Genomic DNA, 288,358 nt, shown 5'->3' with positions numbered 1-288,358 from the left:
TGCCTGAATCAAGGATGGGTGAAGAGACGGACCAATGCTGTGCAACCCTTAGTTCTGTATTTGGCACCCAACTACCATGGGGATGGGATGTTTTAGAAATGCCTCAGACAGGCTGGGTAGTACATAGTTCCAGAATCAGATATGTCTTTGTTATCAGAGTGGGTTCCTGGGTTTGCCATTCTTTATTCTCTCAAAGATGCTCAAATCAGTGTCTGCCCCATTTCACATTGATCACCAAGTCACTCCTTATGCTTTGTTTTCATGGCAAAGTTGGATCTGGGTTATGTGGAACACGAATGATGTATTGTTGGCTTTTCATTGTGGGCATTTCATCCCTGTTAATGCATGTGGGACCCAGGGTTAGAGGCTATGAACCCAGATCCTGACTATCAAATCTCCATTTCAAAAAGTCCCCTAATAGCCCTGTCAATGTTTGGGTTTGGCATGTGGAAGCAGAGCTGCCATATTGTTAGCTTTGTTCTCAGGGATGAAACTGTCACATCACAATGCTGTTTCTTGCTTTGCAATACCACAAATCCCTGCTGTAACTGAATCATCTCCATACCTTAATGCATTGTCACCCACAAGAGCCTGGACAGGCAAGGAACCTACATGGAAATACCCCTGTCTTATAGAGTGCTAAATTTTGGACATGCTGCTATGCAGGGGGCACTTCTGCTACCCTCTGCTAGGCTGTGCAGACTCAGAATGGTGGAGATGAGGGATCACTGTGGGAAAAGTTCTCCCTCTGTAGGGTGCTGGGGTGCAGCTCACTTCTCACCCAGACAATGTATCAGCCTGGGGTCTTTGTTTCCTCTCAGTGGTCTCCAGTGGCTGCAGGCTGGGGTACAGTGCAGACAGCAAGGGCCTCATGCTGCTGGTGCGACATTTGGCAGCAGCCTGTGAGTTAGCGCTGGCAAATCTAAGCACTTGAAAGCAGCAGTAAGGTTTAATGCTGAATGCTGATTTATTGCCCTGAATCTGTACTACAGGAGCACTAAGCACATTAAAGGCCTTGACTGTAATGCAGGGAAACTCTTAATTTATATTATTAAAATAGTCTGGATAAGAGATGGAGTCTGACTGGCCAGTTTGGCTCAGAACCATGTGGGTATCAAGTGAAACAGAGCAGGGCACAGCAGCTGCCCGAGTCACCTCACTTTTCTTCTATTCTGTGACTGTGTTTAGTGCTCCATTGGGATAATGAAGGATGGATACAGAGCTGGCTAGAGCCAGGTGTCGTGTGGGCAGGTACATTACAACTACACACACAGCAGGGGCCTGCCAACGCACTTCAGGGCTGACACACAGCGCCTTCTTATTCCACTGCCAAGGGTGCTCACCCTCCGCCTGCAGCACCCCCGCTGTTCAGCCCCGAGGCAGAGACCTGGCTGCTGTTCCGCACGGTCAGTCCAGGGGAGGCCGCTTAGTTCTCTTGACTTTATACCAACATTAAGTGAACATGCTCAGCCTTGATCTGGGCAATCTGAGCAAGGGGTGGGCTTCAAAAGGCCTCCTTAGAGAACAGTTCTGCTCCGAAAAGTGGCCTCTTCTTTCCCATCAGATTGCCAGAGTCACTGCTGCTGACGTCAGTAACAGAAGGCGTTTGGGGTATGTCTGTGTAGCACTTGGGAGCGTGCTTCCCAGCACAGATAGACACGCTAGCATGCTAAAAAGGGTAGTGGGGCCGCAGCAGCTCAGGCTGCCTGAGTATAAACCTGCCCAGTCCCCTGGGTATGTACTTGGGACAGCTAGCCTGAGCTGCTGCAGCCACACTGCTATTTTTAGCAAGCTGGCTTGGGCAGAGCTAGCCTGTGCCTTTCTACCCATATTGGGAAGTGTGCTTCCAGCTGCACAGTGGAGAGATCCTTACTGTTTTTACTCCTAGTAGCCCTGTAGGGCTATCCCAGCTAAAGGGGGGTTGGCAGGGAAGTGAGATTGCTTTATGATCTGCACAACATCAACAGAATTGTTAACTAGGTTCTAATTGCAGGTCCATGTGTGTAATCCATTGGGCCATATCCTGTGCTGGAAAAACACCAAGCTTTGTTGAAGTACATGGAGCGACACTGATTTACACCAGCTGAGGATCTGGCCCTCAGTTACATCCGTAGAGCCAGAGGGCTGTAGAATTGTACAGGTGCAGCCAAGGGCAGCCTTTGGCTGGCAGATTCAGTATTTCTGGTGATGATGCATGAGCCAGAAAGGCCAGTTTGACTTTCAGATCACAGGGGGAATTTGCAGGGCTGGCAGCAGGAAGCTTCCTCCCACATCTTTTGCTTGTAAAATGAACAATTTGATTAGGAATCCACTGTTAGACAATAAACAGGGCCATGATGCCATTTTACAAAGCCACTTTTCAGAGCAGAACTGTACTTTAAAGACAAAACCCAGCTAACTCTGGCCAAGGGAGAAAGCAGTTCAAAGGGTGAAAACATGCATGTAAAAGTCTAAAACATAATCTAACAAGATCCAGGCTTTGTTCAAGATGGTTTCTCTCACCAGCAACTCTTTCCAGTCATGTCTGATTTTCCCTCAGTCAGGACCTTCCACAGAAGTACAAGGAGCTGTCTTCCCTTGTCTTCATAGGTGAAAGATCTTTGCCTATGCAGATTTCTCACCTATATTCATTTCTAGAGAAGTCAAACTCCCCCTGGCCTCTTGTGTCTGTCTGTGATGGATGCCAAAGATGGCTTCTGTCCATGCTTGTATCTTCAAAATTCAATTAATTTGTTTGAAAAGGCAGGATGACCTGAGGCTGTTCTTCTCTTCCTGTGGGCTTCAAGTCCTTTGATCCCACCATACTTAATTTACATAGAAAACAGGTAAGTAGCTGCCTTCTCTCCTGCCCCTAGGGAACTGGTTTCTCCTTGTTTGGCTGCTACTCTGAAACCTAAAAAAATCATGTCATTAAATATCCATATTTCCTCATATAGTGTTAATACATAATCACTGTGAAATGTAATCACCAGTGTGCCATTTGCTTTCAAAAAAGACCTCGCTCTATAAACTTTTACAGTACAGTAATATCATATACAATCAGTTGATTCAATTGCTTATCACTTGAGGTTAAACCCATCCTCTCTTTATAGACCAGTAAACTTTTGAAAGGGATTCTTCTGAGGGTTACTCCTCAAGGTAAAGTTTATTCAAGCTGTCAGGAAGGTGACATGGAGTCTGGTAGTAAAGGAAGCTGCAGGCTCCTTCGTCCCACACTTGTGTTTGTTGAAATGCAAATTGCTCTGTTTCCTGCCATCTCCTACCTATGCTGTCTTGATGATCCTGTTTACTGCTCATATGTAAACTGAAGTAAACACACATTCCTTTGTTTAGGATAGACCTGTTTACCAGTTCGCCTCCCACCGTATGCCTGGTTTACATACACACACTTTAGTCATAATTCTGGCGTATATTTGTAACTCTTAACACACATTGTGCACACATATATCACACAGGAATATTAATGCTCACTGAAAAAAGAACAGGATGCATCCGAAGAAGTGGGCTGTAGTCCACGAAAGCTTATGCTCTAATAAATTTGTTAGTCTCTAAGGTGCCACAAGTACTCCTGTTCTTTTTGCGGATACAGACTAACACGGCTGCTACTCTAAATGCTCACTGAGTTATTATTTTTCAAATGATACCTCACATATCTTCTACAAAGATTATGACAATAGTGTGCAAATACAGGGGTGCTCAGCGTCACACCCACACTCAAACGAAAACTAAACAAGCTAACAACAGAAATAAAGGCCCAAGGGAGAAGACACGTGAGAGGCACTTACCAGGGGTTATTCAAATCTTCCAAAATGGCCCCTCTCAGCCAGTGACTATGGCTAGAATTTCCCTGACAAGCATCTCTGCAGTGGGCAGCAGTTTGGATCAACTACCTTCCCTCGGACCCTGCAACTCTGTCACTAAGATATAGGGGGCCCACTTTGAAAATCCACCAGCATCACAGCCTGAGTGTGTGCCTGTTCACTGACTATGTCCTTTTGTGCCGCTGCTCATGAGCCCCCTGTGATTACTTCTTATCTTGTTGCAGACACCCCTGTCAAATGGAAATCTCTTTTGTCATCAAGGCTGTTGATCAGCTGTCTGGATAGAGCAGCAGAGGGGATGAGCCCTCATCTGGCCCAGAGCAATAGAATGGAAAAAAAGCAGAAATGTAGATTGCAACAGAACGATAACACTGGTATATGAACCTAATGAGATTGGGGTGGGGGATTTGCATCTACAGGTAACAATGAATAAACACATATTCCCATTTCCGCCTACAGTCACCCACACAGAGGGTGCCCCAGTCCCTCTACAGTCTATCTACTTTTACATGCTGGGGGGCTGATTTTCAAATATTAGCACCATAATAAATCATCCAAATCCACCTTCTGGTCACTCACATCAGCATGTAGGTGTGTAAATGAAAGTGGCAAATGTGGATATTGGGCTGGTACCTTTCATCATCAGCACAAAACCTGCTCAGTTAAAACCCATAAAACTAAAGGATAGACCCTCCAATGCAGTGGTTCTCAACCTTTCCAGGCTACTGTACCCCTTTCAGGAGTCTGGTTTGTCCTGCGTACCCCAAGTTTCACCTCACTTAAAAACTACTTGCTAACAAAATCAGACATAAAAATACAAATGTGTCAACACACTTACTGAAAAATAGTTTACCCTCTCATTTTTATCCTATAATTATAAAATAAATAATCTGGAATATAAATATTGTACTTACATGTCAATGTATAATATATAGAGCAGTATCAACAAGTCATTGTCTGTATGACATTTTAGTTTGTATTGACTTCACTAGTGCTTTTTACGTGTCCTATTGTAAAATTAGGCAGATATCTAGAGGAGTTGACATATCCCCAGGAAGGCCACTGCATACCTTGGTTGAGAACCATTGCTCTAAAGGTCCTGGCTGTAATCCCACTGAAGTCAGTGAGCCAGTGAGGGACATATCACACTGGGCACCCTCTGAAATCTGGGATATTTATCCCCCCTGTGCTGGGCTGGCATTCTGCACAATTATTATCTGTTATACAAGTGCATCTGGGTTATGATTTGGTGACAAACTGGAATATAAAGCCTCATTACTTTCCAACTTCTGGCAAAGAAAGAACCAATTATTTCAGTGGGGCCTGGAAGAAACTACAGTAGATTCATGTTTGGGATTGGGTATGTGGGGACTCTTGAATAACCCTCTCCTTAAGAAGCAACAGAGAGTCCAGTGGCACCTTTAAGACTAACAGATGTATTGGAGCATAAGCTTTCGTGGGTGAATACCCACTTCATCAGACGCAGCCTTAAGGGGGCAAATCCAGTGTAAAAGCAGTATTAGGCAGGCCAAAAAAGAATTTGAAGAGCAACTAGCAAAAGACACAAAAACTAACATTAAGTACATCAGAAGCAGGAAACCTACCAAACAATCAGTGGGGCCACTGGACAATTGAGGTGCTAAAAGAATGCACAAGGAAGACAAGGCCATTGCAGAGAAACTAAATGAATTCTTTGCATTGGTCTTCACTGCAGAGGACGTGAGGGAGCTTCCACAATGGAGCCATTTTATTTAGATGACAAATCTGAGGAACTGTCCCAGAGTGAGGTGTCAATAGAGGAGATTTTGGAACAAACTGATAAATTAAACAGTAAAAGTCACCAGCACCAGATGGTATTCACCCAAGTGTTCTGAAACAACTCAAATATGAAAATGCAGAAATACTAACTGCTATATAACTTATCACTTAAATTAGCTTCTGTACCAGATGACTGGAAGATAGCTAATGTGATACCAATTTTTTTAAAAGGCTCTGGAGGCGATCATGACAACTAAGGTTGGTAAGCCTACTTTCAATATCAGGCAATTGGTTGAAATTATAGTAAAGAATAAAATTACCAGATTCATAGATTAACATGATACATTGGGGAAGAGTCAACACAGGTTTTGTAAAGGGAAATCATGCCTCACCAATCTATTAGAATTCTTTCGGGAGGGGGGTCAACAAACATGTGGACAAGGGTGATCCAATGGATATAGTGTATTTGAACTTTCAGAAAGCCTTTGATAAGGTCCCTCACTGAAGGCTCTTAAGCAAAGTAAGCAATCATGGGGTAAGAGGGAGGGTCCTCTCAAGGATCAGTAATGGGTTAAAAGACAAGAAACAAAGGGTAGGAATAAATGGTCAGTTTTCAGAATGGAGAGAGATAAATAGCAGGGTCTCCCAGGGATCTGTACTGAGACCAGTGCTGTTCAACATATTCATAAATGACCTGGAAAAACCTGTAAACAGTGAGGTAGGAAAGTTTTCAGACGATACAAAATTACTCAAGATAGTTAAGTCCAAAACAGACTGTGAAGACTTACAAAGGGTGGGGGTCTCACAAAACTGGGTGAAGGGGCAACAAAATGGCAGATGAAATTCAAAGTGCAAAGATAAGTGCAAAATAATGCATATTGGAAAACATATCTCCATCTATACCAGAGATTGGCAACCTTTCAGAAGTGGTGTGCCGAGTCTTCATTTATTCACTCTAATTTAAGATTTCGCATGCCAGTAATACATTTTAACGTTTTTAGAAGGTCTCTTTCTATAAGTCTATAATATATAACTAAACTATTGTTGTATGTAAAGTAAATAACATTTAAGAAGCTTAATTTAAAATTAAATTAAAATGCAGAGCCCCCTGGACCAGTGGCCAGGACCCGGGCAGTGTGAGTGCCACTGAAAATCAGCTCATGTGCCATCTTTGGCATGCGTGCCATAGGTTGCCTATCTCTGATCTATACATACAAAATTTTAGGGTCTAAATTAGCTGTGACCACTCAAGAAAGAGATCCTGGAGTTATTGTGGATAATTCTCTGAAAACATTCACTCAACAATGTGCAGCAGCAGTTAAAAAAGCTAACGGGATGTTAAGAACCATTAGGAAAGGGATAGATAATAAGATAGTAAATCTCATAATGCCTCTATCTAAATCCATGGTACCACCACACCTTGAATACTGCATGAAGTTCTGGTCGCCTCAAAGATGAGGGAGCATGTTTGATTGTTTAGTGAATAAAGTGCTTGAAGAGCTTCAGCTGGAAGGCTCTCTAGAACAGCAAAGCAGTAACACTAATTTGGAGGGGCTGGGAGCATACAGGCTGTACAGAGACCTCATAAACTCATCTCACCTAAGAGGGGAGCTGTGCTGGATTTGGGAGCAGGGTGTGGTTAAGTTTTGTGCTGTCTTGTTCATTCCTTGTTATCTGGCTAGTTCCCTGTTATCTCTCCCTCTCCTTTTATTGTATTATTGATGAGGAGACTTTCATTTCAATTTCTGTTTTATATTTGCATGAGAAAAGCTGGTTTGCCTACTCCCCCCCTTCTCTGCTGTGCAGATAACTTCATCTCTTTGATGGGAGTCAAATGTCTGATGCCTGGCAGTGTACTTCAAGGATTTCCTCCTAATCATTGTTGATTAAGGAGAAGATTTCCCCCTCCCCAGCCTGCAAGAGCTTTTCTGCTTTGATCCCAGGTTGAATGTGGGACATGATGGACACAACTTGCCTTGGCTCATTTCCAGTCTGTGGGAGTTGATACTGGGCTGTTCCAGGCTCTCAGTCCTGCTTTTGGGATGCTCTCTTGGGAGCCGGAAGGGAAGAAGACCCCAAACAAGGAAGTCATTGTCGGGGCAGGGGGGAGAGGGAGGATCCCAGTTACACCTACCCACCATACCTTCTGGGCACTGGAGCAATCCGTGTGTGTTGGGGGAGGAGCTGCTATTGGGAGGCCTTTGTCCTCTAAAACACATAAGTAGTGAAGCTGGATGGAGACTGGTTTCCAGTCCCTGACACTGGGGATTGAGGCCAGGGTCATCAATGGGGCTGCAGCCAAGCAAAATGGCAGCCCTAGCACAAGGCTCTGAAAGTCCCATTTTCATGACACATCTCAGGCTCCATAGAGAGTGAGAGGAGCTTTTTCCTGCAGGAACTCCCACTCGCCACTGTACCATGCTCTGCCTGATGGCATGAGGAGAGGGAATGGCAGCATCCTCACATCCACCCCTACCCCAGAATGCTGGCAGTGCCGGCGTGGCTATCCACATCCTTGCCACGTCCCAGCCTGCCGGGGGAGATTGTGCTCATCACTGACCAGCTGCCAGGACTGGTTCTACCTCTAGCTTTGAGAGGAAGCATTGCCCAGGAATTGGCATAAAGGCCTGGGAGACCTGGGTTCTAGTCCCAGCTCTATCACTGACTGGTTGAGTGACCTTGAGCTAGTCATTCCTCCCCATCCCCCCATGCCTCAGCCACCAACTGGGGATAGTAAAAATTGCCCATCTTGCTGGGGAGTGGGGATTGTGTGGCTTCATGGCTAGGTGTTTGTATTGGGATCAGGCTTGAGCTTTTCCATGGCTGTGTAATGACCAGTCAGGTTGGACCTGAGCTGTGTGTTCTCCCTGGCCCCCATATTGCTTTCAAAATTACCTTGGCTTCCTCTGGGGTTTCCACTCTTCCTTCTTTCAGGCCTTGCATCTGAGTCTGGCTGAAGAAGGCTGAATGCAGTTCCCTTCAGAGCCAGCAGTGACCCTCTTTGAATTAGCCTGATTGTGGAGCGGGTGCATGTCTCTGCAGAGGAACATGAGGGATCCCCTCCCTGAGTCCAGCCTTTCCCAGCCCAGTTATGGGGACAGGGCTCAGAACCCAATGCAAATCCTGGGGTGGCAGCACACTGAGATGCTCACTAGACCTCTGGATCAGCTCATATTATTATCACATGTTGCCCTGATCCCCTGCCCACTTCTCAGCATTTTAAATCATTCTTCATCTGGAGGGGCCTTAAGGGGTCTACAGCCCTGAGCTAGTTGGGCCTGGAGAATTCTTTCAAATGAAGTGCTACATGGCTGCATGGTAGCCTGCTCCTCCTGTAGGCAGCATCTCCTGGATACTCCCAGCTCTTTCCTACTGACCTGCAGCAGGGGGATTTTGCTGGGAGCTAAAGGAACTCCCTGGATATTGCTGGCTGCAGCTCCATGCTGCTTCCAGCTGTGAGTGCTCAGAGGGGAGGGAGAGGGTTTCATATCCCACAAAAGCAGATGTTGTTAATTGAGCCTTTGAGCTCCGTGCCAAGCGTGGCACAGAAACTGCCCGGGTTTCAGAACGGCTGCCAGGTCTTTGACTTTGAAGATGGGGGGAGGGGGGCTGCGGAGAGGGGGAGGCCATGAATGCATATCAAATTCAGCATGTGGGACAGCAGCCAAACTGATAGAATCAGTGTCATCTCTGCATGCACAGCAGAGGGATAAGAGGCTATGAAAGTTCATCCCCTGTAATAAGGGAGTGCTGGAAAGAGATGGCTTTTTATGTCCTGGCCTCAGTCACCAGACATAGATTATGGTTACAAAAGGTTAATACCCATTGTGGGACAGAGGTTAGTATCTATCTGCTCTAGCGGCTATTGATACATCTTCCTTTTTGTTTTCTTTGAAAATCAAATGCCAAGAAACCCTAATACCAACCACAAATCACCACCACAGACCAGTACAACTAGTTATTGGGGATGCATAGGCTGGAAGTCAGGGGAAACAACCTGAAACCTCTGACTGAGCAGAGGATTATTCTCTCTCTTATTGGACATCTGCCAACAGCTGCTCTTTCTGACCCTCACTGGCTTTCTGATCACACGGCCAAGTCTCATTCCCCAAAAAGTTCCTTCAGCAATGGTCTGTTTGGCCCTTGAGGGAGTCTATTACATGGAGCCTGTGTTTGCTGCTCCCTGTGTCTTTCATTGTCAGTGACTAGATGGGGTGTATTACTTCTGTCAGCAGCACTCTGAGTATCCCCAGGAAAAAAAAAGTTGTTGTCTTTCTTGGCTTTGGTTGGACGTGTTCTCTAGAGCTGGCCATAAGGGATGGTTATGCTGCATGACCTTGGAGCAGATGGAAGAGCTGTTACTGCAGGTTGACAGACACAGTCTGTCTGGAATCAAACATTCTCTTCCACTTGCGCTGGGGTAAGTGTTTGAAATTTTTGTCCTAGTGTTGCTTTCGTTTTGGCCAGGAGCTTCTTCAGGGTCAATTGTTTTTGTCTCAAGAAGCTTGTTAGAGATTGGCACTAAGACTTTTGTCCTATTGCCCATCAGTTTCTGAACTGGTGATCCCCAAAGTGAAGTATGTCATGATATTCTAGCAATGCTAAGTCTAGATCCCTTGAATCTGCCAGGACTATTTGAATGGATTTTTCTGTAAGCCCATTTGTCTTCATAGTTGGCCTGGTGTGTTTGAATTGCTATTGTAAAGAGAATTGCCAGAATGAGCTACTTGTGAATGGTGGGCAATTGTCTGTTATTAATTCATCTGGTATCCCATGGTGAGAAAACACTTCACTGGCTATTGTTGCATCCTCTAGGAGCCAGGGGATAGGCAAGATCCCAGGGAAGGTTAGCGAGGCCATGACACTGTACAGTAACTGGTGTCCCCGGAGAGTAATTGAAATATGAGCTATTCAATGAATGAGATGGAAATGCTTTGGTGAAGAGTTCACCCAGAAGGGAAAGTTATCAGGGAACTATCCTGCAGAAGGAGGGGCTGCTTGCATACAATCGCCACTATTAGAGATAAATGGAAGCGTCTTGGGTTGCTTATCTGATTGACCTTCCTGGTGGGACCAGTTAATCAAATGAGAGGGCAGGTGTGGCCTCCAGTCTTTCTCCATATGTTTCCCATAGCCAATCAAAATCACCTCCATCCTATTCAGACCAAGCATCAGCCTCTCACCCAGGCCCATGTCTTAGCCAAAGACTGAGAAAGCCTAGCGATCACACTATCTGGGTCTGCTGGAGTGCAGTGTCAGAAGTGTATTGAGGGCAGGACAGTCTATCCTGCCTCACTGCCCTCCTCATGTAGGACTGGATGGCAGAAAACAAGCGCTGGCTCACCCCTCCCGAGAGAGCCCTGAGGACAGGTAAGCAGCTGCTGGATACTCCCCTCTGGGGTTTTGGAAAGGAAGAAGGGAGCCTATCTGTCTCAGCTCTGCCTGCACTGGCTGGGTCCTCAGCCATGTCAGCAACAAAGCTCAGAGATCTTAAAGGCTCAGCCCAGACACCTGACCTTTATCCACTGCCAGAAGGAGACCAGCACTATTTCTGTAGCATATCTAGGGCTAAAGCCCAACTGACAGGGGTCGAGGAATTCTGAGGACTCTTTACAGTGATCTTCCCCCCAAGGGAGGGTTAGAGACAGAGCAATAGCTAGCAAGACTGTCAATGTGAAGAGACCATGTCTTGAGTAGTTGCTTGTTCCAAGTATGCAGGTGTCTTGCCCTCCCCCAAGGGAGCTGTTGTCAAGTTCCATGAATAGCAAAACCAGTATCCACCTCCCAGCTTTTCTCATCTATGAGGCGCATGGGTCCAAAGGGCAGGCTGCAGCCTGCAGCTCCCTCAGTGCCTCCAGACCCTCAGTGAACATGACAGGATGAAATACAAGCAGAGGAGATGCTGCGTTTGCCCATTTTCAGTGCTGATCTTCCACAGTATCACAGAAGCAGCCAATCTGGCCCAAACCCTGTATGTCTTGGCCGTGAATTAGAGATAAAATCCTGCCCAGTGAGGAACACTCAAGGCTCTTTCCAGGTGAAGACAGCCCAGCTTCACTGCAGCTTGGGGTTCTGGGGACACAATCAGCCAGGAGAACGTCCCAGGTTCCTGTGATGGGATGATTTTCCTGGGGCTACCTGGAATCCACCACCATGTGCCTCTTTGTGGGCTTGCCTCCCCCCACACAAAACAAAGACATTTCATTTAGGTTTTAAAGTTGAATTTGCATCGATGTTGCTAAATTAAAAGAGTAAAACTCAACAGAGAAGCAAATGCAAAATAGAGAGGAAAAGGTGGAACATGAGAGGGGAAACACTCTCATCAGTCATAGAGCAGAGCTAGTGACAGGTAGAAGAGCTATAACTGCCCCATAGCAATGCTGAAGTCTTTGCAGTGACAAAACCCTCTAGAGCCATTGCATAATTTTACTATTTATTCCACCCTCTGCAGGAAATGAAATGGACTATTTCTTACACTCTGCTTCCCTCTTGTGGGCTGCCCGGACCAGTGTAATCCCAGTACCCACAGTCATTGCTTCATACTTTATTGTATATCACTTTCCTCACACACTCTGGAGCCCCAAGTAAATGCTTGAAGGTGTGATCGTCCCTTCCCAGGATATGCTTGCCTGGAGGCATCAATATCAACGTACAGAGAGACATCTCCTTTTGATCCTTACAGTGGTCCAGTCCATCCCCATTGCACTGAGAATCTGAGGTCTCTGTTGGGGACACCATGTGCTCTGCATGTGTATGTTCCATAGCATATGCAGTATGGCACTTCTGTAAAAAAACAGGGGAATGACACTCCTAGGGCACGGCGGTTTCTGTCCTGATTGCTGATTCGTTATGCACCTAATTCCTTAATGATCCATTCTCCTGTTGCCTTGAGCAGCTTTCCCTTTTACCACCATCACATCTGCACAGGAGTGCACACACATAGTGCACGTGCACACACACCTGCAGCACCTGCAGTGCACACATACACAAAATGCACCCGTACACAAATACAGCGCACATGCCTGCGCCTAAAGGCGTACAATGCTCACACTGAGTGCTGGCATGTACACAGAGCACACATGCATCCACAAAGAGTTCACATATACACAGTGTGCATGCATCCACGTATGTGCACACATACGTATCAGCAAGTTCACCACACTTGTAGCTTCCCTCTGCATCTTCCTCTGCCTTGGATGCTGCTGCCTGCCTCCCACACACCTTCTCTTGACTCCCACTCAAAGCACGTTCTGTGCTCGCCTGTTCACCCAGTTTGGCCTTTTTCTTGTGCTCCTGTCCTCTCCCTGCTCCATGACGTGGATTCCTGGGACTGTGCAGAAATTTCTCATCAAGACTTCATCTCATGGGTCCCCTGGGACTTCCCATCAGAGCCGGGATGTGCTCTGTGAGGGTTCAGTGTCCTTGCAGTTCACACCTATAGCGTCTCATTTTAGTCCTAATTATTAAAACATTAGTGAAATTAGGATAAATGTTCATTGTAGGAAGAGACGCTTCTGTAACTGCAGAGCAAGGCTCAGCCAGGAGAGGAGCTTGGGGCTGGAGGAGAACAGGACTCTGTGTGGTAATGCTGCAGTGGAGGTCTAGGCCAGAGAGCAGAGCACAGGGCAGGGAGAACTGGGAAAGCAGTGGGGAACGGTAATGCTGCATGGCAGATACAGAGAAGTCTCACTAACATTGCAGAGTGGGTACAAACTGGGGAGAATGCGAAGGGAGCTCCTTGTGCAGTTCCTGCTTCCTTTGGAGCCCAGCCACTGCTGCCTCTCTGGGTGACAAGCCCCTGATCCCCTTGCTCTTGGATGGCCTCTTTCTCCTGCACTAAATCAGGGCTCAAAGGGTTAATTTCCATTGCAGTCTTGTGTAACAAATTGGCCTGTTTTATGTTTCTCAATCAGCCTTTTGTGGCCAGTAGAGCTGCTGGGTGCAGCCTCCAGCCAAAGCCCCATGTAAACAGCACCTGGCGCTTCCCCTGTTAGGGCTTCTGCTAAAATAAACAGTCACTTTGAAAAGCCAACATGAATCACCATCAGCAGCAGAAAGTTTGTGAGAGGCCAGCCCTGGACTCGCACCCACCCAGGCAGACTGGAATGGGGTTATGGGGAGAAACAGGTGCAGCTCATATCAGGAGAGCCAGATGCCTCTGGGGCAAGGAGACAGGCCAGGCTGGATGCTCCTTGGACCTAGCTACTGTGGCCTGGGGTCTGAATGTCAGGAGCAGACTCTGGGCTGGTCTTCACTACCCGCCCGGATCGGTGGTAGAAAATTGATCTCTCGGAGATCGATTTATCGCGTCTCATCGGGATGCGATAATCGATCCCCGAATCGACGCGCGTACTCCACCAGCCCAGCTAGGAGTAAGCGCCGTCAACGGGGGAGCCACGGTGGTCAATTTGCTGCCGTCCTCACAGCGGGGTAAGTCAGATCAGTTACGTCGAATTCAGCTATGCTATTCCCGTAGCTGAATTTGCGTATCTGAAATCAATCCCCCCACTTCCCCCGTAGTGTAGACGTAGCCTCTGAAACAGCTTTACTGCCCTTAACTCCAGCAATAAGCACACAGGACACACCCAGGAGCTGGGAAGTCAGATGCCAGGACCCCACCACTCTCCAGTTCCCCCTGCACTCCCTCTTCCCTCTCCGCATCTTGCTCTGGGTCACTCATCCCTAGCAGTGGGCAGGCAAGTGGGTGGATGCATTATGGCCTTTGGCTCAAACTGAGGCTTGACAGGATTTGACATCTGGGTGGGAATCCTGCAGGACACACCCACAGTCCTGCTGCAGCGTGGGGGTTAAATGACTTGGACTATTCTGAAATGGACCTGTAGGAGGGGGCGTTTGTTACCATTGCATCTGAGATCAGATGCCCCAATCCTGTTGGCAGGAGATGCTAGGTCTGCCCTTCCTTCCTCAGGCCCACACGGTGACGACAGAGCCCCATGTCACTCTGTCACCTCTCCCTGTTTGCAGGGCTAGGATCGCCTGATATTTACTCAATGATAGCAACATGAACAGAGATCCCATTGTTCCCAAAGCCACAGCAGAGCGGCCAGGGCCTGCTGGAACCGCCAGGCCCTTTATCACATCTTGATTTTCAGTCCAAGGAGATTAGCAGGCTGATAAAACCCGACCAGCAATATTTCATTGCTAAGCCTGGCCTGACAGCTCGCTCCAAACTCCCCTGGAGATCTTCCCGCCCCTTCTTTTAAAAACCACAAGGAAACAAACACCTGCTGGGCGGGGGTCTGGAGCAAAGCTGCCTGCTCAAGGGGGTTGGAAGTGGTGCAGATCTCACACAGGAGAAAAGGTCACTATGGGGGCAAGGAGGTTGCTGGCCTAGTAGTCACCACAGGTGGCTGACAACCGGTGAAACTGAGACATAGGGACTGTTGAGGAGAAAAGTAGACTCTGCTTTCTCACTCTCCTGAAACACACCTGACTGGGGGACAGAGCCTGGGGAAATGGCCAATGTCCTGCTAAAAACAGGGATGGGTCCCTCAACTAGGGACACTTGCTGTGTAATGTTCCTGGAAGCCCCAGTGCTGGAATACAAGCTGTGCTGATGCTGGGATGTTGTCCCCTGGGGAACAGGAGAGCTGGCTGGCCACCAATGGGAATAGGTGAAGATGTTCCAAGCCTAGGGGCAGGGCCAGTGCAAGGAAGTTTCACGCCCTAGGCGAAACTTCCACCTTGCGCCTCCCCCACCCCCGAGCCCTGCGGCAGCTCCCTGCCCCCCCTCCGCTCTGAGGCGTCCCCCCCGCGGCAGCTCCACCCCTCTGCCCTGAGGCGCCCCCCCCCCCGCGGCAGCTCCCCACCCCTCCGGCCCGGGGAGCCCTGCGGCAGCTCCCCACCCTGGCTCACCTCTGCTCCGCCTCCTCCCCGAGCATGCTGCCCCCACTTTAATTCTCCTCCCCTCCCAGGCTTGCGGCGCCAAACAGCTGATTGGTGCCGCAAGCCTGGGAGGCGGGAGAAGTGGAGCAGCGATGGCGTGCTTGGGGAGGGTGCATAGCAGAGGTGAGCTGGGGTGGGGAGCCCTGCGGCAGCTCCCTCCCCTCCGCCCTGAGGCACCCTCCGCCCCGCAGCAGCTCCCCACCCCACCCCTCTGGCCCGGGGAGCCCTGCGGCAGCTCCCCACCCCAGCTCACCTCTGCTCCGCCTCCTCCCCGAGCACGCCGCCCCCGCTCTAATTCTCCTCTCCTCCCAGGCTTGCGGCTCCAAACAGCTGATTGGCGCCGTAAGCCTGGGAGGTGGAAGAAGTGGAGCGGCTGCTGTGCTGGGAGAGGGAGTCTGAGCCGCACGTGTCAGCGCGCTGCCGGCAGCCCAGCCCAGGAACGCTGTAAAAAATAAATTTGGGGCACCGCTTTTTGGCGCCACCAAATCTTGGCTCCATAGGCAACCGCCTAGTTTGCCTTAATGGTAGCACCGGCCCTGCCTCGGGGTGGGCTCTCTCAGTGCATGGTGGGGAAGTGCTGCAGAACACACACACCCAACTCCCTGAGGCTTGTTTCCCATTCCTGCTGAGGCTCAGTTCTGCAGGGCAGTGGGACATTCTGAGTCTCAGCTAGGAAGCTAAGGTCAGAAAGGGGGACAGTTGAGAGGCCAAGCAGCAGGGCTGATGCAGTGAAAAGCCGCACCACAGCAGACCCCTCACACTGTGTGCCAGAGCACAAGCTCTTCCCTAAGAACAGCTGGAACTCAAATACCTTGGTGGCTTCCCAGCAGTATCTGACCCACCCCGGTAACCCAGGGGGAACCTGGGAGCAGTGCCAACCCTTTTAATCCATCTGATTTAACATGGTGCTACCTAGCAGTGCAGAGAGCAGTTCAAGTAGAGGAACTTGTCTGAGCGGATGCAGCCCATCTCTGAAGTGCCCCAGAAGTCCACTGCACAAGTAGGATTGCCAATTTTGGTTGGCCGGCTTCCTGGAGGTTTCATCATATGACATAATCTTTCATCACATGATTAATCTTTAATTCCTGGAGACTCCGGGACAATCCTGGAGAGTTGGCAACCCTATGCTCAAGGCCAAATCTCCAGCAGTCTGACACTGCCTCATTCACCCACAAAGGTCAAGTACAAACAGGCAGTGCACCCTGCATGAAGGGCCTGGCAAAGGGCAATAGGCTGACAGCAGCTTAGTGGCACTGACCTGAACTTTCTGCCCAGCAGTATATGTTTTTTAATTTGGGGTATACATTTACGTTAAGCCTCTATTATGGTGTTTTTTAAAAGTTTCCATGCAGCTTGCAGGGATTTCACTTTTGGCCCTGTACCTTTTAATGTCTGTTTAACTAACTTCCTTATTTTTGTGGATTCTAATATTTGTGACTCTATTTGTCCCCAAGAGTCTTATCCTCAAACATCTGAAACAAACCTTGAGCCTGATAATGTCCCTTAGATGGGACTGAAGAAGCACGACAATCCCCAGGGCAAGTAGGTGGGGTGAAAAGGTATAAAGGATGCGGTTGCTTGGCCAGGTGCATTAGCAGAGAGGAGGAGAGAATCTGGAGTGGGTAGGCAGGTCCTGGGGGCACACACACTGCTTTTTCTTCATTCTCCTTTCCAAATAAGCTGTCAGCTCCCAGGGATTAGTGACTATGAAAGCCGGTGCTAAGAGCCCCACCCTGAGCCAGGAACATGCCACCTTTCTCGCCTGCTGCACACTAGAGCTGGCCAGCCTGGGCCATTTTTAAACAGGGAGGAGACAGATTGTCAAACAAACCATCACTCAAACTCTGGTGCAGGTGATGGGAGCAAAGGGAACAAGAAACTGCTGGGTCAGATGGGATGGGGGGGAGGTGATGGTGGAAGGAGGAACAGGGAAGGGACACAAGGTGGGGGAGGCAAGCAGGGAAGAGAGGGAGATGGAAGGAGGGAGCTGTGGAAGCAGAAGGCTCAGGCCTCAGTTTATTTAGCCTTCAGTTCAAGTTTCCCATCCTGCCGTTGGTAGTTCTGCCTGCCCCTACAGCTCTGCCCTGATTCCCTCTGCATTCCATTCTGCTGTGCCCTGGCCTCTCGCCCTCTTTGCCCACTTCCAACTTGCTTCATCCCCCATGTTCAGAAATACCTCACTATGGATGCCACCAATGCACCATTCTTCACCAGCTCCAGCCCAGCACTTGTCAGCCAGGCTTGTGTGCAGATACTCACAGACAGCATGTCCTGGGAACCTCCTTGTGCCTCCAGACCATCAGCTCTTCAGGGCAGGGACCTCATCACTGGGTGTTGGTTTGTGCATGTTTATCCCTGTAAGCACCATGCACCCAGCTCCTGAAGGAGAGGCAGCACCATCTAGTAGCTGGAGCACAGGGCTGGAAGCCAGGAATTCCTGGATTCAAAAACTCCCTCAGTGACTAGGACAAGTCACTTCCCCTTTGTGCCCCTCAGATTCCTCATGTGTAGAGTGGAGACAGTGCTTTCCTTCCTCTCTGAGGCTTGGGGGCATGGCGACATGCCCCTCCTGTGGAGATGGAAATGCTGCTAGGCTAAGAAATTTGTTCAGAGCTGGGCAAATAGCATCAACCATTTTCCATTCATGTTGGCTAGTACTTCTCAATGAATTCACTTTAGCCAGGCTCACTTTCCACAAACACTTCTACTAAATGTCCATGGAAAGGGAATGTCTGAATTCGTGTGAATTATCTTCTGAAAATGCTTGCCTGTACCCCCAATCAGGGAAAAGAATCAACACCATGTGACTCTTCTGACCAATCACCACTAAACAGGACAGCACAAATAGTGAATACTCACAGAGAACTGTTCAAACTCAATGCACTGATTGAAAAAAAATCACAAAAAATCTGTAGAATCCTGAAAAACAAGTAACCTGAGGGAAGAGGGCTCTGCTCCCAGCAGCAGGGGAAGAGGAGCCACTCGTAGGATACACTCACTACTGGGAATTGTTTGCACAACTCTAATCATTAGTATTGTTATTAGACTAGAGAGATCCCACAAGTACCAGCCATTGGGAATAGCCCTGCCCTAGCCTCTAGGGTGATAGACACATGGGACCTAGCAGGGCTTCTTCAAATCTAACAGTTCTTAGGTGCTGCACCCAGAGTCCATTCCAGGGGGTACAGAAATGCTGTCCTCTCTGTCCGACAGCAAGTGCAGACTCCTCTAAAGAGCTTTCTTCCAAGGGTGCCAACCTAAAACAATAACTTGCTCTTTGCCCCCCGGTTCCTGATGCATCAGAATCATTCTCACTTGAGTCAGACGAGGAAGAGGATGAAACTTCTGGTCCTGAACCATCAATGTCACAGGACCTACATTTTCTCCCATCCTCCTCCTCTGAACCACACCTCATAAAACAAGGTGAACTGAATGACCTTGTCAGGAATTTGGAACTACCCAAGAGTAAGGCAGAGCTGTTGGGCTCCAGAGTACAGCAGTGGAATCTCCTGGCAGGTGATGTTAGGGTTTCCATGTTCCGTGACCGTCAAAAGGACCATGTCCCATTCTTCTTCATGGAAGGTGATCTTGTAGCCTGCAACAACATCGATGGTGTGATGGCAGCCCTCAACATCGTTCACAATCCAGATGAGTGGAGACTGTTCATTGATTCATCGAAGACGAGTCTTAAAGCTGTTTTACTGCATAATGGCAATGTTTTGCCATCAATTCCAGTTGGTCATGCAGTCCATATGAAGGAAACCTATGACAACATGAAACAACTTTTGAGGTGCATAAACTTTGACCAACATCAGTGGCAGCTTTGTGGCGATTTGAAGGTTGTTGCTCTCTTGCTTGGTCTGCAGACTGGATACACAAAGTACTATTGTTTTCTCTGCGAATGGGATAGTTGTGCAAGAGATTCCCACTACATCAAGAAAGATTGGCCACTCCGACAGTCATTGGAGCCTGGGAGGAAAAGTGTTCAGCATCCACCACTTGTTGAATCAAGGAAGATTTTGTTACCATCCTTACACATCAAGCTGGGTCTGAGGAAGAACTTTGTCAAGGCCATTGACAAAACACAAGCAGCTTTCAAGTACCTCCGTGGAAAATTTCCAAGGTTAAGTGAAGCTAAGATAAAGGAAGCTGTCTTTGTTGGTCTTCAGATTTGTGAACTTCTTCGAGATGATGCATTTGACCATGCACTGTGTGGCAAGGAAAAGACGGCATGGAAAGCCTTCCAGTTAGTGGCAATAAATTTTCTCGGAAACAACCAGGCAGACAACTACAGGTTGTTGGTGGAAAACCTCCTCAAGGCATACAAAAGCCTTGGTTGCAACGTGTCACTAAAGATACATTTTTTGCACTCTCATCTAGATTTTTTTCCACCAAACTGCGGAGCAGTGAGTGACAAGCACGGCGAGCGATTTCACCAGGACATTGCAACAATGGAGAAACGCTATCAGGGCAAATGGAGCCCATCAATGCTTGCAGACTATTGCTGGACAGTGACAAGAGATGCTCCATTTAATGAATACAAGAGACAAGCCAAGAAGCGCTGAGTAGACACTGAATAGGACTAAACTATGTACATAATAGTTTTTTGCCTTTTGTTTCATAATAAATTTTATTTATATAACTCTTGTGCTGATTTTTAAAGTGTTTCATAAACAGGACAGGTGAAATATTATCATGTAAAGCAACCATAAACACATGAAAAGACCTAGGTTTACAATTTATGATTAAAACTCTACTATCTACACAATATACATAGATATAAAATGTAAAGACTTAAATATCTTAGAAACAGTAGCCAATCAGTTGTTTTAATTGTCATATTTGAATTCAGCACATCAAAATACATAATAAATAGCACAATTTATCTCTGAAGCAGACGACTTCTCAAAAATTGTAGACCAGTGCTGTTGATGGGGGCGGGAAGTTGTATTTCTGGGTCATGTTTCTATAGGAGCCAAGCAGAGAGAGGAACTGGAGTGAGGTTGGGTGCACTATGTGACCGTGCATGTGGGAGCACATCTGTGTGGTGTGGATCGATTTGTGCCCTTTCGACAGGCTGGGTTGGAAGGTGTGAACAATGATTGACTGCCCCAAAAGCAGATGGTGTGTTCTTGCGTACACACTGTTTGGGAAACACTATTACACTGCAGCAAGATTGGGGGAGCAGGTTAGTGCTATCTGGCTGCCTTGCTCTCAGGGACTGAAGATACCTGTAAGACAACCCTGACGTGGAAAACAGCTCATTCCTTCAGCAGAGTGGGTCTGGGTTAATATTTCACCCCATGTACACTCACCTGGGGCAAGTATGGCTCTTTCATACAACTATGTACCCAATTAGTTACTCTTATCAAACCCAAATCTAGACTCCCGCCCTCCTACTCCCTTCTTGGCCTTACCTTGTTTGTTTCCATTAACTGATAACCAGTGGGATCAGGATCTCACCTGTACCCAAGAGTAGCGTGCGTGTGGGGCTGGAAGGCTGGGATGAAATTACACTGGACACTGTGCAAAAGGCAACTGCCTCTGTCCGTGACCTCCTGCGCAAGGCAGTGCAATACCCCAGTTACCGAACTGAGAAGGCACGGCTAGAGTTGTAGTGGGGAAGAGGGTGGTCGAGGCCTGGGAGATGCCCTACAATGCTGGGCTGTGCACACTGGGTTATTGTAGGATTGCTACTGTACACGCTGCTTTGTCACTGGAGGATTGCTCACACTGGGTTATTATTGCGGGGTTGGTTACAGGCACTGAGCTAAATCTGCTAGTTTGGAACTGGGGGGAGGTGGCTACAGAGTTGAAGGCCAGAGAGACCCCCCCAGATCATCTAGTCTGACCTCATGTATCGCACTGGCCATCAAGAGCACCCAGCAACCACACACAAAGCCCAACAGTCAGAATCAGCCCACAGGAGACTAGACTATTATGTGCCACAGGCAGAGAACAGGAGGGACTGAGGTGCACCCGTGCCAGAGGCCCCCACAAAGGCAGGGAGATGTTTAAGTGAGATATACCCAGCTAATCCTGACAAGTGAGCTGCACGGCCCTGCATGAGCGCTGGGGCTGTGCACCAGGTGATGATTGGAGAGCTCTTTGGGAGTGCTGCTTTGGATGTGTCGGGTTGCTGGCTGGGTAGCACACACTGCCAGCTGTGGAGTGCTGCTTTGTTACTGTAGGGTTGGTCACCAGTCCCGGCACTGTTGGGAGTTTCCTAACTCAAAGCCATGCACTTCCACTAGACAAATATCCCACTCTGCCCTTGCCTCACCCTGGGACTCGTACAGGCCCGCATCTCTCAGTCCAGCTCCCCCTTCCCCACCCGCCTGGCAGTCACACACCACTCTAGACCAATGAATTAAAAGCCTTCCATTTGCACACAATGTTTAATGAGTTTTCCCCATTATAAGCTCCTCAGAGCCTGGGGGAAAAATCTTTCCCCATCCTGGAGCTGCACAGAATTGAAGGATGCCTCCCTTAATCATGCCAGTGCTTTGGCATGTGCTGCACACTGGAGCACAGAAGGGGCCCATAGAAATCACCTGAAGGTTTCCTGCCCAAAAAAACCCATCTGAAACTTCCATTTCCAACCAACCGCTGTGGGTACAGTGGGGCCTCTGCAGTCTGGGGAATCGCTGCCATTTCTGATAAGAAGGGGCTGGGCTCAGGGCCAGTGCAAGGAAGTTTCGTGCCCTAGGCGAAACTTCCACCTTGCGCCCCCGCCCCCCCAGCCCTGTGGCAGCTCCGTGCCCCTCCCTCTGCCCTGAGGCACCCCCTCCCCCCATGGCAGCTCTCCACCCCTCTGGCCTGGGGAGCCCTGCGGCAGCTCCCCACCCCAGCTCACCTCTGCTCCGCCTCCTCCCCGAGCACGCCGCCCCCCGCTCTAATTCTCCTCCCCTCCCAGGCTTGCGGCTCCAAACAGCTGATTGGCGCCGTAAGCCTGGGAGGTGGGAGAAGTGGAGCGGCTGCTGCGCTGGGAGAGGGAGTCTGAGCCGCACGTGTCAGCGCGCTGCCGGCAGCCCAGCTCAGGAATGCTGTAAAAAATAAATTGGGGGCACCGCTTTTTGGCGCCCCCAAATCTTGGTGCCCTAGGCAACCGCCTAGTTTGCCTTAATGGTAGCACCGGCCCTGGCTGGGCTATGATACATGTGCCAGAAGGGGATGTAGGGTTTTGCCCAGACCTGACTCTGCCTAGCAATCTAAGCAGGAAGCTGCAGCTAGGACATGACACTTAGCCAGGGCGGGAAGGAAATTCTATTGCAAATTACTAGTTCCAAAATAACGAGGAGTCCTTGTGGCATCTTAGAGACTAACAAATTTATTTGGGCATAAGCTTTCGTGGGCTAAAACCCACTTCATCAGATGCATGGAGTGAAAAATACAGGAGCAGGTATAAATACATGAAAAGATGTGAATTGTATTTATACCTGCTCCTGTATTTTCCACTTCATGCATCTGATGAAATGGGTTCTAGCCCACGAAAGCTTATGCCCAAATAAATTTGTTAGTCTCTAAGGTATCACAAGGACTCCTCATTGTTTTTGCTGATACAGACTAACACGGCTACCACGGAAACCTAGTTCCAAAATTTAATCACTTACAGATCCTTGATCACCTTCTCACGGAGAGACACACAACAGACATGAGTGCATTTGCATTGTGCACCTGAGGGACATGATGGCACTTTGGTCAAACTGGGGGGAGGGGTACCATGTCAACTGTGACATCATATCTCCTGCACGAGGAATGGGAAGGACTCACCAAGAAAAGTGATAGAAAGGGCACTCCAGCATGCTCTCCTGCTCTATGCCCCCTTCTCAAAATTCACATAGAGGGAATCAGCGGTTCCCATCATCAGTTGCTTTAGTGACTTGGTCACCCATGGAACTCAGTCTCACCACAGCTTGTATCACTGGTGGAGAGTCCAGCCTGTGGGACCATGAACTATTGCAAAATCTTTCTCGGAGTTGGTGAGAGGAAATTGCTTGTGCTGTTACCTTCCTGCAGCATGTCCCTTCAGTTTGCATTACAGAGATGTCATGAAGCACACTGGCCATTAGAGGACACTAGAATTCCACTCAGCCAGACTTCATTGGCTCTACTGCTGTGCTATGTTTGATACTTGCAACAAAAACTTGACACCTTTAAATGGACAACTCGCCTCCTTTGGAGTTCCACAACAAACTCAGAGCTCAGCCCCAGTCTGTGGGAGGGACACTGAGGCTCCTGGACCAGGAGCCTGGGTGGTCTTGGATGGTTTCTGAAATCATACAAAAGTCATGATTTTTAGCATGAAATTGGGTGAAATTCAGCTGTTTGGTTTAGTGATTTATGGTTTATTTGAACCTAAAATCCCAAAGCATAACTTTGGGGTGTAACCTAAACTGCATGGAATATTCCATGAGCTGCTGTGCCATGAAACCGGTGAGATTATATGTTAAATGAGGGAAAGATTTAATTTCCTTTCAGCCCTGGGTCAGGCTGGATGTGGATCATGCAGGCAGCACATCCCAGGCTGGGGAGGTGCAGCAGGAAGTCACCAACCCCTGGTTCCAGGGGCTCATCAGGTTAAAATATGGCAAGGAGCAATGGGCACTGGGAAAATCCCAGAGGCTGCAGGATGTTTGGAGCTTCCTTCTCATTGTTGAAACCCCAGCTTCATTGCCTGTGTCCACCAAACACACGTGCACACCCAGCCCCAATGCTGTCTCCCACACTTCACTGGGAGAGGTATAGAACCCTCCAGGATTAGGACTTCATACCAATCACAGGCTAAGATTGTGCTAGGGGAACCCACTCCTGTTCTCTCCTCAGGCGCTCAGCGAACCAGTTCCATGCAGGAGAGAAAGAGAGAAGAAAAAGGGATGAACGGAAAAAGACAGTGAAAGATGCCCCAAAAATGCAATGCCACTTAAAAATACTATCACTAGATGTTCCAAGTACCTTTCTTATACAGGAAAAGCTATTCTCCCAAAACAAGGGCTGCAGGCCTGACAACCTGCTGACAAAATGACCTAACACTGGCAACACCAGCGTGCTAAATTTCTCTCAGAGAAACATTTGAACTGGACATACTCCTAGCAGGTCATTAGGTCTGTCCCTCCTTCTTCTGGGCAGGATTGATTTCATTATCTCCAAGCCACCCTGTGAACTGAGTGCCTTTCTCAGTATGAAATGTCTCTAGGAAAGGCGATTCCACAGCCTCTATGAGGAGCTTATTCTGTCATCCAAACTCTTGGTAGAGTTTGAAAGCTAACCTCAACTCTTCCTGCTGCAGGTGTGGCCCATTGCTCCTGCCACAGCCTTGGGGACTAGTGAGAAGCCCTTCTTCCTGTCCTCTTTGGAATATGATTCCTTCCCATGTTTGTAGACTTTAATCATGTCCTCTCTGTCACCTGTTCTCTGGGTTGTGCTGTGGTTGGCGTGATGTGGGCATGGGAGGTGCCTATCCCTGTCTTCCCATATTCTGCTGCTCCACACTGTTCTCTGAGCAGACCAGAGAATGAAATCTCCAAGAATCTCTCTCTCAGGAGCATTCACAGAGCACTTCTTGTAGGCAGAGAAACAATATCTAATGGTCTAGGCAACGCCGTATTAATGCCTAGGCTGACAAGGCTTAGGCCTAGGGCGGCAAATTTGCATGGGCGGAAGCTCCCCTCCGCGCCCCACCCCCCTGCTCCAGCTCCCCTCCGCCTCCTCTGCAAGTGTGCTGCCGCATCCTGTTTCTCTCCCCTCCCAGCGCTTGCTCCGCAAAACAGCTGTTTCGCGGGGCACGGAGGGAGGGGGGAGGAGAGGGAATGCCGCGTGCTGGGGGAAGAAGTGGGGCCGGGGGCGAGGATTTGGGGAAGCGATCCAATAGGGGAAGGGAGGGGGCGGAGTTGGGGCGGGAACTTTGGGGAAGGGGTTGGAATGGGGGAGGAGAAAGGGCAGAATCGGGGCAGGGCCAGGGTGGCAATTATTTCCCGGCCTAGGGGCGGCAAAATTATTAATCCACCACTGGGTCTAGGCCAGAAATATATGATCAACTGTCTCTGCCCCTATGTCTTGCCAAAGCTGCTGTGGTTGGCTGGGTTCTCCTTGCTCTCTTTTCCATGGTTGTGTCTGGATCAGACCTTCTCAGGCCCAGGACCCAGTCGATGGGTCTCCCTTCCTTAGCATACCCACTAGCACATCTCTGGGATAGGTTTCAAGGCTATGTACATGGCCTTTTCATTCAGGCTCAGCCACCATTACCATCTTGGCCTCCCCCGTTAGCTCTTCCTGAATTTCATTTTCCTTGTGTCCATATTCTCCAGTTTGGTTGAGTGGCTGCTTCTCCCTGAACCACTGAGCCCAGCCCTGTTTTGATCATTTGCTGTTTTACTCAACATGTAGTGATGTGTGCTAGATATATAAGAGGGTGCCAGGGGCTCAGATGAGTGGGCAGGTCTGGGCTGGAGAGCAAGGGTTTGGAGACCCTCACAGTAGCATTGGGTCTGAACATCTCCTTCAGAGCAGCTGCTGACCTTAGTGCTACGCACAGATGTCCAGAGATGCCACACTTTTCTGGAAGGCTCTTTCACACCTTGCCATTGAAGCTCAAGGGGACCCACCACTGGGCTACACAGGGGAGTGGGTGGCTGGTAAGAAGGGGGGCCAGGCTGTGCTAAAGGAGCAGCTGTGTTTACTTTCCATCTGCTAGACGGAACAACAGGAGTTTTTTTTTTTTCCTGTGGCTCTGTGTGTCCTTAACCAGCCAGAAACATTCTTATAAACATCCTGCTGCTCTGGCCAGGAGAGGAGAGCTCTGTGGTGGAGAAGGCGTCCTCCTGCTGCTTCCATCCTTACAAGGCTGCTTGCTGTTAGAACAACAAACACTTTCCCTCTTATGGCTCAGTGACATGAGAGTTTATGGGCTTCCCAACCAGAGAGCCCTGATCCCCTTGCCTCTGTGGACTCCTCCTATTCCCCAAGCCTGACTTCAGTGATGATGGGGCCGGGTGCAACTGAGCAGGAGACAGACGCTGGGAATTATGGGATCTTCTGGGGCTGGTGGAGTGAAGAGCCTACTTTAGCTGGTTAATGCAATCCCACCATAATGGGCTTGGTGGTGGAGTGCATCAATGTGCATTTCCCCCAGGGAACAAAGAGACTCAATCAAACAGGGAGCTCCCCTTTTAACTTTTTATCTACTGTGCATAGGGCAGGCTTGACTGAATGAAGACAGATGCTGTTAACCGCTGCTATTTATAGTGGGTGCCTCAGGTGAAAAGATGCCCACACCCAGCAATGTCAGGCACTAGAACTGGGAAGGAAAAGGCCCTGGCTAGGTAGACAGCAGTAAAACCTGTCATAGAAATTGCAAAGCAAAGCTTCCTAAACTCCCCCAATCATTGCACTACAGGCATGCGTGTGCTTCTCCATTCAAAGACTCCACGGCCCGGTGGATTCTACTGGTCCCAGCATAACTTGCTAATAGTGGGGCAGGCATAAAAGGGCACCCACTGCTGGGAACCCCCCTGTAAGAACAGTTCTGTAGCACTCTGCCAACACCTGCGTAGAGCAAAGAACACAGACTTATCACATGCGGGGAGCTGGCTGGCAACTCAGCAACTTCTGGCTGACCCTGCCAGTAATATCCAGTACCCGCTGGCTGTACCCCCAATTATACTCAGTACCCGCTGGCTGTACCCCTGGTTATACTCAGTACCCGCTGGCTGTACCCCCGGTTATACTCAGTACCTGCTCACTGACGCTGCCAGTGATACTCAGTACCCGCTGGCTGTACCTCTGGTTATACTCAGTGCCCGCTGGCTGTACCCCCAATTAAACTCAGTACCCACCGGCTGTACCCCCGGTTATACTCAGTACCTGCTCACTGACGCTGCCAGTGATATTCAGTACCCGCTGGCTGTACCCCCGGTTATACTCAGTACTTGGTGGCTGACCCTACTAGTGATACTCAGCCCTTACTGAGAGATGCTGGTAGCACTGGGGCATTGTGTCACCTGGAAGATTCTTGGCTGATGGGGGTAGGGAGCTAGGGATATCAATAGCAGTGCCTGCAGGGTTGGTTGGGGTGTACAGAGGAAAATATGCACTGAGGCCAAAAGCTACATAATTCTCAATCGCCTCCTTGGGGCAGGAAGGGAGAGCAAGACAGGGCTATTAATGGAGATGCACATCTCTGTAGAACCTGGGGTTCCTTTTTGTTTCTCCAGTGAAAAAAGGGGTGGGGAGGGATTTTATCATCCAGACACTATTTAACATTAATGGGAGAGGAGGGGAGGGGAAGGGAGGAGAAGCAGCGGGACAGGAGTCCCCATACAGCAGAGAGAAACAAGTCTGCTGCCAGAACTGTGTTGGAGGCTTTTTTAAATGACTTAATAAATCCTGTTCTCTCTTCCTCTACCTCAGTGTTCAGGGTGATTTATGGGGAGTTCTTGCCAGTCCCCCATGACTGTGACAGTGACTTTCTGCTGAGAAGACTAGACGGTCAGAGCAAGACTGCAGGGGACAGTCCTCTACACCAGTGCTGGGCTATTATGCCATTGACCCTGATTCTAATAGCCATCTAATCACACGTCCAGAACAGCCAAATGGACCACTCCCTTGCTGGTTTAGAAGGATTTCTATTACAATCTGTTGTTCCCTATTATTGATAGAATGGCTGCTATATGCCCCCTTTCATAGCTGTGTCCCCACAGTTTACCTTGGTGTGGGCATGACCTGCACCAGTTGAAATGAGAGAAGATGGCTGCAATGCTGGGGGTGTGGCTGGATGAATGCAGTCCCTCGCTCCACAAGGATTGTTGAGCTCTGATGCTGTGGCTGTGAGGGATGCAAAGGAGAGGTCCATAGCACACACCACAGACTCTGCCAAGTCTTAGTCAGCAGAGTGTTCTGAGTTATGGCCAGCCTGATTAATCCAGGCTGTCTCTGGTGGGATGCTGATTTCAGTGCCTTCTGCTGTGAGGAAATTTCTAGCTATTACGCAGAGGAAATTATTCAGGCTCAGGTTGAAATATCTGTGGTAATATCTGCAGGGTAATATCTCGATGGGATGAACATGAGAGCTTTTCTGCGTGAATGTCAGCCGGTGTCACTTCTGGAAGTGTTGCGTGAACTTTGGACCCAAAGCTAGGATTCAGAGCCATGTCCCTCCTGGCTGGTGTACGGCCAGTTAGGAAGCACTGGGCCTATTGTTAGTTGAGACTGTCATTGACTCTATTGAAGACAGGATGCCTCTGACTATGAAGGAAGCTTTCATTAGCTTTTTGAGCTTGAGACTCTGGCCAACTATTGAGTCACTTTAAATCTTCCTTTTTGGGTACGGTGACTTGGAAGGTCTCATAGCATTGAGATGCCTCATCTCCTTGAACTTTCTCAGCTTGGAAACAGATGTCAGTATCGCACAGAACCCACACTTTTTGCCTCAGTCAATGACCTCCTTCTGGAAATGGATGAAGAGCAGTTGCCAGGTTGATATTATTAAGCCTATCAGCTGCCTTTGATACCATTGATCAAAAGGTGCTGATGTATCCCTTGTAGTTCTGTGCAGGAGTGGAGTGGATTGCTTTAGGGGACTCAATGCCTGAATGGCACTTTGGTGTGGGGTGCTGCAGGTTTCTACGTTGTCATCCCCTTTGTTCAATGACTACGTGGGGGGCTAGCAAGGAAGCATTAGCTATGTGGCTTAAAATGTGCTGACGATACCCTGTGGTACTGCCACTGCTGCAATGAATGAAGGCGCTGGAGCTTTCTTGGTTTAAATGGGAGGTAACTGCAGACAAGCCATTCTCTGGGTGGGTGTCTAGCTATGACACTCATTCCTGTTTGTCTGAAATAGCCCAAATCTGCTATGACCTTCAGGGGAGGCTGCAAGGCCCATCTACTTTGCCATACAAATGGCCGGGGGGAGTGTATGTGGAGGGACTCAGCGGGGCTTGTGGTGGAATGAGGCATTGGTTTGTTTGTTCTGTTCTGATGACTATGACTGGCGCTTGACGAGGAGTCAGGCTGATGGGGTGGTTTTCCTCTGTTTTACAATTTCCTATGTGGTATTTTAATGGACACCAGGGTCCCTAGCACTACAGAAAGGCACTTTTTGGTTTTAGAAATGGTGGTAAGTAAATAAATAAATTAATAGTATAGTGACATAATCCACCCCTCCTCCCAGCTGCCTTACTAACTCTCTCTTTCAATAATCCCCAGTCCCAGCCTTCCCAGCTCAAGGGAACCTAGTTTAAGCCAAGCACAATATATTTTTAACAGGGGCTGTTAATTAGTGAGGCCGCAGCCTGCTGTGCTCTGCTTCCATGCAGACTGGGCCCAGACTTTAAGCAGCAGCATGTCACGGAGGTGGTAGCCCGTTTTCTTAGTCAGAACAGAGACTCCTAGGTCCCTAGGAGCCCCACTGCTTTAAAGTCTTCATTTAAAGATGGCTTCTTTTAGAGAGAGGCATTTCACTTGGTTCAACGGAAAAAGAGCTGAGGAGGGAATCTTCAGGAGACTAGAGGAATGAAAGAGAAGTAGAGAAAGCTGGTTGCTGGCAAAGAGAAAAGTAACCATGACCAGGTCTTTTCTTTTAAAGAAGGTGAATTCGCTAGTGGTTAGCGCAAAGGATTAGATGAAAGTCAAGACTCTTGGGTCCTATTCCAGTTCTGCCACTGACTCACTGTGTGACCTTGAGCAAGTCTCTTCACTTTTCTGTGCCTGTTTCCCCAGCTGTAAAATAAGGATAATAATAACAGCACCAATTTCTCAAACAGCACTTTTCCACAGTAGGGTTCAAAGCACTTTACAAAGAAATAGTTTCCCCCTCTATAAAATAAGGATAATACTGAGGCATAGAACACTGAAGTGAATTGTCCATTGTCACTCTGCAGAGCTAGGAATGCTCTTCACATGGAAGGCCTGTGGGCTTGCAGAGTGTTATTATTACAGCTGTCCTGGCTGTTCCAAACTGTTGCCTAAATTGCCAGTCTCTAGTTTGCTCAAACCTCAGGGACCTGAAAGGCACCCCATTGTCCAGGGTCTGCAGGGGGAGTTAGCTAGGGCTCAGCACCTGACTGGTGCTCATATTCCAACCCACAAACTGAGTGAATATGCCAGTGCCCTCCTGGCTATTGCTTATCAGCAGGTATCTGGGGGGAGCTTTTATCCCCTCAGCATCCTGAGCCTCTTCCCTGGCTCTGTGTAAAGGCCCAGAGTGCACCTGAATTGAGGCCTTGTGTAATGCAGTTGGCAGGGCCACCACCTGTTATATGCCAAAAGGTTCCCGGTCCAGCTGCAGTGCTAAGGTTCTTGCCTTCCTGGACATGACCTGGATCAGCTGGCTGGTTCAGGGTTATATTCTGACATTACACTATGGGCCAGATGGGCAACCACACCCAGCACCATGACCACCCAGTACCATGACCACACAAAGGTCAGGAGAGAGGCCGAGCTCTGAATACAGGGGTGGGTAATGTCTGGAATGGCAAACAGCCCCCCTGCCTGTCCGAGCAGAAAGATGTAGGGATTGCTGAGAGGCCAAGCCTCCTGTGGAGAGAACTTCCAGCCCAAAGCCAAGCAGGTTGGTTCTCAAGGCAATTAGGATGAACCTATTAAGTCCTGTGAGTTGCAACTGAGGGTGCTGACAGTGAGTTGTAACTGAGGGTGCTGGCACCACGCCAGACATTGTGACTCCTGTGGAGTTCAAAGCTCGTGCAGGTGTCAGTGACCTGCAGCTTTCCCCGGCTCTAGAAAGACTTTGGAGAGTGAGTTTGCTCAATGTTATCGCTCATGAAAGGACCCAGGAGTGGAACCGAAGGCTTGAGACTCGATAATATGTAGCAGGCTATGGGTGAACTCCCTCCCACAGAAACCAACTAGTGCATCTCAGACTGAACATGTGGCTATTTCCCCCTCCCCAAACTCTACCAATGTATCTTTAATCTGGATTTATAGAACACTGCATATTCCAGGCCTGTCTTTATTCTCCCCTAGCTCTGTTGATGCACCTCCTGCCCCGCTATTCTACTCCTGAGAGAGAGAATGGTGCAGTATTTTTTTGCCACTTTGTCTTGGAACGAAGACATTGTTAGGTTTATAATTCCAACAATGTGGCTCTGAGCTAGGGAGATCTGACAGGTCTCTGATTAATGGACTTGCCAAGCTTAACAAAAACTATCACCTTCCCTCCCTGCTCCATTCCTTCCCCTGTTAGTGCAGAAAAGCTCAGTTGCTCTAATCATGCTGGTATAAATTACAGTGATGAATGGGGGCTTGGCCCCAGGCACCTTTCGATGGAGGAGAGTGAAATGAATCACAGGGAATGGTTCATACACTCTGTTTACACAGGGTGCTGATGGGCCATGTGTTATACTGACTGGTGTCAGGGCTTATTTATGAGGCTTTTCATCTTCACAATCTGAGGTGGTGGCTCTGGCAGAAGGTTTCCAAAGGGTGCAAGAGCTAGGAAGATGGAATGGCTTGCAGGCCTGAAGAGAACATCTCTGTATCTCACCATCTCTCTTGCCAACCAGGGGTCACCTATCAAACTTTGATCTATGTGTAATATAGAGTCAATTTACTGATCTATATTTCCTGCTTATCTCTGTCCACATAGTCAAGCACTGCTCTTAAATAGCATGAAGGGTCAGAAAAGTGGTGGAGCAGACCAGGAAGGTCCCACTGATAGGTGGGACAAAATACCCTTCAATATGTAGGCATGAAGAGAGCAGTTAGGGCTCAGGTAGGACCTCCAGATGAAGCCTGACCATAGGAGAAGCACTCCCAAATGAGGCTGTTTGTGCCTATGGGTATTCGAGGGTGGGCAGATGGTTTGTTTGCCTCTTATTTAGTAAACCAATAAATTAAGAGCATTTGTTTAGCGCCTGGACCCTCATGTTTCTATTACTTAGCTGATATGTTAATTTCCTTGGGCTTTTCCTAATCACAAAAAGAAACATTTCATGAGGGGACTCATATTTGCATATTCATTGTGCTGCACTGTGGTCAGATTGTCTCATTTGGACCTGAATCAACCCCAATGGACATCTATGAAAAACCTGGGAACATGAGGCTCTTCCACTGAAATCAGGTTACCTGCTTACAAGACAATCCAGTGGAAAGGGAAACCTGGGGATACTTTGGTTTGCTACCATTCAAATGGGACCAATCCAGTGTCAATCCAAGTCTGTGGGAAACCTCAGATTTGACATGGTACCCTGCTGAAGCCTTCCTTGGGTTGAACGATTCCAGCTGCTGTTGGAAGAGTCCTATCTTAACTGGTTCAGAAGAAAACAATGTATCTCCAAAATATTGAAAGGGACAAGTTTATCCGCAGGACTCTGCAGCTGACCACTGAAGAAGGAGGTCCCTCGCTGCTGAGAAAGAGCAGGAAACCTCAGAAGGCTATGACAATGCCTTTATTTCCCAGATGTGAGCATCTGGCACAGGATACTGCCTAAGAGACAGGACACATTTGTTAAATTCCAAACCATTAACAGAGATGTATTGGGGAGACAGCAACAAAGGCAAAACTGTGGGGTGGGAGTTTATCATAGGTCTGCTTCCAGGTGATGCCCTTTGGCACTGCTATTGCCAGAGCTGCTCCTGGAAATGTGTGAGACATGCAGTCGCACATGGTATTCCTGGGCCTTGTCCTTCTGGAATGCAGACTGAGATCACCAAACTCATTTCACAGAAAGCATGTGGTAGGAACTTCTTGTCATTACGGAGCTGAGCTAGCTTTGAACCAGCAACCTTGACATAAAAGGCTGTATATCGCTTTCCCAGGGCTCTGAGACACCCATTCCCACTGCTGAAGAGTTCAGAAGCTGTCTACAAGCTTATTAAATGCACATCCCCAAGCACAGAAGTGTCAGTGCCTCACATTTTCCTATGTATGGTGATAGTCACCCCATGATGCCAAGCCATGACCTCCATCAGTTTGGAAACAAGACCCACTATTACCTTCTTTGGTTTCAGACCTCACATATAACATCTCATACATGGGCTAAAACATTTACAGCACCTGGTGGCAAGCAGCATATTCCAGGTTGCTGCCCCTCAGAGATGCTCCGCTTCTGCTGCTCATTGCTTGGATTTCAGGCCTGGCTTCTCTGCAGGTGCCTCCTACCTCTGCTGGAGGAAACTTGACTCATCTCTCATTGTGCTGAGACCTCCAAACACAGACTCCACCTGGATCGTAGTTAATGGCTGCACCTGCTCAGTGCTGTTGAGCAACTGGCAATGATGTTCGGTGACTTTCCAGCACTGAATGCCAGCACCTTTCAGTCCCTCTGTCCTCCCTCATCATCTTCTTCTCGCTAGGAACCCTCCCCCAGTGCAAGTTGCTGGAGTCCATCACTGCCCCACTGGGTTCTAGACACATGTTGCAGGGCCCCTGCATTCCTTTTGGAGCTGTGCATCTTGTAGCTGTCACTGGCATTTAGGCTGTGAGATGGGGAGGCCAATGCCTCTGACAGCTGCTGGCTGGTGAATGTGCTGACTCCAGCACAATGGAGACCTCAGGCACTTAGTGACATACTCTGCACACATTAATGTCCCACTCTGGGGGCCAGGGTGGATTGTAGTCCTGGGAGAAACACCAGATCATACATTTGTTTTTACACAAACAGTGGGACTGGCTATTTCGATAAGGAGTTGGTGGGTGCTTTTTTCTGGGCCTTTCCCCCTTTGTACCAAGCCTCCAGGGCAAACATTCCAGGCATATTTGTCATGGTCGGCTCACTACTGCATCCTTAAAAAAATGCCAATAAAAAGAAAATCCGGTTCTTCCACTGTTCCCTTTATCTTCCCTTTTACTGTTAAGCTTTTAATTCCGGCTCTGAGGCACATTAACTCTTCAGAGGGAGGCATGAAAATCAGCAACAGAAGCCAACCTGAGACCCTGGGGAAAGGTGTGTGAGTGCATGGAGCTGTCCCAGGGCATTGTGTGGCGGTGGGGAGGGACAGATTGCACTGTTGCATATACACAGTGTATATCCCTGGACACATCTCACTGGGGTGGCTTTGGCCTTAATGGGACAGGAAATGCCCCTGGCAATCACAAGCATGAGCTCTCTTAGGTTGGGAAGTCGATGTGCTTAAGCAGGTGTGCAATTTATTCTGGGACTTAGTGCCTCCAATGGTGTTGCAGGCTTCCTGGGAACCCAAACCAGGGGGAGGAGGAGGATTTGGAAATATCACAAGCAAGAGACAGCAGCAGAAGAGGGAGGAAGCCTGGCCCAGAGTTCTGCCTTGTTTACTAATATTCCTCTCCTTTCATTAAGGAAAATTACATGAGGAAAATCTGATTGCATGGAGGCTTTACCTTACCTGCAGATCCGAGGCACAGATTCAGAGACACAGCCTAGTTTAGTAGAGAGGGCTTTAAAATGTGAGTTGGTAGAGCTGGACTGTCCCAGTGCTGCCACTGAACTCCTGTGTGGCCTTGGGCAAGTCACTGACCATCATCTCTGTGCCTCAGTTTCCTCCCCAGTGCCAGGGGCAGACACATTTCTCTACTTCATGGGGCTATAAGGATGAATCAAAGAGTTGTATGTGAGGCTCAGATATTGCAGTGGGGATGGGGCACTGATAAGTCAATTATAGAAAAAGGTGTGAATTGAACATAGCTCCAGTCTTGCCCTTCCAAGAGGCAAATGCAGGCCCCAGAGTGACAATGAGGGCCCTGGCTCCAGACCTGGCAAAGGGGACTGGCTGGAGATGCTGTATGCTTTTTTCTCCAATATCCCAGGCAGCGTAATGTATTGTGTGATCTATAGTTAAAGGTTTTGCATTTCTGATGTCAATAATTTACAAGGATAAACAGTGAGCTAAGAGCAGGTGCGTAGGGCCAAGGGCAGTCGAGCTCCAAAATATGCAGCTTGCCTGGTAATGGTGGGATGGAGGAGGGAAAGAATCTGGTAAACTCGTGACAGTGCCTAGGGGTGAGAAGGAGCTCCAGGAGTGATGCTGCTTATGGAATAAACCAAAAAACTGTCTTGCCTTGCCAGTTCCTTTGAACAAGAAAAGAGTGCTGCAGAGATGGAAGGGCTGGTCTAGGTCCAGGAGGTGAGGACAGGGAAGGGAGGAAGGAGGAGAGACAACTCCATTGCCTTGTTTGGCAATGCCCCCCTCTGCTTTCCCGCCTCCTACCTGCTATGGTCCACAGCTGCTAACCAGTCTTGCAAGGAACAGCCCAGTTTTTCTCCCTACTTTGAGTACAGTGCAGTGCTCAGCATTTTTAAGAATGTTTGAGGAGGGAGGGGAATTTGGTGCTGATGAAAGTTGTGGGGCTGATTGTGCTCATCCAATGGAGGTATAGTGTGTGTACAAACTGTGACAGCTGTCACCTGCCCCACACAACTCTGCCACCCCAATCCTGACCTGTAGCTACTCTGCAAAAAGAACAGGAGTACTTGTGGCACCTTAGAGACTAACAAATTTATTAGAGCATAAGCTTTCGTGGACTACAGCCCACTTCTTCGGATGCATATAGATTGGAACATATATTGAGGAGATATATATACACACATACAGAGAGCATAAACAGGTGGGAGTTGTCTTACCAACTCTGAGAGGCCAATTAAGTAAGAGAAAAAAAACTTTTGAAGTGATAATCAAGATAGCCCAGTACAGACAGTTTGATAAGAAGTGTGAGAATACTTACAAGGGGAGATAGATTCAATGTTTGTAATGGCTCAGCCATTCCCAGTCCTTATTCAATCCTTTGTTGATTGTGTCTAGTTTGCATATCAATTCCAGCTCAGCAGTCTCTCGTTGGAGTCTGTTTTTGAAGTGTTTCTGTTGTAATATAGCCACCCGCAGGTCTGTAGCTACTCTGGCCATCCCACTTGTGCTTCACCCTGCCCCAGGTCTACCAGGGACCCTTCGTCCTGCCCTGCAGCACTTCTGTTATTCTAATCCTGTCCCTGGCCCTGTTTTGCCAATGTCCCTCAGCCTTGACCTGCTGTACCCCAGCTGCCTCACCCCAGCACAGCTAGTTAATTCTGCCAGGCTGTGCAGTGGCTTTGTTCTGTGAGTCACTGATTTCCAGGGACTAGACTGTGGTCACCAAACGCTTTCATCAGTAGCACGATCCTGATGTGAACCCAGGTGCCCTCAGGTGAAAAGCCACTAGGTTCAAAAAAGGGCTACAAGGATATCATGTCTGGGTTGGGAAGTGGAGCAGCAGCGGGGTGTGCTCTGGTCTGATCTGGGGAGCAGGACTTTGATAGTAATGGGGTTTTACATTTGCATTTTTATTTGGGGTGAAACAGGGGAACTTCTTGAGTCCCAATCACACACCTGAGGATCCCCCAATAGTTCCCCACTTTACACCTTCACCTGTGTGATCCCCACTTTATTGCTGTCATTGCTTTGGGCTGAGGTGCACTGGATGGGACTTACTGTGAAGGCTACCAGTGCTACCCATCAGTCATCCACAGGCGGCACTGCTGGGTTACACAAGATATTGCCTCCCTGTTGCTGCCTCCGCACTCGGGGTATTGACCTAGCTCCTCTTTCTTCCATCTTGAGTCCTTTCATTTCTCAGTTCCATTTTCCCCCCATTTGTTTTCTTTCTTCCAGCAAAGTAGTAAAAATCTCATTATAGCTATACTGTATATTCATATTTAAGGCCAGGACAGAGCAGAGAGTTTCCATTATTCAGGGCCGCTTGACAGTGGCATTTTGAAATTGTCTCATAAATAACCGTGTCTCCCTGCCAACCCATGTTATATCCATGTCAATGTGCCATTCAGAGCTCTTCTCTGGCAGGACATCTTAATTGTATGTTACTGACCTAAATTCTAGACCTGGGCTGGGGAATTGGAGAGAGCCCTTCCTGCCCTCGCTTCATTGCGCCCGGAACTGATGGTTCCTGCTCAGTTTAAAAGGGAACCTGGGCACCGGGCAATTAATATGGAGCTTCAGAGAGCTCTCTTAGCTTGGGAACAAGCCCCTGAGGCTCTTGAGTTGATCCTGCCATTCACACTTCTGAGGCTTATAGGAGCCCCTGTACCAGATTAGACCATTACTCTAGTATCCTGCCTCCACCAGTGCTAGCTCCCTCCCTTGAAACAGTCACAGTGGGCACTTCAGTAGATGGGTGGCGGGGAGATAAGAGAGGGAGTGCTGGGTTTGTACAGGTTCTGATGGATGCAGCACCTGGCACAATGTGCCTCATTCTCTTTACTCCAGTGGAATTGGATGTGATAGGGTAAGGAAGCAGGAGGAGAGATAAGTACCAGTACTGAAAGTCCCCCGGACACTCACAGGCCAGAACAGGGATCCTCAGAGCCAGAAGCGAGTTCCAGCTTCCCAGGTATGCACTGTGGCTGGATGCATATACCCTGAGGATATGTAGCTGGGGAAAGGGTTGGGGGTAAGGGGGCTTCCTTGTGCAGCTGGCTGTATTCTGTTGCAAGCTCTGGGATGCTCATTTCCCGCCCCCCCACTCCCTTGAAGGAAAGTGATGTTTTTGGAGGAGAACAAAAGGAAAGCCAGCTAATGCTTACTGTGCTAATTCTGTCAGCAAGCCAAAAAAATATGAAGCTTCCCTTTGTTTTTTGAAGCAATTATCCTCTGCGATTTGGCTTTCTGTGTGTTTGTGTGTGTGTCAAACTAGTCATTATTTCCTCCCTTATCTCCAGGGAGTGCGCCTGCCTCCCTGCCACTTTCTCCCCCCACCCTCTCCGTCATCCCCAGTCAACACAGGCTGCTCCACACTTGTCATCTCATTGTGTGGGGTTGCGAATTGGGCCAATTCAAACCCAGCTTCCCCTGATGCTGGTAAATAACAAGTCCTCAGAATCAGGGTGGGGCACACAGCAGATGTATACCACTCCCCTGGTTCTTCTGGCTCAGTCTGTCCATCAAGTTCACAGCAGGCCCCATCCCCATTGTTCCTTTGGATCAGGCCCACCGTGGATATCCTTCTCCATCTGGTCCTTGCTGCCTTCTATTCCTATCTCCACAGCTTGGTAAAGCTCCCACACCACCATTCAGATGACCCCATGAGGAACTGAGCTAGCTGCTGTCTGGTATGCAGTGGTCCTGTCACTTTCAACATGTAGCACAGGCCACTGGGAATGGAGTCCAGGGGGCTGCTGCAGGCAGGAGCCTCCCCCAGACAATTCAGTTGAGTTAAGAATTCCCAGTTTCTCACCTCCCTGGTAGGAAGCCCTGTGAAATTGCTAGCACTTTCTGGTTTCATCTAGGGTAGGAACTAGGGCTGTCAATTAATCGCAGTTAACTCATGCCATTAACTCAAAAAAAATTAGTCGCGATTAAAAACATTAATCACGATTAATCACACTGTTAAACAATAGAATACCAATTGAAATTTATTAAATATTTTGGATGTTTTTCTACATTTTTAAATATGTTGATTTCAATTGCAACAGTGCTCACTTAATATTATTTTTTATTACAAATATTTGCACTGTAAAAATGATAAACAAAAGAAATTGTATTTTTCAATTAATCTCATTCAAGTACTGTAGTGCAATTTCTTTATCCTGAAAGTGTAACTTACAAATGAAGATTTTTTGTTACATAACTGCATTGAAAAATAAAACAATCTAAAACTTTAGAGCCTACAAGTCCACTCAGTCCTACTTCTTGTTCAGCCAATCGATAAGAGAATAGGGTTACCATACGTCCGGATTTTCCCGGACATGTCCGGCTTTTGGGGGCTCAAATCCCCGTCCAGGGGGAAATCCCCAAAAGCTGGGCATGTCCGGGAAAATCGGGAGGCTCGGCCGGGGCCTCTTTGTGCGGGGCTGGGGGCATGGTGCCGGGCCGGGGGGCCGGGCCCGCGGGGCGGGGGGCCGGGCCGGGCCCGCGGGTCGGGGAGCTGGGCCGGGATCGGGGGGCCGGGCCCGCGGGTCGGGGAGCCGGGCCGGGATCGGGGGGCCGGGCCCGCGGGTCGGGGAGCCGGGCCGGGATCGGGGGGCCGGGCCCGCGGGGCGGGGAGCCGGGCCGGGATCGGGGGGCCGGGCCGGGCCCGTGGGGCGGGGAGCCGGGCCGGGCCCGCGGGGCGGGGAGCCGGGCCGGGATCGGGGGGCTGGGGGCCGGGCCCGTGGGGCTGGGAGCCGGGCCGGGATCGGGGGGCCGGGCCCGCGGGTCGGGGAGCCGGGCCGGGATCGGGGGGCCGGGCCCGCGGGTCGGGGAGCCGGGCCGGGGGGCCGGGCCCGCGGGGCGGGGGGCCGGGCCGGGCCCGCGGGGCGGGGGGCCGGGCCGGGCCCGCGGGGCGGGGAGCTGGGCCGGGATCGGGGGGCCAGGCCCGCGGGTCGGGGAGCTGGGCCGGGATTGGGGGGCCGGGCCCGCGGGGCGGGGAGCCGGGCCGGGATCGGGGGGCCGGGCCGGGCCCGTGGGGCGGGGAGCCGGGCCGGGCCCGCGGGTCGGGGAGCCGGGCCGGGATCGGGGGGCTGGGGGCCGGGCCCGTGGGGCTGGGAGCCGGGGGGTGCGCCGGGCCGCCGGGGGTGGTCGGCCGGGGCCGGCACCCCAGGGCCCGAGCCGACCCAGGCTGGAGCCGCCGGGGGGCCAGCCTGGGCCGCGCCTCCTCCCCCCCCACACTCCCCCTTACCTGCTTCAGGCTTCCCGCGAATTAAATGTTCGCGGGAAGCAGGGGAGGGGGCGGAGACTTTGGGAGGGGGCGGGGTTGGGGCGGGGGCGTGGGCGGGGCTGGGGGCGTGGGCGGGGCCCCCGGGAGTGTCCTCCATTAGGAGGGACAAAATATGGTAACCCTATAAGAGAAACAAGTTTGTTTACATTTACAGGAGATAATGGTGCCTGCTTCTTATTTACAATGTCACCTGAAAGTGAGAACAGGCATTCGCATGGTATGTTTGTAGCCGGCGTTGCAAGGTGTTTACGTGCCAGATATGCTAAACATTTGTATGCCCCTTCATGCTTTGGCCACCATGTGAGTTCTGCAGTCGGAGGCGGCTGGGCCGCATGCAGCGGGCGGTGTCTGGGATGGGACTAGAGGAGACGCGATGCATGCTCGGGTGAGTAGAGGACAGGAGTGGCTCGGGGGGTGGGGCTCCCCCTGCCTGGCTGCAGGGTGGGGGGGACACTGACGGAGGTTGAGGCCCGCAATATCCATCTTGTCTCTGGGCTATGGCGGCAGCAGCCTCCCCGCAACCCAGCCTCCCTGCCACCGCCACAGCCTAAGGAGCAGGCCCGGCCGGTAGGGTTACCATATTTTGTGCCTCCAAAAGGAGGACACTCCACGGGGCCCTGACCCCGCCCCCAGCCCCGCCCCCTCCCCGCCCCAACTCCGCCCCCTCCCCAAAGTCTCCGCCCCCTCCCCTGCTTCCCGCGAACATTTAATTCGCGGGAAGCCTGGGCAGGTAAGGGGGAGTGTGGGGGGAGGAGGTGCGGCCCAGGCTGGCCCCCCCGGCGGCTCCAGCCTGGGTCGGCTCGGGCCCTGGGGTGCCGGCCCTGGCCCCCGGCCGACCACCCCCGGCCCGCCCAGCACTGCCGGCCGGCCCCCGGCGGCCCAGCGCACCCCCCCGGCTCCCGGCCCCGGCGGCCCAGCGCACCCCCCCGGCGGCCCGGCTCCCGGCCCGACCCCCCGGCTCCCGGCCCCGCGGCCCAACGCACCCCCCCCGGCGGCCCGGCTCCCGGCCCGACCCCCCGGCTCCCGGCCCCGACGGCCCAGCGCACCCCCCCGGCGGCCCGACCCCGCGGCCCAGCGCACCCTCCCGGCGGCCCGGCTCCCGGCCCGGCGGCCCGGCTCCCGGCCCCACGGCCCAACGCACCTCCCCGGCTCCCGGCCCCGCGGCCCAGCGCACCCCCCCCAGCGGCCCGGCTCCCGGCCCGACCCCCCGGCTCCCGGCCCCGCGGCCCAACGCACCCCCCCGGCTCCCGGCCCCGCGGCCCAACGCAGCCCCCCAGCGGCCCGGCTCCCGGCCCGACCCCCCGGCTCCCGGCCCAGCGCACCCTCCCGGCCCCGCGGCCCAGCGCACCCCCGCAGTCCCGGCGGCCCAGCGCACCCCCCCCGGCGGCCCGGCTCCCGGCCCGACCCCCCGGCTCCCGGCCCCGCGGCCCAGTGCACCCCCCCGGCGGCCCGGCTCCCGGCCCGACCCCCCGGCTCCCGGCCCCGCGGCCCAACGCACCCCCCCGGCTCCCGGCCCCGCGGCCCAGCGCACCCCCCCAGCGGCCCGGCTCCCGGCCCGACCCCCCGGCTCCCGGCCCAGCGCACCCCCCCCCGGCTCGCGGCCCAGCGCACCCCCGCGGGCCCGGCGGCCCAGCGCACCCCCTCGGCGGCCCGACCCCGCGGCTCCAGCCCGGCTCCCGGCCCGGCTCCCGGCCCGGCACTGCGCCCCTGGACCCCGGCCCGGCACCGCGCGCCCGGCACCGCGACCCCGGCCCAGCCCTCCCTCCCGATTTTCCCGGACATGCCCGGCTTTTGGGGATTTCCCCCCGGACGGGGATTTGAGCCCCCAAAAGCCGGACATGTCCGGGAAAATCCGGACGTATGGTAACCCTACCGGCCGGGCCACAGAGCAGCTGGGGCTCTACCTGGTCCAGAGAAACTCAGCCTCTCTGTCCCCCGCTGTCCCGCCCACCCTGCCAGGCGTGGGGTGCGGCACAAACAACCAGCCCCCGCTGCCACCTGCTCTGACTCTTCAACACCCTCTGTCCCCAGCTCACCAGGTATAGATCAGCCCTGCCTGTGCCACCCTCCGAACCGCTTCGTCCTGGCGCCAGCCTCAGCCTGTGCCCCCAACACCAGACCAGCCCCTGGTCAGGCCTGCTGAGCAGCGCAGACTCCCTCCCTGTTCCCGGCATGACCCCTCCCCTTTCCCTTCACTGCGCTGTTCCCTCTCCTGACAGGGCTGGGGGAGTAGCCCCACCTTCCTGAGTGAGTCTGGGGAGGAAACTTGACCCCGATGGACTGAGTAGTCTGGGAGGGCTCAGAGTTAATCAATTGTATATCTATGCAGAAGTCCCAATTATCCCTTCTCCTACCCATTACGACCACTAAGACAGAAGACTTGGGGAGGGGGGAATGGCTATTGAAGGGGAATTGATCATTGCCTTGTTGTGGGTCCCACCATGCCAGAACTAGTCACTGGAGGGAACTTTAGGCAGGGTCATGTGGGGGGGAAGGATAGCTCAGTGGTTTGAGCATTGGCCTGCTAAACCCAGGGTTGTGAGTTCAATCCTTGATGGAGCTATTTAGGGACCTGGGGCAAAAATCTGTCTGGGGATTGGTCCTGCTTTGAGCAGGGGGTTAGACTAGATGACCTCCTGAGGTCCCTTCCAATCCTGATATTCTATGATTCCAGAGGTCATACTTCCATGCTGATGATGCTCATTAAAAAATAATGCATTAATTAAATTTGTGACTGAACTCCTTGGGGGAGAACTGTATGTCCCCTGCTCTGTTTTACCCACATTCTGCCATATATTTCATGTTATAGTAGTCTCGGATGATGACCCAGCACACGTTTATTTTAAGAACACTTTCACTGCAGATTTCACAAAACGCAAAGAAGGTACCAATGTAAGATTTCTAAAAATAGCTACAGCACTCGACCCAAGGTTTAAGAATCTGAAGTGCCTTCCAAAATCTGAGAGGGACGAGGTGTGGAGCATGCTTTCAGAAGTCTTAAAAGAGTAACATTCTGATGAGGAAACTACAGAACCTAAACCACCAAAAAAAGAAAATCAACCTTCTGCTGGTGGCATCTGACTCAGATGATGAAAATGAACATGTGTTGGTCCGCTCTGCTTTGGATCGCTATCAAGCAGAACCCATCATCAGCATGGATGCATGTCCTACAGAATGGTGGTTGAAGATGAAGGGACATATGAATCTTCAGCGCATCTGGCACATAAATATCTCCCAATGTCGGTTACAACAGTGCCATGCGAATACCTGTTCTCACTTTCAGGTGACACTGTAAACAAGAAGCAGGCAGCGTTATCTCCTCTAAATTGTAACCAAATTTGGTTGTCTGAGCGATTGGCTGAAGTGGACTTGTAGACTCTAAAGTTTTACATTCTTTTATTTTTCAATACAGTTATTTTTTGTATATAATTCTACATCTGTAAGTTCAACTTTCATGATAAAGAGATTGCATTACAGTACTTGTATGAGGTGAATTGAAAAATACTATTTCTTTTGTTTTTTACAGGGCAAATATTTGTAATCAAAAATAAATATAAAGTGAGCAGTGTACACTTTGTATTCTGTGTTATAATTGAAATCAATATATTTGAAAATGTAGAAAACATCCAAAAATATTTAAATAAACGGTATTCCATTATTGTTTAACAATGCGATTAATCATGGTTAATTTTTTAATCGCTTGACAGCCCTAGTTGGAACACCATGAGATTCACTTCCCTAGTGGTGTTTGGTTCTTTTGCTTCCTGTCTGAAGCAAGATGGGCCAATCAGTGAGAAAACAAAACAAAAACAGTTTAACCAAACGTATCTGAACTGTATATACCAGCCCTGGTGACATAGGGAGACCTTGTGCCTGGTGCTATAGTGCATGATAACTCTACCCCTCCTCCATGGGACAACCATGTAACATATGAAACAATTATTGTACAGGGAGTTACAGAGAAATAGAGCAACAGTAAATACAGTCCTAGCACTTGTGGACATTAAAGTCTTGGGAATTGTCTCAAGAGTAGGATTTCTATCTCCAGCATTGTGGCCAAATTCCATCTTGGGTCATTCTAGTCTGTCTCCCTGAACTTCCCCAGCAGTTTTGCATGTAGTTAGGATTCTTCTTCACTTCCTGCTCTAAACATTTGGGTTATGATGCGGTGCACAGCTGCTGCATCCCACCCCAGAGGTGGCTGGCCCCTGATGGTGAATCACAGCTGATAGAAATTGTTTGTTTATACCAGGGGTACAAAATTTCTCAGTTACTCTGACCCTTCTTTCTCCTCTGGGGAACTGTTGTGCCTGCATCAAGCTGTCTTGTTGCTGGAAAGGATTCTCAGATTAGCTTCCATTCCATCACACAGGAGAGGGTTCCCATCCCTTCTGTTCCCGAGGCTGGAACTTTGGGCTTGTCTACACAGGGACACTCAAAGAAAATTAATCTGAATTAACTAAAAGTGTGACGTTAAAGGGGATTAGTTAAAAAACATTTAAACCCCTGTGTGGACTCTTATTCAGAATCAAAGAAGCCTTAATTTGATTTCCTTTAATTCACCTCCTGAGTGAATTAAGGCTGCTTTAGTTCTGAATAATGTCCACACAGGGGTTTATTGCAGTTTAACTAATCCACTTTAAAAACAATTCAGATTAATTTTCCTGAGTATTATTGTGTAGATAAGCCGTTTCTTGATATCTACCTACCCAGAATTAGAGTGAAATGGGTCCTATCCAGTCTCCTGCTGACATAGGTATCAAGGTTTCATTGAGTGACTAGGCCTCACTTGGCTGCCTGGCCTACCCCAATCTTCTGGCAGCTGCTGACAGAGTGGGGCTCCTGGGCAGCCAAACTAAACAAGCCCCCAAACTGAAAGAAAACAAAATGACCGTATCTGCAGCATGACAGGTGCATTTACTGTGATCTGAAAGGAGAGCAGGGGTACTGTTACATGCACTAATGGCGGCCTAGCAGAACCCTATTAGGAGTAGCAAGATGCTTCTCTCTCACCATGTCTTCCAAATGATGGATCAACCTGTCTCTTCAAATTATAAACAGAATCCACTCACTGAGCACTTCTGCTCACAAAAACCCCACGAAAAAACATAAAACATCAGTCCTGATCCTTGGCTGCAACCAAGGAGCACACAGTACAACTCAGGACAGGGATGCAACAATGGCTTGAATCCTGGCTGGTTACATGCCAGCATGATGCCCATGGTGTAAATTAGAGCAGCCTAAGGGCTGCTGTATCTTGAGCTGGCTGCCAGTGACCCCATGGGGCTGTTACAGAATGTCCTCTTTTCCCAGTCATGACTCTTCCACCAGCAGTCTGCAGGGGAGGTAGCAAAGGTGCCACTATACCAGCTCTACACTATGGGACAATCTGCCTATGCTGGGCTGATCTTCCTGAAGCCTGCTACTTCATCTTTAAGGCCCCTTTGTGTCAGTAGTGTAGTGCAAAGGAGAATCTGGCCAATTATTCCTTCCTCACACACTTTATTATAATCTTGATCAAACACATTACACAGAGATTAAAACTGCATGTAACCAGCACACTGGGCTGGATCCTGCTATCACTTACCCTGCTGTAACACAGTAACTCAATCAACTTAGAATTACTCTGGATTTATGCCGCCGCCCTCCCAAGGAGCTTACATATTTTAAACATATTAAGCTACCATGTGTTTCTTCTGTATGGGAATAACGTACACACAGAGGAAACATGGTTCACTGCCCTGTCCATGAGCACTTTCTATGCCTGTTTCTGCAGCTCCCCTACCCTCTCACTCTCATGGCAGAGTATAAATCATTCCCAGAGGAAAGAAACCAGATCTGCCCTTGTTTACTGACTGACATAATTCCACCTGCACCATGCCTGGGAAGAATCTATCTGGCACATTCCATAGTGTCTTGTAATCCAGAGCCCTGAGTTGTGTGAATGGGGTGGGAAGCAGACAGGACCGCGGAGCTTCTTTGAAATTGTGAATTATTGTACATAGTGATGTACAGAGCATAAAGCGTCCTTATCCACGCCATGCTGAGAAGCCAGTCATGCTTGCAAAGCAAACACGAGTTCAAATGGGACTTGCTTTATTTCTAGATTCTTGTATGATCCTATCTCAGCCTTCCTGATATTTATGGATTCATTCTCCAAACACCCCTCTGAAGAAGGGAAGATATTCCAATTCTATAGAAGGGGAATGGAGGTACAGTGAGATTAAGTGCTAGTTATATTTACCCATTGAAGGAAGAAGGATTATTTTGTGGTTAAGACATTGACATTGGACACAAAAGATGTGACTTAAATTCCTGGCTCTGCCATAAGCTTCCTGTGTGACTTTGGGCAAGTCTCACGATTGATGTGTACCTTAACTCCCGCTCTGTAAAATAGTGATCACAATAATATTTCGCTACCTCACAAGGGAAGATTGAAAAATAAGTACTTGGGAGTCTCAGATGGTATGGAAGCCATATAGCAACTTAGACATACCGAGTTCCATTTGGATAGGTGTTTGGGGAGAACAAGGGAAGGCAGAAGTGAAGATTTATCTTCTCCATGCCACACAAAATCCATTGATACAACCTTAGGGGGATCCTGCCTACGTCCCAGCTATTCAATAGAGCAGAGGGCTGTGGCTTATAAAACACTATGGAATGTGCACAGTGGTGTTGGCTGATTCAGAAGAAGGTTTGATGAAGTTAGCAGAGATTATATATGTATATGGCAAAGAATATGGTCTAGAGTTGAATGTGGACAAGACAGAAACTATGATGGTATGCAAGGATCCTTGGAAAACGTGCAAGATAACAGAAGATGGAGGATCGGATATCGAAGTCAGCATCAGAATAGCAAGAGCAAAAGAGGCATCCTGGAAGAATAAATATCTGATGAAGAGGGACATAAATCTGAAGACTAAATTCTGACTCTTAAAAACTTACATTTGGTCTGTGTTAAATTAAAGCGTGAAACAGACATTCTATTCAAGCAATAGATAAAGAAACGACAATCTCTCAAATTATGGTTTTATAGAATAATTCTGAAAATATCATGGATAGATCATATAACAACTCAGCAAATGCTAGTCAGAGATTCTATGAAAAAAAAGATTCAATTTAAAGGGCACATGTTAAGAGGTACAGCAGGTGATGCATGTTTACAGGCACAGGAAGGAAAAGATGGTGGCAGAAAAACACGAGGCAGAAAAAGATCTTGGATGAATGATGTGGTATCCTAGTCAGATCAAAAGAACGATTAATAATCTATCGAGAGATTAATAGAGGACCATACAGAATGGGCTACCATGATTGCAAACCTCCAGTAATGGAGATGCCACATAAGAAGAAGATGGAATGTGCACTAAAACCATCTTTTCTCCTTTAATAAGTTCTCACCACAATAGCGAGACCTTCCAGAGCATCTCTAATGTGGGGTTCTTTCTGAGCCATGCACTTCCCAGGATTCTGCTTATCTTTTTTCAGGATTGGTATATTTGAAGAGGGGCTTTTCTTTCAAAGGTTAAGCAAATTTGATGCTTATGAAAACGAGCCATTAGAGCACCAGGCAGAGTCATGCTAGTGCAGTCAGCTGCTGTAAGAACTTTCCCTATGTAGCTCTGCCAATGTCCCTAAATCCTGTCCTGCTGCACAAGTCCTGGGCTCTCCACATAATGCTGCCAATGCACATCTCTCCGTATCCAGTTCCTGTTATTCTGTTACTGCTCCCCCACCAGCTCTGATAGGCCCCTCAGTCCTCACCCACAAGATCCTGTGTTGTTCTGTAGTAGGTCATCTGTGAGAAGAAACTAACAATTATGCCACTGGGTGTGATAATTTTCTCCATTAACCTGTAGCGTGACCAACTCTCCTCACTGTATCAGCCACCAATGCTCCTCTCTGTGCCAGCTGAAACCTTAGGGTGACTCTTCTATGCATTTGCAATGCCCATATTGTACTATGTAACACTGTCTGGATACTCAGAGGCAAATGATACAAGTGAACACAGCTTCCTTGGCCTCAATGGAGTTGCACCTGCCGAGACCACAGGTGAATTTGGCTATCTGTGCAAATAATATTAAATGACTGCTCTATTGAAATGTGTTATCTCTTTAGTCCTTCAAGCTGAAGATCTCTAAGCAATTTCCAAATTAACCTTCACAAGCCTTATATCCCTGAAGTGAGGTAAGAAAATGTCTTTATTCCGAATTTACAGGTGGCTAATGGAGCCTCAGAGAGGGGGAAATTCCTGCATTTTTGTCTGCCTGCAAATGAATTGTAGGTGAAAATAGGTGGTTAGTGACCCAGCTGCTCCTATTTGTGCCCACAATCTAGTGCAGGTGCAAATGGCATCCACATAAAGGGAGGGCTAAGGACCAGAGGCACCAGGAAACAAATCCATTTTCTGAATGTTTGCTGGATGGGCTGCACATGCTGTAGATTTAAAATATAATGACTGTATAGGAAATCTATTCCTAATTGGGGATAATAACCAGTGCTCAGAGTCTGATAAAAGCAAGCTCAACTAGCATGAAAATTGGCCTCTTTGGCTGCCTTGAGAAATCCTCTGTTCAATAGACACAATGGCCAAATTCATCCCTGGTGTCAGCAGCAATAATGCTAATAAGTTACACCACTCTTGGGTTTGGCTCAATACTGCAAAACTGTGGGCCAAGGCAGTGCCTCCTCTTCACTCAGCATTGCTCCCTTCTGTGGGGTTCTTGGATACTGGTCTGTTGATGCCAGAGGCAGGGGAGTGATTCTGTGGGGCTTTCCCACTGTGTCTGTCCATCTGCTGTACACCTGGCATGTGGATTTAACAGCTTGTAGCTCAAGAACCCTCTGAAGAGGTAACGGCTTGAGACTTTCATGTATAAATAGATCCTAGGCAACAAGTAAACTGGAGCATTTTTGTGTATCCCAATGCAGAGTTGAGCTGCGGGGTCTGAGAGAGGGGGAGAGGAAGCAACAGTAATATAAACAAGGCTGGATTCCAAGGCCTATTGCATAAGCCCATCTCCAATGAGCATCATCATCAGAAAAAAACCCTCCCTCTGTCTCAGCTACAGCTGTCTCCTGTTTGCACAGGGATCCGGAGGCCTATGGTCGCTGACTGTAAACCAGCTGGAGTTAAACAGGATGTGACCAGATACTTTGGCCTCTGGACACAGCTGGAGTTAGCACTGGGACTGCACAATGACACCGTGGTTTCCCCAGGGGCAGGTGGAACATGACCAATGGCAGACAAGAGGGCCTTGTCCTCTCGGGCATATGCCAGAGGAACCCTGCACGTGGCGAGTTTGTCTGTACTTTTGATAGTAGTGACAATCTGTGTGAAGGCTGCTTGGATCTTGGCTTAGCAGAATCTGGCTACAGGAAGTCTGCTTCTAGGAACCCCTTTATCCCTACAGAGTTCAGATCTTTCTCCTGGCAAGAAGGTTCCCTTCAAGGGGTCACATCCCTCTTTCAATCCCAGATGACTCTCCAGAGAGAGGAGGCAAGGGACCCAGAGGAGTATTTATGTTGTCCCTACCAGACATTGCAATCTCAAGGAGTGAGGTGCCTCCGGGAGAGAGAGTGTTGGCAGGCTGTCACCTTGCGCGTTGATCCTAGGTGCTATTCCACATGGCACTGTTACTTGGAGAATAAATCTGAGAGCCTCATTTATATTGTCAGGGCACTTGTTCCCTTATAAGAAGCTGTTACATTCTGTATCCTCCAGTAATGGCCTAAAACACTGCAGTGACACTCTTAAGGTCTCATTCTCCTCTCGTTCACACTAGCAGTGTCACCAACTCTGTTTTATTGTGAGTCTCACAATATTTGGTGATTTTTTTAAAGCCCCAGCTCCAAGAGTTGTGTAATTACACAGGAATCCCAGCCTTCATTAAAGAAAATAAAAAAGAGAAAAAGAAAGAGTAAGATTTCATGGTTGCAGAGTAAAGCTTAAAAATGCAAACTCTAGATCCTCAAAAAGCAGAAAGCATATAAAGAGAACTCAGAACTTTAAAAAAAAATCTCATGTTTTCTGAGCCAGTCTCAGGATGTTTTGCGATCTGACTTGTGTTCTTTGAACTTGTGGGGTTGGTAAGACAGCAGTAGTGTAAATTGGCAGTAGCTCTGTTATGCTGGACGTTGTTAATGGATGCCATCAAGCGGGTCTTTGACCCAAAGAGTAACAGACCTGGTTAAAGCCAATGAATGTGTTAATCACCCTTCTTTCAGGCTAAACAGAAGGAGCAATTAAGCCCCTTCATGTAGTGCGATAGCTGGAAACAACAGAAACTACTATTTAGACAACCAGATGCCGGTGAGACCGGAGCAAAAACCAACCCAGATACATTAACAGGGGTTTCCCTGATTGCAAAGGTAGGGGCAGATTTTGGATTGTCAGGCTGCGAGGGGTGAGGCAGGAACTGGGGATAGAGTGGTGAGTGTGACCTTGGAGAAAGCAGAGAGACAGAGCTACCTGGGCACTGAACTTGCTGGAGAGGCAGGCTTGGGGATTTCTGTGTGAGGAAACTGCCTGCTATTGTTTGGTTCTACTGGAATCAGGGAACAGGACTTAGTGTACATTTTTTTTTGTAAATAAGCATGATTGCACCAAAGAAATACCTGACTTCCTCTCCTGGCAGAACCAACCCAGCAAAGCCCTGAATATTAGCTAACACTCGGGCCAAAGAGGTGACAGCTTCCCTGAAGACAAAGGGGGGTTACACTGATACAAAACTGGTGTGATAGGAGGATCCAGCCTGTAGTGCTTAGATCATTCCTTGAGAATATTTTTGTTATAGAGCTTCTATATCAAATGCAAATGTATATTCTCTTTGGAGAAACAGAGGAACCTATCACGGGCCTGGTTTCCTACTTAAAGATCATCCAGGGCCTGTTGAATTATGGAGACTCCCTTCTGGCCACTGAATATCCATAATACTCTGATATAGCTATTCTAATGTACACAGATGTCAGTTCCTGGACTGTGTCTGAAGGCAGCTCCATGTCTGGTTAGGTTTTCACCAGGAGTGTATTCCCTGTGGAGATCCCAGGGTATCTACACCAGATCCTGTTCTAGTTTTCTAACTTTGTTTGCTGTAAAAGTGGAAACAAATAAAACCACCACCTTAGAAAATGGCAAATCTTTGGTGCTTTTCCCTAGCATTATGAATGAGGATGTGGGCCTGACTGGCCACTGAGTGGCATTTTGTGTATTTTTACATCTGAACAAAGTGGGTATAAAATGCTCCCACTGGCATGGGAGTGGAGACTTCTGAATTGCTAGGTCTTAGGACCACTTGCAGTAGTTTTGGACTTGTGTAAATGACACCCAAAGCATCAGGCAGTGCAGAACCATCTCTCCATTGCTGCCCCTTCTCCTGTGGCTGTAACAAAAGCAAATACATGTGAAAACTGGGATTAAAAAAGAAAAAAAAAAACGATAAGAAGGATAAGATGTGGGTTTTCAGTGCCCAAGCCTATCCGTCTGCACTGGTCATTCCACCTGGAAGCAGTAAGGATTGGGCCTTTTGGAGAGGAAATTGGTTTTATAATATTATGTTTGGCAACTCTCTTGTTTATAGTGACTGATCGGAATGCAAGTCCTATGCTGGGTCCACGCCATATCTCTGTTTTAGTCTTATTTCCAAAGCAGGATTTTTCTTTAGCCCTAGGTCAGAGCTTGGGCAGTGCAATGGGGGAGTGGGGTCTATTTATTTAAGCTGCACTTCAGATCAAGAAAGCTCCTCCAGAAGATTGTTACTGGCATGACTAGAAGAGGGCATTTCTAGCCTCTTCATTCCTACCTGGGAGGAGTTCCCCAAAAGGGCCCTGCATCTTGCATAGCCAGTTTCTCCTGAACTGGGCTGTGGGCTTGATTCTCCACTGCTTTGCACCTTGCATAGACCTTTACACATGCACAAATTCAGAGTAAAATGCTACCCACCAGTGTGAATGAGTGGAAACTCCTGACTTGGGAGCATTGTCCATCTTGCCCAATATAAATGACCAGATAAGCTGGGAGGCAGTGGGGATTTGGACTTTGGATGTACGCATTTGGACTCTACATTTTGGAATGTGTTGCAATATTTTAATGTCAGGTCTGCATTACTTAAGCTGGACCCTGTGTCATATGGGGGCCAGAAAGAGGCCAAGGTACACAAGGAGCTTGGGTTGGGGTAATGGTGGGCAGGAAACACCTTTCCACATATTTGTTAGACATGATGTGATTAAACATATTTAATTGTTTCTTGGTCTGCTGCAAATTTCTCCCAGAGTTGTTTGCAGTTGCGGTCTATGTGTGGTAAAGTGCATTTCACCTGTATTAAACATACAGAATAGATGGCACTCCTGGGACTGAAACTGTCATGTGATCCATTATGAACATTAGAGCTGGGGAAGGAATGCTGATGTTTACCTTGTACACAGGCCTGGACTGTCATCAGAGAAGGCTCTGGGTTGTTTAATGTCCTTAGAAATCTTTTTCCCTATAGGTTAAAGGTAGGATTTGGGATGGCTTCATGTTTCCATGGGGGAAGTGCTAGAAGTGAGGTTAGCTGGCTTACCACAAGCACACAAATCTGCTCAAGGTAGAATCAGCTGGTCCAAAAGCAATCTGAGGCTTTATCACCTGTTGACTAATACTATGTACTGCAGCATCCTCATGCCATTAAGTGCTCCTTGTTATATCTCACTGAGTTTGCTTGAGTTATTCTCCTCTAATCCTTCAATAAAGGAGGGCAGAGCAGAAACTGGCTGTGAGCTCAGCCCAAAGGGATGTTATCCTCAGGCCTTGAAGAGATCCAGGCAACCCTAAGGGACTCTAGGTCAAAGAGGGACAAAATCCTGGCTGAGAGAGAGCTGAATTTGGACTTGCCCCCAGGCTATTTGGCTGAGGGCCAGGCCTAGCGGCTGGTGGACTGGAGCCTAGACAGTCATGTGCACTGCTCTGAGACGAGTGGCTGACTCACTGTGCCTAGCTCACCTCAGTGTACTGCTGGAGCGCGGAGAGGAAGCACTCAGAGGCTGCTGAGCCGAGCTCTCCTGGGGACATACATTCTCAGGAGTATTTACCTTCAAATGACAATTTATCTAAGTGGCAGGGACATGTGCTTCTATCTAGCGCATTTCATACCCCTGGCATCCCAAAGGTGCTTTACACATCTATGAGTTAGATACCAGCAGTGCAGGGACGCTGTGGGTAAATGCAGCAGTGATTCTGCACTTAGCAATAACTCACACATGGCTTTGGATGTGAGATACTGTTAGATTCAGAGCAGGGTTGCTGGGCAGGCCAGGACAGGGAGAATGGGAAGGTCAGCAGCCTCTGAGATAAATATAAGGTTTCTTGCTTTCATCACTGAGGCTTTTATCTGGGTGTGTGGAAGCAACTAATCAAAATTAATTCTGGGGGTGGGGAGCTGAACACATCTGTGAGTGTCCTCTCTCCTGCCAGGGTTACACCCTGAATGGCTGGTTCTGGAGCATGGCAGCTTTGGCTTTGCTTTGCGCATGAGGATTTTCTGTGATCTGACTGACCAGTGCCAAGCTTAGTTACCCCACAAGTCCATTTTCTGCTAGTGTCACAGCAAAAGGAGGGTGGGCGGGGGAGGGGGGGGGAGATTCAGGCAGAACTGGGTCCCATTCTGGGTTCTTGAAGTTGCTTTGCCAAGTAGACCCTTGTACAACTGACTGATTTCTGCAACTGAGGAGTAATTGATTCCAGAGGCCTGAGCACTTTCACTGAAGGGCAATAGATCTTGGCAGCCCTTTGCATCACCAATGTGAACTACATGGTGAGACTGCAGCTGTGCTGGGAATCAGAACATCATCCCTCCTACTGGGGACAAGGAAAGGGTTACTAGGAACAGGAAGGGAATTAACTCTCAACATTACACATTCCTGCAAAACCCTGGTCCTGGGCACCTAGGTTTCAGGATTTCTCCATGATGATTCCAGAATATGATTAGGATTACAGTTAATGTACAGATATACAGGCTAAATTCTGCTCTCAATGATATTGTTGCAAATTCATGGATTTAAGTGTAGCCACTCTGGATTTACATTATTCTCACTGAAAGCTGAATCTGGCTCACACAATTCTAGGGAATTCACTTCTTTCTTCACTTTCAGGGAAGATGTGCATCTTTAACCATTCAAGGTGTTCATGAAACTTGAAGACATCTTCCAACTGTTCCCATCAGAATTCCCTTGTGAGGCTCATCTCCTGAGCCAGGGGCTTGGGAAAGGGGGAGGAGGAGATAAATATTTAATAAATAGTCACTAAAGCCAGCAAGCAATGGGAATGTGACTAAAGAATAAACCTGGAACATATAACACAAGGCTGGGGGGGGGGGGGGCAACATCTCCTCCAGATTGCATCAATTCAACAGAATCCACCACCCCTCACCGCAGTTAGCTCATTCTCTGGCCAGACATTCTTGTTCCCATGGTATTTATTTATCTATCCATCTTCTGCTTTCATCTCTCACAGATACTGAAGGCCTGGCTTTGGATTCTACCATGTTGGTGACCCCCAGCTGGATGGTCAGCAGAATGGGGGATGGGGTCTTATGTCTTGGTAAGGAGTGGAGAGGGACTGAGCCAAGGTAAACCAGGGGCTGTTGGCCTGGCCCAGATTCAAGTGTTTGGAGGGGACTGACTGGTGTTCACCCTGTTGGGGATGTTTGGATTGTAATCAGGAGACGAGGTGACCTCAGCCTGTTTGTGTACTTTAACTCCAGAAGGCCTCCCAGCTCCTCACGCCTCCCGTGAAAAGGAACCAGCCGAGTACTGTCCTGCATTAATAGGTGCTGGAGCTAGAAATGCTGGGGGTGCTACCACACCCCCTGGCTTGCAGTAGTAATAACAACCCAAATACATGGTTTCTGCCTTCAGCACCCCCACTATAGAAATTGTTCCAGCACCACTGTCTGCACCTACCTTCAGAGGATCTGTGAGAACCACAGGCACATCTGTGTACAGGAGCTGGGGGGAAGGGTTGGGCAAAACTACCCAATTTTGGCTTTCACTGGTTTTGAGAGGTGGTGGAAGAGTGCTCAGATTCACTCCCCAGGAAGATCTGTCCCCCAGAAACAAAAAAATACTCCAGCAAAGCATTTGCCACTAGGTGTGGCCTAAATGGAATTTCTCTACCTGGACCTACTGGGAACTACCTAGACCCAAGGCACAGACCCTGGACTGAGCCTTAAATGGGTAACTGTAGCATGTGAGCCGGATGGAGTTTTAGTTGCCCTGGGTCATTTTCCAAGCTGATGGTAACAGCTGACTTGGTTTATGATTAGGGAAGCACTCTCATTCTGTCTCACTTGTTGCCAGTAGGGGTAACTGGATCTTTCTTCTGTGCCCCTCATTGTGATTTAGGACCCCCTGTTTCAGCCTTCCAAGCCATCCTTTTTCCAGCTGAGAAGGATTGGTTAGGACTTTTTCTGTGAGCCAGCCAACTCTGCTCCTCTCTCCATGGCTAGGTAGACATAGAATGATTTGAGCCCATCACTGCTAGAGGCTAAGCCCCAGTCTGTTTTTTTTGTGAACTTCCATGATGCAAAGGAGCCAGAAAGCAGATCTCTCCAGCTGAGGACTCCCTCAGTGAGGAGAGTCCCCAGCTGGCAAAAAGCCAGCATAGCCAGCTTCAACTCACCCCTTGGAAGCTCCTAGTTGTAGGAGATGTGCCAGAGACAGAGAGATTCCTGAGGATGGAGGGGTCATGGTCAGATCTCATTGCATGGGAGCTGAGCTGGTCCGCAACTGACCCCAGGACCAGGAAGATGTAAATAGCTCCTCTCCTCAGATGTGCCTAACAGATGCTAGGTGCAGAGAAGGCCTAAGGCCTCCAAATCCTGGGTCTAGCCAAGCTGTTCTCAGCACAGAGGAATAGAGGTAGGGGCCACCTTTGCACTCTCCCAGCCCTGTGAGAAATGGGAACGCACTGACTGTGTGGGAAAATCCATACATGGGAGAAGGCTGTCACAGGGATAAATGGGGCTGACACAAATCTCACCCTAAAAGACAATAAACAAAAAGAAACAATCCAGGGTATTCCTTTTGGCCTGGCATTTTATCTTATGACTTATCTTGACTTGCCATTTTAATTGTGGCTTTCCTTCTTAAGTTGCTCACTCTGCCCCCTGCTCCAGCTGTGTGTGTGTCTATCTCACACACTCATACAGACAGCACGTGCTGATATGTATTTTTCTATTTTGAATGTGAGTTTATGCCCTTCTCTAGAACCTTTCATTTAGGATCTCAGAGCACTGTACAAATACTTAATTCTAGAGCTCAGTCAGTGATGAAAGAATCAGATTCAAGAATGTGTTAGTGAGTGAACAACTCAAATGTCATTTGTTGCTATTGGCAGTATTGAACTATTTGTAACATGAATATTTGGATGGCTCCTTGTGGCCATGAAAATGTTTGCCTTTACCAAGAGCTCCACAGATTTGTAGCTTAAATCCATGATTCATCTTTTGTTATTTTCCTGCTAACAAGGTATGGTCATCCAAGCAGAAAGCAGAGACAGGGCCATGTAACCATTCACATATGATGCATTGTGAATAATGAAGAGTGAATAATTGTGGTGAACGCTTCAAGAACTACCCAGATACTGAAAATTATTCATGCCAGATATTCATTGGATCATTACTAGTAACAAAGACATTTTCAGAAATTGGGAACAATTTGTGAACCACAAAAAGGCCTGAATTGGCCACATTTTTGCTTTGGTGAATATTATTGGACCAGGTCTAGCTAATTCTCCCTAGTTGCTGAGAGTTAGTATCCCAATTCTCTAGATGGGGAAACTGAGATGCAGGGGTGAGGGAACCAGGTGTCAAATTGCTACGGTATTATGAAAGGGTAAATATCACTCACATGATTACCTTCCGATATCATTGTTGTGTGGGAATGAGGACTTCAGGAACACTGTACAGTAGACAAGGCAATCCTTCAGTTCAGGGCACCAAACCTGTTAGCGGGTGGGGGAATCAGACCAGCTGAGCTAGGGAAGGTCTGCAAGAAGCTCCCAAAAGATCCATAGATTCATCAGTTCCAAGGTCAGAAGGGGTCATTGTGATCATCTACTCTGACTCCCTGTATAATGCATGGCCAGAAACCTGCCCCAAAATAATTTCCAGAACAGAGCTTTTAGAAAACCATCCTTCTTGATTTAAAAACTGTCAATGATGGGGAATCCATCACGACCCTTGGTCATTTGTTCCAGTGGTTAATTACTCTCACCTTTAAACATTTATACCTTATTTCCAGTCTGAATTTGTCTAGCTTCAACTTCGAGCCATTGGATCATGTTAGACCTTTCTCTGCCAGTTTGAAGAGCCCATTATTAAATATTTGTTCACCAACATAAGTACTTACAGAATGTACTCAAGTCACCCCTTAACCTTCTCTTTGTTAAGCTAAATAGATTGAGCTCCTTGAGTCTATCACTATAAGGGATGTTTCTAATCCTTTAATCATTCTTGTGGCTCTTCTCTGAACCCTCTCCAATTTATCAACATCCTTCTTGAATTGTGTGCACCAGAACTGGTCGCAGTATTCCACCAGTGGTTGCACCAGTGCCAAATACAGAGGTAAAATAATCTTTCTACTCCTACTCAAGATTCCCCTCTTTATACATCCCAGGATAAATCTCTATGCATCCGAAGAAGTGAGGTTTTTACTCACGAAAGCTTATGCCCAAATAAATCTGTTAGTCTTTAAGGTGCCACCAGACTCCTTGTTGTTTTTGTAGATACAGACTAACACGGCTACCCCCTGATACTTGATCCCAGGATTGCATTACCTCTTTTGGCCACACCATCACACTGGGAACCTCATGTTCATTTGATTATCCACCACAACCCCCAAATCATTTTCAGAGTCATTGCTTCCCAGGATAGCATTCCCCCATCCTATAAGTAAGGTCTGCTTTTTTTGTTCCTAGATGTATACATTTATATTTAGCCATATTAAATGCATACTGTTTGCTTGCATCTAATTTACTAAGCAAGCTAGATCACTTCTCTTCATTATTTAACACTCCCACAATTTTTGTCTCATCTGAAAACTTTATCAGTAATGATTATGTTTTCTTCCAGATCATTGGTAAAAATGTTTAATAGCATAGGGCTAAGAACGGATCCCTGCAGGACCTAACTGGAAACACACTTGCTCGATGATGATTCTTCATTTATAGTTACATTTTGAGACTTATCAGTTAGACAGTTTTTAAGACATTTAATGTGTGCCATGTTAATTCTATATTGTTCTAGTTTTTAATCATAATGTCATATGGTACCAAGTCAAAAGCCTTACAGAAGTCTAGTGTTGACATAATCTACTTATTATCTTTATCAACCAAACTTGTAATCTCATCAAAAAGTGATATTAAATTAGTCTGACAGGATCTATTTTCCATAAACCCATGTTGATTTGCAATAATTACATTACCCTCCTCTACTTCTTTATTAATTGAGTCCCATATCAGCCGCTCCATTATCTTGCCCTGGATCGATGTCAGGCTGACAGGTCTTTCTTTAATTACCCTGTTTCCCCTTTTTAAAAATTGGCACAACATTAGGTTTCTTACAATTTTCTGGACCTTACCCAGCGTTCCAAAGACTTCTTGAAAATCAGGGTTAATGATCCAGTGAGCTCCCCAACCAGTTCTTTTAAAACTCTTGGATGCAATTTATATGGACCTGCTGATTTTAAAATGTCTCACTTTAGTAGCTTCTGTTTAATATCCTCCAGAAATACTAGTGGAACAGAAAGAGTGTTTGAAACTATATTATCTGGTTTTTCCCAAATACAGAACAGAAATATTTATTTAACACTTCTGCCTTTTCTGCATTATTATTGATACACCTCTACCTCAATATAACGCGGTCCTCGGGAGCCAAAATTTCTTACCGCATTATAGGTGAAACCACGTTATATCAAACTTGCTTTGATCCACCGCAGTGCGGAGCCCCTCCCTCCCCAGAGCACTGCTTTACCACGTTATATCCGAATTCATGTTCTATCGGGTAGCACTATATCGAGGTAGAGGTGTAATTCTACCATTTCCATCTAGTAATGGACCAATACCATTGTCAGGAGTAATTGGTTAATTTGCAAAGCACATAGATGATAAATGCACAGCATTATTATTTGTGATCCCAAGGGCTTTAACTTTCAGAATATTTAAAGAAAAGATTGGTGCATGGAACCCTGTTTGCTGGGACTTTTATCTTTCTTGATTGTTGAATAGAAAGTGCTTGTTGGTAGAGTGGACCGGCAATAAAACCTGCCCTTGGTCAGGTGTGTGAGACAAAACTGGCCAATGGGCACATGGGCATGCAGGGCTCCAGGGGCCGCACTCTGTTATGTATTGTTGGTTATTTGAAACCATCCAGAAAGACCTACACTGTGTCCCCACTGTACTTGCTTGATGTGTATCGGCTCTTACACAGTGGACAGAAAGAGACGCTGCAGTTCAGGATCTAGGTGGGGTAGAAATAGAATCATTCGGCTCAGGGTCTTGTCCCCTAGCATGCAGAGCAGCTAGGTCCTGGATCCCTTAGAGCGGGGAAACGCAGCAGCTGGCTGGGAGCTTTTCCTGCTAAGCCCCGCATTCTAACAGACTCAGCCTGTGTTTATTTTTTTCTCTAATAAAAAACTAATAAAGGAGAAAATGAAAAAATAATTTTCAGGAATTTGACTGCGTCTGCCCAGTTTCCTTTGTCCGCTCAGCGGGGGTGCGTGTGTGTTAGCGTGTGAGTCTCAGGTCACTGCAGCCTGTCCTACCCCATTTATGACCCTCCCCTCCCTCTGTGAACAGAGAGGACCCTGGGAGGGGAGAGGCAGCCCCTCTTGGCTTCTCTCCTGCAGAGCATCCCCTGGAAAATTCCTTGCAGGGTTGTTCTCCTTTGTCAGTAATATATTTACACAGGGGGCATGTCAGTCATAAATGTTAATCTTCAACACCCTCCCCCCAGTATCAGTTGAGAGGATTGGGGGTATGTGTGTGTCATGCTGAATGAATACCCAAATCTGGCCACATATTACGTGCACTAAAGGATTGAGTTAAGAATTAACACACTCATGTCACTGCCAGGATCTTCCAGCTGGACTTGGAGTAACCCAAGTTGGGGGTTACAGCTCAATACCCTGCACTGGTGGTTGCTGGAGCCTTGGTCCCATCTAGATACAGCAGTGTCACTCCCCGGTGGTGGTGGTGGTGGGGAGGAATGGGCAGGGGGCACTGTGGACGCTCCCTCAAAGTGTGACCTTGGAAAAGCCTGACCGTAGCAAACTCTTGAAGGACCTTTTGCATGTAAATTTCTGCCTATGTTGACCTGCTGGGCTTTTATGCTAGTCACTGATCCCCCAGCCTGGTATTCCTCCCTTTTTTGTCTTGCATTGTGCTTTGCCTCTTGACTGCTTCTGGACTCCATGAGCTATGGAAAGACAGAAAGAGGTACGGCAACTAATGTATGTGCATCTTAGATCACTGACTCCTAGACCTGGGCCTGATTCTACACAGCATTGAGCTATCCTGAGTGTCACTTACATCTGTGCACAGAGGGCAGCGTAGGTGTGAAGTGCTGTTGCTGGGGTGTGAGTGGAGAACTCTGATTTGACAGTGTTTTTACATAGGGTTGTGCTCCCTTTGTGTATGTGCAAATGACACACAAGGTGCAAGGCAGTGGAGAGTTAGGCTTGTTGAAGGGGGCTCCATGGTCTCTCTCTTCCCCCTTTCTCTTTCCTCATTTCTTTGAAGAAAGTCTTCAGATTGGAAGATGAAGACCAACGAGCAGAGGCTGCATGTTGAGAATGCCTGGAGGAGGTTAAAAACTGGTGGTTTTCCCATGCAGCTTTCTTGGGAAGACCCTACATTAAAACACACTTAGAAGCACTCCTGTCTCCTCTTTGCTCCACTTCAACCATCTCATTTTGCTACTGGGGCCACTAACCGCAGGTTGTTTTATTAGTTAGATGGAGTGAGCTGTTTCCTCTATTGCCATAAACTAGCCAACTGAGCTACTCTTCAAGTGATAGAGCCACAACTCCCTCCCTCCAGGATTTCATACCTTACCACATCAGCCATGGGTAGCATCTCCACTGCCCCAGAGGGTGAGTGAACTGGCTTGGGTTGGCTCTACTTCTCAGCAGCTTTCTAGTTCTGACAATTTATCTTCAACCCTATTCCCTTTCATTTCCCACTGCAGGCCCATTTCATTACCTTGATTTGTCACTGATTCCAATCTATTTAGACCCAGACAATAACAACTCTGCACTGATTTAAGTCTCTCTCTCTCTTCAAAGCGCTTTGAAAACATTAACTAATTAATAACCCTAGACCTCCAGTCCTCTGTGGAGTGAATTGTTTGCATATGGAAAGCCATCATATTGCCTCCCAGAATGCACTGCAGAAACACAAGAAGTGGCAGCAGTTTGGCTGTGCAAGCAGCAAAAATGGTCATGGCAAGACGTTTGGGTCAACATCTCACTGCTTGTGTGTGAATCCAGGACATAGGCTTCCAGGGCAGCCATAAAACAGGCCTGGAGTGGCATGGGGATATGTAAACATGGCTGAGCCATAGGGAGGCTGTGTCTTAGGAAAATAGCCTCTCCATATCTCAAGTGCAACCTGAGTCTTGGGTGAAATGAGTCTTGTGGCCCCTCAAGCTGGGTCTGTCATCGCCAATGCAATGTCATCAATTGTCAGTTGTGCCAAACCCCCTCTGATCCCCAGAAGGGCTAATGAGGTCAGGGAAAAGGTCACTGGCAGGGCAATGGGGAATGAAGCCTGCAGTGGAATCTGGCCCTGCTGCCTGCAGGATAACCAGTTTCCCTTTTAATCCTGGTTTTAGTTGCCTGAGGCGATTTCCTTTTACAGCAAATAAAACAACAGTTCAGTCCCCAAACTCCCAACCTGCCACAAAGGCAGCTCAAGGAAATTTAAAACAAAAGCTCAAGTTGGCTTCTGAGACTGGGGCAGAGAACTAAAGACCTAGTTAGAATGAGGGAGAATATCAGGGCTCTCCCCTGAGGCAGGGTGCAGGAGAGCATCCTGCAGGGAATGAGGCCAAGCCGTGGAGCCCAGCAGCAAGCTAGAAGGCACGGGAAAAAACTTAACGGGGATTCATCACTACACTGCTGCTAAGGATGGTACAAAGACAGGTCCCCACCATTTTTGAGGGACAGCCAGCTTGGCCCCCAGTGTAGGCTAAGACACCACCCCCAAGCCTGCCATAACTTGCAGCCCAGTTGGAATGGCCGTTCTGGTCAAAGTGACACAGAATCTCCAGGGCATAAGAGGGCTTTTGCCACCCCACCTGGTTCCACCTCACCACCACCACCACTCCTCCACGTGCCCACAGCCCACCTGAAATGCCCCTGGCACTGGGGCCTCCTATGAGGGGCAAGCAGCTCCTGCAGAGGCCTCTTGCATCACAGGGATTCCCCAGGAGACTGTGGCTCCTTTCTACTACCACAGCCATGAATCAGGCCTTCAGAGACCCACCAATGAGCAAGCACCACTGCTGGGCATTTCGACACAGCTCTGCCAATGCAACTTGCTTCTGTCCTGCAGCACCTTGCTATTCCAGTCCTTTCCCCTCTGAGCAGATGCTGCTGATCATGTGATGTCTTTGTGAGGTGCACAATGGGGGGCTAGACGGATGTTGCCAACTTCATTTGCCTTTGCACATAATCCAATCTGATCCCCAACCTTCAAGTGCTACAATCTCAAGCGTGCCAATAGCTACAGTCCATAGTGTGGCTTGTCCAACTGGTGATTGACACAGTCTGGGTTAGGCATGAGAGGGAAGCATTTGGCTTTACCATATCCTCACCACCCTTTTTGGTCTTCTTGTGCATTGACACTCTCACTATGAAAACAGCATCAGCAGTCAAGACTGATAGAAATTTGGGGATACCATGGGATAGTGGATAGAGCATAGGAATGGGACTCAGGACACCTGGATTCCATACCCCTGACTTGGTATGCTGCCCTCAACAAGTCACCTTTTCCGTGCCTCAGTTTCCCCATGTGCAGTCTGTATGGTTGGTGATATTGACCCAGCATTGCAGTGTTCAGTGGTCTCTCAATGAGATGTGTGAGGTTATTCTGTTAAAAGGAAGAACCTCTCTATCATCTGCAGTATCTTTTTCAGTAGAAATCAGATGCTTCCCCTTCCCTCCCCAGCCACTAGCAACTCTTCCTCCCCGTGGCCTGTTGTCAGGAACTCATGGATTCTCGGCAGGGCAGCTGCTTTGAAGCTCCTCCTGCTGACCTCACAGCTGTTTTCACATCTTCTGCGCACAGTCGATTCTTACCCCATATGGAAACTTCTTTGCAAAAGACAAGCCCCCTTTGTACTTTCCTTGTTGTTGTTGGTCTTTTTGTTTCTTTAAGAGTTGAAAACCACCCGGTGTAAATCTCTTGGACTGGCCCATCCTGTGTTATTTATGCTCTCGATGGGGCCCTTTGTGCTCTTTTATCCTGCCTCTTTAATACAAACCAGAGATTTTTGGGGCTTAAAAAAGTCTGCTGTGTTCTCTCTCTCCTTCCCCTCCCCCCCTCTTTCTTGGAAGTTAAGATAAGGGAAAGATTTATACTGGTAAGGAAGGGGGTGGTGAGCAGGGGGTTAAGAGGGAGCCACTTTTGGGGTTCTTTGAAGATAAATTTAACTTCATCTTATCTATGTTCTGTGCACTCAGGAAAATGCTAACACTGGGGGATGGTGGGAGTAGGGCCTGACTGAGTAAGGTGGGGTCTGTTTTTAATCTTCACCCTGTTCCATTTTGGGTTCATTACGGAAACATATATCAGGCTTGATAAATTATGGCCAGGTAAATAACTCGTGGCTTTGCTATTGTCTCAGTTCCTTAGGGCTCCCAGCTCATCAGCTGGAGCATTCGAAGCCTGTTGGCAGATAAAAGTGGGCTAGCCCCGCTGGGCGATTGCCCAAGACAGCTAATGGGGTGGTATCGGAGAAGCTATAAGCATTTGCAGGATGCTCTTTTATTTCACATCTCATCCATTAGAGGGAGGCAGGCAGGGAGCTGTGGGGTGAGAGGTGTGTATATGGCTCTCAAAGGCTTTGCGGGGCACTAATCTAACACACATACCCATATCCGCTGACAGGCCTGGAGTGAGATCATGGGCTCTCCTGGCCCTGCTGCAGGACCAAAGCTCATTAATGACCCACATGCTCACAACAGAGAACAACAAAGCTAACCAGAGCTTGGCGCCAGGGCTGTTAAAGGGTTTGGAAGCTGGGGTGAAGGGAGAGATGTTGAGGGATCGTATCAGTGAGAAGGGAATTTTAAAAACTGGTTTGTCAAAGTTCCCACATTTGCCTTTCCACAGAATCTTCTTACATAAGTTTGTTCCACATGCATGAGCCATATAGCCCTGGCAACAGACTCCCTCCGCTCCCTGCAGGGGCCTGAGTGGAAGTGCTGCAGTGCGTGCACAATACAGCTGTGACTCTGTAGAGACGAACCCAGGTAACTTACACTTATGCTTGGCACTAAAGTATTCTGCTTCGCTTTCAAACTGTGAAATGCTTAGAAGGAAACAGACTCTAATAAAGTTCTTCTGGTTAGCAGCCGAATCCTGCACCACTGAATGGGAGCTTAATTCTGATTTCAGCATCAGCAGGATTGGGCCCTGTGGTGGTCTCCTGGCTAGCAGGCCCAGTTAGGGTGACCAGATAGCAAGTGTGAAAAACTGGGAGAGGAGATGGGGGGTAATAGGTGCCTATATAAGAAAAGGCCCCCAAAATCGGGACTGTCCCTATAAAATCGTGACATCTGGTCACCCTAGGCCCAGTCAGGGACACTGGAGTTCTCTGCCACTGTTAGGGTCCTTTTTGCAGCAAGATATCAGCAAGAAGTGCTGAAATGGTGATGTCAGTGAAAGGCTTATTGTGTTTACACTCAGTGGGAAGAGCTGTTTCTTACCCTGTGAACTTCCTTGTCAAAAGGCTACAGTTTTCTTCTAAGGCAGGAGGCAGTTTGGCATATAGTACAGAAGAATTTGGGTGCAGTGCAGGGAATACTGCCTCATCTTCCTTGCCTCATCTTGGTCAGGCCTCTCAGAACTGTGAGACATATTTACTCATTTATTTCAACCTGTCAAATGCCCTGATCAGCCAACTCCCTGCAGCGTGAACAATATAAACAATGCATCAGTTAGGAGCAATATCTGAGGCTGTTTTCCATGGGATGCTCAGCAAAGGTCAAATGTTCAAAACCCACTGAAACCTGGGTAGCCATGCTGACCCCTGGACTCTGCTAACAGAATGGCCTCAACAGCAGTCTGGCTATTAGGGCCGACGGGTTGCAATTCCAGAGCAGTTCTTCAACCCTGGGATCCAGGGATGCACTGACTAGGGTTCGGGGGGGGGGGGGGGGCTTTCAGTCAGTCAGGTGAAGGATGGTGGTGAACGCAGATTCCCTACTGCTTAATGAATAGCATATTGTACCCTCCTGCATGCAAGATTCAGTGGGATCCTCCAAACCTAGGGCTGGATTAACGCAAGGGCTTTAAGGGCTGCAGCCCAAGGCCTTGGGCTAAGGGGGCCCCCGCAAAAATAAATCCATAATTATATACAATTCAGTGGTCACCAACCCATCAATTGCTATCGACTGGTTGATCCTGGAGCCTCTGCCAGTTGATCGCAATCTCCGGGCCGCTAAAAATCCAGCGGTGCAGCAGGGCTCAGGCAGGCTGCCTGCATGCCGTGGCCCCACACCCATGCCATGGCCCCTGGAAGCGGCCGGTTGCTGGCAAGTCTCTGTGGCCCCTGGCTGGGGGGAGGCGGGGGGAGGGAGGTGGCTCTGTGCACTGCCCCCACCCCCAGCAGCATCCCCACAGCTCCCCTTGGCGCCAATGGGAGATGCAGGGGTGGTGCTTGCGGGCGTGGGCAGCACATGGAGACATGCTGTCTCCCTCCCCCCAGGGGTGTGCACAGACATGCCAGAAGCCGGCCGCTGGGAGCAGCGTGGGGCCACAGTATGCAAGCAGGCAGCCTGCCTGAGCCCTGCTGTGCCTCTGGTTGTGAGCCACCTGTGGTAAGTGCCTCCCGGCCGGAGCCTGCACCTCACACACTCTCCTGCACCCCAATCCCCTGCCCCAGGTCAGAATCCTCTCCTGCACCAAACTCCCTCCCAGAGCCTGCACCCCTCACCCTCTCCTGCACCCCAACACTCTGCCCCAGCCTGGAGCCCCCTCCTTCACCCAAACTCCCTCCCAGAAAGAAACTAATATAACAGCTGTTCTAAGGTAAGAAAGAGGCTATTTTGAATTTACTTAACTATGTTCTACATGTTTAAGCCTGAAATGTAACCACAGAATGGCTTTATGTTAATTAAAAGGCAAGTTTAGTATAGCATTAACAGCCTCGATGCCATAATTGTGATCATTTTGTTTTAAATTAGGAAACAGCCTTGTATACAGGGGCCCCTGTATTTTGTATACAAAATCTAATAGCCCCGGGCCTACAGGGGAGTTAATCTGGCCCTGTACACATCTACCTTGCATCCCCCTCATGAGACCTTTATGGAAAGGATTCTTCAGCAGCAATTAACCCTGTCCTGTAATTTAGGGGATAGAAGCCACTGTCTAGTGTGGCAATGACCTCCACATCCCCCTTCCTTGGTTGGTTATGTCTTTGTGGCACTCCCCACCCTGTCAGCTCAATATGGCCAAGAATCAAAATCTGAGCTCCCATGTGGCAGCCCAGAGATATGCAGCACGTTCTCAGTCAACTGAGGGTTTGATGGGAGGAAAAGGCCATTGAGAACTCCCCAGGTTTAGTGCATTCATACTCTCCTCTCATGGGGTTCGTAAAAATCAGAAGCTACTTTAGACCAAGGCTGGGGGTTTCCCCTTATTTTAGTTGCAGTGAATGTTTGCCCACACCATACAAACATCACTTGATTTGGCACAAGTAACACAGAGCACTGCAAATTGGGATTGAGGTTCATTGCCAGAGCGGGGATGGGGTTGGCAGGCAGGACTGCAATAGCAGAGGGAGGTGCGGGTCAAGGGTGAGGTGGATTGGACAAAGCTAAGGCCGGGAATAGAATAGCAGGCGTACTGCAAATAATAAATAACACGGCTCTCATATACCATAGCTAAATTGGGATAGAGATGCCTGCACAATGTCTAGCTCTGGCTACTTCTACCAGCCTCTCACACTTATGGGTACTAAGTTGATTCCAAACTTGAAAGGAAAGACCCTTCTTGTCTCTCCTCCCAGATGCCTCAGGAATGGCTGGTATTTGCAGACATGACTGCTCCACTTGTGGGCTTTTGCTTTGAGGAGGTTGGGCTGCAAACTAGACATTGCTTGCCATTATTTTAGGCTGAGTTCTTTGCTATCATCCCCTCCCCTTGTGCTCCAGGGAAGAAATGTTGAAGCATCCCCACACTCCTCTAATTCTAAAGCTGAGCTGGTGCTGACATTAGATCCACTCCCATGCAGGAAGCTGGGAGTGCTGTTCAGCTCACCAGGAGACGGGGTAGCACAAATCTGGGGCTCTATTTGAAACTTCTCAGGAGTGAAATCCCAGTGGCCTTGGCTGTGGGGCAGAAGGCTTGCCGTGAGTGTAGGGATCTGGGTGAGGAGGGTTGCAGAGGGGGTGTAGCTTGGGGTGTCACAGGAGTCTTGGCAAGGAAAATTGCAGTGGGCTGGTGGTGGCAGCAGGCAATACTCAGTAGCTGAGTGGAAGCAATTCAGTTAAGTCTTCGTGCAAACTCTATGGGAACTCAATGGGATTTCAATGATGACACCATCACAGAGCTTCTTGCCTGCATAGGGTAGGGCATGTTTGGGTACACTGTGTGCTGGAATTCCATGCCCTTGGGGAATCAGTACTGGGGTGTGAGCTGCAATCCCAGCACTGAAAATGGATTCCCCACAGAGATTACAGCCCCACCCAAGGGCATGAGAAAGAAACGCCCCCAACACCTTGTGCCCTTAACAGTCAGAACTTCCTTATTCTGGCTAGGAATGCCCCGTAGACTGTTTGGAGTCGAAGGCTGTGCCATGGGTCATTGGAAAGGTCATTTCCCCTAGGTTGGCAAGAAGGCCTCCGATCTGACCTATGACCTCCATGTCAGCAGGTATTAACGATCTCCTTATGCCAAACCGGCAAACAAACATACTGTATGGAGAGGAATTTGGTTACTTTATAGAGATAAAACACAGTAAAGTTCATTATTATTATTTTTTTTTACCATAGCCTATTTAAACTAAATATCCCCATTACTTAGATGGGCAGCACCCCGTGTGAGTGTTTGCATGTGTCTGCATACATCATTTCATTCTTTAACATACTAGATCAGACACTGTCTGTGTGTTGTGTGCTCTGTGGTGTCTGATACAGTATTTCTTTGACCGCCAAGTGGTCTGATGGACTGTGATCCTCATAGCAAGCCCAGCCAGTGCAGACCTGGGGGCTTCAATACACCCCTCTCCTGTGGAGGTGAGAGAGGAGACGGGGAAAGAGTGGCAGAAGAAAGAAGGGAAAGGGAAGCAGACTGGCTCTCAGCATGAAGGCATAAGGGCATCTCCATATACCCCTGTTGATCTCTCTGGGCATCTCTACATTATGAGACACTTTAGCGCCAGGCTGCTGTAGTGTAGGCATGTCCTATTTCAATGGAAGGGTTTTTTCCCATTGATATAGGTAATCCACCTTCCCAAACGATGGAAGAATTATTCTGTCGACCTAGCTGTGTCTATACTGGGGCTCAGGTTGGCTAAACTACAGCTCCCAGGGGTGTGAATTTTTCATATGATGTAGCTAGGTCAATCTAAGTGTTAAGTATAGACCAGAGTTTAATCCCTTCACTCTCTGCTTGAGCTGCTGGACTGTAGGGATAGCACATATTTCAGATCTGAATCATTAATTTACGTCCTGTGGGCTTCACTTGCCACAGTTGCTTTAATTTACCAGAGGACAAGAGGGCAGGGCTCTTCAGTCTGGCCATATATCTGCCAGGGGTTATCTAGGAATTTCAGGCCAGCTATCTCACTTATCTCAGTGATATAAAGCCCCCCCCTCCCCCTTAGGTGATGCCTTGCCCTTTCTTAAACCAGGTTCCCTGTTATCAATGGGATGAAATCCAGCCTCTTCCCCCCTCACCTCTGTCAGGTCAATGTATGCTAGCCTGGTGCAAGGTTGTGGGCCACCTTTTACAAGGAGGGTGTAGTGTGTGTGTGTGTGTGAGCACCAGATGCCACAGGGAAAAAAGGGCAGTAATCATAGTGAGATGGAGGGGTATGGCACTGGGTTGGGAAAGGCCAGATTTAAACAAATGCCACAACGGTTTTAATTCCTTCCCTGCTATATTCCCCTATAGCTCCTCTGCTGCCCCTCTGGCAACTGATTTTCCACTGAAATCCATGGAGGGTGTAACCCTTGTCCTCCCATGCTCTTTCCTCATTCTCATGTGTTGTCCCTCCTCACACATTTAGACTGTGAATACCTTGCTGTGGTGACCTGTCATTTTATTTGCTTGTAAAGCACCAAGTATGCCTCTCACATCATACAGAATAATTACTCCTGGGGATACACCCTGGATGTTTGGCAGCAGGGGTGGGGGTTGGGCAGTGATGTGTTACACATTAGCCAGATACACCCGGAAGATTTCATATACATAGGTCAAGCTCTGCAGGTTAATTCTTCTATTGTACCGGTACTGTGTGCTATGACTTCACCTCCCCTACCCCAAGGAATTTGCAGACACTGTGTGAACAGGAAATAACACAGCCTGAATATCCTTGTGAAATTACCATAACTAGACAAAGTGACATGGTGGTCAGTAGTTTCCAGGTGTGTGCAGACAGGTATTGGGAGGATTCCTATAGGGGCCATGAACCAAGGCAGAGGAGAGATTCAGCGGAGCTAAGCTGTGGGTGGGGCTAAATTGTTGTAACGCACATCTTCTTCCCTCTGGATTCAGTCCTTCTATTACTCTGGTTCAGCCCATGAGTCCTAACACGCCTCTTTTGAGAGACAAGGTGGATGAAGTAATATCTTTTATTGGACCAATTTCTGTTGGTGAGAGAAACAAGCTTTTGAGCTTACACAAAGCTATTCTTCAAATCTGTAAGCTCAAAAGCTTGTCTCTCTCACTAACAGAAGTTGGTCCAATAAAAGATATTACCTCATCCACCTTGTCTATCTAATATCCTGGGACCCCCCCTACAGAAAGGATGTGAACAAATTGGAAAGAGTCCAGCAGAGGGCAACAAAAATGATTAGAGGGCTGGAGCCCCATGACTTATGAGGAGAGGCTGAGGGAACTGGTCTTATTTAGTCTGCAGAAGAGAAGAGTGTGGGGGGATTTGATAGCAGCCTTCAATTACATGAAGGGGGTTCCAAAGAGGATGGAGCTAGGCTGTTCTCAGTGGTGACAGATGACCAAGGAGCAATGGACTCAAGTTGTAGTGCGGGAGGGTCTAGGTTGGATATTAGGAAAAACTATTTCACCAGGAGAGTGGTGAAGCACTGGAATGGGTCACCTAGGGAGGTGGTGGAATCTCCATCCTTAGAGGTTTTTTAGGCCCGGCTTGACAAAGCCTTGGCTGGGCTGATTTAGTTGGGGTTAGTTGTGCTCTGAGCAGGGGGTTGGACTAGATGACCTTCTGAGGTCTCTTCTAACCCTAATCTTCTATGATTCTACAGTGGTGAAATCCAGGATTGATAAAAAGACTGGTTAATGAAGCTTTCTCACCAGCCAGTAGCGGAGATTAGGAGTTTGCTGGCAATGGATCACTCTTGGTTGGGCAGGAGAACCTATTCCTGTTCTCACTGCTCCAGGAGGAGGAAAACATCTCCTAGCACTCTGTGTTTTCTATGTTTATGGCTGCACATTTTCAGTGTGAGGTGCAAATGCATAAAGTATATGCCCTACATTGTCTATATAGACACCCTGTACTGTGCATAGATACCTTCATACATGATTGGGACATGGTATATAGATTTGCAGGATACCAGTGGTGGGTCAGCTATAGGGGATTACTGACCCCTCTGCCCCACACCCCGACACTCTAAGAGGCATGGAAGGGGGAGAGTACTGGAGGAAGGATCTCTGGGAAGAAGGCTGGAGAGAGGAGAATGCGAGTGTGGTGGTTCCCTCTCTAAATTGGCTGAAGTGGTCTGTGCAGCCTCCCTTTTCCTAGGCAGAGGGGACCTCTGTTACATTTGTTTGGCCCTGAAATGGGCAGATCATTCTTTACATTTACTTTGCTGAAACTAATAGGGTTGTACTCTTAGAAGTCTATAGAAGCCATAAAGAACAATCTCCTTCCTATAAGTTTGTTGAACCCTCCGGCTGGGATTTAATTCTCTATTACTATTGGTCTCTCTGTATTTTTGTTGCATTCAATAGGACTTTTCCATAAGAGTATGTCCCAAACAAATCCCAGGTTTGGTTATTACTCTCTGCCTTCTTAAATCCTGCCTGCACTCTCAGTGGGATACACTCTTCTCTGATTCCTTTCCAGCTCTCTAATTCAGAGCCAGGCAGCCCCAGCACAAGACACAAGTTCTCTTATATCACCAAAGGATATAATGTAGGGAAGCTCAGCTTCACCACACATCCTCCTGTCCTCAATATGCCCCCCTAGTCCTGGCACACTCCTTTCTCCCACCTATGCTGGTGTGACAGGTGGTTGGCATAGGCTATGTCACCTTTGTATCAGCAGTGATTCCCTGTACACAGGAGTCATTCTCTGCTGAACCAGGATTATGTAGCAACAATTGCTATTTGTTTCGTTATTTATTTGTATTACAGTAGCACCTAGAAGCCTTACCTGAGATCAGGGCACTGTGCAAACATGGTAAGAGTCAGCCTCAACCCTGGGGAGTTTACAGTCTAAATAAAAAAGATGGACAGATGTGGAAGGAGAAACTGAGGAAATGACTTGCCCAAGATCACACTGCAGATTGTTGGAGAGCCAGGAGCAGAACTCAGATTTCTTGTGTCTCAGTCCAGCATCTTATCTACTAAACAATGCCGTTTCCCCCATTGCCATGTGCTTTGTGTGCTAAATATCTATGCAATATCTTTGATGAAAAATATGTAGGAAACCATTTCCTGTCCTTCCTCCTTCCCTTTGGAGGTAAATGCAGCATTAAACATAGAGAAGAAGGGATTCATCTAGCTAAGAAGCTGTTTTTATGTTTCAGTTAAGTACCTGGGCAGTTGGACTGTGTATTCTGCATCTGGTTGTTGAAAGTCCTAGTATATTTGGGATGGCTTTTGTGTTTTCCTGCTATATTGAAGTCGTTCATTAATATGATGTCCAATTACCCTGCCCACCTAGAAAGGAGATGGGTAGAGATGTTTTTTTTCTGAATGTACACAGGCACAGTGTGAGGATCTTGCACCAGAATGGGACATGCTCAGGGCCACTGTGTGGTCTTTTTTGCTTTTGATTCTAAGGAAATTCCTCAGTAGGACTTGCAGCTATGGGGAGTTGAATCCTTGGTCATCCAGTAAAATCTCAGTGTCAATAAAGACATCAGTTTCCAAAGTCTCTGCTGCAGCACAGTGGTATGTGAGTGGTGGGGAAGTATGTCCCTTCTACTTTAGTCCATAGGTAGGTGAAATATTCCCAGGTGGGCTCCCACATAGCACTGCTTCCCATCACCATTCCTTGTTTGTTGTGGTTCAGGAGGAATAGAGAAATGGGCTATTGCATCCGAATGATATGTAGGATGAGAGGTGCTGTGGGCCAGGCAAGCAGCAAGCGGCCTCAGGAGCTCACCGAATCAGTAAGTGAGAACAAGAAGACTGAGACAGATGTACCCTCGAGGTTCCATTTGAGATGGCCACATGACCCTGTGATGGGAGATGCAGGTCCTACCCTCTGGTAGTTGGCAGGTGGCCAGTCTTGCTACAGAGACTGCCAAGGAAATGAACCATGAAGGAATGAGACTGGGCTCAGCTGGCTGGCTAATAGTGAGGAAAAGCAGGAGCAATAACAAGGGAGTTACACACTGTCTCTGTGGTCCGTGACTGAGACAGGAACCACTCTGGGGCTGTAAGATACTCCTTCACCCAGCCCTGTGCACAAAGTTTGGAGGATTGTGTCCTGGGCCTGATCTTGCTGAGTGACCTTTGCCATGTAAAAGTGAAGTGACTTGGCCCTTTTCCCACCTGTGTAAAGCACATTATGATCTCTGGCAAAATGCCTTGCTCTATTATTCTTTCATTAGTGTGATATGGAATGGGTGGGATAGGGCTGCCTACGTGTGAGGAATCTGAGCTGTGCCCTGCAAGATGCTGAGCACTTCAAGAGGGAAGCAATTTTGCTTTTGTGTGTTTGGGACCCTCCTTCTGGACCTAGATGTATGGGCAGGGACTCCTGCACTTGGGCCTGCTCCAAGTCTCCCCTGTCCCTTGCCTCCTCGTAGCTCTAGTTCTAAGGAGGAGACTAGTTGAGAAGTCCAGCCCCTACCCAAGAATTATTAGTGACATATGTGATAGACATGGTTCAATACAAGGTGCTACTGAGATGCATCTGCAATGGTAGCTTATCAGCTTGTCTCGTGATTTCTGTGGTAACCCTACTCTTTCCCACGCCATTATCTACCACACATCCTTTGTCATCCCTAGTTGTGCTAGGGCTAGCTGAAGGCCAAGCTCTGGAAGATACTGAGCACCTTCTACTCCCATTAAAGTCATGTGACATTGAAGAGCCTCAGCACATGTTTGGCCCTAAGACTGTAAACTACTTGGGCCAGGGTCCTGTCTTTTTAAATGGTCTTTTTAAAGGACAGAATGTTCAATGGGAAACAATAGGCTATTTTTAACTAATTTGAATCATCCAAGTATTGCTATAAACTATTTAAAAAATACAGGCCAGGACCATGCCACTGCAAAGAAAATATCAACTAAATAGGAGATGGATTCTTTGGACTAGACACCCATAACCACCCAGTCACCCCTGGCCTATCATACATGATGAAGCTCTGAGAAGTACTTGAGCCACCACCTGTGAAACAGATCCATGACATCCTGTCCGCCAAAAGCCAACAGAGAGCAACTGTACCCCTGCTAACAGGAAAGACTGATGCCTCTTTCAGAGAGGTAAACCTGCCAAACTCACTGATAGTCCACCTGTGGTGATGCTTAACTTTAGAAAGCGGGCTGGGAGCAAGTGAGGATTTCTAAAACAGTGAGGAAGCTAGTCAAAAGACCTGAGAGTCAAAAGTGAGGAACTGAAAATCCTTAGTCCCAGCATGAAAGCTACTTAAGCTCTAATAACAGAATTGCAGAAGGCATGCAGACCCCTCAATGGAAAAGGAAACAGGATGGCAAGAGAAAAAAAATTGTCTGGTTAAATGGCAGGTATCAAGAAGTTTAAGCATATAGAAGGAAAAAACTACAGAGAATTGGTGCATCCATTAGATGCGTCCTCCACACCTCCCTGGCAGTAAAGGGAGCAATTGAGGAGAATGAGTGCATTGCAGAGAAACTAAATGGAAAATGCCAGTTTGTCAAAAAACAAAACTTTTCATGGGAAAGGATTGGTTTTGAGGAATTTTACTTAATTTAAAAAAAAAAAAAAAAGTTTAAAAATTGTCAAAAAGTTTCATTTCTACATTTTTCACTGCAAAATTCCAGCTTTCTTTCTTTGAAACAACGTTTTGTTTCAAAACTTAAGGTAATCATAGTAAAAAAATAAATAAGCAGAAACCCAAAATGTTTCAAAAATATCAAAACAAAATGTTTCAATTGACCCAAAATAATTATTAATTATTATTATTTATTTTCAGATCACACACATTTTCAAGATTTCAAATTTTTGGCCCAATTCGTGACAGAAGTTTTCTCTTACATCTTGAAAATTTTTGCGGGATGGGAAAACCGTCTCCCATACAGCTCTAATACCAAAGCACTAGAGGATAGCACATATACTTATCTTTATAAAAGGTTAAACAAATCCTTTAGCTGGCCCTCTTCAAAATCCTCAGGTCATTGTTGTCATGATGGAGAGGGGTCGGTTATGTCAAAAGGGGTGTATGGAAAAACAAATTGTCTCAGGTCAGCCCCAAAATTCTCACACTGTCTCTGCCAGTTAACACTAGGGGAATTCTCAGATGTTTCCCAAGGCCTAGGATGTCTGGGAGATAAACAGATCTTAACTCCAGTGCTCTATCTACCAAGTGCCATTTGTCCTCTGAAATAGAGTGGAAAAAATGAACTTGATAATGAAGTGGAAAAATCTGGGCATCAATGGAAAAACAGAGCTGCCTACAGACTGGATTAATTCAGTGATTGTAATTGAGAAGGCCAAATGAAGAACAGATATGAATTGCTCCTCATGATTTAAATAAAACTATAAAATGTAAACAGTATCCTATGAACTGCTGAAGCCAAGGCAGTAAAGCTTTCGGAAGCAAAAGTATTCTTAGAATTAAATGCAGGAGATGCACTTTGGCAAGTAAAGTTAGATGAGTTAAACTATAATGTGGCAAGTTTTAATGCACCAGTTGAACATTTCAAATGTAAGCAAATGACATTTGGCATTAATTCTGCTCCCACACCATTTCAGAGAGTAATTCCAAGGTCTCAGAGGTATTATAAGGCATTAAAGTTATAATGGCTAATATTTTAATTTGGCTTAGGGTCCTTAAATAACTCAGTGAAAGACTTGGGACAGTTTTACAGAGAGAAAGTGAAAGACACATTCACCTGCATACAATAAACCTATAAAAAGTCATTAATTGGTCTAGCAGAAATTATCTCTATTAGACATAAATTGAACAAAGACAGCTCAATTGCTAATTCAGATAAACTAAAAGTAATAACTGAAATGTCCAGTTCACAACGGAAAGTGGACCTGCAGAGAATTATGGGGATGATTAACTACTTGCCAAAACTCATTCCAAATGATCATATGTATCTTAATGTTACACAAGCCCTTATGGGCATCACTGGAAAATGAATTTTCTTGGCATTGGGAAAAGAGACAGAAACAGGTGTTTTAACAGCTCAGAACCGTGATCATGAATCCACCCATTAAAAAAATGTGTGATTTAATTGAGCCAGTTACATTGTCCTGCATGCTGAAGGAGGAGGTATATGCCTTATTCAGGAAAGGCAGCCAATTGTGCTTGTGTGGAATCCCTTAAATGAGACAGAAAGAAACTATGTCCAGATTGACAAAGAGATACTGAAAATTGTCTGATCTTAATGTCCTTCAATATAGTATAATATACATGGGAGAGAAAAGGTACATACAGAAATGGATCATAAAATACATAAAAGTTTGTTTTAAAAACATTTGCTTCAGTTGCAAAGCTACACTTTCCATGTGGAAGGCACATTGGGTAAGGATCTACATATTGCAAATATTCATTTAGCAGTGCAGTAAGCAGATCAACATGCCCTATAAGTGATATTAATGGATATAAAACCCCTATAATGAGGAATACCAGGCACAGTGGCATGTGCCTATAATCCCAACTATTTGAGAGGCTGAAGCTGGCAGATCGCTTAGGCTTAGGGGTTCTGGGCTGTAGTGTGCTATGTTGATCAGGAATCCAGTGCCACAGAGAAGCCTGGCCAGTGGGTGGCTGGAGGAATGGCTAGAACAACATGAATGATGTGTTGTGATCGGTGCTCTCTCTGTGAGGGCTGATGGACCAATCAATCAAGGTGATAATGAGGAATATGATTTATGACTACTTTATAAGTACCAGAATTTCAGACTGAAAGACAGTGAGATCTAATTTGCCATTAAGAGTTTTGTAGGGCTGGTCTAAAGAAAGAGCAGTTAGACCTCAAACTGGAACCACAATAGCTATTTGGTGAAGGAATTAGGGGAAGGGACAACGTTTTGCTGATTGATTGTCCCAGCAACTCTGAGAAAAGAGACACTCACTAAAATATATAACAGTGATCCAGATATTAAAAAATGTAAGCAAAGAACAAAGTATATTTTGTTCTGGTCTGGCCTGAATACTCAGGTAACAAAAACAAGACCTTGTTGTGATATAATTGCTTCATGAAAAGAGCCAATGCAGTGTCATAAAATCCCTGAGAGACCATGATAAAGACAAAGAAGGCATTTAATTGAGTTTGACAAAGAAACCATTACTGTGATTTGATTAATATCCTGAATTCAGGGATATTTTAAAACTAAGAAACACAACTGATGGTTACCTCTATCAAATCACAGTTCACAAGGCATGGGATGCCAGCGGTTCTGGGAACTGACAATGGAACCCATTTCTCATTTGCCGAATTTCAGGGATTCACTAAGATTCACTGTTTGGCCACATCATCTACTCCTCTGGATACTCAGAGGAGTAGATGATGTAGAGCAATGGGATGGCCAAAAGCTTTCTTTAAACAGTAACAAAGCTCTTAAAGAAAGCTAACAATGGCAATAAAGAATTCTGCATTTAGCCCTGCAGTATCTTGCACCAACAGAAGATTTAGCTTCCCCAGCACAGATGCAAACGGTCAAAGGAATAAAGACTTTCTTTCCCACAAGACCACAGTTACTCCAACTTACAGAATTTTCACACTTGCAAATACAGCTGGAGGAAAGACAGAAAAAACAAAAATATTATTATGTAAGGTGTACAAACTGCAGCCCAGGCTGACAATCAATTCACCTGAGCCCCTGAGCTGGTAACAGCTGTTCCCACCACAGCAGAGTCACAATCAGAGGTTATGGAAACAGATGGTTAGAGGTACCAGAAAAATCAGTAAGATTTACTTTAAATGCTTGAGGCATCTCTCAGAAAAAGGTGAACCCTTGATTCCTCAAGGAATCTGTCTCAGGGTCTGCAGAATCATTCCAGAGACCAGTGTTACCAAATGTTGGGTCATTACAGATCCTAGCTTTGTCCAGGCTGTCAACCCAAGTAGCACCTGGCTAAAGCCACAGCATAATCAGCCTGATGGAAGAAAAGTTAGCAGCTGTGTTTTGAGAAAACCAGCCAGATACACACAGGGCTGATATAAAGTGTAAATAAGTAAGTGAGGAACTCTGAAAAGTATTTCAGCACCTATCAAGCAGTTACATTGTGTTATTATTTCAGTGTTAAAGTTGTCAGCTTAGAGGAGCTAAGTGGCTTAAAAGGGGGAAGGTTCAAAAAATGGGTTTCAAGTTACTAGCATGGGAGTGCCAATTCCCATGAAATGATGTGATGTTAGTATGGGAGTGACTAGGCTGATGCCTGTTTTAACCTGTGAGCATGCCATGGGGAAGGAGATGTAGTTTCCAGAAGCATGAGTGGCTTTAGATTGAGCAGTGTGCTTGTGCAGTTAGCAGAAGTGCGGGGCTTTCGCTTTCCTGCCAAACCTGCCTCATGCATCATTCGTTACACACATCTTTGCATTGTGATATACTTGAAAGCCCTATGGGAATGTTAGGATTGTTACAAGTGTGATAAGGGACAGGCCTGGTCACTGTGGTTGTGGTGGGAGTGTTGTAATGTTGCTGAGTAGGTGAAGGGTTGGGGTGGTCTAATTACTTATTTAGATTTTTATATTGTGCCAGTCTAGAAGCTAAATGCATTCACAATAAGCAAAATTCAAACATTACAAACAAAACTGAGCAATAGGAAAACAGTTGTGTGCCTTCCAATCAAACTGTCCCCATTGAGACTGTCATAACCAAGTGCAATACCCAGTTGGTTTCAGTAGGCTTGTATTGTATTTGAGTGAGTGCGTAGGCTGGAGAGATGTGGAAGGGTGAATAGGCCCCCTTCATGCCCCATTTCTCTGCAATCCCCTTGCCTGCCTAGTAGAAAGTGAGGGCAAGTTTCAGCAAGCACCCTTAGCTATTAATATGGCAATATGCCATGCTCACACACTTTGCTGCTAGACACAACACTGGCCCTTTTCCATAGTAATGAGATGATGTGAGATGCCAGCTCTTGAGGGGAAGAGAAGGGAAGCACTATGGAAGAGATGAGCAGCAGGGAAAGGAGAGCAAGAAACTGAATGAAAACTAGAAAAGCTTCTGAATGGAGAGTATAGGGATGGAGAACCAGCTGTGTGCCCCCTGTGCATACAGGCCAGGGAGGCACTTAGAAGAAGTGACGATGTTGACAAGGATGGTCAGGAGGAACTGAAATGCTGTTTGTTAAGGAGCACCTAATAACTGCAAAGTGCAGGGTCACATTGTATGACCCAACGGGCCTTTTCTGGATCCCCATCTCTGGTTTTAGAACCCGGATTCTCCCTTCCTTCCCCTTCAGAATCTTAAAGTTCAGACTTTCTGGTTTTGATGCCCTGTTTGGGGTCAAGACTTGCAGCTGATAACAGTGACTCCCAGCAAATGCTGAGAGCCATTTAAGACCTAGGCCTTGGCTACACTTGCAGATGTACAGCGTTGTGAGTTAAACCTGACTTCGTGCAGCTGAGTGGGGAAAGCGCTGCAGTCTGTCCACCCTGACAGCTGCCCAGCGCACTGTCGTGGCCACATTTGCGGCAATTGCAGCGCTATTGGGAGCGGTGCATTATGGGCAGCTAACCCACAGAGTACCTCTTCCCATTCTGGCGCCATGGGTTGTGGGAAGGGGGCGTAGGTGCGGGGCATTCTGGGTCCTGTCCCAACGCCCTGTGATGCATCACTTCGCATCCCAGAAATCCCTTTGTTTCCGTCCACCTTTGGTGCCATCTTTCAACGGTTTCTGTGCAGCGCAATCTGTCTGCAGGAAATGGAGCCCGAACTGCTGAGGTGTATGCTGACGAGTCTCGCCAACACGTCACGTTTGGCTGTCGAACTATTCCTTAAGATCCAAAGTGACAGTGAGAGTGAGGAGTCCAACGATGCTATCGAGCCGCGTAACGCATACAACACGAAATTGCTTGTTGCATTCACGGACATGCTCAGCACCGTGGAACGCCGCTTTTGGGCTCGGGAAACAAGCACCGAGTGGTGGGATCACATCATCATGGAAGTCTGGGATGATAAGCAGTGGCTGCAGAACTTTCGGATGAGAAAAGCCACTTTCATGGGACTGTGTGAGGAGCTTGCCCCCACCCTGCGGCGCAAGGACACGAGATTGAGAGCTGCCCTGCCAGTGGAGAAGCGGATGGCTATTGCAATCTGGAAGCTGGCATCTCCAGACAGCTACCGGTCGGTCGCAAACCAGTTTGGAGTGGGAAAGTCGACCGTTGGAATCATGTTGATGCAAGTTTACAAGGCCATTAATCGCATCCTACTCAGAAGAACCGTGACTCTGGGTAACATGCAGGAAATAGTGGATGGCTTTGCATAAATGGGGTTCCCTAACTGTGGAGGGGCGATAGATGGGATGCACATTCCTATTCTGGCATCACCCCACCTAGGATCTGAGTACGTTAATCGGAAGGGGTATTTCTCTATGGTTCTCCAGGTGCTTGTGGATCACCGTGGGCATTTCACTGACATTAACACAGGCTGGCCCGGAAAGGTGCATGACGCACGCATCTTTCGGAACACTTGTCTGTTCAGGAAGATGCAGGCTGGGACTTTTTTCCCAGAGCGGAAGATCACGGTAGGAGAAGTTGAAATGCCCATTGTGATCCTTGGAGATCCCGTTTACCCGTTAATGCTGTGGCTCATGAAACCCTACACAGGGAGCCTTGACAACAGCAAGGAACGGTTCAACTACAGGCTGAGCCGGTGCCGAATGACTGTGGAGTGTGCCTTTGGCCGTTTAAAGGGCCGCTGGCGATCTCTGTATGGGAAGCTGGACTTGGCCGAAAACAGCATCCCTGCGGTTATATCCGCGTGCTGTGCCCTCTATACATTTGTGAAGGGAAGGGTGAAAGCTTCACTCAGGCATGGACTTCTGAGGTTCAACACCTGGAGGCTGAATTTGCACAGCCAGAGAGCAGGGCTATTACAGGGGCCCAGCGCGGGGCTGCAAGGATTAGGGATGCCTGAGGGAGCAATTTGAGGCTGAAAACCAGCTAGGGTGACCAGATGTCCCGATTTTACAGGGACAATCCCGATTTTTGGGTCTTTTTCTTATATAGGCTCTTATTACCCCCCACCCCTGTCCCGATTTTTCACATTTGCTGTCTGGTCACCCTAAAACCAGCAGTGATATCTGGTGCCCTGCACGGGAGTGAAGTGCAGTAGTTCCAATCTTTAGGAATCAGTGTTTGCTAAGCAGACAAGCAGACTTGCAGTGCCTGTTTATTTCCTGGGCTAAGGAGTCTTTTACTTTATGCAATAATAAAGAATGTTTTCAAAGCCAAAAAATCCATTTATTGAAAAGAAAAAAAAAATTATTTATTGAAAAGAAACAAGGGGGTGGAGTGGGGAACGGTACAATCACAGATTCACGTATGTCCTGTCTGATGTGCTGTGCAGTGAGTGCTGCACTTCAGGATAGCTATACTGCATGGTGATGGGGGTTGAGTGCAGAGGGTAAGGGTCGTGGTTTTCAGGGCTGGGTGGTGAAGATACTGGTGTTGGAGGCAGCGGGTGGCGTGAAGAACATGGAAGTTGGGGAAAGTGGGTTGGAGGTGACAATGGGGCACAACGGAAAGAGTTTTAGGACCAGGACTGGGGGGGGGTGGCGTTTGCGGTACTGCTCCTCTTTCTGCAGGGCTACGGGCTCCTGGATAGCGTCTGTTTGGCGCTCCAGGATGCTTATGAGCTGATCTGTGCTTTGCTGCCGGTGCTCGGTGCTTTGCCGCCGGTGCGCTGCGTTTTCCTGGAGGATCCTGCTTTCTCTCTCCCTCCAGTTCTGTGCTTTCTCATTCTCTTTAATAGATTGCTGCATCACTTCTTGCAGCATGTCTTCTTTGCTTTTTCGCAGTCTCTTCCTGAGTCTTTGCAGTCTCTGAGCAGGCAATAAGAGGGATGGCTGAGGTCTCAAGGTTGATGCAGCTGTATAGGCAAAATGCAACATTTAACAGAGGCAGCATTGTTTATACCAGACAGAGTAATGATTCCCCCCGCACTTAAGGAGTAGAAAACACACAGGGTCTACACAATAGCATAATTTTCCCGTCTGAAACAGAGCACACACATCCCACGGGAGCCTCAAAATGGTGAGTAAGGGGGACTGATTGTTTCAGGGCTGCACTGTCCTTTGGGTTTCTGTGCCTTGGGGAGAGCCAACAGCTTCAGGGGGCACCTACACTGAACACTGTCCCAACATTTTCCACAGGAGTTCGTCCTGGACGATATCTCACTGCTGAGGGTGACCTGAGAAGCAAGGGAGGGTCCTCTACTGCAGTGCGGCTTCTGCCCTGGCCCATATGCAGCTTTCCTGTGTGCAGCAATGGTCCCCCCGCCCCTCGCGGCACAGTGGCGCGGACACGTTAGTCTGGCTGGGACAAGGACCACGGTGACTCTCCCGATAAACCTGCGCAAGCGCATTGCACACGTTCTGGATGAGACATTCGAGGAGATTACCGAGGCCTATTACCGCAATGTGATAAACCACATCAATGTACTATTCCGCATCTAGGCATGCATGCCTAACCCTCCTCTCCCAAAGAGCCTGCACTGAAAAAATTCCTTCCTGAAAAAAAAAAAAAACGCTTACCAGGAACCTGCTCTTCTGTTTGTCCTCTACCAAGTACCGGCTGCTGTGACTGGCTACCTTCCTCCTGGCTCGAGAAGAGCTCCTGGCTGCATGGCTCCAGGGATTCCGGGGTGTCTTCATCCAGCCCATCACCATCACTCCCGTTTTCCTCCTCCTCCTTCTCCTCCTCCTCTGCCTCCCCCCTCCCCCCACACTGGCTCTGAAGTGTCCATGGTGGTGCTCGGAGTGGAGGTGGGGTTAACCCCAAGTATCGCATCCAGCTCTTTGTAGAATCGGCAGGTCGCGGGGGGAGCACTCGAGTGGCCGTTTGCATCGTGGGCTTTGTGATAGGCATTCCGCAGCTCCTTCACTTTAATCCTGCACTGCAGGGCGTCCTGGTCATGGGCCCTTTCCATCATGTCCTTTGATACCTTCCCGAACGTATCATAATTTCTACGGCTGGAGCGCAGCTGAGACCGTACAGCTTCCTCCCCCCAAACACTGGTGAGGTCCAGCAACTCGCCATTGCTCCATGCTGGGGCTTGTTTGGCGCGTGGAGGCATGGTCACCTGGAAAGATTCGCTGATAGCACTCCACACCACGCCAGGCTGAGCAAACAGGAAGGGGATTTTTAAAATTCCCGGGGAATGTAAAGGGTGGGTCACATGGTTGGTTACCTGAGGCCAGGGCAGTAGAGTTTGAACTGATGACCAGAGTGGCTAGAACAGGCATTGTGGGATACTGCCGAATAATTCTGGAGGCCATTCACAGCGCATTGGGCTGCCACACAATACTCGCTATTCCTCTCGGGGAGGTGGAGTACATGCAGTGCTGCAACCACGAAGATACACCGCTGCAAATGCCTTGTCAGTGTGGACGGGGAGTGAGTTACAGTGCTGGGGGCGGCTTTACAGCGCTGCAACTCGCAAGTGTAGCCAAGGCCCTAAGAGCAGTGGGAGTGCACACCCTGGAGCAGCACAGCTGCTTGGAGATGCAGCACGTACTGTGCTGAGCCACAGCATCTGCTCTCTCCAGAAAGAGTAAGATCACAGCCGCACTGGGGGGTGAAAGCAGATAGTTTGCAAGGTGTGTACAAATTTGGGATTTCCTTCATTTCTACCAGTCGCTGTCAGAATGAAGGTGGCAAAATTCCACTCCCCTCTGAACCTCCCTGCCCAGGCAGGTACTGGTCATTTCTGCTGAGCATCTTGCCATTTCGGAGTCTATTTTGGGGAGACAGCACTTTCTTCTTTGTGGAAATCTGAGGCAAATCACTTCCTCATGAAATCAATTTTCTCATTGGCAGTGGGAATTTTTTCACACCGCTATAGCAATAATGCTAACAGATCCAGGCCTACCCAGCCATTCCAGGGCTTGGTCCAGGTTCTCTCTGGAGGTGGGGGAGGGGGTTGTGCTACAGCCTGAGGAGAAGCTCACTCCTGGTTCCCAACACCATGAATCCCTCCCTCTGAGGCCTGTTAGCCTGTTTATTACCCACTAAGATGTGTTAGTGTTTGCATAGGAACTGTCACCAGATCCTATAGGCTAAGGATGGCAGATGTACAGGGGAGAGTCAGACCTGATGAAAAGCAGCAGCCTTGCTGTATAATAAATACCCTGGGAGTAGTGAGAGGGGTCCTGCTTTGCTAGAGGCTTGTTGTTTTAGACACTGATTGCTCTGAAGTGCTAACCTGACACCAGCACCATGTGTGGAATGAAGCAGAAACAGGACAGGGGTCACTTCTTTGCAGCTTTGTCAGTGGGGGATTAGAGAAGATCTTGGGACCTCTGAACCACGTCTGGAACCATTTGTAATGCCTCATCTGGGAGTGGGCAGATGGGTGTTTGAAAAGATGCTTGTGAGGTGGGGGGGAAATGAGGTGATGAGATGAGCAGCATGTGTGCGGGGAATGCACAATTTAGCTGGAGTCATTCTTCCTGCTATGCTGCTGAGAGGCCTAGCGTAGCCTGATGTACACCAGTGACCTGTAAGGGAAATACCCATGGCAGAGAGACAGGCCTTCACAAAGATTCATGGGGCTGGAGCTGAAGTTAAACACTGGTGAGCAGATGTGTGTATAGGTGCATGGGACTGGGGAGGGGGGTGCATGGCCGTATGTAGTTGTTTGCTGGTCATATGTGTATCTGTCTGCCTCTGTACTCAGTGTGTGCACTGGGCAATTTGTGTATGCTGATGGATGCATGCGTGCTGTGCACACGCATCACTGGTTTTATTTCAGAGCAGAAATGCAAGACACTCCCACAGGCTGGCATTACACTCGGTCTCTGACTCCATCTCACAAATAGATATAATTTCTAGATGTACCATGGACACCTTTTTGTCAACGTCACATCTAAAATCTTTGCATTCTGATTGCTTCTTGAAAAATACCCATTTTGCAGGACCTCGCGCTAACCTAGTTTCAGTTACTCAGAGATGCTGCTGATTCGTTTGCTGCTGAACAGCCTGAAATTCTGAGTGTGAAATCAGGAGCTGTCTCCTCCAGGGCAATTGATAAGCTTTGCAAGTTTATACTTGTCTGACATTAAACTGATAAGATTCCCTGGTGCTCTGCAGACTGCAAAATGCAGCAGTAACAGAGAGCCTTGTTACAATGCAATAGATGGAGACAAGGCCAAAACCCCACAATTGCTCTATAAATGGGGTATATTTCGCAACATCCAAACTGCAGGGATCTGGCAGAAGGCAGTTATTTCCTATTTATTCTTGGTTCCAACAGAGTTTTATTTGTTTCCTGTTAAATGTATATTTTGGAAACAAGCTTGTTTCAGTATGTTAATCTGTACAGTCAGGCACTCGGGGTATGTCTACACAGCAATTAAACACCCACAAGGTGGGGGGCCCAGAGCCCACTCCAGCCCAAGCTCAAACCTCTACACAGCAGTTTTACAGCCCCCAAGCCCCGTGAGCCCAAGTCAGCTGACATGGGCCAGCCGTGGGTGTTTAATTGCTATACAGGCATATCTTCAGTATTGAGTCAGTTACTCCTTCACCTAGACTGAAGCACTGAGGTCTGACGGGGTTATAGCTAAACTGATACTGTCTTCAGCTGTATCTCTTCAGCTAAACAGAAGAAAGCCTAGGCAGTATTGGATGGGAGATGTCCAAGGAAAGCCAAGGTCCCTGCAAGCAGTGGGGTTATTCGGTGGGCAATGCTCTTCCCTCTGAGTCAGTCTTGAAGCAATGCCGCAACATGGGGGTAGGGAGTGCTGTGCTGTGGGACGTGCTCTCTTTTAGTTAATGTGCTCTGCCAGAGTCCTAGTGACATGTGTTCATCAAAGAACCCCTGGTACTTGTCACAAGATTATATACAAGATACAGAAGATGAAATGGCCCCTTCCCTACAGAATTGACAAACTAAAGGCAGGAAATGCAAAACCCATTCGGACACCTACTAGACAGTGCCTATCTTAGAGCATATTTTTTTACTGTTAAATAATTGATGGACAGTAGCATTTTTACTGACATGGATTACCAATGTTTGTGGGTTTGGGGGAAAGTGTTTTTTTAAAGAAAACACAATAGACACAGCATGCTGGGACACAGGGAAAGAGGAGGGTTGATCCCAGTGCCTTGGCCACATTTCATGTTGTGTAATTACATCCTTCATAAATCTCACATGGAGCTTCAATTGGTTATAATTATAGATTCATGGACTTTAAGGGCAGAAGGGACCATCATGATCATCTAGTCTGACCTCCAGCACATCACAGGCCACAGAACCTCACCCTGACACTCCTGTAATAGACCTATAACCTCTGACCGAGTTACTGAAGTCCTCAGATCTTTTTTCAAGGACTTCAAGTTACAGAGAATCCACCATTTACTCTAGTTCAAAACAGCAAGTGACCCATGTCCCACGCTGCAGAAGGCGGCGAAACCCCCCCAGGGTTTCTGCCAATTTGATTTGGGAGGAAATTCCTTCCTGACCCTAACTATTCTGATCCGTTAGATACTAAGCATGTGAGTGAGACCCACTAGCCAGACACCTGGGAAAAAATTCTCAGCAATAACTCAGAGCCCTCCCCATCTCATGACCCATCTCTGGCCACTGGAGATATTTGCTAAAAGCAGTCACGGATGGGCCATATGCCACTGTAGGTACTCTTATCATATCACCCCAGTCTTGAAACAAGTTAGATTTTTTTGCTCCCCTTGAAAGGATTGTTCCAGAACTTCACTCCTCTGATGGTTAGAAACCTTCATCTCATTTCTAGCCTAAACTTACTGATGTCCAGTGTATATCCATTTGTTCTTGTGTCAACGTTGGCCCTTAACTTAAATAACTCCTCTCCCTCCCTGGTGTTTATCCCTCTAATGTATTTATAGAGAACAATCATATCTGGTTAAGCTAAACAAGCCAAGCTCCTTAAGTCTCCCATCGTAAGGTAGGTTCTACATTCCTCTGATCACTCTACTAGCCCTCCTCTGCCCCTGTTTCAGTTTGAATTTATCTTTCTTAAACATGGGAGACCAGAACTGCACACAGTATCCCGGATGAGGTCTCACCAGTGTCTTGTATAATAGTAATAACATTCCCCTATCTTCACTGGAAATATCTTGCCTCATGAATCCTAGGATTATATTAGCCTTTTTCTCACCCACATCACATTGGTGGCTCCGTCATCTGATGATCAATGACTACACCCAGCTTTCTCGCCTCCTCTTTTGCTTCCAATTTGTATGTCCCCTGCTTATAACAAAATTTCTTGTTGTTAGTCTCTAAGTGCATGACTTTGCAAAATTAAATGTTATCCCATTTCTATTACTCCAATTTTCAAGGTTATCCAAATCTTCTTATATGACATTCTGGTTCTCCTCTGTATGCCTCTCAACTTCATGTCATTTGCAAATGTTATTAGCACACACTGACTTTTTGTGCCAAGATCATGAATGAAAAAGTTAAATAAGATTGGTCCCAAGACCAATCCCTGAGGAACTCCACTAATAACCTCCCTCCATCCTGACAGTTCACCTTTCAGAATGAAAGTTGTAATCTCCCCTTTAACCAGTTCCTTACCCACCTTTTGATACTTTTATTAATCTCCATCTTCTCCAATTTAACTAATAATTTCCCATGTGGAACTGTATCAAATACCTTACTGAAATACAGGTCTACAGCATTTCCTTTGTCTAGAAAACCAGTTATCTTCTCAAAGAAGGAGATCAAGTTGTTCTGTTATGATCTACCGCTTGTAAAACCGTGTTTTATTTTACCCCAATTACTGTTTACTTCTATGTTCTTAACTTCTTTCTCTTTCAAAATTTTTTCCAAGACTGTGCATACAATTAAAGTCAGACTAACGGGCCTGAAGTTTCTGAGATGACTTTTTCCCCCCTTTCTTAAATATATTTGCAATTCTTCAGTCATAGGATATGACCTCTGTCTATAAATTCATTAAAAATACTTGCTATTGATCTTTTGATTTCATGTGCCAGTTCCTTTAACATTCTTGGATGGGGATTATCCAGGCCTCCATTTTGGTCCCATTAAAGCTGTTTGACTTCCATCTTGGATGTGGTAATTTCTGTTTCCATATCCTCACTCCAGTTAGCCACCTTGCCACTGTCCCCCAAACTCTGCATTATTTTTATTAAAAACTGAGGCAAAGTATTCATTTAGGTGTTGGACCATGCCTAGATTATTTTTCATCTCCACCCCATCCTCTGTATTTAGTAGTCCTACTTCTTTCCTTGTTTTCTTGTTATTTATATGGCTAATGAACCTTTAACTATTGGTTTTAATTTCCTTTGCAAGGTCCAATGCTGTTTGGCTTTTGGCAGTACTCATTTTCCCCCTACACTTTCTGGCCTCCAAGAGACCCTTGCTGATCCATCCCTTCTTCCATTCCTTGTAGGCTTTTGGCTTTCTCTTAATAACCTGTTTGAGATGCTTATTCATCCAATGTGGTCTGCAACCCTTCCCTACAAATTTTTCCCCTTGCTTGGGATGCAGGCTTTTGCAACTTCCACTTAAAATAATTCCAAGCCTCCTCCACATTCAGACCCCCTTGAGTCCTTGAGTCCAGTGCACATCCCTAACTAATTCCCTTCTTTTTGTTTGCTCTTTTGAAATCAAGGACCCTAGTTGCAGATCTACTTTGTTTATCCTTCCATTTAGTTTAAGCTGAATTAACTCATGATCACTCATACCAAGGTTGTCCTCTACAACCTGTTCTTCCATGAGGTCCTCACTACTTACCAATACTAAATCAAAAATGGCATCACCTCTTGTTGGTTCGGTGACTATTTGGTGAAGAAATCTGTCAGCTATCAGATCCAGGAATATCTGGGCCCTACTTTTATTAATAGCACTTGTCCTCCAGTCTATATCTTGGAAATTAAAGTCTCCCATAATCACACAATTTGTAGTAGTCTTTATTTCATTAAAATATTAAAGCGGTCTCTTTCCATATCCAAATCAGATCATGAGCGTCTATTGTTGACCTCTAGTAGCACTATTTCAGTGGATCCTCTGTTACCTTTCTTCCCCAAAGTGATTTTGACCCAGACAGATTGCTTTATGAATTCCATCACTTCTCATTTCTTTGCAACCTACCTCATTGTTAATATAAAATGCTACTCCACCATCTTTCTTTCTTTCTAGCACATGGTCTTTAATACCTGTACTCCAGGCATAACTACTATTCCAATATGTTTCCATTATCCCTATATCTAGTTTTACTTCCTGCACCAGTAATTCTAGTTCCTTCATTTTGTTACCCAGGCTCCTTGCATTGGTGTACAGACATCTTAGTTGTTTCTGCTTGGCTTCGCCCAGATTCCTCACACATTTTACTGCCAGTATCGCCTACCTGATTTACTGTCATTGGTATTTGCACTATCTTTCCTCTTGTTGTCCATTCTCATATCCTCTGTTGTTCCTTTCTCCATTGCTGTATCCTCAACCTCATTTTCAGTTCTAAACTGTTGAGTCATTGTATTATCTGCTGTTAAACAGCTGCTGTGTTCCACCCCAGAAGTGGCTGCATTCCAGTGGATGGTAAGTGGGAATTTCCAGCTTCTAACAATCTTCTTCAAACTACAGAGAATAAAATCCACTATCTCTAACAGTGTCCCTTATTCCATCCGTGTGCAGGGCAATTCCTGCCCAGGCTTGTACTGGAAGAGGGTGAGCACATCCTTATCTCCTCTGAAATGAGACCAGAGTGACCCTAGCAGCATAGTGGCTTGCACTGGGGAGCATGGATGTGGGGTGGGAATTCATTTTCAGACAGTAGAAGGAAGAAGGTTTGATTACCTGATCCAATGTGGCAAATCCTATGGGAGTCCCATGATAACATGGGACCATGGGATTTGCCATATTGGATCAGACCAATGGTCATTCCAGTATCCTGCCTACTTAGAGGACAATACCTGATGTTTCAGTTAACAGGAATTGTGCATACAAGTAAGCCTACATGGTGCCCCACCCAGAATGTTGCCATGGGAATAGGCTACCTTGTGCTTTAGGAGTGTAGACCACCAGGTAGATTATGGCAAAAGACATATATGACGGGTGCTGCTACCCACAAATTAACCAAATTGAGCCTCTCCTCTATCTAGGCTATAGCATCACAGCCCCTTCCATCCCAGCTCACCCTAACTTTCTGTGGGGGCTCAGTGTGTGGGGTGGGAGGGTAGAGTGGCTAGAGAGCCTATCAGGAGCACTTGCCCCTGAGAAGAACAGCCCCATTTTGGTGAGGCAGTGTAGCAGCTGGGGCATATGGGAATCCAGCAGGCTCAGAAACCTAAGCGCACAATGCAGTGATGGTTTCTCCCTACAGTGACTTGTTACAGGGTTAGCCCCCCATATGGCAGGTTCCCTACCAATTCCTACCTTCAGTGGCACATTCTCCAGGTAATGTGAGTGTGCTCCGCATCAATAGGTGAGGCTGAGAACATTGTGACAGCAGTGAGAGAGAGCAAGAGAGGAGTGGGACTGGGAAGCCTAAAGGAACAATGAGAGAAGGGGTTCAGCGGGGAGAGCCATGAAGGGCAGGTAATAGTAAGCACCAATGTATAGGAAAATATCGGTGAGCTCACTGAATAGGAGGGCACAAAGGAGGGCATCGGTACTCAGAATATGGCCACAGAGTGCACTGCAATTGTTTCCCAATGCTATGGAACAGAGAGAATGAAGAGGTGAGAAAAACTGAGATACTATGTCGAAGGGGCAGATATGGAGGCTCAGATTCTGGGGAATGGCTCTTCTGCTCCCAGCACAGCTGTAAGCCAATCCATTTCTGAGGAACTAATTAGAGCAGCTTCAACCTAAGTAGCACCAGCAATGGCAGCCAAGGATGACCAGAGTGCAGCAGTGCTCTGGCCATACTCCTGATGCTACAGCCTGATGTTTCCCCTATTCTTGGGGAGTCCCCAACAGAAGGATTAAGGTGGCTTTCTGCCTGCTTTGTGAAGCCAGAGTAGCACATACCAAACAGTACTGGGTCCCAGAACAGCTAAAAGTTATCCAAGCACTAGGAGAGGAGCTGGTTGTATCTAAAGCATCAGATAAGAGCAGGTTAGACAAACACCTGTCAGTGATGGTCTAGATAAAATAATACTTAGTCCTGCCATGAATGCAGGGGACTGGACTAGATGACCTCTTGAGGTCCCTTCCAGTCCTATAATTCTATGAGGATATGCCGAAATGTTCATCCACAGCCCAAACCCCTTTGTTTATATAAGCAATGAATAGTACCAGGTGCCAAATTTTGCTCCCGCTTACACCAACGTGGAGTATCTTCAGGGCCATCAGTAGAGGTACTAGGAATTTTACTGATGCAAATGAGAGCAGAATTTATTCCATCATCTTAAACAAGGTGCCTAAAAACTAGACTGCAACATTTTTGTCCCATTGAACAAGTAAGGATGCAAATGAGATTTTATTTTATACAAGCCATATAACAGCTAAGATGGAGGGGAAACACCTTCTTTTGGAAGCCCCTAGGAAAGTGGTTGATGGACTGAACATGTAGAGAGGGAAGAACAAGCAAGTTTCAGATCTGTTACAATTTATCTTGATTCTGACAGTGCCTGTAATATATTAAGCACTGTCCACACATACGAAAAGATATAGTCCCTGCCCCAGAAAGCTCACAAGCTAAGAAGACAAACAACCAAAGAGTGGTAGAGAAAGACTAAACGTACAATCAAATATGTGTCATTTTCACCTCTCTTCCTAAACAATATCAGTTGGTTAATTTCTTGCAGGTAGATGGGGGTCTTGAGAAGAGGAGGAGAGATCAGATCATGGAAGATGCTCCACATGTAAGGAGTGGCCTGGAAGAAAAAGCACAGAGGTGGTCATGTGAGAAGTGAACAAATGTGGGTTGAGGCTGGCAATACTGGCAGGACAGAAGGGATGGGAAGTGAATGGGAAGTAAGATGCCCAATGTCTGGTTCTGAATTAAGCTGATGGGGAAATGGGTTTAAGTTGTTTGTCTGATTGTCCTTTGACTGTTCTATCCTTTGCATTTTAAATGGGGTAAGATTCTGAAGTCTTTTCTTACCAGAGCTGATGGGGGGAAAATTTCCAATTAAAAATAGTCTTTTTTATTAAATGAAAAACTTAATGGGAATTTATTGTTTCTTTCTATATTTCATTTTTGAAAACTAAAACTTTTTTTAAATCAAAACTTCCCCAACAATACCTTGAAAATTTTTGAAATTTGTTTCCCCCTTTCTTCCTAATTTTTCAGTGGAAGATACTTAGCATTTTCTTACCAGGACTATCATTCCTCTTTTCCCAGGCCGCTCTCAGAAAGACTGTCATTGGGAGTTTTGCCCAGCACACTGGGAGATCTGACCAAGAACGGAGGAAGGAGCTCAGGATCAGGCTCACTGTAGAGACAAATGCTGTAAACTATGGAGGTGTGAGAGTACTTTGGAATGGTGAAGGGTTAATTAGGATTTACCCAGGGATGTGATAGAAGCAGGGAGAGGGTACAGGTGGGTATTAAGAAAGATCAGCCACACTGTTGCAATACAAGGTCAGGGATGTGTTCCTACACCATCCCTGCATATATATAATGTATGTACTGATATGTACATATGACTTACTAGTTCCCTTGGATAAAGATCATCACCCTCCTTTCTGGAGCTATAAAAAACTTGCTCTCCCTCACTTTATGCAGACGATGCAGCTTCTAGGGTGCAAATACCAGTAGGCTTTCAGAGACAATTAGATACTCTGGCATCTTTGTGTGATAGGGCTGATCTCAGAATAAACACCAGTAAAACTAAAACGATGGTGTTTGGTAGAGAGAAAACAAATGGGACGTGCAGGCTGAAGGGAACAGGGATTCAGCAGGTTGCCGGGCTCTGTTATCTCAGGAGTCTGTTTACTCCAAGATTGAACAGGAGTCTGCAAGTTCCGAAAAGCGGAGCAGGAAGACAGCACAGCTAGCAGCTCCTCAGTAGCTTTGTGGGTGATGCAACTCAGGAGGCTTGTGCATGATATTAATATTAAAGAGTGTTAATGCCATTAGGTTTGGGGATGGGGGGTTATCAAGGAATTGTATGTATACCTAAAAGGACTGCCTAGCATGGGGGGTTGGCTGCCCCAGGAGCATTGTTCAGGGCCTGAGCCAGTGTTTAAAGTCTGATCAGATTGCAGTGCTTGATTTATGATTCATTATACCTTGCAGTTAATGAACAACGAGAGGTCAGCTAGGCTATGGTGGGGTGAGATCACTGCGAGGGTGACTCCAGAGAGGTCAGACTGGTGGGTGGGTGTAGATTAAGCCCTATATACTGAATGGGGTTCTCCTATGATAGTGAATTCTGAGTTTCTGTCTCTTCGGGAGATGAAGCGTTTCTTAAACGGAGAATGAGAAGTATTGGATCTCACATGGATAAAGCCATTTCACCTAAGACACAGTGCATCCCATCATACAGTATAAAGAACTCCAGAAGGACTGAAAACTCCTAGGCAGTTGGCAGCATGTACGAAAACAAGTATTATATAGATGGGGAAACTGAGGCAAAGAGCGGGGCTGTCACTTAATTAAGCTCACACAGCTAGTCTGTAGCAGAGCCAAGGACAAAACTCAGCTCTCCTGAGACCACATTTTATACCTTAACTACAAGGCTGGCCTTCCTTCTGGCAGCATGATTGCAGCCACACCACAGAACTATAAAATCTGGGGGGAATGAAATCCTTCGCTGTCTGCTCCAGGAGGGGATGAATGGCTTCTCTGGGGGCTGGCATATTCATGATACTAATACAGTAGTAAAAAAAGATCATAAATCTCTGTGTGGAGGTAATGTAAGAGAGCACTGAGGGGAATATTAATAATAATGAGGTGGGTGGTAAATAAGCTTAGCTTCATTAACTCCAATGGACTATAGCCATCGGCACCAGCTGAGAATGCAACCCAGCATGTCCAAACACTGGGGCTATCGGCTGCCATAAGGGGACTTGTACAGAGCAGAAGTAAGAAAATGTAGCTTCTACTACAGAACAGTAGAGGGAGCTGGGGGACAGAATCAGGGATGGAAGGACAAGCTGCTGCTGGCCTGATACAAATGGGAAATTGCTGAAGTAAAGAATGCAGTTTAGTCCTAGGGGCTGCTGCTCACTCACACTCTGTCCTCCTAGTTTCATTCTGATTTGGAATGAAAAGCAAACATTTCAAAATTCTCCCTGAAAGGGAAGTCTGCCTGGCAGACTGCCCCAGAGCTGTGGATCCTGGCGTTCTGGGATCCCCAACTCAGAGGCTGTTTGCATGGTGACTGCTGTGGAGCCAGGTGGGCAAACTGGCAGGATATTTGCTCGATTCTAAACCTGCCTGGTACACGGGATCCAGCTGCACTCTGCCTGGGTTTTGTCTGAAATCAAACCATCTGCACAAAAAGGTTCCATTTTCAGCAATTGATACATTTTGAGAAAAGAGGTTTTGGCAGAATTTTTCTAACAAGCCCTGAGTGCAGGTGTCTCATGAGATGGGATACACTTCATACAATGAAAGCTGAAGCAATTAAACTTCCCTGCCTGAGCAGAAGGTACGGGAAGAATAATGTGAAGAGAGAGAATTCTGGGGATCAGGCCATGGGAAGGAGGTGAGAGGGAGGGAAGGACGGATTAGTGACTAGGGAGGGAAAGCTCCATGGGCAGCACAGGGCACAGGAGAGCAGTGACCCTTTTGCGGACAGCTGCTTTGTAAAGGAAGGGGTTGCCTGGTTTTGATTTCAGTGACCCTTGTGGCCTTTGTAGCCTAGGGCCCTGTGATAGTTATTTACAGGCCGTCTGGCCTAGGGCTTCCTTTAGTGCAATGGCTCATGTCATTCCAGAGAATACACAGTCACTGCAGGAGGGGAATGACCATGGCCCACAAGGTGTGGGAGGCCTGAGTGGCTGTGGTACAGCAAGGTGCGTACTGGGTGTGGGGTGGCTCATCCAAAAATATGGCTTCATCCAGCACTGGGTGTATCTAGAACTCAGGGGGGAGGACCATGGTTGACAGTTCTGCTCCTCTGGCACAATGGACCCCAAGGGCAAGTTCATCTGTGCAGGAGACAGAGATTTCTCAGGGGCCGCCTGAGATTAAAGACCATCCCAAACCTCACCACGTTCTGTTCCAAATGCCAGGCACATTTCTTCAGCCTACCTTCTCAAACTTAAAAACAGAGCAGTATGTACATTTAAAAAATCCCGCATAACAAAAGACTCCACTGCACACACAATTTTTCATCTGGGGAGAGGTTGCAAGAGAGAATGACTCACATGTGACAGATGTTAATCACGTTGCTTAATGCACTTCTGGAAGATGCTAAGACACGATGGTGAGGAGGGCAGGACCAGAATCTGTATAGAATAGACTAGACTAGACTAGACACTGGAACAGCCCCTTTAATACAGGTGCTGTCCAGAGCGCCCCAACTACCTGCCTCAGAACTGCATGTTCATCCTGCCATCATGCTATTGTGCCCCGTGGGCTGGCAATGGGCAGACACTGCTGAAAGAAGATACCACAAGCCACACTGCATACGCATGCATATGCACATAGGCTCCCAATTCAGCCTGTGTGTAACTGGTCTGTCTCTTGGCTCCTCCAATCAGGAAATGCAGAGTGTAGCAACTTCAGCTGGATGGGCTGCAGCCACTGGGGATGAATTCTCGCCTATGTTGATTCAGCCATTAATGTTGCTTGGTCAAAGGAAGGGGCATGTATGTGCTTGGGTGGGGGGAGGGACTGTGGTGTAATGTCTCTACATGCAGTAAATCTCTGTGTGTCACTGCTGATTGCACATGCCTGGCAGTGGCAGTAGCACTGGCACATCCTATCCTGCTGTCCAAGCCTGGGCTGCATGGAGAGCTGCAGAGGAGGCTGAGCCTTTGAAGGATCTCACCATGGCTTGATCTCCAGTCCCTCTGAGTGACTCTGTCTGGGTGACTAAGCTGCACCCTGCCTAGGCGGACAGCACTGCTGTGGGGAGAGCACGGGGCTCACATTTCTCCCTTTAGGTTCACTAACATTATAACACTAACATCATGGTGACTTGCTACTCTAGCTGCCCTTGCTCCATCTCCAGGGCTGTGTCTGGAGGGCCCATCAGCTTTGATTCGTGCCTTCCAGTTTGTATTACAGTGACCCCTGACACCTGACCCTGACCCAGCAAGGCGGTGAGGTGGGACTAGCATCCATTGGCTGTGGAACAGATGCTCACAGCATGCTTTGGACAGAGATGACCATGAATCACTGCCCCAGAAGGGAGCTGCAGGCCTGAGCCTTCTGAGGACATGAAGTGGCCCTGCCTGCCCTGGCCTCAGAGGGCACAGGTCTCTTATCATGGGAAAAGGGCACTGCCCAGGGGGTCTTTTTGTTTGCATTAGAAAGTGGCTGTAGTATAATAACGCCTGTTGAGATATCAGATGAACCTGGAACTCAGTGTGTGCAGCTTCTGCACCTTCTGGGTTCCACTGTCACAGCCAGATAAGCAACGCCACTTATTTCCAAACTGCAGCCTGGATGAATATGTCTGCAGCTAAGCTGCTGAGAGCTCCCATTTTTGCCCAATAGCTACACAGTGAATCAGTCGGTGCATTTGCTTCCTCAAACTTTTGGTGCTTTCTTTCACGGCAAAAGGCATTTTAACCTCGGGCTGTGATTGTGTCAGTTCTCTCAGGTTAAGCAGCATCCAGGCTGCCCAACACTTGGACAGGAAACCTCCCAGGGAAGCACAAGTGTTGCCACCAGTGGTGTTTGTAATGCCCGAGGGGCGGAGGGAGTATTCTTCCCTCTCTATTGGTACTAACCCCAATATTTGCAAAATGCTACAGGGTACTGTGCTGCCAGAGATACCATCTTTCAGGTGCAAAGAAAGCCAGGGTCCTGTTCTTGAAGGATTTTGTGGCTCTTGCAAGAATCAAGGTGAGTCCAGCATCATGGCCAATTGTTATGTGTACTGTGGTGTGCTCCCATTGCAGTAGGCACTGTACACTCATAATAGCAGGGACACACCCTGCCCTGCAGGATATACAATCTAATACAACTCTAATCTGCGTAATTACATTCCTTGGTGCATGTGCCACAAGAAGGGAGCTCCTTTGTGGTACAGGGTTGGAACTGGGGGGAGCCCTCTCACTCTCCATTGAAATCCTGGAGGTCTCTAGTCTTCAGAAAGAAAAGATGGTATCGAGTATATTGGTCTCTTTACAAATGTCACAATCCAGCCTGGTAGGTGAAGAGTGAGCTTGTTAGAAATCACTATTGAATTTCCCGTGGGTGGGAGGGTGTGGCTACGCTGCGCACACAGAGCCTCATGTCCGGAAGGAGCAAAGTGTGGGTATGGGAGAGGCTCACTCCCTGGGATGCCTCCAGAAAGAGACCCCTTCTGTGCCAGCATAGGCACTCTCTCTTCACAGGAACTCTGTGCCCTAAGGGCCTCGCTTTGTGAATCATAGGCTCAGCCTTCCCCCCGTTTATGTGCACACACTCCCAACCCTGCCATGCAGTGCCAAGGAAATGCTGTGTGTGTTTGTGTCCCTGGACCAGTGCGCGGCTCTGGTTTGGCCTGACGCCAGGGCGCTGATGATCACATGAGTGTTTTCATGCTAACAAAGTGTATAGTAAATAGCAGCTTCCACTTGGACATGATGTTTGAATCAAATAATTGTTTTATTCTCCTTATAAACTGGAGCTTGTTAACATTTGCCCGTGAACTGTTTTCATTAGTGAAGTTCTATAGAATAAGCCATTGTGATGTTGGAAAACAATTACAGAGAACACGTTTTCATGTCAGACAAGCAAAGGAGATGGGAGGATGGAGAGTAGTTGCTACAATAATACAACAGCTTTGATTTTTATGAGATCGTGTCTGTTATACACACGATCACCCGAAGCATTTGGGCTCTGCAGAGATCAACTAACGGGGAGGCTTAAAGCTAAAGAGGGGGAAGAGAGGGTGGAGCAAGAGAGCTTTCAGAGAGATGGGGCAGCATGAAAAGTGCACCTGCACTGTAGCTGTGGAGAGTGTCTGGGAGAGAGGAATATACAGGAGGCTCAGTCTGAAGACATGCAGGTCAAATGCAGGTAGCTGTCTGAGCAGGAGGGTGGCATGAGTCCACTGCAGGTTCAAAACCCACTAGGACGATTAGATTGCCGTTGGTTGGAAGTGCCTTCTATTTTAGTTTGCTGTCTGCGCAGGTTAAATGTGGTACATATGGTGTGGAGAATGGGAAATCCTGAGCAAATTCTGTCTTTTCAGTGTCATCACCAGATAGGGCCAATGCTGCACATGAATAACACTGACACTGCGCTTAACTGGCAGTTATGGATGTTCCCCTAAAGGGAACAATATTTCAGGGTACTGTAAATGCAGCATCTGGCTTTTTTTCCTCCTTTGACCACACCACTCCTAATATTCTCTGGAATAGAATATTCAACACTCTGTCCATCGCTGGCAGGTTTGCAAGCTCTGCTGTGAAGCAGGTCTGGGAGAATAATGTGTCTTACGAAAGCTATAGATAGGGGCTGCTTGAGCCTCAGTTTCCTACCTACAGTGTGCTGAGTGCCCAAAATATGGTATCAGGCTTCTTTCTGGGCAGAGAATGAAGTTTGAAGTAAAGGAGCAGTGATCCACTTCCAAATCCCTCTTTCCTCTGAAAAAAATGCAGTTCAATAAATAGCTGGAATCTTTGGGGCAAGTGTCTGAAAGCAAAGCAATACCCAAAGCAATGACTGCTGGAGGGAGAAATGGGGGTGACGGTGAGGGAGAGTGTGTGGAATGGTTAACAATATGGTTGAGGAGATAATGAGTGAGGCTGGTACCCAATTTTCCGCAATAGGCAATTGTTTAAAGGTCAAGTGCATGTTTCAGCATAGAGAGGGTTGCGCGTTGTGCTCTTAAATCAGATGTAGTTTCACATCTAAGGGGTCTGGAATGAGTGAAAAGCTCTCTGAGTTGGCTGCTTTGCTCTATGCTCTCTACAGTTCCAGGGCCCATGGGAGAGATTTGATTGTAATAGATTCAAAAAACAACTTGTGTTTTTTTCCTTTCAAATTTCTGTTGCATTACTGTTAAAAAAAATCAGCACAAAACCCTACAGCTGACCTGACTGCCCAAGCAGGAGCCCCTACCTCCAGCCACCCGCACATAGGACTGTCCTATACAGCTAAGGGGGATGTGACAGCTCATCCCATTTCTGCACTTGCCTGTTTACCCTTTAAATACTGGACTCTACTTAAGCCTTGGTAGGAAAGACAGTTTCTTGAAACAGTGACATCTCACATAACTCAGGGTGAAGGGATGAATATTTCTGTTAGATGTGTTTGAAGGTTTTTCCATGGTGCTAATGTCCCTTTCTCAGGACTTTATGTTTCAATAGACTCCATTGTTTTAGAAACACAGAGGAAGGCGGCTCTAGTGCTTAAGGCACTGGCTTGGGACTCAGGAGTTTCTCTGCTCTGCCACAGACTTCCTGCATGACCTTGGGAATGTTAACTAGCTTCTCTGTGCCTCATTTTCCTACCTGTAAAATGAAGATAATAGAACTTCCCTATATCACTGGCTGTTGTGAGGATAAATACATTAATGATTGTCAGGTGCTCAGATACTATTATGATGGAGGCCATATAAGTACATACGCGGAGGGATATTACCCAGGAGAGTGGTTAATTTCCCATCCTGTGTCTTTGAGGTCAGCTCTCTCTGGGATGCTGCCTCTCAGTGGAGGTTGGCAGCTTTACATAAAAGATAACACAGTAAAATACAAGAGAACCCTGCAAATCTATTCAGGCCTAACTCCCAGAGGCCTGGACTGCACTAGCTCTCAACTAGCACTTCTTCTACCATTGGTCCAGTTCCAATGTTAGCAACAATGGTGGAATTGCTAGTATAGAAAGGATGTATACATTCTGATGTCTCTAGACCTGCTTGGAGGAAGGTTAGATGACAGGGTGGTGACAAGGTCTGTGCCTTGCCTCTCTACATCAATGCTTCCACTGTTGCTATCATTGCTGGAGCAGTGCCATTTCTAGATCAACAGTGGAGAAAGGCTGAAGATTCCCATTGGAGATGTACCCAGAATTATGATAGGAACAGCACAATCATGTCCAATCCACTAACACATACTTATTCAAATAAAAAATTACTGATCCTTAGACAGGGAACCCTCCAGTAAGTGTGTATCGCACAGTCCATGACAGTCCAGTCAAATCTGCCTCTATAAAGCCCACTGATCCCATATGTTTTCTTCATGATACATGTTTAGGGAAATGAGAGAAAAATAGTTGGGGAGGGACCAAATTCAATTATAGTCAATGACAATAGCCCAGGGTTGTATTTGGCCCAAGTTTAGCCACAAATAGAGCCTACAGGAAGGCATTGGCCTCAGAACTATTGGCGGAGCTACTATTTCAGAGGTCTGGCTACAACAAACTACACTTAATAACTGTGAGGAATTAGAGGGGATTTGGAGAGAAAATGTCTCTATTTTAAGTTAAATAGCAGTTTAATCTCAGCATCATTAAAAATCTTTCATGGGCTGCTGGGTTTTTTTCTTGGCTACAGAAGTCATCGTCAGAATGAAAAAGAAAAAGGAGATTTTGCATGTTGTTTGCATAGTGCAGATGAGAGCCCAAATTAGAGGAGACGTGAGTGAATAAGTAAAGGGATGGGGATCAGTGTGAGCTGTGAGCATTAAGATCCCCCTTGTGCCTAGATCAGGGGTGGGCAAACTTTTTGGCCCTAGGGCCACATCAGCGTTGTAAAACTGTATGGAGGGCCGGGTAGGGAAGGCTGTGCCTCTCCAAACAGCCTGGCCTTGCCCCCTATCTACCCGCTACCACTTTCCGCCCCCTGACTGCCCCCCTCTGAACCCCAGACCCATCAACCCCTCCTGCTCCTGGTCCCCTGACTGCCCCCTCCTGGGACCCCCGCCCAACCACCTCCTAGGACCATACCCCCTATTCCATCCCCCACTCCCTGTCCCCTGACTACCCCCCCAGAATCTCTGCCCCATCCAACCACCCCCTGCTCCCTGACTGCCCCCCCCAGAACCTCCACCCCCTGCAACCGCCCCCTGCTCCATGTCCCCTGACTGCCACCGGAGACCCCCTCCCCCTTATCAAATCCCCACCCCACCCCCTTACCATGCTGCTCAGAGCAGCAGAAACTCGCAGTCCCGCCGCAGCCAGCCAAGCCTCCCGCGCTGCCTGGCAAGAGTGGTGGACCAGAGCACTGGCGGCGAGGCGAGGTGAGGCTGCGGAGGAGGGGGGGCAGCGGGGGAGGGGCTGGGGGCTAGCTTCCCTAGCCAGGAGCTATGGGGCTGGGCAGGATGGTCCTGTGGGCCGGATGTGGCCTGCGGGCCATAGTTTGCCCACCTCTGGTCTAGATGCCCATGTTGAGGTGGGAGGAACAACTGGGCAGCACAGTTCTCTCTGGGGCACTTCAGTAGAGGTCCTGTTTCTGGATGTTCTCAACCTGGGAGATCAATACGGAAGCTCCAAATGCCTCAGAAAACCCTGGCCTTAGTGGGATGCTCACTTAGTGCCATTTGGTAGCTAGTTTTAACTCCTTCCTGACAGAAAGGTGACATCCACCTTTGTTGGGCTTCTCCCCTCCCATCAAGGAATCAGGGAAGAAACAGAATCTAAATCCTTGAGTTCCTCCCAATTCTGCTTCTCAATACCACAAGGTGCCTCCACATTAATTCCCTTTAACGTATCTCTTCTCCTTTATTCATAGAAAGAGAAGAGTGGGATGGGAAGCCCTGAAGCTAGACCAAGAACCTCCCTCCTACCCTTTCCATCAGGAATCCAGCATTAAGGTCCATGCTGATTAGCATGGTCATTGTAAACACTCAAAGCCATCTTAATGGATGTCTGCCCATCTGTATGGTGGGAGGTTGCAGGGCCCCTTCACGATATTGGGCCCCCTTCCCCTTTACTTGAGTATAAACACAGAGTTCACTGGTGTGCTGCTTTCAAGTCATTCTTCTGGGATCAAGCAACCCTTGTGGACTAGCAATGGAGGATGGAAGCAAGCATCTGAAGCACAGAACATCTGTACAGTACCCTGACTGTGCCCACCCAGCCCAGTATATGGACTCTGGGGAGGAGTCATTCTTTCCCAATGTCCTTCTAAATTTTTTTCTGTTTTAGAAAATAACCAATCTAAATACCCAGTTGGTTAAATATGAATTAAGAGGAGAGCTGTGACTTTGAATCCACCTGCCCTAGAGAGAATTCCTTGTTTTCCACAGAGAAACCCTGCCACCCCAGAGAAAGATGAGCTTTCCCAATTGTGCAGACCACCTGGCCTTTATGCAAACACTCTGAGACCGTTCAGACAGTGATGAGATCGGGGAGAGAGACAGGTTACCCCAAAGTAAGAGTGAGTCCCGCCACCCCCCAAAACAAGGTGGTACTCGGTCCCCCCTCTCCCACATAATTGTTGGGGAGTCTCACATACAAAAGTGACTAAAATACAAACGTTCCTTCAATCTCCTCCTCCCACACCCACTACTATATGTGTTTCTGGTTTTAAACCCACAATACTGAGGAGCAGGACTGCAGCACAGCCACCTATCACTGCGCCCTGCACCCATGCAGCCATCTTCCACCCATCAGGGTATTGTACATGGGATCTTTTCCTGAGGCTTTCAGCCCTCACTGGCTGGAGTCCTGAAGTTTGGTCCTAATTCCCACACAAAATAGAAACACTCCCATCCTACAGTCCCTATCCGCATTACGCTGTAGACCCAGACAGTGTTTCAAATCCAGACCTGTGCACGCTGGCTCACATATTGATGTCCCTTTGCCAAAGTCAATATGATCCTGGCTGCTTGCTTGGCCAAGTTTCAGTGCCGAAAATCCTCCAAACCTTTATCAACAGGTAGGAAATAAATAATGTCAGAAAGATAAACAGAGTAAATACAGCTCCAGCTATTTTATTTCAGAAAATGTTTGCACAAGAAATGCACCCGTCTCGCTTGGATTATGAATCGACAGCTAGTAGTTGGGTGTGGCTGTGTGTGTGTAGTGGTGGAGAGAGGGGGCAGGGTGGTGCCTTTTGTAGCTCAGCCATGGATAATCTGTTGACACACTGGTCTGGAATTTGGACTCCTAGTTTCTAACTCTTGGCTGTCTCACTGACTTGCTTTGTGACTGTGGACAAGTCACCCTCTCTGTATGTACCCCAGTTTCACCTGCTATCACAGAGATGCAAATTCATCAATGTTTGTAGGCACTTTTAGATCCCTGGACAGAACTGGTAGAGACAGCAAATTGTGATTTAGTCTGACCTCCCATCCTGAGATATTCCAAGTCATAGTCCTACCATCATTCTATTACTCAGTCACCAGCTTTGCAGTGTAATATCTGGACTGGCCAGCGGATGCTCGATGTCGCCAACTGAGCCGCCGAATGGATGGGCCTCTGCTTCAATCCCAGAAAGTGCACCTCCCTCCATATCTACGGCAGTGCCAGGGCTCTGGTCCGGGCGTCACAGTTCCTGATCCAGGATGAGTCCATGGCCTTCCTCGAGGAGGGAGAGGTATACCAGCACCTGGGCACACCCAGAGGAGTCCACATCCGACAGACCCCCGAAGATACCATTGTGGAGATCCTGTGGGATGCAGCCCAAATTGACTCCTCCCTGCTCGTCTCCTGGCAAAAGATCAATGTACTCAATACCTTCCTGATCCCCCACATCTCCTTTGTCCTCAAGGGATCGGCTGTGGCCAAGGTCCCCCTGAACAAGACTGATAGCACCATCAGGCAGCTGGTGAGGAAATGGCTCTACCTTTCTTAGAGGGCCAGCACTGACATCATCTATATTTCACACAGGCAGGGCGGTGCCAATCTGCCTCAGATGGACGACCTGTGCGACGTGGCGGTGATTACCCATGCCTTCCACCTCCTGACATGCCCGGACCTGACAGTGAGGAGCATTGCAGATGAAGCCATACGGGACGTGGTCAGGAAACGCATCGCTAGGGCCCTGTCTGAGCAGGATGTCACCACTTACCTCAGCAGCTCCCTGGAGGATGAGTTTGGGAGAGAGGGGGGAGACCTGTCCTATCTCTGATCCCGTGCCCGCAACGCCTCGAGACGTCTAGGAAAGGGGATTGGCTGCCACTGGAAGTGGTGCGAGGAGCGCCGGGAGCTGGGAGTACTTGTGCCACGCATAAAGACCTTGGACCACACCATCATCACCTCGACTGCCAGAACGATGCTGGAAAGGACCCTGAAAGACACCATCCACTGCCAGTATGCTGAGAACCTCAAGCAGAAACCGGACCAGGGCAAGGTGTTTGAGGTGACCAGCAAGTGGGATGCCAGCAACCACTTCCTTCCTGGGGGCAGCTTCACCAGGTTCGCTGACTGGCAGTTCATCCACCGGGCCCGGCTCAACTGTGTTCCCTTCAACGGAGCCGTCCGCCATGGAAACCGGGACAAGCGCTGCAGGAAGTGCAGCTACCTCAATGGGACCCTGCCCCACATCCTGTGTGGTTGTAAGCACCACTCCGGAGTCTGGCAGCACCACCACAACACCATCTAGAACCAGCTGGTGAAAGTCATCTCGCTGTACCTGGGAAAGATCACCGTCGACTCCACTATCCCTGGAACGGACAGCCAACTGCACCCTGACATTGTCATGACTGACAAGGAAAAGAAGAAGATCCTCATGGTGTACATCATGGTGCCAGTTGAAAATAGGTCCCCGGCCTTCCACGAGGCCCGAGCTTGGAAGGTGTTGAAATACACCCCACTGGCCAACACCCTAAGAGCCCAGGGCTACGAGGTCCAGATACACGCCCTGGTCATGGGAGCCTTGGGTGCATGGGACCCTCACAACGAGACGGTACTGAGAGCGTGTGGAGTTGGTCAGCACTACGCCCGGCTCATGAGACAGCTCTTGGTGTCTGACACTATCAGGTGGTCCAGAGACATTTACACGGAACACATCACAGGACACCTTCAGTACTAGGACGAGTAAACAAGATCACTGGTCAGGGAAATAACCCACTTCCTCCCTGGACAAACCAAGGGACGCACCCCACCCATGTACCTATTCGCTATAACAACACTGACTTAGACTCCAAATACATTCTGTGGGTGGCTTACCCAAGATCACTTATTCACTGACGCTTTAAAAACTCCTGCACCGCAATCTGGGTCTATGCTGGTTATGTGCTATGTATGTATCTTGTGAACTTTGTAACCGATACTTGTAACCTCTCTTAACTTAAGCGTGACCCCAGATGTACAGTACCTTCCTTCTTAACTTGTGTACATTTGATTTTAAACATTAGCTTTAATAAAAATTTTAAATCTGGACTGGCCAATGTCAGTTGAACTAGTCTTTAGTTAGCCAGTCCCTAGCCTCACCCATTATGGGTGGAGTGGGAAATCAATTCAGCCAGCTGGCTGGGTAGGGAAGCTGAATTGCATTACATCTATTTTGTTATTGGTTACTTTGCCCAAAATTGTTAAAATTGGGTGCCTAAAGTTATGCATCTAAATCCACATTAAGCACTTAGCTAAATGGTCTGGTTTTCCAAAGGCCTGAGCACCCACAACTGACATCAAGGGGAGCTGTGGGTGCTCCACACCTCTGAAAATCAAGTGACTTATTGAGTGCCTACGACCCAGGTTTGACAACGTTGGCATTTGTATTTTTGCAGTAATCTCAGGGAATAATGACTGTTAATTAGGGGTATCATTTGCTACGGGACAAGGGGAGGCAGCTGCCCCCAGACCTTGGTTTGCCCACCCAGATTTTTCAGAGATATATATACTCAATTGCGTCTTTCACTTTTTGTCCCCCTCTCCCCAAAACTTTGGAGGATAATATAATATAACATATAATGTTCTGTATGCTGACACAACTTTGCCCCCTCAGAATTTTTTTAAAATGACGCCCCTGCTATTAACTTTCAGCAATCTGGCTGGCTAAGGGACATTTTTCAGGGATAATAGTGTCTAAAATAATGATTTTTCTTTCCTTTTTCTTAACTTTTCTTTTTCTTTCTCTCTTAGCATCTGACCACATGTGTTCTGTCACAGCTTCTGCTGCCAGCAGAGTCTCTGAGCCCAGAGACCATGTGTGCCCTGCTAATTGGCCATGATGAATGACAGAAGGAGTGGAAGTGTGGCTCATAGCCCAGAATAGGGTCTTGGTGTGACAGTGACAGATGGATCTCTCTGGACCAAGTGGGGATGGTAGTCTGGGTTGCTTATACAGATACAGCCTTTGCGGATATGGAGAAGAGATTCTACAAAAGCATCAACCCCCTTACCCCCCATGACCCTCTTTGGGACAGACAAGAACAGAATCCAATTTGCAATGGCAGGTTGTTAACGCCAAAAAGATGATTTCCCAACTCACTTGTGGCTCTCTCTAATATGTGGAGCAACCAGTTTTGTTAATTAACCCCTTGGTGCCCAGCCAATATCATGCATATTATCCCCAGTAATAATATGCATTGCAAGGAATCCCCTTTTACAGCATCTGGAATGTATAGCTGCTCACTCCATGTGCCTCAGTGCCATGTTCTGAGAGTTCATGGAACCCCTGAGTTGCTGTGTCTCTTGGAAATAGAAGATTTCATGTAACTCAGTGGGCCAGATCCTCAGCCGATATAAATTGGTATAGTTGCAATGAAGTCAATGCAGCAGTGCTGATTTGCACCAACTGAGGATCTGACCCTCCATTTCTTTAATCTCCTGTTGGACCCACATCAGAGTTTTCATAGATTCCAAGGCCAGAAGGGACCATTGTGATCATGTAGTCTGACGTCCTGTATAACACAGGCCAGAGAACTTCCCCAAAATAATTTCTAGAGCAGATCTATTAGAAAAACATCCATCTTGATTTAAATATTGTCAGTAGCAGAAAATCCACCATGATCCTAGGTAAATTGTTCCAATGGTTAATTATTCTGACCATTAACAATTTACTTCATATTTCCAGTCTGAATTTGTCTGGTTTCAACTTCCACCCATTGTATCATGTTAGACTAGTCTCTGCTAGATTGAAAAGCCCATTATTTAATATTTGTTCCCCATGTAGATACTTATAGACTGTAATCAAGTCACCCCTTAATCTTCTCTCTGTTAAGCTAAATAGAGTGAGTTCCTTGAGTCTACCACTATAAGGGATATTTCTAATCCTCTCATCATTCTTGTGGCTCTTCTCTGAACACTATCCAATTTATCAACATCCTTTTTGAATTGTGAGTACCAGAACTGGACAGAGTAGTCCAGCAGTGGTTGCACCAGCACCAAATACAGAGGTAACATAACCTCTTTACTCCTAATTGAGAGTTCTCTGTTTATGCATCTTAGGACTCCATTAGCCCTTTTGGCCACAGTATCACACTAGAAGCCCGGGTTCAGCTGATTATTCACCACAACCCCCAAATCTTTTTCAAAGTCACTGCTTCCTAGGATAGAGTTCCGCCATCCTGTAAGTATGGCCTACATCGGGATCGGCAACCTTTGGCATGCAGCCCATCAGGGTAATCCGCTGGTGGGCTGTGAGACAGTTCGTTTACATTGACTGTTTGCAGGCATGGCCTCCCGCAGCTCCCAATGGCCGCAGTTCGCCGTTCCCGGCCAATGGGAGCTGCGGGAAGCAGTGCAGGCCGCAGGGACGTGCTGGCTGCTGCTTCCCGCAGCTCCCATTGGCCAGGAATGGCAAACCCTGGCCACTGGGAGCTGCGGGGGGCCGTGTCCGCGGACAGTCAATGTAAACAAACTGTCTCATGGCCCACCAGCGGATTACCCTGATGGGCTGCGTGCCGAAGGTTGCTGATCCCTGGCCCACATTCTTTGTTCCCAGATGTATATGCTTACATTTAGCCATAGTAAAATACACATCATTTGATTGTGCCCAGTTTACCAAGTGATCCTGATTGCTCTAAATCAGTGACATGTCTTCTTCATTATTTACCACTTCCCCAATTTTTGTGTCATCTGCAAACTTTATCAGTGATTATTTTAGGTTTCTTTCAGGTCATTAATAAAAATGTTAAATAGCATAGGGCCAAGAGCCAATCCCTGCAGGACCCGACTGGAAACACTCCTGCTCAAAATGTAAGTTTGAAAGGAAGAATCATTGTTGAGACTTATCAGTTAGCCAGCTTTTAATCATTTAATGTGTGCCATGTTAATTTTATATCGTTCTAGTTTTTTAATCAAAATATCATGCGATGCCAAGTCAAACACTTTACAGAACTCAAAGTATATTATTGAAACACTATTACCAAACTTGATATCTTCTTTCAATGAGATTACAAGTTAGTTTGACAGGATCTATTTTCTATAAACCCATGATAACAGGATGGCTCGGGTGACTGGGATGGGCCAGGGGAGATAGTAACATCTTCTGGATTCTAAGCAACCTGAGCTAGAATGGAAGAAGGTGAAAAGATCCATCTCAATGGCCGCTTGGTGAGCTGTGTTAAATTAATCACGGGTCTCAGTGTAATTCCTAGTGGACAGGTATCATCAGCACAACTGGCACTAACTAGACCCCTTGTTGCTAACCTCAGTAGGGAGGCCAAGGACTGAATGGACCTGGACTCTGAGTTCTTCTCATAGTTTAAGGTCAGACGGGACCACCAGATCATCTAGTCTGACCCCCTATATACCACAGGCCACCAACACCATCCAGCAACCACACACGAAACCCAATAATCAAAATTAGACCAAAGCGTTACAGCCCACAGGAGGCTAGACAATTATGTGATGCCACAGGCAGATAATAGGATGGACTGAGGTGCGTGAGTGCTCGAGGTCCCCTCAATGGCAGGGAAATGATTAATAATCCTGGCAAATGACCTGAACCCACACCTGCACACAAAGGCAAAAACCAAACAAACGTTAGACCCTGAGCATGTGAGCAGCAACCAGCCAGCCAAGCACCTGACCCAGGGAATTGGTCTCTCCAATCAGGGTTGTCCCTATTCACTCTTTAGGGCTGTCAATCCATCACTAGTTCCAGTGTGACCTTTATTTTAAAATTAAAAAACCAACACTCCCCTTGCTCTTATAAATATCCCCATTTCAAAAGGAAGGAACTATGTCTGTTGCATAATCACCCCAGCCCAAGATTTCAGCAGCAGGGAACTGATGAGCCTTTTACCTAATTAGGTAACGCTTGTATTGGCATTTGATACATTTAAGGCCCTTAGATCCTAGGTGTTGTGAGGGAGGGAGCAGGTTCGCTTCTTTTAGCTTGTGATGTGCCAGGGCAGCAGACTTGGCACCTGGAAGAACTCCTGAAGGTGTAGGCTGCCTACTGGTTTGGCTTTTGATCTTCTTGCCCTTTGCCTTGCTGTAGTCACACAGAGATGAGTGGGAGGGGCCCTGCCTCTCTTTGTTCCTATTGCACACATTGATTCATACCTTTTGTTGTTTTTTCTACACTTGCTTACATACTTTCCCACAGCACAGCAGCACTCCACACGTGCTTTCTGCTTGCTTTGGGGTTTCCCCGCCCTGCTGATAGCTTTAAATGCTCTACTGCCTGTGGGTGACCATAGTCTTTTACCCACTCTAGTTTGTGTGATATGTGATTCGATTTCCACTGGCCACGTAGGAATTCAAACACAAGTTGTTTTGAGGGGTATCTGGGCTCTCAGAGGTTAGTCTAATTTTCTGCCTTGAGGCTTCTATTTGAAATAGAAGAGGGAGCAGATCCAGTGGTTACATTGTGGTATTATGAGTCAAGGGCTCTAGGTTCTGTTCCTGGTGCTGCTACTGACCTTCTGTATTAACTTGAACAAATTGTTTTGCCTTGGTTTCCCCATCTGTAAAATGGGAATAATGATTCTTACCTGCCTCACAGTGCAGTTATAGGAAATAGTCAATCAATTTTCTAAAGTGCTTTGAGACCCTTACTGCAAAAAAGGTGCTATAGAAATACAAAGCATGAATAACAATTCTATTATTTATTAATATCCAATATTAGTATTCATGTTTCCAATAGGTTTTGCTACTGCACCCAGGTCTTCCACTCAACAGGGCAAGGGCTTCTTTTACCTAGTGCAAGAGCATTGGCTTGGCTAGGATTAGTGACCACGAGCACTGAGTGGGTGAGTAAACACTGTTGTGAGATCGAGCTGTTACAGCAAGGCTGCACTAGAACAGAATAGGCAGGGAAATCAGAAATGACCCAGGACATAACAGCACCCAGTACTGACAGAGTGGAAATGAAGGAGACCATTTTGTTTATTTGTGAGTTTAAAAACATTTGCTTCCCTTGACTAATTCTTTCTGTGGTTGCTGAGGATATATGTTAACTAAGCACAGGAGGGATAGTAACAAGGATATAAAGCTGATTGCATGGTAATTCATGATTTGTTTGCGCTGCCTCTTTAAAACCAGAAGGGATTATGGGAATTCCTATTACATATAAAAGGACCTGGAAAGTCACCTAGCTTCATTTTAACTCCCAGCCTACTAAGGTTCCTATCAGGTTAAAGACTATTCTGAGTTTAGCAGATGCTAAGCTCTCAATGGCCATGTAAACCGTGCTGCTTCCTCTGATATGTGCCTGCCTGACTGCAATGCCTGAGATGTTTATTAATGTAGTTTTTTGTTTTTAATTTGTGAATGTTTTCTGTTAAATTAGCGAATGTTGCTCTGTGTGTCTGAATGATGATGAGACTAAACACAGTCAGTTGTTGCAGATCCCTGTTTTCAAATGTCTCTGTTTCCTTCTCCCACACTCATTCCCTCACTATTCCCCGTGAAGAGTTGCAGCTACCACATTCCATAGATAACGGAAAGCAGGTGTGCTTCTTCTCCCTTGTCTTTCCAGGCTTCCTCAAAGATCAACAGATTCCCAAGGTTGCTCCATAAAGCGTCCGTCACTGAGAAGCACAATATGTGTAGGTCAGATGGGCTAAGCCTTGTAGGTTGGAACTGAGTTCAAGCCTAAATCCTCCTCCTCTAGAGTAGGGTTGAACATGGAATTGAGATGTTCAGTGTGGGCCCAAGAGGCCAGATTCATAGTTGCCTCATGGATGCTTTATGTTAGCTCTGATAGCCTTGAGACCCACTGGGGAATTTCCCCCAATATAGTGGATGTAGCAGAGTACATTTATGGGAGAAAGGCGGCATGGGTTGGGGTATTTCTATGCCTTGCTATTCCTAGCAGCTGGAATGGCCATAGGGGCTGTTGGCAGGCAGGATCAAGTTAGGGAAGCATTGAGGCTGCTCTAACCTGCACCAGGGCTGAACTGGCCTCGGGTAGTTTGAAGATAGGAGTGGTATAAGGTCACCTTGGTTTCTCTTTGGTCCCTGGGCTGAGTAGAATATAGACATAGGGATGAACTGTCTTCTAGTGCACTGGGAATATCTACTTTAAAGGCATGTTGATCCCCTATCAATTTTTGAATGATGAGATCAGTAGGGCTTGATGCTGGAGCTCGTGGCATGCACTTTCCATGGATTGCTGATTTTTTGAGAAGACTGTATTGTGATGCAGCCTGATCAATAGCCATGGAAGGCACTCCTTGTGTGAATGGAACTGCCCTTGCTGGCTTTAAGATGTTGTCTACAGCAGCATCAAGAAGCCTCACCAGGCTACCCTTGTCCTGGCCTTCTGTCTGGACCTCCAGCTGCTGGTATTTCTGCCTTCCATTGTTTTTTAACCTTAACATTATCAGTGCTGGGACCTGCCCAGGGACAGGAAAACAAGGAGGAGCAGTGTTCCTGTGTATGTATGTGTGAGGAATTGCAGCAGGGTGAGACAACCATTCTAAGCCTAGTGGGAAATAATAAATAAGGGAGAGAAGAAAGTTGTTGTGGCTGCTGTCTGTGAGGGCAGAGGGTGCTGTGGGGACGGTCCTGCAGAGATAAGGAGTAGGCAGATTTTCTTTCTATTCTAAATGTCTACTGAGAGTTGGGGTCAATTACTCTAATTGCATTTGTATTACAACGCAGCTGTGTGTAAGAAGAAATTTCCAGGCACAGGCCCAGCTGCCACTCAGCAGACTGACAGCAGGGCACAAAAAGGGGACAAATCCACTACAGATGAGGAGCAGAGTAGTGTCGGAAGAAACAAAATAGACAGATGCTGAGCACCTCTGGCTCACAATGACTTCAGAGAGAATTGCTCAGAACCTCTGAAAAATCACTTTGGAGATTCATTTTGGAGATTAAATATGAATTTAGGAACCCAACTTTATATATTCAGGTTTGGCCTTTACCTTTCTGTGCCTTATTTTTCACATCACCTTTGCTTGTTCTCCCTCTCTCTGCTACACTTATCAGTCTTTTCTTTCTCTCCTCTTCCTCTTCAGATTCCATCTACCCCCACTGCCCTGCCACAATCCAGTGCTCACCTGTGATGCATGAGAGCAGAACTGTGTTTGCTAGTGCTCAGTCTGGGTCAGTGGCTGTTTGTGCACCATGCTGCCAGTAAGCTCACCACTCACAATAGGAGGCAGTGGTGGTAACATTATATGACTGACTTGGGGTGATCCCCAACATGCATAAGTGCTCACTCAGCCTGCTATCAATGTCACCAGCAAAGCTAGCCAACTGCCCTTTTAGGTGGCAAGTCTGCTGGGATTTGCAAAAACCAGAACAACGGATCATTTTCTATAAAAACCCAACTGCAGCAGGCACTGAAAATGGGGGCATTCTTGGTTTGCAATTAGCCTGTAAAATTAAAAAGTAGGAGTTATTCATTCCTATTAATATACAGCATGTGGGCAGGGGGGATTGAGTGTGTTTAAAGGTATTTTTGTAGGAATAGTAGGACAGGAGTCAGTAAAAACAAACATGTGGGTACCAAGCTGGCAAAATATTTTGCAGAGCTGACAGAAAATACTAAGTTTGGCCATGGAGGCAAAAAATTTAACTGTGGGATCCTGGTTGGCATTTTCCAGGATCCATAGGATGTTAGTTTTCAGAGTTCATCAAGATTCTCCTTCTCTGACCCCCAAAGATGTTTATGAAAGAGATACAGGAAGGGAGGAAGATCAAACCTGCTTTAGTGAAGCCTTTCTGGTGTTATCTGTAGTTTATGAGGTGACCAGAGCTTGGCAGCTCTGTTTGAACTTGTTTTGAAGCCTGGCTGTGCTTTATGACTATTATTCTGAAATGTTTTGACATGATCAGCCCTCGCCCATTCCGGCTTGTCTGCTGGAGCCTCTTTCACCCATTTTGGCGAGTATTAGGGGCACTGAAATGCCTAGGCCTTGTCCCCTTCTGGGAGTGAGGAGAAAGACTTAAAGGGTCTGGGACTAATTTGAATGATAACTGAGCTGGGATCTCCAGGGCTATTAAAGAAAATAATCAGGAGAAATGGCATTGGCATAGAAATTGTCCTAATGGAACAGAATAATGATCCATATAGTTCGTCTCTTGACATAGCTCCGGCCTGATGATGCCTAGATAGACTGATGTAGTGAGGTGATTGTTGTGTAATAGCAAAAGAGGGGAGAAGTGAAAATTAATTTGCGATATTTAGCTTTTCCTTCTCTCATTTGTATGGAAGGAGTTGGGGACTGGAGTTGAGCGCTCAGCAGAGCAGGTCAAACTGGAGCAGAATATCCAGGTTTATTTCTATTTATGTTTCCTCGTCCCTAAGGCTGTTTGCATGACTCCAGTTACCACAATTACTGAAGCTCAATGACCGTCAAGATGGCACTGACAAGAATCAGGTATCATGGAGGCAAGAGCTACATATTAGAGGTGTTGATCCCCTGCTGCAGAGGCTCCTAAGAAGAATTTTTTGGTGCCGCCTCCAGGAGAAAAAGAGGAACTGAACAGAATGTTTACTAATTTGCATCTGCAAGGCATGGAAGCAACTATTTTGTAGATGACAGGATTGTTATTGCTAATTAAAATGTTTGTGAACAGGTGCCCTGGAGTGTGTCTCTGGCAAGCACTTGTTACTAGGGCTGATCGAAATATTTCCAACAAAACTCTTTTTGATGGAGAACTGGGTTTTCAGCTAAAGTGTGTGTATGTGTGTGCGCGCGCATGTACATGTGCAAGACAGTCAGTCTGTTTTTCATGGAAATTTTCACCTAAAAGTTTTTTCAGCTGAAAAACAACTTTTTGGTCAAAAGCCAAAAAATGTTGTTTTTTCCCAACAAAACAAACTTCCAATAAAAAATTTAAATACAAACTTTGTTTGTTTATTTTTGGTTGAAATCTTTTGTGGAAAAAACAAACATTTTCCAACCAGCTCCATTGTTGTTACTAGCACTGGCTGAATAGTGAAAAAACAGATTTGGGCATACTCATGAATAAACAGCTCAAACTGATTTCCTGCTATTGGTGGGATCAAATGCTATGATGTTTGTGAACATTTGGATGGCTGCTGGGAAAATGTTCATGACTCCCGCGACTTTGCAGATTCATGCTGAAAGCCGACAATTTGCTATTCTCATGTTTGTCCTCAGATCGTATAAATCTTTTGCCTTTGTTTTATTAACGATTTATCCAGTCAGGGAGCAGAGACAATACCATGTGCTTAATCAGACATTATATGCAGCATATAGTCACATGCAACAATTCCCAAATAACTGCATACTGGAAATTACTCATTCAAACTATTAAACAAATTCTTACAAATACTGATTCAATTTTCAACTGACAGGAGAGGTTCTTGAATGATTTAGATGCAATGATAAAACCAAAATGTGTCACATGCCATTTGACTAGTTTTTACTTAATTAGTCATCACACTTTACAAAAGGGCTGCAGGAAGATGCTGGCAGAGTCCTCCTCCCTGTCTTCAATTGGCTCAAGGCTGGCAACTTTAAGCTGCCCTGGGAGAATTAGGACTACACTAAGGTTGCCCAGGGGAGAGAAGCTGGACCAGACTGGAGTTATCTTAAAAAACCAGATCAAGGCGTCTGTGGGTTACTTGGGAGAATGGGAGGAGCCAGCCCCAGGGACCAATGTGCCAGGAGGAGGCCTATACTTGAACCAGTTACTAGCAATCTGACAACATGATACTGACTCAAGTACCAACTCCCTCTGGACCCAGTAATTATGGAAATGTTCATATTACAAGTCTAATATTTGTAGCTTGTTTAAGGATGTTTATTGAATAAAATGATCTACTTCGTTATTAGCCCTACATAGTGATCACTGCTCTGTGTAAGGGGTAGTTAGGACACAAGTGTACATTGTGCTGGTCTTATGCAACCTTCTTTCCCATTGTATGAACACTAACCAGACCCCTCATTCCAGTTCCCCAGTATATAGCCCTGCAAATACATTTCAATTCTCACGTGTAGCACTCCCTGCTCTGTCAGCCTATGGGGCCCCAAATACCCTAACAGCTCTAACCGTGCACCTCAGTCCTAATGTGCATCTTCTACTCTTCCTGTCCTCCTCCTCCATTAACTAGCAGCCCAGTGCACCTCAGTTCTAGCCTGTGACAATCACATGGGAATGGAATGTTCCTGTACATCATTTAGGAATGTTTATGGGAAGGTACCATTCTCCGGGTTGATTTTGGAGGGGAAGGGTGTGGATTGTACAAAATTAAGGAGAATTAAATTAATTTCACAGTGATCTTTTCCATGCACTTGGGAAGTTACACTTTGTATCCCGGGGTGAACTCTTCCATGAAAATGTTCAGTCTAGGCTTCAGTTGAATTTGGCATATGGGTAACCAAGCCTGGTACATTGCACTTTGGGGTTAGGTGGGAGGAAGGGGGAAGAGAGAGTGCTTGAGAGGGAGGGTGTGTCATTAAGTAATATGGAAGGACAGGCCCACTGACAGCAATTCCGGGCCCCAGGGCAGAACAGTGCCTTCACTGCCGCCGGTTCCATACCGTGCGCACCTAGAAGCCCTGCAGCCCAACCGGGCAATTTAAAAGGGACAGCAATTGCCCCCGCTGTCAGTGGGCCTGTGGAAGGAATACTGCCTAAATTAAGAAAACAGCAGCAGCTGCCTTTGTCTCTCCTTAGTGTTTTCTTTATTAAAATGTTGTGTATACAGATTCTGTCCTTGCTCAATATTTATTATTATTGAATCAATATTTATTATTATTGAAATGGATGGGCAGGTGCTTTTCTTAAGGCAATGAAAGGTTCTCTCACTTCTTCACGGTACTTTAAAAGCTTATAGAGAAGCATGTCAGCAGAAAGTGACAGTCCTCATGTGACTGCCTCTACCTCCTACAGCAACAGTGGAAGAAAGCTCTCTTCTCAGTCTGTGATGGAGGAAGAACACCACTGTCACAAAAGGTTATTAGCGTTTGATTCTTTACACAGAGACCAATAGGTGCTGTACACAGCAGGCAGGCTTTAAAAGGGCATCTCCTGACCATTAGGCAGGTCTGAGAATGTACCTGCTGTTAGTGATCCAGCTGAAGTGCCCAGATATCTTAGAGTTTAATTAGACATCTGATCAAGTCCTTATCCACTTCCCGTAATGTTATAGAGAATCTGACAGTGATGGATAGAGCTTGGTAATGGGATTATCGGGGTATTTTAGCCCTTGTACATGTGCAGGGCCAGGAAGGGGGAGGGATAAGGGTGTGGGATGCGCTATTTTTTGTATTAAGACTAAAAGGTGGTTTTGGAAGAAGGGCAGTGACCATAGGAATGGGACTATATTAGGCAATGATTCTGAACTACATCTTCTAAACACTGTTATCTGTGACTGGTGAAAGAGGTTTCCCTCTGAGATGGTTACTGAGGGTTCTACCTTAGGCAGAATATCCCACAAAAATGCTGGCAGTTAGAGTGCACAGCTTCCCTGATGAATTAAGATGGGTATGATGCATACCTAGAGTACACCCCATTCTTGCCCACTTACACCTGTTACCTTCTGGACTCTGCTGCAGTTTTGGTGGTCTGGGAGGAGCAGAGTTTCTTGAAAGTGACAATTCATTAAACTCAACACAAGTGAAAAGTGATGGGTGTTCCAAGTTGGAGACATCTGAAGGGTTTTCCATGGTACTAAACTCCCTCTTTCATGGCTCTACTTTTCAGGTGATTCTGTAGTTTTACAGACAGAGATGTGGGGAAGTGTGGGTACCTAGGGGATTGGTTTGTTTAACACCCTGTGCTTGTCAGAGACCCAGCTGTCTCTGGGATGCTGCGCCTCAAAGAAGATTAGCACATTACATTTTAGGCCTTCCTTTTTGAAAGGGCTCTTTTGCATTTCAGGGTGTGCATACATAGGCCGGGTGCTTCATTCTTTTCACAGGTCCAGCCCTCTGACAGGGTCTGGCTTTTAAGTGAGCTCCTCTGTATATGAAGTTAATTGTCTGTTTTTATCAAGGAATCCCTGTTTGTATTTGTTACTTATGTTCCTAAATCAATCTTGCTCAACCATTCCTCAGATTCACCTTATCACACTCAGCATTACTTCCCAGACAATGGCTGTGGATAGATTATTTGCTAGTAATTACCATCTGCCTTGCAGATAGAACCCTCTTTGATCTGCTGCCTCACTGGAAAGAACAGGTCTCTTTTTAAACATCATTTATCATGGAAATGGTGCCATATTGTGAAGGGGTTTTTGGTCCACAGGAAAGCACAGTCTTTGTCATCATCAAACCACCAGCTTCTCCCTTGTATCCACAAGCAGTCTCAGAAGAAATAACTGATAGAAAAATTCATATCCAGAGTTTATGATCCCTTCTCCTCCCTAAAGGCTTTTGGAAAGATACACATACATCAGGCAGCATCTTTCTTGGCCATTAGAACTGGCCTTAGGGCTGAATGACTTTAAACACCTGAATAGGGCAGTAATTGGTGATAGACAAATATCAAAGGATTTCAAGTTTTGTTCAGAGAAACATCCCAAAGTTCAGTTTTTCTCCAGACATGTCCAGAGGGACTCAGTTTAAAAACTGCGCTACAAATCCCAGTGAGTTTAATGTTTCAAGGGTGTGTTCAATTTGTTAATAGCTCAAAACGTCTCGACCGCTGAGCAGTCTGGTTGGGGCTGAGACTAGCAAGTGCAGGATTGGCAGTAAAAACAAATGATCTTTTTAAATCTCCAGGAGAGGTTGGAGTTCTAGTTATACGCTCAGGTGGTTTCTCATTTTCTCAAGGTCACTTTGCTTGCTTCTGGTAATGATCAGTTCTCTATAGTATCTTAGTCTGTGACCAGACAGAAACTTCATGGTTGTCACTATGCTGCACACTAACCCCTTGCAACTTCATAGCTATAGACGGGGGAAAAAATTGAGATCCTCCTGCCCCTAAGGCACTGTCTCCTGCCATTTGGGCTTGTGGAGAGTCTCCTCTAACTGTTAGAGATATAGGGCCTATGACTCATAGCTGACAGGTCTGATGATGTCCGTTAGAGAGGAGGAGGGCATGGGTGCACACATGCCAGCTCATTACAGTATTTTCCTCAGTACAGCAAGCAGGAGTGTGTAAGGTAATGCCCCTTTAACAAGAGAAGGTTCTGTGACAGTTGGTGGGGAGGACCAGAAGGTTCTGTGACAGTTGGTGGAGGGCTTGGAAGGTTCTGTGGCAGTTGGTGGGAGCCCGGAAGGTTCTGTGGCAGTTCTAGAGAGCTGGAGGGGTCTGAGGAAAGTGCTGTGGCAGCGGCAGGACCTCCTGAGGAAGGAAGGGAAGGTTAACAGGAGTCAAGTAAAGTGTGGGAGAAGAATTGTGTCTGGTGAGCTGTGAAGGAGAGAAAGAGGAAGGTGAAATGACAGCCAACCAAAACAGGCAGAGAGTGAGAGAAGAGAGAGATACCGAGTGAGAACCACCTGAGAAGTTGAGCGAGTAGCCTCTGCTGATTCTCTCACTGCAGGATGGGCTGGAACTGCAGCCGGACCACACCCTGGATTGTAGCTGTATAAAAACAACTGTGTGTTTGCTATATTGTACAGAGATGCTGCTCCCGTCGGTGGGTGGCTGCTTAGTCCTGGGCAGGGCAATATTGCTCTTGAGGTGTTTATGCTTCTGGCTTTATTACTTATAGGAATACCCCAGGATTATAAAATCTGGGAATGCTTTTCATTACTGTTACCCCAAGTGGAAATGAAATTGGGCCAGGAACCAGCTCCTTTCTGCAGAAGGGTTCAATAGAACTACATCTCCTCACTGGACAAGCTGTGTGATGTCTCTTCGTACATATACCACCAGCTCTGGTCTGCCTTCAGCTTGTGTTACCTGCTCCCTCTTTCTACCCTGCTTTTAGGGAACATCTCTCCTGAGCTGGATGTGCTTCAATAGGTACCAACATAATAGGTGCTGCTCACTGATCTCCTTAATTGCTTTTAGTTGTAGAAATATTAAAGAGCAAGGTTTAAATGTCAGGAAAAACAATACCAATTACCAGGGTGAGAAAAAAGAGACATGGTCTCAGACTAGTAATAGAGGAGAATTGTAGAAAGGAGTCCTAAGTAAAAGACTTCTCACATTACAAGCTCTGGCTTCCTGACAGGTTTGGATTTCCTAATGTTCCTCTCAAGGCTGTTTCACATCTAGAGTTAGGCAAGTTCTCAGAAGAATGTCCATAAATATTCACATAAATGAAAACTGCATTTACTTCAGCTTCCCACAAATATCCACGAGGAGGAGTTTTCTGGCAGAGAGGGATGAGAAAACCTCAAATTTTAAACGAATATTAAAGAATATTCAGGGAAAGAGCATTTGAACTTGTAAAAGTTAATGCTCATGCTGAAAATGAGTTACTAAGAGTTATGCTCGTCCAGTCATGAAAAAGAAACAATGCCATGTAACCTATATCCAGTCAAAGCAAGTTGTGTTTGTTAGAACAGCAAATGTACTCTCAACAATCTGCTAACATCACAAACCAGCTGAGAATTCCTCTAAAAAAATGTTCTGGCAAATAATTTTGAGTGGTGACTAGATCTGAGAAAATCCTTAAATGCTTGAGGACAATTCACAAGCAGAAAGAGACCAAATTCTTCAAATGACTTGTTCTACCCTAGTCACAAATCAGCACAATCTGAGGCCATGCAAATCCTGGGTGAATTATGGGCACTGATTGGTGGAGGGAGGTCAGGAGATTTCTACTGACCAATCATGCTGCAAAGGACCTTAGGAGGCGTGCTCATTATTTCCTTTCTCCAGAGTGATAACTGGGGTTAGTGAGTGTGTTTTGGGATGATGGTGCCCTTTAAACCTAATGCGGGTCAATGGTTAGAGACTAGAACTAACCATAGAATAGTGAACAGCAGCATCCAGGTGATAAATCCACACTAGGTCTTGAAATCCCTTTGAAGAATTGTCTGCTCCCACAGAAATGTGATTGCTGTAAATCACGTTTTCAGCACTGGAATTCATGGAACTTGATGGCTAACTGGAGCTCTCGTATCCTGAAACAAAAAAGTAATTGCCTTAATTATCTCCCTATGCCATAACCACAGCCACTATATGTCTGTCTGTCCATTTTGTCATATCTATTCAACTAGAGTGGGAGGCCTAATATCACTTAATAGGAGAGCACTGTGCAAAATGACTTGAAAAGGAGGAAATGGGGGAGAGATGGACAGGAGAAGAATTGATGTTACCTCCAATAATGTCACCAGCCCACCACTTGGCAGTGAGCTGAGTTATTCATAGGAAGGCACTGGCAGAGGGAGGAACCTGTGATGTTACAGTCTCACCAGTTCACAAAGTACAGCTCATAGACCAGCAGTGGGTGGAAAAGGGAAGGTGTCAATGAGAAAAAGAGAACCAGAGAAAGAGGAGAATCACATGAACATGGGGAGAAATAGGCTAGGGAAGCTAAGAGACATGGAGCACTCATGGGATAACTCAGTAACCATGACATTCTCCTGTGCAAAGGCTAGCATCTCTCTAGTTCTCATGTGAACATTAAGTAAGATGGAACCTGATGAAGATGCTGGTGTGCACCCAGTGATATGGTACCACTCAGCACCACTGGCAATAGAAAATGTAGCTGAACTTCAAGTGTTTTTGTAACAATTGGCTAAGCTCTGTATGACGGGTGGATCACAGAAACCCCCTTGGGGTTGCCAACTGATGTGCCAAGTCTACTTCTGCCTCTGCTTTCCCTCCCAGCTTGGGACTTTAGCACCCTGTCTTGTTGAGCCAGACATGCCAGTCTGCTTCAACACAGACCCAGGGTCTAAACCACATGCCCCAAAACTGCAGACTTAATTGAAAGCAGGTTAAGAAGTGTTTCTGTTTTTAACACTTAGATGCTTAACTTTCAATGGGGTTTAAACCCCAAATAAATTCATTTTACCTTGTATAAAGCTTATACAGGGTAAACTCAAATTGTTCGCCCTCTATAACACTGATAGAGAGATATGCACAACTGTTCCCCCTCCCCAGGTATTAATACATACTCTGGGTTAATTAATAAGTAAAAAGTGATTTTATTAAATACAGAAAGTAGTATTTAAGTGGTTTCAAGTAGTAACAGACAGAACAAAGTGAATTACCAAGCAAAATAAAATAGAACACGCAAGTTTAAGCCTAGTATGATAATATAACTGAATATAGATAAAATCTCACCCTCAAAGATGTTTTAATAAGTTTATTTTACAGACTGGATGCCTTCTAGTCTGGGCACAATCCCTTCCCCTGGTACAGCCCTTGTTCCAGCTTAGGTGGTAGGTAGGGGATTTTTCATAATGGCCGCCCCTTTTGTTCTGTTCCACCCAATTATAAATCTTTTGCATAAGGCGGGAATTTTTTGTTCCTCTGAGTTCCCACCCCCCCTTCTCAATGAAAAAACACCAGATTAAAGATGAATTCCAGTTCAGGTGACATGATCACATGTCACGGTAAGACCCCCAAGCCTTCATTGCTCCCAGCCTGACTCACAGGAAGGCCTGCCTGCAAACAGAGCCATCCACAGTCAATTGTCCTGGCTGATGGGAGCCATCAAGATTCCAAACCACCATTAATGGCCCACACTTTGCATAATTACAATAGGCCCTCAAAGTTATATTTCATATTTTTCATTTTAGATACAAGAGTGATACATTTATACAAATCAGATGATCATACTCAGTAGATTATAAGCTTTGTAATAATCCCTTACAAAAGACCTTTTGCATGAAGCATATTTTAGTTACATTATATTTACACTCATCAGCATACTTTCATAAAATCATATAGAGTGCAACGTCACTCTCTGATCCTAGGAAATTTGGAATCCTATCGGATACATGCACAATGGAACCCTCAACAGCCAGTCAGAATCTTTCTTTCATAATACCCATTTAAGAAATGAATATATCTGTCCCAAATTCTCCCCTTCCCTCTGGTAACTAGGGTGAGTCATAGAGACTCTTGAGCACTCCCAGAATCGATCCAGTCTGACTACGTAAATGCTCCAGCAAGATCTTTAGAACTGGACAAGCAAACAAACAAAAACAAAAAAAGAATGGGACAGCCCAAGGAAAATGCATCTTAGAATCTAATTTGGATCTCGCTAGTTCCTTCTATATTCAAACTGCCCTAACAAGATTGGTGCCAGTCCTAGAGCTGGCGGCTGTGTCTATAGGAGCAAATGCAGCAGCTCCTCTGTGCTCTAGATAGCACATACGTTACAACTCGGCATATTTCTTATATATACTTCCCTTTGTATTACAAGCTTCTTCCCAGAGATTTGGCCATACATAGAGTGAAAAGTCAGGCATCTGGAGAGACCAGAGGGGAAGTAACAGTCATTTGGAGCGGGTGACACATGGTTAAAGGCAGCTTTGGATCTTAGAACCTGATTTTCATTGATACAGGATTGTAGGTCAAGACACTGGGGTGATCCTTACTCTTTCTGGAAAGAGCCATGGCATGGGCTGTTTAACTTTCACCAGAACCACTCCCAGGAATAGGCAGAAAGGGTTTGGGTTTAGTGTCTCCTCTAGTTCAGACTGGTATATACAGCTAGCTAAATGACTGGCTGGAGGCTAGACAGGCAGATCATTTGATAAAGATATAAAACTAAATAGAGGGTAAATACAGTAATCTCTAGAACTTCCCACTGGGGTGTTAGTATTAAGCATTGTAAATACATGGAAATCAAAGGCCAATAAAACATGCAAATAGCTGTGTCTCTGTCTCTCCTTCCCCTGTCTTGCCTCTCCTCTCCTCTGATTATCCTTCTCTCTCTCCTCCTTCCTGTACCTCTTCTTTTCTCTCCTGCGTGTTTGTCCAGACAGGGAAGTGTTTTTTAAAAGGCATTTTTGTGGTTCTGGGCAGCAAATCAAAAAAATCTTCTTTTGTTCCCTTTGCCCCCCTGTCTCCCCGCCCCCTGTTCCAAACACATCATCTCAAGCCTATCCAGCCATCAAAATAAACACTAATTAAGATATTTTCAGTGATGTTCAGCATCAGAAATTACCAGCCCCACGAAAGGGATGCTGCTGTTCAGTGATTCATGGTGTCAGTTGCTTCTTTTGTGGTCGTTGTGATAAAATATACCTTTTCCCCAGCTTCAGTTCTGCCTTTCACTCTATTATTTTCAGCTCTGTGGGCTGGGCCCCAAATGGAAAAGTACTATAGTCTCTGTAAAAAGCAACAGAGGGTCCTGTGGCACCTTTAAGACTAACAGAAGTACTGGGAGCGTAAGCTTTTGTGGGTAAGAACCTCACTTCTTCAGATGCAAGTAATGGTGTGGTGTGAGTGGGAGGATACATACATACTCAAACCTCATAGTGGGAAGGACTGCATCATTCTTTGTCCCCTCCTAAGGCCATGCATAGGCTCTAGGAATCTGCATTCAGCTCTCCTCATCTGCTCTTAGAGTATCCATGTTCTATACGTGTGTGTGTGTCTTTCAAATGAGTCCTTACACCTAAGGTCTGGTCTTCTCTGTGTGGAGATTATCCTTTAATTTAAAGATGGAAAAAGCCCTGCTAGACCACCCAGTCCATCATCTGGGTACATGCGAACTAGTGCTTTGCCCAGTTTAGTTTAAAAGTCCTAAGTGACATAGACTCCACCTCTTCCCCAAGGGAGACTATTTCCCAGCCTGTTACAACTCACTGGTAGGAAACTGATGCTGATATTCAGACTTCATTTTCCCTTGAGAAAAATGTCATCCCATTCCTCCTACTTACACCCCCTTGTAACACCCTCAATAATTCCTACCCTTTGTGCCAAAACCTTTCAGATGTTTGTACACCATTATCATTTCTCTTGGTCCTTGATCTCATTTTTTAAATGTTTCCATATAAATTTTGAAGCCCTGGTTCATTTGTTTGGCTCTTTTTTCTTTCAATTTGTCAGTATCTTGTTAATAATGAGGTGCCCAGAAGTGAACACAATATTCCAGATGGATTCACATCAAGACATCACTGGTGCCGCTCTGGTCTGTGATGACTATATATTAAGCCTAAATTATATTGTCCTTTTTTGTTGCCTTATCTGTCATATTGAAACTCTTTTCTAATTTGCTGACCACTACCACTGCTAAAGCTGTCTTGCTATTACTGCATAATTGGTTTCTCCCTCCTTTAAGATGTGTGTTTTAGATTACTTTTTCTCCTGGGTAGGTTAACATATTTTTTTTCTACTAGGATCGTTTTATTTTCTGCACATTTCTAAGAACATAAGAACGGCCATACTGGGTCAGATCAAAGGTCCATCTGGCCCAGTTATCCTGTCTTGCAACAGTGGCCAATGCTAGGTGCCCCAGAGGGAATGAACAGAACAGGTAATCATCAAGTGATCCATTCCTTGTCACCTATTCCTCTCTCAGTGTCTTTATTTTTTCCCTGACCTAGCTAATATATGTAGCGCCTCACATCTTAGCATCCTCTGCAAATATCATTAACATGCTGTTTATACCCTCTGCCAGATCATTAAGGAAGATGTTAAATAATGACCCCTGCAATACCCTACCAAACACTCTTAAGCCCTCACAAGGAGCCCTATCCAGAACGTGATATATTGCCATTTATCCTCCATTCAGCCCTCAACTGTTCATATTCAAGCCAATTTACATTAAATTTGAGAATGGTCTCATGAGATACTGTACCAATTGCTAGTCATATCCAAATATATTGCATCTACCACTTCTTCTCATTCATTGATTATGTTATATTTAGAAAAACAAAATGTATCTGGCAAGGCCAATTGTTTGTAAACCCATACTGCCATACCTCATCTCATGTTTCTGTTAACCTATGGATATTTTAATGTTTTTTTCCTTAATAATTGTTCCACTATTTTATTAGGCATAGAAGTTACATGTATGGAACAACTGTCAGGATCACTCTGCTTTCCTTTTTTGAAGATTAGTAGTGCTGTTTCTCTGGTCTTCTGGTGCCTTCTCTCTTCTCCATAACTTTTTAAAAATAATTGAGCTTACTATGCTCAATTCCCATTATCTTCAGTCGGAGCCGAGGGTGCTTAGCACTTTCCAGGATCAGTTCCTTTGCTAGCTAATTCCCATATGCCCTAGGAAGCATATGACCCAGACTACCTGATTTGTATACAACCAGATTTTCTGAGTATTGTTTTACCTGCTCTTTATTGATAGTTATTTTTTACAAATTCTTCCCTACTTCCTTGTCCAAACTTATTTTGTCTTGCTGAAAACAGATTAAAACAGAGTTCAGTATCTCTCATCCATTTGTGAGTTATTAGTTCAAAAGTCATTAATGACCTACTTTCCCTCAAGTACTCTTCCCCCAGTATATTGGCAAAAGTCTCTCTTAGGTCTTGATGCAAGAAAGCATCCTTATTCTTGACAGAATTTAAGCACATGTTCAATTTTCACTCAAGCCATCATGTGCTTAGAGCTGTATATGGATGAACTTCAGCATGTGCTAAGTGCTTTTCTGAATCATGGCCCTAGACTAGTGGTTCTCAACCAGGGGTACACGTACCCCTGGGGGTATGCAGAGGTATTCCAGCGGGGTACATCATCTCATCTAGCTATTTGCCTAGTTTTACAACAGGGTACATAAAAAGCACTAGCGAAGTCAGTGCAAACTAAAATTTCATACAATGACTTGTTTTACTAGACACTGACATGTAAGTGCAATATTTATATTCCAATCATTTTATTTTATAATTATATGGTAAACATGAGAAAGTAAGCAATTTTTCAATAATAGTGTGCTGTGATTTTTATGTCTGATTTTGTAAGCACGTAGTTTTTAAGTGAGGTGAAATGGGTAGAGTAGTCTGTAAGGTTGAGAACCACTGCCCTAGACTCCTTAATCCTTTTGACGTTATTCACTAATCTTATCTTATGCTGCCCTTATTTTTTCTCTGGAAACGCTAATCGACTGTACTCTTGTTTGGTTATCCTTTCTCATTTGCTTTCTCTGATATGGACATTTTTAACCTCAAAGTCATGAGTGGCCCCTTGTGAAGCTGTCGATTCTTGTTTCTTGCATTCTTCTTTTTCAATAGAATTGTAGCTAGCTGTGCCTTAATTGTTCTGTCTCTGAAAACTGCTTATGGATTTTGATACTTCCTCCCATTGAGCGTTAGTCTCTAGATTTCTCACGTCCATAAAATGTGCCTTGAATCTAATACCCTCATATTGCTGCTGCATTTGGTACCCCCTCCATTCCTTAATTTTGTGATTCAAGTAGCACATGACTACTCGTTCCAACATTCAGTATTATTTTCACCTCCTCACTCAATTCCTCCCTAACACTCAGTAGATGATCGGGAAAGTTTTCTCTTGTGGTTGGAGTCTCTGGGCCAAATTCAGAGATGATGAATAAGGTGGTGTGGGTTAAGCTCCCTTAAATCTATCTACACCCACTCTATCAATGTGTAATTGGTATAACTTACATGGCAAGGAGCCAGGAAAAAGTGGACACTAATTTAGGATGTGGGCCATTTAAATTTACATCTTCTTCCAGTTAATCAGTGTGTAAATTACATCATCTTCAATACCCAGCACATCCATGGAGAGGGTATCAGTAAGTCTCAAGGAGTCTTAATGCCAGAAAGTTTGAATTACTGTAACGGAAACTTATTTACATCACCTTACATCTCTGAATTTGGTCCTCTGGTTTTGGGTCATTGGTTTTCTGCTGCCTTTTTGGCTGGCTACACTTGTTATCCAGAAAGTACCTAGGTAGTCTGAATCTCCACAAGTCTTTTATCTAGGAATGTTAAAAATCCCATGAAAGACGGTAGGATTTATAAAATGTACTGGTCCAAATTCACCTTCTGTCCCATTGTACACCATATGGCATGTCAAGCCCCTTTTGGAGAAGCTGTATTTTAGAGATGTGTGCTGTGATTCCTCTTTCTATATACCATTGACTGAAAAGTGACATTGGATCAAATGTACTGTGTGAATTATTAGGAGGGTTCAGGTGTATTAGGTCCTACCCATTTCATCACAGAAAACAGCAACTGGGAAAAACCTATTAGGTCCCATCTAGTTCATACTGTTGGGACCAGTTCAGGATGATTCCCTAAGATGCTGTGTCTAAGTGAGCTTTAAATAACTCAAGCAATGGGCTTTCTCCATTTCCCTTGGGAGATTATTCCAGTCTACCTACTAGATTTAACAATTAAGCAATTTCCCCAGGTATTCAGTCTAAATTTTCTTTTGTTCAGTTTTATCACATTACTCCCTTACTATAAAATTCCTCTGGTAATTTAAATATGAAATGACTTTGGAATATATTTCCTGATGCAGATCATTACTTGATGGGAAAGTGTTTGTTCATTATGGGAAACAGTGGGCTACACAATGCTGGAGGAGATGGAGAAGCAAGTTGAAGGCAGAGGTATGTCACAAGCATATTGGAGTCCATTGAAGTGTGTAAGGGAGCTCGTTTCCTGTCCCTTTGGAATGAAGTAAAACATTTCAGGAATAATAGAAAGGCATTTGGGGGTGAACTCCCACACTCTGTACCTAGGAATAGCAGTGGAGTTTTTGATTAGATTAAAAGGGGAGGAATGGGACAGGGCCACTGTGTATATAGAATAGTGTGACACAGGGCAGGTCCTAAACACAAACATTCTGAGAAACATGGCAATAAAGTGACAGCTCTATCTGTCCTTATAACTACCCTCTGGCTGTAGAAAAAGTTTCTGAATATGTGCAAGAGAAAATCCGCAGGCTGGATTAGAAAGACTCCTCAGATAGAAAGAGGGCACTGCTCTGTTTTACAGACTTTGTGAAGAGGAGCTGAGACCCCCAAAAACTTGTTACTGATTCATATATATATGAATTATATATATATATATAGGATTCCAGGATTGTCACTGTGTGTCCCTTTGAAGCCTAGTATATGTGTTGAGTCAGTGTGAAGCAAGAGAAACAGCTGTTGAGAGTTTTTTTTTGTTCAGAATATCAGTAGGTTCAATTATCACTGGGATTTGAGGTCTTACCATTCACTTTTTAAGTTCTCAGCCATTTTGACTTTACGAATTAAATCTGTGTATCAGCAAGGTATGTCTCTGTCATGTCAAGAGTACTAGGTCATTGTGATATCAGAGGTGACTTAACCAATCACCACCCACACTCAACAGCTTATTTGCATACAATGATTTTGTTGGTGTATGAAGGAGAATACACAGATGGTGGATTACTTCCTGGTCCAATTGCCACACCCATGCGACAACACAAGCTTTCAGCTATTAGTTTAATATATAAACCAGCTGTCCTTCCTCAAAGCTTCAAAGGCAAGAAGAACAGCCTTTTTCTGCCACAGCAGCTGAGAGCTGGCTACGTCCTGCATCGTTTCTTTTGTATCTAGCATCCCCTATGCTGTACACATGCTGTGTGCTTGTGTTTTTGTCTGTATTCCATGCATGTTTTTGCATCTGTGAAGCATAAGTAAACCTCTTACATAAAATTCTGTATTTGTGTTGTGTGTGTTTATATTTGCACCCCATACGTGTGTTGCATCCATGCTCTTGGCATGGAATCGTATAAAGAATGGTCTTTCCTGATGTGTGGCATGTGAATCCTTTGGACAGGTGGGAGGGCTTGTTCCATCACAGCTTGAGCCTCTGATCTCCTGCTATCATGGTAAAATGTATGAACTCTAGCTGTTGCTCTTAACAGGTGCTCCTGAGCCAAGAGTTATCATGATACCATAGATAATGGAACACAGCAAGTTGGTCTCCACTTTTGGTTAAGGAGGAGAATTGAAAATGTGGACGCTAAACAAATCATCAGGCTTCTCGTTTATCCCTTTACTGCACTTAAACTTATTGGCTGAAGAAGCCACCAAATTGGAACTTCACAGACAGACCCTTAAACTTCCCCATAGCCCCTCTCCCAATTCCAATTCAGGACCCCCTTCTTTTTCACTGAAATGTATTGATGTAAAGGACAAGGCTAGAGTGACCATACGTCCTATTTTGGCTGGGACAGTCCCTTTTTTAAGCCCTGTCCTGGCCGTCATGACTTTTTTGGCAAACGGGACAAATGCCCAGTTTTGTAAAAAAAAATGGGGTGCAAATGAAAGGGGTGGGGAGAGGGAGCAGTGATGCCAGCCCTGAGCAAGGGAGGAGGCAGGACTCAGGGAGGGGTGGCAGACAGGGCTTGGCCGAGCTGTGACACCAGCTCCAGCCTGGGGCAGGCAGAGTGAGTGGTGAGCGGCAACACCAGCTCCAGACTCGTGCAAGGGGGGCAGGCAGGGCTCAGGCAAGCAGCGACACCAGCCCCACTTGGGGAGGGGAGGGGTAGGGAGGGCTCGGGTGAGCAGCTCGGGCCAGGCCCGCGCAGTGTCCTGTTTTCCCTTTCAGTAATATGGTCACCCTAGACAAGGCCCCAAGGGTGTGTGAGTGGCCCTATGCTGAAGTGTGTGTCCAGTGGTAAAACTGCAAGTGAAGATAAGAAGCAGAAAGGCAAAGAAAGTGAGACAGCAAGGAAAGGATGATTTAATTCCCACCCCTGTGTTACCAAGAGGCAATGGGCAAGACTTGATGGTGTTCATGAATATCCACTTCATTCACACTTCCAACTGTTTTTTAAATCCTGAGAAGGGCTTACAAAGCTTTGGATTTGAAATGTCTTTTTCTGAGGAAGGGTGGGGGTTCCATTTTATTAGCTGCACCTGCCCAATTCATTCACCTCCTGGCAATTTCTTATAAATCCTCATTCCCACCCCCCAGCCAAATCAAAAATAGCAAATCTTTTCTATTTCTGCTAAAGAATAACTAACATCCTTTCCTTGGAGATGGTTCAGTTGTACTGTTCTCAGGCCGAAAGTGAGATTTTATTTTTCCCCAAGGGGAAAATTTAGCAGAAGTCATTCATTTTGTAAGCAACAGTGAAGATATACTTTCTTGTTCTTGTGACCTGATTCCCCCCCGCTCCTCCATGCCAGTGGTTCTCAAACTTTAGTAACCCAAGGACTCCCATTTTGATTTAAAATTTTGCCTTGGACCCCCAGGCCTCCCTCTCAGCCCCAGGCCCTGTCCCCTCTCCCCACTTCCTCCAAAGCCCCACCCTTGCCCCACCTTTTCCTGCCCCCCCACCCCAGCCCCTCCTCTTCCTCGCCTCTTTCCGCTCCTTGGCGTACAGGAAGCGCTGAGAGGGAGAGAGGGAGGGGGAGGAGTTGATCATCAGAGCCCGCAAACCCCCTAGAGTACCATCACAGACCCCCAGGGGTTCGCAGACCCCAGTTTGAGAACTACTGCTCGATGCAGATAATTCTGATCTTTCACAGTTGACATAGATATAGTCCTCCTTGAGCTCCAGTGCTTCTGCTTGGTTAGAGATATATGACTTTGCATTTGTCCATATGACTGTCAGAAAATTCCAGTAGCAGGAGAAATAGTAAAAATCTGCCATTAAGATGCATATTTATATAGCACATGAATACACAGCTATGTTTTTGTGTAGGTCATGTATTTACGGTCTTCAATAACAATAAAGATGTACCAACTGGCCTTTGATTGCTTGTTAACGACCAATTGTACCTTAGGCCCTCATTTTCAGAGTACTGAGTATGCACAACTTCAGCTGAAATTAGTAGGATCAGCCAAAATTCAACACCTCTGAAAATCACACCCGTAATTTTCCTGGGTTATTTTGATAGGCCAAGGCTGGTGGATACTGGTAAGTTCTAAGCTGCATGATTTGAGATGGATATACCAAGTGCACATGGGTAGAAGAATGCACTGTTCAGAGACTGTTGGGAGGCACAAGCTGGCCCACTTTTTCTTCTCTTTCCCTTTAAAAAACAAAACCCAAAAATTATATACAAAAATTATTACTACAACATTAAGGTTGAAATCTGCAGTGTTAAAATCAGTCAGGAAATGCCAAAGTTAATATACCAATGATAGTGCTAATTCAGCTAAATTGCAGAGCTATAGTGTGTGCTAGTTCTGTTTTTCTTTGTAATTGTGTAGCTTCATACATTACTGTGTATAACTACTATTAAGAGCCATCCACAAGAGATACAGGATGTGCAACACTCCAGATGTTCCTACCTCTGCTGCTGGAATCCTAACTTTTGCATTTCTAGACATTGACTTTTTCAGTGCACCCTTCATGTAATGTTAAATTACTTTCTTTAGAAATTATTCTGGTTCTATTGGATATATTTTCTCTTTCCACTGTTTACTCTTCTTCACAAGGGATGTTTCTTAAGAATTCACCTGCTGCTTATTTCCTACCTGAAGTATCATCTTGTGACACTGGCCATGTCCATGGCAACCAATTATGTTGTCATCTGCAGAGATTAAAGTCTGCCAGTTTCCATGGGCACTTCATGCAAGTCATGAAAAGTATGAATTGCTAGTTTACTTCCCCCATTTACTTAGAAATGGGATAGGCAAATGGAAAGAATGCAAAAGACAGATAGCTTGTACCTGTTAAAGGTAAACTACTTCCACTTCCTGGCACAAAAGACAAAGGGGTTATTAAGCTTGTTGTGACGTGTTTGATAAAATCTCTTGTAAATGTCTCTGTTCTTGATGTTATGCTTAATTTTCTGACTAGAACAAATGATGGAAGACACAAGAGGAAGTCATTGATGCTATAATGCAATTTTCTATTCCCCAGCCAACTTACTTAGAATAATTACTTTTGTTGCAATATAACTCATCGTGGTAAGTTATAAATCCTCCCACTTAAAGAAAAAATAACTCTTTCTTCTTTTCCCCCAGCATTTTTCTTCCTTTCTGAATTAAGATATCAAATAAAAATGGTAAGTGGACTCACTCATTAGCTTAAATCAAATCTACAATTTTAACTTGTGTTCAGGATTCTAACTGATCCTTAAGTGCCTAACAAACTAATTTAGCTAGCATGGGAATGGGTAATACAAGACTGCTATATCCCTGTGTTTTCAGGGAAATCTCTGCAGAGCTTCAGTTTATGAGTATTTTATCTTCCAGTTTGCAAATACCAAAGGATCTCAAACTAGGTTACTTCCAGGTTTGTTAAATGCCATACTTCTAAGAGGCTAGAGTTTTGGCTTGAAGGCTATCTGTTTTTAGCATTCAGCTCAACTGCAAAAAGAAGTGGCTCCACAGGCCTCCTGCTGCTTCTCCAAACTCAGGCCTGAAGTGTCATCTTTCTCACATTATCCATGTCTTAGACAGATGTGAAACAATGAAAGATAACTTGAGAACTTTGCTCGAAGCATTTTCAAAATGAAGGAAGAAGTGAGGGAAAGAAAGCTCCCTCTTACCTCTTGCTCTCAAGGGACCCTCCCATTCTCTTAAGTAGAGAAATGGAGTTTTCTAGATTAGAAGAATATCTAATGGAGAAAATGCCTGGAGGACTGTCTGTAGCCCAAGAGTTTGATTTAGTGCTGACAGCTGCTCTTCTCTTCAACCACAGGACTGCAGCAGCAGCAACAGGAGGAAAAGCTGAGCCTGCAGCTATCTTTATAGACTCTCACTGAGGCATCTCAGGCTATGGACAGAAAGCGGGATGAGAGAACTGTCTTTCGGAGACTGTTTATCTCTAACAGTTAACAGGGACACCATACTTAAAAATCAAGGTGAGCCATTTCAAGCAAGGAGCAGGCGATGGATATGAACCAGACAGTGAAGTTATTAGCCAGCAGGGGGAGATATTGGTCCATATTTGAATGCCGTAACTAGCATGTCTCAGTAATTTAGCGGGGAAAAACGTAATACAGGAACCCTAGGGCAGTATTATTGGTATTGAAACACAGATAAAGATCAAAGTTGTACAAGAGTAACTGATGAAAACAACAGATTACAAAAATAATCCCTTTTTTGTAACGGAAGAAAAAACAAATTTATAAAATCCAAACCCAAATCCTACGGCTCCGAGTATCCTAATGTCCTTGAAATCATTGAAATACCACCCCAAAGTCAGAGAAAATCCAATCAAACGGAAAACCAAACAATTTTAATGCTCAAAACTCACAACCTCTTTGTAAAAACAGCAATAAACTGACTGGCAAAACAAGAGTGACCGAGGCTTAGGCAAACCCAGAAATCATTAGATATATAGCAGGTAATCCACCCCAGTTAGCACTCTAGCAGATTAATTTTAATCGGGGTTTTATAATTATAATCCCAACGAAATAATGCGCGCACACACTGACTTTTTTTCCCTTTTAAAAGCAGATTATCTTGGACACGTTAATGTTATGGAAAGTAAGAAAGATGTTGCGTAGGGAACCAGCTGAACAATTTGCGGGGTTCTAGAACTTGTTTTGGATTTATTTCATTTGTGTTGAACAGGGTGATTGTGTTTTATGGGAAAACGTCTACTACACGTGATTAAGCGGGGGGGGGGGGAAGAGTTTAACGTTTGAGACCCTGTGGATAAAATGCTGTATTTAATTTTATACTAGTAAAGAAGATGCAGAAAAGTCACTGAATTATTCCCAGTGTGTAGTGAGGGGAGGAGGGAGAATTGAAAGAATAACCCCATTCTGCCGGCCCCGTGAAAGAAACGGCTGGATGTTCTAGAAGCGTGAGAGCTGCTGAGTAAAGAAGGGGCGAGCGAACCCCTCTGCAGTTTCTTCCATCCGGCTCTACGAAGAGCAGTACTACTTACAACGCCTCTGAAGCGCTCTGCAGATCCTTATCGAGGGGCTCAGAGACAGAGCGGCTTGTAAATCAGATAAGGAGAGGGGGACATTTCCTTCTGCAAACAGGGCTCGCCCCCCGAGCCCCATTCTCACTCCGCTCCTCTCCTTTAACCAAACAGGGAGAGTCTTTTGCAATTCATGAAAGTGAAGTGAGCCCTTTTCCCCTGCCTCCTCAGAGCTGCGTGGGGTGCGAGCATTTCGGGCCAGAGCTTTACGTTATCTAGGTGCCCCCCGCCTCTGTACCCGGGGCGGCTTCTCCTTTCCAGACCCGTGTTGTCCCCACACACTTTGCTCTGCAAGGGGGAGCGCCCGAGCCAGGAGCTGGAACCAGAATTCCTCGTGAAGCGCAGCAGCTGCCTACCCCCAATTATTGCCAGGGTTCTTGGCTCAACCAGTCTCCAGAGCAGAGAGAGTCTCGGCATAGGAGAAGGGCCCTAGCAGAGCCCTGCACAGGGATCCCAACGCTGCAAAGGAAACAGCTCCCCAGAGCAGCTGATTTACCCCCCACCCCCTTCATCCCCCCCATGTAACCCAGTGCATTCCTCACAACCCTGCCTACTTCACTACAGCCGCGCTCTACCCTCTTCCCTCACATGCATCAACCCCAGCTCTGCGCGCCAGCAGCCGTGTGTACACACACACCATCGGTCACTTCACACACTCGCTCTATGGAGCAGACATTCTAGTGCCTCAGACTAGCAAACCCACGCGCCGCTGCAGCTGCACCTCCCTTTAAGAGGCCGGGCTGCCCCGCCCCTCTCAGCCTGAGAGGCGGAGTGAGAGGCGAAGGCCCCACTATCCCGCTTCGCTATTGGTCGGCGAGGTGGGGCTGGCCTCGCTGGTGCCTGCGCTGGGGAGTACAGAGCGTGGCAGGGCGGGCGGTGGCGCTGTGCAAGTTGGGCAGCTGGAGGGGAAGTGCTAAGCCGCCGGGACGGGACGGGCTGAGCCCGTGGAGTTACAGTGTGGAGCCGGGAGTGTATGGGCGCGCTGAGCCCGGCGGGACCGGAGAGCGGAGCCGGGAGACCCGCGGAGAGCTGGACTCCAGCCGACGGGGCCCCAAGGAGCTAATCCGGGGCGAGGCGCGGGGAGCCCCGGCTCGGAGGGACTAGCGCCTGGGGGAGAGGGGCGGATTTCTCCGCGGGACCAGCCCGTGCAGCAGTGCCCGTCTGGGGGAGCCGTAGCAGCTGCGGGGGGTCCTGGATGCGGGCGGAGTGAGCCCTGCTGCCGGGGGACTCCAGCCACAGGGGATGGGAGCGTGAAACCGGCTGAGAACCAGGGCAGCGGCCGGCGGGATTTACAGCACCGGGAGGATTAACGGCTCCCCGGCCCCGGCGCCCCCGGGCGAGGGGGAAGATGGCCCTGCCGGAGGGGCGCCCCAGACTCTGCAAGTGGCTCCTGGGCGTCCTGCTTGCCATGTGCCGGCTCGCGGCGCCGCTGGCCAAGAACCTGGAGCCGGTGTCCTGGAGCTCGGCCAACCCCAAGTACGTGTCGTACCCTCGGGTCCCCCATCTCCGCCGCGGGCGTCTCCCCTTTCGTTTTAGCGGGGGCCGGTTCTCTGGGGCGGGGGCATGGCAGCGTGGTCTGGGCGCCCCTGCATGGCGCAGGAGCTGGGGTCCAGGGCGAGGCAATCCCTTGGCAACTCACGGCAGTCCAGGGCCATTCTGAGCCGGCTAAGCTCGCCCAGAGTGTGCGGTGCCCGCTCCTGCCTTGGTGCACTGCCCCGGGCGTTGGGCGCGGGTCGAGCTGGGCTCGGCTGCTCCGGGTGGCAGATCAAGCTGTCATGTTCCTGGGGGTTGCCGTGCAGCTTCTCTTCCTTCCCCGTCCCTTTGAAGTGCCCGGCGAACGCGTCTGGAGTCTCCGCTGCATCTGCTGGGGCAGCTCTTGAGAAGAGAGAGAAATTACAGAAGTTTAACGTGGTCCCGGTGCTTAAATCGGGCCCGTTGGGCTGTAACGTGGTTCTGAGTTCAGCATTGCTCCCGCGGACTTTGCCTCACCATGGCTGATCGTGCCTAAAGGGCCGGCCCCATTGTGTCTGATTTCTTCTTTCCCCCAAATACAGTTCTGCCTAGATCCAGTGTTTAGAGAGGGGGGAAGATGACATGCACCAGGTTTTTAAATAGACTAAAATGAATATTTTATTAGCTTTTTTAGCTCTGGATAATCTAGGGTTTCATCTCTTCCACAGAAACCCATTTAGGAAACTGGCAAGGCATCCCACTGGGGACTCCATAGGTAACACACACACGCAGATGGACATAAATGATTTATAGGGTGAGGCGAGAGCCCGAAGTGATCACTGATGAAGCATTTTCTCTCTCTCTCTTAGATGAAATTAACCACGTATATTTTTACTTTGATTCTCCCTTACCCCCTCTATTAGGCTATCTGACTTGATAAAGCTAAATATATTCACTTAATCTTACCATCCTAATAATACATTTACTTTTCTAATCAATCGTAACCTGGGGGAGATGCCCCCTGACTATGCCCTCAAAGAAGAAGGGTGGAAAGACTACTGATATGCTCTTGCCTCTTAGAGCAATACCATAGGTCCCTTATTTAGGGACAATGGCAATATGAAATGAGCAAGTAAAATGTATCAGTAAAAGAAGATTTTCTTATTTATCTAATTTGATTTTTCAGTTCATGCTGGTGGGACAGTTAATATAGTGGGAGAAGAACATCCCCCCCTGCCTCCTTGAATGGTTCAAGAAGTACAACATTAGAGTCCCATCTGTTTCTTTTAGGCCAGTCTGTGTTCAGTCCCAAGCTCTAGACATTACTTTTCTACAGGAGAATATTCCAGTTTTTGGATGTGCCCAATTAAAGTGGTGTAGAAATATTGTATTTTTAAATCTTGTGTCTCACTTAATTGCTTTTGTTCAAATATTTTTTGTGGGAGGTGAGAGCGCCTTTTTTCTTTCATAGGGATTCCCTGGCTGCATTTAAAACATTGCCCAAATTGTTCCTTCGTTTTGCAATCTTGTGACCACACTTTTACAAGATTCTCTCTCCCCTCCTCCCCCCGTTTTCTCAAGGAAAATCGTTGTTGGCAGTGGGTTAAATTTCTTTTTAATTGTCATGCAGACTTTTCTCCAGATCTTTGAACCTTTAAGTGCATTAGAATATTTCTGAATAGAACGGACAAAATCAAATTTTAATGGCCCACGAGGGATTTCAAGTTGAATTGGGATTCCAAATTTTAGTGCCCCTCTTGTGCCAGTTACTTGTAAAATGTAATAGCTATATTTGGATATTGGGTTGGTGGGGTTTTTTTTCTGCTTGTTAAAAATAGGTTACCGAGAATCTTACTACTTAAGCTGTAGATATTGGTCTGGAATTGCCAGCAGATGGCTTTCAATTCACATGCTTTGTGCAAACTTGCGCTAGAGGCAAAAGAACTGGAGGTTAATATATCAAAACCTCATCACATCTCTGTCAGTTTTATGCCAAAACGATGTTCCCTTTGCACAAAAAATTGGGTGAGAACTTTGTCTTTTTTTAAATGTGTGAACTTACAACTTTCTGGCTGCTTTTGCAGATACAGATGAGATCTAGGAATGTTTCAAGTTATTTGCAGTCTTAACAAGACTTCAGTTTTATTGCAAACAGGATTTCTGTTGATATCTTTATTAGATCATCTAAAAGTAATCTATGCTTTTTACCCATGGCTTTAGAACTGCACAGATTGCCTTTCCCTTGTGCTAGGTTCAGATTGACTCTAGGCCCACTCTCCATTTTTTTTTCTTCCTCCCCTACTGTGCTAGTCTATAAAGGATTTTTTAATAAATTTTGACTAATGGGCAAATATTTAAAAACTAGCCCTGGTTTCTATCATTTACCTGAACTCTGCAAGCTGGAGCCAGGGAGACCACTCTGCCTGCATTTTACATTCCCATTGACTACAGGAGCCAGCATCCAGAGATATCAATTGGCTCTACAAGAGAAGATTGTAAACTTCGGTGCCAGCCTTTATTTAATAATGCCTCTGGCTTGCACCTAGTATAAATGGTAAACACATTACACCTAGTTGTAGAAATTTTACTCTTTGTATATACTTTAATAAAATACCAGATATGCTCATCTGCCTGCTTCTTTGGAGCAGATCTTCAATGGTCCTTGATTCTAAAATGGCTTAGAAGTACTATTTTCTGAGTCAAAATCTGGTCTTCCTTTGCTCCTGGCAAATTTGTTGTTGCCTATTTGTTTTACCTGGTGTAAAGTGGTAGGCACTTTTCTATCTGTTTCTGTAAATGTCTTTGTTTGGAAACGTTGGTTGTTCTGAACCTTATGGAACATGTTGCCTCTTTGTAAATTGTTTTTCATTTATATTTAAGGCACCCAGAGGCTGTTAGGCATGAGTTGCCTGAAAATTAAAGATTAATAGTTTTGTCTTAACAGTTCAGTACTAGTGTACTTTGATGTGGAAAGGCTGGTATGGCTTGTTAAAAAAGTAGATATTTTTTGAAGATTTCTGAGAGGAAGGAATCTTTCTTGCATTAAAACATGAACAGAGAAGTAAATCTTTGCTTCTACATTCCCGGTTTCTGAAATCTAATAGTACTGATTTTGTTACCAGCAAAGCTTTTGAAACAACCAGAATTTAAACAACTCTTATCTTCAGGGTAGGGTGACAGGGGAAGATTTAAGCACTTCCTTCAAGCCCTACTTTATATATCTGATGGGATTCCAGCATTCACTCCTTTTTCCCTCAAGTCCTTATTCTAATGTGGCATTACAACTTCACATAGAATAAATTCGGTAGAATCCCCAAACAACTGTGGTCTTAACTTAAAAATATTGATGATGAAAGTTACTTTTCCAACATGTTTGTTGGATTAGAAAGTAACTAAAAGCTTTTAAAAGATGTTTAAGAACCCAACTAGGGTACTAATGACATGTAGGCGTTTTGGGACCGATTACATCAGGATGTTTTTGGTAGCAGTCTTGCTGAACTTTATCTTGTAAATCAGAGTGTTTATATTATCCCCATCTCGTCTCAATTTTTTAAAAAAAGCCTTTATCTTGATAACTTTCTCTCCAAATCTCTTAACAATCAAATGAGTTTATGGCTTTTCTGGGAGAGGGAGGAAAGGGGAAAACGAAATAATTTGAAACAGTTTGGTCATCCTGTACAGCTGGACACTAACACTTAAACAGCAATTTATCTCGCTATCAGCATGCGAATGTGGATGTAAATGCTCCCATTATGATTCAGAGGAGTTAGAAAGACTAGGAGAGAGACTTTTTCTGGCCAATAAAATCCCAGTAAATGATAGCATCTATTAGATTCTCTCTCTTTTCCCCCCCCCTCCACCCCGAAGATACCTTCATGGGCCTGGAACTCAGGAGGAGCCCCCGTCCCCAAGAAGTGACCATCTGCATTTGTAAATCTATCATGCTGGCTTTGAGGGGGATAAAAAAAGTAAATTGGTTCCAGAGACCACCTCAGCTTATTTAAAAGAAAGAAAGTAAGTGGTGGGGAGGGTGGAGGAGTGACACTAGAAATAATTTTTAACTGATTGCATTAGCTTGAGAAGCCATAGGTGGATGTACCTGACATGGGACCGATGTGAGAAGCCATTTCCTTAGTGCAGAGTGTTTGCCATTCTAATTTGTGCTAGGAAGCAAAGAGAAGACGCCCTCCTTCATTATGTGATGAATCTTCTTTTTATGAGTTAGCTGATACCTTTGAGTTGCATTTCTGGTACTTTTCCGTATCTGGGTAATGTAAAATGTACACTTTGAGTAGACAAACCTGACTAATTAAATTGTTTTTAGTGTTAAATTGTTAATGCCCCCAAGGTTGGGAGGAATCTTATAATTATTCTGCATGTTTGGAGTATATTTCTTTAATGCCCCACCCAAAACAAAGCATATGCCAATGAATTTTCAGAGTGCCTAGCTGTCACAGGAAAACTGGTTGCCCTTATACTCTAAGTTGTTGCAGTACTTCCCATAGTATGGATTTCAGAAGGTAAAGTTTGTAGGAACACTTGCTTATGTAGAACCTATTTCTCTGATATATTCATATTTCTGTTTCTCTTTACTTTTCTGCCAGCAGGCCTCTGGTGTCAGCAGAATTTCTCTTTTGTATAGCCAGAATAGAGTGTAGGACTTGGGTGAGAACAAAGGCACAGCTCCATTGCCAGGCGTGTACTGGGGTTTACCAGGGTGAATAGGGAGTAATGTTCAAAATCATTCTTTCTTTCTTTCCCTCTACAAATTAACCTGCTGAAGTAGCGCCAACTAGATAGGAATTAAAGATTGGCTGGTTATTCAGTGGTGGTGAAAGGCTGAAATGAATATGGAATGTCTGCATGATGATAGAGTTTCCACACAGAAAATGTTAAGTTTTTGGTTTTCTGTCTTCTAGTTATGGATAGGTTGAACTTTTCGGGGTACTTGTTCTCACAGCATTTCTTCTCTGTTTTGCAAGGATACTAGATAGAGCAGATCCATATCTGTGTAAGTTTTCTGTATAGAAGGCGGCTGTGGATACCAGTGAAGTCTATCAAATTCTATCTAGGGCTTGGACCCTTGTGGAATATCCTCCCTTGCTCTTGTGTTTTAATACACGAGTGAAAATCAAATTCTTAATTTCTGGACTCCAGTTTTTCAAGGGTTGCCACAACTAAATCTGTGGAACCCCTCTCTGTGTTGCTTTCTTCTGTGGTTCAGTTCTCATTGGAGACGACTGGTTACCAAATAGAACACGCTACACTTTTTTTATCTTGCACTAGTGTTTTTGGTTTTTGCAAGTTCTGCTCAATTAGACATGTCCCCCTTTTCACTATGTATTGGTCTTGCTAGCAAATGCAATTGAATAAGCAAATTTAAAAAGTGGGGTGAAACCTACATAGCCCCCATCACACATTGTCCCCCAACCTAATAAAAATGAACAATTTGCTTTTTGTTACATTAGAATTATTTCCTCTGTGCTGATGCATTTAAGGACCACTCACTAGGATTTTTGAAACACAAAAAATGTTTTCTTATGCTTCTTGGAAACTTAGAACTCCAGTGATTCCTTATCAGTTCTCTATCCAAATGCCATTACAAGTGCTTAGAATTAATACTTCTTTTTAGAAGAAAGAGTGAAAGCCTTTAAAAATATCATGTGGAATTTTCTAAGAGATGCAAGGAAAAAAGCATTACAATTTAGACTGGCAGGACTTGATAGTGTCACTTTAAAATATGTCAGTATTTTTATGCCCTTTTCTACCTGCATCCCACTACTATTCATATAAAGGATGAATTTATAATTTTGTTTTGTGACTCTTCCGTGGGGTGAGAGAAGTAGCTGTGGTTACCATCGGGTTAAATATTGGATTAAGTGGACACCATCGGGTTAAATGGATTGGATGTAAAAGGGCAACTTCCTTATAGATGATACAAAATGCCCTAGCCTTTTAAATCTTTCATTTACTTTCCACTTTGTCAATATTTTACTTCGTTGGTGTTGAATGAGAAATGCAGAAACATTTCCCTTTTGTTTTTAGTCAGTTTCATTTTTGGCCTTTGCATATCAGATATTACTGTATCCTGTATTGTGAAAAATGCAGGATAAGGATGTGTATCTGAAAAATATGATAATTTTTGTGGGCTTAAGCTTTTAATGTGTGCTCAACAAACATTTAGGACAAATTTTGACAGGATTAGGGCCCCTTTAAGTGAGCTTTGCATTGGAAATGAGCAGAATTGTTCTACGGGGGGCTCTATGAACCAATGTGGTTCTAATTTTATCCCATCATCTCTGAAGGGGGCTCTTTGAAAACTGCTTTCTGAGTTTACAGGGGGACAAAAATTGAAGTGTGGTTTCAATGATTTAATCAGACTGTGTGCTATTTAATAGATAGTGTTTTTGATCGCTGGTTGGGGTGTACTATTGTTAGACAACTTGGAGTTACGCAGAAATTCTGACTAAATCTTAAATCCCATGAGTGTAATCTTGGAGAAATATTGACCCTGGTGGGCTTCTGTGCTGAACGCTGAAAGGAAACATTCCTAATAAAATATGGTTTGGAAAATTCATTTCAGGCTGGAATTTGGCTTTCCAGAAAGCATTTTAATAGGGAAGAGAGGGAAATGGGACACATCATCCATGTAGCTTTTAAGAATTGATTATAACCTACTATACTTTTCTCCCGCCCTCCTTCTCCTGCCCCCCCCTCCAGAAATTTTATTCCTAGACTTGCTCACTTATTAGCTTTCTGTAGCAAAAAAATTACTGTCTTAAAAAAAAAAAAATTAAAAAAAAGTTTGCCAAGAACAAAAAGGTTTTATCCTTTGTGGTATTTTTATTCTGTCTTTAATGACATCACAGTGTCCTATTTAATTTTGTAAGCATTGGGTTTGAAGACTGGTGTCTCTCTGCTTTTTTTTAATGTCTTTTATGAGGGACAGAGTACTTGTGGGAAAGCTGTTTTTGATGGGAGTAGTTGGCCTGGAGCTCTGCATCAGTGGGCTAACACTTGTAGGAGCAGATGTAATTTAATTACCGTACTGGGGGTGCATGAGGCGCTTCACAGTATAAGGAGTTGAGCAATATTGAATACATGCTGCTTATTTTTAATTACAAATGTATTTTTATTGTAGAACCTTTTGAATAAGAGTGATTCTGCAGGTCGTAGTTGGGTGTTATCTGCTGTGCTTCCTTGCTAATCTGAGTGTGGGATATCCAGATGGCAGGGTAACTGATCTTATAGCATGCATGTACCTTTAACTGGTACATCTGAAGGGGTTTTCTTAATCTCCAAAGACTGGTTTGGATTAACTGGGGCTGGGCAGCCTGAATCCTGGTTCATGTTTCCTGCTGGAATGAAAGAACTGTTCTCAAATGTGCCAGGAAGACGAGGGTGGAAAAGGGGCTTCAGAGCATTGCATGCTTTGGTTCGAATAGTTCAGCTGTAAGCTTGGCCTCATGATTATGAGCATAATGCTAGTTCAGTTTTGTGCAGGGTTGTTGAAAGTGCATTTTCCAGGTTGGCTAGCTTCAATTTAAAGTGTATGCAGAACATTGTGTGTTGTGATTACATATAGGGGTGCAGCAGTCTACTAACTACTTTGTAGCAAATCTACCTAAATTTGTGTTCATGCATGATGGAGGGGATTTTTATTACACTTTGCCTGTCTCTCCATTTCAGTGAGGATATGGCAAGTGTGGCATGTCTTGGCGTTATTCAGGGGAGAGATGAATAAATGTAACTTTCAACTTTGGAGAAAGAAAGAAAGCTATTTCCCTCTAAGTCCTGTTTCCCTTCTCCGTGCCTTTGCCAGCGCTCATGGAGTGTCTTTAGGGAATGACTCTTCTGTTGACTTAAGAAAATTAAAAAAAAAAAAAAAAAAAGAGGGGGGTAACTGAATTTGAAGCAGCGACTGTTGCAGTAGCTGCGTAAATACCACTGGATTCTATAAAACAGATTTAATTGCTTCCTTAAAAAAGAGCTGTGATGGGGTGACTGATTGTGAAAGGAGCTGTAGTTTCATGTAGCTAAACAGCTGCTAAAGTACCTTAAAACACTGTCTGGAATTATGACAGAATCAAAGCTTTTGTTTCTTTGGGAGAGTATTTTTCTTTGTTCTTTCAGCATTTCAGATGAGAGGGTCCCATTTCATATTTGATCTGAAGGAATTAGTGACTTCAGTATATTCTCTACCCTTTATATTTTTTTAAATACAGCATTTCAGATATACATGGCACTTTATATAGTGGTTTAGCAAACAGAAGATGAGTCTTGTCCAAAACAGGCATAGTACAGCAGATGCAGGTAGTGTATTCATGGAACAGAGTGTGGATACTAGCATGCATCGTGTAGGCCTTTTCCCATATCCTCATTGTGTTAGTTATAAAGACCAAGGCTAATATTTCAAACTATGTCTAATTAAAGCTTTTTGCCCCTTTATGGGATTAATATTGAGTGGAGTTTAGAAAGTTCTCTAAAAGTCTTTGATATGTATTGGAGACGGCACTAATCTTCTATAGGATTTTTGTGTCTCAGATGGGTAGTATTGTCCCAGTGCCTCCTTGAAAGGTTTCAGAGCTGCTAATATCTAGCAGAGTAGCCATTCTACAAAGTGTTAGTCAAAGAAGCCTTGGTGCTTGGAAGCAAATCTGCTTGAGAAGGGCAGAAGTCCTAGTGGAGAAACGTCTTGTACAGATCAGTAGCACATGCTATTTGGAGTCTGGCAGCTGAAGCAGGGTGTGGAGAAACAAAGCTGAAATCCGCTCTGTGTCTAATTAATGATTCCTTGTATAGGAGGAAACTGGAAGGAGTAGCCATCATGTCACATCTGGGCAAGGATGCAGTAATTTGGTGGTGCTTTTATTATATTTGTCTTATTTCCTCTAGAAGGTTGGCTCCTTTTGGGTTTTTTGGTCTGTTTTCCCCTTTCATTAATTTCTTTTAGGTCTTGTCTACGTAGGCAGTTATTCTAGATTAACTATTCTGAATTAACTCCATGGAGTAAGAATGTTTTTTAGAGACACAAACAAACAAACAAACAAACCAAAAAGACGCCTTCTGTGACCTAGAGTATCAGGGACTGAGTTTTGGAAGCTGAGCCTCTTTGATCGCAAGGCAGCTTCACAAGGGTGATAGTTTCCCAGACTAATCCTTCAGGGGACTGTCCACATTAATGGTCACTCATCACTAGCTGTCTGTGTTGGTCATTACAGTTGAGACTCAGAAGTCCACAGCCTCGCATAGAGGGCACAATCTGCTACTTACTGGACAACCTTAAAGGCTGTGCATACATGAGCGGTTTCTAAGATTGCCTGCTATTGCACTAGCACCAATGGAGCTCCATCAGTAGGCTGACCAGATAGCAAGTGTGAAAAATCGGGACAGAGAGTGGGGGGTAATAGGAGCCTATATAAGAAAAAGCCCCAAATATCGGGACAGTCCCTATAAAATCGGGACATCTGGTCACCCTATCCATCAGTAGAAGTGCTGGTCAGAGTTGCAGACAGGGTTTAGATGTTTTTATCTCAACCTGATCCCAGTGGGGCTAGACAAGTTGGCGCTGAACATCTGTCCTGTCTATGCTGACTGGCCCTGCCCCTGTGTTGCTCCATTGGTGGCAACAGTGGCAAGATTTACCTTTTTGCATCATAGCAGATCTAGGAGCCCCAAGCAAGATCGGGCTCCTTCGTGGTAGATGCTGTTCAAACACATAGGCAGTGACTTTGGCGTTATCTGCACTGCCACTTTACAGCGCTGAAAATTTCTCGCTCAGGGGAGGGAAATGATGGAAGTTTCAGCACTGTAACCCGGCAGTGTAGACAGAGCACCAGCACTGGGAGCTACTCCCCTCACGGAGGTGGTTTTATTACAGCGCTGGGAGAGAGCTGGCTCTCCCAGCGCTGGAGCCACGACTACACAGCCACATTAAAGTGCTGCCGTGGCAGCGCTTCAACATTGGTAGTGAAGACATACCCTTTCTCTGTCCTGAAGAGAGTGTGGTCTAAAACAAGACAAAAGATGAGAAAAAGGACGTTTCCCTCTTTTTAGGGATGGGGAACTGAGAGACAGATTAAATGATTTGTCCAGGGCCCCCTGGACATTTGTGACAGAGTTGAGACCATGACTCTGATTTTCTGAGTGCCTGGGCAGTGTCCGAGTCACATGGCTATTAAACAAAAATGCTGCTGTAAGCAAGGCTCAAGAGTTATGATGGTGGTGGCAGGTAGGGCTTTGCTTTGGTTAGCGATGACTTGTTCTCAGAGCTCTCTCCATTCACTCCCCAGAGCTGAATATAGAATTATTCAGGTGTCAGCGTGGCAAGGCCGCCAGGGCCCTGGAGCTGAGCAGCTGCACTTAAAAAATGCTAGCTATTTTTAACCCTGGCTTGTCTGTTCTGCTTGGAATAACCTTTCCTGACTGCAGCCTGCCCTTCACAGGTGCTCTGTCTTCTCTCTTCTCTTCCCACAGCAGTTTTGTCAGCTTTTGTCTGTGGTGCTTGCTTTGGGTAGTAGCCAGGTTGTGCCATGTTGAGGAAATACCAGTCTATGGGTGAACAAATCACTGCATAGACTGTCAGGATAGGGAGCTACATAAAGGCAAATACGTACAGCCCAATACTGATAAGATAAACCTGTTTTCAAGTGAAATTTGTAATGAACTGGATTTCTTTTTTAATTTGCTTGCTAGCCTGTCTTCAATACCTTCAGAATAGCAAATCTGCATCTGCTCTGTGTACAGCGTCCCTGACTACTGAATTGATGGCTTGTTCCCCTTCTGCAGTAAAAGATAGGGATGGGCAAAGCTTGCATATTTGTCTTCCTGGTTTAAATGAAACAGGACAAAGGAATAACTGGAAACTAATCAACCACAATTCCAGGAGGCTTCTTCCAGCATTGTAGCTGTGTGGCATGCCTGACTACTTAACAAGCAACTTATTAGCATACAAGATATTGACATGATAAAGCATGAACTAGATTTGTGATGCTATCATGTCAGAGTGACTGCTACTCACAAAACCCTTTATAAAATGTTAGCATGTGGTGTAGCAGTTTGAAAGGGTGTTGGAGCACCTGCTCCAGAATTGTTTTTTCCAAGCCCTTTTTATTTTTCCTGAAATCTCAGAGCTGAGATGCAGCTTTATGGGCTAGCTGGTGGCTTGCAAAATGTCAGTGTAAACAAACATCCTGAGGGAATTTCAGGAGGCCGAGCTGCTCTCACCGCAAACTCTTCAGTTTTATTTTCTCTTCCATATTATGGAAAAAGCAGATTTGCACCAAGTTGTGAAAACTAGTAACACAAGATTATTTAAAATGTGTCATTCTGTCACATGATCTGCAGCTGGGATTCCCACTGACTATGGCTTGGTGGTTGCTATTCTAGTATTGGGGAACAAACTCTTTTCTCAGCTTATTCAAGGATCTAGTTACTGGAAGAGTTTTATGTTTTGGGAGCTTGGGTGTGGGCTCTCCTCCCTTGGCTGAGGAAGTTGAATAATTACTGAGGTAAGATATTTTGTGTACTGTGAAAATCAGACTGGGTAGATTTTTAAGCCTGTGTGTTGCTTGTAATGGTTCAGTGGCTCTTCTGTGGTGGAGGTGCGGGGGAGGGGAAGAGGCTCAAACCTTAGTTGGTACACTAAATATGCAGCATACACACCTTTTCTAACAACTGGTATCCGGTCTGGACATGGTAAGATTCCCCCCGCCCCCAATATTAACCCTCTCACTCTCACCCCAGATTGGAGTGGGATTCTGCTCTTAATACTTAACCACTGTAAGGAAGGGGGGACAGGATTTGCATGAAAGGTGCTATACAAGTTAGTCATCTCTATCCCCGGAGAATATCATTGGTAGTGAGTTTGGGGAATACATTCTTCAAGAGCAGACCAGGTGTCACCCCCTGGTGGCTGAGCTCCTAACTCACAGGTAGCTGGGGAAAGGAATGGGAGAGACAGAAATGAGCCTGACACATTCCTTCACTATCTAGAGCAAGTGAATGCATTTTTCCTGCTGTAAAGGGCTTTACTTCTTTTTTTGTAGTGACTGAAGTTCCCTTCTTTGCAGCTTGAGCCGAACCTTGGGGAATATGATCTGCACTGCTTGATTTTTTTTTTTTTTATTTTTATTTTTTTTTTAATTTTATTATGCAACAGCTTCTGGTTCGATACTTCAGAAAAAGCAAAATGTCTTTGCCGCTTATCAGCTATAAATACACTTATGCCATTAGTATTGATCACTGAATATTTGCATATTTTATTCTTCATTAAAGCTGAGAAGTCTATTTGTGGTTGGTCATGTTAAATGTGAGTGCAAGACTTTACATTTCATTCCTTTTTGCTACTGATTTCTGTATTTTAATGGGTTTCTAAAGTGTGTTTGCATGTATGGTATTGTGTTTGAGACTATTAAGCGAAGACATTCAGCTCCTCGTTACAGCAGCAATGAGACAAACGAGTGCCCGATTTGGCTTGAGAGAACTGCACTGAAGGATGTCTGCCTGTAAATACAGTTGCTGTAAGGGTTGGATGCAATTCCTTTGTTTAGCTTTCTTGTAGTAACCCAACTGAACACAAAGGGGAGACCTGCTGTTTTCCCACAAAGCGTTAGTGTAAGTCCATTCCCCACCTGGAGTTAAGGAGCAATTTTAGATGCAGTGTTTGTGAATATGGGATTTGTGGAATGGTGACTCTTCCCCTTTAAAAAGCGGTATGATGGCTGGAGTTTTGCAAAGGGGGACCCTTGGGCTATTGTTAGGCACCTTTTGGCATTTTCAGGATTATGGGATAGTGGGCCTCTCTTTTAGAGGAGAGTGTGAGATGGTTTGTGTTGTGCAGGGAGAAATTCCCTGGAAGCCAGGGGAGGGATTAAGGAGGTACCCTGTCTGCAGCCGCAAGGGCAGCATATGGAAAGGATCTGAGTGTAATATCCCAAGCTGCAGAACAGCTTTACTGAAGAGGCCACTTCAGCAGGGGACGCAGTGTGGTTAGTCCTCACCGGCTGACACATCCCAGGCCTTCCTCAGACTTGAAAGAGCTTGAGTTAGCCTTTGAATCTGAGGATTTATAGCCCTTTTAGGCCTCTCCAATAAAAGCAAGGCTCCCTTCTCAGATAGAGCCCACCATCTCCCTCCTCTGGGCTCATTATCCTGGGGATTTGTGTTACTTTCTTTCTCTCTTTCTCTCGCTCTGTTGTTCACAACTGTTAGTTTCTTCTTCAGATGTACAGCCGAGAACTTCAGAGTACAAAAGCAGAGTCAGCAGGAGCCAGGAGACCTGCAGATAGAACTATTGCTGCCAGAACGTGGCCCCCACCCCATAACTGAACACCCTCCCTGGAGGCCAGCAGTCCACTGCAGAGTCTGGCTGAAGCTGCAGTGCCAGGGAATCTAACAAAGGCAGCTGCTCCAAGGCCATCTCTGAGCAAAGACCCAGGGGTGCCGACAGTAAGTGCCGCCTGATTTTTAGATGATTATGTAAATTAAAAAGGATCTGAATGGAGAGGGGCACAGCTTAGAATTGGCTCAAGGCAGGTTTATTTTCTGTTGCAGGTGTGGGAGAAAGGGAGGGGTTAGTGAGACTTTACCATCTTCGGGGAAGAATCCATCTTGCAAGTGTAAAATGCAACATAAATATAGAAAGATTTTTCAATTTTTACACTACTTCGTGACCTACAGCAAACTGAAGAGACGAATGTGCTTCTGTGTCTGATTGCCCATCAGATGCCTCCTTGTGTCTGTGGGTTTGGGGAAGCATTGGAGCTGGCTTCTTGGGTGCTGACCATGAAAGGAGCCATGGATGATGCTTTCTGATGTACAATGAGATCTAGTCCAATCTACAGACCATATTGTCCCCAAAGCTGAAGATAAAAATATCCTGATAAAATGTGTCCACTCCATAGCAAAGAGCTTCTTTTCTGATCTCCTGCTGTTTTAGCCTTGTGCTGCCTCATCCTTTCTGTGCTACACTGACTGCAGATTGCAAACTGTTCAGAGTACAGACTTGTCACTACAGAGGTCTTTAAAGCACCATGCTCACTTGGGGTGTTATATAAACCATACAAATCCAGCTTCCAGCAAGCAGCGTGAAGCTGCTTCGGGAGCAAAGGTCCAGCCTCCTGGTAGCTCCGCTCCTACTAGCGTGTTTGTTCTTCTGCAGGGTTTTCAGAGCCTATCCCAGGTCTGTGGTGATTAGTGGCCTGTGACTTTGCTTTTCATGCAGCGTCTTAGTGTCGGGGGTGCTGGATTACTCACTCCTCTTGGATCCCAGGGTTATTAGAGCTTACCTCTGTTTTGAATTCCTGGGCTGTAAGACAAGCTGTACCCCTCCAGGTGTCTGCAAATCTTATTACCAGCCGCTTTCCCACTTGCCTTGCCCATGGTCTTTAAATTTCATGTGTTTGCTGAGTGCTCATTTGTCTGGTTCTGAATGGCCAGGACTGTACCCTCCCTCATTCAGACCTAGGAGCGTTCAGCTGCTCAACACATGCTGCCAGATTTATTTGGTGTCTTGTCACGCCCCTCCCTCCCTCCCCATATATATATATATATATAATGTATGTATATGTGTGTGTGTGTATATACACACACACGCACACGTTCTTGCTTAGCACCAGGTGAAGAATTCAAAAGCTCATACTGGTCTTGTGTCCATGCAACAGGGGGTGGGGACAGTCCGGCATATCTTTTTGCCATTCCCCATGGTCCAAGATGCACATTATTGGGGTACTTGTTTTTCCCTCTTGCAGCATATATCAGTGGGGTCTGCAGTCCATCACCTCAGTGCCGGGCAATATGAAGAGGAAGCTCTTTCCACATGAGTCTGTCTCCATTTTCTGGCCCACATGAAGCTGTGTTTGCAGCATCCATCTGATCTCTTCTGTGCAGGGCTGGATTTATATTTGTTATGGGCTGCAAGGAAAATCATGGATGAGTTTAAAAAAACCTTTGTCTCATGTCTTTGGTCAAGAGATACAGTTTAGATGTAATAAAATGTTCGTGCAATTCTTTAAATGTCCTCTGCCATTCTGTTGCGTCCTATACGGGGGTTGTACGCCCAGGAAAAGGAGGGATGGCTCGCTGGACAGAGGTAGGGTTTAACACTGCCTCTCCCTGTGGCTACATTGCAGCTCCTGGATTTAGCCATTGTCTCATCTCAGGCAGGTAGTGGAAGGAGTGACGTTCTTAGCATGTCATGTTGTGTCTATGACTGTGTCCATACTGTAAGTTAGAGGTGTGATTTCCCATGTCCATGTACACTACCCATCTCATCTCTCATTGAGCTAGCATGAGTAAACAGCAGTGTAGTGGTGATAACCAGGGTAGTGGCAGTGGAGGTGCAGCTGAGCCATGCAGAGTACATAGCCGCTGGTATCAGGCAGGTTTGTACTCTGTAGCTCAGCCGTGCCTCCGCTACCCAAGCTTCTACCGCTATACTGCTATTTATACTCCTGCTAGCTCAGTGAGAGCTAGCATGGGTATGTGTAATGAGCAGGAGAAATAGCCTATATCATCTCTACACATGTAGGCACTGCAGCTCAGGTCTGTGTTATATGTGCATGTCAAGGCTCTAGCTCAGGGGTGGGCAAACTTTTTGGCCCAAGGGCCACATGGGGGTTGCAAAACTGTATGGAGCCTCCCCAAACAGCCTGGCCTCCACCCCCTCCCACTTCCCGCCCCCTGACTGCCCCGCTCAGAACCCCTGACCCATCCACACACACACCCGCTCCTTATCTCCTGACCGCCCTCTCCTGGGGACCCCCCCGCCCCTAACCACCCCTCATCCGGCCCCCTTACCATGCCGCTCAGAGTAGCATGTCTGGCAGCCACTCTGCCTGGCCGGAGCTAGACACGCTGCCGTTCTGCTCAGCAGGGGCACGCTGCTACGTTGCTCAGAGCACTGCCTGCGCGGTGGCATGGCTGCGGGGAAGGGAGGACAGCAGGGGAGGGGCTGGGGGCTAGCCTCCCTGACTGGGAGCTCAAGGGCCAGGCAGGATGGTCAGATGTGGCCCACGGGCCATAGTTTGCCCAGCTCTGCTTTAGCTGTTTAAATAGAGGTTTAGGAAAGAGTCCACAGAAACGACCTAATGTATTACATTTTTTTTCTTAATGGGCCCTGTCGGATCGCTCAATCTGCTATACACATTGTGCTCTCCTCCGCCCTAAACTCCTGCTGTGCCGGACTTCCAACAGGCTTTTTCCACTGCTTCATGTTTCTGCTTAAGAACCAAGCCACTTTGGAAAATTCCTTTACTTTGGAGCCTTTTGGAATCCTAATGATGAGACAGTTTGCTCAGGGAAAGACGGAGGCTTTCATGGGCTCATTAGACTGGCCTAAGCTGTGAAGGGGCCCAGCAGGGACTGAATGCCTGAGTATAGTGGAGGTGAGTGCATACTGCTATTGGTTGGGGGATGAATGGTGGTTGGGCAATTGGGACAGGTCCTGTCCTCGGGTAGGCCAAGAGGGGAGGGCTGCTTTAGTGGAAGCACCTCCAATGAAGTGAGAAGCAGCTCCTTGGGCACGAGTGCCCTGGGCAGAAACCATTCTTCAGGCAAAGGGAGGAAAAGGGCTTTTTTTAGGATTGGCATTTCTTCTGCAAAGCATCACTGGTGGGGCTGAGTCACTTTTGACTGCTGCAGGTGCATCTGAAGAAGTGAGGTTTTTACCCACGAAAGCTTATGCCCAAATAAATCTGTTAGTCTTTAAGGTGCCACCAGACTCCGTGTTGTTTTTGTAGATACAGACTAACACGCCTACCCCCCTGATGCAGGTGCCGAGAGGCCTTTTGGGACTGCCTCCTGCAGCAACTAATGGCATCATATGGGTGTCCTGTTGAGGCTTTAGCTAGTTGCACTCAAGTGAATGGCCTGGTTAGTCTGAATAGCCTGGGTCTTAAGGGCAGTTTCTAAGGAGCTGGAAAGTTCCTCCCCTCCTCTCTGGAGAGAGAGAAGAGCAGTGCCCTGGTTTCCATCTTTTTCCTCAGAATGGGCATTTCAGTTGGCCATTTGTCTCAGACGTAGGCATCTAGATCTCCTCTCCCATCCAATTTTCCCTTCCTGGTAAACCCAGCTTCCAGTTCAAATGTCCATTTTTCACCTGACTCTACCTAGTTTGATATGGTGTTGAGGAGCTCATCGTTTTCATTGTCCTGGACAGTTGTGGGGTATGTTATCAATCTGAGCTGCATCATGCCTTGTATTGTGAGAGTTCAGGACTTTCTAGACCTGCTTTGTATCCTGTTGTTGGTCTGCCACACGTTCTATTGGGTGTCTGGCGTAACTCATACCCCCACACTGGTCAGGCTCCCATTCTGCTATTGAGAATTAACTTTAAAGCAGGACCATTCCTCTTGGGCCACAGGTTTGCCTTGGTTTTGGTGTGCTGGGGCTTCACTCCCCAATGTGGATAGCTGAGTAATATGAAATATGGCAATTTTACCTCAAGCCTCACTCCATGGGGCATGCGCAGTTCATCCTACGCAGGTTTTTGGCAGCTGTCACTCGCAGGGCTGTAGGCTGTAAGCAGAGGGAAAATGTGGTGAGTGACAGTGTGTGAATTTTTTCTTTGTCTCAAAAGTAAACATGTTAGGGAGCAGGTTATGTTTCTCTGTTGATGAGCATCAAATATGTTTTAAATTTGACAGCAGGTAGCAAAGAGTGGTGTGTGAAACTTTCCAGGTATTGCGTAGCATTTCCCCCAAAAGGGGTCTGCTGCAGTGCTTGGGATTAAAGGAAAGCAAAGGAGAGGGAAGGCTAGCCTGCTGTGCAGCCAGGGGGTGGCAGCCTCCTGCAAGACCAGGACATGGGATTGCCTTCCTCCCCTCCTCCTGGATGAAAACTCTGCTCACTGCCTCTACGGGTTAGGAAAACCATAGCCCCTTTGAAAACCTCTCTGATAATCAATAGGTGCACCCACTGCGAGAGCAGTCTGCCTTTACATTCCTAACACACTATATGAGGCAGCATGCTTAAGACCCTACTTGATTTGCAATAATGTGGAAATTGCGGATCCCGCAATTAGGCTTCCACCACAGTTTTGATGGCAGGAGCTCCTGCTCTCAGCCCTTCTCCAAATTACTGCAAATAATAAGGTCCATTATTATGGGACTTTTCCGTGATTTTTCCATGCCTCGTCTGCAAGTCACCTGCAATTTTTTGACAATCCTCCCGTGATTCAAGTAGGGCCTCAAGCATGGTCTATTGATTGGAAGCTGAGAGACCGCCCCTCAATTTCATTCCCAGCTGTAATGTGGACTCCCTGTGACTCTGGACAAGTTGCTGCGCCTCTGTGCCTCAGTTTCCCTATCTCTAAAATAGAGGTTATATGGTATTGTGCTTGTCTCCCTTCAGACCAGCTAGACCCATAGTGACAGCTGAAAAAAATCTGCATGCCCTGCAGTGAGAAGCTACTGCGTGCACTAACCAAGCTTTTCTCTCCCCACCTGAGCTTTTATTCTGAATGTACAGTTTTGTGGGAGTTGTGTCCCCCTTCTGGAGCTGTTCATTGAGAAGAGTGCCCCTGGCTGGGGTTGGGCAGGAAGGCCCCAGAAAGTGTGCATGCTTGTGAGAGCTCCTTTCTGTATACAGCCTCGTGGTGATGGATTGAAATTGAAAAGGGGGCCCTGCCAGATTCCACCCTTTAGAAATGGGCTGTGAGGAGTAATGAACTCCTGTCCTTTGAGAGGCACCAAGTCTGTGTGGGCTGTACTTGTGCCGGGCTTCCTCAGCTCTTTTTTTTTTGTGCAATACAAATGTGAAGAGAGGGTTCCCTCAGAGATAATAGGATAGTCCAGGCTCCCTGTCATCTGATGGGCTGCCAGTTGCAGAGCTTATGAGCTGCTGCCCTCGGCTCTTCTTTCTCTTCCTTACATGAGGTTGCTTCAATCATCTTCTCATCTCCCTTCATAGTACTCCAGAGTTGGTTTCTCTGTGACAGACTCGAAAAATAGGGACAGCTTTGGTGGAAGATGTAGATAAAGGTTGAGGCACATTGCTTAGTCTGCACAATGGATATTTGTACTTGGTCTGACTCAAATACACTCCTACTCAGGGCAGAAGTGCATTGTGGGCTATAACTGGGACTAACCTCAGGCTTTCCCCTCTCTGGATACAATGGAAGTTTCCATCCCTTGTAGTCTACTCCTGGAGGACGCCACCCAGTTTCTCTGGCTTGCCTGGTGTTGATTTATTGTAATCTCTAGCTCTGGTGTATTTAATAAATGTTTCATGCAAGAGTGAACCTGGAATTCACTCAGAGTGCACAACTGGGGCTCGGCCAATTAGTCAATTATTTTAGAATAAGTAATAAAAAAGAATTAAAATCTTACTTGAAGTGGGGAGGGGCTGATCTGGCTAATGCATCAGTGAATAGCCTCTTTCCTCTGGGAACCACTGGGGTCAGAGTGAAATGAAATTCATGGTAATAAAGGTAGGTCCAGAGCATGTAACTGCTGCGCACTAGTGATCTGTTCAGAAGTGTGGGACTCGAATGGTAAGAAGTGTTGTGTGTCAGGACTGAGAGTCACTGCTGCGTTGCAGGGAAGCCCAGGGCAGAGTTGCTCAACTTATTATTTTTTTTTTAAACTCCAGCTTGAACAACTCTCTGTAGAAGCCTGGATTCTAGCTTGTGTCTTGTTGACTGCTGCAGAAAAAGGCAGAAGCTGAACATTGGTGGGGGTTCTAACATATAAAACCTACAACGTAGGCAGTAGCTGCTCCTTTCTGTGCTTCTCTGCCTCTTCTTGCAGCACTGCCACTCTAAAGGTTGGTGTTCAAGTGATGCTGGGGAATAGGCAGTTTAGGTCTCCTTTCTCTGGCCCTGGCCTCAAAGGAGCTGCTCTTCCTCCTAATCCCTGCAGAGCTGGGAACAAGCTGTACCTGGAGGAGTGAGGCTGATGGAGGAAATGGCCGAGGGGGGTGGTGTGTGCGTGCATTTGCTGCAGAGCACTAGTGCCTTGGATATTGAAGGCAAGCAGACTGCCTTGGCAGCAGGGCCTGGCTGAAGTTATTGTATATGTCCTGTGATCCGCACCACCCTCCCAGGCAGACACACAAAGAGCTGCTTTCTCAGTGTGATCGGAGGCCGAAGCAGCTGATGAGGGAAAGGCTGTTGTAGAAAGCTGGGCCTGGTTGGGTTAAAGTTTCAGGAAGTAGTTTGGAGGTGCTAAGAGCTGAAGGCGGCTGGAATTTCCCCTTCAGCTGTGTTTGTTTTTAAACTTCTATTATTCTTATTTTGTATAAACTCTGGAGACACGTCCTGATCGTGTGCGCACCAGTGCATGTGCATCCAGAACAAAGTGCTCTTAGATAGGACTCTTCCCCTCTCCTGTTCTCCACCATTAGCAGTTTGTCGTCTATAACTAATTGCTGAAATAATTGGGGCAGCTACAACCTGTCAGGATAATTTTGTTGGGCCAGAGGTCAATGGAGAGCCCATCATACAGCTGTGCCTTTCAAGCTCTGCGTTCCTGTGCAGCAGCTCAGAGTGATCTAATCATTAAATGAGTCTCTCTCCCTGTGCACATGCCCTACCCCACCCTTCGTGTGAAAGCTCAGGGTACTGGCTCTCACTCCAAGGCTGGTTGTATGCCTTTTCTTCTCCCGCAGACTTCATCTTCTAGTCAGTGGCCTGGGTTCATTGAAGAAAGATGTCCCAGTGCAATATATTATATGAGGGTAAAGGACATTGGAAGTGGGTATGGGGCCCCTGAAGAAAGGAAGGAAGAAAGCCAGCCCAGACCTCTAGCTCAAACTGGTCTCTATGTGGAAATGTTAGTGTAATGCTGACAGACCCCAGTCGCTGGCAGGCAGGTTCGAACCTGGGACCTCTGGAGCTTAGTGCATGAGCCTCTACCGCCTGAGCTAAAAGCCAACTGTTAGCTAAAGGCTTGTCTTCACTTACATTTTATAGTGCTCTAACTTGCTGGCTTAGGGAGGTGAAAAATCACCACCTTGAGCTCTTTAAAGTGCTAGCTAATCTCGTGGAGGTGGATTACCATGAGCGCTGGTAGAGCTCTCTCCCAGTGCTCGCGCACGACCACACTCATACTTCAAAGTGCTGCTGTGGGAGCTTTCCCGCAGCAGTGCTTTGAAGTTTCCAGTGTAGACAGACCCTAAGGTTGTAGAGCAGACTCATTTTCTCTCTCTCTCTCTCTCTCTCTCTCTCTCTCTAAGTGGTCTTGGTGCCACTAGATGGGACAGAACACCACACCCAGGAGGTGTGTGGGTTACACTAGCTCATTAGATGTTTCCTGGTCTCTCACTTGTGCCTGGGATGTGTGAGAATAGCCCCATCAGTTACCCTTTTCTAGAGTGTAGTAGGGAAAGGATAAAAATCCACGCAAGGCTTTCAGAGAGCTGTTTCTCCTCCGCTAATGGTCTTAGTTCAGGGGGAGACAGTCCCATGTATGTGAGCTGACTGGCCATATATGGGTCTTTCCCCTTTCTCCTTGATGGGCTTGGGAAGGGAGAACTTGTGCCTCAGCTCTAGCGCAGTGTTATTTCAAAGTTCCCATGAGAAGTGAAATCTGTAAGTTTCCTGGTGCCTTAAATGTGATGTGTGATGCCTCACAACATGAAGGGTGGCTGGGGTCTGGCAAGTGTAACCTTTATTACTACTGCAGCCTTGGGGCCAGTCTTACCACCCAATAACTTACAGGTGGGGAGCAATGTGCTTAGAACTTTCCTGCCAGTGAACAATGTATAGACCTGCCGCACCCTCCTTGTGTTGGTGCAGGCTCTTCCCTCACTGAGATAGGCTTATTGGCTGATCAGGAACTGGACTGAGCTGCATTTCTTCCTCTGTCAGCTCAGGCAGGGACTGTCTGGGGACAGAACTCCCAAAAAGAGGCCCTTAGCTGTTAGTTTTCATCAGTTTGCAATGGGAGGCAGACCCTTGTTTCAGTGGGTTGAGTCTAACAGCCAGTATTGTGGCTCAGCTCCTCCTGGAGAGAATGCTGTTAAATGATCACTTACATTGCACTTCTAAGTTTTGTACATGCATTGGTTGGGAACAGCAAAACTAATTCTCCTTTGTGACTGGAGCTGCTTCACTAACTGCCCCTCGGTCTAGGGCTGTTCTGGATATTTATGCTTAACTTGCTTTTTGTAGAAAAATTCTTCCTGGGAGGAGAAGAGAATGAGAAATAAACTTTCCTTTATTTCAACTTTCCTATATTCCCTATACTTCAGATCTCTGTTCATATAGCCCTTGGTGTCCCCATCCTCTTGAGGCAGCTTCATGTTGCTTCATAACATCTAAGAGAGGCACAACAATCTTCCCAAACCACCTGCCTTTACCCTGTTTTGGAGCAGAAGCTATTCTGAAGGTGGGCAGCCTTATGTTCATCAGGGCCGGTGTGCACCCTAGGCTTGTAACTCATGGCTCCAGCTCTGCTGCCGTGACAAGAAGTCAGCCAGTCAGTGATAGCTAGATTGAACTTCAGTCAGCAGTAACTGTCTTAAAGGGTGTGGGGGGAAGATGGATCCATTTCACATGATTCAGAACCATAAACTATGCTCCTAACTAATCTGTGGAACTGATTTTGCTCTACCCTAGTCCTCCCTCTCCCTTCCCTTCTGTTTAACACTCGTTGCATCAGTTTCAGTTTAGATTGTAAACTCTTCAGGGCAGGGACCTAGTCTTTGCTTTGTGTTTGTACAGTATTCCAGGCTAAGTGCAAGTCTGAGACACAGGAAGCCTGGATTCCATTCCTGGGACTGCTCTAGGCTTGCTGTTTTGCCCTTGGGCAAATCCTTTCCTTTCTCTTTGCCCACTTTTCCCATTTATAATATGGGATAACACTAGCTTGCTTTTTGTGGGAGTTGTGAGGGTTAATTCATATTTGTAAAGTAATTTGAGGATTTTGGAGAAAAGGGTAGCCAAGTAAAATATTAACAAGCTGCAATTTTAGATCATTGCTAACACTGAACAGAGCAGCGCCCCTGAATTGCTATTAGTAATCTCCAACCTCCCCTCTCCATTTATGCAAGCATGTCCCTCTCTCTTCACATGATTGTATCCACCCTATTCCCAAGATGCATCCTGTTCACATGCCCCACATGCTTTGTGACTGGCAGGAAAGACATAAGCCTTTTTAAGCCTTTGCAGCCTACTTTCTCCAGGGAGAGAAGGGGTCACTTTCTTAGTTTATTAAAGATAAACAGGTTGGTTGATAGTACAAATTATTTCCTTACCCAAATACAAAGAGGGTGACAAATACAAAAAGTAAGGGGCTAATTACTTCCAGACAAACTCTCGCCCCACAAAATAGCGTGCGTGTGTGTGTGTGTGTGTGTTCTCCAAAGGGTTATCAGCTCCAAAGCTCAAAAGTCATGAGTCAGGCCTAAAAGAATCATGAGATGGGTTTAGAAAAATCATGATTGAAAATAAATTCATTTTGGGTTCACTTTGTCTTGGTATTTGAACCTTTTTAGGGTGTTTTCTGGTCACATTTTCAAACTTTTCTCCACAACCATTGGTGTTAGAAACTTTTTAAAAAGAGAGCTGAGATTCTCACGATTACAAGTGCTGGGGCTTTCTAAAAAATATCAAATATCATGGGACTTGTGATAAAATCATGAGTCGGCAACGCTGATTCCACTGTGTCCTGCAGACTGTGATCTATGGAAAATCTAGGTGAGAGTATTTTAATCTTCTGATTTTTCCCCAACCCAACTTCCTATCTGTGAGATGTTTGAATTGTGAGAGAGACCACATTTCTTTGGCATCTTGGCACAATCTTTTGCAGAAGGCATCAATTTAACACTAGTATTAGCAGGTTGAAAATGCCAAATAATTTAAACATCTGGCTAATGGAACACAAATGTTACCAGCATAATGTAATACAATACAGTCACCTCTGAGGATTTAGGACACTGGCTTAAACGGGCAATATACTTTTTTTGAGCATTTTATGTATCAATCTAAGGGGTAGTTGTTGCTGTTGAAGATGGGTTTCATTTTGATGAACTTGTGGTGGGATATCGATATTGTAGTTTTGCAGCACTAAAGGCATTACCTCACTTTCAGCCAATCGGATCCTTTTATTCACTGACCTTATAAGTTGTCTTAGCTTATCCATGGCTGTGTTGGGAAAAGAGCAAGTTCATTTTTGCAGAGGCTTTTAAGTATGTTCTTGTATTTACATATAACGTCTATTTTGTTCCCAATGTAAACTGCTCAAAAACACACTTATCAAGCGAAACCTTAAATTCACAGCCATCGTAACTTAAAATAGGACCCCTCATTTTCAGTTTTTTTTTTTTTAAATTTTCTCTGGAATTTTTTGGTGTTTATTACTACAGCAACAAAAACAGGTGAAAATTGGTGGAAAAAACTATTAATAATTTTTCTAGGTAAATATCAGGTTTTATTTTGGTGGACAGAAGGACAGGACAAAAGTATTCAGTAGATTAATGCTTTGATGAAAGGAATGCAATGTGGTTTGCTGCAGAACTAAAACAGAACTCAAAACACAATGCCACAATGAGTTTAAGAAAACTATATATCTCTAATCCCCAAATAACACGTTTCATTTGAATAAACAGTTTACTGTTGTAGACTTACTATCAAGCTATAAATATTTACATTTAATAACTGGGCCACACCATTTGCAGTGCATACATTCAACTTTGTACTTTTCTCATGTTTTTTTTTTTTTTTTTAAAACTTTTGAATACTTCCTTGTGTTCTGAAACACATTCTGATACAGATTTTTGTTTTCTTCCCATTTGAGTGTCAATCTTTAAACTGTTATCTGCTAACCGCTTAAAATGTGTGAAATTCATCAGTACTTTCAGGTGCGCGCACATTTCAGAGCTTGTGTGCATGCCTGTTTGTGTGCATCTTCTAGATCGATACATAGCCTTACTTCAGCAGGCAGCTTTGCATATACGCACAGACTAATTTATTATCACAATTCATACATCTTCTGCAATGTATTGTATTTTCCTAATAAAACAAGTTACTTTTTATATATTTGAATGATACAAAAGTAGGGTGAAAATCAGGAAAAATGATTAATTTTTGTAAAACCTGGGATTTGTTTCAGTAAAAAAGTTTAAACTGAAAACAAAGGGGCTTACTTATAAATTGCAACCACACTTACAATCTTGGTAGAAACACCCTGGTAGTAGATATTGTTGTGACTTTTCCCAAGGAAATGTCCATGCAGAAACATCAGGCTTGCTGGTAAGAAGGGTACAGAGAAAGGGGAGGGGGCTGGATGGCTTGTGCACTTTGGCATGCCAATGAATCTAGGTTTTACTTCTCTGCAGTTTCTCTAAACACTGGCACCAGGAGAAGCTCAGTGGGGAGGAGAGGAGAGGTGCTGAGAGTCATTGAACCAAACTGTAAACCCTGTATATAATGGAAAGCACTTCAAGCGAGGGGGTGCAGCAGCACCCTTAGTTCCAGCACCTATCAGAGGACATGTGAATGGAGAGAAACTTATTAGTCCCCTGGGTTCTGCAGTGCTTCTGAAGGTGAGACTCGAGTCACTTTGACTTGTACAAGCTCAGCAATTCTGTATCATCCCCAGAGTTACTGAAGCCATGCAGGGAGAAATAATACATGGGGTTAAAAATAGACACTCAACAATAGGAAGAAATGACTGAAAAAGCTCTTTTAAAGGAAGTGGACAGAAGCCTGGCAAAAGGCATCTGAATTATACTGCATCTCTGAGGCTTGGCTTTAATGCTTTAGCCCCCAAATTAAACATAATTTGTAATAGTTATCTGAAATGGAAGGTACTGAGAAAGAGGTTTAGAAGTCAAGAAGCACACAGAGCTACTGTTTTTTTAGGGTCAAGAGCAAAACAATGCTTGCTCCCTCTGTTGGCTCCATGTTGGCACTTAACACTGAGTGCTGCACAACTTGCTGGGGCACAGAGAGCTTATAAGAATCTAGATGGGGAGAAAATGAGAACCTCATTAAATCCAAATTGTGTAAGGAGGGCAGGTGGGAAATATTTGGTTTGCCAAATAGAAAAGGAAAACTTGGCAGAGAAAAATGTTCCAGCTTCTCCAACGCTTTTATTACCAATGGGGGGAGAGGAGTTCAGATCAAATTGGGGCCCAACTAGGCATCTGGGTCTCACAATGGCATTCACAACTATGCCTGTAGCTGTGAGATGGCCCTAAAACCTTTGTTGTAAAATGTCTCATTGTCAAACTGTACCAGTGGCAGAGCTCTTTCCTTGTTAGGAGTTACCCTGCTTAGCCCAAACTGAATTGCTGTGTGATTACAGTATTACATGAAGCAGCTGCAAAATGAGTGTTCCTTGAGGTTGGCTACTGTATGGGATGTAGGTCCTGGGATAGGGGTGTCTCAGAGGCAGTTTAGGCTCATTGCTTTTCTCATTGCTTCCTACGGGAAAAGCAGTGTCAAGTTATTGGGGGGGTACCACTGGCAAAGCAAAGAGCCAGGTGACTTCTTAGCAAGAGGCCTTGCCAAGGAATTCTTGCACCAAAGGAGGTGCAAAAAATGGCTCTCTACAAAATGTAGAAGTGTTAATTCTAAAACCATTGCTTGAGGCTTTTGTTAAAGCTCATTAAAACCATCTGTGGTTACCAAAGCCTGACTAGGGAGCTTGAGTGACACTGACAAGGAAGACAGTGTGACAGCAAAAATCTAGGACTTTGTCAGCAACACACAGCCTCACCCTTCCAAAGGCAAATTCTGAACAATGGGACCCCCTTGGAGACCTTGGGAGGGAGGAAGAGAGGAGAAAAAGATCAGAACTCTAGGAAAACCAAGAGTGATTCTGGTTTCCTGACTGGTTTTAAGCTGGATTCTTTGTTCCATTTCCTTTACTCTGGCAGCTTTCTTGGCCTCATCTGCTGTGTAAGATGCCACAAATACTGTGTGCACAATGGTTCTTGAAGATGGGGGTAGGGAGCCAGATAAAAGGGGAAAAGTAAAATTGAGCATCTCTGGAAGAGCATTTTGATGTAAATAGGACTTTTTGATGGACTTTGAGAGACACCAGCAAGAAAGGGCATCAGTCTCCTTTCAGTGTGGAGAGCTCCCCGGGGCTCTGTGCTGAGCTCTTGGCCCTTTCATTCTGTCAGGAAAAGGGCACTTTTTTTTGTCAATGAAATGGGTTCTTCTGTTGGGTGCACCTAAGATTATCTAATGTTCTTCCCCATCTTTATAATCTCCCGTGTCCGCCTTAAAGGGAGCTCCTCCCCTCAGACAATGGGGGAACAGTAATTGGATTGGAGCCGCTCTTGCTCCCTCACAATGGAGGAGCCTTTGAGTTAGGGGCCTTTCCCATCTGAAAAGGTGCAGGACAAACCTTTGACAGTCTGCTCTCCACCTCCCTGCCTTCCTGGGAACAGACTAGGGTTTTAAAATTAAAACTTTGTGCAGAATAGTTTAACTGAGGAAGAACAGAGGCCTGGTTGGCTTAACAAATTTGATTTTCTTCTCCAGAGACTCACGTTCAAACAAGACTTTGCAAAATGAATTTGCTCTTAATGTAGACTCTGCATTGTTGGTGTCACTGTTACGGGCAAGCTGCACCCTGTCCCCTTTGTGGTCGCTGAGTGCACCCCCTCAGGTGTTGGGCCTCGTGCCTTCACCTCTCCTGGGGTGGAATTCTTCCACTCTTAGACTGAGCTGTAGGCTACGGTATCTTGTGTAGCCAGCATGCTAACCCAAGGGGTGGGGTGGGTTCAGCATGTGAGGTTCTTCCTTGTTGGGAGTCTGACTATACAGCTTTCTTAACACTAAAATATTGTTTTTTGTTTTTTTTTTACCGTAGGAACCAAACATTTAGAGAGGATTTTGAAATAAGTCTGCTCACGTCTGTCTAACTTTAAGACTTATCATCCCTGATGGTAACCTAGGCAAGCCTAACTTTTTCAGGCAAACCAGCAGGTCAGGTTCCTCTGAACACCCATCCAAGGGTCTGTTTTTAAACTGCTATAGTCCTTTTGATCTCATGTACATGGCCCTATTCCTGTCCTGGCATTCTCTTCACCCTCAAGAGGCTGCAGGGAAATGGCTTGTCTTGAGTCATACTTTTTCTTTCCTGGTTGTTTTCCTTATGCTCTATTAATTAAATCAATATATTCATACAGTAAACATCACAATAACTAGGTCAACATACTATTAAATTATTACAGAGCAGCTCTGATTCAGTCACAACTGGTGTTACAGCTTAGGAGAGATGAAGGACTTGAAAATGTAGGGAGTTGCATGGCAGGAGTGAGGTGCATCTGCAGAGCTGCATGGGGATCCAAGACTGGAATAGCTAATGGAGTGGGGAGAGCTATGTGTCAGGAGTGAGGGGTGTTGGGAGGCCAGCCATACATGGCTGCTATGCTTCCTTATTGGTTGTCTGCTGCCAGTCTGGACACACCTTGGGCAGTGGCAAGCTGACCAGGAGCTGCAGCCAGGGAACGGTCTTTACACACTGATCTGGCTGCAAAGTGAAACTAACTAGTATTGCTTGTAAAAAGAACAGGAGTACTTGTGGCACCTTAGAGACTAACAAATTTATTAGAGCATAAGCTTTCGTGGACTACAGCCCACTTCTTCGGATGCATATAGAATGGAACATAAATTGAGGAGATATATATACACCCATACAGAGAGCATAAACAGGTGGGAGTTGTCTTACCAACTCTGAGAGGCCAATTAATTAAGAGAAAAAAAAACAAAAAAAAACTTAGTATTGCTCGTAGTTAGTTTTGTTTTCTTTTGCCGATTGCAGACAGAAAACAACTATTTTACTCCTGAGGGAATTCTGCACCAAAAAATTAAAAATTCTGCGCACAATATTTTTAAATTCTGCAAAATTCTGTGAAATTTATTTGTCAATAAATAAATGTTGCTCCAGCCTGGCAGTGGGGAACACAGGCTACTGACTGCATTTAGGTGGGAGATCACCCTGAATCCCCCACTTCCCCTGGTACAGGGACTTAGCAGTGAGGCTGCACCTGACCCTGACAGTGCAAGGGCTGGGCCTGTCCCAAAAATACCCTCTGTGCCAGGCTGTGTGGATGGGCAGGCTCAGCCCAGCAGGATCCAAGTGTGGAGGGGCTTAGTGTAGGAGGGGATCCAGGTGTGGGGTGAGAGGTTTCTGTGTGGGACAGTCTGGGTGTGGGCGGCTCAGAGGGAGATCTGGATGCACAGGGGCTCATTGGGGGGTTCCGGGTGCAGGAACAATGGGACTCTGCAGAGGATCCAGGTGAAGGTAGTTGGGGCTCAGCAGGGGGGATCCGGATGCTGTGGGAGTGGGCTTAATGGAGTGGGGGGTCCTGGTGCAACTGGTTGGGGATCAGTGGGGTCGGAGTCTGGGTGTGAGGTGCTCGTAAGAGGGGTTCAAGTGTAGGCGGGTATGGTTTGTCAGGGTGAGGGTTCGATGGGCCTGCTTAACAGGGAAGCCCCAGCTGCTGTTGAGGGGATGCTGCATGCAGGGCTACCGCTCCCCCCCCTTCCCTCCCTTCCACATTCCCTTCCCCACTGCCTCACTCCCCCTTTTCTCATTCTCTTCCCCTCACCCCCTTTACCCAGCCCCAACATGGGCATTGACTATTGCACAGAAAACAGGAAGGCTCCCAGCATACAGAAAGAGCATGACCGGCACTAGGACCTAGGAGGCGGCGTTCAGCTGCAGAGGCAGCCTCCTTCAGATGGGCAGCTCTGTGCTTGCAGAAATGAGGAGGTGGCAGTGGCACATAACTCCGTGGGCCACCCCCATGCCTCACCTCTGGGGGGGCAGTCCCCCCCAAAACTGCTCCCATGGTTGTTCTCCTCTTTCCCCTCCACCCCCCCCAATCCTGTGCGGCTTCCCTGCTGTTTTCTGCAGGGAAGCACAGTAATTCCTTGTCAGTGGTACTCTTTCCCTCCACAGTATTTTGAAACTCTTCAGACTTTTTCTCCAGGTGCTGATGACTTGACTCTGGCTCTTCGACTTGGCTACTACTTCTCCCAACTCCTGCCAAGCCAGCTTTCTCCTACTGCTACCAGATGCGGGGTCTGCTTTCACCCCTCTTCAGTTGCTGTCGCTAACTCAGTTGCCAACAGTCAGAAAATTTACTGCCAACATAAAACTATCAAAAAACTGACTGTTGGTAGAAGTAAAAAAGTCAGTAAAAATTGTGAGCGAGCTCAGGCAAACTAGCTTCTGCCTCTGACGTAACTTTCTTTGACTCAGTCTTTTAATCTCTAATCTAGATTTATGGTCATCTTTATTGAAATGCTGGGTTCTGTAAAATGTTGACATGTATGAACATCATAAACAGAAGTTATAGGAATCCAAAATTGCCTTGATAGTCTGTGTCTGGAGGAAGCACTTTTAAAATCTGTAATCTGGATTTATTGGCCTCTGTGTCTGAAACTGTCAGTAGAAAATAAAATAATCAGTCCGTGTTTTTTCAGTTTGGCATCTGACTCCTCACTTCACTGTCTCCTTTGTCTTTCTTATCGCTTTAAACTCATGTCTGTTCACACACTAATTCCAATATCTTTTTTTACTTCCACTTCCTTCACTTGAAGTATTAGGTTGGAAAAAGCCCCATTTTCATACGTAGTCCATTTTAGAACCTTTTCTTTAGCCTGTTACTGGCTCAGACTGTGCATCTTCAGTGGTAGTGACCAGTGTTGCTCTTACTCAGCGTGCTTTCCTCTGCCTCCCTCTGTTGAGACTTTGCAGGGGCAGCAGAACGTTCATTTCATGCTGTTGCAACTTTTGGTCCCACCATACATGAAATGTGCAGGAGAAGGAGCACAGGCACTGTCCATAATGACAAAAGAACCCTGTAGGATTTTAAAAACCTGAGGACACAGGGTAACATGTAAGAGCCTCCGCCTGCCCTAGAATAACTTTGTCCTGTAACTGAAATTGGTTAGAGAATAGAGACCTGGTGTTTCAGGAAGGATTCTTTAAATACATCCCTCGTAAGCCAGTAGGAAAGTGATAGACGAGTTGTAAATCCCCTGCCACTGCTGTCATAACTCTTACAACATTGGTGAGAAGAGTGGAAAATGTCCCATGCATGGTACTGGCCTTGCTGAGCCCATGCTTCCTATGTCACTGCACTCTCCATGTGTGTGTGTATGGAGGGGGACTCCACACAATGAATGTACATACAGTCTGATCCCCAAACACTCTGTCCAATGCATCCCAGATAGCTTGTGCTTGTGCATGTGCGTAAAACCATTAAATACTGGAATTGTAGCTTTTCCAGCTGCAGGGGAGAGTGCGGTCCTGGTGGCTGGTGGTCTCTGCACCCTGCCTTCCTGAACAAATAGGCTGTTAATGTAGTAAAGGGCAGGCCTGGGAATCTTGTTAGCATTACTGTGGGATGCCTAGGTTACGAGGGCATCCGTGACCAATATAAAAGGCAGAGAGACTTTTCCTCATAGATTCATAGAGTTGAAGGTCAGAAGGGACCGCTATTGATTATTTATTTGTATTCTCATAGCACCTAGGAGACCTAGTCATAGACCAGGACTTCACTGTTAGGCACTGTATGAATGCAGAACAAAGACAATCCCTGCCCCAAGGACCTTGCAATCTAAATACAAGACCAGACAATATATACAGTTGGGAGTATTAGGTCATTAGATTATCTAATCTGATTTCCTGTACATAAAGCCATTAAATTTCACCTCATTACCCTCAGAACTGTTTGGCTAAAGCATATCTTCCAGAAAGGCATCTAGCCTTGATTTGAAGACTCTCCAAGAATGGAGAATTCATCCGTTCTCTTGGTAATTTGTTCCAATGGTTAATCGTCCGTTCTAATCAGAAATAAGGCACACATTCTTAACAGAATTTGTCTGGATTCAGCTTCTAGCGATTGGTTCTTGTTATGCCCTTTTCCTACAAAGAGCTTTTTATTACCCAGTATTTTCTCCCTGTGAAGGTATTGATACGTTGTAATTAAATCACCTCTGTCTTCTTTTTGTTAAACTAAACAGATTGAGCTCTTAGTGTATAGCAGTGAGACACATTTTCCAGCCCTTGAATCATTTTTGTCGCTCTTCTCTGCACCTTCTCCAATTTTTCATCGTCCTCTTTAAAACGTGGACTCCAGAACTGTACTCAGTATTTCAGTACTGGTTTAATCAATGCTGCAGAGAGGCAAGATCAACTCACTCCTTCCCGTTCATATAGTCAAGGATCGCATTAGACCTTTTCACCACAGCATTGCACTGGGACCTCCTGTTGAGTTGCTGCTTGTCCACAATGACCCCTAAAGCCTTGGCAGTGCCACTAAAGAATACAGTCTCCCATTCTGTAGGTATGGCCTAGATATATTATTCCTAGATATATACCTTTGCATTTAGCTGTATTAATGCGTTTTGTTTCAATGGGCCCAGTTTACCAAGTGATCTAGAGCATGCTCTGACTGCCCTGTCCCCCTCCACTCCACCAATCTTTGTCATCTGCAAATTTTTATTAGCAATTTACTTCTAGATTATTAATGAAAATGTTGAATAGTGTCAGGCCTAGTACTGATCCCCACAGAACTCCATTAGAAACACCGTCACTTGATGGTTCCTGATTGATTGTTACTTTTTCAGATCTATCAGTTCTTAATCCATTTAATATGTGCTTTATTGATATTGTATAGTACTAATTTTTAATCAGAATATCGTGTGTGGTACTAAGTCAAACACCTCATAGGAGTCTACATATATCACGTCAGTTACCTCTATCAACCAAATTTATCTCAAAGGATTAAATCAGGTTTGTTGTTTGAAACCTATTTTCCATAAAACCATGTTGAGTGGGGCTAATTATACTTCTGTCCTTTTGTTTCTTTATCAATTGAATTACATATCAGCTTTTTTCCATTATTTTGCCTGGGATTTATGTCAGGCTAGCTGGCTGATTGTAAGCGGGATAACTGGGTCATTTATTTTTTTGAATATTGGCACAGCATTAGCACTCTTTCAGTCTTCTAGATTTTCCTCAATATTTCAAAATTTATTAAAAGCTATTAGCAGGCCAGAGATCTCCTCAGCCAACTCTTTAGGACTCTTAGGTGCAAGTTAAGTGGGCCTCCTGACTTAAAAATGTTTATCCCTGGTAGATGTTGTTTAGCATCCTCCTTAGTTACCAGTGAATGGAAAGTACTTCAAAGGGCAATGGTTGACTCTGGAAGAGAATACACTAATAGCAACGCTTAATTCCAGTTGAGGATTTCCTGGTGCTGGGTTCTCTGCTGGCCTAGACTCCAGCTTGCAACCCAAAGAGAATGTTTGGCGGACCGTCCTGGCCCCTTAGCAGACTTAACTTGCAATCCCCTCTTGCAGGGGGTCACCCTAACAGGCTTCCTCACTGACTTCAATTCAGTATTGGGGTGAAGATGACTTCTCAGTTTACACTGTGTAGCACCAGAATGGTGCACAGCACTTTACATAATGAGTAAAGGAATCTAGGAAGCAAGTAGCAAGCCTCTTTCAGTTGGTGAGCCCTGCTTTCTCTTCTCCCTGAGCTCCAAATAACTTCCTTTGTTTAGTTCTTGTCTTCAAAATCCCCTTCCTTAGGAGGGCTTGCTCACGCAACTGCCCTGGGTGGGGGAATTGTAGGGTGACCATATGTCCCATTTTGGCCGGGACAGTCGCTTTTTTAAGCCCTGTCCCAGCTGCCCTGACTTTTTTGGCAAAACTATGCATTTGTACAGTTTGCTTTTGTCAACAGGCTCAGGCCAGTCCTGCACGCAGGGGGGAAAAGGGGGCCTCGGTCATGCCCCATGTGCTGGGGGGAGGGAGAACTTGGACCGGCTCAGTGCCGACAGGATGCAGGGTGAGCACGGGCCGGTCCCGTGCATGGTGGGGGTGTGGGGCCTCGGGCCAGTCCCATGTGGTATCCCATTTTCCCTTTTGGAAAATTATGGTCACCCTAAGGAGTAGCAACTCGTGAGATTTGGGGATGGCTCTTCCACTCTGTATGCCCCTCCCTCCTTCAAAGACTCTGGGGAAAGTTTTTCCCATTTGCTGATGAGTTCTATACAGACCTGGAGTAATTGGATGCAAATTGGAACTGTTGGAGGCTGGGAGCCCCTCAAAAGAGCCTTTCATGAGCTGTGAGAAGGAGACAGAAAGAACGGAAGGCTAAGGATCCTGTGGAGGAGGAGGAGAGGGGGTGTTCAGAGCTCTTCTGTAGTGAGGAAAGTTTTTGTGCAATTTCTAGGCTTTGTCTGAAGTTGGAGAGTCCCTTTCTGCTCCCCTCCCCCCACACCCCTGAGCTGGGTTGTCTATCTGGGGTTGGGAACAGCTGTTTGCTTAGTCTTTTTCTGAAAGGGCATTAAACTCCCTTTCCTTCCACTTGCCCCAAAATGAATCTATCTCCTACATTTGTATCCGCCTCTGAGTGTGAACTGTAGCAATAAGGTGAGCAGCTGATTTCTGTTTTACTTCTGAAGTCCTCATAATAATAGTGCTGAGGGCACTGGTAAGCATTTCAGAATAGTCAGTCTGCCCTCCTCCTCTTAAGTTGCAATCCTGGGTTCAGGTTTATTCTCCACTTACTGCCATCATAAGTGAGGGGTCTGTCCAGGATAAGTCTGTTTAGCATCATAAATGTGCATAGTGCTGTCAGTTTCTGTATTGTGGGCAATGCATTCTAGTTACTGTGATCTTAGTAAATGTTGCATAGAAACTGGGGAAGGCTAAGTTGCTTTCTACAAAACCAGTGTGGGGGAGGAGGTCAGGTGTGGTGTGGGTTCTGGAATGCCACGTTCTGGGACAAAAAGAGACAGCAAACTCTGTGGGAGCCAGTATCCCAGGGTAGAGTTCCTGCAGTACTGTTTCAGTGGCATAGCACAGGTGTTGGCACTTCACCAGGGCGGGAGTAGTTTCAGGGGGTGTTGAAGTAAGACAGTTGGAGAGGGCTCTCTGGTATTCATTAAACACGCACCATGGCAACAGTTTGGTTAGCCCTCTTTGTATGATCCGAAGTCCTACTACAAGGCACAGCCTACTTTGCTGGCCCTGTGTGGGTATATGGGGGGGTGGAATGGAGGTGGGTTAGCAGCTTCAGCTGGTGGCTAATGTACATGGCTCTACAGTGGAGTCTTCTGAGGGGCATTTTGGTTTGGGGAGTTCCCTGATTTCACTCATAGGCCCTGTGAGCTGATACTTAACCTTTGTATTCTTCTCCATATATTTTCTTAGAACCCTTCACTTTGTGGTGCACTGGACCATGGTGGGGTGTGTGTGGCAGGCCTTGTATTTGCCTCACAATGTTGAGCTCTGTGCAGTTATCAGACGGCTTCCTTGCACAGTGAATGTTCTGGCTTGGCTCTTGCCATTGATCTCAAAGGGTATTGATAATGTTACTTTTCTCTCAGGGTACCTTGGAGTGTGGGTCCCTGGGCTGCCACTCCCATGGGCAGAGTCAGAGCCCTCCAAAGGCAGCAGAGGAAAAATTGGGATTTAACTTTATTTAATGCACTTCTTTGAGCACTAACCACTTTAATCCTCTACCCTTGCTATTCTGCCAACAACAAGCCTGGGAGTCCCATGAGAGATCTCCCTCTTAGGATAGGTTTATACTTACCGCCGGGTCCGGCGGTAAGCAATCGATCTTCTGGGATTGATTTATCGCGTCTTGTCTAGACGTGATAAATCGATCCCGGAAGTGCTCGCTGTCGACGCCGGTACTCCTGCTCGGTGAGAAGTTGAGTATCTTAGCTCGAAGTGAGGGGTTAGTGTGGACCAGGCCTTAGTTTAGTTATCTTGGCCTTTCACAGACCTTTGGAGTGGGAAAGGTCTTTCAGCAGGGATAGTATAAAATCCATGGTGCTGCTGACCCAAGATACTTGGGGAAGTGCAGTAGAAATGTTAGTCTGTAACTGGGGGAAGCTGACCACCTGTAACAGGAAGACAGTGTCTTTCTGTCCCCTCCCCTCAAGCAAATAAGGAAGGGCTTTAGCATAAGAAAGTTGGTAGCTTCTGACTTCTTTGCTATTTACTATTTATTTGCTATTTACGTAGCCAGACACACCAGCGTTTACTTCAGTATAACTTAAAGTTGCTCAAGGGTGTGGAAAAGCCCAATAGCAATATAAGTTATATGGACCGAAGTGTTGGTGTGCACAGCGCTATGTCGGCCACTCTGGGAGCTCTCTCCTGTCAGCATAAAGTATTTGTACAAGCAGTGCTACAGCAACGCAGCTACATCGGTACAGATGTGTCACTGTAGCAATTGTAGTGTAGACTAGCCCGAAGAAAAGGCCAGCCAAGAGGCGAGATTTATGGTGTGGCTTGGGGAAGAGAATGTGTTTTTTCTGAAGTGATCCAGTCCATCCTAGATCGGTGAGAAACTTATAGTCCTCTTTAGTGTGGCCTAGGGACATGTAGGCTTGAGTTGACATGCAAAATGAGTCCTTTACCGGGGCCACCAATCTTGTGGAACTGTGAGAAATGTCCACAGGGACTAGGCTAAGAATAACAAACTCATTACACTTCTGTACACATTAGTCCTAGCTTACATTCTGTCTCGAGAGGGTAAAGCTAACATATAACCCTATGTACTGCCCCTCAAAGGCTATCCCGAGAGCAGGTGTTGCCAGTGTGGAGGTAGGAGGAGTGGGTCGTGGGCTCCCAAGATCATCTTTTAGAATCTCTTGCTCTATTGTCATGCCCTTTTGCTGGCAGAAGGAGTGAATCTTTGATACTGGGAAGGGTTTGAGCCTAAGTAATTGTACCTTCAAGAAGGAAACAGTAAAACTCATCATTTATCAGTTGCTTCATTTTGAGTGTCAGGAAAGCAAGATCCAGCTTAACAAAAGTTTCCAATGCAAAGGTTATTTTTATTAGTTTGCATAATGCCTTACAATGTGTCAGGCTCTTGAGCCATTTTGCTCTCTGTGATTTTAACCACAGTTGCCATGAGCGGGAATGGCCCCAATGTAACTTGCTTCTAGAGTTTGGTGGTGAGCAAGACCGTGTGATTTGATGGTCACAAAGAGTGTAAGCAACCAGTGGAGGAAGCCATGGAAGCTAAAAAGCTGTATTGTGTAAGTGCTGTCATGGTTTTGGATCTGATAAAATGATTGCAGCGGGAGTTAGCCATTGGGGTATGTTGTGTAGTTTTTGTATTTAAACATGATAGAACCAGAGCAAATGCTCCAAGTTGCCATTAATATCAGTTGCTCTGCATCCTTGTTGTCTTGCATGTGGTGTTGGGCACTGCTCAAGCTTCAACTTTTGCTGGGAACAGAGGGATAGCAAGTATATTTGTGCCATCTCTTTGGAACCCAGTCCTCTAGGCTTTGTCTCAAAGGGACTTTGCTCAGAGGAGGAGGTGTATGTGCTGGGTCTCCAGTCTTTCTGTATGCTGCAGCTGTTATTGGCTTGAAGTTAATAGGCAGTCTTCCTCACTCACCTGTGCTTCTCATGCTTTCAAATGATGACTGTAGGTTTGCATAGACTTCATGTATATGTATATCTGGTTTAAAAACATAAAAGCAAGAGTGAATAAGATCTTGTTCAGAAGGAGGTGGGTTGGAACATGACACAAAACCGTGAACTTGTATCTCTTGCCTCTCCGCTGAGGCTGCTGAGTTCTTCATATTATAATCATTATTCTGACTCTCGCATTTATTAGCCAGGGAAACTGGGGGCAGTGCAGGAATACATTCAGGGGGCAATGGGTTCACTGCTGCTTAGATTGCAAGCTTCTTGGGGCAGGGGATGTCTCTTTGCTGTGTTTGTACAGTGTCCAGCCCAGCGTGGCTGTAATCTCTTGAGTGGGGCCCCTAGGCATTGCTGTAATACAAATTGGGACCTGGTCCATGAGTAGGGCTCCTGCATGCTATGATAATACAAATAATAAATACTTGCTGCTCCCCACAATGGGAGGAGGCTTTGGGAAGCCTTTTGTTCCCAATTCTGTGATCTTCTTGACTTTTAGGTACAAGTCAGTGAGTGAGAGGGTGGCTTTATCTTCTTTCTCAGGGTGCACATTCACCAGGCTTTAATTACCAATACAGAACTCTTGGACTCTTAGTTTCTTTTTGTGCATGGAGAGTTGGTGGCAGCCTTCTGAGTTGTTAGGAGTCTGACCTGGCTTTTCTTCCCAGCCCCTCTAAAACAGCCTGTTGTGAAAGGCAGATGGGTCCCATATGTATGGTGTGAAGGACATGGGGCTGATCTGTAATGAATATTGGTTTGGTTATTGAGATGGTTACTGTGTAGCTGTATTGGGTTATTGGAATGTTTACTGTGCATATACATTTATTTAGTTTAATAGCAGGGCTGTGAAACTAGCAGGAAGACAAGTGTCTCTAGATAAGTAACTCCTAGTAAACATGGCAGGGGCCAGTAAGAGACAATGTTGAGCCGTTGGTTGGAGTATAGAAGTATCATCTTCCCAGCCAAATTAACAAGAATTGTTTTGCCAAGGCTAGGAGCCAAAAAATCAAAAGGACACTAAATAGTTAATCACTCTGGGAAAGGATGTGGGAGACAGTGGCCAGAGATTTGTTTGAAGAATGAAAACCTGGCTGACTTCCTACTACAGGGTGGTAGGGCTAGGGTAAGATAGGATGGGTGTAACCTTCTTGTTTTAAAACCCTTTTCTCTTACACTTTATCTTCTTCCTACTGTTAAGATTAAACAGTACTTCAGTTTGGGAGAGCTGTCAGGTCACCAGTGTACTGGTCACAAGCACCTGAAGGGAAGACTTGCAGGTGCCGAAGTTAGTTGGACCTGCTGGGTGAGCACAGTTAGTATGCATGTAGGGTACTGTAGCCCAGGCCTGGTTTAAGAGTGGGAGAATTGGGGGATTCCACTGCTGGAGAGGTGAAGGCACTAGGCCTATCACCTGAGAAGGTGCACTCAGAGACCATCAGAGGTGCAGCTAGCCCTGTAACTGTGGCATATGGTTTCCTGAAAAAGTTCAGTGAAGAATTAGCAAAGCCCTAATCCAGTGTGCATCATGAACTTGCCCTGCCATCGAGGATGAGTTTGGGGCACAGTGGATTGGTGATGGCTTACCTTGGCATTTAGATCCATGAAATCTCCATGGTACTGTTCCTTTCAAGGTGTGAGAGTTGCCTTAGAAATTCCCAGGTCTTTTCAGCCACATGGGAATCACTGATGGGATGACAGTTTGGAAGGCTGGCTGGTGAAACTTTGTCTGAATTAAAGGTGGAAAGGTTTTCTGCTTGGCGCTTCCAGGAAGTCTGGCTGAGATTAGAATGCTTGAGTGCAGCCATAGGTTATAAGTAGGTTTGTGTTGTGTTCATGGGAGTTATTGTAAAGATGGGTTAGACTTGGTTCTGCATCCCTTTCCCATCTTAGGTGGCAATGTAGTGGAGCTGGCGGTGGTAGAAGGGAAGAGGGCCTATCTCCGTTCCTGTAGTTGTGTGATGGTGGTATGGCTTGCTAGTGTGACCTCTTGATCAGTATCATTTACGAATGTTTCCTTGTACCAGTTGCCATGTGAAGGAATGGCTTTCACCATGGTGTTAACCATTCCTCCCTCCCACCCACGAGTTTGAGATGTTGGGACATGTAGAGCCCTCACCCTCCCTGCAGGGCCTGGAGTGTGTTAAAAGGAGTTTGACTGAACAACAATGCATGAATTACCTTTGTATTTTGGGATCCCAGCTAACTGCAAGGGCAGGGTTGGTATAGGGGCAGATGTACCTGCCTTCAGATCCAGAGGTGTGGCTTAGTCTCACCTGGGGTTCTGTGTGCTGTCAAGTCCCTAAATTGTGCTATAGAGATTAAGGCCCATGGAGGAAACATATTCTTCTGGCCCCAAAGTGACTAACCACGGCCTCTAATTTTATCTTTTTGCTTTTGTCTTTTTAGTTAATTCTTCAAATTGAATTTTCGGGGAGAGCAGGAGAGTGAGGGAGTCTTTGGGAGATTAAAGGACAAAATACTACATGGTGTCAGATCTTTGACCAAACAAAGGGCGCTTCCTCCTCTTCCCCCTTCCATGTCTCCTGCTCTTGGTGGGGGGCAAGGGATGCTGTAGCAGTGAACATGAACTCCATTCATACCCTCTACCAGGCTCTGGATTTCCTGTGTAATGGTCCACTATGACGTTGTAGATGGCTGTAGTTTGCCTCCGCTGTGTTCTCACTCGGGATTAATCTGCATTACAATTAGTGGGGTTTGGCTGGGAGGTCTTGCTCTCAGGTTTCCTGGGTGTATTACTGCTGCTGCCATTTTCCCTTCCAAGTGGGCATGCAGCCGCTGCCGTGTTTCAGGCCAAAGTAATTCTTTGCTTTGGAACGAAGAGACGAAATCTCCTCAGTCTTATTTTCAAGGGGTCAGGGACGGAGTGGGACTCCTGCTGATCAAATCTCATTCCCTTTTAACCTTCTCCCTATTTCCCCCATCCTCCAAGTGAATAGAGAAAGAATAGGGCTGCAGCATGAACGCAGACACAGGCATTCATGGTCCTCCCCCAAACCAAAGGAAAATAGAAAAACAAACTGAGCCAAGCGGGGAATCTGATCTGCTTCCGTCAGATCATTTAATGTCTGTAGCATCCAGGGGTTGGATTTTTGGTTCATGCCGTTTCTGATGAATTCTAGCTTTTGAAATTCCTGGTGGTGAACAGGGCTTGGCCGCTGGAGGTTTTTTCTGGCTGGGCTCCTGCAAGAAGAACCTTAGATATTTGGAAGGCAGGAAGCCCCCTGGTTCAGAGTGAGGTGTGTGTGTGTGTGTGTGTGTGTGTGTGTATCAAGTTCTATTGGGCTTGCTAAGTGGGGGTTGCAGAAGGAGCAGAGATCAGTTGATCAGCCAGGTGGTCTTGCTGAGCTTTGAAGCTCTATAGAAAGAGAGCCCCTTGGTGCTCTGCTTTTTACCGCTTTCCTGTTTTCATGGCTTTTTCTCTTCAGCTTTTTTGCATTTTTGGGGGTGTCTCCTCTCTCTTCCTGGCTCAAATCCAGCCCACTCCCCTTGCTGCTGTGAGAGTTCTTACGTAATGCTGAGCATACAGCTGTCGACCCCTATCAAACCACTTGAGAAACCCCATTTTTTAAAAAAAATCCTCCTCTCTCCTAATTATAAACAGAAGGGGCGGGGGGAGTGCTTTCTCCCACCCTCTCCTGCCCTTGTCAACCTAAGGCAGCCCTCATCTAGTACAGCCTTGCCAACTGGGGCCCTGCAATCAGAGCCTGCGCCTCATTGTCTCACTTTTCTCTCCATTCCTATGCCAATTAAAGCACCGTGTTGCCATTCATAGCCCTTATGGTTTTGTTCAGTTGTCTGTCAGTTCTTGTCAAGCACTGTTCCCTTCCCCTCCCCCATTTAAAAAACAAAACCTCTTACAAACCCCCCTTTGAATTGCATCTTACCTCATTCCCAGCATGGGGGCCCATTGATGGAGATATGAGCACTGACATGCCGGAGTGGGAGGAGGCAGGGAGACTGCTCCCCGGGACTCCATTGTGGTGTTCTGCCTGGCAAGCCCCTCGGGGCCAGCGGAATGCCAGGTCATGCGCTCGGTGGCAGCGACACAGCAGCCCTTCTTGACAGCGTTAATTAGATAACTTGGTTTGCCTTGATCTCTTTGAACGGAGGTGGAGGCAATATCATTTCTGAGGGAAAATATATAATTTTTCAAAACTCTCCATGCATGTTGCCCCTCTCTAATGGCAGAGTTACTTGTTGTGCCTGAAAGAGAATTTCCAGGGGGGGGTCTGTGTGGTGGTTTTGTGGGCTAGAGAATGGGGGTTGGGAGCTTGGACTGGACAATCTTGGTTCATTAGCCCTTATTCATTGCAATATGACCAGGAATTTGCATTGCAGGATTGAAAAGAGGCTCTTCTAACGTTAATTTGGGGAACCATTGTATAGAATCTCAATCAGGTGGGTTAAGGGAATCAGTGTGCTTTGAGCAGGGTCTGGAATACTGACTTGTCTGACCACTGCTCTCTGCTCATGAAGGCAGCTCTTTGTTCAAGAACAGGGTGAACAATAACACTCATGAAACAAGTAGCAGTAGCCATGGTGAGAGATCCTTATACTGCACCTGAACTCTTATTACAGTAGCACCTAGAGGCCCTGTAGCGAGGCGGTGTGGTTCCCTGCTGTCCTGGGGGAGGGACGAGCCCCTCCCGACACTAGAGTGGGAGGAACCAACGAGTCCTGCACCCGCCCCCCCAAAGGTCAAGGCGTAGGACAGGAAGTATAAAAGCTCGACCCCAGAGCTCACTCGAGGAGCAGCCGCCAGAGAGAACAGACGCCTCCGGTTTAGCTCCCAGTTGGGAGACCCTGGCAACCTACAGTGGACCTGAGGACTGGCCTGACCTACTATGCCTGATGCTGATCAGAGCCCGGAGGAGCTTCCTAGCCTGCCCCTTGCCAGTTACCCAGAGGACCCCATGGTGCTTGCCCCCCCTACCCCCCAGAGGACACGGTCCAGACCCAGGTACCTTCAGAGGGGGAGTTCAGAAGTAGCCCGGTGGGCAGCCGACCCTAGTCTGGCTGCAGCACTGCCAGAGCCTATGTCAGTGTGTTGTGGCCAGGATCCCCACTGACGTAGCAGCAGGTCTTCTGCTGCTAGGGCCCCGGGCTGGGATGCAGTGGAGTGGGTGGGCCTGCATCCCCCTTGCCACCCCAGCTTGCGGGTGGTAGTCTCCCCCTCTCCATGGGCCCTTCTGAGCCAAGAGCCTGGGCTTGTTGTTTACCTGCCTTTGCTCACCCCCTGCCTGAGGGCCTGAGCCACTGACTCTGTGTTGCCGCACCCTGACCCAGGGCCTGGGCCTGCTAGATAAATACTGTTTGCTCAGCTCCTGCCTGAAGACTTGAGCCCTTGATTCACTATTGCCCGCGGACCATGGGCCGGGTGCGAATAACTGTCTCTTTGCCTCTATTGCTGCCATGGCAAGAGACTCCCACGGCCAGGCTAATTCCCCATAAGCAACTGGAAGGAAGTAGCGAACGGTGTGGTTCCCCGACACCCCAGAGAGGGACGAGCCCCGGCCAAACCCCTCTACAGGCCCCAACTGAGATTGAAACCCCATTGTGCTAGGTACGGCATGAATGCAGTGGGACAGTCCTTGTCTGAAAGCTTAAAGCTAAAAAGACAAGGCAGACAAAGGATGGGAGGGGAAACAGACACAGAGAGTGAAATGATTTGCCACTAACCTGTGTAGCCTTGAGCAGACAGAGCCAGGAATAATCCAGTGCCTTATTTACTGGACCTCAAGCCTCTTCTGAGTGGATGTAGAGCATGTCTATTAGTGGCTGAGACAATCAAACTTGCTTCAGCTGTGACCTAAATATATCTTGTGCCCTAGATCTGTAGTGGCAAAAGGTTATTGTGTTAGTCATAGCCCCACTGGAACTGCCCTTTCTTTCACAGCTACCAAAACACAGCAGGTGGCAGCACTAGCAACATGCTGAGGTAATCAAGGCCCCAGTTAAATCTCCTCCCAATGGCCTGACTTAACAGTTTTCACTGGCTATGGGCTAATGTTGGTTTCTTATCTGGTTTGGGTATAGGGTGATACAGGCAGATTAACTTGTTTTGTGATGGATTGGGATCTCTCCTAACATTTAGAATTGGCTGCATTTAGCATCAGAGACTGGCTCTTGTAACTTCACTAGATGCTGTCTGCATCCATCCATGGGGTCTGGTGAATGGAGAGAACAATAACCAGTCTTCTCATCCAACATTGGAGCGGTGTAAGTGGAGTAAGCTCCCAGAAAACCTTTTGGCTCCCCCTTTGCCATGAATAGAGGAGGAAGGGCTGACAGTGTTTCATTGTTGGCTTTAGGTTAACAGCTTGCTACTTGTAGCAATCTGTAGAGTCAAGCAAGTCTCATACTGGCAGTAGATCACACTTCAAAGCCTGAGAGAATTCTTTTGTATGCCCTTGGCACCACACAGGGTTTGCTCTGACTAGTCTTTCTGCTGTGCCACTTCAAAAAATAAGTATAATTTAGAGACACTGGTTTGAGGAGCTGTCTGGTATCTTCCTCTGCTCCCCATCACCTCAAGCACATGTTGCCTGACACGAATCAGGAGCTGCAGAATAAATCCAGCCTTAAAGAGTAAGGTCTGCATGGGACCTCCCAGTGCAGACGGAGCATGATCCATCTTTTACTCTTCAGTTCCATTCACATTTAATCCTGCATTTAGGCAGTTCTCGGAAAGGGGTCTGCCAAGGCCAGATACCAAATTGTAAATCCTGAATGAAAAGTCACCCCCATCCACTTTGCTGACCCCCAGAATGGTCTATAGTATGCTCACAGTATAGTGCTCCATGGTCAGCAGCCCTTCTGCGAGCAAGATAAACAGACTTAAGCACTAGCTACTAAGTAGACAGACAAGCATCTCTGTTCTTCCCATGGCTGGAGATAGGTTGCAGACATAGAAATAGCTAATTTGTACATGTTTGTAAACAAACAGTCACATCAAAGGGTTTAGAAAATAAAGAGTCTGGTGGCACCTTAAAGACTAACAGATTTATTTGGGCATAAGCTTTCGTGGGTAAAAACCTCACTTCTTCAGTTGCATCTGAAACCTGTTAGTCTTTAAGGTGCCACCAGACTCCTTGTTGTTTTTGTAGATACAGACTAACACGGCTACCCCCTGATACTAGAAAATAAAGATCTCTCTGTAAATGTCAGAGTTGCCCCTACCTGCAATCTCTGTATAGCTCAGAAGTACAATGCAGACTGTAACAGAAGCCTAGAGCAGGGGTTCTCAAACTGGGGGTCAGGACCCCTCAGGGGGTCGCGAGGTTATTACATGGGGGGGTTGCGAGCTGTCAGCCTCCACCCTAAACCCCACTTTGCCTCCAGCATTTATAAGGGTGTTAAATATAAAAAAATGTTTGTTTTTAATTTATATGGGGGGTTGCACTCCGAGGCTTGCTATGTGAAAGGGGTTACCAGTACAAAAGTTTGAGAACCACCGGCCTAGAGCTTCTTGGGTGAAATACACATGTGGTCAATCCAGTTCCAACTACACATAATCTGCTTTCCAGCTCTTCTTTGGAAACTGTACCACTTCACCAGACTGACACCCCATTTACACTGTAAAAGCAACTGAGTCAGGGGACAAGTTACAGCCTGGATGGCCCCAACTCCATTACAAATGGTCAAAACTGGTAGTATGGATGGGCAGAACCGCACTGTGACAGGGAGAAAACCTTGGACCTGTGGGGACCGCAGTATTTGTATCTCAGGGCCCTGAATTGGCGGTTTCAGTAGTGTCTCGCCAGTGGCCCTCACCTCCTAGTCAGATGCTCCTGCTCGTTCTAACTTGCATAAAACTGAGCTTGAAGCAGCTCAAACTCCATTGCATGCTGTGGGTGCAACTGAATAGGAGGGTGGGTGGCCATTGGGAACTGAGGCTCAGGGAGGGGCAGCTAGAAGCAGCAATCTCAAACCTGAGAGAAAATACTAGTCTGTGTGCCTCTTTGGTGAGAGCCACCAATCTCGAACTTTTCTCCTTGTGTTCCTTTCCTAGTAAGACTCATTATAGCAACTAACTCTGAACTCTCCATTACAGGGTCATTCCTTTTTAGTAACTAACACACCCACACCCACACCCACACACACCCTCCTACGCTCAAAGTTCACAGCACAATTCTAACTTGATTCTGACCCCACACTTTTATTGCTTATGTTACTCTGGGAAGAAACTTCTTTTCCACTGCATTGTCACTGCACAGTTGGTCAACAGAATAGTTGTGAATAATGTGGTACTTGCCCTTGCCAGAGGCAGAATATCAAACAAGGGGGATTAATAGCATGATCCAGTTTAGCAGCTTCAGTGGCATCAGGGGAAGGATGTGGGTGTTTTTGAGGGTGTGGCAAGAGCCTGGGGTGGTATGAGTGCAGTTTAGGTCCCTGCAGTTTGGATGCATGATTAGAATTCAGGCAGAAATGTGAACTGGCAGGGAGGACAGAGAAACACAAGATTGAAGGGAGTTGGCCTTTTTGGCTGATGCTCAGTGTCCGTCTCCTGTATCTGTGCTTCCTCTGCCATTTCCTCTGATTCCATTTTAATTTAGGGCTGTCATTAAAAAAATGAATCACGATTAATAGCACTGTTAAACAATAATTTATTTAAATATTTTTGGATGTTTTCTACATTTTCAAATATAATTATTTCAGTTATAACACAGAATACAAAGTGTATGGCGCTCACTTTATATATTTTATTACAAATATTTGCACTGTAAAAAACAAATACTATATTTCCATTCACCTAATACGAGTATTGTAGTGCAGTCTCTTTATCATGAAATTTGAACTTACAAATGTAGAATTGTGTACAAAAAATAACTGCATTCAAAAATAAAACAGTGTAAAACTTTAGAGCCTACAAGTCCACTCAGTCCTACTTCAGCCAATCACTCAGACAATCAAGTTTGGTTATAATTTGCAGGAGATAATGCTGCCCGCTGCTTGTTTAAAATCTCACCTGAAAGTGAGAACAGATGTTCGCATGGCACTGTTGTAGCCGGCGTTACAAGATATTTATGCGCCAGATGTGCTAAAGATTCATATGTCCCTTCATGCTTACACCACCATTCCAGAGGACGTGTGTCCATGCTGATGACGTGTTCTGCTCAATAACGATCCAAAGCAGAGTGGATCGATGCATGTTCATTTTCATCATCTAAGTCAGATGCCACCAGCAGAAGGTTGATTTTCTTTTTTGGTGGTGTGGGTTCTGTAGTTTCTGCATCTGAGTGTTGCTCTTTTAAGACTTCTGAAAGCATTCTCCACACCTCATCCCTCTCAGATTTTGGAAGACACTTCAGATTCTTAAACCTTGGATTGAGTGCGGTATCTATCCTTAGAAATCTCACATTGGTACCTTATTTGCATTTTGTCAAATCTGCTGTGAAAATGTTCTTAAAATGAACATGTGCTGGGTCATCATACAAGACTGCTATAACATGAAATATATGGCAGAATGTGGTAAAACAGAACAGGAGACATACAATTCTCTCCCAAGGAGTTCGGTCACAAATTTAAGTAATGCATTATTTTTTTTAACGAGCATTATCAGCATAAAAGCATGTCCTCCTGGAATGTTGGCCGAAGCATGAAAGGGCATATGAATGTTTAGCATATCTGGCACGTAAATACCTTGCAACACTGGCTACAAAGTGCCATACGAACGCCCGTTCTCGCTTTCAGGTGACATTGTAAATAAGAAAGAGTCAGCAGTATCTCCTGTAAATGTAAACGAACTTGTTTGTCTTAGTGATTGGCTGAACAAGAAGTAGGACTGAGTGGGCTTGTTCGTATGTAGGCTCTAAAGTTTTTGAGTGCAGTTATGTAACAAAAAAATCAACATTTGTAAGTTACACTTTCATGATAGAGATTGCACTACCGTACTTGCATGAGGTGAACTGAAAAATACTATTTATCATTTTTACAGTGCAAATATTTGTAATAAAAATAATGTAAAGTGAGCACTGTACACTTTGTATTCTGTGTTGTAATAGAAATCAATATATTTGAAAATGTAGAAAAATATCCAAAAATATTCAATAGATTTCAATTGGTTTCGGGGTGGATTTGATTTAAATCAAATTGATTTAAATTATGATTTAAATCACTAGTCAGGAAGACTCGATTTAATCATGGATTTCTACATAAAAGTGCATTCTTGTTGATTATTATAACCTAAATACATATTCTTCATAACTCAGAGATAGATGCAAGTTTCATTTTTAAAAGGTACACGCTATACGTTTTTAAAGTGATTTAGTTTGAAAACTTTTCAGATTAGTTTTACAGCTATATCAGAAAATGAATGATTGGTTATTTCATTTACCAAAGGTAATTGAAGCAGTTATTTATAAAGTCATTGGGAGGTGAACTATCTCCAATTCAACAGGTTAATCATTAATATTTGGAGGATTTTCTTGCCATGCTGTATTAGTAGGAGAACATCACCAGACAGATTTAAATTGTTTTATTTAATTAAAACAATAACATTATGTATTCTGGATTTTTTTTCTTCAACAGCAAACATATAATAATATTAACAAAGCATAGCTCCTGGTTTTTCCTTGTTGCACTCTCAAGTATGGTTTTGCAGCTGTAATTTGATGTTCCATTGTGGAAATCTGGGAGTGAGTGTAGTCTTTTAAAGATAAGTTTCTGATCTCATTTCTTTTGCTGATTAGGTGCAGCTAGGGTAATGGAGAAATCCCCCTTGGTCTCCCCCTTCTTTAGTGTGAATGCCTTGGTCTCAGACCTACAACAATATCTTCTCCTGTCACTCCCCAAAATCTGCCTTAGGTATTTATAGGGAAGAAGTCAGTGCATCATGTAGTTGTTGAAATATAGTAAAATGAGGCAGAACCTTAAAACTAAAGTGGGTGTTGGCTTCCCTTTCCAAGGACATGCTTGCTTCTACTTGGAATTTTTTTAGTTATGCTCTTAGGTTTTGTTGTTGTGGGGAGCTTTTGGCCAAGAAGTGAGTTCTTCATTGGGCTCTGAAGCTGGTCAGTCTAGAATGCATGATGCTAATCTCCCCTGGTAAAGTGTCCGAGTTTAGGGCCTAGAACCAGAATGGATTTTGTCTCATTCCTAGTTCTTTGTTTATCAGGTATATGAAAAATTAAGTGGTCTAGGAAGGCCATAATTGAGGTGGCAAGCACAGAGGTACCTTGTTCTTGACTCCAAAGATTAGACCCAGACCTTGAAGCCAGAAGGGGTTTGGGAATGGAAGGTGTGCAACTTGTAAGTGGTATCTGCGGCTAGTCCAGTCTTGTGTTGGCTAAGTGAGGCTTCTGTTGGATAAACTGGAGTGGTTGCTTGGCTTTTGAACGACAATGCTAGATAAAGGGAGTTGTCCTGTCTTGAGGTGCCCATTGTTACTAGGTATTCTAGTGAGAAAATGAACCTAGTCTCCAAACATTGAAGAGAGGGGAAATCCTGTTCCTCCTTCCTGCAGGTAGGGATCTCATGGGTCTCATTGCTCCATTTATCTGTACTGTGTGCAAACGCTGAACAAGGCCCCGTCTAGCGTGATTGTCTGTATGTGCACTAGACTATAGAGCAGGGGTTCTCAAACTGGGGGTTGGGTCCCCTCAGGGGGTCGGGAGGTTATTACATGGGGGGTCGTGAGCTGTCAGCCTCCACCCCAAACCCCGCTTTGCCTCCAGCATTTATAATGGTGTTAAATTAAAAACACTTTTTAATATATTTATGGGGGGGGGTCGCACTCAGAGTCTTGTTATGTGAAAGGGGTCACCAGTACAAAAGTTTGATAACCACTGCTAGTGAGCAGTGATGGAATTGTAATGCTCACAGCCCTTGCTGCATGCCCAGAGACAGAGCTGTGTCTGAATAGGGAACTTAAACTCCTGATCTAACCTGCTGGGGGTGGGGAAGGAAGTTCAAGTATCATATTTAGGTAGGAATAATCTGGCGATAGTGGAGGCTATTGAACGTATTTACTAGACCAGTCTAGTAGTGGATGGCTGCTAATGGTTAGAAAGCTGTATGTATGAGTTGATGTCCAATGCCCAGGAGCACAACCAGCAAACTCCCTGCATTATCTGCAGATCAAAGACTACCTGGCTTTTAATCAGTTTAGCACTTTCCCAGGTTTAAGGTTAAAACCTCTTTCCAGGCAATGATGGTTTTCAGCAGTTGGTGTTTACATGGGGTTTTGCATATGTTTTAACTTAAATTTGATTATAAACTTGAGAATCAGTCACTGATACAAAAGTAATGATGGCTGCATATATATACTGGATAAGCATTACCTTTATTCAATCTCTCTTCAGAGTTAGAAAATTTCAGCCCTGACTTAGGGGTGCTCGGATTGTGGTTCCTGAAGTCCTAAACTGCAGTCCTGAGGTCTGCTGTATTTGAGATTCAAAACTCTGGTGTGTGGACGCTAATGATTTTTTTTTTTAACAGGCAAAGGCTTTAGTCTGCTGCTCTCCTCCAGTAGCCTTAGGATTTGTCCCTGCTGGTGAACTCAAACTAATAATTTCTATTCCCCTCCAATAGAATATGCAGATAGAGTATTGCTGGCTGTTTTGATAATATGATTTACAAACTATGATGGGCACACTGGAAATATCTTAGCAGAAATTAGATGTATCCCTCAAGCTCCAAAAAGGGGCCATTCTCAGTGTCAGAGTTTGTGGTGGGACCTACTATTATTTATGAAGTCCTCAAGAAAAGCAAAGACTTGTTTGCATGCTTTGCCAAAACAGAGAGATTCAGTTAGACTTCTGTTTCATAAACCCAGTGCTTTCTATGCAGTAGGACTTTTAAGGGGAGAAAGTGAGTCTTAATCCACTGTACATCAACCAAAAAGGGGATGCCCTCAAATATTAGCAGCCAGCCTTGCCATGTGACACCAGAACTGTGATGCTGGAACAATAGTAAATAAAAAATCTCAGGAGGCAAACAAAACAGGGACTATTTTCCTGCTTTGTCCCTTCAAACCCTCATCCAGGTTTTCTTCAGAGAGGTTTAGGGCTATGTCCGACCAAGGAAGAGTCCTAAAACTTTGAGGCACTGGCATCTTTAATATCTGAATGGCAAAGGTTTGGGCTGGAAAGAATGTTTTTCTATAGTGAGAACATATCCTATTTGGGAGTATAGAGGCCTCTTGCTATGTCTTAGGAATCTTCCCATTTACAGGCTGGTGTCTCTCTTTAATTCTTAATCAGTAAAGAGTCTGCATCAGAGAGCAGAATACCCTGTATGTGGCAGCACAGTTGGTTATTGTGAAGATGACTTTGCCACAGATGGGATTGTGATCTCAGAGGAAGGATAAACAACTGTAGTAAATGAACTCTTGAGAACAGAGCCCATGTTCATCACAATATCCATGCTGCTGCTAAAGGGCAAAAGGGAGCAATAGACTCTTTGGAATATAGAGGGATTGTCTGCAAAGGGGAACCCTTTCTAGGGAGGTGGTGGTCACTCCAACTGTAGTTTTGCTCCTAGCATTTCTTGCACAGGCTGAGGGGAACTCTCGCATAGCTCCATTGCATGAAGTATTAGTAGTATCAGTAGTTTTTTTCCTTTTGGGCTGTGGGCTTCATGTCCTCTTTCCTGTCCCTCTTGGCACCAGGAGAGAGGGGGGGTGTTAAAGGGGTTTAACATTTTTTGGTTTTTTTCCAAACTGTTTGGAATGTAAAAGCCATACCTAACACAATGGGAGAGTATTGTTGGAGCAATGAAGATACAAAATGGCAGCTGTTCAAGGAGGATGGGGCTGGGAGTTCAGGGGGTTGGGGTTAACCATGACCATGGACTTTATCTGTGGAGGTGGCTTCTCAATTCTCAACTGTTCTGTGTTAAGCACAGGAGAGAGGAAGGGGACTGCTTTGGGGGAGCTGAGGTTACCATGACAACCTGTTTATGCCTCACTGATGTGTTGTGTAAATCCATTTAGAAACGAGAAGGGCTTTTTGTCTTTGGTAGGCTTGAATGGGCCTCATTAAACCTGAAATGTGAAAAAAATGCCCTTAAAGTGTGTCTGGGAGGGGGACGGGTCGAGTGGAAGGAGTGAAGAGGGCAGCCAACAAAAGCTCTCAAGTTGCTGCTTATCTCTCAGACTTTATTAATAGGGGCCTTTAACCCCTGGCAATTGATGTGGGCTGCTTCCATTGGGGGCCCTAGGAGAGGAGGGGCCTTCTCAGAGCATCTCACCATGGTGCAGCACCTGGCAGGATTTTACATAATTTAATTAAAGGGAGTTCTCCCTGTAGTGAGGAAAGTCCCGGTCACTTGGGCCTTATTAGATTATTCCACCACTCCAAACACTGGCAGCCTCTCCCATTAGACTTTCTGATTGGGGAAGTTGTCAGGGGTACAAGAGAGCAGGCTGGTCTCTCAGGAATGTTGGTGCTGACAGACCATGAGCTGGACTATCATCCTTTCAGTTTTTGTAATAACTCAGTGACAGGGGTTACTTCATTGTTCTAAGGCTTATGCTGCCAATGGCTGTTACTCTAGCTGTAGATGCCCCAGTTTATCCTCCCAGGCTCTCATCTACCTGCAAACCTGGGGCAGGGATGTTATAAGTAACTGGGGTGGATGGGGCATTTTCATTCTTCCTCTGGAAGAGTTTAGGTTCAATATTAAGAAATGCTTTCAAACTCCATGAAGAACATGGAGCAGCAGAACAAGCACCTCAGGGAGACTGTGGACTCTCCGCTCCTGGAAACATTCTAGGTGGAGAAATGGAGGCTAGCTCTCAGAGTGGCTTGTGTATAATGAAATTGATCTTCCCTGATGAGGAGTGAGAGACTGGATTCTTGCCCAAATACCTCTTCACATCTTATCACAAATCAATGGGTTGTCTGTCCAAGTTCTTCTCTCCAGGCCTGTGCGCCAGCTCAGTACTTTCACAGAGAGCATAAAAGGCACAGCTACCCCTTGTGAACAGCAGGGGTTTTCTATGTGATGAAACATTGGACATTTATAGCACTCTTCACCTGAGCATCTGAGTGCCTTAGAGATTGGGAGAAATTGACACAGGTTGTGCTAAAATGATTTGCTGAAGGTCACATATGAGCCAGCGAGAGATGTGAGTAGAAGCTATATTTTCCTACCTGCTAACATGCTCTCAACTAGACCAAACTGCCCCATGTAACAAATTAGGGATGTGGTGCTCTCTAGCTGTATGAATCTCCCTTGAGAGCTTATTGCCTCATTGTCAGCAGCTATTCAAAGACTCTCTCTCACATCTTTGTGTGCTGCATTCTTTGTCCACTGTGTGGTGCTTTTACAGAATCTTCCCTCCCTTGTTTCCCTCCTCACTTGTCGCTGTGGAAAGCAGGCCCTGTCAATGGAGCCTAGGCCTGGCTGTGTTCCCTGGATCTCATGTCTCTCTAAATCGCCCTGCATTGAGAAGTGCTTGGCACGTGAAGTTTACATTCTGTGTTTATTGACATCTGCTGCTCAGATTAGCTGTTTATCAAGATGAACATAAAATCCACGAGGCATAGCTTCTAAAATGGGCTCCAGGGTGGGATCTAGGGGAGGGGGGAGGAGTGGAAGCTTTCCTTTGAGCCACTGTTTGTATGCAAATAAGGTGGTATTGTGGTGGTGGACTTGGAGCGAAGCGTGTAAAGAGATGACATGTTTAGAGTGCTCTATACAGTATGGCGTGAAATACGGTGTGTGAGGATTCTCCTCCCTTGGACATGAAAAGATTAGACAAGCTGAAGGCATCTGTCTGAGTTGGTATCCCTCCCCCTCCAGCCATCACACATTTTCCCTTTAGGGATACATTCCCAAGGCCATATGGTTATGCTAATGGAGCCAATTAATATTCATGAGCTTGCTGCATGCACATGGTCACCTGCTGGGTAGCTGTAATTTGGGGTTTGTGAGGATGTTAACTTCTTTTGTGGGAGGGGATGGATGGAAGTTCCCAATTTTGGTATGGTAGGGACAAAATAACCAAGGAAACGAGGAAGCTGGCTAAAAAGAATTTAACAATAAAAGTTAAATAATCAAAATTTTGGAATTAGCATAGAGGCCTCAAAAGCATACAGTAATGTAAGCATCTTAGAGGCAAAACTTCCCCCTAGACAAAAAAAGGAAACAGGATGGCAAAGCAAAGAAAAACAGCATGGCTAAATGGCAATATAAAAGAATTAATTTAAGCGAAAAAGTCATCCTTCAGAAAGTAGAAATCCATCCTAAGTGACAGCAAAAGACAGAAATGGTAAGGGCAGGCAAAATGTAGGCTGGAGTAAAAGTAGTAAGAGGAAATTTGAAGACTAAGTAGTTTTAGACATAAATTCCTTGAGTACATCAGAAGTGGAAAGCCTGTGAGATCTGCTGGCTGATCAGGGAGTAAAGGGAGCAGTCGGAAAAGTGACGTTATAGAGATGCTACATCACTTCCTTATATCAGTCTTCATAAAAAAGGATGCTGTCTATCCTGGACCTACGCTTTGCAGACAGTAAAGATGAGATACAGTCAGAGGTGTTTGTATATATGTATACATGTATAAAAATGTACTGGAACAAACTTGTGGGTTAAACTGCAATAAGTCAAAAGGACCAGATGGTATTCATCCAAGAATTTTGAAGGCATTTAAAGTAAAGTGGCTGTGCAGCTAACAAGATGTAATCTATCATTAAAATCAGAGGGTTGGAGGGTAGCCAATACTGTGCTTATCGTTAAAGGCATTATTCTGAGAATTACAGACCAGTTAGCCTTACTTCAGAACTGGGTAAACTACTTGATAAAATCATCACAGCTTCTGTTAAGGAAAATTGTGCTCCTTCAGTCTATTAGAATTCTTTCAGGGAGTCAGCAAGCTAATGGATAAAGCAGAAGTGTTGGACAGAATCTGTTTGGATTTTAATAAAGCCTATGATAGATTTCCTCCCAAAAACTGGAGGAATTAAATAGTCATTGGGTGAAAAGTTATGTTCTGTAATGGATTTGGAACTGGGTAAGAGATGAAAACAAGAATGTAATAGTGTTCAAAATGGAAGGAGGCTAACACTTAGGGGTGCTCCAAGGTTGTGTGTTAAATTTATGTTTGTGATCTGAGAGAAAGGGTGAACGCTGAGGTGGTAAAATTCAGAGTTATCCCTATAGAGCTTAAGGTTGTCAAGACAGGTTTGTGAACACAAGTTTGCAAGGCCCTAGCAAAATGAGGTGATTGCACAATACTGCAACAGATGAAATACATTGTAGACAAGTCAAAGTAATGAACGTTGGAAAGAACAGTTGCAGTCACTCTGGGAAAAGACCTAGATGCCATTGTGAATAACTCAGAAAAAAAATCTCCTCTGGGTCACTGAGGCCAAAGGAGCAAACGAGATAGTATTTTTTTAAGAGTGGCCTCCTCTTAAATACTGTGTTCAGTTCTGATTACCTCATATCTCAAAAAGGATAACATAGCAGAAATAGAAAAGGTCTATAGAAAGACAGTGAAAATAATTAGACATTCTCAGGTTAGAGAGAGAAGATTTAGTGCTGTTTAGAAAGCAGAAAAATGATAAACGGGAACATGACAGAAATATATGAACTAATAAATGGTATAGAGATGGTGAATCAGGTGCTGCTGTTTACCATTTCTCATAATGAACAGCTCAGCCTAACAAATAAAAAGGCAGCAGAGGTAAAACTGATTAAGATTTTTTTATCTTGTGGATATCACTGAGTCAAAGAACTTAAGATTCCACTCTGGTGTTTCTTGCATGTTTCTCTAAAACATCTGATACAGGACATTGACATCCAGGATACTGGACTAAGATGGACCATTAGTCTGATTCTGTATGAATTCCTGTGTCCTAGTGTAGTAGGTCCGGGGTGGGGCTCGTCCCTTCCTGGGGCGCCTGAAAGCCAGGCCGCCCCGCTACAAAGCGAATAACAGTTAGGGGCCCGACCTTTGGGTAGTTTAGAGCTCAGGCCCTTATGCAGGGACTGAGCACACAATTAACAGTTTAGAGCTCAGGCCCTTATGCAGGGACTGAGCACACAATTAGCAGCTCCGGCCCTGGGTCAGGGCGGGGCAGCACACCAATAGTCAGTCAGTGGCCCAGGCCTTGTAGCAGGGGCTGGGTCAGTTTGGGTTAGCCCAGGCCCTAGGTCAGGGCGGGGCAGCCAACAGATAGTCTGTCAGGGGCCCAGGCCCCTTGGACAAGGAGGAGGAGAGACTGCCACCTGGCGCGGGGTGGCAGGGGGGAACACAGGCCCACCCACTCCACTGTGTTCCAGCCCGGGGCCCTATCCGCAGCAGTCCGCCTGCCGCGCGGTCAGTGGGGATCCTGACCGCAACACACTGACATGGGTTCGGGGTCTGCTATCCCCGGGCCACTTCCCATCTCCTCCTCCATGGGTACCTGCTCCTCCTGAGTTCCGTCTGCTGGGTCGCAGATCATGGGCTCCTCCAGGCCCCGAGCACCAGGTAGGTCTGTCGCTCCCTCTGGGCCCTCGGCGGGGGGAAGCTCAGACTGCTCCTCAGGATACCGGGCTCTCGGCAGGCTCGGCCAGTCCTCCTCAGGGTACCGGGCTCTCGGCAGGCTCGGTCAGTCCTCCTCAGGATACCGGGCTCTCGGCAGGCTCGGTCAGTCCTCCTCAGGATACCGGGCTCTTGGCAGGCTCAGGTCCGCGGGAGCTCGGGCACCAGCGTCTGTCCTCTCCCGCTGCCGGCCAGCTACTGAGCGCTGGGGCCTGGCCTTTATACTTCCTGTCCCGCCCCTTGACTTCCGGGGGGCGGGGACAGGCCGCGGTGGCTCCGCCCACTCTGGCGGCTTTTCTGGCTCATTGCTTCCTGGGGCGCCTGGAAGCCAGGCCGCTCCGCTACACCTAGTTTACTGGCCCTTTTGAGGCATAAAGGAAGGTGGGAGACTTATGATATGACAAAAGCTGTTAGCTCCATCAAGAGGCCTTCAAAGTAAGGGTGTCTTGTATGCCTTACTGGGGAACCACCTTGTAAAAATGTCCTTGTGAGCAGAACTGATGGACTTTGTAATTCCTCAAGATAGATGAGGTGGGTGGGCAGGGCTTTCTGTTTAGCTCTCTACTTTGGATTCTGGTTAATTTGTGACTTTCTCCATAAAGAAGGAACTCGGGTGTCACAAACCAAACTGCAGGTTACTATGGGTGACAAATGGACCATCTGGCCCCATCATTCCCCTCTGGTTTGTTCTAAATCTGGTTATACTGGTGGGTTTTTTGTTTTTGTTTTTGTTTTTTGCCGGGGCTGTCATTCCCAGTCTCTACTCGACTGTGCTGCTACCTAATCCGATGTTCCACAATCTGCTGATATCATCCCCTTGATCTTAGTAGGCCTGAATTAAATATGCTTGCTAAAGTTGCGATGACTGCACTGTATAGAGCTGGGCAGCAGTTGTGGGCTCCAGAAGGAGCCCATGTCCCCTGGAGAAAGGAACAATCTCACAGAGCATGCAGATTCTGGGGGATTCCTCCCTCAGTAGGGAAGAAGTGAAGAACACTGAAGTCTCCTGTAGTCTGTGGTTGTGGGCTTGGGGAAGCAGGGAGTGATTCTAGAGGTGGGGAACTTATGGTGGAGTAATAGTAAAGCCACAGTTGTTATGGCTGTATCATAATTGTTTAACGGGAAAATAATAAATAATAATTGCTAAATGATTTATTCCAGGAAAAAAAGAAACCTGCAAAATAATGTAGGAAGGCTTTTTAATTTTCTGTGAAGTTGGAGGTTGTAGGGGAGTAACGTATTTTACAAATATTTTGGAAATAAGATGATTTTTGAAATTGGATCTCTAGCATTTCACTTTTTTCAGAATCCTTTTGCAAAAATAAATACACATGGTGATCTTGCACTGCACTTCCAGTTTAGATTACTGAATATCTATATAGTAGTTACATTTCTCTTTTGGAATTTGAGTGCGGGAAGACTATTTCATAACTGATTTGAGCTGTGCCAATTTGAAAGCACCACATTAATATGATGACACTGATTGCTAGGCAATGACCTGTGTCTGTACATTGCAGCAGATTTGTCAAATTCAGGGGCCTCATTCTTTCTAATGTTGACTTCAGCATTGCCAATTTGAAAGCATTGTGTTAACTAATGACAAAACATTCTTTCCTTGGTAATATCCTATGTCTCTTACATGACAGCAGATTCACCAAGTTGCAATGACTGCATTCAGTCTAACGTCAGCATTTCTTCAGTTTATAGTCTCTACACTAAAAAGCTAGCAGATACCATTAACAGCCCCACGCTTCTCTCTACCTACAGCAACATAAAACATATTCACTCTTACAACTATCCTCCTTCCACAACACATTAACACCTAAGACTTCCTACCATGCAGCCTTAACTGCACATACATACAAGAACTAAAAGTAGATGTCCTTTGGCAATATACTACTGGTTTGGGATTTCTTTGAAGAAATTAGAAGACCATATAGCATCTTCTGTGCATGCCAGAGTTAGAACATTACGGCAGTTTATACAAGGAGACGTATGTTTAAATGCTGATGTGTTTTCTTCAGAGAAGTGCAAATGTAGGAATATATACACTATCCATGAGTGTGCCCTGCATTTCATACCTGTAAAAAAACAGGTTCCTGCTCCAAAGAGCTCACTAACGATGTGGGTGTTAAAATTAAACACAGGTTAGCCGGCATGGTCACTCTGGGATCCCTCTGAGGGCTGATTTCCTGATCAGCTGGCATTTTTCTAAAGATGATGTATCCTTTTTGTGCTACACAAGTGTTTAAAAACACTATTTAAAACATGTTAGCTAGGTCATGTTAAAAAAGTGTAGTGTGTTCCTAGTCTAGACATGGCCATACCAAATAAAAAGGGGTCTGGGTGTGGGGGAAGGACTCACTCACTCAGCGGATTCCTTAGTTAGCTCTGGAGTTAAGCAAACCTGTTATCTTAGTTTGATTCTTAGCTCCTTGCTGCTTTGTTTAACCCTTGTTAAGTCAAGTTTCAGGCAGCAGACAGAATGGTGCTGCTTGCACCGATCACTTCCAAGTCCTTTCTGAGAACCCATTCATGCTAGCTAGGCTTGATTATTTTAGTGCTTAAGAACTCAAGTTATTGTGTGGCGGCCCCTGGTCTGGTTATATGCCCAAGTGCCATGGCAGGCTCTAGCATTTCAAATGTAAGGACTCAAGGCTGGTCCAAACAAGGGTTTGGAGATGGGACGTGTTTTCACACGTTCTGTTCTAGCGTGCTGTTCCTGTTTCAGCTTCCTGCAGTCTCCTAGGTGCTTGAGCTATGGCTGCAGTAAATCTTGTGGCTGAAGGAGCAGATTATTTCTTCCAGGGAGACAACTGATCTGTTTGCAGCAAGACTGGAAAACCAGTATCCAACAACTGACTTTCCCTGTCCTTAGACAGAGGAAGCAGGGCTGTGCTTGGGGGCACCTGCTGGGGAGAGTCCAGGCTCTGAGCTCATGTTAGGAGCTATGCTGTCTGAGATTTGCTCTGATGTAGTTGGGTAGCTGATCCCACCAGTGAATTGGATGGAGTCACATCTGCTCAGTCACACCTGCTGCTATGGTGTGCTTGAGTCACAGAGGTAGTGATCACTCTTGGGCATGTTTCTCACATGCTAAAGAGTGCCACCTCCATAATTTGCTCTGGCCCCTTGAGCAAGAGCATACTTACCTTTGACTCTCTCCCACATGGGTGCGCCAGACAATTTCCACCAGCCTCCCTGTGCACTGGGATTCCCTGTCTCCTCCTTTGGAGTACTAAGCAGGGATTATCTGTCACACTTGGATTAGCATACGTCCCAAACCATTCCCTAGGATTTTCAGGTGGGAGCAATGGGCAGTCTGCAGTCCATCTTAGTCTTCCACTTCATGAATTCACTGTGTTGGGTGACTGCTGTTTTAAATCCATGCTCAGATGCATCATGTTAGGACCAAGGGGCAAACTACCATTTAAATCCAGCTACAACTTCCAGCAGCATGTTTGGGGGGAATATCCCTTCTCCACCCAACCCCCTTCTCTCTTCAGTCGAATTACCTTAGTGGTGTTAGAATACTCAAAACACCACTGGAGCCAAAGGAGTAACCGGCCATTTCTGGTACTCATGCCATAAGGTCAGGTTCCACTTAAGCCTTTTGGATCTTTAAAACTCTGTATAGAGAGCCTGGATTAACCCTGCATTGGTGAGTGCACTGAGCCAGGCAGAAAGCATTGACTGGTCTCCTCCTGCCCATCTGCCATGCTGACTGGCCTATGCAGCCCTGTCTGCTTGCAATGGAAGCCTTTGATTTTTGGACTCTATTTCTGGGGGCCACTGAGGCCCCCCTCTCCCGGAGAGGGGACTGCTCTTTAATTTAGTTTCTCAGCTCGGGCATCTTTCTGACTCCCTGAGGCCTGCTGCCAACAGAGCTCTCCTTGTTTACCCAACTCTGAGGAATCGGTTTACAAGCCTCACAAATACCCTTTTCACCTTTCCCATCAGAAAACACCTCCCGAAACAATGAGGAAATTGGATGCTGCCACCTGATAGCTCCCAAGGAACCTGCAGAGCAAGGAATTCACTCAGCAAACAGACTTCTGTATGTGCCCTGCAAGAAGAACCACAGCGAAACCTGCCTTTGTACTCTGGCCGTTGAGGGCCAGCTGGCTGGCGTACTGAGACATTCAGTGGCCCAGCACGGGAGAGGCTTTGTGGGTCTCAGGGTGGGGAGCAGTAACAGGAGTTCTATCCAAAAATCAACTCCAGGGCCTTAGAATAAATAGTCCTCCTGCTAACAATGCAAATAAATACCATGAATACTCCCATCCTGATGTATTTTTGAAAACTTGTGCAGCTTGCTGTGCCAGTAAAGATTTCTTGAACTGAAATGACTTGCCTCATCTTTCCCACAGCCAAGAAAAGATCTTCAGCAGCTGTTTCAGTCTGTGCTATCTGCAGTTAATGACTAATTCCATTACCTGACTGTAAAATTAAAACTACACATCCTCTCCACCATCCCTTGTGGTGTGGTGAGAAGGCTGGGCTGGGAGAGGAGCTTCAAGGGAACCTGTGGATGTGAGAGTTGAGGGGTGGATTTCCAGTGTGGTGCTAAGGGCAACTGGGAAGGTTTTAATATCAATGACGTACCGGCCTTTGGCATAAACTGCAGTGGAATGGGGTCCCACACTGAGCAACTGTCTGACAGTGAAGAAACTGGCCCATTGCCCAATACACCAGTCACAAAAAAGCTGGTATTTAGGGGCAGATGAGGGAGTTATTTAACCATCTCTTGTGGTTGTGAGGCTCCAAGTTAATGAAGGACTTCATTTTTCAAACGAAAGGAGATATAGCTATGCAAAGCATGATAACAGTTTCATGATTTGCATCAGTTGAGCGTTTGGCTCTTTTTGTAGAAACTGGGATTGTTCCAGCTGATGCCCTCAAATTGTCCCTCAGGACAGAGGTTTTTGTGCAGCACCCTGTACTTTTACATTTCTCTATAAATGTTTGCTTCCTCTGAAGTATACTGGTCCCCTGAAAACCAAGCAAAACTACTAAGTTATTTGTACACCCTCTCTTCACAGTAAAGTTGGCCTAGAGGCCAGCAATTGCTTTAAGTCTGGTTTATGGAACCAGATCTGATGGGACCTGTAGGGAGGCTGTTGGTAACTGCATGGCTTTAGAGTTGACAGTCACTCCCAGAACACACTTGTGGGGTGGGAGTGGGAGGAGGAACACCATGAAGAGGAGACTGCTCTACACCAGTGTTTGCCCACCCCAGCCTGGTTCCTGCTGCATTTCTGTATTGCATCCCAAGATGTAGTGCCACAGACTACGCCAAAGGGGACAGTGTGATTTGGGAAGCTGTGGGGAAATTAAGGGGAAAGTAAGTTGTGAATGGAATGAGAGGATTTCCGCTGGTGCTTTGCTGTGTGAAGGAGTTCCAAGAGAGGAGGAGGGGGACTGTAGCTGAGGACATTCTTCAGTTTTCTGTAGATTCTGCTTTAATTTGCTTGATTGGTCAGAATATCAATCTGGTCATGGTACAAAGAGGCTCTCTGATCAGGGGGATCCTGCATCAAAAAGCCACCCCTTCTTGTAGAGGGATTGCATGCAGTGGGCAATCAGTGTCTGCCCTTCTCTTCACTACCTTGAAATTTGATGGGTGGCTAACAGACCCTGCATCTTTCCTTCCCCATTTTTCTATTACTCCTTTTTGTTGCAGGGATGAATGAATTATAGATCTTCTACTAAAACTAGGGTAATCACACTTTATCTCTGAACCTGTTTCCCCATCTGCAAAATTGGGATGTGTACCTTCAAGTGTCTTGAGATAAAGATGCTATATGTTAATAAGAACTTCAGTAAAGGCCTCACTTTCACTTAGAAGGCCTCTCTTTAAAGAATTCTATAGTTTTGAATATAACTTTGTTAGGGCAGCCTCTTCTAGGCAACTTACTTTTATTTGATTTGCTAGCCCTGGTCCCTTGGATGGCCACTGAAAACAGGTAGGGGTGTGTGTGTGTGTGTGTTCACGCGCGCTCTACCTCAAAACAAGAATAACTGAAATTCCCTGCTGGGCTGGCCTGTGCATTGGTTTCCATGGGCTGTTTAAGGAATGCAGCAGCTCAGCAGGTGCACTGAAGGATTAGCAGTGAAAGGGTTAAGACTACAAGTACTCTTCGGTATCATTGGCTGGGGTTAGTGGAGTCCAGGCTATCTCTCACTGATTCACTACCGGTTTTGTTTGTGAGGGGCCTACCAAGCTCCTGGGTCTCCTTGGTGCTGCAGTTGCATGTGGCAGTGCCTGGCTTTTGCCCTTCGGTTAGTTTGGAGGTTCCAAAGGTAGTAATTCAAAGCAGGGAATGCTGCCAGCTAATTTAAGACTTCACTGTGAAGTCTAATGCAGAGTGCTTGCAAATTCTAAATATGAGATGATAGCGTTAAAAGCTGCATTTTTGGGGGGGAAACTGGATTAAAAAATATTGGGTCTCTGTGCTGGGTCCACTCTCACTGCGAACCCTGTTTTCTGCTCTGGCTTTGCTGACATAAGACTGTTCTCCAATTGGCTGATAGCACTAATGTGCATCAGCATGGATAGGCAGCCAGAGGGTGCTCTTAGGCTTTCCATGCTTGTTGTCTTCTTCCAGGTCCTTCCAATCCAAATGGCACAAGAGAGTGTAACCATGTGGGGAGGAGAGATTTGTAGATCACAATCCAGGTCTTCAATTTTTCCATGGGGCCATAAGGTGGGCCCAGTCATATTTCCGGAGCTAGTCTGTACTGATTGGTGCCATTTGAGCTATATCCTGGATGGGCAGGTAGGTTAGCACTTCAAGCAACTGATCTGTACTCTCCTTGCTACCCTCCTACCCAATTGTAAGCGGGGGAATGGTCTCCTTACACAATGCTTTGCCACTTTTACTGTTTTCTCAGGTGCCTATGTCTTAATCTACTTTACCCTAGTACATGCTACCTGCATCCTGAAGTGCTTTATTATGGAGGTGTATGTCATGGCTCCATAGTTAAGGCTGAATTGAGTTGTGCATTTTAACAAAATGAATTCAATCTTTATGTATGAAAAATACAGTGGATCCTCCCTGAGGTTACAGCACATACTCTTAGGGCACAGAATGAATTTTCTGATAATTTACAAGTAGATCTGGTCACTAGTTTTAGATCAAATTAATTTATAAATGGGTCCTTGGAGAGATTGGGCACCCTGTGTCAGATCCCCTCCACCCCCCCAAGTGAGCTTACTAGAATAATGTACTCTTCAAATGTCTCATGGTTAAAACTCACTACCATAGTCTGTATAAGTCACATATGAAGAATTTCTTTAGGGCTAATAGTACATTTTTTTTTCTGCTGTTGTTCACAACTGAGAAACTTTAGCAGAGCATGAAGAATAACTTTATTTCAGAGAATTCCATGAAGAACTGACCTCTTCCAAAATGTCTGCCATTTGCTATTCTCAACAGAATGGAGACCACAAGCTACCCCTTAACAAATGTAGTTCCCACAGTTTGCCTGCTTTTCTCTGCCTCGTTATAGATTAGGAGCCTCCATCTTCCCTGAAAGCAGCTTAACTGACTGCAACCTGTGGTTTCAGTTTTTTTGAGAACAATGGAAGTTGGCAGCCATTTTGAAAGGATTCAGTTTTGTGAATTTCTCTGTAGATTTTGTCAGTCTTTGCTTGAGAGAGAATTCTGTTATGAAAAAAGTCAACAAATTCCCATTATTCCTACTTATTTAAAATACCTTTTGTGCCAGATCTACTCAGCAAAGCTATGTGGAAGGGGCAAATGGAGAGAGGTGAAGGTTTGGAGAAATATGAGGGGAACGGGAAGGAGAGGAAAAATGAATGCATGTGCATATAGGCATGTGGGGGACAGGACATGAGGCAAAACGGGTATACACACTGGCTGCTTGGTGGCGGACTGATGCTGCAAAGCAGACGTAAACCCAGTTTCCGTGGCCGCTATGGTTTGGCTGATTTACATTGCTTGAGTGAAATAAAGCAGCTAGAGCAGGGGTGGGCAAACTGCGCCCCATGGACCGGATCTGGCCCAGCAGCTGTTTTAATCGGGCCCTCAAGCTCCCACTGGGGAGCGGGGCCTGGGGCTTGCCCCTCTCAGGTGCTCCAGCTGGGGAGCAGCGTCAGAGACCGCTCCATGTGGCTCCCGGAAGCAGTGACATGGCCCCCCTCCGGCTCCTATGCATAGGGGCAGCCAGGGGACTCTGTTCTGCACACTGCCCCTACCCCCCAAGCACCGCCCCTGAAGCTCCCATTGGCCAGGAACCGCGGCCAATGGGAGCTGCAGGGGCGGTGCCTGCAGACAGGGCAGTGTGCAGAGCCTCCTGGCCATGTCTCCACGTAGGAGCCAGAGAAGGGACATGTTGCTGCCTGGAGCCTGTACCCCTGAGCCTTCCCCCATTCCCCACACCGATCCCCCTCCTGCCCTCCAAACCCCTCAATCCCAGCCTGGAGCACCCTCATACACTCCAAACTCCTCATCCCCAGCCAGAGCCCTCATGCCCGCATCCCAATCCAGAGCCCCCTCCCACACCCTGAACTCCTCATTTCTGGCCCCCCCCTGGAGCCTGCACCCCCAACCAGAACCTGCACCCCAACCCCAATTTTGTGAGTATTCATGGCCCACCATACAATTTCTATTCCCAGATGTGGCCCTCTAGCACCTCTGAGCTAGAGCAAAGTGGTGGATCTGGATATAGCTCTGAAAATATTAATGGTTCAGGTACATACTGTGTATTTTCAATCATTGGAAATATCACGTGGTTTTAGTAATTTCACATATGAACAGCAAATACGAAACTCAGAGAATATCACTGAAGAAATTCCTAGCTAAAAGCTATATTAAGACTGAGTGTGTATGTAAGTACTTCAGGGTATTATTCATTACAGCGGTATTGCGATTATCCTCAAGAAGTTCAAAGTTAAGGTTCAAACTATATTAGAAATCCAAACACGTTGAGGTATGGGATGCAGTTAGGGCACCCAAAGAACCTTAACTCTGTCCTATAGTGACATGGAGGAAATATAAAAATCAAAGGTAATATCTTCATAACTCAGTTTAATCTTATTTGAGACCACACCCTGTTGCACCTTAATCATAATTATATGGTTATTGCATGGTGCCATTTGGGTAGATAGGGTATTGTTGAGGGGCTTTGTGTCACTGCAAAGACCCCTCTGGAGAAAGAGTTATGCTGGGGTCCCACTGAGGTGGGAAATATGTAGCGTTCTTCCTCCTTTGCCCGAAAACCTCAAGACGTCTACTTTGCTTTGTCTGTAGCTTCCTGTTTGGAATCTTTTGGTTAGGAAGGAGCCGGCAGAGGCTGAAGCAGGGAATTTGAGTCACTTGGAGTTATCTCACCAGAAAATGCGTGAGTCAGACTAGTTTTGGAGAGGTGGATCTTAGATCCTGCTTCCTCCTGGGGTGGAAACCTGTGTGTGTACAAGTGTTTACTTGTTGGACCAAATGTGCACACCTGTGGCCTGTCACAGGGTGGGTAAAGAGGGGGCAGTTCTGTACAAGATGTAAGCATGTTCAGGGGATTGCCTCAGAGCTCAGATGGTGGGTGGGCAAGCCTTTATCACTTGCAGCACCTTGGGAAAAGCATTCTGGCTAGCAGACAAGTGGCATAGCTGTGAGGTGACCCCTCTGAGGGCCAGATCTAGCTTACCTGCCAGCAGCTCTGATGAGTTGAAACACAGCTGCATCATTCACTTCATGCCTTGTGAGGCGCTGGAAACTCTAGTGCAATAGTCATTTTCCCCACCTTCTTTTCTCATTATTTGCAGTTTACAGCGACAGAGCTCAGTCATTTAGGTGTTAAGTTTCTTGCCCTTTTAAGCTTACTGTGTATCTTTTGTTCTAGGAGTCATAGCTTTTATTAGATTTCATTACTTCCCCACGGCTTACATGGTAAAAGTGCGTCAGCTAAACTGATATGTGCTATTGGTATTGGAATCCGACAGGTGAGATAACCTGCCCAGTCAGAGTTCCAGTGGGTGGCTGACTTCCCATGGGCAGGGCCTGATGGGGGCCCTATAGTTAAGCTACTGGGAACTTGTTAGCTACTGAGGTTTAAGTTCCAGCTGAGCTCTAGCTGCTGGGAAGAGTTTGGGCAGATACAGTGCAAATTATCTGAATCAAATTCTAGAACAGGGAGTGGCTCTTATCAAAAGTAAATGTCCCTGCTGCCCCATAGCCTCACCCTGTCTTGTTGGGTGGGGGGGAGGGGCAATGGCAATTAGAATCAGGGCTACTCCGGTCTCTGAAGGAATAGATGCAGGTGAGATCTTTTTTGGCTGTCTTTTTGCCTTAACTGCAGCTGGAATGTAATTTGGAATCTTTGCCAAGAGTGTGTGGGCTCAGACTCCACCTTTCCTGCCTGCCTCCTCTAAACTTGGCCTGTAAATCCTCTCTGTGGAGCTCATGTGATGGGAATTTTGAAGACCAGGCTGCTGGCTCTGGCTTCAGCCCTTTGGCTTCTTGCTGAGACTTGTTTGAGAGCCACAGAGCAAGTTGATCTTGTATGTCTGATCTTGTTTCTTTGACGCCTGTAGTTTTGACTTGTGCAAATCTCTTTGGGATGGAGGAGGGGAGAATAGAATCTGGGCATATACTCAGAGTGATGTCTTCTGGTTAGCAATTTGGTGGGGGAAGGAATTGATTAAATCTGGGAGGGGCAGGAGAAATGAATGGAGGTGTAGCCTATCTGGGAGCTCCATCCAATTCTCAGAGCACCCAGATTACATCAGTGGAGTCATGGCTGCACAGCAGAGAAAATTTTGGGTTAATATATATTCCTAGGTTATCTTCCATCAAGAAGAGCTAATGCTAAGTAGATGTTCTTCCCCTCCCCTCTCTGCTGCCCCAATTCTTTAATTGCTGTTTAAAATTCAGCTGAGTAATTGCCCTGTAATAATGGAGCCTGAGTGTTAGCCACATTGCCTTCCTTCCTTTTGCTTAGTAATGGCCTGCCTTCCAGCCCTGAATAGCTTTTACCCCTCCTTGCCATTTTCTGTCCAATCCTCCCTTGGGCATACTGCCGAGTTTAGGACTTTGAGGCAACTCTTGTGTGTTGGCAGAAGGCACCCTGCTGAATTAGAGCTCTTCTTCCCTTCCCTATTCAGCAATAAAAATTCCGTTCGCAGTGAGGGTGTGAGAGGAAGCTCTTCACACTCACCAGTTCTCATGACCTCCCCCCCCCCCCCCCCCCATTAATCTTCATCCTCTAAATAAAACCCGGTGGCAGAACCACACCTTCCCAGTCATGGAAATCTGGACAAGGTACTCTTCCCTTCACCCAGCAGGATCTCTTGTGTTCTGCTCCTGGGCGCAAAGAGCACAGTCTTTACAGTACTCCACTCCATGAAGAGAGCAAGTGGTCCAAGCAGCAACCACGTAGTTCTCTCATAGGCTAACCACTGTGCTATCCATAGTGTGGCATTTCGAAATTTGGAAGTGGCGAGAGATTGAGACTTCTCCCTGGCAGCTGTGTGAGGCTGACTGTTCAGGAAGGTTAGAGAGAGGAGAATGAGTCTCCATTTAAAAATAGACTGGCCCGAGCCCTGGATAATGTACTGTAGGCAGCAAACCGGCAGTGACCCTGGCATTGGGGATACGTGTCTGAATGTTGGGGTGGAAGGGAACCTTCAGACAACGGCACTTGCCACCCTCACTGCAGGCATTTGTCATGAGAAGGAAAACTCGTTTCATCATAAAAAATGTTTTGTGGCGTGAAAATGGTGGGAGTTCCACCCGGGGCAAGCTCTAGGTTTCCCTCCAGGAGGGAGGGGGACACAGTTCTGGTCAGGATGAAATTTGTGAACATTGCCCCAGCCAAGCAGAAACTTGTAGCTGCCCTGATGCACAATGTTGAGCTTCCCCGCTCAGCTGCATCCAAATAGGGCACATGAATCTAATCTCTTACTCTCTTTCCTCTCTAGATTTATGGCTGGTAAAGGGCTGGTCATCTACCCGGAGATCGGGGACAAACTGGACATTATCTGTCCCAAGGCGGAGCTTTCCAGACCTTATGAATACTACAAGCTGTACCTGGTGAAGCGGGAGCAGGCAGAGTCCTGCAGCACTGTCATGGATCCCAATGTGCTGGTGACTTGCAACCGGCCAGAGAAGGAGATCCGCTTCACCATCAAGTTCCAGGAGTTCAGCCCCAACTACATGGGCCTGGAGTTCCAGAGGCAGCAGGACTACTTCATCACATGTGAGTTGTCCTCCTCCTCTTCCTCATTACCCCAGCTTACAGCTGTCTTTTCATGCACTTCCAAAGCCTTTCAATGGCCTGATAAGTTTGTTCCCCCATTAAACTCCCTTTTAGTAGCTGTCTGGGCCAATGCTAGGGCATGTCTTCGCTTCACCACAAGAGGGCATACTTCATTGTCTTGCTTAGAGGATCAGGAGGAGGCTTACAGACAGGTTTAGCCCGTAGGGATGTGTTTCTGATTTGGGCCCTGCTCATGGCTGGCACATATGGAAACTCTCCTTGTTCCTGTCCTGTGGGGGATCAAGGGGAGGGGAACAGTGGTGAGGAGTGGAATGTAAGCTGCCTCTTGGGTTGGTGTATGGTTCTTATCCTGCCAGTGTGCTGTGTGATTAAGTACCCCTCATCTTCCCTCCACCCCCCTCAAAAAAACCACAACATACTCTTGTTTAGTTAAAGGGGCAGGGAGTATTTTCTCAAATTCCAAATGGACCAGGGAGGGGAAAGAGCCATGTTCAGTGACTTCTTTGCAGCCTCCTTGGAGCATGTGTGTTCAGTGATCTCTGTGGGGCAGGAAAGAGGTCAGTATGTGAGACCTTTTTTTAAGGGCTTGTTCTGGAAATAGGAAGAACTTTGCAGTTAATGGATCTCAGGGTAACAGTGAGAAATTGGCCCAGTGTACGACACAGCTGTTCAGTTTCCCTTCTGTACAGAAGTTAAAATTAAGCACGTTGGCTGCTTGGAGCTGCCCTTGTTGAAATTGACCACAGAGCTGCCTGGAGAAGCAGCCCTTGACAAAGGATCTTGGCATTTAAACAAAACATATTTGCAACATTACTGGTACTGCCTTAGTTTTGACGTTGTTTCATTGCTTCATAAAAAATGAGGAGGGGGAAGGACTGAGGTTCTCCAAAAGCCTGGAGGTCCTCGTAGACACAGGAAAGTGACCATGTTGGATGTGCCCGTCCGATCGTGCCTCTTCATTGCTGTTAGAAGAAGGAGACGCCCTTACCCCTGTATAGATAGGACTCCTTTTGATCTGCCCTGAAGAAGGGGAGGGTTTCTTTCCATATGTTGACCTTTTTTTTTTTTTTTTTTTTTTTTTTTTTTTTTTTTTTTTTAATGCAAGGGCATTGCAATCACCTCATCTCCTGCAGTCAGTTTGGTCATGTTGGGGGTTCAGTGTGCTGTGTCTGGATTCTGTTAGCTAGGCTTCTCTTTCTTTTCTCCTGTGGATTCTCCTGAACCTTGCTGTTTCCACTCGACTTGGCGCACTGCACTATAACCCAATAGCAAGAAAGCAGGAAAAGGGCACAGCGGCCCCACCACAACTCATCTGTCACCTCATGCATCGTTGGCTCCCCATTTGCTTGCTTGCTGTCACATGCTGCTAACTTGCCAATCAGCAGCCTGGACCAAAGGTCAGCCTGCAGTGCCAGAGTCGAGCTCAGAGACATGTAATTGGGCACATCTTATTCAGTAATCTATTCTAGCCCACATCTCTCATCTTGGCAGTTGGGTGGGGACGGAGTCTACCAGAGCAACATTAAGTGTATGCTACAAGTACAGCAATTGCCCGGTTACAGTGACTGCCTTTGTGATAGGTGCTTACAGGCTCTTTGTGGGGCTGTGCTGCTCATCTTAGCTAGCCAGATACAAATCTTCCTGGAGTGTCTGCTTTTGCTTTGGGTTAAACTGAACAGAACCTGGTGCCCAGAGAGCAGTAGAGATGGGCTCAGGTTACAAGATTCAGAGCCAGATACAGATTTTCAGACAAACCCACTTTTGGGACTGTATGAATCTAGACTTTGGCTTGGGCCCATCTCTAATTCTTGGTGGGAGCAGAGGCTGGTGTTGGAACTTACAGAAAGTTGACACTGTTGATGTGACTAGCAAGCAGAAACTGAACTGGTCATCTGAATGTGCAGTGTGTGATGTCTTTGCAGCCATGGTTTGTGCTGGGAGGGTCTGAAACAATTCATCTACAACCAGCTCATTATGGTTTAATTTTCAAGAATAGTTCAAAGTTAGGGGTGGAAGAAACCAGATGTTGGCAAGTCAGCGTCACTAGTTTTATTTATTTATTTTTTTTTTTGACCTGCCTTCCTCAATCTCTCCTGAGAATGGGGAGTCAAAGAATCTACTCCTGCCACCCCTCCCCCCCCATTCTTGGGTAGATCAGCTGATGTCTCCCAGCTCAGCACTACACTTGTTTGGTGAGGCCTAAGGTTTGGGAGTCAGTGATGAGACTCAGTTTCTCCCACTCCTTTTCCATTGTTATAAGGGTGCCAAGAGGAGTCAAGGGGTTTTGGCAACAATGATAGAAACCGCTTTAAAACAGGATGTTCTTGGTATGGGGGTGGCAGCATTGAGAGTTGTCCTTCCTAATTTTTCCAACAGCAAAGTAGCCTGCCACTTGACTCCCGGACTGATCTTCATCTTCACTCACAGTTGCAGGTTCTAAGCTGGGATTGTAGTTCCATCATCTCACCCTGAGTTAACTCCCCTACCCACCCAATCACACGTGCACATGCTTTATTCACATGCTTCTTAATTCCCAACCACCACTTGCTTCTGCAGGATGTTGTTAGAACCTTGAATGGAGAATCGGAAGCTCATTCCTGGGGCCCCCATCATGTGCAGCCAGCCATTGCTGCTGCATGCTATCTAGGGCCCAAACACAGATTGCCCTGTCCAGCATGGCAGCTGTCAATCTCAGCTAGGTCACACCTCAGTCCTTTCCACAGCTTTTCAGCCAAAGGAAGATCTGATTGAGCTGCAAGTTTCCCTGCAGTGGGCAAAAGAGGGGGGAGTTGAGGGGGCTAAATGCAAAGGAACGAGTCAGCCTTTCATATCCCGGGCAAACATCTTGAAGCACTCGGTCACTGGTTTTTCCATGTTAAGGGTCACTGCAGGTCAAGTTCAAGCAGAAGTTGACTCTTCAAACTAATGAGGATTGAAAGCAGGGGTCCCAACCGGGGCCTCTGTGTTACACCCCATGGGACATCAGGGATTCTTGTACCAGAGCTGACTTGAGCAGTTCTGAGCAAGAAACCCACCGACCTCTGTAACTGGGGAGGGGATGTGCGGGGGAGAGGGGGCGGGGGGAGACTGATGACAATTCATGCACCAGAACAAGCCCTTCTAGCTCAGGGGTTCTCAAACTGGGGGTCGGAACCCCCCCAGAGGATCGTGAGGTTCTTACATGGTGCGTCCTGAGCTGTCAGCCTCCAACCCAAACCCCGCTTTGCCTCCAGCATTTATAAAAGTGTTATAAATTAAAAACACTTTTTTTATATATTTAAGGGGAGGGTCTCACTCAGAGGCCTGCTATGTGACGTGTCACCAGTACAAAAGTTTGAGAATCACTGCTCAATGTTTCCCAAACTTTTTAGTACTGCAGTTCCTTTACAGATCTTTTAAAACGTGATAGCTCCCCAGAACCAATGCTGTTTACTTAACTGACTTGGGACATTAGATCCAAGTGTTCAGGACAGTAGATTCAAGAGGGACATTAGAGTTCTGGTGATTTTTCAACTTTATTCAACTATATACAATTTAATTATATAATCCAGTCTAATCCAGGTGTCTAAAACTATAATTTGAAAATATGAATTGTTTGGCAGTTTTTTAGTGAGAGGAATAGGCCTGTCTCGAACTGCACAGTAGAGCAGTGTTTGGTTGAATCTCTTAATGGTGCCAGATATAAGTAGTTTTCCAAGTTTAAATGATTTCTAAGTTTCGCTTTCACAGAAATTGTTGCTGAAAGTAGAGACTCTCAGAGATAACTGGAAGTGAATGAAAGCAGCACTTCATGGATTTATCACTGAGTTCGTCTTACTATCCTTTAACGTAAATCCAGAATTCCTGGTTTGTTAAATTTGAAAACGTGGTCTTCCATGTGTGATCATTTGGTAATTCTAAGATTTACTTGAGCCAAAATACTTGATCTTGAAATGGAATCAGCTGTTACCAAGAATGGTTTTCAAATCCAATTGGCATCTGAAGGTTCATTTTCAACTCCAGGAAAATATTCAGCAAAATAGGAGTACAATCCAAGCAAATTTAGTTTAATATTTGGCCTTTAATAGCATTTTGATCACTTTCACCTTGTTCTTTTTTAAAAGTCTAACAACAGTGAAAACATCTTAGTAACTCGTTTTTCAATGTGGCATCTCCAGAAACAAAATTTCTTCGTTAATTCTCTGATTTTTCTCTTTGATATCTAATATGTTTGTATTCCAACCCAAACATGTTAGGTTTGCCAGTCAAGTCCACCAGCTCGCATCATCCTGAAGTCCACACTTCACATGTAACCTTCAAAGCTTGTTTTCTCTAGGAGGAAAATCCTGATTTTTGTCATGCAAGTCAAAGGCGCCTTGTAACACTTTTCCATGTGACAACCATCTGACTTCACTGTGAAACAAAAGCTGGGTGTGGTCAGAGTCCATCTCTTTGCACAGCATATTAAAACATATTCTGTGCCCAGGATTTTATAAAATTGACAGTTTTTATATAGGGTGACCAGATAGCAAGTGTGAAAAATCAGGACGGGATGGGGGTAATAGGAGCCTATATAAGAAAAAGACCCAAAAAATCGGGGATGTCCCTATAAAATCGGGACATCTGGTCACCCTATTTTTATAACAATGTTGAGGGCTTTGTGTACTTCAAACCGCAGCTTCTTCGATGCCAAAGCTTGGTGATGAGTCATGCAGTATGTCCAAATTGCTGCTGGTGCCACTTGTTTACTCACGCTGCACCCTCACTGTTCTTTCTGGTCACAGCTGCCCACAGACGTGGCATAGTTAAGACCTTCATCCACTACAAATTTGGAGATCTTTAATATTTCCCAACCAGGGTTTCAGTTGGCCTTTCTTTGCAAAATAAACATTTTAAAGCTATTGTACCTGCTTTGACAAATCTCACATAACGCAGAAGCTAAGCCATGTTGGCTGAGTCTATGGATTCATTAAGGTTCTGTGCAAAATATTTACTCTTCTTAACTTACTCTATCAGCTGGTCCTGGGCATTTTCTGCAAGGTCATCAGTGCATCAATGGAATTATTAGTTGACACAGGAATGGTTTTTAGTGCCATTGTTGCTTCTTACCCAGTCATAATTTTACATGTCTGTTGGTGATGGAAGTAGATGGGTCTCGCAGATAGTGTACTTATTTGTATTTTGCAATTCGCAAGGCCACCATGTAAGATGCTTTTAAAGAACAAAAGAACAGTTGCTTCTTCAGATCTGACTTTTTTTTTTTTTTTTGCTGTGTTAATTCTTTTCCTTTCTGAAGGAAAACACTGCAGTTCTTATTTACGAATTCTGGATGTTTGGTTTTTAAGGGCTGGTCTACACTGGGGGGGGATCGATCCAAGATACGCAACTTCAGCTACGCGAATAGCATAGCTGAAGTCGAAGTATCTTGGATCGAATTACCTGGGGTCCAGATGCTGCGGGATCGATGGCCGCGGCTCCCCCGTCGACTGCTCTACCACTGCTCGCTCTGGTGGAGTTCCAGAGTCAACGGTGAGCACGTTCAGGGATCGATATATCGATCCCGGATAAATCAATTGCTACCCGCTGATACGGCGGGTAGTGAAGACGTACCCTAAATGTCTCTTAATTTCTCTGGCCTCATACTTTTTCACTAACCCTTGAAAAGAAATGACACATTATGGTTATAGACTTTTTGCCATAATACTGAGAAGCGAAAATCCAAACATAACACAGCTATCATTGTGCTGTCTATTTTCTTTCCTTTTTTGTTTAACTTCATTAAAATCCTCTTCAGTCAATCGTTTTTTTACCTGTAGGCTTAGCACTTGGTAAAAATTGTTCTATTATAAAGATAAGATGCACTATCTACTAGAGCAGGTGGTGCTGCTGCTGGGCCCAGGAGCCTCCCTGTGTCCTCTGCTTTAGCAGGGAGCTTTCAGTACAGAGATTTCCCACCAGCTGCTTCCCCCAGCAGGAAGTCTTCCTGCTGAAGGCCCCCTGCAGGGGCAGAGACTGCAGAGAGGTTCCCAGTGCCAGCAGCAGCATAAGACGCAGACCCACAGGTAAGAGACAGGTGATTTTTAAGCCTAGTTTTAATACTCTTAATTAGAAAAAAACAAACAGCATATTGATGGCATTTTTTCTGAGATGCTCGTGGCTGCCCCAGGGAGCCATGTCTTAGTTTGGGAAGCACTGCACTAGCTTAACATCTTGTACTCCCAGAATCGGAATTGATAAATGCTTTGATTTCCATTCTCTGCTACTGATCCTTTCCAAACTCTCAAAGGAAAATGCTCTTGCTCTTGACACCCCCAGATTAATGAGAGGAAACCAGAGAGTGGGGGTGGGTCATATATTTTTTCCCTCTCCTTTTTGGGGGAGGAAAACAAAGATTTTTGAGCTTCTGGCTTTCACAAATTCAAGGAATTGTACTTGGTGTTTCATATCACAGAAGCGTGTTGCTTAAATCTTTTGCCTTTAGCTCTAAATGGCTTTTTTTCACAAACAGTGATGGAAAAGTGTGCTGCAAAATATAAACACTTCATGAAGGAGGAATGACTTTGAGCTTGTCTGCCATCATGCAGGCAGGATCTGCCTTGGCTCTGCCAACACATCTGTATCACTCCAGTTCTTCCAGACCTGGGCCCTCCTGCAGCTCTGCCAGTATCCCTCAATCCTGACCTGTTGCATCACCTGTTGCTATCATACAGTCTGCTGTTTTCATAATCTGAGCACATACATCCGTCAGGAATTAGGCTCAAGGTGTTAAACTGATTTAATTTTGACGTAACTGGAGTCTGTTACACAAAATTTGAATCATGTATCAAAGAAAAAACTGTCATATCCCGCTTTTTACCAATGTCTGGGATGGCCTCAGAGACCTTTATAAAATCAGGCTTTACCTGTAAGTGCAAATGGTAAATATAGCTTCCTGGCTTCTTGATCTGTTGTTGCATATCCCAGTAACTCGCATCCGATACAAGAGCTTTCTTGCAATAGAGGAATGTTGGGAAGCATGGGAATCGCGGCTTTGCCTCTCAGTGGAAGTGAGATTTTGCCAGTGCCTCAGAATCCTGTTTAAAGGGCCTTCGCTTAATATGCTATTTCCCCCGCTCCAAGGGCCCCTAACAGGGGAGTTAAGGAATCTGGGAGAGCCCTAAGCCTGACACCCCCTCTGGCCCTAAGACCATTTCTGACTTTAATTTCTCTTGACTTCTCCACTCTTTGAAGCAGCCTCCTCGGCTCCAGGATTGTGTCTGCTGTGAACTGACCTTTGGCCCCTGGGTGGGCTGAAGATGCTCCTGTGATCTGGCTGTACCTTCTGCCGAGAAGCCCCAGGAACTCACTCTGCCAAGGAATAAAATAGCCAAAAAAACAAAGTCAAAAGTCTCCCATGCAGACCACCCACATGTTCTCATTTTTTTTTTTCTTTCAAACTTGCCTTGAGACACAAAAGGTTTTTTCTTCCTTTTCATTTACTGGCGGCTTTAAGCCTTAGGGAAGCTGTGTTCAAACGGAAAGGAGCATGGACAGCAGCATGACGTGGGCTGCCCAGGCACTGGCTTCCCAAGGCCAGCTGGAAAATCCTCGCCATTGGAGCGAGATAGCTTCCTGGGGTTCATCCTCATTCAGTGGCTGCTCCCCCTTCTTTTCCCCCCCTCACAGCCGCATTGGATATGCCAAGCTTCGTTTAGGGCCACTTTCATCATCTGGGGGCTCTGCCTAGCCCTGAGCTTAGACTGCTTAGCAATCAAAAAGGCCTTTGAAAGCTAACATAACCTCTCTCCATCCCCTTGGACTCCCAGCGCCAAGCTCTCGAATACCATTTTAAGGCTTTCATTAAAAGCATCTTTTCTCTAAGGGTTAGGCAGAGAAGAAGATTCCTCTCCCAATCCTTTTCTGAAAGAATAAGGCATGAGAACCCTCGTCTGTGTGTCCACACTTTGGCCAAAGTCTCCTTGGGGCTGCAACAGGAGAGCAGCACCTTGAGCTGAGCATCTTGGGCCCAGCCTGTAGCACCGGAGCCTTGAGAACAAACATGAACGAGGGTTATTTTTTTTTAATTCCCACTTTGTTCTGTAAGTGCTTCAGTAAGCAGATGGCACAACACTTCTGCATGTCTGGGGCTCAAGTTTATGGGATGTTGGATTTCTGTTAGGGGGTGGAAAAGGGGCATGCAGCTCTTCAACACCTGCAAACAAATGGCAAGTTCCCAACAATTGGTGTAGGTGTGGGAAGCTACCTTGGCAGGAAGTCCTTTGTCATCTTGTGTCCTGTCCCTCCATGCAAAATCACCCTAGTTTCCACAGGGCAGTAATGTATGAGTGGAAGCTGTTCTGACCCCTCTAGTCATGGGTCAACTCTTCTAGCTGGTGGCTTTTTGGGAAGAGTTGAAGGGTGTGGCCTCGGTAGTTGTAATTTTCCCCCTCCCACCCCTTCTGGTGGAGGATGCACAGACAAGAAACACATCCGTTCTAACACGCCTCCATGTGGCCAGTGGGGATAGAGGCCCCAGTGCTGAGATACACCAGGAAATAGGAATGAAAGAAGGGGACCTCCTTGGGGTCCTGTGTGGGGATTATGGTAGGTGGTTTGGCTCTGAAGGAGGAGAAAATTACTCAAAAGGCCATGCCCTACAGTAAAGCATACACCACTCACACCATCGAACAGCAGAATGAAAGATATGGGTGCCGATTTGCTTGTGGCATTTGCTAGTTTCCCCTGTCCCAGCCCCTTTCTCCATTGGAAGTGGAAGGTAGGACCTGTAATCCAGTCGTGATTAACTCCTGTCTTCTACTTGTAAGAGAATCCAGACGGAATCCCTCAGTTGTGGAGGGAAGGGCAGGATCCAGAGGAAGCTGTAGCAGGGCATGGCCATCTTGGTTCTAGCTGTGCAGCAGCTGACTCTGAATAACGTTTTTACTGCGGAGGTCCCAAATAATGGATTAGCAAACAGCCCCTGCCATGCAAACGTTTGGTAAACCATTTCGGTAAGCCAGCAGGGGCCTAAGGCAAGTACTAGTGCTTTGGTTTACTATTACACATTGATTACACCACTTGGTTTGGGAGACTGTATTCCGCAGCATAAGAGATCTCACTCTCAGGAACTTTTATATTCAGCCTAAATTGTGTCTTGTTAACTCCAGCCCACCTCACCTACTTGCACCCCTGTGTCACCCTAAATCATTTCCTCTCCGGTGTTTATACCCTTCAGATATTTGTAGACCCTTATGGTTTCCTCCTCCAGTAAAAACCAGGACAGCTTTTCAGTTTTAGTTTTTATCTTACTAACTTACTCCAGGTCTTAATTATTTTTTCTGCTCCTCTGAACTTGCTCCAATTTGGAAATCTCTGGTAATGAGGTGCCCAGAAATACATGTACTAATTCAGGTGTATTGGCACCAAAGCTGTATAGAGAGAGGAAATACTAGCTGTGTCCCATGATGCAATGTCTCTGGATACGAACCAAAAATGCATTGGCTTGGTTTGTTGTCACATGCATTTGTAAGGAGATGGACTAGAGATGTCCTTTTTATTTTGTTCATGGCATGCTCTCAGAGAAGTGAGATAGAAACATCAAATATTCTCGTTAGAAGGTTCCAACATACATAATGCTGTTTTCATCCTTAGAATCCAGAACGAGAACACACAGTAACCAAAAGCAAACAGGGCAAAGCAGGCTGCTCCATTAGGCAAAGAGACATGACTCACCCTACCTTGCTCGAGGCCAGGTTGCCTGCAAAACTGACTGCTAAGTCCGGATCACACTTTTCTACAGATCCCGGAGTCTGCAACTGAGGCTAGGAAAAACCCCATAGCCTTTAAAGTGATAGATTACAATTTGGATAACTTTCAATGTACTGAGCGGACTAAGGGCTATGAGGTGCACATCGACGCTCTGCTCGTTGGGGCCCTGGGTGCCTGGGACCCGTGTAACGAATGCGTGCTGAGGACCTGTGGGGTGGGCCGTCATTACGCACGGCTCATGAGACGCCTGATGGTCTCGGACACTATCCGTTGGTCCCGGGACATCTACATCGAGCACATCACCGGCCACCGCCAATACCGAGAGTGAGCCGGGGAGACCTCGTGCACCCACACACCCCCCTGCTGGACCCTATCCCCTGAGCCCTGAACCCACCAAACCTAGCTGAATCCCGCCACGTGAGGGTCACCCCATCCCCATTACCCAGCCCGCTTACTTATACCCATGACTGTCTCTACTTCCCGTATGGGTGTTAGACCCTCACCGCTTATCGACTGTTTCCTGATCCCGCCCACCGGTTACCCACCCCTCATTGGGGACATTGCAGTCTGTATATACTATGTGTGCTGCCCAGCCCCAAAACACCAACATACCCCTATACTCTGTATGTTACCCCCAATGACCAATAACTGACGCTTCAAATTTTCTGTATTGTTTATTTTTTAAATATTCTCTAATAAAATTTAAATCTTTTCAGTCTGTAATGTCTTTTTTAGCTTTAGAAGTATTTGTTTAATTTGCTTTCCGCTTTCACCCTATCTATTTATTTTTAGTGTAGTGATTTCTGGAGGAATTGTGCTTGGTGTTGAACAGTCAGACAGTTCTTGGTCTGATGCAGGCCTCTTTCAGCCTTTGCTAGTTTCCAAGTTTTTCCTTATCCCTCAAATACTTGAGTTTGAGATTATATTGTTCTAGAAGTATTAGCTGCCTTTCCCCAGATTAAATCTCTTGCCTTCTCCCTTATATTTGAATGTCTTAAGTACTTGTGTGTTGTATATTTGTCCTCACTGGTGTTTACAGCTCTTCTCAATTTAGTATCAATCGTAAATGTAATTAATGTGCCTTATCTTCTCTTGCATTGGCTCACAAAGATTTTAATCAGCTCCTTTAGCATATTAGGATGTGGTTCGTCCAGAAAAACTCATTATGTTAACATTTTCCCAGATATTTATCTACCTGTTTTTTATCAATAGTTAATCTGTAAACATCTTACTTTTCTTAATTCTTTTAGCTACCATGAACACATTCTTCTTTTATGCTTCCCTAATCTTTTCCCCTATAAGACTTAACTAATTTTGTATTCTAGTTCAGTTGCCTCCACTTGTTTCTATTTCCTATATGTGGGTTTTTGTTTTTTTTTTCCTTCCAAATTTTAAACCAACCCCTCATGAAGCCACTTGGGTCATTCTTCTTTTTTTCAGACAAATTGTAGTCTCTACTTTAATGATGTCCTAAGATATCCCAATATTCTGCACTTTCACATTTCAATACTACTTCCCATCACATCTCTCACGAAATTGTTTAACTTACCCCAGATTTGCTATCCTGAAAAATTAAGACACAAAATGAAGCAATGCAGGGGTATCCATTCTTTCCTGTGGTGATGTAAGTGTCTCACAGTCATTGATATCAGTCTTGTGTATTATTCTCAATTGGTTCTTCCTTATCAGCATTGATCTGGGTGGTTTCTTCTGTGGCTGGAGTCTCTGGAGTACAAAGTAGTCTTTTGTACCTTAAGCACATTTCAAGAATGTTTGGCTGTTGGAGATCACAAACAGCTATCTGGGTAGTTAAAATTCCCCATGAGAGTCACATTGCAACTTTGAGTACTTCTAGAGGTGGGCCAAGAATGTTTGTTCTTGGTTTTTTACAGCCCAGATGTTCAGATGCCTTTTGTTTAATTTCTTGTGTAATAATCAAAACATCACAGTTATTCCATTCTGTTTCTGAATCGTCAGTATTTTTGACGCAAGCATGTCCTCTTCACTTCCTCTTCGCCTTGTTCAAGACATCTAGACAGAATTATGTGTGATATCGGGGAGGAGCCGGTGGTAGTGGTAGGCACCAGTGACATAGGTAAGGATAGGAGAGAGGTCCTGGAGGCCAAATGTAGGCTGCTAGGTAAGATATTAAAGTCCAGGACCCCCATGGTAGCATTCTCTGAAATGCTTCCAGTTCCACACACATAGCCAGTAGAACCACAGGGTCTCAATGAGTGGATGAGACGATGGTGTTGGGAGAAGGGATTTAGGTTTAGTAGAAACTGGGGAACCTTTGGGGAAAGGAGAAGCCTATACAAGAAGGATGGGCTCCATCTAAACCAAAATGGAACCATATTGCTCACATGTAAAATTAAAATTGTCAGAGTTTTTTAACTAAGGGCTTGAGGAAAGCTGCAGGTGTGGAGAAGCACAGGCTTCAGACAGACACGGGGAGGATTTATTACAGGAGACATTTTTGTATCCTAATAAAGAGGTGAGGATAGACGTTGATATTGTACAGGTAGGAACTGAAGAGAAGCAGTCAAACAAGAGTCTGAAGGCAGACAACTAAATATTGACAAATTTTATAAGTGTTTGTATACAAATGCAAGAAATCTAAATACAAAGATGGGTGAACATCAGTGCTTGGTATTAAATGAGGATATTGTTATAATTGGCATCACAGAAACTTGGTGGAATGATCATAATCAATGGGACACAGTAATACCAGGGTACAAAATATATAAGAATGACAGACTAGGTTGCACTGGTGAGGAAGTGGCTCTATGTGTGAAAGAAAGCATAGAAACAAATATAGTAAAAAATCTTAAATGAATCCAGCAGTAGCATAGAATGTCTATGAATAGAAATTATATGCTTGAATAATAAGAGTATAGCTGTGGGAATATACTACCAACCGTCTGACAAGGAAGGTGACAGTGATTGCGAAATGCTGAGAGAGACTAGAGAGGCCACAAAAACAGAAAATTCAATAATAATGGGGGATTTCAACTATCTCCATATTGATTGGGAATATGTCCCCTCAGGACAGAGTGCAGAGATGAAATTTCTAGATACCGTTAATGATGGCTTCGTGGAGCAGCTAGTCCTGGAACCTTCAAGGGGAGAGGCAATTCTTGATTTAGTCCTAAGTGATGCACAGAATCTGGTCCAAGAGATGGACATAGCTGAACCGCTCAGTAATAGTGGCCATAATGTAATTAAATTTAACATTCTTTTTTGGGGGGGAAGAAGAAGGGGGAAAGGAGAATATCAGTGATGACCACCATAGTAGCATTTAACTTCAAAAAGGGGAACTCTACAAAACCGAGGAAGCTAGTTAAATGGAAATCAAAAGGAATAGTCACACAGGTGAAATGCCGTCAAGCTGCATGGAAACTTTTTTAAAACCCCATATAGTTTGAGCCTCTTATGTGTATTCACTTAAAAAAAAAAAAAAAAAAAAAAAAAAAAACAACCAACAAACATGAAGAGGGCCAAAAAAATGCCACGTTGCTAAACAGGGTAAAAGTGGTAATTAGAGACAAAGATATATTTAAAAAATTTTCAGTATATATCAGAAGCAGGAGGCCTGCCAAACAATTAGTGAGGCCACTGGATGATCAGGCTGCTAAAGGAGCCCTGAAGGAAGACAAGACCATTGTGGAGAAGCTAAACGAATTTTTCTGTATCACTCTGCACTGCAGAGGATATGAGCGAGATTGCCACACCTGAGCCATTTATTTTAGGTGACAGATCTGGGGAACTGTCCCAGATTGAGGTTCAATAGAGGTGGTTTTGGAACAAATTGATAAATGAAACAGTAATAAGACACTAGGTCAGTTCTGAAGGAACTTAAGTATGAAATTGCAGAACTACTAACTGTGGTATATAACCTGTTGCTTAAATCAATCTTTGTACCAGATGACAGGAGGATAGCTAATGTAACACTGTTTTTATAAAATAAAATAAAATAAAATAAAAAGATGACTCCGGAGGCAATACTGGAAATTACAGATCAGTTAGCCTAACTTCAGTACCAGTCAAATTGGTTGAAGCGATAGTAAAAAATAGAATCATCAGACAGATAGATGAACATGATCTGTTGGGGAAGAGTCACCACAAGTTTTGTAAAGGGAAATTATGGCTCACCAATCTATTAGAATTCTTTGAAGGGGTCAGCAAACATGCACAAGGGTGATCCAGTAGATATAGTGTACTTGGATTTTCAGAAAGCCTTTGACAGGGTCCCTCACCAAAGGCTTTTAAGCAAAGTAGGCAGTCATGGGATAAGAGAGGGTACTCTCATGGATCAGTAACTGGTTAAGAGTTAAGAAACAGAGGGCAGGAATAAATGGTCAGTTTTCACAGTGGAGAGAAGTAAATAATGGGGTGCCCCCAAGGATCTATATTTGGACCAGTGCTGTTCAACACATTCATACATGGTCTGAAGAAGTGAGGTTTTTTACCCACGAAAGCTTATGTCTAAATCTGTTAGTCTTTAAGGTGCCACTGGACTCCTTGTTGGTTTTTTTGGATACAGACTAACACGGCTAGCCCCTGATACTTGAAAAAAGGGGTAAACAGTAAACTTGGAAAGTTTGCAGATACAAAATTACTCAGGATACTTAAGTCCAAAGCAGATTGCAAAGAGTTACAAAGGGATCTCACAAAACAGGGTGACTAGGCAACAAAATGGCAGATAAAATTCAATGTCGATAAATGCAAAGTAATACACATTGGAAAACATAATCCCCAACTATATATACAAAATATTATGGAACCATTAGGAAAGGGGTAGATAATAAGACAGAAAATATCATAATGCCACCATATAAATTCATGGCATCTCCCACACCTTGAATACCATCTGCAGTTCTGGTCACCCCATTCCAAAAAAGATACATTAGAATTGAAAGAGGTACAGATACGTGCAACAAAAATGATTAATTTAAGGCTATGGAACAGCTTCCGTATGAGGAGAGGTTAAAAAAAATACTGGGACTGTTCAGCTTAGAAAAGAAACAGCAACGGGAAGATATGATGATGGTCTATAAAATCATGAATGGTGTGGAGAAAGTGAATGTACCCCTTCACATAACACAAGAACCAGGGTCACACAATAAAATTAATAGGCAGCAGGTTTAAAACAAACATAACGTACCTCACACAACGCACAGTCAGTCTGTGGAACTTGTTGCCAGAGGATGCATTGAAGGCCGAAAGTATAACTGGGTTCAAAAAAGAATTAGAAAGTTCATGGAGGATAGGCCCATCAGTGGTTATTAGCCAAGATGGTCAGGGACACAACCCCATGCTCGGGTGTCCCTAAACCTCTGACTGCCAGAAGCTGGGACTGAGGATGGATAAATTGGCCTGTTCTGTTCATTTTATCTGAAGCTTCTTGCACTGGCCATAGTTGGAGGACAGGATACTGGGCTAGATGGATCATTGGTCTAACCCAGTATGGCCGTTCTTATGTTCCCTTTGTCTCTCCTAAATAGATTGCACCTGTTTATATCAATATTCAAGTTACATAGAATCATCCCAGCAGGTGGCAGTTTGTCATTCAGTGACAGTTCTCCTTGCTTGTTTTCCCATTCTGATTACGTGTGTTTACATACCTTAATATATCAGTACTCTTCATTTTTCTATTCCATAACAACTTGTTTGATATGGTGGAGGTACATGCCAGATTAATTCAGTTAAAAGCTCCTCATTTACCAAGTTAAAAGTTGAAGTGCTTGGAGTCTATTGTAAATGGAGATTTCTGTAAATAAAGCCGCCTAAGCAGCTTGACCCTAGGAGATTGGCACCCTATTGGAGTGCAGACTAATCTAAAGTTACTACTTCTCTCTGAAGGCGTTGCAATGTTGTGAATCAAAATCTTTTATGCACCAGTGGCACAATCAGTTGGTTTCCAGTATTGGTTTGTCTTCACTAGTGCTTGGGGTCAGAGGGATCTCTCCAAGTCATTTAAGTTTTTTCTTTAGGTTCCTGAAACCGTTCTTGATTTAATTGAATCTTAATGTACTTGTGGTCATTTCCACAAGGCTTATGACCATTGAGTGCTTCTCCAGATACTTCAAGATGTCCACTACCCTTTATAGTGTTCTGGTATCTAGGAGATTACATTGTTTACTTTCTCACCATGGACCTTGTTATGGAGTCACAATTGAGGGTTGCTACCCCGCTTTTTTCCCAGCAGGAAGACTCTAGAGAGTAGGGTAGGAGCAGTATCTGTGTAGTGTTGAGTGGATGTACCTGCAGCCTTTCCAGTCCCATCAAGCGCTGCAATAGGGAGTGAGTGATGGAGCAATGGCTATAGGATGCTTGCAACTTCTCCTCTCCCCCTGGAGGTGCTGTGATCGAATGTGTGGGAGTGCCCAATCTACTGACGTGAAGACAAATGGCCTGTTTAGTGTCTGTCTCAGAATTTCAAAGCCTATGTATGCGGGGGATGTGTCAAACCCAAATAATGGCTGTTAGATGACACATGGTTACTTGTCTTGGAAGCTTGTCTGAAGACCGTGACCAGAGTAAATGTGATTTTATTGAGCCCTGTCTCTTAAGCCTCTGCCTCTTTTCTCTTCTCCACCTCCCTCCTGACCTTTCCAGCTCAGAGTTGTCCCTGTACAGCCCTTGGCAGCTGATCTCATAGCTGAGCCTTTCATAGCACTAATAGGGATGAAAAGCCCTATCAGAAAGGGACTGTGTCCCTGCACTCAACCAGGAGGTAAATACCCAGAACTTTGATCTACTTCTTGGGAAGGAGGGGAGGCTTCTGCACAGAACAGAGTAAATGGTAATGGCACCATCATTTTTAAATCTTTAGGAGCTGGGCAAATTTGACTGAGTTTTCATTAGCCCTTTCCTACACTTACCTTTGCTCTCAGGGGAAGCTTTTTCAGTGTGAGATTTGTGTAGACGCCATGAAATTCCTGATGGGGAAACCTCTCTTCCTGATGCCACAATGTTTGGTGCAGTTCTAAGTGAAAGTAAAATCTATCTAGATTCAGTTATGGGAGCAGACTCTTCTCTGCTCACTCTGAAGCCTCAATATTTCCAAGAAAAAAATGCTTCCAACTTGCAGCTGGGGCTCTCTGTAGACCGAGCTGATGACTTATCCCATTAGGTAGAAAAATATAATTTTTAGTGCTTATGACAGTTGAGATGACTCATAGCACTTTGCTGTAGTTAGGCATAATGCAGCAGATAGGGCACTATGCAAACTTCAGTCACTTACCTCTGATCTGCTCTCCCCTGCTATTTCAGTCTTGAGCTGAGACTCAGCTCTGCGCCTCACTCTGCTCCCACTGCTCCTCCTGCTATTCCAGTTGTCAGCCTCTCTGAACCAGAAATTGCCAATTCCATGGCTGTTTCATGATGAGGACAAAACTGAAGTCACCAGAATGATTGTTTGTGGTCCCTTAATTAAACATGAAAATTCACAGAAACCCTTTTTAAACTCCCACTACTTCATGAGGACTTGATTTGATTCTCCAGGTGCTTTTCATGCTCTTCAGAGCCTTCTGAGTAGAACTGGAAAGGTTGAAAAATTATTCCTTTTGGACTAATATCAGAGAGGTAGCCATGTTAGTCTGTATCCACAAAAACAATGCATCTGAAGAAGTGTTTTTTTTTACCCACAAAAGCTAATTCCCAAATAAATCTGTTAGTCTTTAAGGCGCCACTGGCCTCCTTGTTGTTTTTGTCCTTTTGGACTGAGCTTCTGGTGTTTTTTTGGGCTCCTGTAACATTTACAGCCTCAAGATAAAAGCTTGCAGTTTTGAAGAGGCCTTCAAGGGGAATTTATGAGGAAATATAAGTGTAGACAGCTACTTGGTTTGTCATAACTTCTGCTTCTAGCCACAGAGGCTGACAACACTGGACTTCACAGAGAACTTCCATTCTTCAGTGCTGGCTTCCCAGCACCTAGACCCTTAAGTTACTTTAGTCCTCCTGGCTCTATCCCTTTCCTGCCCTATGTGACTATCACCCCTTCATCTTGTGGGGGCCTGTGACAGGTCAGCACAGACAACCCTGGCTTGGTGTACCTAGTATGGTCCCCCAGAATAAGGCTGTTCTCTGTAGGAAGTTTGTCAGAAAAGCTGCCCTCTTAGCAGAGGAGTCTCTGCTTGTCAGGTGACTTTACCAGAACAAGGCTGCTCTCTATACCAAATACATTTAGACTCTTGTTAATTTAAAAAATCAGGGGCATTCCCACACAAACGTGCTAATGTTCAGTTGTAGTAGAATTTTGTTTGTATTTTGTATAATTTAAAATAAAAAATAATATAATAATGTAATATGTATTAAATGTATTGGTGTATGACTTAATCATATCCTGCCAGCCACCCTTTCTGAATAGCAGAAAGGAATGGCTTAATGGGCCATTTGGTAAAGCTGCATCAGCCGGAATCTGTGTCTGGGCTAATTTCAAGGCAGTAACCGACATTTTAAGGTCACTATTTTGTTGTAGGTTTAGCATTTTAAAATAAGTAAAAGAATGCCATGATTGTTTTCTTGTGCATTGCAGTTTGATGTTCCTGTTCAAAATGTTCTGTGTAAATTAATTCTGTTTTGTGTGTGAATAAGGAATGTATGTGTTTAATAACCAAAAAAAAAAAAAAAAAAGAAGTTTGAAGGCCATCGCTGAGCCAATGTACAAGGAAGAAACCAAAAACAGACGCAAGGGCGCCAGGAGGCTGCAACATGCCCCTATTGAAATGTCAGAGGAGGGCAGATTAACGACTCTAAAAATAAAACAGGCACCTATCAATGGGGACAAAATAGCTGTGATAAAGGATGAGAGAGACAATTTTTAAAAAAACCAAGCACTTGTCAAACAACAATTAATTACAGCATGACGGAGCAAAACTCATTGGTCCCAATGAAAAAAATCACTATATAAAAAGGGTGTCTTGCCATGAAACTTTGGGTTCATCCTGCCAAGACTTCCCCGGAGCATCCTGTCGCGACTGACAGAACCCAGCTCCTCCCTACCCATGATCAATCTAGCTGGCCACTAGATTGATCTGGACTCTGGGCTGGTAACTATAACATTGACTGGCAAGATTGTGTGTGTGGTGTGATTGACTGCATATGCTAATTGTTGTATCTTCAATAAATGCGGCGTATAGCCTTTTCCCCTGAAAAAGATCCCGTATAAGCATAACAGTTAAAGCTAGTCAGTTAAGATGACTAACATCTTTAGTTGGGGTTGGTTCTGTTTTGAGCAGGGAGTTGGACTAGATGACCTCCTGAGGTCTTTTCCAAACCTAATCTTCTATGATTCTATGATCTTCCCCATCCTCGATTCACAAAGCAACACAACATCCAAACAAGCACTCTGATTCTTATCTTCTCTTGACAAACTTGGATCAGTTTCACCACCCACAGTGCACACATCTAGTTCTTCAGAGTCTCACCCAAAGGCCCAACCTTAACCCTGACCTCAAAATTCCTTATATAGAAATGTCAGGCTTTACAATAAGTTGGTCTGCTGAGATCTATATCCTTCTGAGGTTTGTGTTAAGGGTGTGTGTGAGTGATTTAGGGAAATTGGATGTGTGCATTGTGGGCGGTTGCATGTTGGAACTGAAGGAGTGGTGTGGGACTGAGGAGTCTTATCACATTTGGAAGCTGGTTGATGTGGATGCTAATGTGGTGTGTGACCAAAATGGGTAGAGGCTATAATCTACATTTTGAAATCCTCTCAAACTGTGTGTGTGTCCTGCTGAGGACTCCCCAGTTTGTGTGCTCTGTCTTTAAAAGCTTGTCTTTCCTGAGAGAATTAGTCCTAGTTGCTTTTTGAAGTTCCTTTGCCCTAGGAGTGATGATTTTTTCTCCTGCTGCTGCTATGTAATGACTGTGCTCTTTGATCCAGGCTTGAAGCTCAGAGCTGGTATTAACACAGCTAATTGAGTCCCAGTTATGGCAGCAATGGCTGTCTGCAGAACAGCAAGGTTAATGGAGGGATCGAATGAAGGGCTCCCCACATTCTTCTGAAAATGAGCACAAGACAGGGTGCATTGGGTGGTTAGGTTCCCCTTCCCATAAAGTGAGCACAAGACAGGATGAATTGGGTGGTTATGTTCTCCCATGTGATATCCCATGTGCCCTGGAGCTCTTCTGACTGACCAAAAGAGAGAAGGAAACATTTTTGTGTGGTATCAAGTATTAATTTTGGGAAAGAAGCGACCTGTCTCCTCTGTCCCACATTTTCTCTTGCTTTTCAGACACACACGGCAAGTGAGCAATTCTGTTCAGGTTAAGTACACCCCAGGAGCTTGATTAGGGCAGATTTAAGAGAACCAAACAATTCCATAACACACAAAACGAGGTGAAGGTTGCAAGAGGGTTGTTGAATCCATACAAGTGTAGAGTTCCCAGAGTGCTCCCTGTGGAGAGAGTTCTCAGCTGCCTTTTTATTTAGTTCCCCAAGGACCACCTTGCACAGCCCCTCAAAGTCAAGATAATAATGCCTTGATGCTTTAGGTGTCAAATATCTGACCAATTCACCCTTGGAGTAAACACACTCCTCATGCTTACTCAGCCTCTGTTCCCCTTCCCCCCCTTTTCAGGCGCAAGCGTTGTTGATGTTACTGTGGTGGATGTTAGTGTATAACGTATTATCAAGATATAAACGGAACACTGCATTGTGGGGAGGATAGGATGGGTGTTGACTTCTGTCTGATTCATACACCCATCCTGCTCCGCTAAGGGGACCAGGGCAGGACTGGCTCCAACAGCATGCTTTTTTATGTATCATCCAGTCTAGTTTCAAATGTCCCAAATTAGGGGATTGCCAACCCTTCCCTTGGGCAATGACTCTTCAAATAAATCATTGGCACTAAGTGGTTCTTGATATTCATGCAAAATTTTCCCTTTAATTGTAATTTGAATTCTCCTTATTGTGTCTCCTCTCCCCCCTAAATTCCTTTCCCCTCTCATGGTTTACACCCTTCCGAGAATTGCATACTTTCTCCCCCTTATTTGTCACTTAGCCAAGCTAGACAGACTTAGCTTTTTGCATCTCTGGACATAAATCAGTTTTTCCAGCCCCCTGATAACTGTGGTTGTTTGCTGAACACCCGCCAGTTTGTTGGTATCTTTCCGGTAATGAGGTGGCCAGACCAAGCCCAGTATTGCAGCTGCAGTCTCAAAGCGTCGCTCATGGTTGGTATGTCTGCATCTCCTTCTATGCAGGTTATTAACAGTAAAGCGCACAAAGAGCAGTCGTTAGCCTAACTGGGGGGGGGGGGGGTTTGACAGTGTCCCCACACGAATCTTTCTGTTCCCTTAATAGCAAATTTCTTATTCACTGTCTTAGATATTTTGCTACCTAACCGGAGAGATTTACACCCTGTGAAAACTCAATAAGTGCTTTCCTCCTCTCCTGGTCCCTGTGGGGCCAACAAATGACTCCGGCAGAGCATCAGGTGGAGGATTATATGGCACTTTATTCTGACATATAACTGCTCAGGGCCACCACAGAGCTTTTGTGAGTAACCTTTCTCTTTAGTTGATGTCTCTTCTGTTGTTGTTGGGTTTTTTTCTTTTAAAAAGACAATAAAGGTTTTATTTTTCTGCCCCGCTCCCAGCAGTGCTTTAAAATGAACAGGTACGTGCAGTGCTGCTAGGGATAGCCAGGCGAAGGTTACAGGGACGCCTCAAGGCCTTTCTTGCCCAGCCTCATGGACTTTTCTCCTGCACTGAATGTTGCTGAGGACTCGTGTTTGAACAGATCAAGGATCCCAGAGCCAATTAAAAAGAGCCTTTCTGGCTTTAGTGAGAGTACAGGCAGTGTAGCTGTTTCTCTTGATTAGGGTTGGTCAAAAATTCTCCATCTAAACTGTTTTTGATGGGAAATGGGGTTTTTGGTTAAACAAGAATTTCTGTGAAGTGTCAGTTTTTCACCAAACAGCCAAAACCAGAAATATTTTTAGATGAAATGCTGTTGTGGTGCCTCCTGGGAGCTGTAATTCAATTACCTCATGTCCCTCTTTTCTTCTATGGGCCAGGCTCCTGGCTAGGGTACAACTCCCAGGATGCATTATGGGAGATGTGGTCCAACCAGGGAGTTTAGCACACACAGGAGAATGGGAACGTGAGGAATATCTAATGTTAAGGCTAAGAAATCAAACAAGAAAATTTAATATTTTGGGTATAAAATTAACTCTTCCACATTGTACGGACTGTGCAGTTTGTGGCTGATATAAAATTCTAATCCACAGTATACGTGTAACAAAGAACCGCAACAGAACATATCACATATCAGAAATGTGACCGAGTTAATGTATGAGAACTCCAGCATTTGAATTTCCTGACTTCTTTGTACATGTGTTTACAATAACATTGCATTAATGGTAACTTTGGCATTTCATTCCTTTGTTTTATAAGGGGAGGTGAAATAATATTTTACACAGTATACTTCAGTACTTTTAGGATTGTCTTCAAAACTTATCTAAACTAACTTTTCTGTAAGTTAGGCTACTGTGACTTTGTGGGATGTTTTGCAGCTTGCTGAAGCTATAAACACAAGCTGGAAAGAGAGCCTGGATTCTTAATGGTGTAACACACATGATGTGTTTCTTGATTGTCCCTGGCTATTCCCATTTCCTTCATACCAAAGCCTTTCCTAAGCAAGAGAGATGCCATTTTGTTAGGAAGTAGTCTCCCAATGGAAGGAGTGGGAACCTAGCTGTTGGGCTATGTGGTCAAATCACTGAAGGTTACACTACAGGAATGAGCGTGCCTTGGTCTCCTTGTTACTGACGAATGGACTAGGTACAACCTAATAGTCTCTTCCATCTCCATCTAGAATTCGTTGCTTTCTGTGAAAACAAAAGGGAACCTTTTTCAACCCAAAGTGGAATCTGCAGTAATATTGGGTCATCTCCTTGTCACCCTGATCAGAGAGCCCAAGCTGGGGTGGCACACCTCTCACCTCGGATACACACTTGTAGAATTGGCTCTGGTGCTATATAGTTGGGGACCGGAGGGAATTAAACTATTTGGAAATAGTGGAGGCAGCAGAAGGCCACTTGCATCTTTGTTCCTAGCACAGGGATAGGGCTGTCTCTGCACTGCAGGCCTTCTCCAGACTGCCAGGAAGCAGTCCATCTCAATATGTCATAAAAGGCAGGCAAGTTTAACTTCCTGTTTGAGAGGTGCCTGTCAGGAGATCTAGCAGCAGCTCCCAGCCAGTGTGCATAGTTCAGGAGACGCTCCAAACATTAGCCCTCTTGTGAAGAAGGCAACTATATCCACTTGGAGCAAAGGTGAGCACACCAGGAGTTCAGCAGAGCCCAACCTGCTTTCCAGAACACTCTGCTGGGGCCGTCAATGAAGTGCAAGTTTTATAGATGTCCTGGGACCTCTGGTGCCTATCCCCAGCTCCTCATGAACCAGCACTGTTGTTGTGTTCTGCCCTTCCCTGCCACACTGTGTATTTACTCTCTGGATTCTTTGATGTGTTGTCCTTAGACCTCTGCTGAGGCACCTCTAACTAGTTCTCTTGTTCTGTAATTGATTTTCAGTAGGTGGTGGTGATTTGTAGTGTTTTCCATGAACAAGCTAGGCAGATGCCACCAAATTTAGTTCAAATGTGCCCTAAGCAGGATTTGTATTGTATGTAGGTTATTTCTAATGAGCCTATTATCCAGTGCCACACAACATAGAGTATTAATTAGTATAAAGAACTTTCCTCTCAACTCCAGCCTCTTGAAATATTCAGAGATCTTTATTTTGGTTATTTTAAATTGCTGTGTATTGGTTCAAGTGCTGGAGTACTTGAGCCTTGGTCTCTGGAGGTAAGTGGCTAATGCACTAACTGTATATCGCCAAGCCATGCTGCTATGTCTGTTCCCAGTGAAAATTTACAGTCCCGGTAGTAAAATACTGGCTGTTGCTTAGCCCTTTGCAAGAGAAACTGAACAATATAAAGACTTGATGGAGCCTCCAGCATTAAGACTCCTTATTAAGACTACATCTTCCAAGTGGGGCCCATATGGAAGCAGGGTATACAGGACTCTCATGGACAAATAAGGAGATATGGTGAGATCATCAAGCAAAGGTAATGTTAGATTGAATATTGGGAAATAGCAGCGTGGCCAACTCTTATAGTCAGTGTTTTTAAAGACCTCACTTCTGGAGTCCTCTGATTTTGAGAGTCTCAGTTTTCATTATCCCTTGTGGCTGTGTAGGAAAGCCTGAAAATGTGAACCCTGAAAGCAAACAAAAAGAACCCAAAACGTATTCATTTTAAAAACTCATGATTAGCTAATTTTTTTTGCTTTGGGGGTGGGGGCGACGGCGATTTATGGTTTCTGAATGCTCAGAGTTGGCAATGTGGAAACAGTTTGTACTAAAGTGCTTAGACTGTGGGTCTCTCAAGGGAGGTGTTGGAAGGAGTGTGACTTGGGGATATTTAAAACTGGATTGGTGAAGACACTGCAGGTAACAATCTTGCCCTGTTTCTTGCGTAGGAGAATGAACTAGTTTAGTGTACCAGGTCTTTCCTGTCTCTGGATGTTGAGAAGATCCTACTTTCTTCACTCTGCAGCATCTGTATTGAAACTTGATGGTGCAGTGACTGTTTCTGCTGACCCATTTCTTTAGTCAGTTTCCTTTTAACATCTGCAAAAAGGGTTATAGTTGACAGGAATCTGTTCCAAAGGGCAGCTGCCAGGTGCTGTTCTTGCAATGGAGACTAGAGGGACAAACTGTCTGGGAACCTGTGTGTGTGCATCATGCATCTTTAGTGTCTGTTCAGGACAATGGGAGAGTGCAGAATGTAACTCAAGTCTGGCTTGCAACTACCTGCTTCAGCCTGGAGCCAGTGCCAGCTCAGCACCGGCTTTCACTCCATGGAAGCTTGGTCCGTGATTAAAGATCTGAAAGTTCAGGCATTTTAATCCAGGAATTACATCTTCCTAAAGGGAGCCCTTAAATGTCAAGGGTTATCGTGTATAGAAACCTCTCAGGCCTGTGGCATCCCTGTTCTGAGTCTGCGTGCACTGGCCCGTCCAGAGCCTTCTAACCTGAGAAATACTATTTGAATCTAGGGATTTTTAATCTGTTTTGACCAAGACAAGTGCAGACTAGTTTACAGCTTTTGTCTTTTGAGGTGCCATAGCATTTTCAGTAACTGGCATGCCAATCACACACATTTCTTTTTGGGTCTGTTCCAGAGCAGAGATTCAAACCTGGGTCTCCCCCATCCCAGGCAAGTGCCCTAACCACTGTGCTAAAGGCTATAAGGGGATGGTAGCACCATCAGTACCATCACTGCTGGCCATTTTGTGAATGGCCAATTTATTTGGGTCAAATTCACAAACAGTTTTGAGTCAACCAAAACTGCATTTTTTATTGTTGAATAAACTATTCATCCAAAATTGTTTTGCCCATCTCTAATTGCCACTCAGTGAAGACCCCTCTCTGTTTGAGAGGCACCATGCCACTGGAAGAAAAAGCACCAGGGGGACCTTGGCAGCTATGCTTTGGAGTGAGATTTCTAGGCTAGGTTTGGTCTGTAGCATCTTGCCCTCTTCCACCAGAGTTCATCTAGGTGCAGGCATCAATTTAATTTCAGGCTATTCCTTTTCAGGTGCCATCCTGTCCAGAACTAGCATGCTCTGGAATGCTTGTAGTCTCCCCTGGATTAGATCAGACAACTACCTCTGTCTTTGCTCTGAAGGGGTAGATCTACAAGCATTGCCTTTGTCAGGCTGCTTCTTACTCAATGGGATGTTGCAGGCTGGGATCTGAAGACCCCCAGCCTGTCTGTCCATATTTAAAATAACAATAAAAGGCTATAGTCTGCTCTGTTTAACATACATTAGATACAAGCCTTTGTCACTTGCTGAGCTGCTGATGCTAGCCTTGAGTATGGAAAGCTTAGGGTTCCCAAGTGAGTAATGAGGCAATTGCATCTTGAGAGAAATGAAGAATTTGATGTATTAAATGTAACACAAAGGCTGCCTGGTGCAGTTCCGGATTAGCCTTCTTGAAGGTGACAGAGGCTCTTGGTTACCATACTGATATGGGGCATGTAAAAAGCTAAATAGATGGAAGCAGAGAGAGAGAGGGGCTTGCTGCTCTTTTCCTTAGATTCCCAGACTGGAAAGGGATGGGCAGGATTGGTACAGATGAGGCACAGGGGCAGATGGGGAAGGTGGGAGGAATCTTAATGGGTGGGATGGGATAGAAGGAACCTATTGCTGAAACAATAGCCATCTGTGATAATTTAGTAAAAGTGTAAAGAGAAATTACTAGACAAAATGTGTTGGTTCCACTTCCCTCTGGGTGTTGGTGAAGGGCTGGTCTCCATCTTGTTGCCTTGTCCGTAGCTCATTAGCTGCCTCGTATAGGCAGAATTTCAATCCTGAGTCTCCCAGACCCTGTGGTTACAACAAAACCACAACCCAAGTTCTTCTAGAGGGTTTTGTCCTTGTCTGGGTGTAGTTGGGAGTCACGTCTTTTTCTTTTTTTAAATTCCCCATGACGCGCTCTCGCACTATTCAGAACAACCAATGGAGGGGGGAGGGTGCAGGGAGGCAGTGGGGTTGCTGTGGTGCAGCTGTTTTTTCCCTTAACCATAAGATCAATAGGCGCTTAGCGTTGGGGAACCTACTTCTTATGTCTTAGCATCTGGCTAGATAATGGGCTCTTTTCTTGGAGTGTAATTGCTCCAGCCTCCCCTTCCCAAGCTGCAGGGCCACTTGTGGCTGAAGAGCCTAATGTTCCTACACTTGGAGCTTCTCTTAAGCTCTCTGAGGTGGGAGCTCATAAGATCTTACTCTGCCGGGGGCGGGGGAATCACCTTTTTAAAAAGAAAAGAAAAACATTGTGACTGAAAGCAAAGGCCCTAACTGAAGGCTATATATGTTGGGAACACACTTCTGGAGAAGAGGAAGAGGGATTGCAGAGCCAGATTGCATATTGTATCTGTGCTGTGTTTGGCTGCACGTAGCGTCAGGCTGTTGTACACAGATGGCAGAGTATTTAAGAATAATAAAAGGAAAACTGTTTGGATTTGCTACAGTCTCAGCATGTTGATTGTGCATTGGGGCCCAAATCATAACAGAGACCTGCTAAAGGGAATCAGGAGAGAAATCAAACATCTTATTCCATCCAAAGTTGACCAGTTAAAAGACCCTTGCGTCTGTCTGCCAACAGGTACGCCTTCCATGGCTTCAGATCCTCCAAAATCAAACTGTTGTACACTGTTTAAGCATTTACAGTGGAGAGCAGGACATGACCAGCTGGAATGAGGGGGCTCAGGGAAAGGCCTTACAAAAAGGACATTCCTGCTACTAGTACCTGAACACAGAGGAAGAATCCTGTGTATCTGGATTCTCCTCACCTCCGCCTGGTATGTTAATACCCCACATACGAGCCAATTGGTGAGCTTCAGCCATCTCTCAACGTTCCATTTGCCGTATGCTTAGGAGCCATAAGCATGCTCCACCAACAGCCCAAGCTCTGCTCACAGTTCTGTATTAGCTGATTGTTTCTCCTGAATTGATTAGCAGTGATGTAGTTAACAGCATTGACATTACATTCTTATCCCTGGGTCTGAGAGTTAACTCTCCCTTGAGATGAATGGAGACCTCTAACAACTCTCAAAACCAAATGCTGAACTCCCTTTAAGTCCATGAAAAGAGAGTTTGCACAGTGGGGGCTCCCACTCCCTGCTCTGGCAAATGAAGGAAAAATCCTGCAGAAATTGATGTGGCTAAAAGAAAATGCTGGTATGGCCAGTACCACTAAGGCTGGCTTTGCTGAGCTCCTGCTTATCCTAATTAAGGGACTTTTCCTATTGCAGCAAAAAACATGGTGGGGCATGATACTAATCCAGTCTCCTCATCACAGCTGCTGCTGCTTTGGCTTGAGGATGTGGCACTGATACTCTTGTGGAGAGGGCATGGTGGTGATGCTCATCACAGCAGGGCCATAACACACCATGTAGTTGAATGTCTTACATGACTTAGAAATATTCTGTGGTCTTCACTTCTCTGCTATAGCACTAGCTCCTTGTTGTGGTTTACACTGGCAGGTCAGATTGATCTCCTCTTACTGGCTGCTGATGGTGCTTCTTAGGACTGGAGTGGGGCGATTCGGGCTCTGGCGCCTGCCTTCACCATGCCTGCCAATGCTCTCTTTGGTTCCAGAGAGATGGCTCGCACCCATCTTTTCCGTGAGCCTCTTTCTCTGTCAGGAGCCACTGCCGTGGCTTTGGTGGGTGCCGTCTGGTGCAGCTTTCTCTGGCCATTGTGCTCCTGTATCTAAAGGCTTTCACTGCCTAGATCTAAGGACCAGAGTAGAGCACCCTATGAACCTGGATGGTTTTCTCTGTAATTGGGTAGAAATCAATGAATGGAGAAAGGTATCCAACAGTTTTAAATTTTCTTTTGTTTCTAATCCCCCTTTCTTCCCATAAACCAGTCACAAGGGGGGCAGAGGAAAGGAGTGTTCCTTGATTTTTATCTTACAAAATATCTTGCCTTGTGCCCACCAGAGATGAACTGACTGCCATGGGTGTATGGAATACAGTTTACACTTGCTGCGTTCCCATAGCCCCATTGCTTGTAATGGTAGGCTAGGGTGTGTATAGTTTCCTATATGTGAAACTGTTTTAGAATTGTGCTCTTGGTCAATAGTCAGTTCTATTTTTATTCTGGACCCTAGACACAGCAGGGTGAATGAGTGTGCGGGCATCTTTCCATCCCCATGGCATCATGGAGTCCCTAAAGGTGCCCACTGACTTGTCCTGTGGACCCTCCAGCCCTCTAAATAGGGTAATTGTCCTGTCTTCCCACAACAAAGGGGGGCAGTTCAGGATTTGTAGATCAGATGATTTCAAAGAACCCAACTTCTTTTTGCTGTTTCTGAGGAGAAATTAACAGCTCTCCCTAACTCGCCAACACCGTTCTCTCATTTGCCTGCTCGTCAGTTCAATGAAGAGTACTCGTTATGGGCCTGCTTGTCTCACTAGTGACCCTTTGTTTTATTGGGAACCCTGTCACTCCTGTGTGTGGAACACAGGATGTTATGTGTATGTTGATTGTAATTTCCGATACGCAAAGGTTGAGTGACAAAGAGTCCTGTGGCACCTTATAGACTAACAGACGTATTGGCTTTCGTGGTTGAATACCTACTTCGTCAGATGCGGTTGAGTGGTGGACTGAGTTGACAGTTCTCAACATGGATAGTAAATTGGTAAAAGTGGGCTAGAGGCCAGTAACACTGATTATCTGCTTCACATTTTCTAGAAGAATTTACATGGCAGGGTGAGAAGGTATAGAGAGAACCATCTCTCTCCTTGTCCCCATAGGTGCTGGGACTGGGGGTGCTGCTGCACCCTTGCCTTGAAGTGGATTCCATTATATATAGGGTTTACAGTTGGGTTCAATGGCTCTCAGCACTCCTACCATAAAAATAGTTCCAGCATCCATGCTTCTTCTGGAGCTACTCCTTTGTCCTGACAGAGGAATTATCTCCCTAAAATGCTGCTGTGAGGGGTCTGAGTTCAGGGCCTGACCAAGAGATGGAAATAGTTAGCATGGTTCTCAAAGGGAAACTTCCCCGGCCCTTCCATCCAGTTGACTTAGGGCTGATGGTGACAGAGCCCCCAATGAAACTAACAGCCTGTGAATCCCAAACACACACTGAAATAAGACTTCAGGCAATGAAGAGTTGGTGGCCTGGGAAATTGGTGCCACAGGAGGGTTATCAAGGCACTCTGTGGCTGGATAACTTTCTGATCACTAAAAACATTTGTAGCTATTTCATATTAAGGAAGTATCTGATCACCTGCTTCAGAGCATCAGCAGATTCCTGTGGGCTCATCAGGCAGTTCCCCTTCTCTGTGCAAAGCATTGCGCTGTTAACTAGGTACACTACGGAAGGCCTGTACCTTCCTGTGAATCACTGGAATCCTCTGACCAAGGCACCAGACTGAACAATCCTGGAACCCTATTTGTTTGGGTCGGGTCACTCAGAAAGAGACCTTGTTTCAGGCCCTTGCTGCTACCCATAACATCCTAGCTGAGACAGAGTCAGATTTGTAACACTAAAGATTCCCTTGCATTCCTGATGCCTTTATTCCAGTCAGCCACATGTAATCAGTTTCCTGTGTTTCCCCTTAAAATAAGACTCTTTGTGCTACAGAGGGAGAGAAGGGCTCAGGCCCAAACCTCCTATCCTGTTCTTTGACTATTAAATATGCCATGGTGCTCTGTGCAGGAGTTAGGGATGGGGATTAGCTCAGATATCCTGGCCAAATTCTGTTTTGCACTACGATGGCGCCGTCCGTATAACAGACAGGTCGGGGATCAGAAGGCAAAGGTGAAAAGATCCATATCAAGGGACTCCACTTCCCACCCACAGCACCCACTCTTGGAGGGCCAGGATTATCCTGGGGCATCATTCTAAATTCAGAGAGACAGCCGTTTCTCTTTTGATAATTATATGGTGCTTGCTAGGATTGTATACAGTCTAATCAAGCTCCTAACCACACATGACCCCCAGTCCTAGCCACAACACAGGCAGGCATATCAGAGCTGCTCTAGTCACGAGAGGGGGCTCTTGAGCATGTTGGTGTGTCATTTTCTCCTCCATAACAGCAAGAGGTGTGTGCCTTACTTCACTCCCACAGGAACAAAAGAGACTTAAAATCTGCATAGACCATAAAACAAAAAAAAGTTAATGTGAGTTTAACTGACTTCTGCCCTGAAATTATAGCCATTCTAATCCATTGGGGCTCTGAGTTTACATTCTTTGATGCACAGTGTGTAATTATATATGTATAATTTACACTGTGCATACACACGTTCCTATCACGCATCTCAAGGAGTAAGGGGAATTATCCACCGGGGGCAGAGGAGGCGATGAAGGGCCCATAAGCCTTAAGGATGAGGTGTGGGTGATGAAGGGCCTGGTTCAGGACTGCTTCCTTACCATGGGAAACATTGTCTTTTTAAGTGGCCCTGACGTTGCTGTGTGCTGTTAAACAGCCACTTTCTTTTCTGCGCTCAGAGATGAGTGTGTTCAAGTGGTCTGTAAAGTAATTTCTGTGTGTACTGTACTTTATTGGTATGAAATGGTTGCAAAACAAAAAATAACCAGCAAAGCTTTATTCCTGGCAATAAAAAAAGTCTCCCAGATACTTTTATTTATGATTTGCACTATGGTAGTGCCTGTAGAAACCAACCGTAATTGGGGCCTTATTGTGCTAGACACTGAAGAGATATATAGTAAGATACAGTCCCTGTCCCAAAGAACTTGCATCTAGGTAGGCAAAACAGATAAAGGGTGGAGAAAGGAGGTGGTATTGTCCTTGTTTTACAGATGGGGAATTGAGGTACAGCGAAATCAAGGAACTTGCCAGGGTGTCTCAGCCTATGTGGCCGAGCCTGAGTTCTGAACCCAGATCTTCTCCATCTCAGTCCTGTGCTTAACTGAAAGACCACCCTTCCTGACTGCATGCTGAATTGTTTATGGTTCATGTAACCCTTCTGTCCGTCAGAGTTGGCAGCAACAAGAGCCGGGTTCAGTATCTAGGGGTTCCTTTTCAATAACCCAATAAAATCTGGCTCGAGCCTCCACCCAGTGACCTGGGACAATTATATACCACCACCCCCGGGCGCCTCTAAGAGGCAATACTTCCCCTCTTGCAAGCACATTATCTGAGTGTAGCAAAAGCCTTTTAATAAAAGAGGGAAACAATGCAGCATTATGTTGGGGAAACACCACAAACAGGATTCATAACAGAAACCATGAGCAAAAGACCCACCCCAAGTAAGTTTGGCAGTATCCTTTTCCCCTCAGGGTCTTAAGTTCAGCAACCCAACAGTCACCCCACCCACAGTTTCTATCCTTTGGTCAGTGCAACCCTGGAGTTCAGAAGTTCATCTCCCAGCGTGGGTGGAAGGTATGGGGGCACCTTACATACCGGTAGTTGGCTGCTCAGGTTGATTGCGACGCCTCTCTGTGGGTTCTGCTACAGTCTTTCACCACTAGCCACCCAGCTGGCTGCACCTCTTCGCTAGCCACTCACCAATATATCTTCAGGCCCCCAAACACAGCTCTCCGTGATTTCAGCTCTTGGTGAGTGGAGCCTCAGTGCTGGTGCACCTGGACAGTCCTCTTGATCAAAACCACCAGCCCAGCAATTTCAGCTCTGCAGCCTGTAACAAGATTCCTAATGGAGACAAAATTAGCTCTGTTATTACACAGTGGAGAGAGAAGGGGTCAAATTGACATTTAGGGCCTTCAGAAAGGGCCCCCACTTCTATGTACAAATACTTGTTCTGAATCTCTCTCCTTTCAGTGGGCTTTGGAATCCATGTCCCTTGCCTAGCAAGTGCTGCTTAGTTGAGGGTGAGTCCCTCAGTCATAAAATGCCAAGTACAGCTCTTCTGTCCTTGATTCACATAACCAAGATAACAACACTTTGTTACTCCTGCCCCAATAATAAAGAGACTGGGGATCCCACAGCAGCCAAAGTGACTATTTGGGCAAGCAGTCCCATCATGCTAGGCAAGGTGGGTGTGCCCATGCAAATGAGATCAGCCCCTGAAGTTCTTTTCCACAGCTCACCACCAGGGGAGAGCTCATTCTGACTCTGCTTACACTTCATGTGTGGAGTGGCTCCCCCAATCCTCCTTAAAAAAAAATTAAAGGAAAAACTTGGTGTAAGAATAGCATCTACTGTGACATGCTCTCAGGTAAACATTTTCAGGGCTGTAAGTCCTCAGGCTTCAGAGCATAAACTCAGCAGCAGCTGGGGGCAGGAAGAAATCTCCCCTCAGCCTTTTAATATGGGTGGGAAGAGGTGAGTGAGTGTGAGTGAGAACTGTCTCCTTCCTCTGCGGCGTCTCCTTGAAGCCATGCTGCACAGATGGACCAGTCTTATCGAGTGACGCGAGGAGGAGGAGGGATAATCAAGTTATAGACAGACCATTGGTCTGTGCTGCTGTAGCAGCCCATATTCCAGACATCATCTGAGCTCAGCAAGTGCTGCACTGTGCCTCTTGGAGGAGAAGCTGCTATGGGGCTGGAGCAGGGGAATGGGTCAGAAGGGGACACCCTAATGAGGGAAGAGATGCCTGTAGACCCTATTCCATAAGACAGCTGGGGTCTGTCCATCAGCTGCCACAGCTTTTCTGAGCCGTGGCAGCCCCTTTAAGTGTTAGGCTAGTCCCCAGGCTGCTCAGAAAGCCATTAACCAGCCTTAAGAGGGGGAGAGCGACAGGTTGGTGAAAAGAACATTTCATGTTTTGTCCTCATGGGGTTAACAAGCTCCCTATTAAGGGGAGACAAAGTGATGGAGAGAATCTCTCTGGTTTATGGCTTGGAAAGTTCAGCTTCCAGAGCATTCCTCTCTTCCAGTGCCCTGGCTGCCTCTCTGTAGCTTTTATCCCCATTGTGCTGTGGCTGTGGAGTGGGAGCTTTGGCCTTTGTCAGATTCGGTCTCTCTTTTTTCCTTGGAGTACAATCTAATTAGCAGCTCAGCAACCAGTTCAAGCAGCAGGATAACTATTTTAATGGGCTGGAGGTTTGAGTGAATGGAACTGGGGGGCGGAGCAGCTGGGATTTGGAGAAGACTAGAGTTCGGTGTATTAAACGTTTACTGTGTGTTCAGGACTGTAGAATGAGGAAGCCCATAAATATCCTGACCCAAGGCTAGAAGTGGGGAGGGAGGTGAGAACATTGTGGAATGAATGCATACATCAGGAGAGAGATGGAAAAACTGTTACTAGGACTCGTATATAATTCTATTTTGTAGCCTAACTGGCTCCTGCTCTCAGGAGGTTTTCCTGATATGTATCCTGAATTCCTTTGTTCAGTTTCATTCTCTTACTCTGATGTTTGTAAACAGAATTTTGTGATGGTAATGTTAGAAGAAGCCCTCGAGGTTTTCCTTGGGACCTTTCTGAACAACTAGCCTGAGGTGACCAACCATTGAATAAAGGTCTAAAGCACTGCATCCCACTGCTTTGCAAAGAGAACACAGCTGAAGAGACATGGAGCCCCCTGTGTTTCTGCAGAGACACAAGCAATCATCTTTAAACTGCTCCCCATTCCTTTAGGTTAGCTCAGCACAGACATGAGATCAGAGTAACTGTTGAACCACTCTTTGGGGTGCCATCCCCATGTTAATCTATGCCTCTTTCCTTGCCTTCTTGAAGACCCTTCCATTTAATAAATGCTCTTTAACCGAGTCTTCTTTTTCCCTGCAGCCACTTCCAATGGGACTCTGGAAGGCCTGGAGAATAGAGAAGGTGGAGTCTGCCAGACACGCTCTATGAAGATTGTCATGAAAGTGGGGCAGGGTGAGTCACTCCAGTCCTCTAGTAGAGTTTTCCCATTGGACATGAAATCAGTATTGAAATGAAATGTGCTACGTTTTACATAGCTGCCTAAGCCTGCAGTCCAGACTTGCTGAGAGAAGTACTAGTGAACCCTTCATGGGAGCTTGACAAAGTACCATTGGGACAGCCTTAACACTACAGGAGGCTTCTCATGAAGGGACAAGCTGGGCAGGACTGAAGACTTGGTGTCTTTTGCTTGAGTTGTTTATCCTAATTGTGACATCTTGTGGGGAATGGGTGAGGGAGGAGCTAGTTTGATGTCTTTGTATTTGATCACTAACTTATGTTGATCAATTTTATAATAAATGTTACAATTCCCAGAAGCCTTTGGCTCACTTGATGCTGTAAAATACAGGTGATGTTGATGCCCTTGGGTTGCCCCATCTTTGCTCCAGGCATACTGGAGAAACAGAGAGAGAGAGAAGACCTATGAAGTCCCCTGTAATCCAAGGGGCAGTGCAGAGTTGTTTCCTACGCTTTATTTTCCAGTGCCCCAGACTTGACAACTCTGGTTGTGAACACTCCCTGCTCCAAATTATTAGAATGCCATTTAGATAATAAAGAGGATTAAATCATTTGAGTTTAGCAACCAGTCGTGGTTCAAGATTGTGAAGCATTCATGGCCTTGTCTGGGAGAGCCCATGTAACAGATATTCTGATTGGCTGCTAATGGAATGAGCTGTTTCCATCTAATAATTGAATGTTCCATCATTACTTTCCCACAAGGGGGTGGTCTCTCCAAAACAGAGATCTATTTGGAATTATTTTTTTCCCCCCTTTGGTGCTAACACTTTAGAAAGTTCCAGCAACTTTTTATAGCAACCTCTTCCTCTCTAGGCCCAAAGTGGGGTTACTGGCTATAGTCTGGCATGATGATTAGAGAGAGCAGGGCATCTGTTGTTTGAGCAGTGATGTTTCCCAATTGTTCAGCAGAGTTTGAGTTTTAGGGCCCTTTTTTGGCCAACATTTGTGCACACACAGCATTATGAGCCCAAGTTACAGTTAAGTGTCAGTTCCACCCCACCTTGGTTTTATGACTCCGCTGGAAACTAGCTCAGACTCTGAGATCGATGGTCAACTGAAACTAGTTTGTTCTGTGATAAGGCAAAGTCCTCCAGCTTCCTCAGTGCAGTACATAAAGGGAGTTGCCGTGTTCCTCATTGCTGGCAGAACAAATCTGAATGTTGGATGCTGCAGGTCTCTCTAGAAATAGCTGAAATTGTTTAGCCTGTGCTGAACTGGCCTGTTCTCAGTTCCTGCCTAATATATAAACTAGACACAACTTTCAAGTCTGAACTATTCTGTTCCAAAGTAAGACAGCAAAAACTGCTTTCTGCAAGAAAATCCAGTTCTTAAACTAAAATGGGGCCTTCCTATCTCTCCCTACCTGCTCCATTATTGAACTGAGAGAGAGATGGCCATCAGAAGAGAGAGCTAGAGATCAGGGGCTTTCCCTCTGAAATAGTTCTAAGCAAGGATCCCTCAAACCTTAGCAGGCAAAAGGCACATTGGCAAGTTGCTAGAAGCCCAATAGTTACTCCTAGTTTGCATAAAACGGAATTTATTGCAACCAGTCAGGAATACAGATCCTGGAAGCCATGTTGCCCAGACTAAGAATTGCATTCTAGCAGTTGCAATTTCTGCAGGCCACCCTCAAGGAATCCATGTTCTGCAGATAGCCGACCCAGGGAGCCTCAACTAGACCCTTTGGCATTCAGTATCAGCAGTTCAGGTGACTACGGGCAGAAGCCTTATCTTCTCTGTGGGATAGATCCTGAAGGTGATAATGCATCTACCAACACAGTGCACTACATGCTCATCAATATTAACAATGAAGGTGGCTGTAGGTCTTGTTACAAAACCCACTGCATTGCAGAGGGCCCTGGGCACCCAAGGCATAGATGGCTGTTCCCCCATTGACCCTCCTTTGAGCAGTCCCCTGCATATTTGTAGGCAATATCAGTCTGTCATTTTGTTGCCCTGGACCCTTCAGTGTGTGCAGGGGAGAGCGATTTTGCCCCTAATACTAATGAATTTCACCTTCTGTGCTGTGAGATATTCTGGGAGTGATATCACAGCTTCATCTAAATGACATTTCTGGAGCTGCAGTTTAATTCCAAGAGGTACCACATGGCCCAGCCTCCTTGGCCTTCCATGAGCTTTCCCAGTGCATGCTGGGATTCTACAAGGAGGTCATGGCTCCTGGCATGGAGAAGGGGCAGCTGTGGGAACAGGGCTGAGGCACCGAATTCTTTCTGACATCTGATGCTTCCTTGGGAAATGCCCCCAGAATAAGGGATTGTAGTGCAGCCATGACCTGTCTGAATCCTTTAACTGTGCTCTGCTGTGTAATTTTTTCTGATTGTTGAAGCTCTCTGAAAACATTCTTCTGGGCCCCGGTGAAGCCACAGGCCTGACTCCAGCTCACTCCGTGGATGCAGAGCTCATAATGGCTGCTTTTCGTTATTTTGTTTGATGTTTTTGGAGCAGTATTTATAACAAAAGAAAAGGAATAGTGCTGCTGCCCTGGAAAGTTAGATTCCTTTTTGTTCGCTCAGCTGCCTTTGTTGGAAATATGCACAGACCCATGCACTGGCGCTCAGAAGGAATCTTAAAAAAACCAACAACAAAAAACTGTTTCCCCCAAAGTACTGAAATGTTCCAAGCCTGTGATGTCCCCGAACTCCTCTCTCTCAGCCTCCCGATGCCTCTGCCCTCCCTTAAAGACAGTGCTGCTTTATGACTGCCCTTTCGTGTGTGCTTTCTAGAGTGATGCCTTTCAGGCAAAGAGGCAGACAAGGTCCCTGTCCTGAAGAGCTTACACTCGAAGTAGAAGACAGCAAAATAGGGGATGGGAGGCAGCAGCCGGCCACTGCCTGAAGCTGAAGTTAGCATATGGCTTGTTAGTTCCATGGTTTTCATTTGGCAGTTAGTCTGGTTCTGTTGCCTGTTTTGTTAATGCTCCTTTGAGGAGAGGACTAGCTTTGATGTTGCTATTTCAGTAACTCCTGTGGGTTGGCCTCTTTCCTTTCTGCATCATGTCACACTTCCCAGACCAGGGGAGCAGCAGTAACAGGAATTGCTCCTGGTTTCGCACACTCAGTCAAGTCTCATGCATGCCTTTGGTCTGCTTGTTAGTAGAGTGCCAGCCAGAGTAGGTGAGGCATCTTTGCTCCCTGTGTTGTGTTTGATGTGGTCACTTTACAATGTAAAATTGCGCACATAATCAGATGGACATGAAGGGGAAGGATGGGGGATATGGCTGCAGCTAGGGTGAAGCTGGCTTGTCTGTATTGCCCGCCCTCCACTGATGCTGAACAGACCATTGTCTTGCCAACGAGGCACCAAGGAAGCCATCTTGTTCTGCTCTGTCAAATGCCCTCCCTGCTACGTGACATTTTGCTACTACCAGGGGAGCTACTTGCATTATTCATCAATGAGCAACAAATGCTTTGGAGATGGCAGGAGGTGGGTCTGGAGGTCTGGGTTCTCCCAGCAGCACCTATGACAGGCTCATTTCTGTGTGATACTCACAAGGGTTTAAAACTCCATGACTATGTTAAACTGGGGTGGAGGGACATATTTATTAGCTCCCTTTCTGGGGAGGGCAAGAGGGCAGTCAAAATACCCCAGCTTCAGGTGATTGTTCCTAAACCCTAGGTGGAAACATTTTGGGGGAACAAAATACCTAATGGCGCTTGTCGCATATTGTTAGTGTTTAATATTAAGGCTTTACTATGGTCCAAAAGGCCCATGGGTAATGTGCCCACACAAGCTTCACCCAAGTGGTTACAGTAAAATGCAGTTTGTAATGTTGTCCAAAGAGGAGATCCTGGTGCATATAGGATTCATCCAGGAATCTACCTCTGCTTCATGTTTATCTGACTCACTGCTGTTTCTGCTCCAGTACTTCTGGCCTTGAAGGGGATGGCAGGATTTCCCACCCACCAAGCCAAGGGTATTGCCTAAACTCCCCCAAACTAAAAGCTATTCAGGCAATGTCACTCCTAATGGGCTTAAAAAGAAACAGATTGCCGGCGCTTGTCTTCAGCTTGTCTCTCTTGCTCACCACTGAGATTAGAGGTCTGAGGATATTATGCAAAAGTAGCACAGGCCTTTGGCTGAGGACGGAGCATTATCAGCCATGATCTGCAGTGTCCATACTCTCTCTCTCTCCAGGCTCCATATCGGATTCAAAGTCTCACTCTTATGCTTGAGGTCCTAGCCCAACCTATGTCTTGTCACTGGTCACTTGCTTGCCCTCCTATTTGGACCCTCTGCTAATTCTGTTTCGGTCTAAAAATTCCTTTGTGCCGTTTCCAAGGCTGTCCAGGGAATGTTTTCTCTGAGTCTTACAACACGCAGCCTCACTCCCCTCCTGCAGATCCCTCCTTCAAACCCAGCTTTGCTCACAGGCCCTCAGACAGTGACCCATATAACAGATTCTACTCAAGCCAACAAAATTACTTTAAATATGGCAGCTGCTGCAATGCTCCCTGTGTCACTTCAGCAGCCATGATCACATTTCAGCTTTGTGCGCCTTCCTTCTTTGCTTGCTGTTGTTTTCCCAGCATTGTGTCTGCCATTCTCCGTGTAGATTGTAAGTTCCTCAGGGCAAGGCCTGTGCTGCCAGTACTGCAGTGTTCTGCAGCACACTGTACATGTCTAGGGCCAGGCTGTACGGTTGTATTACTTTTGAAAGGAAGCTATCCGTGGTCACACTTAATCTAATGGAAATGCCTGCATTCTGGCAACAGATAGGAAGGATCTGACTCCTTACTTCCCCGCACCCTCCCATACAGGGCCGGCTCCAGGCACCAGCTTCTCAAGTTAGGTGCTTGGGGCGGCCGCTCCGGAGCGGGGCGGCACGTCCAGGTATTTGGCGGTAATTCGGTGGACGGTCCCTCACTCCGCCTGGGAGCGATGGGCCTCCCGCCGAATTGCCGCCGCAGATCGCAATTGCGGCTTTTTGTTTGTTTTGTTTTGTTTTGGCTGCTTGGGGCACCCTGGAGCCGGCCCTGTTCCCATACATACACTCTTCCCACAAAACTCTGAGCTGCTCCTCTCTTCATCTCTATTTGGTCACCTTTGACATGTGTAGAACACACTGGTCTAGTTTCATGCCTGGTGTAGCCCTCTGAAGTCAGTGATGTTACCCCAGGGGTAGATATGGCCCAGTCCAGGCCTCCTTCTGCAGCATGTAACCCTTTGGCTTCCTGGACCAGCCCTGTGAGGTGCAGAACCCTCCATGCAGAGCTGGGTTCCAGTTGGAGTTCAGGAGAAATGTTTGGTTTTGAGTGTTCTCGGGAAACGCAACCTAGCTTGCAGTCCTACCGTTTAACATGTACTGCTCTTGGGAAGGGGTGCCTGTGCAAAACCACCTTCCACCCACCTCTGTCGATTCGGGAGGCAGCTGATATTATGCTGTATTGTGGTCACACCGAGAATCCCCATTTGGGATTGGGGCCCCATTGTGCTGGGTGCCTTGTGCACACAGGAAGATACAGCGTTGCCTCAGAGAGCCCTCCCTGTAAACAATTACTGAATATCACGGAGGACGAGATGAGGTGAGGGAGGAGCATAATGAAGATAAGATCATGCCTTGCATTAGATTAGTGACTTGCACAACTTGGTGATCCTGATGGTTCTCAATTGTCTTAAATGTCAATCAAATCACTCTCCTTGACTTACAACTAAATCATTGTTGCCTGGTTAGTTTCTTGTGGGTGTCACAGCAGAGGTGAGTCTAGTGGAGGGATTAGAAGGAGGAAACAGTAGTAGCCTTACAAATTAATTCAGGGAGGGCATTCCCTGCATAAAGGGGTAGTGTGGAGGAAACCACAGAGACTGATTCGAGAATAAAAACAATGATGAGTCCTTGTGGCATCTTAGAGACTAACAAATGTATTTGGTCATAAGCTTTCATGGGCTAGAACCCACTTCATCGGATGCATGATGTGAAAAATACAGGAGCAGGTATAAATACCTGAAAGGATGGGGGTTGCTTTACCAAGTGTGAGGTCAGTCTAACGAGAGAAATCAATTAACAGCAGGATACCAAGGGAGGAAAAATAACTTTTGACGTAGTAATAGTGACCCATTACAGACCGTTGACAAGAAGGTGTAAGTAACAGTAGGGAGAAATTAGTATTAGGGAAATTAAGTTCAGGTTTTGTAATGACCCAACCACTCCCAGTCTTTATTCAGGCCTAAAGTCTGATGGTATCCAATTTGCAAATTAATTCCAGTTCTGCAGCTTCATGTTGGAGTCTGTTTTTGGACACCATCATAGGTCCTAACCACATCAGCCACACCATGCAGGGCTCGTTCACCTGCACATCTACCAATGTGATATATGCCATCATGTGCCAGCAATGCCCCTCTGCCATAAACATTGGCCAAACCGGACAGTCTCTACGCAAAAGAATAAATGGACACAAATCTGACATCAGGAATCATAACATTCAAAAACCAGTAGGAGAACACTTCAGTCTCTCTGGTCACTCAATAACAGACCTAAAACTGGCAATTCTTCAACCAAAAAACTTCAAAAACAGACTCCAACATGAAGGTGCAGAACTGGAATTAATTTGCAAACTGGATACCATCAGATTAGGCCTGAATAAAGACTGGGAGTGGTTGGGTTGCTGATACAGACTAACACAGCTATCACTCTGAAACCTGATTAGAGAATGACTTTCAAATGTGGGACTTAACATCAAACCATCACACATCCTCTAGTTAAAAGGAAATGCCTCAAATGCAAAACCAAGGCAGGACTTGTGCCTGCCTCCAGGAATCATGCTTGCTGGTGCGATAGGACACGAGGGGCAGTTCAGGCCCAGAGTCCTGGACACTGGTTGTTTGAACAAGGGAGAGAAGCCTTGTATCGCTCTGGTTCCCTCCAGCCCTTTTTCTATGTGGTTAGCCTAGCACTCAGTGTTGGAGCTGGGGGACGCAAGAACCAGAGTGCATGTTTAAAACCAAGGGGAATGTTTGCCCCTCCATACATAGTAGGGAAATGTACCCAGTGTTCCTAAGCCTCTTTACCAAGCCTCCCACTCTTACCCATCAATTCCTTGCCCCTGTGTCTCTGATTCCTTCCTCCTGCCCATACAAGCATGTAGCCCTTGCACAGGGCCAGCCCAGACTCCTGCCGCAATGCACTTATGCACATGCAGAGTGCTGTGCTGCACCACCTTTCTGAACAACGTTTGACATGGGCCCTCAGATACCAGGGTAAGGAGTGATGTTTAAGCGATTGACGGTGGAGGAAGAGCTACAGCTCTTGATGTTGTAATCTAGCACCTGGAAGCAGATTTCTCATCCAGTCTTTCTTTTTCACAGATCCAAATGCTGTGATCCCAGAGCAGCTGACAACCAGTCGGCCCAGCAAGGAATCTGACAATACAGTGAAAATCGCTACACAGAGTCCACGCCACAAGGTCCCTGTGGTGGAGGATCCTGGGAAGCCAGGTAGGTTTGCCTGTGCATTTTAGGAAAGAGAGAAAAACCAATAGTGCTCTTAGTGGGGCCAGGGAAGTGGGGCCAGAACCAGCTATTGATTGCCAGAGGAGCCAAGCCCAGTTCAGTTCTAAGAGTCCAGGGAAATTGAGATACCTTAGAGCAGGTAGTAAGATCAGACATGTGCAAGCTCTCTGCACTGGTTCCTGCAAACTCATCATCTGGGGTTCCCTCACCATGCATCTCCTGATGTCACTGCTCAGCCTCTGTTTGGTAGGGGCATAGACAGTGAGATGCTGCCAAAGTCCAGCGCAGTGGCAGAATGGACTTGGACTCTGAAGGATAATTCCTGGAGCTGCCTTTTTAGCTCCCCATTGTCTTAAGCAGGGGGAGTTTTCCTTTAGCACTCTCCTGCTGCTGTCCTCTGCATTGGTTGTTATCTGATGGTTTATTGAGGCAGAGTTCGGGGGGTTGGAAGAATAGAGGTTGCCTGGATTTTTGAGCCAAGCCTGGGTGAAAGGCCTTTGAAGGTGGTTTCCAGAGTTCCTGTCCCTGCTGAGAGAGAGCAGTGGAATCCGATGAAGTGGGGGAAAGCTGCTCGTTTCTCCATCTGTGATACAGACAGGCAGCCAAACTGCTCCCCTCAGGGGTCTGGAGCTGCCTTGGACTGGGTGGCTAGAGGGAGGTGAGGGGCAGTAACAGGATATGGCAGGTCTACAGGCATCAGAACCCACTTTCAGTAGAGCTCTCTAGTCTTCTGGGGGGAGCAGGGACTCCGGGGGTTCATTCTGATTACAGACTGGATATGAACAGCCATCTGTCTCCAGTCCAGTCGGGAAATGTGAAAGGAGAGGATGTCAGATTAGGGTGAGGAAATGGGGCAACAATGGGCCAACAGTGTCTGAGAGTGTCCAAGGTTTCTCTCTTACGGTATGTCTACACTGCCAGTGAAGCTGTGATTGTAGCATGGGCAGGCATACCTGCGTTACCTGTGCTAGCTAGATTAAAGCTAACAATAGCTGTGTAGACATGGTGGCATGGGCTTCAACACAAACTAGCAACCAGAGTACAGGCCCTCTAGGGAGCCTGGGTAAATACTCTACTCTAGTTGCTAGCCTGTGCCATTATGTCTACACTGGTATTGTTAGCTTTAATCTAGCTAGTTTGGGTAACACGGGTATTCTTACCCGTGCTACGATCACATCTTCACTTGCAGTGTAAACATATCCTGAGATTGCATTGCTTCTTGAGACTGAGTAATAGGAGTTATGTACAAGGGGAACCCAGTACATGCAAAGTAAAAGAAGATATGTTGTGGACACTGCTGTGCTGGGGTCTCTCCAGAATATACCCATTCCTCCTCCTGGAATCAATGGGTCTGATGCTCCCACTAGCCGGACTGTTGCCTCTTCTATCTCAGTTCACGCGGAGGAAGGGCTGTGCTGCTGACTACCATCTGTAAGGGTTGGAGATGCAAATACAGCAGAGTGGGAGCCCTTCAGATCTTGCCAGCTCCTTGGTGTGCCCTCAAATCTGGGTGTAGTACTGGAACCCAGGTACTTAGGCTCCATAGTTTAGACATAGCCTGTGTCAGCATAGGGTATGTCTACACTATGGGGACTATACCAGGCTAGACATAGCCTACACTGGCAGATAGGTTTTCTGTTGTAGGAAAACCACCTCTCAGAACGATGTTAGCTATAATCACAGAGGCACTCTGCTGTCGACATAGCTGCGTCTACACTGAGGGCTATGTCAGCATAATTATGTTGGTCAGGGATTTTTTTCACACCCTAGACCATTGAGACTACATTGACATAACTTTTAAGTATAGACCAAGCCTTAGACTGAACTTCAACCCCTATCCCCTTAAATCAACCGGTAAACGCTCTTCCTCTATCTCTTGCCCAGTCTTGTATCTTAACCTTCTCTTGTGTCCCATCCTATAATAGCTACTTTTCAGTTGCCATTGCAGTACATTAGTGAACTGAGTTTCCTTTTCCTTATGCAGATGGGTGAATTTGGAGCTGGGCCAAGTGCTGGTAGGCGTACAAGCTTCTTCCCCAAAGCTCTACTAGTGTCCCTCATCCCTGATTTGTAGCTCCCCCTGCTATTCCCATCCACCACTCTTGCTAAATTGGGTGTGGTGGCTTTGCAGTGGAGCAAGGGGATTAGGCTGAGACCATGTAAATTATTTTTGTGGCTTAAGCAAGAGAAGAGCCCAGGTTCCCCAAGATGGAAGGGAGAATGACTAAATGTTTGGTCAGGAAGGTCATTTCCTCACTTTAATCCATCTTGTTTTCTCCCCCAGGCTCCGTTAACCAAGATGGGCAGAACACCCAAGGTAGCAGTGATGGATTCTTCAGCTCTAAGGTGGCAGTATTTGCTGCAATTGGTGCTGGCTGTGTCATCTTCATCCTCATCATCATCTTCCTTGTTGTCCTCCTGATCAAGATCCGCAAGCGGCACCGGAAGCACACCCAGCAGCGGGCAGCAGCCTTGTCACTTAGCACCTTGGCCAGTCCCAAGTGCAGTGGTAATGCAGGTTCAGAACCCAGCGATATCATCATCCCCTTACGGACTACAGAAAATAACTACTGCCCTCACTATGAGAAGGTGAGCGGGGACTATGGGCACCCCGTCTACATTGTCCAGGAGATGCCCCCTCAGAGCCCGGCCAACATCTACTACAAGGTCTGAGGAGCAGCCTCGGCAACCTACCAATGCAAGAGCACTAGAGAGCTGAGGGCCCTGGGGGCAGCCGCTGGCTCTCCCCACTAGTGTGCTCGCTCTGTGAGGGAGGAAGTGAAATGAACCCCATGGCAAGACCAGGGGAGCGCAAGGGTCTCGCACCAGATAGTGGATCACCCGCTCGCACGCTCTCGCTCTGTTTTCCCCTTTGTATTTAGTTTTGTAGTTCTCAGCTTTTGTAATCCCAAGACTCGAGGGTGGGCCTTCAGCATCCTCCTCCTGCTTCAGACTGCATCCTGGCTCTAGACGCATCTAGCCATGATATGGCCCTAGCTGCGCGCAACAGCCATTGTGCGTGGGCGCTGTGCCTTTCCTCACTCTGATGCCCCTGGCGATACCACAAAACTCTGTCCCCTCTTGATTTGGAGATGTCCCTTTCAGCTTTTCCATCTATATTATGTTAAGTATTCTTGTGTTTGGGGCTGTGCCGGTTGTTGCTTTGGTCCAGGATTGTCCTAGGAGTCGGACTAACTTGTGGGCCCTAGAGAAGAACCGCCACACACCTGAGGAATGAGCAGCTTGCGGCAGCACTTTGCGTAGGCGTGCCAAGGACGTAGACCCTGTGTAGGGGGGAGGCTGACAAACCCAACCTACTATTATTATTATTATAATTATTTTTTAACTTTTGTAACGTTTTTATTTTTGTGAAATATTGGTGGGACTCTGAGCCGCCACCTGCAAGCCTTCTGGCATGCTCTTCTCCCTCTGCCATGCCAATCCCCTGGCCATGCTCTGCCAGGACACACACTCTCACCTTCTGCTGTCCTTGCCATTTTAAACTTTTGTGTTCAGTGTGTAGCAGTCGATTCTTGTTTATCTGTTTAAACGGGGCGGGAAGAAGAGGAAAAAATATAACTCAAATGGTCAGTGCATGAGAGAATCCAGGGCTCTACCCCACGCCACCCAGAGCCAGGAGCCTCTTCCCCTTCCACAAGACAGTAACCTTTATGGGAACTCCTCCAAAGGTGTGTCTTCTTCATAGCATGTCCCTTGCCTGATCTCTTTTCCTAGGACAGAGGCTGAGCTAGTTTCTCCAACATCAGGGAGAGGGCAGTAGGACAGCATTCACTGATAGCCTCAGTCAGGCTGGATCTGGGACTGGGTTGAGAGAAAAGGGTGGGAGCATTCAGTAACTTAGTCACAAGGTTCATTCTTGGCTCTGTCGTTTCAGCAGATCCTGAAGCTGGTTTGCTCTTTGGGTTCAGGCCACAGTGCTTCCATTTGGACTGGAAACGAAATGAATCATGCCTGCTCTGAAGCCGTACTTGACATGTTCTCAGGAGGCTAGAGCAAGTGAGAAGAGAGCAGGAGGAGGTGGCTAAGAGGAAGAGAAAGCAAACTGCATCGATATTGGGGGTGGGGCAGATATTCAGTGGCCACAGCAGTTAGGCTGTTCTGGCCTTGGCTGAGCTGGGGAGGTCAGTATTCTGAGTAAGCTCATAGGCCGTCTAGGCCCCCATGTATCCCAGCAGCCTCATCCCTTCCACAGAGAGCAGCTGGGCCTCTTCTCCCGCCGACCCTCTTGGTTCTAGAACTCTTACACATTTCAGTGACTGCCAGGCATGAGGCTTGTTTTAACCATTGTACTGTCACTCTGGCTGGTCATGCTCTTTGTGCAGGCCCTTCGGGTGGGGAAGGCAGAGACTTGCTAAGTTTCTTGCTGTGGCACATCCTACACCAAGCATCATGGCTGAATTGGCTCATTTCCTTTCCCTTCCGTTTCTGAAAAGCAAGGATTTGGTTTATCCAAGCTGGGTCCTTTCCTCTTGTGTTCTGGGAGCTGGCTTTTTCCACCCATTGCTGAGTCACTCCTAGATACTTTTTTGGTAGGAGGGGTAGCCTAACCCTGAAAGAGTAGCCCTTAATCATCACTACTGAGGCCTCTACCTATTAGCATTGGAAGCAACTGTCTGTTCCATGCTACCACTGCAGGAATCTTGTGCAGAAGGGGGAAAAACAAATCCTGTGATTGGCTGGCCTCTAAGAGCAAAGCCAGTCATGGAGGCGTAGCTCAGTGGTTTGAGCATTGGTCTGCTAAACCCAGGGTTGTGAGTTCAATCCTTGAGAGGGCCATTTAGGGATCTGGGGTAAAAAATCTGTCTGGGGATTGGTCCTGCTTTGAGCAGGGGGTTAGACTAGATGACCTCCTGAGGTCCCTTCCACCCCTGATATTCTATGATTCAGCGCTAGAAGCGGGGCTTAGCTCCTCGATGGCTTCAGCAAACCCTATTGATTGCTGTTGTCATGGCATGAGCACCAGTCAAAGACCCTGCTCCATCCTCCTGATTTACTAGGTAACAACTCATCCTATCTGGCTCCTTTCCGTGTATGCATGCGTCCCACCTCACAGGGCAAGAATGGCAGTGTCCTGGAGTAGAGAGGAACCTTTCACAAGAATACTGCAGTTCTTGCAGTTATGGCCCCAGACCTAGTAGTAACATGACTGAGTGGCAGTGTTTGAGGCCATGACTGGGATCTTGGAGCATCTTTGAGAAGGTCCTGCCATGCTGACCTTGTTGTGTCCAAGGGAAGGATGGCTACATTCCCAGTCTGTCCTGTGGGGGGATTTCCCAACATCTCATAAAAATGTAGGGTTGAAAGGGACCTCGAGAGGGCAAGTGCAGCCCCCTTTGCTGAAGCAGGACCAAGTAAACCTAGACCATCTCTCACAGGAGTTCAAAGACTATTAGGAACACATTAGACAATGATGGGGATTCCGCAACCACCCGTGGGAGCCTATTCCAGAGTTTAATTACCCTTATCTTTAAGAAATTTTTCCTAATATTTAACCTGAATCTCCCTAGCTGCAGTTTAAGCCCATTACTGCTTGTCCTACTTCAGTGGACATGGAGAACAATTGTTCCCTGTCCCGTTTATAACAGCCTTTCACGTATTTGAAGACTGTTGTCAGGTCCCCCTCACCCCAGCTGTCTTTTCTCAAGACTAAATAAGCCCAGTTTTTTTTAACCTTTCCTCATAGGTCAGGTCTCCTAACCCTTTTATCATTTTTGTTGCTGTGCTCTGGACTCTCACATCTTTCTTAAAGTGCGGTGCCCAGAACTGGACACAGTTCTCCTGCTGAGGCCTAAAAGAATAATTGTCTTAAGTGAATGTGATGTAATAACAAGGTGAGAGCCAGTGTGACCTTCTGTGACCTTGTGTGGCTGCCTTGGCATCTGTCCCTGGGACGGGGTGAGGGAGGGCACGTTTCTGACCCTTCTGATGCTGCCTCCACCTCATGCATGAGCATGGGTGGGGAGTGAGAGAGTTGCTTGCCTTTTCCTTTGGGAAGTGGCTGCTTTGGAGGAAGTATAGTGTGAGGGATAGAACTTGTGGTGGGAAGCCAGTCCCTTAACTTATCCTTGAACCAAATAGTGAGGGTATTCCCAAGAGACAGAAAGTCCCTTCTCTCTCCTGTCCTCTCTGTGAGATTCAGGTATGGAGTCATCACTCCGCCCATGCAGGTCCTGCTCTGCTGGGCATGGTACTTAGGAGTCATTTAGTCCACTGGACTCAGCCTGAGGCTGCCCCCAAGAGCATGTGTGCTGCTGCCATCTGCCTTTCCCAATCCCATTTCTGGGCGGGGATTAATCATTTTATTAGTTTACTGGATCCCATTTGTAAATCCATGAAAGGAATTGGCTAGAGCACAGTGTCTTAAACTGTCTTTGGAGCTGCAACTGTTGCATGGTGGAGACTTGCACTATGGGAATCAGAGGCCATCAGGACATGACAGGGGCCACAGCACCCATGTCAGCCTCCAAGCTGTGTTCTGCTTTAGGTGCTGGGCTAGTGCCCTAGCGCTCCCTCTGTTTTCCCCGCATGTTTCTTTCATGTGACTCCAACTGTTCATGTTTACTGGTGGTCCCAGAATTGGCTGTTTGGAAGTGCACAGCTGGAGAGAACCACCATGCAATGTGGCTGGGGGTGATGAGTACGTGGCTGCAGGCAGCAAGGGGAGATGTGGCCCAACTCCGGGTACAGCCCAGTAAGCAGGGAGAGGGAACACAAAGCACAGCATACAGTGGGGGATGTCGCTGTCCTGATCTCATTACAGGGAGTCTCTCCAGAATCCTGGCCTTGTGCCTTCTCCCTCTAACCCAGTGCACTTATTTCCATAAGGCAACTGTAAAACCAAGAGGGATGTGGGGCCCTCTGAGTTCCAGAGGGGAGAGCGGGCACTGTGCTCTGTGGAAATGGCCTCCTGGGGGCTGCATCAAAGAGCAATTGTTTAGTTTTTTAGAAATGGAAAAATGAGAGCTTGGGGTCGAGCAGAGCAGCATTCTCCTCTCTCTCCCTCTCCAATCCCAGACAGGGCAACAAGCAGGATGCCCCACACCCTCCACTTCTCAGCACAGTGCAAGGCAATAAACCAGCTAGAGTCATGGCTGCCTTTACAGTGGGAGGAGAAGAGCCTTAGAATCACAGGGAACTTAACCTGATCCCATTGTCCCTCCCTCAGGCTCCGGGCTGAGACACAGCAGAAGGGACACTGGTCAGCTGCCAGCCCCTGAGAGATGGCAGGATGGAAAGAGGTTTCATTTTGCACCTTTCAGTTTTGCTCCCTCCCCAAATGCACCTTTTCTTCCCCGCTGCGGGGTCTGTGCAGGATGCCGTGCTGTGCCACATAGCTGCCAGGCTGGGCAGAGTGTTTTGCCAAGGTGTTTCTAAAGGGCTTAGACAAGAGTGCACTTTGAGGCTTGCTCGGCTGAGGTCGTCGGCCAAGGTCCATGTTTTTCAGGACTCCACAGAGGATTGACTGAGTCTGTTGTGTAAAATTGCGAAAAGATTCTAATCTTAAAGAAATCCCCCCCTCCCCAAAAAATCAGCATCCTGTTTCCAGGTGCAACTAAAACAATCGAGATTCCTAACGCTGGAGAAGCAGCCCAGCCTGTGTGCATTGTTAAAGAACCGTTTGTTTACGAGGAGTTTCACCTCCCAGCCTGGAAAGGCGTGCTTGGCAGTGGCTTGAGATTTCGATGGTCAAGCTGGGGGCATGCTTGATGGGAAGGGCTAGGAGATGCCAGGGGCCTGGCCAGACGTTTATACCAAAAGTAGATAAATACAATTATTCCAACGTTTATTGTTAGCTCTCCAATGTGATTACTGCCCCCTGAATGCAGTGACTGTCCGCTCGCCCCTCTCCTGCTTTTCTGGGATTTTTAAATTTTAGTAGTCTACTGCTAATGAAAGGGCAAAACCACCCATCATCAACAGAATGTGGGTTGCTTGTTCGTAACCCCCATAAACTTAACTAACTCCTCTAGCTGTGGGCAGCTGAAAAACTTGTAACCATGTCCAGGGGTGAAATTTGAACTGTAATCTTGCTGCGCACCTCAGTCTGCTGGGTCCTAAAACTGAGTGTCCCTTTTGTTCTTTTCACTGAAAGAATTGAAGGTGTTTTGTTTTTGTTTTGTTTGTGTGTAAATACTAGTCTTTTTTGGAAGAAATAATGTAAAGATGTTTTGTATAAACTCTGAATTATTTTCTGGTTGCTTTTTCTTAGAAAAAGAAATGAGAACTAAAAAAAAAAAAATAACTGCAAGAACGGGTGTAAAACATTGTCATATCGCAATCAAATCCAGGAGGCTCATCAGCTAAAGGGTGTGTGTGCGCGTGCACTTTGGTGGAGCCATGGAGAATTAGGGAATGGGGTCTTCATTGCACCGCGATGCCCTTCTGACAAGAAAAATTACTACATGACCCCAGGAAGAGGGACTGAAGCTTGAGCCTACCCAAGCCCCACCACCCCATGTGGGGGGCCAAAGCCCAAAGGCTTCAGCCCCAGGCAGGAGGCTTGTAACATGACCCCACCGCCCAGAGTTGAAGTCCTCAGGCTTTGGCTTCAGCCCCAGACAGTAGGGCTCGGGCTTCGGCTTCAATCCTGGGCCCCAGAAAGTCTAAGCCAGCCCTGGTGACCCCATTAAAATGGGGTCGTGACCCACAGTTTGAGAACCACTGCTCTAAAAGCAGTTGGTAAATCCCCCCCCCTCCCATTTTTAAAAAAGGTTTTAAGCCAAACTTATGAATCTGGGGGGCCTACCTCGTGATGTGGGAGTTGTCAGTGCTGAGGTGGGATGTTAACCCACCCCCTCTTCTTTCTAATTGATAAATGAAAGCTAAACTCTCCCCACCCACCCCTTACTGTGCCTGATGCCTTCATGTCAAAGAAATGCACTCTGCCTAACTAAAGTGAATGAGTGGGGAAGCACCAGAGGTTAGTGCCATGGGGGGAGATGTGCACGTGCCTCATGGAAGCCATTTCCAGCTCTGCTGTCACATCACGAGTTGCAGGTGGTTCAGGGATGGAAGAGGACTAATAGATCTGTCTCCAAGGTCTGAGTCTGTGGTGATTGCCCTGTGTATTACAGCTGCTGGTCAGTTAGTTATGCCAAAAACCTTCTGCATTATATCAACACAATGAGTTCATGTGAGGTGGTTGCTGCAGTACCAAGTTCTCTGGAATGTTAAGATAAATGGATGAGGTGAAAAGGGTCAAGGGAGCTCATTGTCTCCATGGCAGTGCACGCGCAAACACACCCCGTAACGTGACGTGCTCCCACATTTCAGAGATGTCAACAGGTACACGTTCGTGGGGGGTGTACCTATGGTGTGTATGCAAATACACTCTGGCATGATAGATGAGCCCATGCATCACAGCCATGTGCACATTTGGGTCATCTCATTAAACACCACAATCCAGTATTCAGCAGCAAGTTAAACTTCCTTCCATTTTCCTAAGTTGGGGAGCTCCTTAAGTCATGTGATCAACCAGTGGCGCTGCTGGCCTCGGCCGCCTTTGCCCATCTATGCTGGAGCAGTAACAGTCAGTTATGGTCTCACAGGTATTCTGGCTGGATCATGCTCTTGCCTTTCCTTCCTGCACCTCAGGCTCTTTCTTGCCCGTACAGCTGATGCTGCCAGCAGGATACTCCCAACTGTAAAAGATCGGAGGTAGCAAGTCATCCTCGTGCATTTCTGGAGTGTCAGTGAACCAGACAAAGGAGGGTGATTCATGAACACATTCTGGGACTAGATTAGTGGTCAGGCTGCCAGTGCTGTGCCGCCCTGCTGCTGTAACTGATGTCCTCATCTGTATGCAGAGAGTACAGATGCTCTCCAGCCCCAGGGCTAATGAGTGTTTACACATTTTGCCTTCATTACCAGAATTAAAGTACTCACCGCCTCTCCAGAGAGTGCCCATCCACTCAGGCCTCTCCTTGGCAGGCAACAGATGACTTGGTCTGAGAAACACTCCAAAATGAGAGTGCCTCTTCTCAGGAATGATTTTTCCCTTCCCACCCTCATGATGAATTGCAAGGTGCAGAGTATTTCTCCCTGCCCTAGAGCAAGATAGTCGGTGGGCAAGCAACTCACTGGCTGGTTGATCATCTCTTGGTTTCTAATCATGTTCCATCCATATGTTAAGTTTTGGTTTGGCTTCTGGGCCACGGCCCAGAGTCCTGTAATCCTATTGGTCATGCTCACCCAAACCATGTATTCTTTTGTTCTTGTCATGTTCCTTTTTTTATTCCTTTGCCTTTCACACAGCTGCTTTCACCCAGTATCATATCATCAATAATCAGTAATATGGAATCTGAATTCCATGGAGCCATGATGGAACCTGATATATTGTTAAATAAAAGATTTTTTTCCTATGGAAACCTAGCAGTCTTCAGTGTGTTTTTGTTCCTGCCCCAGACTCTTTTTGGAAATAATGTTGTTTTAAAAGAACCAGGAACAGGTTGACTCAAGGAATTGATAATGGGCTACGAAGCAGCACCTTGAGGTGCTGAGTGCTAGACTGAGAAGCATTTGGAGAGTTTCTTTATTTTGACTGTAAAAAAAAAAAAAAAAAAAAAAAAAGTCACACATATAGTTGCATATACCCAATTGTAACCCCCTCTCACTTGTCTTGTTTGACTATCAGCTCCTCAGGGAAGCGATCTCATGTTCTGTGTTTGTACAGCTCCAAGCACAATGGAGTTCTGAGCCTGACTGCAGCCTTAACTGCAACATGAAACTGCCACTGCTTTGAATCAGGTCCAAATTAGAACCCACCGAAGCTTTTCTATCTGCGTATCCGTAATTGGCCCTCTGGTAAATAGGTTTGGTCCTGTGCTAGTGGGGTAAGGATCCATATAATACAAATGGCCAATGTAAATGGTTCCAGTGGATTGTCTCAGCCAGAAAGCAAATGTGCCATGACTGAACTCTCCTCTCTCCCTGAGGTAGGGCTATAGGACCTTGGCCGAGGGCAGCCAGAGGGGAAGCTCATGTTCTGTAGAGACACAGAACTTCAGTCACTGGGGCTGTCAGCCCAGCATCTTCCACCAGCACTGAGTAGTGCCCTTAAATATTAAACCAAATTGCAGACGCGTCAAAGAACTGGGAGTGATTTTTCAGTTTGGAAACAAGTTAGGCTCTCCGTGTCTCGTTCACCACCCTAGGGTTGCTTTCGTGAAATCAGGATCTTTGTTCCTTAGCACAAATACAGAGATCAGCACCCTCTGCCAGGGCCATTGTCCTTGGCTGCTGTGGGGAAGCCTTGTCAAACCCCAGCCAGTGGAATCTGCCTGAAGTTGGGGGGTTGACAGCAGGAGCAGGAACCACAAGCACCCTGCTCCTGTGCTGAAGACAATGCCCTGAAATTGTACATAATCTCGGGGGGTATTGCCCAGTGGCTGGAAGCATAGGCCCCCTTTCGCTATTGATATTTATTTAATCATTCCTCCATATAACTTAATTTAATAAGTTATTAAAAAGTCATTCTGGGAAATGGCAGTAATAAATCCTTAACAGATGGTGCCATAACCAGCTCCGAAGCAGGCTCCACCATAGCTGTTGCTCTGCCTATTTATAACCTGCTTTAATATAGGATTTTACATGACTATAAAGTACCACAAAATGCAATAAATAATAGATGAGAAGCATTAGCAAAATGGATCACTTCTCACTGCAAGTTGGGTGGGTTCAGAGGCCAGTACTGCCCCTCCTGTGTGTGTCTATTGCCAAGTGCCAGTCTGTGTACTCACTGCCTAGGCATCAGCTTGGCAAATCTAAGACATGCTGTTCCCTTCCCCCGGGTGGAGAATAGGGAAACCAGCTACACAATGAGCTGTCTGCTCCTGAGTGGAAAACTGTCCAGGACTTCCCAAGTGATTGGCTTTGGTAGTCTTTAGTTCTTGTCCTACTCTGTAGGGTAGCACTGCTATGGGATACTGTGAACGTGTATTTAATAGGACTTTCTGTTCAGCCACGTTCCACTCGGAACGCAGCTGTACTTCATTAGTTGGGACCCTTTGACCTGCAAGGCACTATAGAAATGGAAGATCCCTCTCTCCAAGTGGAATGGAAAGTGTAAGGATGTTGCTATCTCCCTCCACCCACTAACCTGCAGAGATGACTGTATACTCAGAAGAACTTGGAAACCTTTGACTGCCTTGGTCCCTAGCAACTCTGCAGAGAGCCCCTCTGCCATTGCTCCACTTGCCTCCATATGCTAAATTAAAAGCCACTCGACATGTGAAATACAAAGACTGTGATTTATGTCAGATAGAATCTTTGTAGAAATGATCCAAGGGAATGTGAAATGTCGAATTCATTTCCTGTGAAGGAAGTTCCTGGTGGGGCATGTTTAATGCTCTCCAGGCAGATGCCTGTGGGATTCCATAAGACAGAAGCCCTCATAAGGGAAAGGGCTTGCTTCTGATTCTTTATGGATGAATCCAATCCTTAGAAGAGGGTCTCTTCTATATTCCTGGGATTTGGACTGGGAATCAGGACATCTGGGGTTGGCCCTTCTTACAGGGAAAGATGCCATAAGCAAAATCTGCTGGCTTAGCAACCTCCCAAGATGCAGAGAAGACATCAGGGTGAATGAAGGGATCCCTCAGTGTAGTTCATATGGGACTTGAAGTCTGAAGCATTTGGGATCATCGGGGATGAAAGGTGCCAGAGAAGTATAATGTCATGATCAGAGACACTGCATGACCCAGGCAGGAGGAGGCTGGTTAGAAAGGAAAGAGCTGCTCTTTATACATTGACCGTGCTAACTAGCAATGAATGGGAAAGAGGGGCTGGGGGAAGGTGAAGTTCACTAAAACAAGACTGAAGTGAATTTCATGCTGTAGAAAGATGACACAGTGAACTGCAAAGTCCCCTTTACACTGCATAAGTACAAGATGGCCTGTGGAATGCAAGCATCCCTTACATCCAACTCCACCGATGTGCCTGACTTCTCCCTGCAGCGATCACCCCTGGTCGTGATGGTGGGTAGGTGGTGAAGGTAATCGATATATAGGTTTAAAGTTTGTTCAGTTGCCCCCTTGTAAGCATGAACACTTTCTATTCTTGGAGGGAATGGAACTTTTCTCTTGATCTCTTCTGTGGTTCCTTAGACAAAGTGTCCAATACAAAATGAATCATTTTCTTATTTTCTTTAGCTAGTAGGTGGAGTTCAGAACTAGGTGGAGCCTGTTTCAGTTTAAACAGAAGTGTGGCTAGTTTTTTCTGATTTTTGAGGGTCAGGAGGAATTAAGTTGTTAACCATATATTCCAGTCATGCTTGTCATCTCTCTCTCATCCTGTAGATCCATGTATGTCAAGAAAACTCCTTGAACAGCTGGATCACTGAGGGCCATGATTCATTTCCTAAAATTGTCTTTGAACCCCTGCCAAGGAGTTGGACTGACCTCAGAAGGTTCCTTCAGCACAGAAACAGAGCTTAGGGAGACCTCCTGAAGTCCATCTCTGACCAGCTGTTGCTACAAAGCAACGGAATTCCAATAAGGCAGCTAACTCTGTCCAGTCGATCAGCACTATTGTCCATTTATCATGACCACACGTTTTCCTGTGGGCCAGGAACTCCACTGTGGCTCTGCTCTGGCCAGGTCTGACTCAGCAGAAAAGTGTCCTCATGAACACATTCATGAATGGATTAATTAACAGACAGAGTTTTCTCTTATAGAAAGAAATGAGAATGAAACCTCATGATGTCTCCCTAATGGAGCCTGTGGGAGGCATGGCCTTGGAATTGCTGTGCCTGCAGTCACTATCTGCTCTGGGTCCTTTTTAGAATCTGAGCTGTATTTTCCTGGGATAGTTCTCCCTTGGGGAGGGATTCTTCCACTCATAGAAATGTTTGTGGAATGTATCTTCAGGATGTACTGGAGATCTAACTGCAGAGGGAGGGATGGCAGGCGGGGAGGGGGGGTCGGGGGGGGAGAGATTGTATCAGGTAAAGAAACAGCCATTTCCCAGTTCTTTTGCTAATTTAACCACCTCCCACTATGTCCAGGGTAAACATGGGCCTGACTGAAAGGAGCATGGCTCTGTGGAGTGTCAGAGAGGAATGTGGAGAAGCAGGAAGAGTCAGGGTCAGGGTATGTGCTGGGAATGCAAAGCACTTGGTGTGAGCTGAGACAGGAACCTGGGAGCAGCTTGGGGTTCACGGTGGCTGGATGTTAGCCAAAAGAGGAACCTGCTGTGCATTCACTGTGCATGGTTGTGAAGCAACAGGATAAGCCAAGTGGCCAGCAGGGGATTAAGGTCATAGGATGTGAGCTAAGAACAGAGCTTACTTATTCTGCGTGTGAGTCCAGGAAGAGGTGACCCCAGGCAGAGATTCCTTTGAGACCATACCTCAGGAGCAGTGTTTGCTAGTTGGATCTACATTGGGGATAGACAGGGAGGGGACGTTCCTGGGGCTGAGATTTCCTTGGACTGTCCTGCATGAGCAGCATTCCCTAATGGAAGCTGTGCAATGGACACTCTGACAATGGAGAGTCTGAAGTGGAAAGTATTTGTGTCTCAATGTCCAAAATACAAGGAGTGCAAGAGAGAGACATTCCCAAATTACTGAAATTGTAAATGGCTTTTCAGCAAAAACCAAAAGGGGGGGAAACTGCCTGATCTCAGGGAGAAAGAAGTGAGAGAACAAAAGTTTTGTTGTGTGTAATGCTAGCAATCTGCACCCAGATCAGGGATGGATGCTGCTGACAAATGGACACAGGAGTCAAACCCCCAACCACAGAGGCTATAGGGTAAGTTGTATCAACCTCTAACCAAGCAGCGCTGTAATAATTTATTAATACTGTATGTTAGTCTGGTTGTTGGTATGTTTACTGGATGCATATATGTGTTTAATAGGGGGCTATAAGATAAAACAAACAGGAAGGAGAAACAGTGGTTCAAGATAAGCCACTTCTCAGCAAACACTTGAGGGTTGTTAAGAGACAATACCAGGTAAAGGGCCAAATTCCCTTAAGATCAACGGGACTGTGGCAGATTTTTACAGGAACAGTTTCCAGGGGGGGAAGAGGATGGGGAACCAGACAGGGACACAGGACCCCCAAGGTATAGAATGTCACAGAGACCTTTTGACAACTGTTGTATAGCTTAGGCAAGCCTAACTTCTTCAGACATCCTAGATAGGATGTCTGAAGAAGTTAGGCTTGCCTAAGTTACCATCAGGGAATGGTACACTGTTAGGTAAGATAGATGTGTGTAGACTGTTTAAAATTCTCTCTTTCCAAATTCTTTGCTCTAGCTGTTAAAACCAAGGTACTGTTAGTTTTAAGAAGGCTGTCTTGTCACTCTATTCGCTGCTGGTCTCAGGCTACTGAAGGGAAGAACTGCAGATGCTGAATCCAATTGGACCTGTTGGGTATGCACAGTAATATATAGGGTCCAGAATACTGTAAGCCCAGGGCTTGGTCTGAGAGAGAGACAGAATTCTACCCCTAATAGGTAATGGCACAAGGCCTGACACATGCAGAGGTGCACTCAGGGAGACCACAAAGGGCCCTGTGATAGCCCTGACTGGGGTAAATTGTACCTACCTCTAGCCAACACTTGAGCAACCTGTCTCCTTTATGCTATTTGGCATGAGAAGCTATACAACAGTTGTCAAAAGGTCTCTGTGACATTCTATACCTTGGGGGAGCATGCTGTAACCCCCATAGTCCTCATTTTCATATAATCATGATCTTATATATAAAGCATGCCTTGTAAGGTATCGGGAAAGGTTATGATCTGCTGAAAGTCATTTCTCTATCCATATATGTATATCATTAATGCATATGAAGTTATGATTATGGTTGTCACTAAAACATGCTGTAAATTGGGGGAATCAGCCAGATATTAGTTCTCCAGAGGCAACAGCAAGGAAAGTAACCAACGCCTGGGTGGGGTGTCAAACAACCCATCAATAGCCATTGTCCAGCAAGGGAGCTACAATGCAATGACTCACCTGCATGAGGCCACACCAAGGGAATTGCTCAACCTTGCTTGGAGAGACTAAGGCCTTGGCTACACTTGCGAGTTACAGCGCAATAAAGGAGCCCCACGTGCCCTAGCTCACTACCCGTCCACACTGGCAAGGCACGTAGAGCGCTCTGTCTCCGCAGCTACAGTGCTGCTGGTACTCCACCTCGGTGAGTGGAATAACGTTTGTTGCACCTTGGCTACAATTCCCGGGCGTCAGTGTGAACGAAGTGTTGCATTACTGCACTCTGATTGGTCTCCGGAAACGTCCCATAATCCCCTTAAGTCAAGTGGCCACTCTTGTCATTGTTTTGGACTCCTGTAGGAATTGGAAATGCCCTTTCAAAGCTCCGTTTCTGACAGCCGGCATGCAAGCCCTTACTGTGGAATGCTGTGTGTGAGAGAAAGGCGGGTGGGAGGAAGAGGTCTGCTGCTGTCTGAACTTACAAGGCAGCATGCTGACATGCTCTCAGCCCCCCAAAAACCCACTCTCTCTCCCCCCACATACACACAACACACTCCCTGTCACGTTCCACCCCACCCCTCCCATTTGAAAAGCACATTGCAGTCACTTGCATGCTGGGATAGCTGCCCATAATGCACCGCTCCCAATGCCACTGCAAGTGCCGCAAATGTGGCCACACCAGTGCGCTTGAAGCTGTCAGTGTGGACAGATTGCAGCGCTTTCCCTACTGTGCTCTACGAAGCCTGGTTTAACTCAAAGCGCTCTACATCTGCAAGTGTAGCCATGCCCTCAATAATGCTCATCTGACTCTGAAGTATGGGGGGGGGGAGAGCAAAGCCAAGAGGGAGGAAAGGACATGATAAAAGGAAGAGACATTTGCCATGCTCTTCCTCTCTCTTCCACCTGCATCTACAGACACCACACCAAGCAACTGAAGTGTTGATCAATGGGGAGAGCCTGGCTGAAAGAGCAACCAGCCAGCCTGCGGTGAGAAGCATCTAAGTTTGTAAGGACATTGAAAGTGTTAAGAGCAGCTTAGAATGCGTTTTGCTTTTATTTCATTTGACCAAATCTGACTTATGCGTTGACTTATAATCACTTAAAATCTAACTTTATAGTTAATAAATTTGTTTGTTTATTCTACCTGAAGCAGTATGTTTGGTTTGCAGTGTGTCAGAGGCTCCCCTTGGGATAACAAGCCTGGTACATATCAATTTCTTTGTTAAATTGATGAACTCATATAAACTTGCAGCATCCAGCGGGCATAACTGGACACTGCAAGATGGAGGTTCCTAGGGTTGTGTCTGGGACCGGAGATATTAGCTAGTGTCATTTGGTTGCACAATCCAAGGAGCAGCTTACATGCCAGAGGCTGTGCGTGAACAGCCCAGGAGTGGGGGTTCTCACAGCAGAGCAGGGTAAGGCTGGCTCCCAGAGTCAAGGATTGGAGTGACCCAGCAGATCACTGGTCCAGCTAAAACCAGAGGGGAATGTCGCAGTCTCCATCAAACTGGGGAGTCAGATGGGGCTGGGGCTCCCTCAGGCTGTTCATGTCATTTGAAAACCACTGGGACCCAGATATATTTTTACCTCTGAGTTTGATATAAGAGTTGCTTTTTATGCCCAGCATGACTAAACCTGGGATCTGCTGGAGGAGTCACCCTGCACTACCCCTTCTCTCCCATACCTTCACATGTAGTTTGGCAGAATTAACTCATTTCCCTGTTCTCCCATTCCGCTGTGTATGTTTGGGTATTGCAATGGCAGCCAAAGTGCTGTTCTTGACCGCAAAACTTCACAGCGGGCCAAACCAAACACACAAATTATTGATCATAGATGTCGGGGATAGAAATGTCCTACATGGCTCCATCTAAACCATCTCCTGGCCAATGCAGTATTCTTACTGGTTGTATAGTTAATAATGATTTCTACACTAATTTTCAACATCCCAGGTAATGTGGCTTTCCATCCTTTTTCTTAGGAGACAACTCCATCCTCAGCTGATACATCTCGCTCACAAGAAGTTATTGCTGATATTCAGCCTAAATTTTCCTGTTCTAAATTCCATCCCTTTCCTTCCAGTTACAACCCCTTGTACCGCCACAAACGACTCATCTCCCTCCTTCATGTTTGCACCCATCAGATAGTTGCAGACTGTTTGTTTGTAGTGTATTGAAAAGTGTGCTAAAATTATAAGCTATCACTTTAAGTTTGCAAGGGGGTTCCTGGTCTTGCTTGCAGACCTGGAGGCTGTGCGCCATCTGGGCCTTGAGCTTCCCATCTGCAGAGCCATCCTAGAACATGGTGAGTTGTGCATTGATACTTTAGGGAGCAGTCTGCTTTGTCTCTCTCTGTTTTAGGGTTCTTGTATGGTGGTATTCTGAATTCTCAGACACTATGTAGTGTTACATTGCAACCTTCCAGCAAGGGTATTTTATGTTTTTATCTAACTTTTCTGTGTATGCTATAAACATAACACTGTTCTCACATCCCCATGTCCCCAAGCTGGACAGTTACAGCTCTTTCAATCCTTCCTCCATAAATCAATTCCTCCAGCCCCTGGTTAATTTTTGTAGCTCACAGTCTAATTTGTCAACATTGTCATTCATGTCAACTCATTGTCCAGCTGAGGTTGTGATATCATGCCTCTGCATTTGCAGCCTCTAAACTTCAATGCATTGTCCCAATGTGGGGCTTAGTGGTTTACTTAGTGTTCAGTGCAGAGTTAATGGTATGGCCCAGAATGAGAAATAATTGTATAGGTTGATTAGATGGTACTAAGTAGCCAGACAGTGACTCTAACTTATGGTTGAACTTGGGGTCGGAGGGAATAAGGGTGGGCAGGGTGCATGAGCGCACAACCAACCAAGCATCAAACCAGCCCCTGATGGCCCACAGACTATCGGACGAGTTAAGGGAGAATTGGAGATCTGCATTTCTAGTTTCCATTTAAGAAGAAACTGGGCTAAGATTTCTAGTGGCTTGAGGCCACACCCAGATCATGCCTAAAGTGTTCGTTGAGACTCCTCTTTGTCACAGCAGAGAGAATGCTGGCTCAGACTCATTGGAAATCACCTTTCACTCCCTCGGGAAGTACCAGCAAATGTACTGACTGAACCCTGCTCACCTATGGTGCGTGAATAACAAATAATGTATTAATACATGTGTCAAGCAGCAGGGAAAAGTGCAGTATCTTGCAAGCTGAGCATACAGGCCATATCTGCTGCATGCAGAGTACACAGAGGAAGCTGAGTGACAATGCCTTTTGTATGCAGAGTGCATTCTTTTCACTGCCTACCTATTCATGTTGCATGCATAGCTCATTTATTTCGCTGCTGTAGCACGCATACCCTCACTCTTGCCGCACATGGGGTGCATACCTACACTTCCTTAAGGGTCAGGTTATTATGAATACGACAGATCCAAGCAAAGAGCCTTCTCAGACTACCTTTGGCCCTGCCTCCATGCACTTGCATACCAGCAGATCCATGTAACCCAGCCGTAACCTCCCCGAATCGAAAGCAGACCGCAAGGAGAGACTTGATGTTTTTCAGATGTTATTGGTGTATTTTGATCTCTCCGTTTATGTAAGTGCCTCCTGAGGAATACTCAGTTTACTCAGAGAGGTGTGTGTGTGCGTGTGTGTAATTTACCGGTCCCAGACAGGGAGGCTACACTCAGAGAGGGTGGCTTCTAGTAGTCAGGGATGTAGCTGTGCATCACCACACTGTTGTTTTTGTGGGTGTAGGGATGCCCTGGCAAATGTCTATGTGCACCCACTTCAGCTAGGGCTCACAGCCCTGCTCTTTCCATAACTTGCAGGGATAAGCTCTACATGCTTTAGATGAAACAGACTCCTCACATGTGGTGTGATGCAATCAGAGTGGGACTGACAGACTCACCTGGTCCAGTTCCCTGCATCTTGAAACCAGGAGTTTTTTCACTAGCCTCTAGTGTGGTTTCACTCAGAGTCTATTTTCCCTATATGCTTTGAGCAACAACATGGCCTCCCTTGGAGATCCCACTAGCTCGTGTCAGTTTCCAAAATGCTGGGATCAGCTTTAGCCCAGGACCGACAGTGCTGCTTGGAACCAGGCATAGTGTGGGCAGGTGCTCGGCATTCCTGACCAGCTCTGCCAATGCCCCTCAATCCAGACCTGTAACAGGCCTTGTGATGCACAGATGCTGATCATACTGAAAAGCTCAGCTGACAAATATCTACCAGGCACCTGACTTGGCTCTGAACTTATGCCTCCAAGAGTTGAAATGTTGGCATGTTCATCCACTGCCCTGCACCTTGATCTTCCCATCAGACAGCCCTGGCGTGCTGTCTCCAAATGATGGCCAGGCATTGGGTACACTGGGTATCTAAATTCTCACACACCTCATATCATCGGCTCCCCTGACAGAGGGAGCGGTGGAGGCCGGTCTATGTCTGCAGGGATAAACCAGATCCTCAAGAAGCAGCAGCAAGAGGCAGAAGGAAGGCAAATCTCCTGAGGTTATTTAGTGAAAGTGTTGGTATGCGAGGCTGCTCTGAGCAGTGACTCCTGACAGCTGTGTCCCAGGGACAAAGCCCTCCTGAGGACTTCTCCTTTCTTTGTTTTATTCTTCAGTTCCTCGAGCTCTGGCGAGGGCCCCAAAGGCAGGTGAAGATTCTTTGTTGGATAACACAAACCAGTGGCGGGAGTGCCACAGAATTCTGGCTGTGTGCCCAGCTGAAGCTGGCTTCTGCTGCAGCAGGTGGAGGCCCCCACTGCCCCCAGCGCTCGTCCTACAATCACCTCCCTCTGGGTGCTGGGGGGCTGAGGGGAAGGTCTCTCGCTTCACTGGGAGGCACTGACAGCCTCTGTTGCCTTGGATGTTGGATGCATAAAGGTTGAGTGAGTCACCATAGCAACTTGTGTGCAGCAACTGACCTAAAATGCTTTTCTAATCTTTAGTTAACAGGGATGTTCAATGTCCTCTGTCTCTCTTTTCTCTCTTCCCCTTTCTGCTTCATTCCAGCCTCTGGGGTGTTGAGGGTTTCCCTCCCCTAAGTCACATCATAGCTAGCCTAGCCCTCCTGTCTCCACCCATTACCCCCCCCACCCCCCGACACACACACACACACACACACACACACACACACTAGCTGCTTTTCCATGAAAGCGGCTGCCTTTCCTAACCTGTCCAGCCACCTCTTCGAATGTTTCCACTTTAGCTCAAAAAGGAACATTAGATTATATAATAAAAATGCCATCTAATAAATCTTGCCTGGGCCAGCTGTTGCAGTGGGGATTAGGAAGTTTATCCTTGTTTTCCTTGAGGTATCTCCAGAATAAATAACAGGTTCCACTGGTTGAGGCCATGTGCCTTTCCCACATGCAAAGCCTCTTATAACCTGCACCAGCTAAGTTGCACCTGGTTTCCAAGCTCGCACAAGGAAGAACCTGGAAGATCCATTAGACCTGCTGTGGTATGCAACTAGTCCCATAGGCCAAGTAATTAGAGTAATAACTGCAATGCACTGGTGGGCTATTTTTCATAGGCCCATCTGAAGATTCATTTGTTTAGGCTGCAAGAGACCCAGAGCTCAGGAGCTGCCTCCTTCGTGCTGTGGATTTCTGAAGGGTTCTGGAGGGAAGGTGCCAATTGAATGCCCTGTGCAAATGGCTGTCGAACAGGTGCCAATTCCCAGAGTGCTGCTGGCATTGGGCTACACAGAGGCTGCCTCCCTGTCCTCTAAACTGGAGTAAGAGCACTATGATAGCAACAGTCTGACAGGGAGAGAGGATTAGAAAGGAGCCTCGCATAAATGGGGAATGTGGTAGGGAATCTATGCTGAAGAAACTCCTGGGAAATTACTCAGAATACTTTTATTGAACCAGCTTCAGTTAATGAAAGACACAAGACCTGAAGAAGAGCTAGTGGAGCTCAAAAGCTTGTCTCTCTCACCAACAGAAGTTGGTCCAATAAAAGATATTACCTCACCCTCCTTGTCTCTCTCATATTCTGGGACCAACATGGCAATAAGAATATCTTAGAAGACCTAAGAAGACCTTCTCTGCCAATAAGGCCCTCACCAAAGCCAGCACTAACTCAATCTCCACCCACTCTGCCACTGAGACCCTCCACATCCCAGCAGCCCATAATGCTGGAGCCACAGTGAGCACTGCTAAGTATAACACCTTCTCTAACATCACCTTGGCCAACTATCTCCACTACTATCAGCAAAAACATCCACGCTTCAGCCCATAACACCAGCATTCCCAGTTAGCTGGCACCAGCACGTCATCTACCAACATCCCCACCAGGCAACAAGCCATCAGCACCAATGCTACTGTCTGTGATACCTTCTGCCATCCCCAACAACACTGACCTTGCCATCAGGGATATCTCTCCACTAATGCATGGTGGGAGAAGGATGTGGCCGGGAGAGGATGGAGGCAAGTCAGTAAAGAAAGGGGAAGGAGGAAAGGGCAGAACAGAAGAGGCCACCACATTAAAGAATTTTGGGCCCCTGCACTGTGGAAATTGGGGGCCCCTCTACCTTTACTCAAATTTGGACTGGGCACCATCGATCCTCCCCCACCTCCGGTCATGACGGAGGAATGGCCAGGTCAAACCTGAGTGGTGGTCTGACCCCAGGCACCAGATCACACTGCCACCCACCCAAATCCAGTGGTTGGGGCCTCCCCGAGATGGGGCCCTGTGCAAGTGCACCAAGTGCGCGTTGGTTAATCTAGGCCGAGAGAAGGGACAGAATCTTCCCCTTTGAATTCAAATGGGATGACGTTTCTTGGGCTTTGCTGTAGGGAAAACTGCAGGGCACTACCTCTTTTACATGCCCGATTCCCTTGCTGTCCTGCAGGCTCTCAGACCCTTGCTGCTGATAACTGGATTTGTTGGTGGTCTTTACCCAAATTCACAGAACAGCATTTGAAAGTAGGGAAGAGAAGGAGAGGAGATCAGGATATGCTAAAATCAGCAAACAGTGTTCTACAATGTGGCCCAATGACCTACTTGTGTGACCCATGCACCACGAGTCCCAGCATGAAATGCACCGTCATGTGCTGAGTGAAGGCTACTGGCATCCTGGCTGCAATGTGCTCCATTTAGTACAATTAGACATGCTCTTTGGCCACATGGAAAATTTGCCAGGTACCCCTCGCCTGAGCAGTATTTGGCCACCCTTGATTTAACCTTTCAGCCTTCCCAACTCCTGTCTCTCTTGAGACTCAGCACCGGTAAATTCCACACATATTTATAAGCCCCAGAGGAGCTGCTGTTTCCAGAGATTTCTGTCAGAGGACAAAACCTGACCCCCTGTGCAAAGTCGGGTTTCCCCTTCCCTGTGATTGGGGGTTTCAGCACCCTGCCAACAGGCCAAACAGCGCCATGGCAAAGGGGCCTGTCCCATAAAATTCAGGCTGGGTGGAGGCCTCCAGTGCTGGTGAAGGCTGTGAGGCAGGCTCAGAACATCCTAGAGCATGGCCCAGCTTAACCAAATCTCCTCCAACCTCTGTAATAATGATTCTGCTCAGCTTTCTCTCCCTCTAGATTCAGTTTTATAGCCAAAATGCCCTCAGGAAGCTGAAGACTAATCTGAGGAGGTGAAGGAAACAACCGGGACTGAGGCCCATCCACCTACACCTCAGGATGAAAACCAATGGCTTACGGAATGAGTGGAGACTGAGAAATATTGCTGCCACTATTTCTGAACTGCCTTTGATTCACCTCAGGCAGGGGGGAACGTCAGCCATGGAAGCGGACCCCAGCCCCAGGGGTTCCTCCTGAGTCACCGTCAGGTGCTGGTCTCTTTTTTCCTTCCTATATTCCTTGTTCACTTGATAAGGAGCCAAGTCTGTCTAGCCTTTCAGCTGTGAGGAGAAGGCCAGGTAACCCAACCCAGAGCCAGCCCTGCTGCTGCTTCTGCTGGATGGCAGCTGCTTGCTCTGTAGAGAGTTGTCTGGGAACAGACACTGTCTGAGGCTGGAGACTGACCGAATCAGGCATCCTATGGTGGTTAGGCCACTGTGTGTCCTTGGCCTGCCTTAGCTGGGGTAAGGAGAAGGCTGGGGTGGAGGCTGTTTCTCTTTCTGATGGGCTTTCCGTTCGGAGGGGTGTGGGGTGTGAAGTCAGGGAACAGCTGAGGGGAAGATGAATGGATACTCCAGCTTCTGCAGTGCTGGGGCTGGAGCGCCCGGGGCCTTTCCGGTCAGGTCTTTGTGTGTAGGCAGTATGCAGGAGCGGTGAAAAGAGGAATGGGACCTCAGGGGTGAGTGCATCTCACAGATTCTGGGATCCTCAGTCACTCAGGCTCCTTGCATCAGGTAAACCTATCCATCTAATCAAGAAGGGCTGAATGTGTCTCAGAGCAACTCAGATTGGGAGCAGAGAAGGTCACTTGAGCAATGTGGGGTGCTTCCCTTTCTTTGGGGATGAGCATATCACTCCATGCCCCTTGCAGTCTCTGCTGGCCTGGGGCTGGGTTACCAAGCTCCGTTTCCCTATGAAGCATCCTTCAAGCAGGTGTGCTGGTCCCAGTGAAACATACACCACATAGAAGAAAGCCCTTCTTTATCACCAGTCTAAAGGAAAATGTAGTGCTTTATCCAGCACTGTATGGGATGTGGGAGCCCCGTGGGATGTGGGGCCGTGATTGTACTCTGTTCCTGGGTACGTAGACTTGCAGATCAACACCCTGAGCAGATCAGACGTGTCCCTGTAATGATCCACTATGACATTAGTATTATCTCTTTAGCCATAGCCCTTGCCTCCTCCCTGCCAGTCTGAGCAGACAGGCCAAGGACTGATGGGGCTGTGGGAATGGAGCTCCCCAATCCTAGTCCACAGGGGGCAGGAAGCCACCTTAACAGCTTGCACTCTGGAGCCATCTCGTGCACCAAGATGTGTCATCATGCAATGGTCTATTGACATGTTATATGGTGGTGTCATGATCCAAGGTTGCATGCTGTCTGTCTATGGACATTGGTATCTGCATGACCTTCAAGCTGAGGGCCTATAAGCACAGCTGGGCGGAGGCAAGACAGCACCCTCAGAATCAATTCTGTCATGCAAAGCCTGAGCCAGTGTCAGCACTGACCCGGCTTAGCGATGAGGTATGTTGCTGAGGGATGGTGTTTGTGGGAGGCTGGCCATGCCACCATCTGTACTGCACCTGCTCTGTGGGTCCATCCAGTCTGCAGGGCTATCAATCTGGCATCTTTCAAACACGGCACTCCCTTTAATACCAACCCCCCCCCAAAAATCAGTTTGTTGGGAAGGCAGCTCCTTGGAGTGAGAATCCCCCCACCTCTACTTGGATATAGGCTGGGCAAGGAACCTGTGGAGAGGTCAGGAGATGGTGTTTGCAGCCAGCCCATGAGCCAATGGGGCCCCACTCCCAGCAGCCCCTATACCTGCAACGAGCATGGAGGGGAGGGATGGCTGATGTCAGTGGTGCCAGCAGGCTGCGCCCTGCGGGGTTCTCCCCTTGGCTGCCGTGTTCTGCCTTTGTTATTGTCTAGAGCTGGTCGAAAGTTTTTCAACAGAAGAGTTTTCTAGCAGAAAATGCTGCTCCACAATGTTTAGCAGGAATGTATCCATTTCAATGGGAAAAAGTTCAAAATGGAGTATTTGGTATTGGCCTTTTCATTTCGCTTTATCTTAATTTTGTAGACTTTTAATTTATCTCTAGATACACACAGTTCCCATTTATGTCTAAATATTTCAATCTTTTTATTGAAATGAAATATTTTGATAGTCGTTTCAATGTTTATGAAATGAAATAGTTCAGGATTTCCATTCCATGGTCAATTTTGAAATTTGATTTTTTTTCACCCTGATTCAGGATAGAAGGAAATTTTGAGATGTTAGAATTCCCTGCGAGATGGACATTCCATTTCCCTACCAGCTCTTCTCGCATCCGGTTTGATCCCCTCTGCAGTTCATGCTTTCAGGCGAATGCTAGAAGTGTGTTGCTAGAAGCAAAAGGACTGGGGCCAGGATTGGGAGGAGGCCTAGGAGCTTGGCACGGGGTGTATGTGTGTGGAGGGAGCCATGCTGTACATGAGTCTCATTTCCCATAGAGGAAGAATGATCCAGCGATTGGACACTAACCTAGGGATTAGGAGACCCTGATTCAATTCCTTGCTGCACCAGAGACTTCATGTGTGATCTTGGGCAAGTCACTTAGGCCTGGTCTACCCTAAATAGTGAGGTTGATGTAAAGCAGCTTACGTTGACCTAATTATGTCAGTGTACACGCTACAGCCTTGTCCTGCCGATGTAAGTGCCGTACTACACCGACATCATAATTCCATCTCCCTGAGAGGTGTAGGGCTTATGTCGTTGTAATTAGGGTGACACAGTATCTACACAGACTGTGTCTACACAGACACGGCATTACTTACACTGGCTGCTGGCTGTCTTGTCAAGAAAGTTGGGCAGCTAATCCCGGCTGTCCCGGGTCCCCGCTCCCAGCTCTCCACTCAGGGAAGCGACAAGCCTGGGTGGCTGCCCCCCACCCAGCTCCTGCTCCCGAGAGCCCGGGGGGCAGCTGGGCTCCCAGCGGGGAGCTGCGTGGAGCTGAGAGCCCTGGCTGTCAGCCCCCCACACTGCCCCTTTTCAATGGGTGGAAGTGTTCCCGGTGTGGCCTGTTAACTTAAGTCTTTAGTGAAGACATGCCCTCAGTCACTCTGAGCCTCAGTCCTGCCTCTGTAACATGGGACCAATGGCACTGCTCGACCTCACAGGGGTGTCATGAGGATAAATACAGTAGAGATTGTGGGGTGCCAGATATGACAGCAATGGGGGTTCCATAGATAAGTTCCATAAATAGATGTCACTCATTCTGGGCTGCAGCTAGACCCTTCTTCTGGTGCCAGTCTCCCGCTTGGCTTTGTGGCCATGCTTTTCTCTGAGCGATAAGGGGCTACTCTACTGAACAGGCTAGGGTGGCCTGTTGTCCCAGCACACAGCAGCTCCCAGACAGGATACCAGATGTGCTTGCCTATGGGTGGTCATCATGCAAAGCCTCTCCTGAACTGCTTCTCTGATGGCCTCTCTCCACCCCCTCGGGGCCAGGGCACAGCAACTCTTGTATCAAGAGGTTGGGGCACCATTGTGAAGGGCAGTTATTTACCTGGGCAGCACCCAGATTCCAGCTCAGGGTTTCTGCTCCCAGGAGTGGCACCCAGAGCCCATTCCCTGAGGGGAAACAAATCCATCTGGGGCTGGTCTCCTTTGTTGATGTGCAGGGTGGAGAAGGGAGCGGGACTCAAATAGCTGTAATTACCCTGGCTTCCTTTGGACTCAGACCCTCCCCAATCCTGGTGGGAAGCACTGAAGGAGTCTTAGATTTCAGCCGGGTTTTTTTCGTTTCTAATTCTTGCAGGCTGGTGTAATCCTCCTGAGTGAGCCGAGCGCCAGGTTCTTGCTGGAAATTGGCTCTTGTTGCGGCTCTGGGGTCTTTGCAACATTGCTGAGCCAGAAAGAAAAGAGAGACGGCGATTCAAAAGGAAATGGCATTGGGGAGGCTCCGGTCTCTTTCATCAGGGTTGGGGGGAGGTAGGTGGGGCAGCCCCCTGGGCTGTAAAACAGTCCAGACAGCGTCTAATACAGGGGGCAAATAGCCTGAATCCTGACAGTGAGCTCAGACTCTGTCTGAACCCATCCCAAAAACGTGTGTCAGGGAAAGAACTGCTGCAGGGGACAGCTGCCATTCCTCAGAAGCTGCCAGAACAGTGCTGAGGGGAACGGAGATGTTCCTCTCCTCAGAAACTTGGTCTGTGCATGTCTCTGGAATAAAGCAATGGGCCCAAGCTGGAACCTTTGATCTTATTCTCCCTTCACCCAGGCACCCTATCATGGTTCAGATGAAATAGAACCTGGATCAGAACCATCCCTGGACCAGAAAAAGCAAAATTCTATCAAGATGAGATTTTGCAAAACAAAAAGCCATCCCCCATCCATCTGTACAAGGAAAGAGGGGAGAAAGGGAAATTCAGAGCAGAGAGCAAGGCGGGGAAATCAAGAAGTAAAGAAGAGCAGCGCGTGTGTGTTGTGGGGTGGTTAAGGAGAGGAGGAGATGGATGAGAAAAAAATCAGAAATTGAATCCAGCCGGAAGAGATGAAAGGCAAAAGGAGAGAGAAATGGCAGGGCAATAGGGAGAGAAAAGAACCAAATAAGCGAGTATGCCTGGGAGGTAAAGAGGGTGTGAGGGGAGGGAGAAAGAAGGGGACAGAATAGAGAGAAGAAAAAAATCGGGGGGGGGGAGGGGGTGATAGCGGTGGATAAGATGGGAGAGCTCAGCCATAGCCAGAAACACGAAGGCGGCCGGCTGTGCGGTTTATTTCATTTTGCAATAATGAGAGGAAAGGGCCTGCCGTTCCTGGTCATTGTGTGGATGCCAGTGCCCTGCTGCCCATCACTCTAGGAAAGTGGCTCTTCGTGCCTTGCATGAAACAAGTGTCTGCATTTTGAGCGTGTGTGCGTGCGTTTAATTCCAAAGGCTCAAGAGTTCTCCAAATTCACACACAGCCACAGGAACTCCGTCTCCTTTAGGATGGTCTTTGCTCAAGAGTCCCTTCTGCAAGACAGGTGAGTTTGTGGCAGGATTTTCTACCTCCTATTACTGTGCCCATCACCATAGTATCTGGGAAATGATGAAGTCCCCATCTGGGATAAAGGTGAGTCTGTGTGTATGTAGAAAGTGTGTCTAGTCACCTGTCAATCTGTGGATGATTGGCCTTCCCTTAGCACGCAAGTGAATGGAGACTCTGGGAACTGACCTGGCAGTGACAGTCAGGGAGCTGCCCTGTTCCTAGGGGCTCAGCCAGCAAATGTATTACTTCAGCGTCCAAGGATCTGAGGACAAAGGTGTCAGGTGAAACTCATCCTGCCTCCACAGAATCCAGCTAGCTGCTCAGTGGTGATGCCACATTCCTTGCTCATGAACTTACTAATCATTCACATTCAGGGCTGGCTCCATACATGTGGAGGGCAGACATTACCACTGGTCCATCAGCATTGTTGGTAGTTCTGAAATATAGGGACACACGAATGTGTACTGTGTTCTCGGGTCCCTGGGTGCAACATTCTATTGTTCTGGGGATAATCCCATTGTCCTCAGCAAAGTTCCATGGCAACAAAATGGACACTGAGCACACTCGGGGCACACACCAAACCATACACATCAGCATCTTAGCCTTTCTGAACAGCCCCAAAGTAACACGGAGTAAGAGTTTAGGGTGGGAAGTGAAGCTGCAGAGGGCACTTAAGAAGGCAGAATGATTGAGATCTGCCCAAGACACTAACTTGCTCTTCCAAAAAGTGCCAACTCCCATGACGACCAGTTAGAACCTGAGGTTTATATCTAAGACAGCATCTCCACTAGCCAAGTGTCACCTCCCCTCCTTCCCAAATTCCACAGCACAGTGTGGGGGCACTAGGGTCAGCAGTAACTCACAGGGAACAGGGCCGCCTGCTGAATCGTCAGCACCACTCCCTTCCGCACCTTTGGACTTGTTCTAAATAAAATACTGACTTACAGGAGTGACATGTAGAATGAATTCCACAATTACATTATTATATTATGTAGCAGGAGTCTAAAAAAGACATGACTTGGAGCCTCTGATCAGCCTAGCAAAGAGCTGCTTAATTCAATAAAGAATTTGGACTCCAGTAATTATTTACTTAAAAGGCAAACTTGCTAAGGGACCTTGAGTAATGAATGAATGCATCATGAGTGGTGCCAAGTAACAGAGCAACTGCTGAGCAAGGGCAGGATACTCCAGAGGGACAAAGAGAGAACACAAATATCTACCCAGCCAGGCCTTTTGCTCCAATACGAGGCACCTGCTGGCTAAGCAGGGATGAACTCCCCCTGTTCCCCAGCAGGAGGAGAATGGAGACGTGTGAACAGCGAGCTGAGGAGACTGTGCAGGGTGGGGAGAAGCCTTCACAAGGGAACGGTTCTGAGCTCTGCCCCCTCCTCCCAGAAGAAAGGAGCCAAAGAGTAAGGAATGGGCCTGGGCCTTTCATTGCAACGAGCCCAGCCCCACTTTGAATTTGTGTCTAGAGTGAAATTGCAGTATATTGAAAGGAGACTGGAGTCAGGCTCACGTAGTGTGTTATATCTAGTGCCATTGGCTGCATTTCCAGGGCATGAATGCGGGCCTGTGTCACAAATGTTCTGTGCCAGCCATTGGGTGAAATAGAAATGAGAAACGTGATCCTGGCTGGGTGTGAGAGGGGAAGTCCCCTCACCAGGCTCAGGACAGCCTGCCAGCAACAAGGCTGAGAGGAATACAGGGCTGATGGGTTGGCTGCGGAGCTCTCTGTCTCCCCTCACACCATTTCTTATCTCTCTGTCTCTAGTCCCACCACTCTATTCTCTCCCTCCTCAAGTCACCCCTCTCTGAGCCCATCTGTCTCTTCTCCTTTCTCTCTTCTCCCTTTTGCTCTCTCTTTCACACATCCTCATCCCTCTCATGGTCTCTGTCTTTTCCTCTCCCTCTCGCTGCCCCACTCTCTCTCTTTGCTTCTCCCTTCTCCCCACCTCACACCTACTCAAGCCCCTACCCCACATTCCCCCTAGAGAAGACCCATCAAAGCAACCCTGCCAAAGCCTGACGCCTCTGCCCTCTCCTCCATTCCTTTCAATAATAATCCTCCTGCCTGCTGGGCTTTGCTGCTCTTGGAAGCCAGGAGTGGAGCTGGAACTTTTGACAAGTAAGGCAATACTCTGTCAACAAACGCAGCCTGCGCAGCTGAACAAAGCCTGCACTGTCTCCATCAATGGCCAGCTCTCCCATTGGAAGTGCATCGCCTAGCATGGGGTCAAGGGGAAATTAATCCCAGGCTGGGGTGAAAGGGTTAATGAATGCTGATTTTACAAACATTGGCAGTATCCTTCCCCAAACTAATAGAGGGATAATTAGCCCTTAATAAAAAGGGAAAACGAATCCTCTAGCCTTCGCTGAGTGGAGCAAAGAGATGGCTTTCCTAAAGTTCTGCTGGGACCTCGAACCAACCCCCTGAGCTGCCTGTGTCAAGCGCCAAGCCTACAACATATTGCAGACTTGGTGGGATAGAAGGGTTAGTTTTTCTTTAAGACTGGGTGATAAGGTTGCTGGATGATTTATTTCATGCCCACAGTGCAAACTAAGATGATAAGGGCAATGAAATATCATGCTTCAGGGCTGATTGTCTGTGGGGTCAGGATGGAATTTTTGCCTCGTGTACTACAGTATCCAAGTATTAATGGGGATTTTTCACCTTCCTTGGCAACATCAGCTACTGGCCTCTGCAGGAGACAGGTTTCAGAAGCACTGGGCCAATGTCCATCCAATATGGCCCGGAGCCGAGACTGGATTAATGACACATTGCTCTTCTCTAATACCTGCCATCTAATCTAAAGATCTCAAAGTGCTTTACAGACACTGAAGCATTTGAACTAATCCTCACTCACCCATCCTGTGAGGTAGGTATTATTAGATCCATTTAAAGCTTGGGAAAAATGCAGAGAGATTAGTGTCAGAGCTGTCAGAGTGAGGAACAGGAGCCAGATCTCCTGGTGTCCAGTCCTGTGCTTTAATCACTGCACTAGACCTTGCTGCATGGGAACTAGATGCTCCAGTTGTCTGATGTGGCCTGGCATCTCCATTACTCCTGTTATTTCAGGCCCAAATAGACAGTGGCACAAATTTGGTTTTCTCGCTGTTTTTTGGAAGAGGCCTGCTGGGCTGATTTCGGGGCAGGGAGGCTGGTACCTGTGTTGGGTGGAGCAACAATGTGAGCTCTGGCGTGGCAATCCTGAGCTGGAAAGAAGAGGCCTTTAGTGTGGTGGAGACTTGCATGTTCCCCCACCTCAGGGGGGCTGGTGTAAGGAGATCCTCTAACACCCAAGCCCCTGGGGGCCTAAAATGGAGTATGAGGCTGTCGTGATGAATACGAACCATCCTTTGGGCTGTGCACCCATCCCCTTTATTTTATTTTTAATCCTTCCCCCTTGCAGTATAGTATCTGGGCAGAGAGAGAGAGAAACAACCTTTTTCACCCCAAAGTGAATAAAAATTCCAGAATAAAGTAAGATCAAAGCTAATTAATTTGAGTTGATTGTAACGGATGGCTTTTTTTGTTACTGTACAGTGTGGGCTGTGTTCCTCTCACTGGAAATTTTATACCCTATCACCTACTATCTCATCTCCAAATCCAGGGGGAAGCCTGTGCCCCAAAGAAATCTGGGCAATGCAGGGTCTGTTCTTCTCTGATTCTGTCTCTTTAAGGGCATCAGGCAGCTCCCCTGTTCCTCTGAGAGCCATGAAGTTCTCAGTTAAGGATCCCCCCGCCCTGCCCCCAGATAGCACAAGCACTCAAACGCATATGCCCTGACCATTTGTAGCTCACTGTGAGACGAACTTTTTTCCCTCCAGTCCCAGTCAAACACCCGACTGTTGTCAGGAAGAGCCTGCTCTGTGTCTAGGATTATTTCTCTGGGATATTCTCTCTTTGTTCTTTGGGGCTTTGCAGTTTGGAGGATGATCTGTAGTGTCTTCAAGGGTCTGGTGTTGGGGCTGGAGGGAAGAGCTTCTCTAGGAATTTCTGTGCATCTCAGCTCTTCGTCTTCCATGCCAGTCTGTGACTCAGACACATAGAGGCAGCCGCAACAGTAAAAACATACCAGGGCAAAATGAAGTTCCCCAAATGCCAGGGGAACTCACCAGAGGTTTGGGCTGAAAGAGAGACAGGCCCAGCCCTAGAGGCTGAGGAATGTGGATCTGCTGTTGTGGTTCAGATTCACCTAGCAGAGAAGGGCCTGAGGCACAAAGTTTGGATCCAGACCAGACCTGTATTCTCCCAAAGTTCCAGCGCTCTGGATCGGGCCCATCTGTGCTCTGCTTATCATCATTCTTTGAATCTGCAAAGCCAGTGCCTGGGTGTTGAGTGACTCTCCTCCCCTCCAGCTTCTGGGGCGGTTCTGGAAACCGAACAAATGAGAGAGAGGGCTCCAGTGTGAACTGCCAAAGCTCAGTGTCGGTTTCCATTGTAAAGGCCAGTCAGGCATGGAGTTTTGGCAGGTTCTCACAGGCTCTCCAAGACCTCGACTCCCCCTCTCCCCCCGAGCCTGTCTCACACACTGAAGACGCTGGCCAGACAGCAGGTTGTTTCATTGTTGTTTGCACTGTCTCGTCAGAGCTCTGAACCAAGTGAATTCTGAATCACTTTTAATTTGTAAAGTGAGTTTCAAAATGCTGCAGGGCGAATCCTGCCAGCTTTACCTCCCTGCCACAGTAATCCCCTGGGGTACTAACCTTGAGGTACACAGCACAGACAACTCTGAGGGGCCTGGGAGAGTTGGACTAGACAGCATGATGTCCCAGCCCCACACCTCCCACACAAACACCATAGCACATGTATACACAATCATACTGCGCACTCTCTCTCACATACACAGCTTGCTCACACCCCCAGCAGATACACCTTTCACAAGCACACAGTTGTCACACACTGACACCCACACATCCTCTGCTCCTGGGCAGTCATGTCTCCCAGGAAATAGAACTACTCCTGTGCTTCTCTCAAGGAAAAAGTGAGGTGTTGAGAGGGAGCTACAGAGCAGGGGTCTAACTGGGGTGCATGTGAGCTGTGGAGAGGACCCAAAGGAGTCCAGCGTAGTCTGTTTCTCACAAACAGGAAAGCAGACAGCTGAGAATTTATCCTGTTTGACCTCCTTTTCAATCACTATGGGCTTTTTAAAGAGACACTGTCACGTTATAAATCCTATATATTAAAAAATCCCACCAGTTTCCTTTCCCTGTGTCACTAACCACCTCAGTAAAGCATAAAGAGCTGATTTACTTCCCAGTCTTGTTGCTGTCTACATACTTTTTTCATTTTTCTCAGGTGGGATAATGAAAGTTTCTAGTCAGTTTGCCTCCCAGATTCTCTTGCACTAACTCAGTGCTGCCTTATTTAGGTTGCAAACACTGCCACGGGAAGGTTATTTGTTCAAACTGTTATTTCCACTGGAGTTTTCTTTCTTTCTTTCTTTCTTTCTTTCTTTAAGAAAAAGGCTGGACATACATTTGTTAGTGATAGTTTTGTTCTTACTTAGGCTACATCTACACTACAGGGGGGGGGTCGATTTAAGATACGCAAATTCAGCTACCCGAATACTGTAGCTGAATTCGACGTATCGCAGCCGACTTACCCCGCTGTAGGGACGGCGGCAAAATCGACCTCTGCGGCTTCCCATCGACGGCGCTTACTCCCACCTCTGCTGGTGGAGTAAGAGCGTTGATTCGGGGATCGATTGTCGCATCCCGTCGATCCCCGAGAGGTCGATTTCTACCCGCCGATTCAGGCGGGTAGTGTAGACCCAGCCTTAGTTTGCACAGATTGGACCTTATTGCATCTTCTGTGCTGGGCACTAGCCTTGTTGAGAGTCAGGAGGGAGTTTGTTTTTACATCACCACCCAACCCTGGATTGGCTGGAAGCTTACAGCAAGAGAGGGGATTTTGCCTATTTTGGTGCAAAACATTTTTATAAACTTTGAAAATGTTTTTGTATCCAAGTTTAACAATGCAGGAGAGATCTTGTGATTGAAGCAAAGGACTTGGAGTCATACCTCCTGGTTCCATGCCTGACTCCTCCACAGACTTGTTAGGGAGCCCTGGGCATTTCACTTAATCCCTTTGTGCCTCAGTTTCCATATCTGTAATATGGGGATAATGGTACTGACAGAACCTGCAAGGGGGCTGTGAGTTTTAATCATTAATGTTGTAAAGCACTTTGTGATCCTTCAATGGAAGGCATAGAGACAGGCAGAGTGATGTCATTTCCCAATGCCCTGCCCCCCGGAAGGCAGGACTTCTGGATGTAGCCAATCAGCGTTACTGTGGGGCTGTCACATCATTCCCAATGGGCGTGGCATCAGACAGCAGGGAAAGGCACTGGCTTGATGCATTATTGTGACTGCAGAGAGAGTGTTGCCTTCTTTCTCCCTGATTCTAACCTGTACCTGCAGGGCAACTGACCTGAAAACCTCTGTCCTTGGGCTCTGCAGGGAGGAGCTTTGGGAGTGGTGCACCATCTCCTGGCCAAGAAAAGCCCATGCAGCTTTTGAGCAGCAATGCAGTGGGGGAGGAGCGGGGGGAGCTGAGCAGGGGTAATGCTCTCTCCAGGGATAGGGAGGAGATCGGCGGGTGGGGCGACTCGCTGGCTGGGAATGAAGGAGAGGAAATGTCAGTGGCACCAGGCTTGGCCATAGGACCCCAGAGGAGAAGGATTCAGACCGAGATGGAGCAGCCCTCCCCTGCCCTCGGCACGCCGCGGGTCCCCCTTTCCGTAAATCCCCACCCCCTGCTCTCTGCCTTCGTCTTCCTAAGCTCCCCCAAGTGCACGCAGTGCTGCCTAATGTGACTTGGCAGCTGCTGATGCCTCCTCCCTGGAGGGAAGCCGTGGTGCTCACTGATGTGATTCAGCCTGACATCCCAGCCATGTTATATAATGGGGCTGCTTAGGGTAAATGCAGGGGGCCGGAGCTCACCATCCCCACTCCCCCCATTCTTCAGTGCTAGGCTGCAGGAAAGATTCATCTGCTGAGGGCTCTAAATAATGAAAAGGGTCAGGGATGGGTGGGTTGGTGCTCATCCCTTGTGGGGAAGAGGAGGTCCTTACGCTGCATGCCCCAGCACTGTGAATGGGAGGAGCTTGTTTAATGGGTCCTGGCTAACAGATATGACCAGCTGACCCCATGGCCTGCAGGCCTCCCTCCCAGAGCAGCACAGCTCTGAACCCTGTCTTGTGAAATTCACCTGCAGCTGTTTCTCACCTGACCTGGCATTTGCAGAATGGTCCCAATCCTCCCAGCTGGCTCCTTTGCTTTCTCTCCAGCCCATCAGGCCTGCAGGCTGTTCAGGGAGCCCTACATTATCGTTCAGTAGGATGTTGTGTGACAGCACCTGGTCATCATGGTGGTTGGGTTGCCACTGGGTGGTGATGTGATGACTCTGTCAGGTCAGATTAAGGGAGATGGTGATTGTGGGCAGTGCGATAGGGCAGGGGCTAGGAAATGCCTCTGCTTGCTCCATCGATAGTGACTGTCTTTGTCTGCTGTGATTCTGAGAGCGGAGAGGGAGTCAGTGGGACAGCCTGGGGGTGGAGGGTCCCCCTTTGTCTCCTTTCTTTATTCTGAAGTTTTTTCTTATCCCACCCCCAAACTCCCATGAAGCAACCTCATGGCATCTTGCGGCTGGAGCTTAGCACCCGGTGCCTGGAATGTGAGCCCCACTGTGGACTGAGAGGGCTCTGGCTTGCTTCTGGAATGGAGCTGTGGTTGGGCACATGGCTCCCGCTGCCACGGCTGGCTCTCCCCGCCGAAAGCCTGTGCAGTAAAACGGAGCCAGCAGGGACAAGCCAAGCCCTGAAGTGGCACAAAGAACTGGCATATTTACTCTCTCTGCATGTTTAACAAGTGCGATGCAGTAATGGGTTCTTTACAAAGGACAGTCACCCACCCAATCCCACAGCCCCTCCCACCACCTGGCTGCTCTCGGCTCCTCCATGCTGGCGTGCAACCTCTGCTGAAGAACCCCCCTTCCCAAGAAGCCTTGAATGTAGCCCCTCGGTTCCTCCTGGGCTCAGTACCTGGGCCTCTGGTGCACACTTCTTACTGGGGCACTGGATGTGTTGCTTCACCCCTTAGCATCTCTCTGGTAAGTCGCTCTCCCCCCAGGGTTGCTCTGTTCACAAAGCAGACATGACTATTGCCGCAATGGCATGGCCACAAGCCGTGAGTTTTCATGGCATTTGTGTGTGTGTGTGTTAGTGTTTGCGCAACTTTTAATTGCTCTTGTGCCGTGCATGGAGAGTCAAAACACCAGTGCCGAGGGCACAGAAAGCCAGCAATTTGTCTCTATTGTTTAACACTGACAAAGTGCTAGATCCTTAATGAGGAGACAGCCCTTGCCCCAAGTGATCACAGGCTACAAGCCTAGAACAGTTCAGGTCCTTCCACCAAACCCAGCGTCCATCCCAGAGCACTGGGGCCAGATGAGGGGAAGAGGACCAGGGCTCCTTGCCATCAAGATGACAAATGAGCACCAGTGTCGCAGGCTGATTCCAGATATGGAAGAGCATCTCTCCGACTCTTTCCCCCTCCCCTTAATGGAGGGGATATTGAGTCTGAGCAAGAGTCTTGCCTGAGAAATGTTACAAGTGCTGAGCTTCCCTGGCAGAAGGGAGGGGTGGGGAGGGGACGGGGCTCTGTGACAGAGACATGTCAGGCCAGCAGAAGTGCCTCTCTCGCTTGGCTGGCAAATGAAATGGGTTGTTGGAAAAAGCAGCTGGCACCACCTGGAAAACTAGGGGAATTGGCCTGGTTTGGAACAATTTGGCTTCTGTTTTCCACTGTTTCTGCCTTTCCCTCTCCATCGCACCATAGACAGGAGACATGGACCTAAAGTGAACTCCAGCTGCAAACACTCCTGGACATGGGGAAGTCTCTATAGCCACCTCATTGCTTGCCATTGTATCTGTGCACTGGATCCACACTACCTCTGTAGTGAACCCCAAAGCAGGACCCTGGCTGCTGATTAAGTCAGGCCTGTCTCTATGTCATCTCTTCCTGTGGCCCATTGTCTGTTTGTGACATCACAATTGGTGGTCATGAAAACTATTATGAGTCATACCCAGAACCGGAAGTCACGCTACACACTACTCACCCAGCCTCCTGTCAGGCAGCTGAATGTCCCCTAAGTTTGGGGATCCTGGCACATACAGTGGGTCGCCCAGCTTGGCACCTGCCCCATTCAGAGCCCTCACTTATTGTCCCTTGTGACACTCAAAGATGGCCATAGCTAGGGGTGAAATCTAAATACTCTTGCAGCCTTGTACATTCAGTAACCACCCCTGAAGAAGCCCAGGGGGAGGAGTCACTGGATTCTCCTCGTCAGCTCAGTGAGGCCCTGGGCAGAATTGAGATGGTTCATCAGGGAGGATTGGCTCTAGGTGCAGACCACGGCCTAAGAACTAAGAGACTACAGGGATGGGTGCTGGATAGGGAACGTAGCCCTAGGTAAGGTCCATGGCCCCAAGTCTGAAAGAGGCAGGCAACCTCCAGAACACCAATGGCCTCTGCTCCAGGACTCTTGCTTGTTCTGTGCCAAAGTGTGTCTATATCCAGGTCCATGTTGCTCTTGTATCTACACCAATGTCCATGCTGTCTTATGCCTCTCTGAGTCTGTCCATGTCCGTGCTGTTCCATGCCCGTGTACGTGGGCAGATGAGCGAGATCATACTGCCTGCTCTGGCAGCAGGAGAAGCCAGGCAGGGAAGGAGACCAGCAGTGACTCAATATGAAGATCAGAAATAACAGCAAATAGAGTCAGGATGGACTTCGCAGCCCAGTAAATGGCTCTTTGTGTAACCCTGGCCCCGTCCCTCCAAGTTTGCTCAAGTCTGAGAATTGCGCTTGAAAGGGAACCCACCTCTTCTGCTTAGCAGAACAGCTTGAAAGTGGCAGGAGAGGAAGGGGGCAGAGTTTTCCACCAGGAGTAAACTGTGAGAGGGGCTGGGGGAAAAGGGTCTGTTTCATAGTTCCCTGCTGGAGGCTTCCACCTTCCTGAGTGGTGACCTCAACAGTGTTTGGGGGGAAGGGGCTCCCCCAGGGTCAGAGACTGGAAACCTTTCCCCCACTCTGCCTTTAATTCTGGGTTAAGAGTCGGATGATGTTATTTAACACTTAGCATTTACAAATGAAACCTTTCGTTTTAATGGGAGATTTTCTTCTTAAACCAGTCCCACCATTGCAGCATGACTGGGGAGGTGATGTGCAATGGGAATCATGTACAAGTCACAGCTTTCTGCACATGAGCGAGCGTCAAGGTGATGGGCATGTCTGTGAGCATGCATGAAAAATGTAGTTACGTGAATTCTGCCCCATGTTAGTGTGTGTGTCACAAAGCAACCCCCCATGTCATTGAGCAGGAGTGTGTAGATACATAAAATCCCCCGGAGTGTGGACATGACAGGAAAGATCCTCCTGCGCTGACCTAGTGACTGGCTCCCAAGCCCTGCCATGCCTGCTCTCTGTCCGTCCACTGCTGGGGTCAGACGTGACATCACCTTTCAGCAAGGTGGCCTAAGAGAAATCATGGGAACTACCAGATGGTACCATATTGCAGCTCAGTGACTGGTTCCTGTACAGGTCCTTGCCAGTGTCACAGGTAAGACTATGAAAGCAACAGCCACGTGTCTTCAGCATAAATCTCCAAGCACAAAGAGAGCTCTAGATGAGAAATCATCCATGAGCCACAGCATATGGTGAAAAGGCTGAGAGGATTGGAGGGAAGGGAAGAGCCTGTAGAAGGTCGGGGTAGCTCTCAAGCCCCATGCAGTACTGTACATGGTGTGCAGAAGATGGTTTCCAACCTGTGCTTGCTTTTAAAGCTGATGCAAAAGGCCACCTTTTACAATGATTTATAGGCCGGAGACTAGCATTATAACCTCCACTTCTTTTTCCTCCTTTCAGGGTTTTGTGTTGCACCCTTCAGTCTTTAGGAGCACAGAGATGATAACACGCAGTACAATCCATGTGCATCCAACATAGCCTGTGCCCACTGCTCAGCGTTGTCTCCACAAGACTTGCTTTTGATAAACGTTGGTCTTCTACGGGCCCTGAAGTCCTCCACGTGCACATGGAGAGAACGTGCCATTCTCCATCATTGGTCAAGGGCAAGTACACTATTGTCTGTGTTTCAAGTTGAAAAATGTCACTATTTCAAACTGCTCCCATAAAACAAAAGCTCTGTTGGCAATGACTGGAATGAGACACACCCATGAGCTGTTCTATTGCCAGTCTGTAGGAAAGAGCCCATTAGGGTTAAAGTTCGGCACAGAAGTGGGCCCAGGTCACCTTGTTTGGAGGCAGGCTATGAACTCCCCAGGAGTTTTGGGAGGACGGTGATTCAGATCCAGGGTTCTGACTCAAGACCAGAGTTAGCTCTCATGTGCTGGACAATAAGGAGCTCCAGGGAGACCCCAGGCAAGAGTATGCCTCTATTTCCCTAGGGGTGGGGCCATGCTCATACTCCTAGTTGGCTCTGGATGGGCCTCCAAACAAGGTAGATGATGTTCCATCCTGGGTTAAGAAAGACTGAAGGCCACAGTGTGCAGTAACCCTGCACAAGAGCCCTAAGTGAGACACAAATGGAGAGACTCCCTAATGGACCATGTCCAGCTATGTGTGTGAGTATGTGTGCATACACAAATGGTATCTGTGTATAGCTGTGTATGTGTGTCAGAGTGTCTGGGTGTGCATGTCACTCTGTGCATCAGGGTATGTGCATGAGTCTCTCTCTCTAGATGAAGCTATGCTTTGTATGTCAATGCCATAATATGAGTATGGCATGTGTATGTGACCAGGCATGTCTGTGCCCTTGCTGTGTGCTGCCCCCAGTGACTGTGATGGTCATACATCTACCCTTTCCCATCCAAAGCCTCTGCTTTTCATTCTGCCCCTCTCATGGGCATTTCTCTGAGCTGCCTGTCCTGACAGCCTCTGCAGCCTGCTTCATTCCTTAATGTACAGCTTGGTTCTCTGCAGGCCCTGTGCAGCTGCTCTGCTTAGTGTCCCATCCTTGGTCTCTTCTGCAGCATTGTGCTGCCAAGTCTCCCTTGCCAGAGGAGCCCCTGAACAGATGGAGGCACTTGGTGAGCCCTGGAGCTCTGCATGCTCTAGGAGGCAGTCGGGAAGAGGCCCTTAGGGGACTATTGTGCTCTGTCTGTTTGTTTGTTTTTAGTCCATTCTGCAGAATTCAGTGGAACCAACTCTGTACCCGGTGCCAGGCGTGGCTGCCCGCAGACCCTGCTGGCCTCTTTCCTTAAGGAAAGCAGTTCAGCCTGCTGGCCACCAGCCCAAATGCTTGTGGTTGTGGACTGACCCAATGGGCTGGACACAGCCGCTCCTACACAGTTGGGTTTTGCAGACAGCACACAGGCCCCGGGCTCAGGAACGGCTGATTCAGGGATCTGCAGCGAGTTGCTTGTTTACAACATGGATTGACATTAGGACAGTTTAGATTTCCTGAGCACTGATGCACCTTTTACTGCTGCCCACAAAGCCCAGCGTGCAAGCCGAAGCTAGCCAATGGGAGATGCTGATGTCAGAGATGTGTGCTAAGCCCTGCACCTCCCCTCCCCCAGAGATAGGCCCCTAAGTCTGGGTTTCCAGGTGGTGTGTAGCTCTGTGTGTGAGTCACAAACTGGGGAAGATTGGCAGCCAAGATGGGCAGGGCCTGATTTAGTAGATGTTCTCATAGGCTGCCTAACTCCACAAAACAGCTGGGTTGGCAGGAGGAGGAGCTCCCTTATAACTTCTAACCTAGTAGTTAGTGCACTCGCCCAGGGTGAGAGACCCCAGTTCAAATCCCCCTTCCCCATCACCTGTTGGTGCTAAGTGATTGGCCACCTCTCAGGAGAGTGCCCTAACCACTAGGGCAGGGGTAGGCAACCTATGCAACATGTGCCAAAGGCGGCACGTGAGCTGATTTTCAGTGGCACTCACACTGCCCGGGTCCTGGCCACTGGTCTGGGGGGCTCTGCATTTTAATTTAATTATAAATGAAGCTTCTTAAACATTTTTAAAACCTTATTTACTTTACATACAATAGTTTAGTTATATATTATAGACTTATAGAAAGAGACCTTCTAAAAATGTTAAAATGTATTACTGGCATGCGAAACCTTAAATTAGAGTGAATAAATGAAGACTCGGCACACCACTTCTGAAAGGTTGCCGACCCCTGCACTAGGGTGTAGAGTTATTCTAGCTATCTCTGGCCCAATTCACACTTAATTATTCAATTATGTACTTAAAGTGGAATAACTTACACTATGGTCGCTATTACCGAGCTGTTCAGCTGTATTCACCTCTTGGACCAAATCCTGTGCTCCATTTAGGACTAAATCAAGAATTGCCTCTCCCCTGCTGGTTCCAGGACTAGCTGCTCCAAGAAGTGGTCATTAATTTTATCTCTGTGCCCCGTCCTGAGGCATTACATATGAGGGTGAGCTGCAGGGCTGAGGCTCACAATATGAGTGCCTTGTAAATGAAACAAATTTGACCTGGAAATTATTAAGGGTTTTTTCTAGTCACCTTCCAGAGGAGAGCTGCATGTTAATCATAGTGTACTGTACAGCGGGGGCTGGGAGATGTTTAAACCCAAGTGGACCCTGAATTACCCAATCCAATAGAGCTTTATTCTGAATGGCAGTTTTCATCTAAACTTCGAGTCTGACAATACAGGGCAGACACTGTATGGTGTGAGTCACAGAAGGCTGCAGTGCAAACTAGGAGAGTGTGTGCGCAGTGAACAAATTACAGCATCCTGACCTAAGGCCAATCAGAGGGAGCGAGATGAAGGCAGGCAGGATGTGTGAGAGAGGAAAGATCTGATGAGACCTTACATAGATGGAGTGGATAAGTCAGAGAGACAGATGGAGATAAGGTTGTCCTGTTCTTTAAGGCAGGAGACTCAGAGGAGAAGGCTCTCACCTGCAGAGAGGGGAGATTGTGGGAAGGGGACAGCATGTGAGGACAATACATAAACCCTCTGACCTCTTGGGTGAATGTGACCCCACACCACTAACGAGTCTCTGCACCTGGGAAGGAGGATGGAGGCCTTCTCTTGGCTGGATAGCAGGTGATGGAGGAGAGCTTGCACTCAGGGAGCTGGGGAAGGAAGGGCCAGGTTTATGGGCTCCCCCCAGACTGGAATCTGTGATTTTGCAGAGGATGAGTCAGTGATGATCATAATCCTTCTGAAAGACTGTCAAAGAAGCTTGGCTTTTTGGTATCTATCTATCTATCTTTTCAACCATGCCCGTCTGCTCCAGCTCAGCCCTCCGCTGCTGTCTTATGGAATGTTAATAAGAGCCGAAATGAGAGAATAAAAATATAATTGTTCCCCTCTCCAAAGCATGTCGGCTGCAGAGTTCATGTAAGGGCTTCTTTGTGCTGAGTCGGGAGCAATGTGAGCTTGCGGTCCTCCGTGCTCGGAGGCGCTTTGCCTGGTAATTGCAGGTGTATCTTGCTTTCTGACTCTCCAGAGATGGTAATTGGAAACACTTGCAAGGATTCCTTCCATGTACAGTATGGCTGCAGGAGTGGGGGGGGGGGGGGGGAGACCTGTGCTGCTGTGATCTCCAGGAGCATGGGATCA

The 288,358-nt window shown here is 46.4% G+C and overlaps 1 protein-coding gene across 1 annotated transcript; it reads left to right on the top strand.

The window, feature by feature from the left end:
* Positions 1-134,788: 134,788 nt before the first annotated feature.
* Positions 134,789-255,577, top strand: EFNB1 (ephrin B1). Its single transcript, XM_054039215.1, has 5 exons — positions 134,789-135,496; positions 203,291-203,568; positions 237,567-237,659; positions 245,046-245,174; positions 247,474-255,577. The coding sequence occupies exons 1-5, from the start codon at positions 135,369-135,371 to the stop codon at positions 247,860-247,862; spliced, it is 1,017 nt and encodes a 338-aa protein (XP_053895190.1). The 5' UTR covers positions 134,789-135,368; the 3' UTR covers positions 247,863-255,577.
* The last annotated feature ends 32,781 nt before the right edge of the window (positions 255,578-288,358 follow it).

Source organism: Malaclemys terrapin, chromosome 9, assembly GCF_027887155.1.
Source record: "Malaclemys terrapin pileata isolate rMalTer1 chromosome 9, rMalTer1.hap1, whole genome shotgun sequence".
Taxonomy (NCBI): Eukaryota; Metazoa; Chordata; order Testudines; family Emydidae; genus Malaclemys; species Malaclemys terrapin.
This window is presented reverse-complemented; position numbering and strand designations above follow the sequence as displayed.

Bases quoted from the DNA above. Each gene is read 5' to 3' on its own strand.
- EFNB1 (XM_054039215.1), top strand. From the start codon at position 135,369: ATGGCCCTGCCGGAGGGGCGCCCCAGACTCTGCAAGTGGCTCCTGGGC. The intron at 135,497-203,290 runs GTACGTGTCGTA...TTTCCTCTCTAG, and splicing joins TGGAGCTCGGCCAACCCCAA to ATTTATGGCTGGTAAAGGGC. The intron at 237,660-245,045 runs GTGAGTCACTCC...TCTTTTTCACAG, and splicing joins TGTCATGAAAGTGGGGCAGG to ATCCAAATGCTGTGATCCCA.